General features: G+C 35.5%; 9 protein-coding genes and 1 long non-coding RNA gene across 16 annotated transcripts; 7 read left to right on the top strand and 3 right to left on the bottom strand.

Annotated features, from left to right (window-relative positions):
- The first annotated feature begins 283 nt into the window (after positions 1 to 283).
- Positions 284 to 41150, top strand: LOC126969983 (oxysterol-binding protein-related protein 6-like). The gene is made up of 17 exons (XM_050815640.1): positions 284 to 292; positions 2610 to 2744; positions 4353 to 4434; positions 11712 to 11872; positions 13084 to 13207; positions 14879 to 14967; positions 15648 to 15767; positions 16152 to 16248; positions 16626 to 16828; positions 18904 to 19116; positions 20646 to 20816; positions 21344 to 21457; positions 22898 to 23039; positions 24864 to 24978; positions 26261 to 26383; positions 27906 to 28029; positions 29744 to 41150. Exons 2-16 carry the CDS (start codon positions 2742 to 2744, stop codon positions 28006 to 28008), a joined length of 1860 nt encoding a protein of 619 aa, XP_050671597.1. The 5' UTR covers positions 284 to 292; positions 2610 to 2741; the 3' UTR covers positions 28009 to 28029; positions 29744 to 41150.
- A 1511-nt stretch (positions 41151 to 42661) lies between these two features.
- On the top strand, positions 42662 to 60961 carry LOC126969989 (probable aminopeptidase NPEPL1). 3 transcript variants are annotated; one of them, XM_050815648.1, is made up of 12 exons: positions 42662 to 42885; positions 43719 to 43882; positions 44289 to 44468; positions 46255 to 46426; positions 49246 to 49415; positions 50588 to 50815; positions 51185 to 51330; positions 54186 to 54250; positions 57702 to 57793; positions 58514 to 58690; positions 60178 to 60288; positions 60799 to 60961. In XM_050815648.1, exons 2-12 carry the CDS (start codon positions 43727 to 43729, stop codon positions 60892 to 60894), a joined length of 1593 nt encoding a protein of 530 aa, XP_050671605.1. In that variant the 5' UTR covers positions 42662 to 42885; positions 43719 to 43726; the 3' UTR covers positions 60895 to 60961. The 3 variants fall into 3 exon arrangements, with proteins under 3 accessions (XP_050671605.1, XP_050671604.1, XP_050671603.1); XM_050815647.1 differs by lacking the exon at positions 42662 to 42885 and adding an exon at positions 42900 to 43023 and having other exon boundaries at positions 50588 to 50809; XM_050815646.1 differs by lacking the exon at positions 42662 to 42885 and adding an exon at positions 42900 to 43023.
- Positions 60962 to 64844: 3883 nt separating this feature from the next.
- Positions 64845 to 110718, bottom strand: LOC126970022 (coactosin-like protein). 2 transcript variants are annotated; one of them, XM_050815704.1, is made up of 5 exons: positions 110488 to 110718; positions 72014 to 72096; positions 70951 to 71061; positions 68801 to 68930; positions 64845 to 65481 (listed from the first exon to the last, which is right to left on the bottom strand). In XM_050815704.1, the coding sequence occupies exons 1-5, from the start codon at positions 110539 to 110541 to the stop codon at positions 65365 to 65367; spliced, it is 495 nt and encodes a 164-aa protein (XP_050671661.1). In that variant the 5' UTR covers positions 110542 to 110718; the 3' UTR covers positions 64845 to 65364. The 2 variants fall into 2 exon arrangements, with proteins under 2 accessions (XP_050671661.1, XP_050671659.1); XM_050815702.1 differs by lacking the exon at positions 110488 to 110718 and adding an exon at positions 75688 to 76032.
- LOC126970004 (origin recognition complex subunit 5) lies at positions 66265 to 67980 on the top strand. Its single transcript, XM_050815682.1, has one exon. The coding sequence runs from the start codon at positions 66517 to 66519 to the stop codon at positions 67888 to 67890; it is 1374 nt and encodes a 457-aa protein (XP_050671639.1). The 5' UTR covers positions 66265 to 66516; the 3' UTR covers positions 67891 to 67980.
- Positions 110719 to 117410: 6692 nt separating the features above from the next.
- On the top strand, positions 117411 to 118346 carry LOC126970024 (EKC/KEOPS complex subunit TP53RK). Its single transcript, XM_050815706.1, has one exon. The coding sequence runs from the start codon at positions 117626 to 117628 to the stop codon at positions 118313 to 118315; it is 690 nt and encodes a 229-aa protein (XP_050671663.1). The 5' UTR covers positions 117411 to 117625; the 3' UTR covers positions 118316 to 118346.
- A 959-nt stretch (positions 118347 to 119305) lies between these two features.
- LOC126970040 (uncharacterized) lies at positions 119306 to 128513 on the top strand. 3 transcript variants are annotated; one of them, XR_007730522.1, is made up of 3 exons: positions 119306 to 119931; positions 125829 to 126769; positions 127683 to 128513. It is a non-coding gene; the product is annotated as an uncharacterized LOC126970040 (long non-coding RNA). The 3 variants fall into 3 exon arrangements; XR_007730521.1 differs by lacking the exon at positions 125829 to 126769 and having other exon boundaries at positions 119306 to 120873; XR_007730520.1 differs by lacking the exons at positions 125829 to 126769; positions 127683 to 128513 and adding an exon at positions 121780 to 122327 and having other exon boundaries at positions 119306 to 120873.
- Positions 128514 to 130955: 2442 nt separating this feature from the next.
- On the top strand, positions 130956 to 135838 carry LOC126969980 (gastrulation defective protein 1 homolog). The gene is made up of 4 exons (XM_050815631.1): positions 130956 to 131698; positions 132247 to 132358; positions 133766 to 133961; positions 134698 to 135838. Exons 1-4 carry the CDS (start codon positions 131204 to 131206, stop codon positions 135821 to 135823), a joined length of 1929 nt encoding a protein of 642 aa, XP_050671588.1. The 5' UTR covers positions 130956 to 131203; the 3' UTR covers positions 135824 to 135838.
- Positions 135839 to 139662: 3824 nt separating this feature from the next.
- LOC126970014 (39S ribosomal protein L39, mitochondrial) lies at positions 139663 to 154935 on the bottom strand. 2 transcript variants are annotated; one of them, XM_050815695.1, is made up of 8 exons: positions 154768 to 154935; positions 154496 to 154675; positions 150998 to 151098; positions 144679 to 144820; positions 143992 to 144216; positions 143003 to 143116; positions 141925 to 142040; positions 139663 to 139789 (listed from the first exon to the last, which is right to left on the bottom strand). In XM_050815695.1, exons 1-8 carry the CDS (start codon positions 154829 to 154831, stop codon positions 139709 to 139711), a joined length of 1023 nt encoding a protein of 340 aa, XP_050671652.1. In that variant the 5' UTR covers positions 154832 to 154935; the 3' UTR covers positions 139663 to 139708. The 2 variants fall into 2 exon arrangements, with proteins under 2 accessions (XP_050671652.1, XP_050671651.1); XM_050815694.1 differs by having other exon boundaries at positions 141925 to 142047; positions 143010 to 143116.
- A 1240-nt stretch (positions 154936 to 156175) lies between these two features.
- LOC126969986 (digestive cysteine proteinase 1) lies at positions 156176 to 181260 on the top strand. Its single transcript, XM_050815644.1, has 14 exons — positions 156176 to 156302; positions 156663 to 156750; positions 166233 to 166338; positions 166693 to 166816; positions 167434 to 167569; positions 169151 to 169266; positions 169842 to 169956; positions 171514 to 171716; positions 173230 to 173331; positions 174010 to 174136; positions 175392 to 175497; positions 178148 to 178237; positions 179121 to 179218; positions 179512 to 181260. Exons 1-14 carry the CDS (start codon positions 156203 to 156205, stop codon positions 179696 to 179698), a joined length of 1698 nt encoding a protein of 565 aa, XP_050671601.1. The 5' UTR covers positions 156176 to 156202; the 3' UTR covers positions 179699 to 181260.
- Positions 181261 to 182897: 1637 nt separating this feature from the next.
- LOC126970035 (WAP, Kazal, immunoglobulin, Kunitz and NTR domain-containing protein) lies at positions 182898 to 196296 on the bottom strand. Its single transcript, XM_050815717.1, has 4 exons — positions 196227 to 196296; positions 186279 to 186341; positions 183516 to 183683; positions 182898 to 183088 (listed from the first exon to the last, which is right to left on the bottom strand). The coding sequence occupies exons 1-4, from the start codon at positions 196228 to 196230 to the stop codon at positions 182988 to 182990; spliced, it is 336 nt and encodes a 111-aa protein (XP_050671674.1). The 5' UTR covers positions 196231 to 196296; the 3' UTR covers positions 182898 to 182987.
- Between the last annotated feature and the right edge of the window lie 10998 nt (positions 196297 to 207294).

Genomic DNA, 207294 nt, shown 5'->3' with positions numbered 1-207294 from the left:
TGAATTTAAGAATTTAATTCTCGTCCATTGGTTGTGGTTCAGTAGACGTATGAGTTCCAACAGGCTTGGTAGCTGAAGTATGATACAAATGGTCTAGTTGACCAGCTAACGTCAGGGTGTCGAATTTGCGTGACGGAGTGCGTGCGTATCTTAAAAATTAATTCCGATAAGTCTTCCCTTAGGCGCCTAAATAAGTTAATCATCAATAATTATTGTTTGAATTCCAGATAAATAAAATAGCGGTTGTGGAAATTGATGTGTTGTAATGGCACTATGAATTGTGGATCCCTGTGTTAGTAATTTGTTTTCTATAAAAAATTTATTTAATATACTTATATTTTAGGGTAAGAGCGCTTTTGCACTACCGAATCCGATCCCCTCACGTGAAAACACGGTCCGAAGCAGTCGTAGAATTATTTCTATATTAAAAAGATCGCAAAAAAAGAATGCTGGGAGAGTTTCTTGCGCCGTTTCTTCTCTCTCAGAGCGCCATTTTATTCCGAAGCGGTAGTAGTATCTAGTATATTAGAAATGACATCAAAAATAATTCTAAAGGAATCAATTTAGTCGTTGGTCGTTTACGCATTAGATCCGTCTTCCGTCAACCGTTAGAAACAGTTCTACGACTACTTCGGACCGTGTTTTCACGGGTACGGATCGGATTCGGATCGGACGTTATGCGAAAGTGCCTGACGCGTCAGTGGTGAGAAGGTTAATGCCGTTGCTTCGGTAACATAGACTTAGAGAATATACTAGCCATAAACAAACAAAGTAAACCAGGGTCGATAATTTTTGAAACCAAAAAAAAAAAATAGTATGAAACCCATTGGAAATGGAAGAGAATATAACAAAAATGAAAGGAAAAATAAATTACGGGCGATCTGATGTCAGGAAGATGTTGAGTTTGAGGTTATGTCAAAAAATTGTAAAAACAAAAGTTGTAGATCTTTTAATTACCTAGAACTTCGCCATTTGACTTTTTTCCATGTTGCAGTTTTGCCGGAAATCGAGATAAACCGTTTTTTACCTTTTCCAAAACCACAAACACCCCCCCTTTTTCCACTTCCCGACCTCAGATCTCCTGTAATTTATTTTTCCTTTCATTTTTGTTATATTCACTCATTCCCACTCATTGGGCTTATGTAGCGACATAATGATGTGCGAAACACCAATTAGTAGTCGATATCGATAAGATTTAATACATTTTGTGGGTTTAAGGTTAAATATTCTGATACTAAATAACACAATAAAATAAATGAAATATCATCTCTGCATTTATAAATGTTTCAGTGAATTACAAAATATTTTCTTAATCTGAGTCATCTGTGACTCAGGTATCGATAAGATGCAAAGCGATGCACATCCCTATTGTTATTGGCATTAATGGCCCGACCATTTACTTGAAAACGCGGTCACTATTGTATCCAACTCGTTTCATACTTATTTATTGTTAATAAATTTGTAGCCATTAAATTAAAGATTAAGCGCTGTAAAAAATTTCATTTTTTGCCTCTCCAAGAAAGGCGACGTGTTGCAGACATTACTTATATACTAAATATAGCAAACGGTAGGGTTAACTGTGCAGAACTGCTAGAGCAGATTGGCTTACGAACCACTGTCAGCTCCCAAAGGCGGGGCAACCTACTTGAAATACAATCAGCAAAATGTAATGACACGGGAGTGGGTCAGGGATTGGAAATAATACTCCGCTTATAGGAACGAGTCTTTATTTGCGTTCACTTTTTCTGAACTTGCACTTCGCCGGTCTGCCGCTGTTCCTCTTGTGGGCGGCGGTACCTTCAACGCGTCACACTGCACCGAACACTACTTCTCTTCTGTCTTCTTCTTCTTAGAACACTTCCACTTTTCACTACTTCTTCTTTTCTTCTTCTTCTTTACACTTTCGAGTCAGAACTAGAACTGCCGTAGGCCACGCTTAGTACGGCTTATATACCCCCGGATCCGTTCTATTTTCAAAATGATTCTCCCATTCCATCTTTAAATTTAAATTGTACTAGAAAATTCTTTTAACTATTTTTATCCTGCTTACACATTTTCCATCCCTTTTTTTCTGTTCGATTTGATCTTGAACTTACTAGAAATTTCCTTTAACTTTACAAAACCCAAAAAAATCCATACACTGGTAGGTGTATCGAACCCGGGTCTACAGCGTCTAAAGTAAACACTTTTCCGCTGAGCTATGAGTATTGCTGACGGAGCTGTTGAAATTAACAATGTCTTGAAGTTTGACAACTCTCGTCATATACTTCGAAGGGTTGCTACGCAACAGTAATTATAGACAGAACAGTTTTCTTATAAGAGCATGCAAACTTATTGATCTTGACTTGAATTCAAGACGACACCATTTCAATTTAGACATCAATAAAAACTTTTTTTTATATAAAGCAAGGTAGGTTATCTAATATTATATTTAATGTAGGTAAACGACTATACACAATAAATTGATATTATTTGTGAAAACTTGTAAATAGCTATCTGCTCTAATATGTATCTAGCTGTAAGTTTTCTAAAGTTGTAAAATAAAATAAAATAATAATATTAATTAAATAAAAAAATATTTTATGAATGTGTTTTCTTTTGTAATACAGGTGTCAATAGAGGGCGCTTCACCGAACGTAAAGAAAGACAGACGAAAATTCGGTTTGCGTAAAAAGAAATCCAGTAACAAATGCACTTCCGTTGATCTTCAACCGCCGCATATAGATCTTTCTAATTCACATATGGTAAGTATTTGGTATTTGTTGGCACGATGAATAAATTAATTACATTGGCGTAAGGTAGGAATATGTGATATTATGCATTATATACTGAATTTTTCACTTATCGCTTCTAAAGAGCAGACAAAAAGAATTGTATCTTTTAGAAATAGGAATTATTTAAGTTTACAAAAAAAAATATGTTTATATGTTGTACAGTATAATATTGTTATTAATTAAGTGAATTTGCTAGGTACTGTCATAATCATAATGTTAACACCAGGAACAAACATAAACTTGTAATGCCTTTTACTCGGCTAAGTCGAGTTAGTCTTTTGTGGGTGATGTATATGTTATTACAACAAGATCCCAGAAAATGTTAAGAACAAATGTATTGACGAAATTCCTAAGAATTGGTACAAAATATTTGTGTGGTAAAGGTTACTACAACATTATTTGTGTGGTAAAGGTTACACAACAAGACTTTCTTAATGATACCAGAGATTGGGAATGGAGCGACCGCCCTCAGGCTATTAAATAAAAGTTTTATTGTACGATATTACATTGTAATATTTTTTATGAAAAAAAAAGAAGCCCGCTGAGTTTCTTGCGCCCGTTCTTCTCAGGTCTGAGGCATACTTTTCCGAATGGGTGCTAGTTTTTGACTTTCAATAAGTGATATTATGAAAATATTTGAATTTGAATAAAAAATAAGTCAAATATAGGATTATGATGTATTGGATTTTAGATGCTAATTAATCTGTTGCCTGATAATGTTATGAATGTGCGTAGGCACATACGCGAATTTTCTAGAAACTGATAAATAATGTTAACTTGTAATGCCTACTATTCGGTTAACTCGAGTAAGTAGGTAAGTCTATGTGTTTATAACATACCCCAGAATGTGTACCTACAAAACAAATATGTTACTAAATTCAAAATAATTGTGGTATAACTGATATAAATGACTTTCTTAATTATACCACACACGGGAATGGAGCGATCGATAGATGTTTGAATATTAAGTTTTATTCTGGCGCTGTAGTAGTGTGTGTGGTCGGCGATGCATTCTTAGTTTTTTTTCATGAAAATAAGGGACGAGACGAGCAGGACGTTCAGCTGATTATAATTGATACGATAGTATATTAGAAATGACATCAAAAAGAAATTCTAAAGGAAAATAAATACCTTTTATGCCTTTTTATTTACGCCCTGCCCCTTACAATGCTGTGCCGCTCAAGATTATTGAAAAACCCAAAAATTCTGAGCGGCACTATAACTGCGCTCGTCACCTTGAGACATAAGATGTCAAAACTCATTTGCCCAGTAATTGCACTAGCTACGGCGTTCTTCAGACCGAAACACAGTAGTGCTAACAGTTACTGCTTCACGGCAGAAATAGGTACCGTTGTGGTACCCTTAACCAAGCCGGAATCCGGTGCAAAGGAGCCTCCCACTGGTTAGCATTATGGTTTATTAGCTAAACGAACAATGCTATTATCTATCTTATATAACTGTATTCAACTAATTGTAATTTATCTGTTTTGTGTTTAGAATTATAATGCGGTTTTCTTAAGAACGTTAAATTAATTTAACAGTCGTTTTCATCGTAATAATATTAATTATCAATTTCAGGCTCTCTCAACTCTAACTGCTCCCCCATCTCCTGGTGGCTGTGCATCGTCAGTTCCTAATTCCGCTGCGTCCTTACCTATAGGTAAATATCTACGTTAAGCTAATTAGTTCTAATGTCTGTTTTGAGGGTAGGTGAAAAAACGAACAGTGACGTAAGAATTATATTTTCGTCTACGGCAACGAACGTACGTTTCTGTATCGCTTATAGTTTTAATAAATTGTGTAGTACGAAGTGAGGTCAGATGAGGTCATTCAGTTGTATTAAACCTGTTTTCCGATTACTTATAAGTTACATGGTAAAGGTAATAAGAACCATGTAAGTATGAAAAAGTGTCCGTAAAAATGCGTCCAATTCGGGTGGCGCTGCGGTAGACTAAGATAAACATACTTCAGTAGCTTCCAGTACCTTCCAGATTGACTGGCTTTCGAATATTTACGATATGAACATAGCTGTTGTAAATGGAGTGAAGTTTGCTGATTTCAACATGAATTGTAAAAAAACGCGTTAATTAATAATCTAATATATAAATTCTCATGTCGCGGTGTTTGTAGTTAAATTCCTTCGAAACGGCTTAACCGATTCTCATGAAATTTATGTGCATATTGGGTAGGTCTGAGAATCGGACAACATCCATTTTTCATCCCCCTGTGTCAGCATTAAAAAATACATACAACTTCAAATTTTCACCCATCTACGATCAACAGTTACTTTTGTATCGCGATTTTAATATCGGCAATACAACGTTTGCTGGGTCAGCTAGTAATAATGTATAATATGAATATGCTATGATCATATATTTTGTTTGAAAAGTTCGCCAAAACGAACCGGAAATTGTTTTCGGTCCTTGATTATTTCTCTATGTGATTTTAATTACGTTTGACGTTTTATTATTCTTTCCTTACATAATTTAAAGGTCCAGATAGTCTCTTTCTGCTAGACAACCGATATAAACAGGCTAGGAATATTAGTTTAATATGCGTGACAAACTACGTCTTACACTCGCGATTTGTGTTATTGTGCAGTGCTCAAAATAGAGGTTAGTTCTAAAGTCAATTTGTTTGGACGTTTTCACAACTGTCACAGTCAATCTAGACGTTTAAATGATCGAAGATTTTTTCATTTCTTTTAAACTAGTTGCCCGTTACGTTCGCAACTGAAGGTTTTATCTCAATAAAATGTTTTAATATGAGAATAATCATCATTAACAGAGAGAGTTGTCATACGGAGACATGCAGGGAAAGCCTGTTAGCCATTAAGTTGGCATAGCGACATCAGATTCTGCACGGACGCACGCCAAGAAAGGGAAGATAGCTACAGTTTCACCCTTATTGAACGCGATTTTACGGACACTTTTTCATACACAGAGATGGTTTGAATTTCCAATAATTCTCTTCCAATTACTTCAACTTTTTATAGTTTTTGTTATGAACTGGCAACGGCGTATATATTACCTAAACTAGCATCTTAACTACTAACTACCCTGAAGCAGTGACCCAGTCTTTTGTTCCGAGCACTATGACATTTGGACTTTGCACCCGCATTCTGCAAGGTAGATTTATGAATAGCTTTAACACATCTACACGCACCTACTTTAACCAGGTGAAAAGAAATATATAGTGTAGCTTCTCCGACTAAAAATACAGTTCCCATAAAACTGACCAATAAAAACAATAATATTTATTTACTAAAACAATTTAAAATCGCAAAAAGCAATTGATAAGAGATTGTCAACTGTCCGTTTTTTCGCTTGCCACGGTTATTTCCCAGTACCTGTTTCTTTTCCGTTGCAATATAAATTAGAAAGTGCATCATTTTTCATCAGTCGAATGATGCATTTTTATATGTTTTTTTTTATTTATTTATCCAATACGTAAAGCGTTTTTTTTTTATTCTAGTGCTATGTCCTGTGGCTTGGAGTTTAAGCACCAAAATTAGTTGAACTGAACGCACGAAAGTGTTTGTGGTATTTTAGCTTTTTTGACGCCATCTGTTAATTATGTCCTGCATTTTAATGTGTATACTTTTATATATTAAATGTTGATGTTGCATAGTTTAGTTTTCATTTGATATAAATGTTTATTTTTGCATTTTTAAAGGACTGTACGAAATGGGTAAGTCGGCCATGCTTTTAAACAAAATGGCGTCTTAGCTCAACTAAAGCATTCCAACATTTCGTTGGTAATAAAATTGATTTAATTCGTATAATATTCTAGAATTTTCATAATTGGTTGGCATATTATATATTGTCATTTCACAATACTCGGCACTTATCATTTTCGATAGTTAATAAATAAAAAATAAACTCCTATATAAAGGCCTTAATACCTTAGTTATCTTATTAATAAACGCAATATAAAGTTACACCAAGTTTAAAATTACTTCTCCCTGTCATGTAATTGATGACAAATGAAAATGATAAAGGTAAGATAAGAAAAAAAGTTTTAAATTTGGAATAACTTTACTTCGCGTTTATTAATAACACAGGAAAGCTATATTTTCTCTTTTAATTACTTAGTAGAATGAAACTAACCCTTATGTAACATGATATAGAGTTTACTTTTGCACTATCTTTCATGTACTTTTCTATTTGCCTTCCAGTGTTTCTTTCGTCGTTTCTGGCGTCTACTTTAGTTCGTAAGATTTATTTTTTATTGCCTCTTTTTTTTTTCATCTTTTACCATCATTTATTGGCGCCAAAGCGTATGCCAAATTAGACAGTTTGGTAGTATCATGTCATATGTTGCCGGGCACAATTAAATAATCATAATTTGGGGTTTTCTGATACTTGTGTTGTATTTAAAATTAGACTTCATGTCGTGTGATATAAAGTTTAATTTGCAGTTTTATGACAGTGCAAATTTCATAGGAATCTAGAGAGAAACTTTCATTCATTTTCTTTGTTTTAAATTTGTTTTGCTCTGACACAATTTTATTAGTCTTTCTTATATTCAAATATTTTTAATTGATATAATATACCTCTTCATAACATTTATAGAAATCGAAATCTTAACACGAGGCTACGGGATATGTCTCATTTCTGAACGCCAGCGATCCTGTGATTCCTCTGGTATTGCAGGAGTAGACGGCGGTGGTCACTTGACATCAGGTGACGCGTAGGCTCGTTTGTCCTCCTCTTCCATACAAAAAGTTGGGCGCAATTGTTTTTACGATATATAATAAATCCTTTTCTCTAGATATCTCTTTAACTATGTATACTTATGTATACGGCTTTTTTTCGGAACTCCCTCCCAAAACCGTGAATCCTAGCCGGACCTTAGTACAATTGATATAAGACTCACGATTCATTCTGACTTATATAAGATTCGTCATAAAAGTGTAAGATAAAATCTAACAAAACAATTTTTTTTTACGTTTGTCGAATGAACAATATTATCATAATAAAGAAGATATTGAATATAACCAATTATTATACCGAATTATTTATTTAAGTAACGTATATTTATAAATATTCATTAAATTATTCTGATACATTTAGAACGATATTATTTTCTTACAGCTTTTATTGAAATTTATTTATTTCTTGTTCATTGATTGGTATTGGGTTTAGTAGATATGTCTACAGTTACAAGAGGCTTATGGTAGCGGAAGTCATATATAAATAATTTAGTTGACGAACAAACGTCAGGGTGCCGAATATGGAAGTTGGTGCGCGAGCGCATCGTAAATTCACTCTGATACGAAAAACGAAATAGAAGCATTAGATGTAGCCTTTTCGATTACAGATTTACATGTGATCTTTTCTAAAATGAGATAATAAGTATTTTAAGTTAGTAAGACTTAATTTTTTTAAGAATACATTACTTCATAAAAAAAAGACGTATATAATTTGGTAACAGAGCTTATGACCGAGTTAGGTTGGATTTTAAAATCATCTTGACGTGTTATTCGGTAACAATTCCCGCGACCCATCAGATAATAATAATAAACTAAAATTATTTATTATGTTGGTTATTTTCGTTTAAGTTTTCTAATAATAATTATTACACAAATTTTATTTTCGATTTAAGTACATATTGTATACATACTATATTACCCCATTGACCATGAAACAATCTCTGGCTTATCTTAGATAACAGATAATCTCAACTCCAGCAAAATACACATATTTATCTTGTCTCAAAATAATAAGGTTCAATTTCAAGCGGCAAATTATACCCTAAATCACAATACATAGCATGCGATGACTGATTCTGCTAAGATTAAGTTTTGAGCCATAGACGCATTTATATAATAGACGGAGCAATCTAGTAAGCAAGAGTTTTTTTTTCAATTCTTATAGTTGCGGCTTAAGATTTCTTTATTCGCGGATATAATCGATACATCGGTACATACATAATAATCAAAAGGATTCCAATAGGTATCCAACTCAACAACCTTTACAAAAGCGTCGTCAAATGGACGAATAAAAAAATAAAATAGACCTTATGACAACCAATTGAAGGATCTTTTAAAAACTGCCAAGCAAGAAAAAATTACAAAATTTTTAACCATTTCCAAAGCGAATTATTCAATAAGGTGAATAATTTCAATGAAATAGATTTTATTTTATATACATAGTTGTTTGTTTTTTTCTCACCTAGGAACGTTAATTCCATTATTTACCATTCCATATACACGGATTCTGTATTCGCGCCATATTTTCGGAATATACATCCCGCGAATAAATAGCTTTTACTGTACGTTGCTAGCTACACTTTTACTTGATAATTTCTAAGTCGTATCGGTACGAGAATACTATAAACAACTATGCGAGGTAAAAAGTTTTTTGCGAAATGCGTAATTCTAAAATTAATTAATTTTTCTACATTTATGCACTCATAATTTACGGAAAAATGGTAGGAATTTATTGTTATATTCATATTGTCACGACTGATATAAAAATAACAAATATTTATCTCAATCAAGTAGTTCTTACCAGGACTGTAGTTACATGGACATTTGAAAATACCTAGCATATATCCTTCAACGTGACGTCACTAGCATGAACACACTCCGTCTATATTTATATAGTTTTTTATTATGAGAATATCCTCCGAGATCAGTGCGTCAGTTGTGTACCTTTATTTCCGTTATAATAGAGAACTATTTGCTTTAATTATGTCTAGTGATAGTGGTGGTATACTTGTGCCAATTGGGAGGAGAATATGTCTGTATGTAAAGGAGATGTTAAGGGAAATAGAGGAACAAATGTGTGAGTTTTATTAAATGTTTTTTTTTTGGTTAGAATTTTATAGACGTAATGTAGAAAATAGTAGTAGATTATACAAATTTAATTAGTACCAATATTTATGGACGGTGCAAGACTACCGCGCCTCTCGGGTTCCGTCCGAGCACTCTTACTAACTGAGCCAACCGTCCGAGTGACGCATCGATCGCAAATCTTTGTATGTCTTCTTCAACTCTCAATAGATCTAGATTATACATAGAAAAGCCTAAATATTAAATAAATACCTATTAGATTTTTGTGCAATCATCGACAGAATAGCCCATCGCCTTCAGTCATACGTTGCGATAATCATCCGACAAATGAACATTCACTACCCTGCGCTGCTCACCTCGGCTGGTTGACTGAATTGTTTGCATTGCAAATATAAAAGTATTTGGAGCCCACTGGGCTATAGGGAAGGTGTAATAGATAGTGGGTGAAGCGTATTATTACGACAGCTAAAGTAGTAGTTTCTTTATATGGTGGTTTGCTATATTATATTTACCGATCATAATAAAATATCTATTGTTGCTCATGTATAGAAGAAAATAGAAATAAACATATCGTACCTTATAGGTGTACTCAGAATTATATATATATATATATATATATATATATTTGTAGAACATTGTAGTTATTAACGTATCAATAACTATTACGCCAGCACACGATATATAAATAAAGAATTTGTCGAGCGCTCTTCCTTCTGACTCTCAAAAGCCTCGCCTAGTATCGGAATCCTGGGTCACAAAATCTCAAGCGATTTGGAATTCCGTGGTCATTTGGAAGGCAAAGCCAAACTGGCTTCGACGAGGTTGGGCGTCATTAATAGATCACGGGAATATTTCCACATTCTAGCGCTCTAGCGTGCGAAGGTAGGTGAACTTCACACGACAAGCCACAAATTAGGATATCATCTCTACCATCTGGATTTTTTTCTCATTGAAAATAAGGGACAGGCCGAGGAGGACGTTCAGCTGATAGTAATTGATACGCCCTGCCCTTTACAATGCAGTGCCCCTCAGGATTCTTGAAAAACCCCATAAATTCTGAATGGCAGTACAACTGCGCAATCTCATTTGCCCAGTCATTTCACTAGCTATGGTGCCCTTCAGACCGAAACACATTAATGCTTAGATATTACTGATTCACGGCAGAATAAACGCTGTTGTTGTACTCATAATCTAGCCGGTATCCTGTGCAAAGGAGCCTCCCACTGGTGAATGTGTGGTGTTTCTCCATAGTGCGGTTTACAAGGAAATTTCTTCCACCTGCGACCAAGATGTGGAATGAGCTTCCTTGTGCGGTATTTCCAGGACGACACGACATGTGTACCTTCAAAAAAAGCGCATACACTTATTTGAAGGACCGGCAACGCTCTTGTGAGTCCTCTGGTATTGCAGGAGAATGTGGGCGGCGGTGATCACTTAACTTCAGATGACCCATACGCTCGTTTGTCCTCTCTTCCATTATAGTTTTCAACATGTAAGGCTCAGACTGTATGGTGGATGCGTCATCAGTTCTAGATTTGAGACCGTCAAAAACTTTTTAACTCAGCTGAATATAAGGACTCAATGTCGTGATGAAGGACGTCGAAAAATAATGGCGCGTATATTTTCTCGAGTTAAATTCATTACACTGCCGCCACACAATTTTTAACCATATGCCACCATGTAAAAACAAATGACAATCAAACAAACTAAAATGCAACCCACTCTCGGAGTGTTCTATTGTCAAATATTCTATGACAATATGGGACGAGACGACCTGATGGTAATTGATACACCCTGCCAATTACAATACAGTGCCGCTCAGGATTCTTGAAAATCCTAAAAATACTGTTATTGTTTTTTAAATAATAATATTCAAATGGGAAATAGAAACTTTAACTTTCAACTTTGGTTCGCTTGTCCTAATATAAAAATTGTTAATCTTGTTTTACTAGGCAAATGAAACTTAGATCTTATTTGGGTTTTTCAAAATTCCAGAGCGGCATTGCATTGTAATTGGCAGGGCGTATCAATTAGTCTTTTTCATGTTTGTATTTTAGAATGTTTCATGTAATGCGTGTAAGTTGCGTGCTTAAATGCAATCTTTACGATTCTGATTCGAGGGAATGATGTAATTTTAGCGTGTGCTGCCACTCGGCCACAATCCTTGCCTGGAGCTGAAGCCCTGAATGCTGCACCAGCCAGCCTTTGCAGCTTGACCCCGGACCATCATTTGCGGGAGGACTTCACCGTGCTTGCCAAAGATCTGGTTACCAGCTTGAAGAGTATCGTCGCCACTTTAGTGAGTATTCCGCCACAGACATCGAAATATTTAATGACCTTCCTTGGGCGATGTATCCAGGTCGATTTGACATGAGTACCTTCATTAATGCATGCAAACCCCACGGAAGGGTCCATCCATAAATCACTTCACACAATAAGGGGGGAGGGAGTTTAGGTTTAGGTTAAGGAGGGACTAATTTGTAATTACTAACATTTAGTTGATAATTATTTTTTATTTTGCATTTTATTGATTTCTATACTACTTTGTTTAAAATAACATCTTGTAATAACTGTATTAATTGAAAATAATTGTTCTTTTCTTTTTAAATATTATGTAATTTAATTTTAAGCGGCTTCACACACAGATAAGCTTCCTAAAGTTTAAGTGTGTGTTATTATATTGTAAGCTGTAACTTTATTGTATTTTAAATATATATTATAAAAAAAAAAGTTGGTCGTCGAAGTGTGACATGGCGAAATTGTGTCGACGCTAGGGAGACGTCTTCACCCTGTCCACCTGTCACTGTCAACACAATTTAAATAATTACTCACCACAAACAATCAATACGAAAACGGACAGAGTTTCGGTGAGATGTTCACAGTCCGACGACGAACGAAGTAATGATAACCAACTGTTCTGCTACCGCTTATATAGCGGTCTGTCGGCTGCAAGTGGGGAGAGGTGACGTCACGTCTTGAAAATTTTCTTGTGTTTCTAAGAATATTATATTAAATCCCCATGTCAGAGCACCTTTACGAATGGATGTATCTTCATGACGTTTACCATGTGTTGTTGCAATATGTTATGGTATATTATCCGTACCTGTATCCGTCCAGTATCGGGTATGGTAGGGTTACACACATTGCAAACAAGGAGAACCAGAGCCATTCTGGTTCACTATTACCTTTTACTCAAAGTTGATAACCCTGTTACCCTCTGCAGATGTGCATTAGAGGTTAGGACGCCGGATAGGGCTGTCCGTTTGTGCAAGCGTCAGCCCTTTTTCCACCTAGCATCAACGTGGATATTTTTTTCGAAAAATGTGCCAACCTTGCGCGCATCTTGCTTAATGGCCTTATGGCTCAGCACCAAGAATTAGATGTTTTTAGTGTTAGTTTATATGAGTTTAATAAACTTTGTATATGCAACCTTTGACTCGGTGTGCGATTTGGCGTTGCTGTAAGCATACCGAGGATATTATTATTAAATCATTAAATGTTAAATAATAGGTTTGCGAGCGAGGTCGTCTTCGCGCGGCCATGGAGTCACCGGAAGGTGTGCGCGGGTCGGGGGGTTCGGGGTTGGTGGCCGCACTCAGGACCAACCTGTCCACTGCACTGCACCAAAATTCCGGTGAGTAAACACGAAAACAAATAATCTCCCCTCATCATTAGCCTGAAGACGTCCACTGCTGGACAAAGGCCTCCCCCAAAGATTTCACGACGTTTGGTCCTGCGCTGAGGGCAGTTAATGAGTGAAGATTATTGGATGAGGGCATCCAATAATCTTCACTCATTAATCACTTTTGAATCTTAATTATTCGTGTACCTAAGGCGCAATATAGTAATAGAACAGTACATTATCTTCATACTAGGGCGCCCAAATCGACACACACACACACACAGGGGCGTGCATTCCGTATAGGTTAATAAGAACCTTAGTTCCGTTATTCTGTTAACAAATTTCTACCCATGAAAACCCACCCAGTAAGTTCTATCTTACGCCAAATAATAAATAGTAAAACTATCTTTAGTAACCACATAAGACTGCCTATACCAACCCACTGAGTTACCCTACTTATGTTAGTGAGTTATACTACCACAGAAAAAGGTAGGCTAGTGAGTTATACTACCACAGAAATATGTAATGTTTCAAAAATATGTCTTTGCAATTTAACAGCGGTAATAAGCATGCCTACTGACCAATCACTGGCCGTGGAATCCTAACACTAATATTGTACAATACTGTGACTTCGCTATATTCAGAAGGGGTTAGTTGGATCAAACAAAAATAGGGAATAGCTATGTATATTTTTTTCGAAGTATACATAATCATATTATAAAACACGTTATAAATATGCCATTTTCTCGCGTTTGAGTTTTATGTACTATGACGTCATAGTTCATTGATAAAACTCGCTCTGACCAACTTCCCTTTTAAAATATCTGAATTTCGATGTATATTTTGCAATTATTAAAAAAATAAGCTTATAAATTATTGATATAGGCATAATAATAAAGTAATAAAGTCTATAAAAATATCTTATGTATTTAATTGTTATATATTTATTTTATATTATATCTGACGACCCATATAGCCCAGTGGTTAGTGACCCTGCCTACTGCGCTAGAGGTCCCGGGTTCGAATCCCGGTAGATGTAAACATTTAGATGATGAAATTGGATGTTTGTTTCCGAGTCATGAATTTTTATATGATTGTAAGTATACTGAATTAAATATATCGTTGTCTTGTACCCATAGTGCAGGCTACGCGTAGTTTGGGGCAAGATAATTTGTGTCAAAGTGTGTCAATATTATATTATTATTTAAATCATAATATGCACGTGCCGGTTACCCCTTATTAAGTGATCACCGCGGCTAACATTATTTTGCAACGACTTAGCAATCACGCTTACGTACACGATTCTTTTAAAGTACCCATCAGGTATGATCACCTTGGAAAGGCTACGCGATAATAATTTAAGCTAAGCTTAAAATCAACCTACAGTTGAATATTATTTACATATATACCTGTGGGAGACTCCTTATTGTCTGCCGTGAAGCAGTAGTGTGTATACATTATTGTGTTTCGGTCTGAAGGGCGCCGTAGTTAGTAAAATTACTGGGCAAATCAGACTTAACATCTTATGTCTCAAGGTAACGAGCGCTGAAGAATTCTCTGGGGCACTGCATTTTTATGGGCAGGGCGTATCCATCAACTGAACGTCCTGCTCGTCTCGTCCCTTGTTGAATATCTGTATCGTGTCGTACCCGCATCAAAGTGTTTGTTTAATGACGTGTGAAGTGTATCGTACAGAGCTACGGTCCCGGCTGTCTCGGATACACGACGCGTCCGACCTAGCGGAGATATCGTCCATGGGGGCCAACTCTGACGTAAGTCACATTCTAAATCTCAAATCTTTAATCGTTAATGCATGCGCCGAACCGCCGCCATTTTGTGTGCATAACACGTTGCTCAGTATCAGGCACCTAATTTTTTTTTTTATGGAAAAGGAGGACAAGCGAGCGTACGTCTCTTGCAAGACTAGAGAAATCACGGGAGCGTTGCCGGCGTTTAAGGAAGCTTCGCTTTTTTTGAAGGTAACCATGTCGTATCGTCCCGGAAACACCGCACAAGGAAGCTCATGTTGGTGTTAATGCGTGCATTTGATTCGAAAAATATAATGTTTGATTATTAGTTATTAATTAAGTAAAAAATTAAATGTATTTTTAGTTTTGTTGGTAATGGCAGTACAATGTTATATATTTTATGAAAAAGAATGCTGCGAGAGTTTCTTGTAGAGAAGTAGAACATTCCCAACAAACTTAAAAATACATTTCCTTTTGCTCTAAATTGAAAGGCATTTAGTTTTCCAAAATTGATTACTTTACAATTCTTTTTGATGTCAATTCAAACACTACCACCGCCCCGGAAACAAATGGCGCTCTGAGAGAGAAGAAGCGGCGCAAGAAACTCTCCCAGCATTGTTTTTTTGTTTGCGCTGTTTTTAATAATATATACAATATTGTACTGTCATTGCTATTGCTATAAAATAAATAGGTTTACGTTTCAGAATCCTCAGTTCAAGCACTCTCTTAGCTACAGCTCGTCCTGTGTCTCCGCCTCCGAGTTCTTCGATGCGGAGGAACACGACGAGGAAGACCTGAAGCCCACTACCATCATCGCCAACGAGGTATATCTATCAATAAGCTGTTGAAACAAGTATAATAATATATTACAAGATAAAGTATAAAATTGCCGATTTATTTTTGAATTTAACATATTTAATCAAAATAATAACGATTATTATCTATACATTGCTGCAATCTAATAAAAAATAGGAAGGTCATTTATGCCTTTGCAATTGAACTGTGGTGATCTAGATTCGACAAACTGTGTGAAAGCTTTTTGTACTGCCTCCTGAGAAGAAAACTTTTTATCACGTAGAAAGTTGTCCAATTCACGAAAAAAATGGTTGTCTGGTGAATGCGGATGGTGAGGTTTATAATTGCAGTCCCCATAGAGTTAAAACGGTTAGTTTTGCTAGTTACCAGTTAATAAAATAATGTGTTTCCAGTCAGGAGTGATAGAACTGGACGGTGACTCTACTTCGGAGGCGGGGTCCCTCAGCAGCGAGGATGGGTCAGCTAGCTCCGATAACAGCGAAGCACCAAGTACGTTGATTATGCACTTTAATCTTTAGGCCCATAAGTTTAATCATACAAATGATTAATTCCGCCAATATTTGTTTTTAAAACAATTCGACACGTGTTTCGCCTCTACACGAGGTATCCTCAGGACGTGTTGTCTCGCCAAAATCTGGCACGAGACTCGCGCCGAGCGCTCGCGTCGTGAGGATGCCTCGTGTAGAGGCGAAACACGTGTCGAATTGTTTTAAAAACAAATATTGGCGGAATTAACACTAAAGAAAACTTAAATCATTTCTATAATTATGGATTTCCGCAAAGTTACGCCTAATTCAATAAATTTCCTTAAGTTTAAACTATTTTTATTAAATAATTTCTGTATCAAAACGATCTCTGGCTAACAGTTGGTCGCGTAGGCGAGCGTCCGTCGAGTCAGCTGTGTCCGCTGAATCCTCCCACGGAGTGGTCGCGCCGGTCCCGCCTCCCCTCCCCGCGACCTAATCCGGGAGGGCCCAGCCTCTGGAACCTGCTCTACAAGAACATCGGCAAGGACCTCAGTCAGATATCCATGCCGGTCACCATCAACGAGCCGCTCAACATGCTGCAGGTGAGGATTTTTTTTTTATGAAAATAAGGGACGAGACGAGCAGGACGTTCAGCTGATGTTAACTGATACGCCTTGCCCATTACAATGCAGTGCCACTCAGGATTCTTGAAAAACCCAAATATTCTGAGCGGCACTACAAATGCACTCGTCACCTTGAGACAAGATGTAAAGTCTCATTTCAAGACAATAATATTTACACGTTATTGCTTCACGGCAGAAATAGCAGTACGTACGCATAATCTAGCCGGCATCATACGCAGGCCACCTTACATTTACGAACTGATGTAGGTTCATTACAACACAACATTACATTTACCAAGTGTTGTTGCAATATACTATGTTTTTGCTGCAGAAGAGGGCTATTCGCGCGATTTATAACCTAGGTCCTAAATAATCATTAAGAGAAAAATTTAAAGAAATAAACATTTTGACTGTTGCTTCTCAATACATTTTTGATAATGTTCTGCATGTTCATAAGCACATTGAGGAATTTTCTAGAAACTGTAACATTCATAATGTTAACACGAGGAACAAACATAAACTTGTTATGCCTCCTACTCGGTTGGGTCGAGTTAGTAAGTCTTTTGTTGGGCGATGTATATGCTTCTACAATATGATCCCTGTAAATGTACAACACAAATGTGTTACTAAATTTAAAAGAATTGTTAAAAAACGTTTGTGCGGGAAAGGTTATTATAGCATAAACGATTTTCTTAATGACACCACGGACTGGGAATAAAGCGAACACCCTCAGGCTCTTTAATTATAAATGTTTATTGTACGATATCACATTGTAATCCATATTTTATATTAAAAAAAAGCCCGCTGAGTTGCTTGCGCCCATTCTTCTCAGGTCTTAGGCAGTCTCTTTTGAATGGGTGGTAGTTTATGACGTACAATAAGTGATTTAAAATCCTATTTTGAATAAAAATATTTGAATTTGAATATTGTCACTTCCTTCAAAATATTCCTTTGACAATCCATCCCCATTTGATGGGTCCACCGCGCATGGGTAACGGCTTATCGCATATTCTATTGCAAATAACATTTATTTCAGTTGCAGTGTAATTTAATACATAAATATAAAACAATTTAAATATAAAAAGCTAATTCGAAATGGTCTACATTGGCTGCAATACAATGCATTAAACGTTGAGGCCACTTATTGGAAAAATTCTTCACTACCAATCGTACCGATCGTTTTAGTGACTCCCAAATTATGATGGCGTTTAGTGAAGTGAAGAATTTTCCCAATTGCGCTCGTCACCTTGAGACATGAGATGTTAAATCTTATTTGCCCAGTAATTTCACTAGCTACGGCGCCTTTCAGACCGCAACACAATAATGCTTACACATAGCATCTTCACGGCACAAAAAGGCGCCGTTGTGGTACCCATAATCTAGCCGTCATCCTGTGCAATGGAGCCTTCCACTTTATTTTTATTTTTATAAAGGTCTTAATTTACCATAAGGTCAAAATCGAATACAATGGATTTCGTACATAATCACTTTAAATAAAAAAAACATTATTATACTTTGACTAATGACGTCTTTCTAAAATATTGAAATATAAAATAATATGTTGATAAAAATGAAATAGGTAGGTAGTCAAATACAAAAATATATCGCTGACTTTATGGTCATGCAAGTTTTAAATCCTGTGCAATGGAGCCATCCACTAGTAAATACTTCTATAGTAAAAAAATGTCCAAATCTTATATATAAAATTCTCGTGTCACAATGTTCGTTCCCGTACTCCTCCGAAACGGCTTGACCGATTCTCATGAAATTTTGTGAGCATATTGAGTAGGTCTGAGAATCGGCCAACATCTATTTTTCATACCCCTAAATGTTAAGGGTGGTCCACACGAATTTTTTTTTTAAATTTGTTTGATTATGAGTCAGCATTAAAAAATACACACAACTTCAAATTTTCACCCATCTACGATCAACAGTTACTTTTGTATCGCGATTTTAATATCGGCAATACAACGTTTGCTGGGTCAGCTAGTATATTTATATAACGAACTTAATCGACTAGATCACATTTCACATCACTGATCTTTCATTTGCAGCGTCTCTGCGAAGAATTGGAGTACAGCGAGCTGCTAGATACCGCGGCTGGTTGTGTTGACAGCGTGGAGCGAATGTCGCTGGTGGCGGCTTTTGCCGTCTCGGCGTACGCGGCTTCGGCGCATCGAGCGGCCTCCAAGCCGTTCAACCCGCTGCTGGCGGAGACCTACGAGTGCATCAGAGAAGACAAGGGCTTCCGGTTTCTGGCCGAGCAGGTAGCCTTCTACTCAAAAATATGTTGACAACCCCCTATAGCCCAGTGGTTAGTGACCCTGCCTACTGAGCTATAGGTCTCGGGTTCGAATCCCGGTAGTTGCAATCATTTATATGGTGAATGTTTCCGAGTCATAGATGTTTAATTGTTTAAGTAAATATATTGTATTAAATATATCGTACAGGCTATGCCTAGTTTGGGGCAAGATAATTTATGCAAGAGTTTGTCAATATTATATTATATGATAATATTATGTATCTATAGCACATTGGATTTAGGTTTGGATCATAACGAGAAAAAATTAAAGAAGCATACATTTTAACTGTTGCATCTCAATATATTCTGTATAATTTTATGTATGATCCTAAGTACATTAGCGAATTTGCCACATGAACTTGTTATGCCTACTACTCAGTTGTGGAGTTAGTAAGTCTTTCTCTTTAATGGGCGACGTGTATGCTTTTACAACACGATCCCAGAAAATGTACAAAACAACAATAATAACTTGTCTCTATTAAAATTCGACCGTCTGTTCATTTCGATGGCTTCCAAGAGCTTGCGAGACACAAAGTTCTTGTCGAGGGCTAATACTTTTACCTTATCGAACCTAATGTAATAATGTTACTACACTCACCCTAATGATAGATCTCTGTATAGTCCGAAACAAGTCGATCCTAACTCCGACAAACCGTTTTACAAATAAAGTTTATTGTAACATACTGGGATATTGATGGCGGGCCATCATTACTCGATACGGGATCTTGAACCGAGTTCCCGTATAGTCTTATTATTACAAGCACATGAGGTGTGTTCCATATAAGTAGACCTTTCTTAAAGGCGGACAATGTTCCTTTGAATCCTTATTTTGTAGTTCGATGTTCGTTTTTTCCACGCTTAAAGCTGAGTTCATATTACTGTGTTGGGGCGACTTCTGTTGTGTCGTGGCGCATTATGGACCATTTTCAGATCATTCATCACGTTTTTTTTATGCAAATAAGAAGACGAGACGAGCAGGACGGTAATTGATACGCCCTGCCCATTACAATGCAGTGCCGTTCAGAATTCTTGAAAAACACACAAGTTCTGAGCGGCACTACAATTACGCTCGTCACCTTGAGACTTAAGATGTTAAGTCTCATTTGCCCAGTAATTTAATATTTTTTATTTAATACTCCTCTTTCATTAAGAAAAATATTATTGCGTTGTGTTATACGAGTCGGTTTATGTAACATTACACTCGTTCTATCGGTTATTCCCACAGGAAAAAATTCTTCTTAAAATTATTATTTCGTTAAAATTTTATTAAGTCGAGATTATAAATGTATATAAATTAGTCTGTTAAATTATGCTCCGATTGCGCTCCCTTGGTTGACTCGAGCAGATTTTACTCGAACTAGCGTTACACAGCGGAGCGTGACAGCTCAGTCTGTTTCGATATAAATTTCCCACAAAATAAAGAGCTCATCGCTCCCAAAGAAGTGTTCACTTCTAAAACCTATATTGACGAAATATTCTATATTCGATTGCTAGGTGTCCCACCATCCCCCGGTGTCGGCCTGCTACGCCGAGTCCAGCAAGTGGACCTTCTGGCAGGAGGCAAGGATCAAGACCAAGTTCTGGGGCAAGTCGATGGAGTTCCAGCCCGCGGGGAATGTGCATCTCAAGCTGTCGACGACGGGCGATCACTACACATGGAACAAGGTACAGTTAAATATATCTCAAATCAGACAATCAATGTTCTGTTGTAAAAGAGTATGGGCAGCGGTCAATTACTCTGTTTTGTCCTCCGCTTCGATAAATAAAGTTACTCTGACAGAAATAGTTTTTTCTGTACGATCTTGAAAACGACGACATATCAAGTACGATAATTACAAGCTGAGAGTTGAACAAGACAATCACGACATCAGACATCAGTCTCGTGCCAGAGTTTGGCGAGTCAACATCTCCCCTGAGGATAAAGTAGTGTAAGGGCGAAACACGTGCCGAATTGTTTCAAGACAAATATTGGCGGAATTAACACTAAAGAAAACTGAAAATATTTGGATAGTTATGGATTTCCGCAAAGTAACGCCTACTTCAATAAATTTTCTTGAACAACACATACCAAGATTTGCGATCTATGCGTCACTCGAACGGTTGGCTCAGTTGGTAAGAGCGAGGTTGAGTCCCGCATCGTTCGTAATTTTTCGTTACACATATAATTTGTATAATAACAAATTGTTTACCAGGTGACCACTTGCGTGCACAACCTGTTCGGCGGGCAGCGTTGGGTGGACCAGTACGGAGAGATGCACATTGTGTGTCGCGGCTCCGACATCACCTGCAAACTCAACTTTGTCAAGGTGACGCATACTGCAGTTCTGATTAATACATTTTCGACGTGTAGTATTGACGCAACATAAGAGCCGGACCACATTACCGCAGCACTGCGCGGCACAAAGCGTCGAGATATTATTTCTTCCATTTTGTATGGAGCTTGTCGCACTGGAGAAATGCCGCACTGCGCGTCGATACAGAGTGTCTGAGAGAGAATATTTCGACACGCAGTGACACAGGAAGCGTTCAGTATACATACTGTCTATTGTTAAGTTTATAGAATTTTGTTTTCAACATTCTAAAGTGAGACGGTGCAGAGCATATTAAAAAATGGATCTGTCGTAAATCCTACTACTCCACAGCTGAATAATATCTAAGTGATCCGACTAGAGCCTGGGACTAGATTATGATTATTTTATAGCAATGGCAATAGCAATGATAGTACAATATTGAATATTTGATTAAAAAGAGCGGAATGCTGAGAGAGTTTCTTGCGCCTCTTCTTCTTTCTGAGAGCGTCATTTGTATTCGAAGCGGTAGTAGTGTTTGGTATATTAGAAATGACATCAAATAGAATTCTAAAGGATTCAATTTTGGGAAAATAAATGCCTCTTATGCCTTTTATGAGCCATTAGGAAGGCGAGGAAAAGTGATATTCGCCTTCTTGATAGCGTGACCTTGGTGTGTATGGCAATTACTTTTTGTTTTTTTTTTCTCTTTCATACATCGTTCTTCTGCACACAATAAATAAATAATGACCAAATGCTGGTTGATGCGAGCTGCTGCTTACTGCAGTTGTAATGCGATAGTTACCGTCGAAGAAAGTAAAGCGACGTGCCGCTCAAATGCGGTCAGACCTTAATTGAACGTAGTTCCAGAAAAACGTTCCATACCACAAATATCACATTTTTAGGAATTCATGTTTAAAATTTAATAAATGTTAGTGTAGTCCATACATGTGGGTTGGGCTACTAATTCATGATGTCATTTAAAGAGTGACAGTAGGGCTGCCATTTTTTGTCAGTCCGTTAATATGAATCACGTGACCAGTATTGTGTTCTTAACTCAATTTCGACATGATCGTGGTTTGGAATGTTTTTCTGGAATAACGTTACCAGTGGGAGGCTCCTTTGCACAGGATGCCGGCTAGATTATGGGTACCACAACGGCGCCTATTTCTGCCGTGAAGCAGTTATGTGTACATTACTGTGTTTCGGTCTGAAGGCCGCCGTATCTAGTGAAATTACTGGGCAAATGAGACTTAACATCTTATGTCTCAAGGTGACGAGCGCAATTGTAGTGCCGCTCAGAATTTTTGGGTTTTTCAAAAATCCTGAGCAGCACTGCATTGTAATGGGCAGGGCGTATCAATTACTATCAGCTGAACGTCCTGCTCGTCTCGTCCCTTATCGTAAAAATAAAAAAATCGTGCAATTGCTCTTTGCTAATCCCATGGTTGTCAGCAGGCTAGCTCGTGGTCCAACAGCCGCCACGAGGTCCGTGGCGCCGTGTACTGCGGCGGTCGTCCTCGCCTGAGACTCCACGGTCGCTGGTCCGAAGGCCTACATGCGGGGGAGCCGCCCGCCGCACGATCGCTATGGCGTCCTGGTGAGTCTCACGCCATTATGACCTTTATTACGTAACTGAACAAATATGTGCAAGTCTAAAATCACCTAACTATTCACTCAGGGCGATACCTACGAGTGTGTTGTTAATGGGATCAGAGACTATTCGAGTAGTGGAAGAGTACTTTCTCCCTAGAGCCACATAATACATTTCGGGGTTCGAATCCCGGTAGGTACACGCATTTATATGATGAATATGGATGTTTGGGTCCGAGTCATGGATGTTTAAATGTATTTATGTATGTTTAAGTAAGTATATTGTATTAAATATATCATTGTCTTGTAACCCATAACATAGGCTATATATGCTTAACTTGGGGCAAGATAATTTGTGTAAAAAGTGTGTCAATATTATAATACACTTACCAGATAATTGAAAAGAAATTACATAACATTAAAACTTTTAGTTAATTTAAAAACAAAAAAATGCATACTTCGTTTTAGGGATATCTCGAAACTTCGATCTTCTGCCTTTCTAACTGGGGAGTTGTTGACGTCTGTGGCTTGACCTTAAATCCGTGAACGATACGTCTTTAAGGCTTTGTGCTAGCTCTTAAATTAGTTGTTCTATATGAGGAATGTCTCCAACGTGCGTTTTTGTGCGTGCACTGGAGACGTTTATATTGGCCATGCAGATCTCGGTGAATTGTCGACCAATGCCGTAAGAAACTAGTATCTTTAATGCTCTTGTGGAGGTCGCGGAATGTTTAGTTCAATCTGTAATACAATCGAGCTAATTTCTTAGTGTTTAATTAATTAATCAGCCTTAAAAAAGCGTGGAAAATGGTGTCCTGAATAGAGCGAGTCGTTCCACAGAATATGGAGTTGCAACCATCTATCTTTTTCTGGTCTAGTGCACCCGTCGAATACAGTATATATTATAGATCTTAAATTATAAAAATCCTTAGCACTATATAATATTGTCCATTAACCATTTAAGTAAACAGGAATCCCGAAATGTTTCTGTGGTAAGTTTTTCAATTCTAGCGGTAGATGATTGAATAATTTTATACACATTGCGTAGCTAATATTTAAGTATAATGTGGCCATAAACCAGTCTATCCCTTGATCGGGTGGAACGAAAATTTTATTCAATGACCCTAAATAAATTATTATTTTGTTTTACAAATTTACATGCTTCAAATGCATGCATACTAAGGCAATGACAAAAAATGTAACTTTTTAAATTAGTGTTTTAATGAAACTTATTAGAATACCAATTCAACTCAGTTTTATAAGGACATACACAAATCTACAAATTATAGAGCATATCCTATCAATGTAACCAGAGAAATTAAGGTCCTCATTAAGATAACACTTTAAATACACACACCTGATTCCTGCCGCCGAATTCCACCTTCGCACGACACGCCACAAGTTAGGATATCATCCCCACCATCTGGATGTGTGGCGGTCCTCCACAGTGCGGTTTTCAAGGAGCTTTCTTCCACGTACTACAAACCTGTGGAATGATCTTCCTTGTGCGGTGTTTCCGGGACGATACGACATGGGTACCTTCAAAAAAAGCGCGTACACCTTCCTTAAAGGCCGGCAACACTCCTGTGATTCCTCTGGTGTTGCAAGAGATTGTGGGCGGCGGTGATCACTTAACAACAGATGGCCCGTACGCTCGTTTGTCCTATTCCATAAAAAAAAATAGTGTACTGTCAACTTTTTCAATATTTATTCAATTATAATTAATATTTAGATCAGTTTGTCTAGACTTAGTCTTGTCGTCTGTTTCCGAGTGTCCTGTCGCCGAATTATTGTAGTGTTCCTCTACAGTGCGGTCTTGGCTATGTTTCAGGCGCCATGCCTCCGGAGTATGAGCTGTACTATGGGTTCACGAGGTTCGCGATGGAGCTCAACGAGATCGAGCCTGGCACCAGGGAGCTGCTGCCTTACACCGACACCAGGCTAAGGTTGGTGACTGACGTATCAAGTATCTATTTTTACTTCTAGCGGCATTCATATTAAAAAATATGTTTTGTATCAATCTCTCGATTCCCTTATTGCGTTACAATTCCACCATACATTATTTTGTTATATATCAAAGGACTTATACATCGTTTTCGTTGAAATCTCCCAGACTGTTCCCGACACCTCACTTAAATATCGTTAATGTATACAAAAACGTAACAAATTATATACTTTAGACCCTCGAGAACCACGCTATCCATTGGTGAAAATAGCATCAAAATCGGTGAGTTTATCGCGAACAGACAGACAGACGCGGTGGAGCACTTTGTTTTATAATATGTAGTGATAATAAATAGATAGATAGACTCTTTATTGCATACCATACATACTTAAAAATAAAAATTTCTACAATAAAATAAGATCTTAAGCTAATTACAGTCATAGGTACGCAATGGGCGGTCTTATCGCTTGAAGCGATCTGTTCGAGACAACCTAAAATACAATACAGGATACAATAAGTAATTATAATAGGTATCTTGAAAAAAAAAGTTATTTAATAATTACAATAATATTGTCCGATTCTCATGAAATTTTGAGTGCATATCGGGTAGGTCTGAGAATCGGACGACATGTTTTTTTCATCCCCCTAAATGTTAAGGGTGGTCCACACGAAGTTTTTTTTAATTATTTTTTTTCACCCATCTACGATCAACAGTTACTTTTGTATTGCGATTTTAATATCGGCAATACAACGTTTGCTGGGTCAGCTAGTTCTATATAAATACAATAACTTCAAATTGATGATAGTATTATACACACTGACAGTTGCATAACATCTGATATGTTTGTGAAATAGTGCTTGGAAAGCATTAATTTGAAAGAATTTAAGTTTTGAGCACGCTTAATATAGAGTTGTAAACTATTCCACAACTTCACTGCAGATACAGCAAGAGACATCTCGTAAAATGAAGTATTATGGGGATGACAAGATGAGGCTGTTGGCAGATCTGATAGATTTAGTAAAGGTAAAACGTTCTTTTAGATATGATGGAGACAAAGGATGGAATATAATATGGAACAGCATATGAAGTATATGCATATCCCGGCGAAGGTGGATTGGCAGCCACTTGAGCTTCATACGATAATCGAAGATGTGGTCATATTTACGTAGACCAAAAACAAACCTAATGGTAAAATTTTGGAGGCGTTCAAGTTTGTTAAGTTGGCCTTGTTCGAGATAATCGTGTGACATTAACTTTTACTTGTTATCGTTTTCACTTGCAGGCCGGACCAGAGGGCGCTCGAGGAGGGTGACGTGGAGGGAGCGGAGCAGTACAAGCTACAGCTGGAGCAGGCGCAGCGAGAACGGCGGCGGCTCGCGACCGATCACACGCCCGCTTGGTTCCGGTTAGACTGGCCTCGTCTTTACTACTACTGGGCACATGAGACTTAACATCTTATGTCTCAACGTGATTAGGGCAATTGTACGCCGCTTAGAATTTTTGGGTTGTTCAAGAAACCGGAGCGGCACTGTATTGTAATGGGCGGGACGTATCTCTGCTCTCACTGCTCCTCTCGTCCCGTATTTTCATAAAAAACAACTCATTGACAATTGTAACTATCATATCGATACACTTACGAACTGTTCTTCCCCCTGATTCCTGCCGCCGAATTCCACCAGCGCACGACATGCCACAAATTAAGATATCATCCCCACCATCTGGATGTGTGGCGGTGCTAAGTGCGGTTTTCAAGAAACTTTTTTCCACGCTGTGGAATGACAAATTAAAAAAAAAAGCGCGTACATCTTCCTTGAAGGCCGGCAACGCTCCTGTGAGTCCTCTGGTGTTGCAAAAGAATGTGGGCGGCAGTAATCACTTATCGCCAGGTGACCCGTACGCTCGTTTATCCTCCTTTTCCATAACTAAAAATTAACATGTAAGTTATCAGATATAGGTTTTATTTTCCGTTACTTTATAGTTTGGTACTTAAAAAAAAGTATTGCTTTATTTAATAATAAATATGTATGGTGATGTCACCAAATGGCCCAACGGAAGACCAGCGTTGGTTTTCAAACCAGCAAACATGCCGAATTGGGAACATATTTGAATTGTTTATAATATAAAAGTTTATTTTACATCTTTTGTAAATACAAAATACACTATAAATATGTGTACCTACTACTTATACGTTTCAAATTAACATTCTTCTTTCTTTCTTTCATTCTCGTGGTCATGGCCGCTAAGATGATACGACAGTAGTCGTCGTTGGTCTCCTTTTTGGGTCGCCCTGCCTCCCGCTTGATGCTCTCCACTTCACACAAGAGTGACCGTTGAGTTTCTTGTATGTTATTCCCACAAGCTCTACTTTTTCCGAACATATGTAGATTCAGTAATTTAAAAGAAATATTTATAGTGATGATTCAAAAGCGCTTTATTTGACACTAATCAATTAAAGTTTATTTGACTTTGACTTTTGTTTTATATAAGAGGGGGCAAACGGGCAAGAGGCGGATAGGTCTCCCTCTCGGTAAGGCAACCGCTCATGGACATCCGTAACAACAGGTATCAAGAAATGCATTGCCGGCCTTTAAAGTGGGATTAAGTTTTTTTTTTTTGAAGGTCCCTAAGTCGTATCTGTTCAGGAAAACCGCAGCCGGTAATTGATACCACAAAGTGGCTGTGCGAGGCAAGAAATGTCTTACAAAACGCGCGGTTGTGGAATGCCAGACGTCAACGTTATGCGGATGGTACTTTGCACAATGGTGGAATTCGGTTGCCGGAATCAACCCGAACAGCTCCTCTGAGCACTCCCCGTGATAAATGCGGTAGAAGATGCAGAGAGAACCCACATGTCTAGGCAATGCCAAGTAATCATGTCGACCGGAGAAGAAGATTTGATTTTGAACTTTGAGTAATTTTTTGTTCAGTAAGACGATGGAGGACGGCGAAGAGGCCTGGGTGTTCGCGGGCACGTACTGGCGCGAGCGCGAGTGCGGGTTCCCCAACAACAACGCGCCGCGCCTGTGGTGACCCCCCCGCCTGTGTCTACACGTTCGTATATCTTTATACCCACTACAACAGTTCACTACGAGACAAGTGCGCAATGTAGGTCGATCCTACCTGCGCACTACGATGACCTACGTGCGCACGAGTATCATACCTATACTATCAAGTTGCGCAAAGTTCGACCACTATAATTGTTTTCAAACATTCCCGCACGCTCTTGTTAACGTGTGGGAAAATGGTACTTTGCGAACGATAATAGGAAAAAATTATTTCGAATAGGGTTTCCGGGACGTGACCACCAGTTATTGAAGTGAAACTTTTTTATCGACGTATGAGAGAAATTTTATAGCGATGTCATTACGATTTTTGGTTACGCGCCATGTGTGTTTTTTTATCAAAGTTCAGTATTGTGACGAAAAGAATAATATTATATTAGTTTGAAAGTGATAAAAAGACTTATTTGTATATTTTTTTACTAAGCCTCATCGAAACAATTTCTGTGAAGTTGTAAATAATAGAAATATGATATGTCGTAAAGAAGTTTCACTTGTCAACTGTATACTCTACACACACGTCATATTTTTTACAATTATAAATGTCAAAGATACCTGTTTAAATTCCTCACTAAACTAAAAAAATCATTTATTCACTCAGGTGAAACTGAATCTTATGAATTTACTTATAATTGTACCACCACTTCGGAAAGTTGAATTTTAATGAGTAAAACATGGCAAGAAAGTCATTGCAAAAGCAACAGCCACAGCACGAATCTATCATAAATCACGTTTTTTGTTTACAATAATCGAGCTTGTTTATCTAGCAATCCGTATCATAAACCGCATAATATGAGTATTATAAACACAAGTGGGTATCACATTTAAAGTGGCCGGCGCCGGGTTTGGCGCCAAAACAGCTCAGTATGTGGCTTCTGAAGGCGCGCTGGCTAAGAAATAAAATCATAAGAAATATACTGATGACCCCGATAACAGGATTGACCAGCCACCACAAGAGGCGACTGTTCACGAGCATGATGCTATCTTTAACTTTGTATTTTCAGTATATTATGTATAAATCATGATCCTTACATCATAAATTATAGGTCTCCTCACGCTCTCCGACAAGATGCAGCGTGTATCTAACTTCTTGTTCCACTAAACAAACTGGCATTTTACTTTTCATTATATGAAAAGTTTAATAAAAGCTGACTCTTGCAGATTACTTGCACGGGTACGCCGCATTTGGTGTAGTATTATAAGTAGTATAAGATACATAATAGCTTTAAGGGTACACTTCTACAATAAAGTCCCAGCCACTGTTCAGGCATTATCTATAAATAAATTTAAATGTTTTATAAAAAAATGGCTCTGTCGTAAATCCTATTACTCCACTGCTGAATATCTAAATGATCGGACAGTCTGGGACTAGATTGTGATTATTTTATAGCGATAGAAATGACTGTACAATATTGTATATTTTTATTGAAAAGAGCGCAAAAAAAAGAATGCTGGGAGAGTTTCTTGCGCCGCTTCTTCTCTCTCAGAGTGCCATTTGTTTCCGAAGCGGTAGTAGTATCTAGTAGTATAAGAAATGACATCAAAAAGAATTCTAAAGGAATGAATTTTGAGAAAATAAATGCCTTTTATGCCTTTCATTGTTTTCGCCTTTTACAAGTTCGTCGGCAGTATCCTAGTTTCAAATGGCACGAGGAGACCTATTAATAATCTCAATTTAACTAATGTAACTTTTTTTTTTATTTCAGTGTGTTAAACAGTACGAGGTGCTGTGTTAGCGGTTGTGTCGAAAGCTTCGCTTGCTTTAGTATAAACTATTGTTACGCAAAGTGCATCGAGATATGTGATCTAATTATAATGTAATTCAGATCAGATTGGCCTGAATCAAAAAATATTATTTAATTTATTATGAATATGAGTACATAGGGCTTACTAATATGACACTTGAAAATGACATGAGACATAAACGAAAAGACAAACATTGATTTAAGTTCAATATAAAAAATTACACAAATTAAGTTTGTAAAAACTCTCAGGTTGTGCGTCATGAGAGTTGAACATGAATCAAAATTTATGAACGTTACGTCACTCGAACGGTTGGCTCAGTGGAAGAGCGCTTGCAAGGAGCGCGAGAGGTCACGTATTCGAGTCCCGCAGCGTTGATTAATTTTGTTTTCAAATTTAATATGTGTAATTTAATCCTCTGGGATTTTAAAAAGTGATAACCCTCACTCATTGAAAAGATCACTTATCTTTATACACTGTAGGTCTATATTCCTTTAACGAGAGAATTTTAATATACTTGTAAGTAAAATGGTATTAGAACGTTGTTAGTATTTGGATATTTTTGTTGAGTTTACATTACGTAGCTCTGATGAAACTTGTTAAGTATTATTTGAAGCTTGGCTTTGTGTAGTTTTTTTTTTATATTTGAAGTGTTTTTTTTATACGTAACGGGGCTGTTTTAAACTATAGTCCTGTCTTGTAAGCTAATGATTTATAGAAATACAATTCAGCTTTGTCTTTAGACAATAATTTTTTACTATCATGGGCCACTGACCTCCACTATATACCACTGGACTGGCGGCTGTCAAAGTGCTTTTGTGCCTGTTTGATATTCGCTGTTGGCCATGTAGCGAGATTCTGCGGTACTAAAACTAGTGATGACAACCTCAGCAAACATCGATAGATGGTGGGAAACTATTTACAAAAAAAAATTGTGTACTTTTTACGTTGATTCTTGAAGTATAAATAACACGGAAAACGAACGAAATTAATTCAAATTGCAAAAATACTTCAGAATATTGTACGTTCCTTCGCAGCCATTTGTATTATACGTCAAAATTAGTTCTCAGGACGTTCGCGAGTGGCGCTTCAAATAGGCACAAAAAATTTGCTGTCAAACATATGGAACAGCCTGTCCAGTGTTATTTATGCAGGTCAGTGGTCATGGACTGATACTAGGGTTGCCAATCGTAGTCTGAAATAGTACTCTGTTTCATAAAGGTGTACTCCATAAATGTTTTTAAACTTTTATGAAGTCATCATCATATATCATCGCGGAACTTTAACATTGTAATTATTATGAAGGGTACTCACGATATATATTTTATTAATTTGGTGCCGATATTTTCGCCGCGACCGCTATTCATGCAATTTTTTCGAAAAATCTGCACCATATTAATAAAATGTATGTCCAGAGTTCCCGTCATAATAACTGTATTCTATAATCCATTACACTAATAGATTTCGCAGATATACTATCTTTTTTTTTTTGCAAAAAAAGGTTTTTAGGTACTTGTTGGTGCCCAAAGCCATTGCCCATTAAAACTTGGGTGTTTCTGAACGCTGTGTGCGGGACAGTCACATGTCAATGCGACAAGTTGTCGGAGGAAAGAAAATACATTCTAAATAATCCAATAAATGATAATTATTATTCTATATTTACACTTTTCTGAAAACAGACATACTCTACATCTTCCAGAAAAATTTGACAACCCTAGCTGATACGTACGTATATGAAATATTTTTAGTTTTTGTGATAAATTTTATTGCCAACCTCATTAATATATAAGATAATTTGAATCGATAATTGAAATGTGTATTATGAAGGTTCTAAACAATTTATTTTCTTACATTTGTTTTTCAACATTACATTCCTTGCCACGAGATAGAAGGTATATCTACGACATAGTTTTACATTGTTAGTCGTTGCTAATTTCATAATTGCCCGTTAAAGTCGTGATAAATTTGCTATATTACTTTTTCGCACAATGTTTACTTTGATTTTTTATTTATTTATATAAAATTGTTATTTATATTTCGTTTCTTGTTTTAAATTTGTTGTCAATTTTAACTAATGACGATGATAAAAATCATAGAAGTCTAAATAATGTCCGGAGCGTTGCAAACGAATGAAGCAATTTATATACTATATATGTATGTATAGGCGACAGTTGTCCACCAAACAATCAAATCATTTGTTTACAATCAGCAATTTCAATAACTTTCTTATTTAGATTTCTATGGTAAACATTCATTTGAGGTTAGAGGAATCATTTATTTTAACCGATTAATCTCACTTCTAGTCGCAGAACAGAGTTGTGAAAAAGTATAAAATACTGCTTACCAAAACTTATATTCTGTTATGTTTGTGTAAATGTGGGTTGCCAATCTAATTGCTACCATCATCAGCCGGAAGACGTCCACTGCTGGACAAAGGTCTCCCCCAAAGATCTCCACGACGACCGGTCCTGCGCTGCCCTCGTCCAACGTATTCCGGTGATCTTGACCAGATCGCCGGTCCATCTTGTGGGGGTCCTACCGACACTGCTTCTTCCGTTGCGTAGTCGCCATTCGAGGACTTTTCTGCCCCATCGGCCATCTGTCCGTCGAACTATATGCCCTGCTCACTGCCACTTCAGTTTCGCAATCATTTGGGCTATGTCAGTGACTTTGGTTTTCCTACGGATCTCCTCATTCCTGATTCGTTCTCGCAGGGAAACTCCGAGCATAGCCCTCTCCACTTCCCTCTGAGCGACCATGAGCTTCCTCATAAGTGATCTGCCCATGCGAGTTGGATTCGACGAGTGACCTCTTTCGCGAAATTGGACCTGCCTACCTGGATTGTTTGTCCAAGGTAGACGTACTCGTCAACAATTTCGAGAGTACAGTCCCCAATTGTTACGGGAATAGGTGCGATAGGGTTTGGTCTAATTGCTAAGATAATCTGTATTCGACAAAACCAATGACATTCTTTACATAGAGACAATGCGTCGTATAAAAACAAAGCTGAAATATGGAACATGCCACAAATTACACCATAATAAGGTTTGACGGCAAATCTATACATTGCCGCATTTAGTCCAGTTGTTGAAATTATTCTTAGTCAATAAGCAGCTATGTAAAAAAACATTTATTCAGTTTAGGTCTGATTCAGATAATGACACTTGATACACAACAAAGGAGAAAAGTGTGCTTACATTGTCTCTTAGCACACTTTTGCCGTTCCGCTATCAAACTGCGAATGATATGTCCATGTGCCTAGAACCTCATTGGATAAAACACTTTATTTACTCATGTTTTGAATTTCAGTGCAAGTCAGTGACGTTCTATTCATATAGACAATGCACCTCATACAAAATCAAAGCCGAAATATGGAACATGCCACAAATGACACCATAATAACCTTCGACTGTTATGTCTATACATTTCCGATTGTGTCCTTTCATCTGTCCCATTCTGACAAGCGGGTCTTGTCTGGGGACTTGTCAATAATATTGTACCATATTTAATGAAAACATTTTTGTTTTATTAAATTACTTCCGCTTTTTGCATATCAATCTTATATAATAAAATAATCTTACCGATGATAAGTCACACTATCTTTTTTTTGTGTCGTTAATGTATTATTTAAGCACTTTTTATAACACACTTAGGCTTGTTAATTGACACACAGTTCACACACGACTATGGAGAAAAGTGTGCTTACATTGGCTTTAAGCACACTTATGCCGTTCCGTTATAAGACTGCGAATGATATGTCCATATGTATAGAACGTCATTGGTGCAAGTTCAAAATATATAATCTGACTGCTACATTCCCGTCATTATTTCTGTTTTCCATCAAAAGCTGTCAGACTCTTTTGTTTTAGAGAGTTATACTCAATATTAAAATGAAAAAAATGTCGCTTCACATAACATGTGTCCTAAATACACATCTGCGAGTATTTTTGTTCACATGTTTAAATAATTTAAATAGCGAAATTACTGGGCAAATGACACTTAACATATCATGTCTCAAGATGACGAGCGCAATTTCAGTGCCGCTCCGAATATTTGGGTTTTTCGGGAACCCTGAGCGGCGCTGCATTGTAATGGGCAGGGCGTTTGAGTTACCATCAGCTGAACGTCCTGCTCGTCTTGTGCTTTATTGTCGTAAAAAAATACTGCTACAGACGTCTCCGAGTGATGCTGGAGGTCGGTGGTTTTCCCCTTGTTCGGCCACGCACTCTCTAAGAACAGGCTGTGGTGTTTCCTCTGCCTCCATGCAAACTCTGTATAATCTCCTGTGTGATATGCTTATGATAATTAGATGCTAATTTCAGGGACATTGGCCGGTTATAATATTGAACCCACACACACCGATTCGGTTGGCAACTCATGTCTAATAATGTCATATTAGTTTATTTGCTGAACTGTCAAAATGACTTTTCACTGTAACACTGTATTTTTTTTTATTTGATATTGCTTTTCCGGCTGGTGTGACATTGTCTAGATTCAAATAGTTTTCTGTCAGCGTTTACGCCTAATATACATCGAAACAACCTTTATATTATATAAATTTATTTAACGTATATGTAACTAAGTGCGAGGCTCCTTTACACCGGATGCCGGCTAGATTTTGGGTACCACAACGGCGCCTGGTACTGCCGTGAAGCAGTAATGTGTAGGCATTGCTGTGTTACGGCCTGAAGGGCGCCGTAGCTAGTGTAATTACTGTGCAAATGAGACTTGGTAACTTATGTCTCAAGGTGACGAGTTGTAGTGTAGTGCCGCTCAGAATTATTGAGGTTTTCAATTATCCTAATTTAGAAAAAAAACAGGTACACTTTTCAATATCTTCTTATGCGTCAACGCTGACAGAGAAGTAATATTACTTAGGGGTACAAAAAGGGGGTTGGGGCGTAACAAAGGAGCTATCTGTGTTGTAACTCGTAACTGTCATTTATATTGACAATAAATTAGTATTTGCCGTTATTGTTGTGAACTTAGACCGAAATCAATTAATAATTATAATAATAATAAAATAGAAAAATTATTTCGGAATACAAAATGAGCTTCAGGTCTGTTGCCGCCGTCTGTATTTAGTCAGTATTCTACAGTAGAAATTGAAATAAAACTATTTTCAATATTACGAGATTTTTGCTGCTTTTATATGCTTTTAGAGGATAATTTGAAAATTTGATAATTTTTTCCTATATATTTCACGCCCAATACAATTTTGAATGCCTCGATAAGTAGGCCCGAATGCCTTGCGCTTGACTATAGCGCGTACCCTTTACCAGAAGACTCAATACGCTCAGATAAGCGACGCCCGTCATACAACTTGCGATAGTTAAGCGACAGTCGCTATTCCGAGGCGCTTCATAATAACTCTCGGTAAAAATTTTGATTTGATTAAAAATCCTAAAAGCGTTTCCATTTTTTAATTTTTTTTTCAAAATTTATCGATACTATTCAAAATAGTTTTATTTCTAACTCGTAATTATATAAATATTGTACTTATCGATTACGTATTAGCAAAATGGATTGATCTCAGACTAAAATAAGTTGATAGACAGAACGCACCCAATGAGAACTTACTTTATGAATAAAATCAAGGTGTATGGGATGACGTGAGTCCAGCTTAAGCTATACCCTATTTTAAAGTTTCATTTTCAACGATGTGGCACTGCCTCATTGCCGATACGGTACGGTCTACTGCGTTTGGCAATGTCGGTTTGAGCTCAACTTACATTGTTGTACACTTTTACTTTGTGTTAGCTGAATGCAAGTCCGTCTACTAAATAAATTATAGGATAATTAATATCAAGATCAAGCAGTTCTTGAGTTGATAGACTACCATAGTAGTACAAATGTTTTTAGTTTTCTTTAGTATTAAGAGACTGAGTCTAGTGCCAGTGTTTGGTGAGCCAACATGTCCTGAGGATGTTTCGTGTAGAGGCGAAACACGTGTCGAATTGTTCAAAGACAAATATTGGCGGAATTAACACTAAAGAAAGCTCAAAACATTTGGATAATTATGTATTTCCGCAATGTAACGCCTACTTCAATAAATTTACCATATAAATCCTACTAATATTATAAATGTGAAAGTTTGTATGTCTGGATGTATGTTTGAACTTCTTTAACGCAAAATCTACTGAATAGATTTTGATGAAACTTTACAATAATATAGCTTCCACAACAGAATAACAAATAGGCTATAATTTATAAAACTATTGTGTGAATTATACAAAATATAAAAGAAGTGTGATTGTTACTAATGAATACAACTAGCGCCATCTCTTATCAACTAGCAAGAAAAAGATCAGTACAATTTATATGGCAAAACAACGTTTGCCGGGTCAGCTAGTTAAGTATAAATATGTTAAGAGTGGCAGTGCCTTGGTTATGTGTCCTCCCATAGAGCTTCTGAGTGAGGACGGCACGTGTTGTATTTACTATTAGTTAAAGGCATAAAAGGCATTAATTTTCTCAAAATTGATTCCTTCAGAATTCTTTTTGATGTCATTTCTAATATACTAGACACTACTACCGCTTCGGAAACAAATGGCGCTCTGATTAAGCTGCGCAATAAACTCCCAGCATTTTTTTTTTGTTCGCTTTTTAATGAAATATACAATATTGTATTGTCATTGCTATTGCTATAAAATGATCAAAATCTAGTCCCAAGCTGTCGGATCACTTAGGGTATTCAGCTGTGGAGTAGTTGGATTTACGACAGCCATTTTTTATAAAACATTTAAATTTTAAATAGATAATGCCTCAACAGTGGCTGGGATTAGTAGTGGTAGGAAAAGTATATATTTACACTTAAAGCTATTATGTATCTTATGTAATAATAATAGTAATATTTCTAATTAATTCACGCAGCAATTTTAAGGTACGGGAAGTAAGCTGATTTCTTGTTTTCGTCATATGCAGTTTTCTATTATTGTTTTGGTCTGAGATTTTATATGTATGTAATTAAAAATGAAATGACATTATTTATTAGTATGTTGTATTAAGTGTTAATTCCACGCGTAGTTTAATTATATTAATGTAGTTTTTGTTAACAAACTAATCCTATTTTGGTGATATTATAATAGTTTTATTGTTACGATACTAGAGTAGATAATATTCAGAGGTTACTTATAATTATAAAGTTAAGCTCTGTAGCCGCTTAGGAATTTGGTTAGCTTACAAATCAGCGTACTGTCGTATCTGCTAATAGTGTTTTTAGGTTTATTAATTATAAAGATTATGCATTATATTTGTTACCCTCATAATGTTTATGAGGCAGGAACAGATCCTTGCTTTACCACTTTTAAACACTCTTAGTGTATATTCGATATCAGTTCAAATTCCTTCAGGCTCTGCGAACAAATCAGTTTGGGATGTAATAATAAGGATTTGGTTGCAATATGCAAGTGCTCTACATTATAGTATTGAAAAAACTTATACAAATATACCGTTACTCGTTTCTCTGTTAAATCACTAATACAGTGCTCCAAAATTAATAATGCGCATACAGATCTTCGCTAATGGGCTTATTCCCGGGAACACCCGAATCATTCAATCGTAAGAGCCCTAAACAATGCACAATACGAAAACAAATGGGGTGGTCGGCTGTGGCAGCCGGTCAGTCAGTCATCTTTAAGTATTGGTGTCGACTGCACGTGTTCAGTCTATGTGGAATTATATAGAGCTCGGGAAATGGGACCGTTGCCGAAAAGTGCCGAAGATCTGTATGCGCATTATTAATATGGGAGCACTGTACCTCTGAGAATTATTTACTCCGTGTATCTGGTTATAAAGTTAAGTGCCTTTTAATAAGGATTGTTTTTGTATTCAATAGGTGTGTGAAATATTCCTAGTTTATCTAGATAATTGTCATTCGTTTCAGAGCCATTTATATAACGCGGACTAAGAAAAGATAGACCACGAGATGAATTTAATGACATCAATTTTGATGAATGACCTTCCTTCCTTTATATTATTTTGCCGTATGGAATTCACTTATATGCAATAAATGAAAATACAAGTATGTTATACTAATCCACAGAACTATAGTTAAAATTATGGTGGTTAAATAAATTAAATCATTTTTTTTTTAAATTATTATCGAACAAAAATAAATAGTATAATTTTAGTAAAAGTTGTCTGTATAGACAACGTGCCTCGATTCCTAGAAGAGCGGCAACATGCAAATAAGTAAAGCACGTAAGTGCATTGTCATTGTTTGCGCTGAGTGGCAACCTCGCTTTTCAAAAATTCAAATTCATTTAAATTGTGAATTCAATTATGCAAGGTGTTCAATATGCTCATTATTAAAAGTAGACTTTTTGATCTGATTAATTTACTGATTACGTTTATTTTGTGTATAGTCAGGAAATGAGATAGCATTTGGCTACATTTTCGACATCTATATGAATTCCATATCATTCTTCGATATAAACTGTTTTTCCTTAAACAATTTACTAATCTAATACTATTTAATTATTGACAATCAAATATAATATTATTTATGATGTTCAAAATCCTGTTGTATTTGTGGAGAGATTCTCCCCAAGAGAATGCTTGTATACGATGTTATAATTTACGTATCGTTATACTTACCTATACACAGTCGAATATTATATTAATAAGGAGTTGTGATGATTTTATTTCCAGCAATTTTTTTTAATATTTTGTTATATAACGTAACTTGGCAGCTTTAAAAATACAATCTTTGATGCAACTACTTCCAATAGAGTTTCGTTATCATATCACATCAACAAAAGAAAACAAATCAAGGCAGGATAATATATGACGATGCTCAGATTTGCCAACGGGCAGATGGGCTAAAAGGAACCTCCCACATTATATACAATAATGTTTCTTCAAAGCGTCAGCATCAACAGTCAAGATAATATTTTGATAGCACTATAAAAAAATACGCGTTTTATGTGGAAATGTAGCATTATTATTGTCTCGTTTACAGCGCGTAAAATTATTCGCTGGTTTTGTGATTATTATAATATACAAATTATCTATATTATAATATCTTTCTTCTCTCATATAACTTCTCAGTCTATATATCCTACGGACTACGTACTGAAAACTACTTGATTAAAATACGAGTACTCGCCACATCATCGCTTCGACTAGTAGTAAAAACTTCTTGAGCCGCGTTGGGCACTATTTGTAGGGGAAAAATCTTATAGTTTCGCGTCACCGACATGCTTATGACTGGCGCACACGATAAAAAAAATAATGAGAAAATATATAGTCAGACACTCTTTGGATAGGAAAAATCTCATGAGCTCGCGTCACCGAAATGCTTATAGCAGTATATCTGTAGCTATACAGCTGACGTATTGTGCAACATTAATACTGTGTATATGTTAAAAAATTATATTGAATGGGTTTAGTGAAAAGTTCAATGTGTGTATATATATATACTGTGCATTGTTGAATTAGTGTTTTTGTTCGATTAATATATTATTGAAAATTTGTTCTAAAATAAATTGAAATTACTAATTTAATTGTTTTTAAACATTATATAATTTCAAAAATTAATACTAAAAGTTCTAAGTTTTCACTTCTACCGGCAGTGTACAACTGAATTTTTTTTTTTATTAAATTTGGTCGTTGTTAATATAGTGCTGGTTAATTTAGCTTCATTTTTAGTCGGTAACATTAAGCATCGTGCTTAATTCACCGTAAAGCAAGTGATTACGTGGCTCTCGCTTGTTGCTACTTGCTATATATTGCCCTCTCTTTGTCATACGTCCATCGGCTTCACAACTCGTAGCTGTAAGCACAGTGGTCGCATCGCCAGGCGTAAATTCAGCCTCACATGGAGTACTGTTCTCACTTCTGGGAGGACGCTCCCCAGTGCCAGCTTCTCCTATTTGACCGCATACAACGAAAAGCGACTCGAATCATCGTTTCTCATTCTTTATCGTTGCGTGGGTGTGGGTTCTGTCTGCTTCTTTTACCGCATATATCACGGGGCGTGCCCACAGGAGTTGTTCGGGTTCATACCAGTAGTCGAAATCCACCATATCATGTCGGCAATTAGGCAGTTCCTACCTCGTTATGAACCTAAATAAATATAGCACTAGTGTTAAAGTTAATTTAGTTTAATTTGGTTCCGTTATTTTATTACCAAACTTCCATTTAACACCTACTCATAAAGTTTTTCCTTACGATAGATACTAAAAATCTACGTTAAGCAATCGTTGCTTATTCCAAAGCTCAACAATGACTAGTTAGGTCCACAGTGCCTACCTTGCTAGAAAACCAATGCACGCCCCTGATCATGTCATAACGCGAAACTCCACCAGCATCCTGATGACATCTGGCATTCCACAACCATGCTTTTTGCGAGAAACTGGCATCGCACAGCTATTTCGTGGAATCAAATCAGGCATCAGTTTTCCCGGCCCGATACGAATCAGGGACCACATCTCTTGACCCCTGGTGAAACGGATGTCCATGAGCGGTTCCTTCACCACTTGCCATCATGTAAGTCGCTTGCCCGTTTACCCTTTCTTGAATAAAAAAAATATTAGCTATTGCTTGCGCCACTGTGCTTCGTAACTCCAGATCTCGAGCGCAAATAAGTCTATTTCCATTTTCTTTGTGCCTTAAGATATGATAGGGTACTACTAAAGCTGTGAGTTAACAGTCATTAATTAGCACTGCTTTATGAAATAATGTTAAAGAAATTTTACAACAGAAAGCAAGATATTGTAATAAAGTAACTTTGAACACTACTAGTCAATTATATGAGAGTATTTTTCAATAGACCATTATGTATTTCTACGGGGAAATCCTAAACCTAATCATATTAGATACATCAAACAGTGAATGACATTAGTGGAAATTAATCATGTCACTTAGAATTTGGAGGTACTTTTGTCTAAGTATGTATAGCAAACTAGACCTTCTAATCGGTCGTATTTAAGTACATAATATTTGAAAAGTGCCGTAATTAATCTTCTATGATTGGACAAGTTCAAGAACAAAAATCAATACATATTTATGACATGTTAGTATATTTATTAGTAAAAAAATTCTCGTGACAGATAATAATTGATTGTGATGTAATTTTATTCTTTAGTCGTGGTGTTATGTGCTTTTTTATCAATATTGTTACGATAGTGTAATACGAGACTAAAATAATAGGATGATGGAATACAAAAATTTGAGAAAGTCAATTTAAGTCTAAATTTTACGGAATGCTTAATTTTAATGCAGCAACCCATTCATTTTCGTTTCTTCCAAACTTCAATTGCTCCGTCTATCTTTTTATTTTAGTCTATAAAAAAAGTTACCACATCGCTTATGTTTTTATGTGAATTTGTTTAGACGATTAAAAGATGAGATTAAGTTTTAAAAGAAGTTTTAATCAATAAATCCTTTTTACTTAGTTAAGATGGAGGAAACACTCTCATGCAGGATTCAACTTAATCTATCAATGTTTGTGTGTATAAACTTATACCGCTGTCATATATATGCTATTTTTGGCCGTCATTAATGAAACTATGGATATGTATTATTGTTATCTATCGGCTATCAAGTTGTGTGTGTGAAGAGTCGATTCTATTCATCATATGAATAGAATTTCATTGGTAAGGACAAAGTAGGTAATAGAGGCAATTTTTTTTAACCCAATTAATGAAATTGGCCGTTAGCTCTTCAAGCTTTCTTTGGTAACTTCAACCAGCCATCCTTGCTGTCACTGCACATGAATAATGACAACCTGGCCCATACGGCAAAAGATAAAAGTGATTTCCTGTGCACTTTTTTTGTCTCTAACACGAGTCTTGACGAAGATCGCGCGGTGTCAAAGCTCTATGCCTGAAGAACAGTTCAGACAGAAAACTGTTAGGCGAGCTCTGTTTTCCTTGGACGTCAGTCGAGCGGGCTCGATGGCATTTCTTCCATCGTACCCAGAACTTGTGCCCATTAAATCACTTTCTTGTTATTGAGAGTTTTTTTGAAACTTGTTTGAAATTTGTTTAAATATTGTTATATTCAAGTTCTTGTATATTTGTAGAGGGTCACAAGTTGTTCAACGACCGGCAGGCGATCTTCTGGTATACCTAACACATAGGTGGGTAGCGGCTATCGAAAGCAAGGGAGAAGGCCTGGCAGTTAGCCTGGACATAGCGAAGGCTTTCGGTGTTGGTGTATAGTACGAGGCGCTGCTCTCAATACTTCCATCATTTGGGCTTCCCGAGAGTTTATGCAAGCAGACCACGATCTTCCTCACTGGACACAACGTACAGCGATAATTCTTCCCTTAAAGACTCGCCTAGTTTCGGAATTCTGATTTGATTTAACCTGATTCCTGCCGTTGCAATCAACATTCGCACGACACGCCACAAATTAGACTATTATCCCCACCATCTGGATGTGTGGCCTTCACAGTGTGGTTTTCAAGAAACTGTCTCCCACGTATGACCAAGCTGTGGAATGAGCTTCTTTGTGCGGTGTTTCCAGGATGATACGACATGGGTCCCTTCAAAAAGGGGGCCCAACACTTTTCAACAACAATAACGCACAAATCTCTTATAACTCCTCTGGTGTTGCAAGAGAATATGGGTTGCACTAAGCATCAGGTGATCCGTACGCTTGTTTGTCCTCTCTTCATTAAAAAAAAACATTTTGTTAATAATAATTTTGAAAGATGAGTTTTTGCTTACGCTAATTCAATAATTTAGATCGGTTATTTTGAATTACTTAGATGGAATTCTATCTAATAAAAGGATCATCTAATGTATATAAGCAAAATCAATATTTATATATTTAACAAAATTGAGCTCTATCTACGCTTACCCAACATTTTGATATTATGATTTATGACATTGACAGTCAATAGTCACAGAAAAGTGGAATGTAAAATGTTGATGTTGATGATTCGGCAAATTACATTTACCACAAAATGCATTCAGCATTACTGAATTAAGTTTTACAGTAATAAGTTGAACAAATTGTTATTATTTCAATTGCTCAAGTTAATACCGTCTTTGTTTGCATACATATATTTTTATAGTTTTAGCAAATAATGATATCAATAAGGTGCTAAACAGAAAACAATCAGATAAAAGTTTACGTTGGTGCTGCATAGACGGTGAGTAAAGTAATTTAAAAATTAGCGGTTTATTCTGATAACCAGCTAGTTTAGTTGCGTAAGTCAAAATGTTATTGTTAAGAATAATTTCTCCACATTCCCGTACCATTTTGAGGTCTTCATATTATCTGAGTTCAGGTGAATAAAGTTAGATAGATCGTTTATCTTTTATATTTATTTGTCGAACCAACTGTCTACGTCATTACTTGAGTTTATATTATAGCTTATGATAAGGTTATAAAAAACTTAGGAAGCCTAATTGAACTAATAATATGTAAACAAAAGACATGTGAGTTGTAGTGTATTTTTGTCACTTGGTTTGTTTTGTGATGTGTTATACTATTCAAATTATATTGTCTCTTTTATTAGATAACTCCACATACAAAGTGGACTATCTGATTGAATATTCACTTTTTCCATTAATAAAAACATTTTTTAATGTTCTCTATTTATTTTATTTACTCAATTCACATATTGATAGTACAAACTTTCTTTTGAAATATATACTGATACTTCTAATTTATGCTAATGATCAAGATTTTGTGTCACAGAGTTTGTGTCTTTTATTTGACAAATAAAATTTTAAAAACAAATTTCTATGAACTGAGCTAACCGTTGGTTAGAGCACTGGCACGAAACACCATAGGTCGTGGGTACAAGTCCCATATCATTAATAAAATTTTATTTTTCTAATTTTATTTATGTAATTAATAATCCTAGAAGTGAAGGTTAGTGCTTTAAAAACATAACAAAATCTTTTAGTTGAATTATTCAGAATCAGCACTGTTGTAATGTTAATCTATTAGAAGGAATAATCTAAGTACTGTTTTCAGTTTTTAGAATGTCTAGTTCTCAAACAAACATCAAGTTCCGGTGGGGACTGACTGCATCAGACCCGGAACAGAGTCCAGTATTATTTGTGGGTCAGCCAGCACACTTGAAAGCACTGTCATGGCAAGATGTCAGATGCAAATTGGAACCAAGGGTAACTGAAGAGGTAAACATGGCATTTTATTGTTTTTATACTTTTAGAAAATTAATGCCTTCATCAACCCTTTCATGGCAGACTTCTTTATCTTTATACTTAAGCCAACCACATAAATAGTTTGGTATTGTAAGAGGGCTCCTGTTTCCACAATTACACACCCTGGTAGGGTCCATTTTGTGTGCAGGGTTCCTTAATTACTCCAACCAGCCCAGGACCTTTCTGGGTTGTTTGCAGACTTTTTGACCAACCACTTATTTCAGGGGATTATCCCGTTTATTAATAACTCCTATTCATTTTGCTTTTGGCCGAGACTGAAACAGATACCAAAGATTTAGTTTGGGGACAAAGTATTATTAAGTTCTCAACAAACTAGATTGTACCCTACCAAATTTTTTTTTGTATTTGAAATCCACAGGTTTGGCGTCGAGGATTATCAGTGACACAGCCTGGTGATGTCAGTGAGCTATGGCCAAAGGGTGCAGCATTAGGGCTTCTTCCTCTAAGACGGTCAAGACATGCAGCACCTGCGAGGAACCATGCTCTGGCTAAAATTGTCAAATCTGCCCTAAGGTCTTCAGCAGAAGAGTACATTGTGGTTAGTTATCATTGCATTTCTATAATCAGGTTAACATTTAATTTTGTTTTTTTCTGGATATTCTAGTGCCTTTTCAGTACTTGTCACAATCTTCTGATAATATCAACTTAATACCAATGATTGGCCTTCCCCATAATCAGACCTCACAGGATACAGTGGGCAATAAACAGTGTAGTGGATAATATTTTCCGACCACTATTATGAAATTCAGGCATTACATTAATCCACAGAATGGGTCAAAACGAGCCTGTTGGCAATATAGGATAAGCTATTAAAGACAAACAAATAGCTTTATGTTCTTTATTGGATATAGAAGGTGCTTTTGATTAGACTAGCACTGCATCACTCATGAAACCATGTGATGCCATGAGAGCATAGGGGTTAACAGAATTGTGAAGTGGGTTGTGTTAATTGTACAAAGAATGACAAAGAAAGAAGAACATAAGACTTCTTCTTACTGCATGAAGATCCTGTCATGACATGGATATACACAGCAATGCTATAACTATGAAATGTACAAAAATGTGTTGTGGTAAATGTTACTATAACAAATTACTTTCTTAAGGATACCACAGATTAGGAATGGAGCGACCGGTCCCATACAATTTAATAATAAATTTATAGGGGCGAAGTTTTCTTATAAAAAAGAAGTAGCCCCTAGTAGAGTAGAAGAATTTAATTCTTCCGCCCATTCTACATACTTAAGACTGAGACATAAATTTTCAAATGTGTTCAATAAGTGATTTTTACATCCTATCTATTGATCTATATATATATAAAAATTAATTGCTGTTCGTTAGTCTCGCTGAAACTCGAGAACGGCTTGACCCATTTGGCAAATTTTGGTCTTGAATTATTTGTAGAAGTCCAGGGAAGGTTTAAAGGTTTGAATAAACATGAAAATCCCCGTTTTTATATAAAAACAACAATTTTGATTTTCCTCCAACGTGTCCCCCGTCGTTCAGAAATCAAATAAAAATAATAGTTTAAAATGAATAACTAATTAGAATTTTTATATCTTTCTAACTTTTTGAGGAGGTAAAAAATAAACTTCCTTAAAACACGGGAAAAATTAAAAAAAATATTTTGTTTGTTTTAAGTTTATTTTATACAAAAGTTAAGGTCTTTAATTTATCGATTGAGGCAGTACGAAGTCTGCCGGGTCAGCTAGTTTTGAATAAAAATATTTATTTTCCTAATAATTTTTATTTTATTTATTTATTTAATAGGAAGCCCACGTTGTATACAATGTATTACCTTATGGTATATTTACACATTAATTACTTATATTATTTAACATCGTATACCCCATTTACGGGCCAACTCGACATGCAATTAATTACTTAATTAAATTACAAGTACTTAAAAACATTATTGAAATAATATGAAAATTTCTTCGTTTACTTACTACTTATCTAAATTACTTAATAAATTGGTTACCTAAACAAAAATATAAAAAACTTATCACACTAAACAAAAAAAAAACTAAATTTTATATAAACTAAATTTAAAATACAGCAACTATTATTAAATACGAAAAAAAAAACGAATAATATTATTTAATTAAATGATTTTTAATTTTGCGCTTGAAAATCGATGCAGAGTTCCAAAATATGTCCAACTCTGCTATTTTAAATATATTGTTATAGGACATTACAATTCTGTTAATAGGAGCGGTCCTACCTAGGTTACTCTTTGTAATTATTATTATTTTTAACATAATAATGATGATATGATTTATTAAATGTGGGTAGAATAAAATTTAATAAAATGATATTGTGTACAGTTGGTGTGTCGCAAGCGAGACGTACTAGCGAGCGCTGTCAGCGTGGCCCGCTGCGTGCCGCTTTATAACGCGCGCTCCGGATTGGCGCCGCTCGACTCCGCCCTTAGTGACTCCGCCCCCGCAGCGCCCACTGTCAAGACTCTCACTGTAGAGATATACATCGCCGCTGACGGTTAGTTTGACTGATCTGTTTTCGCACTTAGCCTCTTGATTGGGCCACTAGTGCAAAAATAATTCAATATCATATACTTTTTTACTGACGATTAGTTACGTAACAAAACTGGCATTTTTTTTTATTTTTTTTTTTTATGGAATAGGAGGACAAACGAGCGTACGGGTCACCTGGTGTTAAGTGATCACCGCCGCCCACATTCTCTTGCAACACCAGAGGAATAACAAGAATTTTTAATAAAATTCCAAAATGGTTTTGCAGTGAGATCAAAAAGGGTCCACCCTTATCCTGAAACTAGTTAAAACTGTATCTGCAGGGTCAGTGATTCCTTGACCAAAGTAGTTCTCAATAATAATGAATGAAACATAATTGTAATAAATGAATTATTAGTGTGTTAATTCTTAGTAAGTAGGTTAAAGTAGACTTTTCGTTTCGGAATGTGATAATTGTTTGAGACAGGTGGTGGTTTTCTTTTTTACTTCAAAATTGCGTGTGCAAAAACAGTCGCAATGAGGGTTGGTTTGGTGTTTTTTTTTTAAATACTCTAAAGAATGAATAGGTGCCGGCCTGTTAGAACATGGAGTTCTGAGTAAAGTATTTTTATAGGGTTCTAGCTGACCCGACTGACGTTGTTCTGTTTAAGTGATAAAGTTTTCATATAAATTTGTCAATAATATATCATAACATCAAAAATTACTTCGTAAAATATGCACCCTGCTGTCGTAAATGGAATGTGAATATGGATACGAGGTCAGCTTTTCGTATATTAGCTATTCCTAGCCACCGAACTGCTGCGTTTCGGGGAAGTTTTAGATATCAAGCCACCAAGTGCTGGAATGATTTGCCACCTCCACTTCAACTTAGTAATACCATTCAAAATTTCAAAATAAAAACTAAAAATTACCTACTTAATGATATTTATAAACCTGTTGTAGTTATAAAACTGCTTGTACCTCTTTTAAATTTAATATTATAATATTAACATTTAATATCCGGACGACCGAGCCTTGCTCGGATTTTTAAGAATGTACAAAACTTAACAAAAAAAAAACTAATAGGACATCTGGATTCGAACCGGGGTCTTCTGCTTTCCGGATCACCCAATGTCCCATCTGAGCTATAATAGTCTTGTATATAGTGGCGAAATTTACCTTTGTATTCTAATGTTATTGTAGCTGTTTCTCATTCAAACATGGATAAAACCATTTTTTTTAAATTGAAACCTAGCTAGATCGATTTATCACCCCCGAAATCCCCTGCATACTTAATTTTATGAAAATCGTTGGAGCCGTTTCCGAGATTCAGATTATATATATATATATACAAGAATTGCTCATTTAAAGATATAAGATAGTAACCATAATATATATTAAAACTTATTTATTATTAATAACCTCACTTTTTATAATTTTTCCGTCGTTAAGATCTAAATGATCTTCTTTTTACGTTAAAAAAAATTTTTTTTTTTAATTTATATATATTTTTTAATAGTTAAATTCAAAAATTAGATCTATACTGCATTTATTTATTTATATTCATAATTATAATTTAAAAATTACTAGTCGCTGCTACTCCCAGACTCAATAATGTTGGGGCTACTGAAAACCAGTGCTACATTGGCACCACGCTAGGTGCCATTTGGTGACATTCACTGCCGCACAGTACCTTTTTCGTTTTAAGCTATAAATTGTATTATTTAATTTGTTTTATTTGTTAGTTCTAAGAAATTATTACTTATTTTGGTTTGTATCATTTTAATAATTGTGTGGTGGTGGTTTTTGTTATCAATAAATTTTTATTCTATTCTATTCTAATGAAATCGTTTCACAGCAGAACTGTCAAACCGTGCGTCAATAAATTCTCTCATAGAAATTATGTATGGACACTTCAAAGGAAAAACAAATTTGTTGTTTTTATTTAATTTAGCAGCATTTTCCTTTTTATTCATCCTTTAAACCTTCCCTGGACTTCCACAAATAATTCAAGACCTAAATTTGCCAAATCGGTCCAGCCATTCTCGAGTTTTAGCGAGACTAACGAACAGCAATTCATTTTTATATATATAGATAGATTGGATAGGTTTAAATAGCATGTTCAGTTTATATACAGTGTTTGTCTAGGTAGTACTGCCACCACCTACTTCTTGCGATGTGTAACAGTCCAAATGCTAGGTGGAAGTGTTGGTAATTACAAACATACTCAATTCCACGCAAAATAGGCACGTTGTAGTCGTCGAGTTGCGGATAGTAGCCAACTCCATCCACTATTTATCATGCTTCTCGGTGATACCAGGTATCTAACGGGAAGAGGGAGTGTGAAAAGTATTATCAAATTTTAATTTTACATCTCAATATGCTATATTAAAAACAATATACATAGGCAGAAATATTTTGTTTACTACATAATATAGTTTAAATAAAATATTACTTTGTTCAGCTTAGTGCTGTGGAGTAGGCTCGCTGACTGCTATGACGTCACTACACTACACTCAATGTGCAAGAATGAACATCACACGGACATTTCGCGCCGTATATTATATTGTCTTTACTATAAAACTAGTCGCTTGATTTTATTGCAACTAAAACAAGAGTATTTCTACGCATTGAAACTATTCAAGTGATTGGACTGACTAAGCGCTATTATCTGGGAGAGTTTCTTGCGCTGTTTCTTCTCTTTCACAGCGCCATTTGTTTGCGAAGCGGTAATAGTGTTTCAAGTGACATCAAAAATAATAATAAAGGCATCATTTTTGAGAAAATAATTGCCTTTATGCCTATCTATTGCTTTAGGTTCAATTGTTAAGAATGAATGTTATACAGAAGGAGATTCAGAGGACGAGGGTCTGGGCGCGTTGGAGCCGACCCTCACGGATGGAACACTCCGCTCAGAGGAGCTGGCGACCATCCAAGACGTGTGTGACGCAACACGGCTGGCCGCCCGTATTACTGACACTCCCGCAAACATCATGGGCGTGGACGCCTTCATCGAGGTAAATAATTCCTACTGTGGCCACCTTCTATCTCCCCCCATAGAGCGCAATAGGGACATGGCAAAAGAGAATAGATTTCTCCAAAGACTGGTACGTGAAGCCATTGAAATTAAAAAAACACCTATATGTCATTAGAGAAGTCGGGCTAAAATTAACACCTGGGATCCAATAATCTCCAAATTAAACCCCAAAACTACACATACCAAAAAATAAGAGGACACTGTCAGTAAAGGAGAATGACAAATATGACCAATAGTATGGACTATGGAGCTTGGGCCCCATACAAATATTTTTGTGGAGATCTGATCTTCAATCTTCAAAGTGTTAACTGGTTACTACAATGTAAGAGATATAAACAACATGTACAGCATGAGTCATAACACCCCATAAAGAAGACGAACATTAAAAATAACCACATCTCAGTTTGCTAGCAACCCTAGAAAAATTTTTCTACCAAATCAGGTGGTGAACATGTGGAACAGTTTACCAAAATCCTGTGATTAGTGTAAAATCAGTTAATAGCTTTTATCTATACCCATGCTTTAATTCCTCTATTAAAGATTCTAAAACAGTTAGCTTATTGCCACCATTTAAACACCCAAGGTCTAACAACCATTACATCATCCAAACGAGTGTTGTAATGAAATTCAGTACAACATAACAACACTCGTTTGGATAATATAATGGTTACTAGGACTGGCTTTTTTAATGTTAGCAGTAAGCTAACTGTTTCAGAATCTTTCTAATTCTTTCTTCTTACATAATAATAATAAATTCAAACTCACAAAACGCGTTACCATTGGTCGAAACGAAATGTGACGTCAAATGCTATATTGGATTTATCGGTGTCATATATTCATACTGTACGTAATTAATTGGTGTTTGTGAGAAAAGAGTTTTAACTTTAGGTATTTCTGTGGTGATTTCTAGTGAATTATTAAATATTATCAGAGATCAAAATTTAATAAATTTTTTAAATTTTCTTTTGAAAAATATGTTGAATATTTTCAAGCCTATTTAGGTTTTTATCTATGTCATAAAGATGTAAATGATTAATTTAAATCATGCATTTTGCGTATTCACGCGATTCCGACTAATCTAAAGTTCAAATCAGAGAGCAATCCATTATGTGACTATTGAGTTATAAAATGCTCAATTATATGATTCCACAGGAAGCATGCAAGGTGGCCAAGAGCTTAGAGATAGCTGAGCCGACAATAATCCGCGGGGAGGAGTTGAAGGCCCGCGGGATGGGTGGTATCTACGGCGTGGGCAAGGCGGCAGCCCGTCCTCCTGCGCTCGTGGTGCTGTCGTACTCCGCCCCCGCAGCCACCGAGACGGTCGCCTGGGTCGGCAAGGGCATCGTATACGACACCGGTGGCCTCAGTATTAAGGCGAGGGTGAGCTTTTATGATAATGCACTGCATAATAGTGATAGAAGAAAAGTATATATTAGATTTTATGCGAGTTGAATGCAGTCGGGAGCCTGAATAAGTCTTTAGTTGGGCGATGTATATGCTTTTACAACATGATCACAGAAAATGTGCAAACCAAATGTGTTTTTGTAGGAAAGATTATTATAACATAAACGATTTTTTTTATGATACCACAGACTCTTTAATTATAATTTTTTATTGAACATTGTAATCCATATTTTTATAAAAGAATTAGCTGAGTCTCTTGCGCTCGTTCTTCTCAGGTCTGAGGCACTATTTTCAATGGGTGATAATTTTTGACGTTCAATAAGTGAAGTGTGTTCGTGTGTGCAGACATCGATGGTGGGGATGAAGGGAGACTGCGGCGGCGCGGCGGGCGTATTAGGCGCCTTCTACACTTTGGTGCGAGCGGCGCCCGCTGTCAACGTGCACGCGGTACTGTGTCTGGCGGAGAACGCCGTCGGACCGGAGGCCACGAGGTAACAACACACTATACCATCGACTTCAGGCCTTTCATACCTATTAGACCAGTGCAGAAGCCTTTGAAAATGATAAAAAGTGAAAAAAAAAATAGTAGGATGAAACTTATTGGAAAAGGAAGAGAATGTAACAAAAATGAAACAAAAAATAAATTACGGGAGATCTCAGGTCTATCTCGATTTCCGGCAAAACTACAAGTCCTATGGCAAAAAGTTGTAGGTACTAAAAAGATCTACAACTTTTGTTTTCACACTTTTTTCACATAACCTCAAAGTTTATGTGAAAAATTCAAAAAACCAAGTATTTGGTGATTTTTATCTTTTACAAAAAAGAAATCACGAAATATTGTAAAAAGGACCCATTTTGTCCCAAATACAGTGTAATTTATTTGAATTGAAATATTTATTTTGACTCAATTTTTTTTTATGGACAAAACGAGCGTTTAAAACACCTGGTGTTCAGTGATCACCGCCCACATTCTCTTGCAACACCAGAGGAATCACAGGAGCGTTGCCGGCCTTTAAAGAAGCTGTGCGCACTTCTTTTGAAGGTACCCATGTCGTATCGTCCCGGAAACACCGCACAAAGAATCTCGTTTGACAGCTTTGTAGTACGTGGAAGAAAGCCCATTGAAAACCGCACTGTGGAGGACCGCCACACATCCAGGTGGTGGAGATGATATCCTAACTTATGGCGTGTCGTGCGAAGGTGGAATTCGGCGGCAGGAATCAGGTCAAATAGCTCTTCGGAACACTCCCCGTGATAAATGCGGTAGAAGACACACAATGAAGTGATGTCTCTCCGCAAAGCCAAGTGATCCAGTAGTTCACAGAGCACTGGGTCCCCGAAAATTCAATCTGCTCTGCGTTGCACGCGACCAAATGAATCGATACTGGGGTACGCCAGACCAGAGATGACAGCAATACTCCATGTGTGGCTGGACCTGCGCTTTATAGAGCGCTAGAATGTGGGCTGGCTTGAAGTACTGCCGTGCTCTCTTAATGACGCCCAGCGTCCTTCGAAGCCAATTTGGCTTTGCCCTCCAGATGGCCACGGAATCGGCAATTGCTCGAGATTTCGAGACCCAGTATTCCGATACTAGGCGAGGTTTTTTTGGTGGTAAACGTGCAAACTTGAGTCTTCTGGGGGTTAAATTGGACAAGGTTCAATAAGCCCCATTCCGCGACCTTCTCAAGAGAGGACTCGGTAGAAGACACAACTTTCTCCCGGCAGTGGTCGACGATTTCCCGAGAGAGACCTGCATGGCCCGTGTATATGACATCACCAGTGCTGTCGTCTGCATAGCAATGTAGCTCGGGAAGCCCAAATGATGGAAGTTTTGAGGGGAGCGCCTTGTGCCATACATGATGAAAGGTCTTCGCTATATCCAGGCTAACTGCCAGGCCTATCCCCTTGCTTTCAATAGCCGCCGCCCATCTATGTGTTAGGTATACCTCTGTCATTCGTTCCATCAACTGGTGACCTTCTAGGTATACCAAGAGCTCCTGGTTAATTATGCTCTCCGTGATTTTGGAGAGCAGGGAGGTAATAGCAATAGGCCTAGGTAGTTTGCCGGATCCGAACTGTCTCCTTTTTTGGATCGAATGGACAAGGGCTGACTTCCATGAGTCAGGGACTACGCCTTTTGTATGCGAGTGCCGGAATAAATGCGTTACTACCGGCGTCAGCTCAGGGGCAAACGTTCTAAGCACGATTGGAGAAATGCCATCCTGCCCGCTCGATTTCCTGACGTCCAACGAAAACAGAGCTCGCCGAACAGTTTTCTATCTGAACTGTACTTTAGAGCTCTGACACCGCGGGATGGTCGGCGGTGTTTTTCCATTGTCGCCAAGAGTCAAGTTGGAGGTGAAAAGAGCGCACAGTAGATCGGCTTTCTCTTTTGTCATATGGGCCAGGGTGTCATTCTGTGCAACCGCGGCAGGGACGGCTGGTTGAAGTTACCAAGAGCAGCTTTCGACAGCGACCAGAAGTTGCGTCTTCCAGTCGGGTAACTGGGAAGCTGCTCGCTGATTTTTATATCTGTAATATATCTTTATGTACCCATGCTTTAAATCCTCTTTTAAAGATTCTCAAACAGTTAGCTTATTGCCAACATTAAAACAGCCAAAGTTCTAATAGCCATTACATCATCCAAACGAATGTTGTAATGAAATTCAGTACAACATACCATCCGTTTTCATAACACTCCAATGGGTGATATTATGGTTACTAGGACTGGCTTTTTTAATGTTAGCAGTAAGCTAACTGTTTCAGAATCATTAATAGAGGATTCATATTTGGGTTTAGACAAAGTCTTGTATGCAACTGTTGACAATTAGGTATTAAAACATTCACGTGATAATATTATCACACGAGGCAAACCCACATTCGTGTTTTAATACCCCTTAGGGTTATGTGTAATAAGGTAATGGTGTAATAAGTTACACAACAGTTGCATAAATACCTTATTACAGTTATCAAAAAACTTTAAATTGATAACGAACGAATATTACCTAATCAGGAAAATAACATCAATTACTTTAAAAAAAACAACATTTATGAACTATGCGGGATACGAAAGTCTGCGGCTTCGAGTTAGTTACAATTTTAATTTCTATGTATATTACATTATCAAATGAGGCGGTAGAATCTCACTTTCAATGCCTAGGGCATTTAAATTTTCAACATTAAAATCTTAATACAAATTAAATTTGTAACCAAAATTTATGGACGATGCGGGACACGTGATAAATTATAGTTACAAATTTAATTTGTATAATTAATCTTAGAAGTGATATCACTTTAAAATAAAATAATGATTAAAATACTTATTTGAATCATTTCCTGGTTACAGACCTGACGACATTCACCGGCTGTACTCCGGGCGAACTGTGGAAATCAACAATACTGATGCTGAAGGTAACACAAGGCTAAGGATACTTGAAAAACCCAAAAATTCTGAGCGGCAACACAATTGCCCTGGTCACCTTGAGACATAACAAGTAAAGTCTCATTTGCAAGTCAAATTACTGGAATCCATCAGACCGAAACACAATAATGCTTACACATTATTACTTCACGGCAGATAAAGCTGTCGTTGTGGTATCCATAAGCTAGCCGGCACTAACGAAGCCTCCCACTGGTATATTAATAATTATGCCCTAGTATTTTGAAATACTAGAAATTTTAAGAAGATAGATTTTCGTGAGATGTCCTAGATGTAAATGTTGTCAGTCGAAGAACAACTGAATTTCATAATGAACAATTTTACTTCCTGGATAGGTACGTGGAGGGAATGAGTGAAGAAAGAATGACTTATCAAGTATATAAGGCAGAGACTTAGTAGAACATTCGTTGACCTTTGTTCCTTTAAAGTTACAGTTATTATATATTTTATTTCATGAAATGCTCACATAATGCCTCTATTTATTTACGGTATGTGTGGATTGATGCATCATAACTCTTCCTATAAGTATTAATTTACTTTTTTTTTCTTTTTTTGACTTACCCATGTAAGCCTTTCAGTTTTTGACATTTGAGTATTTTTGTTGCGTCACTTTGCATATATTGTAATTGAAATGATTTGTAAAACAATTAAAATGTAAATCTTGACTTAAAAGAGTGGCAATGAGTTTCTTGCTACTTCTTCTCATTAGCGGTTGACCTTTACGAAGTAGCGGTAAATTCAATAAGACACAATTCTTTTTTTTTTGACATTCATAATTGTCATTTCTGTGACCTACGTGAATAATGTGTTTTTGAATTTTGAATTTGAATTTGACCATATTGGGAACGTTTTGAGAAAATGAAAAGGTCCGAAGCAGCTGGAACCGGCGAGCATGTATGAAAAGAGTTACGAATGTAGAGGAAGCGCGTGAGGTTTGTAAGGATAGAAGCAAATGGCATTCTATTGTCTCTGCCTACCCCGACGGGAACAAGGCGTGAGTACGTGTGTGTGTGTGGATAGGTACTTCTAGACAAATTAGATGGCTACCAAGTCCCCAGTTCTAGCACCTTTTCATTTATTTTTCTGGTTACATAATTGATTATTTTATTTTTGTGGTTGGATGATAAGAAAAAATAGTATAGTAATTTTGATCATAATAAAAAGTATAGTATTTTTTATTATTATCCCAAAAGCGGATGACCCATTTTAGTTGTCCGGGTAACAGTTTTCCATCTCCGTGACGCTTGGTTTAAAAATTCACGTTGTGACGTCTCTACAGTACATAAACTCATGGCTACATGCGACCGTATAAGCTCATTGATATCGGACTGTTTGAAATATTTCGGTAATCAGAAAACGAAAACTGTCGTAACTCCAACTAACCGCTTGATCTTACTGAACTAGTTTATTTCTAGTGGTTAGCGATCCTACCTACTAAGCTAGAGGTCCCGGGTTGAATCCCGGTAGGTGCAAGCATTTATATAATGAATATGGATGTTTAAATGTATTTATATATGTATTTATATATGTTTAAGTAAGTATATTGTATTAAATATATCATTGTCTTGTAACCCATAACACAGGCTATATATGCTTAACTTGGGGCAAGATAATTTGTGTAAAAAGTGTGTCAATATTATTACTATTATTTCTAGGCTTATATAGCTTCGAGTGATTTGACGGTCTTGGTGATATTAATCATTGTAATAACAGATGTACTTCAAATATTTTTATACAAAATTGGATTTAAGATCACTTATTAAACGTCAATAACTACCAATCATTCGAAATAGTATTTTTTTGTTAATTTAGTTACAATATATTAACATGTAGATACTACATAAAATAATTTTTTTAGTTAAATAGCCTGAGGGTATTCGCTTCAATCCCAGTTTGTGGAATCATTACAAAAAACATTTCACTTATACATAATATTGACACAATTTTTACACAAATTATCTTGCCCCAAGTTAAGCATATACAGCCTGTGTTATTGGTTACAAGACAATGATATATTTAATACAATAAACTTACTTAAACATACATATATTCATATAAACATACATAAATAAATTTAAACATCCATGACTCGGAAACAAACGTCTATATTCATCATATAAATGCTGCACCTACCGGGATTCGAACCCGATACCTCTAGCTTAGTAGGTAGGATCGCTAACCACTCGGCTATACAGGTTGTTAAACACAAACGATTTTTAAACAATTCTTTTGAATTTGATAATACATTTTATTTTGTAGATTTTCTAGGATTATGTTGTAAAAGTGTATACATATACATCGCCCAATAAAGGACTACTAACTGGACTTAACCGAGTAGTAGGCATAAGAAGTTTATGTTTGTTACTCGTGTTAATATTATGATATCCGCAGTTTTAACATTATCAAGAATATATTGAGATGCTATGTCTGACTATAATAATAATATTGACACACTTTTAGACAAATTATCTTGCCCCAAACTAGGCATTGCTTTTACTATGGGTACAAGACAACGATATATTTAATACAATATACTTACTAAAACTTACATAAATACATTTTAAACAGCCATGACTAGGAAACAAACATCCATAATCATCATATAAACCGGGATTCTACTATACTACCGGGATTCGAACCCGGGAGCTCGAGCTTCGTAATCAGGGTCACTAACGATCCGGCTATTCGGTCGTCAATATATATGTCGGCGTTAAACCATGGTTTCCTTGAATTGTCCATCATGAAGAAATACAACACTAAGAATTTCTCAGTTTATTGAAGCACAACTGCTAGTATAGATATGAACCGTCTTTACATAAAACAATCGCTTCTATAGCTTCCGTGCAATAGATGAAACTGAGTAGATACAACTTGTTTTAAAACACAAATAAAATGAGGTATTGTAAAATAATTCCTAAATACAGCTCAATAAATGTTTTAGTGAATTTATATAACTTCAGATGATTTTTATAATAGTTTGTTCATTTAATTTGAACAAACATTACGAAGTAAGCAAATGGCGCTGCAAGCAAGTTTCGAAATACAATTAAGAAAGACTTATTGCATAAAATAATAAAGTTTGATACAGAGTAACGATATTAATTCTAATACAAATTAATTTGAACATTTACACATTCAATTAAGTATTTAAACAATAAATGAAACATCAAACATCTTCAAACAGTCAAAACAGTGTCTACTAAATTAGTTAGACCTTAATGAATAACAGTTTTATGTTTACAAATAGCTATTTGTATTTAAATCTAACTAAAATATTTATTTTAACGATAAACTAAAACATAAATATCAATAGTTGCAAACAATTGACGGTAGGTGGCGATTTGCGCCCATATATACCATGTACTGAATACTGAACATAAGAATTCTGCAGTGCAGGAGAAGTGATAATGGTTATTATTTCAGGCCGCCTGGTGCTCAGTGATGGCGTGGTGTTCGCCAGGCGAGACCTGAAGGCCGACACCATAGTAGACGTGGCCACCCTCACCGGCGCACAGGTCAGTCCGTTGGTCGTATTGTGTTTTCCCGGCATAGGCCCGGCACGGAATTTCATTTTGGTATTACAAGATAAGAAGGCTCTCCCAATCTGGATGAGCTGGTTCTGTGAATCATAATTTTTTTTATGGAAAAGGAGGACAAACGAGCGTACACCTGGTGTTAAGTTGACCCATTCCATCCCATGATAAGCGCCCACATTCTCTTGCAACACAAGAGGAATGACAGGAGCGTTGCTGGCCATGTCGTATCGTCCCGGAAACACCGCACTAGGCACCTCATTCCCAATTTGTAGTATGTGGGAGAAAGAGTCTCACAATAATTTCGCGATATTCCATTTTCTATGATGGTTGGTATTTTATGTTGATGATGAAGATGATTTTGTTGATGTTGTTGATTTGATATTGAATATTTTCTTAATATTATGTTTGCTGTCTGGCCAGCCTTTGTCACAATGCAATATTAAAGCTTCTAGTTAAAGTTGGTTCTTGCTTAAAAGTTCAGAGTGGAGCCCATAATCTAGCCGGCATCCTGTGCAAAGGAGCCTCCCACTAGTAAAATTGTTTGTGACACACCATTGTAAGTGATCACCGCCACCTACACTCACTCACAGGAGTGTTATCTGTATTTGAATTGGTTTTACGCTCTTTTCTGTAGGTACGGTAGACATGTTGTATGGTTCTGAAAACTTTTCTAAATAAACATATTGTTTCGTATTTTAGGGCACAGCGACGGGCAAGTACCACGCCGCGATCTTATCGAACCGGTACTCGATGGAGGCGGCCAGTGTGGTGGCAGGGCTCCGCTCCGGAGACCTGGTGCATCCATTGCCCTTCGCCCCCGAGCTCCACTTCACCGAGTTCAGCAGCGTCGTCGCTGACATGAAGAACAGTGTGGCGGTAACTAACACATTTAACAAGTAAAAGAAATCAACGGATAGTCGAGCACTATCCGTTTATTTTCAGTTTCGGTTAAAACTTAGTATCCCATAGCACGAATTATGACTGGCCGGCAAGTGCGTTTTCCTTTTTTATGTTCCCCATAAAATTGTCATAATTTGAGGTAATATTATGAAGCATTTTTCATTGGAACAGTGCATTACCTTGTAATAAGAGTGGTATCAACTACAATATTTTTACCTTCTAATTCGTGCTACGGGATACTAAGTCCAACCCTCAGTTTCTGTGATTAGCATCGAGACAAGAAAAACCTGATGTTACGTGGTAAATGTCACGCAACATGGTTTCTATTACTATGTTATATATTTTATTTTTTGGATTATGAATTTATGAGCGTAAAAGCCATTATCTGTGCTAATTTTTTTTATTGGTGTCCTATTTTTATGTGGTTTTACTCTAATAAATTGATGCATGTTTAAGCGGTTTTACTATTGTTGTCGGCTATGTGCTATAGGCGTTACAGAAAGTATTACTTTAATTTTAAAAGTTTAAATTCAGTTCCAACTTTAAAGCTGTTGAGACTGCAGGTGCGTCGACATTGGAAATTTCAAAGATGAATCAAGTGAACCACAGATACAATGGTTATGTATGATTTAAAAAAATCGGCTCTGTTTCCTTTTTCGTAAGGGCGACTCTGCTAAGAGTCATGCTATTGTCAAACAGACAGCGAACCGAAAGCTTGGCGAAGCGTTTTCATTTTGTTAAAGGAGTGTCAGCCAGGACTAACCATAGGCGAGCGTGCGAAGCAAGGCGTGAGTGAGATAGTTGTATTAGCTGGCTTTGTATGACAGACGTCAAACAAAGAGCTAATGCGAGACGCGAAGCATGAGCAAAGCGCGACGGTTGTGTTTATTTATCTACACCCATGCTTTAAATCCTCTATTAAAGATTCTGAAACAGTTAGCTTATTGCCAACATTAAAACACCCAATGTCGTAATAACCATTACATCATCCAAACGAGTGTTGTAATGTTGTACTGAATTTCATAACAACACTCCTTTGTTTTTTTTTTAGATCCCTTCTTGCGCAAAGACTTTCAACAGACAGCCACATTCTTATTGCTCGATGCGTGGTATTTGTATGAATTAAAAAAAAAAAAATTCGTTTACGCGCGTTCCACACTTAAAAAGTGGGTTACCTGAAACCCCGCCACTATTCTTGAAAAAATGAGCGATTCAAGTTCAAATGTGGGTTTATGAGTGATACTATTACTCAACAGTTGCATAAATAACTATTACAAAACTTTCACACGAGTGGCACGGGTGTCCCGCAACGATTCGCTTTCGGTCTGCTGTGCCTACTTTGTAGTTTGAATCCGCTTCGGTTTGCATTCTCCATGCTATCAGTTCGGTTCGCTTAGCATTTATGTTTGATCTTAACAGTCCCGTCAGTCAGGAGTAATGATGTGGTGTTAATATGTTGACAGGACCGCAACAATGCGCAGGCATCTTGCGCCGGTCTGTTCGTGCTGGCTCACCTCGGGTTCGAGTTCCCCGGCGTATGGCTCCACGTGGACATGGCGGCGCCCGCACACTGCGTACGTACACCCGCACACTTTTTAGTGCATATTTTATCTATTGTTTTGGATTAGCGTTAAATTACATGACAAGGACACGGACTAGTTTAAAAAAATAAGGACTCCGTGTCACCTTACTTAGCAGTATAGCACCAAAACAAGCCGATTAACGTGTAAATACATAGCCCCACGCACACACTTACACTACTACAGGCCGATAGGCGGCCATTATGAGAATTGTCATCGTCTGTGACAGATCAGTTTGCGTCTCAATAAAATATTTTAAAAATGCCGTAGTGCGTTGTGAAAAATTGTTAAAACGATACTATATGTGATTATTTAAGAGAGAAAAAATTGTATAACTAGTATCCCCCGTAACCGCACACACACTAGCATAACGGTGCTTCACTTGCTAATATCACGGCGTGGAGTCCTCCTTTTTTTACTCATCCGTGGACAGGGAGAAGTAATTTTAAACTTGGAGTAACATCACACTGGATTTGTTAATAAGACAGGTATTGTTTATCACAGGGCGAGCGTGCAACTGGCTACGGCGTGGCTCTGCTAAGCGTACTGTTCGGGAAACAGACCAAGAGTAGACTGCTGAGAGCTCTGGCACCCAACTGACCCTGGTGGAGCTTTGACTTGGGTGAGGAGATGTGCTGACACCGACTTATTGCTTCCAAATTTATTTTTTATATTTACTTAAAAACCTACCATGAGCATTTTTCCTTGACCCTATGAGTCAAATAATGCCCTTTTAAAGGAGAACGATCTAATATATTCGTATTTATAATAAATGAGACGTATAGGAAAACAAAAAACAAAAAGTGTGTGTCTATTTATGTAGGTACGCAAGAAGTTATACTTCTTTGGCCTAACAATGCAAAATCCTTAAAATTATTTATTTCTCGTGCTATTCTACGTTTGTAGAAAGAACAAAATTGTAAAAATCTTGCAATGAAAGCCATCGGGCTTTGACAGTTAATTATTAAATAACGAATACGGCTGTACGTGCTTGAGCCCTTTGCCTATCCTAATAATGGACGAAGAAACCAAAAAAATAAATAACGAATGTCGCAAACGTCAGAAAATTTTAGGAACCAATTTCACTCTGTTACTTTTGTTACAGTGTTGCACATCGTAAAATTCCATTCTCATCATTTTTTCATAATGTGCCTAAAAAAGTTTAACTTCAATAATACAAGTTGACGTGTAATCGAAATCTCTGCAGATGATTAAAAACCGAGAAGTACAGGAAAAAAACGCTTTTTAGATAAAAGTAGATAGTTTAATATAATAATATAAGGCAGGGCATTAAAATAATCTCTAAATATTATTATAAGTATTAGTTGGTTTGCAAGCACACTTTCTCACCCCTTAATTATAAAAAGTACAATAATTATGAAACATATAAAATAATTATACATTAAAATTAATTTAGATCTAAGTTTTTGTATGCATGTGTGTTGATTACCTTTATTTCTTTTGTTTTATATGATAATTGTGGGATGTAGATACTCATTTCATTTTATCCAAATGTTTTAAGTTTTCTTTAGTGTTAATTCCGCCAATATTTGTCTTTGAACAATTCGACACGTGTTTCGCTTCTACACGAGGCATCCTCAGGACATGTTGACAAACTCTGGCACAGTCTCGTGCCAGAGTTATTCATTCGGAATTAACACTAATGGATTTCCGCAAAGTAACGCCTACTTCAATAATTCATTTTATTTTTGTCAACCGGTCTGCTTTTTCCAGCTAATCTCCAAAATGGCTATAGACAAGATTTTCCGATTTTAGTCTAGTAAATGAATTAGCATATGGCACCAATAAGTTATAGGCTAAATACATATGAATTTGTTTGAATAGTTTACTCCCAAATTTTAAAAAAATGGGCTAATGTTGTAGTATTAATAATATGTTGAATGAAATAAAACTTATTGAATGAGCTCAAATGTATTTTTTATATTTATTAAAGTAAACATAAAGAAACTGATGTGAATTTATAAATAAAATACTTTCTATGCGTCTTATAATTGGGAAGAGAATTTCCCAAGGTATATGAGGACTTAAATACCAGTTTCAATCTCCGGATGTCCAAGGGGATAATTTCCTCTCTGTTAAGTATTTCTAAAACCGTTCTCACTCTGAGGCGGTTCAGATGTCTCCGGTCTCTTCCTTAAAGACTTTAAGGCCTCACATTCCAGTAGGATGTGTTTATGGTCTTATAGATCTATGGTTTATCTGCTAAAACTAGAGTCACTGAGGCCAGTGCCAGATTAGCAACAGGCCCTGTGTCTAGATTTTCTTGAATAAAACAAATTTCCTATGTGCATCTATTAATATTAATTTTTGTACCTTATAAATGAAATTGGACCAAGTGTATTGATTGATTTTACAGATAAAAAAGTAATAATAATGTGCCAGTTTAGCTAAAATATATTGTGAGTTTTCTTAAGTGTAAATTCGCCTCTACACGAGGCATCCTCGGGAGATGTTGGCTCGGCAAATTGTGGCATGAGACTGTGCCAGCTCGTTTAACTCTTACTTAATATCTGTGACCCTTGTATTTTTTAAATATTTAGTTAACATATTGTCATATTAAGGTCTGTTTAATATTTTTCGATAAATAGATAATAGATAATTTTTTTTTAGATAAATAGTGAAATAATAGAAAATAATATATTGTCATGACTTACGTTCTTACTTCCTTCGTAGTTTCTCAGCTTATCTAAATTAGATATTCTAAAAGAAATGCATTTAATGGTATGGTGTTACGCAAATACAGCAATAATTAGAATAATAAACAATAATAAGATTAAGCATTGGTGCCGGCTGCGCTTCAACTAGATACCGCAGGCGTAGTCGCAAAGTGCCCCAACCAGGCAGGCGTACTCGAGTCATGGTCTCGAACAATGTTTAACGTTGACGTGCCACGTGTTGCTAATAATTGAAACTAAAATGCCGGGTTGCGTAGTAAAACTTTGTAAAAATAATACTACAAGAAATAAGAAAGACATAATATCAAGACAAACAAAATCATAATATATCATCAGTAAGTATTCTGTGTTTTTTTTAATTTCAATGTAAAATAACACGAAGCGTATGTTACAAAATTTGAAAAATGCTAATGAGTATCAAGATGCCACGCACACAAGCATCTTATATTGTCGTAATAAAAAAAGCTATTATTCTTAGGTAATGCTGTGTCTAGCTGGAGCACAGCGGAGACCAATCCTTAATTAAATATATGGTGTTACGCAGATACAGCAATAATTAGAATAATGAACCGTTGAATAGTGGTATATAGATGTCACATGTTGTTGTGAGAAATCATATGTATATGTAATAGGTATTTGATATGGTATTTTTATACAATTTTTGCAAAACTGCTTTTCGTTTTAGTCCCTAGAACAAAAAGAAAAGTAGCAGAAAATGTTATCATCCTGGACAATTTATACGCCTAGATAGACTATGACAGCTGTGAACACGTCGCAAAAATAGCGTCGGACTGTTAACCTCTGTTTTCCTCAACGCACGCGCACTAAAAGAGTCTATCGCGAGTATAAGACGAAGCTGTCATGTACACTAAATAAACCTGGGCTGTTGGTCTGCGTTGCCTAACAACAAGAGGCTCTATCTAGACGTATAAATTATCCAAGGTAATGTCATTGTCAACGTCACGTATTCTTATTTCAAAAACGAGCAAGCGAGTCTAGAATAAATTAACCCTTAAATGGAGGCGCTTCGAACGTATCTGGGACTACAAATTATATTGTTGAAGAAATAAAATAATATGGAGATTTATATATATATTGTAATTCATTATGTAGAACAATATAATTAATCATGTTAAATTTTTTTTTTTCACAATCTATTATTGACAGGCTGTAGTCGTTTTGTCAGAAATACAGAGGTCTAGAGAGATTTTTATCATGATGTACTAGATCTCGTAAGTACCTACATAATATTTTAAATGCTTATCATAACATATACTTTATAAGTACAATATTGTGTTCACATATGCCTTAATGATAGCTTAGTTTTCAAATGTATAAGATAAATAAATGACTTTATTGCAACTGTGTTTTTATTTGATTGAATCTTAGATAATTTATACGTCTAGATATATATTCTTGCTGCTAGACAACCGATGAACACAGGCCAGGTTTATAACTTAAGTGTGACAAGCTACGTGTTACACTCGCGATGTTTATGTCAATTTGTGTTAGTGTGCGTGCATTACTCAAAGTAGAGGTTAACCGTAAACTTCTATTTTCAAATCACACCTATTGCAGTCCATCCAGATTCTAGACGTATAAAATTTTAATAATCTAAGGATTGAACACTCTTTGGGACGTCAGTTTGTTTTGTGTGAGTGTATTTCAGAATCTAAATTAGTAAGCATGGTGGGATGGATTGGGCAGTGCCCTTTTTATCAATTTTCCTATAGCGATATATTTAAAATTTCGGCAAGTAAAAGTAATTTTATATAATTTATAATCTAATAAATTTTTAATTTTTTTATCAATCCAAGTAGGTAATTAAACATATGAGAGTAATAAAAATACGAGTAGTTTCAGTTGTATTTATTGACGACAATTCATAAAAAATGGTTTTACAGTCCATACATGTTATGAAAGAATAATAAAACCTCAATGACAGGTTCGTACTTAACATTTTCAAGTATGTATTTGTTTCGAGTATGGCAACTCATAATTTTAAAATCAATCGCATGTATGGGCAAAAGCCTTCGTTGAAAATGAGGTACTTAAACAAAAAACAATGTAAATAATAAGAATTTAAATAAGCTTTACATTTTCAAAACAAAAATTAAGAAGTGCTATGTTAAAAAATAAATTATTATCAGTAAAACGATTGCGAGAAGTACCATATTAATAAAAGCAATATCTCATTTTAAAACAATTTACAGTACCTACACTAAGACTACGAGAATTTATCCAAAATTAAACCACATCTTACAATTTACGCAAGTTAATCAAAAAATACTGTATAATTACGAAAGTGTATATTTTTTATAAATAAAATCAGTCATAAGTATGTGGTCTGAGTAAATTCATAAATTTTATCAATTCATAAATCCCTAACGCCTGTGCCATAATTTGCTCCCCCGGCCCTGTTCAAAGCATCTTTGAATTGATCTATATCAATTTCAGACTGGCTCTCCAATTGTAGTTCCACTGCAAAATTCTGAAATAACAAAATACAGTAATAAGATTTATAATTAATAAGCAAGCAGACAAAGGTATGATACATTTAGAATGTTAAATAGTTCAAATATGGGGGATTTCTATGTACCATCATAATTCGATAAAAACGACACATAAAAAAAAATTTTGGATTTCCACACGCAGCAAGTGCACTGAGTCAACTTTAATTTAGAAAATTTAACTCCGCTTTGTAATGTACATAAATTGTAACGCAATATTTAACTTTAGGTCTTTATTCAAGGTGCCTCAATAAGTAATCCGTATCAGGCGTGTGTCTGCACTTGAGTAGCAGGTACGAAAACATATCTATGGGACACGATCCTCCTGGAGGTAGATATGAACGGTCGATTGCCAATCAGTAATAATAACCGGTTGGACAGTCAACATACAAATATTCCTTTCTATGTTTATATGTCATAAAACCAATGTTTTCTGTTGAAAAAAAGTGAATTAGAGAAATTAATCTTTTTCTCTTTATTTCACACACCCGTGTTAAAGTGTATATTGACATTCTTGATCCAGGATTACGTATTGAGAACTTACTGGAATACAGACAATATTATTTTAACTACACTGTACTAGATCTGTGGCGTATGAAATGTAATTGTCATATCTTGACATATGAATTATTCATGTAAACCACAGCTATATCAACCGATCATTTCCTTTTAAACCAGCTCTTTATATACTTCAATCAGCTAAATTAAAATGGCTCCGTCGACATTCAGTCGACGGAGCCATTTATAAAAAAAAAAAAAAGTTTGACAACTGACATATTATACTGTTCGAAATTCGAATATCGAAATTAATTTTGTCTTCATTTGTGATTTTGTGTGAAATAAAAAATTGTTTTATGTTCGATAATATCAAATTCTCGTGTTGAGTTGTTATTGTTTGTCTTTGTAAGGAATTCTGACATCGGTGTTCACTGTTCAGTTTTGTTTACGGTTCAGACTACTACACTGTAGTCCGTGTATACATAATAATTGATTATACTTTGAAATGATATAGAAAAATGGAAGAGTTATTTAATAAGGTGCCTTGCAGGGAAACTCAGTTGCACGATTTACTTGATCTCTTAGGTGAATTAGATGAACCCCTTCCATGTTCCCTCTTTATAAGTGGAAGTATGGCGACTGGAAAAACTCTTTGTGTTAATTCTGTTGTGCGCTATTTGGATTATAAAAGCGTTGTTATAGACTGCGTTGAATGCTATTCTCCAAAAATATTGTTTGAAGAGATCGCATCATCTTTAGAAAACGACTTTGAAATTAAGTGTGACACTTTGGCGGAGCTAATCACAAAATTAAACAATTTCTATGAAGTTGTGAAGTTTAAACCTGTATTATTAATATTAGATAGAGCAGAAAGACTTAGAACAATGGATCACAACATAATGTCTACATTTCTGAGATTAAGAGAATTTTGTAGGTTAAATATTTGCACAGTATTCATAACACATCTAATTTTTGATAATTTCTCATTTAAAATGGGTGTCCGTGAGCCAATAAAAATTCATTTCCCCAATTATAATAAAGAGGAATTGTTTAAAATAATATTTTTGAGGCAGAAGGTATTTGTGGATCATGTTATAAGTGATCATGAAGTAAGCACAAAGATTAAACAGGAGCTACACAAACAAGAGCTGTTTGCAAATTTTCTCAATGCATTCTTAAGTGTATTCTACAGACCATGTCGAGATTTGATCGAGTTGCAACACATGGCTCAAATAAATTTTGTGAAATACTGTGAACCAATCATTGCAAATGAAATAGAAGCAAGTGACCTCTCCAAACTATGGCGTCACATAGCGCCCATCTTAAAGTCGAACCTGGAGTTACTCTATTTGAGAGTGAGTACTCAAAAGATCACACAATCTCCAGGCAAAGAGAATGTTAGTGGCTTTTTATATAACTTTGAAAATACTCTTAAGGAAGAGTTGATGTCAACAAAAACATTTGCACAGAGTTTCGAGCTCCCTTATTATGCTAAATACTTGCTCATAGCTGCATACTTAGCAAGTTACAACCCCCCAAAAGAAGATAAACGCCTGTTCATGAAAAACCATGGTAAGCAAAGGAAGAGATTGCAACAAGTTAAGGCTAAGGCAAAAATTAATGAGAAATTGAATACTCAATTAGGACCAAAAGTGTTTACCCTGGATAGATTACTAGCAATATTCTATGCTATTCTGGAGGACAAAATTGGCCTTACAAGCAACTTACTTGCTCAAATTGCGACTCTTGTTGAGTTAAAGCTAATTGCTGGCAGTAAAGAAATAGATTTAGACTCCTCCAAGTACAAATGCATTGTTGGCTATGACTTCATATCAGCTGTTGCTCAAACTGTTGGTTTTAATGTTAGAAAGTATCTGTATGACTTCATGTGATTGTAACATTTCAGTTTTATTTATTAATTCCTTTGTTTTCTTTATATTTTATATATTATTTATAATAAATAAAAAAATAGTCAAAAACAATCATGTTTTACTTTTTTAATTTTTTTATTTATATTTCATCAAGTTTTGATTGAGTAGCACCTCTAGCTCAAGGTAGTGGGTTAGATTCCTGCTGAGAACATTGAATATTTTTCCACATGTGCGTCTTTCGTTAAAATTTTAAGTGGGAATATTTACTTGTGTCAGCTTGATGTGTTTTCAATGGCTACCAAAGTCATGAACTGACTGTCATAAGACATTATTTGACATTTTTAAGTTCATGATATATGATTGATTAGATTAGACATCCCAATTAATTATAACATTTAATTAACTACTTACTGGCGCTTGTAAACACATCAAGATGACACTTGTATGTTAGCACATACTATTGTGAGAATATGTACAGTCTAATATTAAAGTATACCATAAATGCCAATAATTTCCCTGGTTTTTCACTTTCCATCAAGTTAGGCTCTTGCTTGATAGTTCATACAAGTTAGTGTACTCATTTATATCTTGAGTGGGCTCCATAAACTCATTCCCAATTCACAAAACTTTCATGAGACATTATAACTTTATTTATTAACACGGCTTTGCTCATGTTTTATCAGTGTGAGTACCGACTAGTTTCGAACCATTCCGAAGACATTATTGTGAACCCACTACACTCATCCTGATGAAGGACCTCCGAATGGTCCAAAACTAGTTGGTACCCACACCGATAAAACATGAGTAAAGCTAGTGTTACTAATTAACTTTTATGCAGTGTTGTGAGCTATTTGATTTGCCACATGATGAATCCGGTCTTACACAGAACCTTACAGTATATAAAAAAAACATTTGAAACAGAGATACTCACCGATATGATGTCTTTGATAATGGCTTTGTCCGTGGACATTTTGGCTCGGTTGATGACAGACACATTGGGCCCAACCCATGTTACAAACATGAATTTCTTCCGTTTGGACATCTCATCACCCATTTGTAACCTGGATACAATAACGTCAGGTTTATATTTACTTTAATTAGTATATACAACAGAGTTATAACAAAAACATGTAAAAAATAAAAGTATAATACATATAAGAGTGCAATCTATGTAAAGAGCAATAATACACTTAAGTGTTTCAATACTGTGACTTAACCCTCAAGTTTGCGCGTTTACCACGAAAGAAACCATTTGCCGTATCACCGTCCTCGAACAATCAAACCCTCGCCTAGTACCAAACGGGTCAAAAAATACGGAATCTCAAGGGATTGCCAATTTCGCGGTCATCTGGAAGGCAAAGCCAAATTGGCTTTGAAGAAGTTGAGCCTCATAAATAGAGCACGGCAAAATTTCAAGCCGGCCAACAATCTAGCGCTCTACAAAGCTCAGGTCCGGCCACATATAGAGTATTGTTGTCATCTTTGCTCTGGCGCACCCCAGTATCAGCCCGAACCATTTAACCTAATTGTCAATGATCCAGTGCTCTTTGAATATTTGGATCACTTGGTGTTGCGTAGACACGTAGGTACGTCGATTCATTGTGTGTCTTCTACTGCATTTATCACGGTGAGTGTTCCGAAGAGTTGTTTCACCTGATTCCTACCGCCAAATTCCACCTTCGCACGACTCGCCATAAATTACAATATCAACCCCACCATCTGGATGTGTGGCATTCCTCCACAGTGCGGTTTTCGAGTATTTTTTTCCACGTAGGTACAAACAAGCTGTGGAATGATGCTTCCTTGTACGGTGTTTTCAGGACAATACGGGTTTCCAAATTTAATGTGAGTGTTACCAAAATAACAGACATAAATATCTCCAAAAAAGCACAAGTATATACAAGGTGTACGTGCTTAAAAAAAAGTAATCAAGGCTAATCTAAAAGGCCGGATACGCTCCTGTGAATCCTCTGGTGTTGCAAGATAATGTGGGCGGTGGTGATCACTTAAAATTAGGTGACCCGATGTCCTACTCTTCCATAAATACAAAAGAGAACAAAGACGAACGAAAGTTTACCCCACTCTTTCAAACGGCCTCAGTGAACCCAGGGCCGTGCATTCCATATAGGCAATTGGGCAGTGCCTACCTGGTTAAGAACCACGTTAAATATAGCACTAGTGTTAAAGTTGATTTAGTTTAATTTGGTTCCGTAATTTATTACCAAAACTATTGAACACCCACTCATAAGAGTTTTCCTTACGCTAGGTCCTAAATACCTACCTAGGCAGTCTCCGATCGCATATTCGATATACAACTTCAATATTTACACCTCAAAACCTACCTAGTACTGTCGGACTAAAGCGCAACTACGATTAGTTAAATGTAACTAGAGTGCCTACCTTGCTAGAAAACCAATGCACGCCCCTGAGTGAACCGTACAGTTTTACTCTATCGGGGTTGTTCTATATTTAATATAATATGGATCCGTTATTAAACTCTTAAGAAAGGAAATGTATACGGAACGGTACCATATGAGTCATGTGTATGTTTTAAGCTGTATGGAACTCCGAATAGAGTTGCGAAGCCAGAAACGCTTTAGGTATGGCTCTCAAATGTTTGCATGTGGAAAAAATTGGGTGCCTACATTCAGTAGCGCTTACACATAAACAACAGTTACTTTTGAGATCATTTCTCTCACAGGAGAAGATGGGTGGGGATATAGTATCCTATTTCAAGTAGCTAAATAACACTCTTTATACATAAATATCATAGTGCGTTAAACTTTTTCGCACATGCCTATCATGTCTCATAACATTAGAACTTTTTTACTAATACTGGCACCGAAAGCCATAAAACTCAGGCGTTTCTGAATTTTGTCACAGTCAACCACTTTAAGTCAATGTGACAAACAGTTACAGGAAAATATTTTTGTACATTAATTGAAATACATAATAATCTTCTTTTATTTATCTGTCCTTTTTATTAACCCTCTTTCATTGGTGGACACGATTAAAACAGACGATGGACAGTAAAATTTAGTAGAGCACTAGACCCAGTAGGTAGGACCCTACATTTCTCACCTCAAATAACCAAAAGCTCTCTCGTCATCGGCGAAATGAGTCCGGAACTCTGTGAAGTCGCTCCCTCGCGCGGCACACACTATCCTCGCGCCGTCAAACTTGAATACAGCCCTGGCGAATAAGCGCAAAATTTATTTATTCACATACCTTACCTACTATATACATTACATTACCTTATTAGATATATTTCATCTCCTTTGCACAGGATGCCGGCTATTTCTGCCGTAAAGCAGTAATGTGTAAGCATGTGTTTCGGTCTGAAGGGCGCCGTAGCTTGTGAAATTACAGGGCAAATGAGAATTAATGAATATAATGAATGAATGAATATATGAATTATAGTTCATTATATTATTTCTCAAGGTGGCGAGCGTAATTGTAGATCCGTTAGAATTTTTGAGTTTTTCAAGAATCTTCAGTGGCACTGCATTGTAATTGGCAGGGCGTTTCAATTACCATCAGCTGAATGTCCTGCTCTTCTCGTTCCTTATTATCATAAAAAAGATACTAGCAGCTGTAGTTATAATACCCGCATAGTGGTAATGTTAGCAACCGCCATCTTAGTGAAATCAGAGACTACAATCAATCACCGTACCGTTTATAACATTATCAGACTTGTTTTGGATGGTGAATTAACATCCTAATATTGATTCGTTTACTTGTTACTTTGTTAAATGTCATACAATGTTAAATTTGTGTTTCAATCATTAAGCAAATATTCCATGTGCTCATGAAATTGGCAACTGGTTGTTTTTAAACTGTCTGTCTAAAATTGACGTCACGGAAGGCTGTCTCAATACCAACGCGCTGGGATTATAGCAATAATGGTTACGTGTTATTGTTATGAATGAATGTTATTGTGAATAAGTTGCATTTTTAAGATATTGAAAAGAATACTACGAGAGCTTCTTGCGCCGTTTATTTTCTCTCATTTGTTTACGAAGCGGTGGTACCACTTTAATTCACATCAAAAAGAATTCCAAAGAAAATATTTATGCAAAAATGCCCTTTTAAATATCACAATATAGCATGTCTACGCAAAAAGAAATAGACTCGCCAATCATACCATTCTGTGGGTGAGCCGTCGGACCTCACGTCGTCGTAGGCCGACCGTATTGTGTCTCGATCCAAACCTGTAGTCATCGTTACCTGAGAAAAAAAATAATAATTAGGCATGTTGTTTTAAATAGACTTATTTCCGAGTTGGAGAAACGAATAGGAATAATTTGGTGTTTTCACGTGCTCAATCAAATCCGATTTTGACAATTTATTTAAAATCTCAATGTGTATATATACTGTGAAATGTTGAAATATGATTGAATAGTAATTGTTATTTCAATTGAATTGTATTTATATTTTGTCGTTATCTCGTACAGCTCGTAATATATTTGTTAAAAAAAACAGTTAAACCTGCATATAACTGTTGCTCGGAGTGTCAATAGATGTGAAAACCAGATATATCTTGATACCTAATTTTAATGGAAGCATTATGAAATTACAAATTCTAATATTAAAACACAATTTTATGAACGATGCGGGACTTGAACCAGTGCTGGCGTTCCGTGCCAGTGCTCTTCCAACTGAGCAAACCGTTCGACAAGATGAAGCCACAACATGAGAGTTGAACAAAGCATACAAGATTTCCTGGCACGGAACGCCAGAGGCCACAGGTTCGAGTCCCGCATCGTTCATTAAATTTTGTTTTCAAATTTTATTTGTGAATTAATTCTAGAAGTGAGGGTTATCACTTTAAAAACATAACAAATTGTTTAGATTTACAAGAGCGACATCTCAAGTAAATTTCCTAATATGCAAATATTGGGGTTGAGCAGGTTATCAACTGTAAAGTAGATTCTGTAGATGAAGCCACAACCTGAGAGTTGAAGAAAGCATATAAGATGTTATGAAGATACGTCACTTGTACGGTTAGCTCAGTTGGGAGAGCACTGGCACTGCACGTCCCAGATCGTTCGTAAAATTTTGTTTTTAAATTTTATTTCTGCATTAATCCTAGAAGTGGGGGTTATTACTTTAAAAACATTAAAACAAAACACGATTGACACAAAACAAAGTTGTTTAATACTAAAAGTTCTAAGTTTTCATTTCTATCGGCAGTCTCTGCAACTGCCAATTTTTTTATTACAAAGAAACACATATTTAATAAAATCTAAATAATCATTGAATAAAATCCATAATATTAAAAATTCAAAATCAAAGCATTATGAAATCTTCATATGTTACAATGTTTTTCTTTACAACTTTTAGTGTCATCGTATTCATTAGGAAGCAGATTTTTCAAAGTGGTATCTTTACAACTCCTATAAATGATACTAAATAATTAAAGCAACTTTTAAATTACAATTTACACTGCAATAAACCGTACAAATGCACGTGTTCAACACGGGCGGTAACGGCTTCTTAATTTAGTCGGTTATTTTCGTCGACAAACAAAAAGGAATGTGAACGAAATAATAATGAAATATTCATCACTATTTTTAGTTCGTTTAATTTTAATTAAGTCCAATGAACAAGAGTAGGGTGGGGTTTAGATAAATGAACGTGTACGGTTTTATTTTAATCGTTTGACTAAACAATGCAAAATTTTATGTTGATTTTATTTTACCAATAACTTACATTCACATCTTAACAAATTTAATAAATATTATACGGTGCTTACGAATTATTATTTTACCTGGTATTGGGGTTAATTAATTCACACATAGTTGCTTAACCCATAAGAACCGAACAGTGAACACATGCTCATTTTCTAACACAAGACGTTACTTGCAGATTGGTTTTATCTATGAAGCATTTATTATGTCGGTTTTCATTGAGATTCAACTCAATGTTTATAGTAACGTGTGAAACTATTACTGTAAAATGTTTAAGATATAAAATATTTAGTTATTCTTGTAGCCGCCAACATCCGCTTGCAATAAACGCTGTGACCCGCTAGCCTTCAGTGTAAATATAATTTTATGACAAACCGATATTCGCTGTAGCATTATTTGTAACTGACTTTCCGTATGAATAACTGAAAATGTAGATGACTTTAAGATGAAGAATTCCTTTATATCTGCATATGAATCACTATTGATAAGTATTGAGACGTTTAAAATAGGCTGCGGGATTGATCAGAATTTCGCAGAATCAATAAATTCGTTCGAGTTTCTTTAAAATAATTATAAATGTCAACTTGGCTTAGGTATTTTATATTTTAACTTAAATATCTTCGATCAACAAGTTAAATATTGTATTTTAGATACGTACTTTATAGGTACGGTGGTTTAGTTCAGACAGTTTAAATAGAGTTAGTTCTTCTTAGTTAAATTAGTAGATAATTTAGTTATTACTTATTAAAATTTTCATCAATATTATCAAAAGTTCTTATTCGGGTAATTCAGGCGTAAACCAGTACCACCAAGACTTTTCATATTTATATTAATAGAAGGTCCGGATAATTTGACCTAAAATAATAACCGCATCGTCGGAATATAGCATCTTAGTCCTTTTTTAACACGCTTATATTAGCATAATGTATCTATGTAATGGATGGAATTTTTGAAAGTGATTTAACCTCTTTAAAACGTCGGATCGCAGTGAAACCTTGAACTTATCAAGCACCGATGACAATGTAATAATGAATATAGTCTGCCTTACTTTACTTAGCTGGGTATGTGTCTGTTTTTTTTTTTTTATGGAATAGGAGGACAAACGAGCGTACGGGTATGTCACCTGTTGTTAAGTGATCACCGCCGCCCACAATCTCTTGCAACACCAGAGGAATCACAGGAGCGTTGCCGGCCTTTAAGGAAGGTGTACGCGCTTTTTTTGAAGGTATGTTTGTATGTAACGGAATATTAGAACATGAATTTCGTCCCCCTTTAAAACGTCTGATTAATTTGTAACTTTGCACACTTTTCGAGGACCGATGACAATTAGTCTATAGTCTATCCTATTTTCTTACTAGGATCTTTAGGATTAGCTTTTCTATAAGTCTGATATCCGCTAGTATCTTATTGTCAAAGACGAAGGCGCGTATACATTGCACACACCAAAAAGTTTACTATTTGTTGCTACTAAATTATCATTGTTTTAAGACTAAAAAAGCGAATCTAAGTAATAGTTATAAAAAAAAATTAACATGTATACTAAGCTAGAAATTAGAGAATAAGTTTTATGTAGGCATAGTGTGATAGACAAAAAAAATTGGGTTGGACTTTACAACACTGGGTTCTAGCAATTTAGTTTGAAAATTATTATTGATGAAGCCGTGTAGACTGTCCCAGACTATTTTTTTTTATCTGTTTTTCGTTTACAATTGACAGTTTTAAGCCTCCCGCTGCCATGCCAGCGCTCATTTTATTTACGTCATTACCATGCCATAAAAATTAAAAAAAAAGTTTTATTTACGTTAGATTTTTTTTTCGTATTTTAACGGTGCATTACCTTGTAATAACAGTGGTATCATTATAATCGTGGACTAAAGATCTATCAACTACAATATTTTTACCTTCTAATTCGTGCTACGGGCCACTAAATTTTAACCATTATTTATTTATCATGCATATAACATAGCAATATAAGTGTATGGGTAAAGTATTGGAAATTTTCATGTATTTTGTTATTATATATATTACCTATGTGATCCTTTAATGGTTAATCCCTATCCCAATAAACACCAAGAGGTCTATAGCTATAACGTTGGCATTATGTATTTTGTAGTTAATTTGCCTTTACCTTTGAAGAACATGAAAATCCAGAATGACACGACTCAACATCTTGCAAATCACTTTTTGTAGAATCATCTTCTTTAACCTCCTTAGCAATCTTATATAGCTCGTCTACTCTGCTTTTTAGATGTTTCAATTCAGTCTTAATTCTTCTTCTATCAGCCGACACTTCATCAAGACCCGAGATCTTCTCCGAAAATTGCGATACAATACTCTTTAGTTCATCAACACTTCGAGAGAGAACGTCAAATTTGTTCAGCAAATTATTTTGATTAATAGCAAGTTTGTCTATATGTTCTTCCATATATTTATAACTGCCTTCCATTGAGTCGGTCATTTTAGGATTGTTTTTTTATCGAATTAATTCATTATGTATTAAAATTAATGATTTTAACTATGGATGACACTTTATGACACAATTTTTTCTTCTCCGCCTCTACGTGTGAAGTTTTTATGATATGATTTCGTTTGATTGATTTGTGTTTTATATTTGATAGCTTTTGAAAAGTGTTGCCGTTTTATGAGTATGGTATTAAGATTTTGAATTCATAGACCGTAATCAAACCTTACATATTCATCGTTATAAACATTTAAAGGTTTGTCATTTTGTTCGGTGTCGGTATTAATTCGGTTCATATTTGCAATTCCTTAATTTAAGAAAATAATATTGAATGATTTACATCCTGTTTATTCTCCTAAGTACTAGGTTTTTGTCACCTCCCAATTACTTTTTCGCACACTTTGCAGTATGTCTCAACAGGGCGTAATATAGGTAACGAATGAAAAGGAAAGAGTGTTTCATTCTCCAGTCACTTCTTGTATGGTTCGCCGAAGACTAGTAATAGAGAAGGGAGACTTTAGCTTGTTTACGTTCTTTGTGTATAGGCTTAGAATATGATGATAGTATTGTGTTTTTGTTGTTCCAAAAAAGGCATTTATTTTAGAATTCTTTTTGATGTCAGTTCATACACTACCGCTGCTTCGGAAACAAATGGCGCTCTGAGAGAAAAGAAACGACGCAAGTAACTCTTCCAGCTTTCTTTGTTGCACTCTTTTAAATAAAATATATAATTATTACAAAAATTATTGCTATAGAATAATCATAATCTAGTCCCAGGCTGTCCGATCACATAGATATTCAGCTGTGGAGTAGTAGGATTTACGACAGAGCCATTTTTTAATGAAACATTTAAATTTATTTATAGATAATGCCTGAACAGCGTCTGGGACTTTAATATAAAAGTTTATACATTTATCCTTAAAGCTTTTATGTATCTTATTGAGCCCAATTGAATTAGTTTCAAGCAATCCCTTTTTTCTAGTGTAATAATAATGAAAATCACTATGAAAAACAAAAAGGTGACAATATTTGTGAACGTATATTAAATTTTCATAAAAATACTGACATATTTGTGCCTATTCTTATTATATTTATATGCGCCTATTTCTGCCGTGAAGCAGTAATGTGTATATACTGTGTTTCGGTCTGAACAGCGTTGTAGCTAGTGAAATTACTGGGCAAATGAGACTTAACATCTCATGTCTCAAGGTGACAAGCAAAATTGTAGTGCCGCTCAAAATTATTGGGTTTTTCAAGAATCCCGAATGCCGCACTGCATTGTAATGGGCAGGGCGTATCAATTACCATCCAACGTCCTGATCGTCTCGTCCCTTACTGTCATAAAAATATGAAGAGTCATAATATTTATTTCTTAAAAATTTTCTTTGAGTTACTGTCTATAACCAAGCTGATATATAGCACGAACAGCTCTCTTTTGCAGAGCAAACACTATACATATCTATGTCAGCAGCATGACCCCACAGCAAAATACCGTCCGTCATGAGGCGGTGAAAATAACTGAAGTACACTAATCTAGCGGTAGCAACATTCGTGTCGGTACTCTCTAATCTTTCTAACGGCGTATGCAGCAGAGCGCAGTCTATCTGCTAGTTGGGCGAAATGTGAACCCACTTATCTAATGTGATACCCAAAAAGGCCGTAGTGTACACAAGTTCCAATCTCTGGTCATTTATAAGTACTATGGTTTGTACATCCGCGTTGTTTTCTGTAATGAATCAGAAAACACTTTGTTTTTTACTGTTTAAGTGAAAATATCTGTACAGTACACCTTTGAGCGTGCATTGTTCACAGAATTGTGAGCAGAACAGGCCGCTTATCACCATGGTAGATCGTCTGCTTAAATGGTAACTACATAAAAAATAGTGACGACTAATCTAAACAGCCTAACTTATTCCAAAACCTTCCTTCTGAATCTTCAAGTGTTTCTCTCCAATGTGATGTTCCGAGCATTGATTGTCAGGACTGGTTTAAAGTTAGTAATAAACTGGTATCCTCAAGACAATGAACTAAGAAGCACTTGATGATTATTGTTTAAATAACACTCAACTGTCCTCGATACACAAACACAAAATCTAGAGTATTGAACCGAATGGAGACGTTATACGGATAAAGCACAGAGTAAACAGGAATAATCATTTTATTGCACATGACGGCACGTCTTACACTCGCGACACATCACACGATGTCACGCACACTAAAGTAATAATCCTATATATCATCTAAGACTAAAACCAGTCTGCCCAAAAATATGGTTACAAAATATAATAAAAAATTATTATTTTTTGAATTGAAATATTATTCAACATCGCGGGTAAGTCTCTGGCGTATGGTATGTGAAGGCAGGAATTACGTCAAATAACTGTTTGGAAATAGTCTATGGTTTGGAACATTTTACAAAGTTAATCATAATTTAAGATTTAATTGAGTGAATAATCGTCATTGACAGAAGTACCATTATTAATCTCACGGCACGTTTCATACTGAACTAAATTTCAATTTTTACTTAGGCTGCCCCGCCTCTTATTAGGTAGTATTGACATCCTCTTTGGTAAGTGACAACCGCCGCCCACACTCTCTTGGAACACCATTGCCTATTAAAATTCGTCAAAAAATGTCTACACGTGTTATACCTACTTATATTACGTAGGTATACATTAACACATACAGATAACATTAAAACATTCATTCAAATTAGCACCTTATTTCGTGACAGCTATGTTCAGACTTCAAAGTCACTTAAGTTTATATTGGTTTGAATTGATTGACACGTGAATTTTTGAGCCTCATTGTGAGTCTATAATATGTGACTATTTAGATAATAATATGTGATTATAAATGTTTATTACAGTATCTACGATCATCGTTCTTAATTATTGTAAATGCCACCATTATGAATGACGAAAGGATCGTAACAAGCGTACCTCGTACGAGGGTCATTTGATGGTAAGTGACAGCCTAGCGAAACTCTCTAATAAAACGGTGATTCACACGATTGTATCAAACGTGCAGTCATTGATAGATTGACAGATGACGGCTATAATCTTATTAAGAACGGAGATACCCGAAATCCACTACGTTTTCAGCAACTGTTCGTTTTCAAACTTATCCGGATTATACATGTACTTCGTCGCCATATTGTAATTATTATTTCAAACTTGTGTCAAATCTTACTGCACGTTTCATACTAAACTCAATGTGTCAATTTTTACTTAGGCAGCCACGCCTCTTATTACGTAGTATTTACATCCTCTTTGGTAAGTGACAACCGCCGCCCACACTTTCTTGGAACACGAAGGATCATACAAGCGTTGTTGCCCTTTTTTAGACGTGTACTTGCTCTTGTTTACGGTACCTGGTTATATCCTGCAAACACCATAGCACACTGCGTTTAATGGAAACTATAGGTATTCCCCTTAGCCTTAGTTGCCTGTTATGACTTGACTTTTGAGGAAGAAGACATATCCTACACGTGGAAGATCTCCAATGCAAGTAAAGGTACTTTCTACCAAATGTCGATTTCAGTTTCAGGTAACCACGCTAGAAATTCGTTAAGTACCATTTCCCTTCGTTAAATACTCCGAAACAAAGATAATAAATAAACAGGAAAGTCTGGATATTAACCCATATTAAATCTTAGCACACAGACATGTAGTTTCATTTGATACGGAAACTCATAACGAGTACTGATTTAGCGCACTTAAATGAGGAATTTGAGCTATTTGTCGGTGTTGTACACGAGCTGGCTTAACACAAATTTGCGATTCGTAAATTCTAGAAAATCTATGTATATGCTATTGAAAACATTATTAATTAAAATATTTAAATAGTCTCCGGAAGACGGAGTGTTGATAGGTCCAAGGATGATCTGGTCAACAGATCCAAAATATGTTGGATGTCAGCAGCGCACAACAACGCCTCTCTCTGCATTGAAGCAGTAATGTGTTAACGTTATTGTGTTTCGGTCTGAAGGGCGCCGTAGCTAGTGAAATTACTGGGCAAATGAGACTTAACATCTTATGTCTCAAGATGACGAGCGTACTTGTAGTGCCACTCAGAATTTTTGGCTTTTTCAAGAATCCTAAACGGCACTGCATTGTAATGGGCAGGGCGTATCAATTAACATCAACTGAACGTTCTGCTCGTGTCGTCCCTTATTGTCATAAAAAAAGCCAGACCTTTGCACAATAAAATGATAACATACCTACTATTTAGGAAACAAATAGGATTCTGTTTTTCGTATAACTAATAATTTGGCATTTTGTAGCATTTAGCTCTTAACGAGTCAAAAGTTTATCAAGGCCGAGCAGACATTTTATAAAGATCAAAATTAGGAGAGGCCCTAAAAGTTTTTGTCGGAAATGTAATCCTTCAATGTTGAAATAGTTTACAATTTGATTTTGCCGTTTATCGTTAAGCTAGTAGTTGGCCGATGCATTCGCAACTAAAGTTTTTACCTCAATAAAATGTTTAATATGAGAATAATCATTAACAGAGAGATTTGTCATACTGAAACATGCAGGGCAAGCCTGTCAGCCATTAAGTTGGCATAGTGACATCCCATTCTGCACGGACGCACGCAAAGAAAGGGAAGATATTAGTAGGATATTCTATTGAGAGAAACTTTCGACAGTCGAACAGTTCCTCGGCACACTGCACGTGATGCAGAAGATGAAATTAAAGTAACTGGCAGCACTGTCAATGCAACTTAGGTACTTAAGGTGACACTAAATGCTAGCGACCTTGAGCGATATGAGTTCACGGCTGCCGGCTTGCCATCTATGTAACAAAGCCAATATTTTCAAAATTGCAGCGCGGAAAACAGTTTATTTGTTTACAATCCTCGTTATTCACTACTAATCTGAATAAATGTACCTACACAAAAAAGTATAAGCTATAAGAATAACTTTTCTGAGAGTAGTCCTAAAAATATGCGTCCTGCCATGCCAAAAAACTTGTTTAACTGCAAAGAAAAGTGGTAGTTCAAAAAGGCTCGGGAGTGTTAACTATAACCAACAGCAAGCATTAGCAACCTACATACAAGACTTAAGGATATGTGTAACAGGCTTAAGTAATGTTCATTGCTCGAAATGCTATATTTTCATCACAAAACTTCTACAAACACAAAGTCTAAAAACACCATGTTTGCGTGTTTTCTGCTTACTCTTCGCCTTAAATACGTTATATTTTTTTTATGAGAAGGGCTAACGCGCCATGAGGTGAAACGTACTACTCGCTGTCATTGTGAAGATTCTCCGAATGAGACCATATCGCATATGGTCGGGTAGCCAACTTATTTTGAAAGAAAGATAGTTCTCATTTCACAGAAGATAAAAAAGAGTATCAAAATATGCATATTTAAATTGATAAAAATGTTTTTTTCTTTAATAATTTGTAACTAATAAATATGTATATTTTGATGTGCACATGGCTAGCATGCGCTAAAAAGTTTATGAAAAAAGAATATTGCAGCGTTTTCTATGAGTGTTACAGATTATAAAGTACACCAACATGAAATCGCGTTACGCGCACGAAGTCGCGTTAACACTACTAACAGTTGATATAATAATATAAATAGTGCACTACAATAATATCGTTTCCATGCGAATGTTATTGCTATCATAAAATCAAACAATCTATTAATTGTTTGTTATCTATTATCAATACTCACAAACGTGTTTGAAGAGCCGATACATAATATTTACAGTATCTTCTGTTTTGTTAAGTATATTTTGCACACGGTTAGACTCGCTATTGTTATTACTACATTTTTATAATATACTTTTAGAAGGATTTTTATAATATACTTTTAGAAGGATTAAAACGTTTCGTTTCTTTTTTTATAGAGATAAATAAATACTAATGACAGATATGAAATAATACCCATACTCGCAATGCAAACAATTCACTCAACCAACTGAAGTGAGGGTGCGCAGTGTATCGTCTGCTGATTGGTCAGGCAGGTAATAATCACAAAAAATCGTAAACAATCGCTGCTGTAGATATAAGATCTATTTTTCCAATGTAGTGTCTGAAAGCGAATAAAGGGCGAATTTATTAGGCATAAGTCCATTGTCTACTATTTAAAAAAAAATTAGAACATTCGCTTTATATATTGAAATATACTATACAATTACGTCATAAGCAGTAAATTCGTCGGTAGAAATCTCCAGATTATGGTTTTCTGGTAGGGGTCATTCTACGGGTCGTTACCATATTGTACCCTTGTGCCTTTAGATCCGAGATAATTTAAAAAATATCTGCAACCATCCCTATAATACCAATATGATATTTGCATTATCTATCATCGGCACTCAATATTATTATCACTTTATTGAGGCAATTTATATTATCTATATTGATTTACAATTCTATTCAATCTAGATGCTATTAAACTTAACAATTGAGTTGTATTCGGTGAAACATTATTGGATTTAACCTCACGCAACTTTATCCGCGCATATTTTGCTTTTAAGATGCTTATTAGAAGTGTCGCTGGCACAATGGGTTTTCTTATTTGAAAGAAAAATATCCAAATGTTACAGAGAGTATTTATTTTTAAATTTTTAGTTAGGTAAAATTGTTTTAATTATTCATAATTCTTATGTAGATACTTATGTTTAAAGTCAGTATTTTTATTAGTAGTTTTTGTTGATGCTTCATCTATAAGATAACGTAAATATTTTATCTCACTTTAGATACAATGGCACAGCTGAAATATATATGCAAATCAAATCTAATGGGTCAATGTGACGTATGGGCGCATTTTCCCGCCATATTCCCGGTCGGCCATCTTGCGAAGGTCAACATTCGACAGATTATAAATAAGTGTGACGCACGCCCAACTTGGTTGAATGAACGCGCATCTGAGTTTACACGCTTTGAGAAACGATATGGATGTATTTGTTTCTTTGTTGTGTGCAGCTTTTTATACATAAATAGCATTTGACGTAGGTACTTATTAATGTCAATCAAAAATATGTGACCTTTATGTTTGAGTTCATCTTAAAAATGCGGCGAAAATATTTTGTATTCCTTTTATTGTTTATTAAGTTATTTCAGATCTATTTAATTACCTACAACTACAGCTAACACACCTTTAAAAATAAACTCAGTGTTTGTTTCTCTGAAAAAACTGTAAAACAACTAACCTAGCCTTTATTTTTGTTTTGTATTTATGGATGAGGATATGTGGGTCCCTTTATGACATATTGTGATCACCGCTGGCCATACTTTTTTTTATGAAATAGGAGGACAATCGAGCGTACTCTCTTACTAATCCAATAATCTCTTGTAACAGCAGAGGAATCACAAGAGCGAAGCCGACCCTAAAGCCAATAAAGTGTCGAATAACCGTACAGCTAAATCACTACTATGGAAGGTAGAGGTAAGGAGAATCATCTGTGTATATGAAAAAATGTCCGTCAAAATGCCTTAAATTAGGTTGCCGCTACATTAGCATCAGGGTAGAACTTAAAAAAAAGCCAAATATAAAATAATACTTATCACTCTAGATGCACGTTTCACTATAATAATTCTGTAAGGTTATTGTATTTATTACATTATTTTGTACAACGTAATTTGTTGAAATTTTCAGTAATTAACTACTTTACTCAACAATGATATAATTTTTCTTGACTCGACTTCATAACATGTGTCTGCACCAGCGCCATTGTGGATGGTTTTTGAACTGTTATTTACCGCATAAGCTGGACACTTTTTCAACTTTTCTCCCATTTGAGATGATTCTCCTTGCCTCTCAGTGTTATCTTATTGCTGGTATATAGTTGGTTGGTATATTTTATACATTGTTATAAAAAAATCTGATTTTTTTTTCATGAAAATAAGGGACGAGACGAGCAGGACGTTCAGCTGATGGTAATTGATACGCCCGGCCCATTACAATGCAGTGCCGCTCAGGATTCTCAAAAAACCCCAAAGATTCTGAGCGGCACTACAACTGCGCTCGTCACCTTGAGACATAAGATGTTAAGTCTCATTTGCCCAGTAATTTCACTAGCTACGGCGCCCTTCAAACCGAAACACAGTAATGCTTACACATTACTGCTTCACGGCAGAAATAGGCGCCGTTGTGGTACCCATAATCTAGCCGGTATCCTGTGCGAAGGAGCCTCCCACTGGTGAAATTTTAAAATTTTATTTGTATTATAGTATATTCCGAAAACTGCGGCGATGTTGGGTATCGGACTGCATATATTATTGTTACAAACATATTTCATACTTTTACAAAAAACGGTAGGGTTAGCGGCAGAAATTGCTGAAAATATATATCACTTGTAGGTAGATGCTATTGTATTGCTTCCCTGTGGGGCGGGGCGGACAAGACGAGCCCTTTTCGGTGTATTGTAACAAAGACTAATAAAAGAGTTAATTATTCTGTAAGTGTGTGAAGATACTATGTAGACTGAAATGAACGCCTCGGCTAATATAGATAAAAAAATGTTTTAGGTGTGTTTAAATGGATCTCTACTCTATAGTCTCTGCCCTCTGGCACAGATTATGTAACAGTACAAGTACCTCTGGATAGTCTAGATTTATATAAATAAATCAGGCTCTGCACTGTGGCCGAGTCCACAGAATACTAATTATTTTTGCATATTGGTTGAAGAATACATTATAACCGACAATGTTCATACCCAGTGAATATATTTTTTTTAGTTTAGCAATATTCGTTTAGAACAATTCTTTCGGGGTCTTGTTTGTGATATGAATCATAGATTAAAATATTTCTTTATAACTCAGTGTTTCGATAAAAATCTTTCATGATTAACAATAATTTGTAATTTAGTGAATCATTTTTATTGGTAGTAAAATGATTCAGAATATTATATCTAGTCGTCATGATTATAATATGTGATTTTATCAGAATTTTATCTTGCTTAAGTAGAATCAATGGCAAAGCCAGAATGAATGCAAATAAAATATAATGGGTAAATGTCAATTCAAAGTGACGTTTGAGCGCATTTTCCCGCCATCCGGTCGGCCATCTTGCGTAGGTCATATATGGAAATTTTAATATTATTTTTATAATTTAGATACCAAGATTACCTCGTTAAACTAAGTCATCATAAATACACCAATTGTGATAGGTATCTAAATAACAAACGTTAAGCTCCTTTAAATATGTAAAAATTATCTACATTGTATGCTTGTATGTTACATTTTATCTTATTAATCCTATTCTAATTTATTACATTTTTAATTATCTTATATTTAATTAGGTAAATAAAAGTATATATCACAATAATTATTGTTCAAGTGTTCTCCACAAAGATTTATCCCTTGCTTTTCTTATCCAACTCGCTCCCATCTCCGATTTAGATCCAGTTTAGATTATTTCTCTGTCTTACGTCTAATCCGTCCAACGCATTTTCATGTTAGTTGATAGATTTAATATATTAAAATACCGAGACAAATCTTGAATCTTGTATTACAGGATCCAGAAAGTGCATTTTGGGATTTACTCAAGCCCTTAGGTAGTCATGGCAGCCAGTCTTGTTTTTTTAACGATTGTTTTTTTTTTTCAAAAGTACATAGTGTTATAATCACCTTGAAGAACGAATCGAAACTCTTCGCGTAAACGTACTACCTACTTGTAATTGGCTCCTTCTGAAAACACCAAGTTACGAGATGTGTACCTACTTGATCTTTGGTTGTTCTGCGTTTAGCATATTATTTTTAAATCAATACTTAGTGACCTCTTCCTAACCCTCCGCTAAATTAAAAAAAAAGTTAAATAAAATGTCATTTCATCCCTCAAAATCCCCGCCGTACTTAGAGTTCTCTTTGAGTACACTTGCACCTATCAAATTTGAGCACTTCCCCTAAAATAATCATTCTTACGCCTTTGTTTTACGAAGAACACTTGAATTATAAGTGCACTGAGTCTTGATATTTTATATTGTGTGTTTCACGAACGCCTCATGTTCGCGTTTAAAAAGAGGGAGCCGCTGTCAAATATATCTGATTTGTCAGTGTCAATTGTCAACCAATCAGGGGATCATTAACCGTCAATTCACGGACGAGTAAAATAAGAAGGACTCCGACTCACCTTACATAACAGTGAGGCACCAAAACAAGCCGGTAAACGTGTAAATACATAGTCCCACGTATACACTTACACTAATACAAGCCGATGGGCCGCCATTATGAGATTTGCTATCGTCTGTGTCAGATCAGTTTGCGTTGCAATAAAATCGTACCATCATGCGTTGTGAAAAAGTGTAAGAACAATACTATAAAAGTATTTGTGAATATATTATTATTTAAGGGAGAAAAAATTGTGTATCTGGTATACCCCATAACCACACACACACTAGCATAAAGGTGCTTCACTTGCTATTATCACGGCGCGGAGTCCTTCTTTTTTTACTAGTGCGTGCCGTCAATTATATAAAATGTGTTTATCACATACTTAGACATATAGACAATCAAAGGGTGCGAGAGAGAAGTACATCTCTAACGGAGAAACAGAGAGATAGAAAAGTTAAGCAAATATTATATTGTCACCGATTTTGATTGAGAGGTCGTAAGCAGTCAGCCACGCTTGGCATCGTATCTAGGTGATCGTATGCTAATCCTACTGCACTATTAAATTTAATTTTCAAATTTTAAGCTTTGTCGGTGCAATACCTAGAACCGGTGACACCACCAGACCCCGGTTGGATCTCGACTCGAATGTGTTTTCGGTTTTCCAATAAAAAATTATGTACGTTTATTCGATGATTTATAAGGCCGGCAACGATCCTATGGCGATGTGGCAATGCAAGAGACTGTAAGGGGGCGGTGATCACTTAAAATTAGCTGATCCCGTAGGCTCTATTGTGCTCTACCAAAAAACATTAAAAAAAAACATTGCGTGCGTACAAAGTACATATGTCAGAAGTGAAACCTGCATGGTGCATGAACCTCATGATGAAGCATATGAATTCCTGGTACGTGTTGCTAGGATGACACATGATTTCAACCGCTATGAAAGACATTCCTACCACCACTAATATAAATAATAATATGTTCTCCTGGTGTCTATGTAGTAATACGTCGTGCGCTTGGAGACAGAATATATTAAGGTATACTCGCGCCATACTTAAGACAATCTCTTCTTTAACTATGATCGCCTGGTACCAAAACATTGTATTATGCATCCTATCTCATTATCTCCCATGTTAAATATTATGAATTGATGTGACTGCTCTTTTTACTGTCGCTTTTTCGTTTCATCGACTTTCAAATCACAACGATGATAAAGAAGTTTTCACTTCAATAGTATGTATATTTCCGTCTCATTCTTTGCCGGCTTCATAGTTTTTTTTTTGTTTTTTTTTTGAGAGGAGGAAATACTGTTACGTAATATGGCGGACTCGAGTGTCCGCGTATGCGGACGCCCCATACCGAATAAAACCTCCTCTGTGCTGTTAGCAGCCCTGGCTTTCACAGCGAAGTAGGACGTGGGCCGTGGAGGCCGCAAAGACTACGCAACAACAGTCGCGGGGCGTCTCCTAAGGAGACTCGAACCTCAGACCGGCTGTGTGCTTGTGGGAGCCGGCTTCATCCTACACATTTTTGTATTTGTGTCTCTTACCTGTCGTTTTTTCCGTTGCATCCGGTTTGAAATCACAACGATTCTAAAGAAGTTTCACTTCAAAAAGTGGTTTGTGTTAGTTTTTAACTAATATTATTCGACTGCAGATTACCTAAATTCTAAACAATCAAACAAGCTTTATTATGTTAATTAATATAAACAACATAAATCAAGTATAAATCATAGTACTAGCGTATAGACCACAGATCATGTAAAAGACATCTCTTTAAACTATTCTGTGGTACATGACGACCTGACAGTCCGATAATGCGCGACCAATTTTCATTTATCGTGTCGTGTGCGTTACCTAGAGGTTAGTTAGTTCAATATTCGGAATTTTAATGACCTAACTGACTGTTTAAGACTTGTCAATCAAAATCGGCTAGAGAAACAAACACGCGCTTTGTCTCTCTGTTTATACTTACTTAGTATAAAACGTTTATTTCTTGTTTTTCCCCACAAAGCGCAATTCGTTAAAGGAAGCGTTATGGAATGGTTTAAATGACTTCATTAAGAATTCTGGACATAATTTTGTTAAATAAAAAAAATTTTTGACCGTCCAAGAGAATTCCTATATTGTCAACGTAAGTAAGTAAATGTTCAAATTCCATCTGAGCGTAGTCGGGCATACAGCTAGTTATTCATAAGTCGTTGCAAGCTGTGCTGTCAAGTGTTCCATACTGTTAAGATTCACACAAAGAGTTGTTTTGTTCAGAGCCCACATGAATGACGTAACACAGTGTTCTGTTATTGAGATGGGAAGAATAGTGGCATTCTGTGGACTCCTTGTCTTTAACACACCCTTTGTGATGCCGTTCACATTAAAAGCATTACTCCTAAATACTTTTACTTACATTTCGAGTGTTCCATACCCAAAGAAAGCCCTTTCACTAAGACTGCTGTCCACCCATTCATCTGTCTGTCAATGGGCTCTATCTATGAGCTAAATTTTGAAAGCAAAGACATTTAAAGAGATAGACTACCTAACAATAACTCGGCCGCTAAGCTTTCCTCTAAAACCGCGCATCGGTCAAGTGACCTCTACTGAAAAGATGACATTTGATGCGCCTTCAGCTAACATCCAGACACAGAACGTGCAACGCGACAAAAACGCCGAATTGTTCCTTTTTTGTGGTGTAAAAATCGAACAGTGGAGTAAACGCAGAAATGTATAGACATAGCAGTCGAAGGTAATTGTGGTGTCATTTGTGGCATGTGCCATATTTCGGCTTTGATTTTGTATGAGGTGCACAATGATATTATAGTATTAAAAGAGGTAGATATGTCACTAGCGCGCCGAATATCAATCGCCTAAATTGAGTCAATTGGTTCCGTTTGTCGTAGTCGCTCTCTCGATACGAAAACGGTACACATGCGTTTGTTGTTGACAGAATTGCTTACAATTTGATATAGGTACAACATTAAAATGCTATGCACACTTGATCAAGAAAGCTCAAAAGTTGGATTACAAATGAATGCTACCAAAACCAAAATAATGACAAACAGCATCAAATAACCCACCAGAGACAAAGAAAACAGTATAGAATATGTTAACAGCTACATCTACCTGGGTAAGCAGGTATCATTTAATAAAACAAATAACGAAGACGAAGTCGAACGCAGAACAAAAATAACCTGGAAAAAATTCTGGTCGCTCAAAGAAATCTTAAAAGGAGACTATTCGCTGAATTTGAAAAAAAACAGTATTTGATACCTGCATAATACCCTGTTTGTTATATGGCTGTCAAACATGGATATTCACGACAAGAGCTAAACAGAAGATCAGGACAACACAAAGAGCCATGGAGTGAAGCATATTAAAAATAAGGAAAATACACAAAGTCAGAAGTGAAGAAATTAGACAAAAAACTAAGGTAACTGATGCCCTCATGCAAGCCCTTAAATTGAAATGGCAATGGGCTGGTCACGTAACTCGCTATAAAGACAGCAGGTGGACACTCAGAATCACGCAGTGGAAGGGACCTAAAGGAAAACGACGAGTAGGCAGACCGAAAAGTAGGTGGGCTGATGAAGTAATGGAAATAGTCGGGAACGACTGGCAAATAACGGGTAAAGACAGAGACGCGTGGAAAAAGTTGGAGGAGGCCTTCACCCGAGGAGGGGTTCATATCCAAATAAATAAATAACCCATACAAATAAGTAACACGTACTAACATATAGATATTAAGAAAAATATAAACTAACACTAAATAACAACATTTGAAATGTACATATATTAAGGATATGAAATAAAAAAAGGCTTTATTATTATTAATTATTATTATTACAACATTAAAATGCCATCTTGTGTGGGAAGATGCACTAATTACGAAAGTAAAAAAAATCATAGAATTACATACCACAGTTAAGAAATCATGAATTATAACATTTTATTTGAACAAAATAAATATGTTGCCATGATAACGCCGATCGCCACCAAGCCGACCATAGATTAACGTACAGAAATAACAAAATATTAATGCTGTCTGCTGCGGGATGATCGAGACATTTTAGGAAATGATGTAAAAAAGTCATTGTTGCAGTGAATTTTATTATTTTTAATAAACAAGTGTGTATATAGGTAGCTGAACTATCAAACTACTAAAAAAAGTTTTAGGGTAGGTAGCGGATGTAGATAGTGAGTGCTATTTGTGTACGTAGGAGTTTTTTCAGTAACACTGTCCCTTTCAGTATATCCCTTGTTAACTGCAGAAGAATCAATGGATCATTTTCTTCTTCTCCCATTACCTTATTGTAATAAGCCCTCAACAAAAAGACATTCATAAATAATATAAGATACAAAAAATAATAATTGTAATCTTAAAACTTTTTGGGAGCCGTTGTTAGTAAAATTGTAAAAATGGGACCCTTACTATAGATACCTTTCGGTTTTGTTTTGGTGTCGGTATGTTTTTTTATTATTTTATATAAAAATAATTAATATCATCAATGTGGCTATATATTATAATAAATATTAAATATTTTTTTTATAAAATCAATGACACATTATCTACCTAATTTCAATGCAGTTTTACTACTTTATAGCTCATGAATGAAGCGTAATTTAGGCATAAATCACGGTGTACGGTAAAAAATCATATCTGATGAATTAACTGTATTTTCTCTATACAAATACGAAGCAATTAGCAAATTAGAGTTATCTCTTTTTCGCTTGCGATAATTGCATTTACTATCCTTCTTTGACGTGTAATTGTAATGTAGTGTGCTATTGCAATTTTAAATTATTCATGTGTGCGTTAGTGTATCATTTTCAAACACCGAATGTTGCCTACGTAACCTATCTATACTTTTAAATATCATTGGAGGTGCATTGTTTATATGAATAGAACGTCATTGGTCATACATAGTATTTAATATATTTTCTATTGTCGGTCTTATCTTTTTAAACATCTTTATTTGAAATAATGGTTCCTATTAGTATTGCCGCAATATGATTGTGAATTTCAAAATGGCCGCAACGCACAGCAACGGTTCAGTCCCATCGTTGGTATGTACTGATACATACAACACCATGTACTTTTAAAAAACTTTAAATTATAAAATGTTATGTTTGCTCGTTGCCACTTTTTTTGTTCGTTTTTGTCAACTATCTTCGATTATTCTTCTTATATTGCAATAGTATATCTATGTACATCGCAATATAATTTTGTTTCTGCAATAAATGAAAAAAAAATACATCCATACAAACGCTGTGCGTATTGTAATCACTGTTTATTTATGTTATCAGCTTGAATCAGTAAATAGCATTATTGATTTAACTCGACGTTGCATTTGTTTTACAGTATTTTCAGGGTGAATAAACTGTTTAAGCATTTATAAATGCAAATTCCGTTAAATGCGTTACTTAAACGCAATCAAATAAAACCACTAGACCGAGAATTTCACCAAGAATTAAATCTTCCATTTGTCTATTACTTTTGTTTAGTTTTGAATTAGCAACAAAATGGTGCTAAACTATATACTGAAAGCTAACTGGAAGAGACACTGAAAATTTCCGACACTTAACAATAATACAAAAAGATACAAAAAAAAGTGTGTGTGACGTGTGTACTTATGTATGCACGTAAGAAGTTATACTTCTTTGGCCTATCAAAGCAAAAATTCTTAAAATTATTTATCCCACGTTTGTAAAAGGAACAATATTTAAAAAATCTTGTAACGATGGCTTTGACAATTAATTATTAAATAACGAATACGGCTGTACGGACTTGAACCCTTTGCCTATCCTAATAATGGACGAAGAAACCAAAAAAAAATAACGAATGTCGCAAACGTCAGAACATTTTAGGAACCAACTTCACCCTATTGTGTTACAGCGATGGGCGCGCATCCTAAAATTTCTGTGACTTTCTTATATGTTTGATGTTTATGTGTAAAGTGGTAAAGGCGTAAATAAATACATTCAATAAGTGAGTTGCAGCGATTAATGTTGTAAAGTTTTAAACCGATGTCAGTCGCTTCGATTATTTTGAAAGCCTACTCAGACGGTTCATATAGCATTTATTTGTCTAAAACGGATTGTCGGAGTTGGTCCAAACGAAAAATTTAATAAATTAAGGTTCAAATAGCAGTCGATCAATTAAAATCGATCAATGTGAACACTATTAGAAGTGGAATCAAGCGATTTGCTTTGACAATGAATATTTATTGAAGTCGGAGTTACTTTGCGGAAATCCATAATTATTATCCAAATATTTTGAGTTTTCTTAAGTGTTAATTCCGCCGATATTAGTCTCGCGCCAGATTTTGGCGAATCAACATGTCCTGAGGATGCCTCGTGCAGAAGCGAAACACGTGTCGAATTGCTTAAAGACAAATATTATAATAACACTTAAGAATACTTAAGACACTTGGTTGACAATGAATCGCCGACTGTGATTTGATTTGGTTTGCACGTAGGTACCTAATTATTACATACATTCGTACAAAAGTCAATAAAAATAAAATGTAATTGAGTTTGCAATAGTAAGGGAAATTCGACCTTAAGCCTTTAAAAATGTTGGAAACTAATATCTAGAAATTCATGATATCGTAAGTCTTTGTCGATACACTATCGGTTCGAGTTATGATTCAAGAAATTGTCATCATTATTGTGCATCTTAAAGATTACGATTTATAAAATTACAACGATTGATCGTAAATATTTAATATTAATCTAGGTGTTTCCAGTTAATTGCTCTTAATAGTGATTTTCATTATTATAACACTAGAAATAAGGGATTGCTTGTAACTAATTCTAGTAGGCTTCATAAGATACATAATAGCTTTAAGGGTAAATGTATACACTTCTATAATAAAGTCCCAGCCACTGTTCAGGCATTATCTATAAATAAATTGTGATTATTTTATAGCGATACAATATTGCATATTTTTATTGAAAAGAGCGCAAAAAAATGCTGGGAGATTTGCACCGCTTCTTCTCTCTCAGAGCGCAATTTGTTTCCGAAGCGGTAATAGTCTCGTAGTTATTAGAAATGACATCAAAAAGAATTCTAAAGGAATCAATTTTGAGAAAATAAATGCCTTTTATGCCTTTATTGACAATTGTTTAATGAATTACATACATTACACATTTTTGTTCCCTTTGGGATGGAGACGATGAGTTCTAGGGGTCAGTCGGCAAAAACCACAACCCTCATTAGATAAAGACTTGTCTAGGCCGGGATTCTGAAGATTTTAGATTACTCTACTATTTACCAATGGACTGGCGGCTGTCAAAGTTGCTTTTGTGCCTGATTGAAATTCGCCATTTTGGCACTGTTGGCCGATATGACGACCCCAGCTAAACAAACATGGATAGATGGTGGGAAACTATTTACAAAAAAAAATATTTGTGTACTTTATTACGTTATTCCTGAAGTAAAAAATACTACTACTACTGTACGCTTCTTTCGCAGCCATTTGTATTATACGTCAAAATTATTTCTCTGAACGCTCACGAGTGGCGCTTCAAATAGGCACAAAATTTGCTGTCAAACAGCCTGTCCAGTGGTATATAAACAGGTCAGTGGTAACTGTTCCTTATAATTTGTTTGTAATAAAAATACAAAATTCAACCATAACTAACAGCCACGTCATATAGAACAAAGTATAGAACAGTACTCTAACTTCATTCTAGAGCGTGGTATCCCCTTCACTGTTTCTTCTGCATTTCAATGATATGCTGCAAAACAGCAGTTTTCATTGCTATGTAGACGACAGCACAGAACATGCATCCCACATCTGCCGTGCCAACATGTCCCGGGATAGCGTCGACGAGAACCGGAACAAACTTGTGTCTGAAATCGAGACAATGCTTTGCAAAGTCTCGGAATGGGGCCGACTAAATTAAGTCCAAGACACCAGTTTTACCACAAAAAAGTCTCCCTTTGTCGTATCCCCTCCATTCGAAATCACTCCTCTAACTGCCACAGCCTGTATTGGCATACTTGGCGTCGATATATCGAGCGACGTTCAATTCCGTGGTCACTTGGAAGAGCAGGCCAAACTGGCCTCTAAAAACTGCAACTATATAAGCTCACAGCGCTCCCCAATACCAGCTTCTTCCATTTGACCGCATACAACGATGAGCGGCTGGAATCATCGACGATCAAGTCTTCTCCGACCGGCTTGACTCTTTGGCGTTGCGTAGAGATGTGGGTTCTCTTTGCATCTTCTACCGCATCTATCACGGGGAGTGCTCAGAGGAGCTGTTAGGGTACATTCCAGCGGCCGAATTCCACCACCGGTCATTACTTCAAAATGCTTAATACCACCTGCATCACGTTGACGTCTGCCATTCCACAAACGCGAGGTTTACAAGAAACTTCTTGCCTCCACAAAAGTATTAAACCTGGCCTCATCAGTTGTCTTGCAGCAAGATAAATCTACGTATAAATTATCTATACTAATATTATAAAGAGGAAAGATTTAATTGTTTCTTTGTTTGTCTGGATTGAATAGGCTCCGAAACTACTGATCCGATTTGAAAAATTCTTTCAATGTTGGAAAGCTACACTATCCCCGGGTGACATAGGCTATGTTATGTTTTAAATTTTTTGTTAAATTGTTAAATACCCGTGCGAAGCCGGGGTAAACTGATAGTCTAAATATAAACACATTCATTATTCACCTTCTGCGTTATATAGTCGCGTACGGGGAAAGACGCTGTTTGGACCTAGACTTAAGACCTTTCGGTTACGTAACAACAACCTTCCGATACCAAATTAAGAAGCTGTTACTGGGTCAAGATAACCGCGCGACATTGCTGTAACCTAAAATACCTTAAATGGTCAAGATTAAGTATCTACGAACTGATTTTACTTTGCAGACAATATTAATTTCAAATATATTATTCTATGATGATTGTCATAATAACAAAATTTAAATATTATAATAAATAATTGAAATTTCATCCAAACTAATCAGGTATATTTTAAGGAAACAAATTTTTAATCACCCTTAGGTGATCGCCCAAGTAGGCTCGAAGTAGGTGTCAGTGCCTACGCTAGTGCGCGGCTTCTACATTACTTACAGAGCGTTCCGAAATTATATTAAAATACTATTTATTTAAGTGCATTACGTATCTCTTTTTAATAAGCGTACTCTCGATCAGTAGGTACCCCCCCCCCTCACCTCAGTTGCTTATTAGCTGTGTTATTAATAAATGCGAAATAAAGTTATTCCAAGGTTTAAGACTTTGTCACTACAGAATTGCATGACAGAAGAGATCAGGGAGAAGAAATTTTAAACTTGGAGTAACTTTACACTGCATTTATTAATGACAGTAGGAGTCTACACATATTATATAGAGATTTGGCCGTTCTATTGGCAACAGGATGCGTTCATCACTCAACAGTGTAGGTTTTACTTAAAACATTATGTCGAACGGAAATACTTCATTTATTTTCGCGACTCAATTATTTATCAAAAGTTCTCGTTTCTCATGTTCGCACGAAGAGCTTTTATTCGGTTGATTGAATGAATGCGGGTGTTCTGATTTGGCGTGATTGTTTCAAGCAATTTACTTTTTAAGCTGTTTAATTGTAGGTTTTAAAATTGAAATGCTTTTGTTTCGACCAGGTTTGGCTTCCTTAGAAGTTCAAAGTCAAAGTCAAATAAACCTGATTCAAAAAGGGTTAAACTAAGCGCTTCTGAATCGTCACTATAAATATTTCTTATAAATTACTGAATTTACATATGTTCGTAAAAAGTTTAACTCGTGAGAAGAACATAATAAGAAACTCAACGGCCACTCTTTTCAATCAAATAGAGTAGGTATTTTACAATGGCTGTAATATACATAACAAATTAGTTTGTAAGTAAAGTATTTCATGAAAAGTAATAAATGCATATATATAAATTATCGTATATTGGATGCATCAACTTTTAGAGCTTGAAACTCATTGTTTATGTGAGGATGCTTCGTGAACATGATGGTCGTGATTACTGTCATAATTAGTAGTTACATCCAACAAATACAATGATTGATTAACTATAACAGGTCGACCTGGCACCATTAACAGCACCCATTCACTACTTGACGCAGGGACCACCCGTCGTTCCCTTCGCACATATTTGAGGGAAGGAGACGACCCGGCACACGTCGCGCCGCAAGCAATGCCATTTAGTGAGCATGAATAAGATGTTGATATAAGTAATACTTATTAAGAAAATGTGTGCTTAAATAAGAGAAAATGCAATAAATGTTTACTAAGATAAGATAAATGATCACTTTACATATAGATATTGTAACCGAAATGTTTAGTAAAAAGGTGAAGCTGTAAATGTTGATTTAAAAGTGTGGCAATGAGTTTCTCGCCACTTCTTCTCATTCAACCCTTTCTGAAGTGGCGGTGATTATAAAAAGAAAAGAAAACTTTTGATATTCATAAGTGTCGTTTCCTTGAACTACGTGAAGATGTTGATTAGATTTGATTTAAATGTGAATTTGAGGACTGTTTTCTATTTTTGCACTTTTTTGTTAAGAATCTAGGTAGTGAGTGGCTAGGATATGGTTCTATTAAGAATTCCGTTGTCTACCTTCCAGCTTCATTACCGTACCAATAGTATCATCAGATTTTTCAATTATTAATAGAACCCATCATTAGGTTTGAAATTTGCTAGGGTACCAATCGAGAACATGAAAGTTGGCATGTTTATGTTATTTTCGTGGACAATTCGTTTTCGTTTACCACTTTGCTTCTGGTAGTGAAAATTCGTATCCTGCTTTATTTGTAAAGTCAAAAAAAAATTTTTTTTTATAGATATCTATCCTAATAATGAAGCTTTGGCATCCCGAATTTTTTAAGTGTTCATTGAGTAAATTATGGCTCATCAAACTTAGCCCCCCAAAAAAAATTTTTTTTCTATTTTTGAATTTTCAATATCGCATATCGTTAGTTCGTAGTTTGTTCTTAATTGTTCGCTATAAATAATTGTTTGTTCTTTTGTTGTTTATTTAAAAACAATTAATTAAAAACATACCCTTTAGTTAGCCCCCGCCCCCTGTTAATGGGGGGAAACGCCTACTATTTGGTTCTGGCACTCGCCGGCCGCTGCCGCGGCACGCTACGCTCGGCTCGTGCGTTGTTTTAACTGTTCTAACATAACCTAACCTAACCAATTTTAATGAATTGCAAATTTTTTTAAATAATTAAATCGAGAACTAACAAATGTTTATAGAGAACAATCAAGAACAAATGGCGAACTAACGATGTAATAAAAAAAAAATAATAATAAAAAAAAGAATCTGGGAAAAAAACTTTCTTGAGCTGTTAATTAAACGCGGGCAAATGATAGATATCTAGAATCTATTCTATAACAAAGATGATATCTGTTAGACACGCTAAAGTTCAGGTGCGGCTTGACCGATTTGAATATTAACTTTATTACTGTGTATGCCTCAGTACTGAGATGGGTTATCAAAACGGAAAATTAGAAGACACCTAAACGACCATGTGAAAAATTAAAAAAATCAATAGTAGTGTTTTTGTACGTATATGTGATAAGGTCCGAGCTGACATTCTGAAGGGCTGAAGTTCTGCTGCCACAACGTGTTTCCATTACATGTAAACACAATTCGATTGACCTTTTACAATATGGCACCAAAGATGTGCCATCGACAAATTTATTCACGACTCACTTTGCTGGTAATTCTGTTAAAATCATAGAAACAAATTTATATTTGCACCAAAAATATTGTTTGAGTGGACTGTCTAATAAAATTACATTAAGGTAGGTCACGATCACTGACCTGTATAAAGACCGCTAGACAGACTGTTCCATAATTTTGACAGCAAATTTGTGCCTATTTGAAGCGCCACTCGCGAGCGTACAGGGAACTAATTTTGACGTATAATACAAATGGCTGCGAGAGAAGCGTATAGTACTCTGAAGTATTATTGCATTTTTTATTAATTTCGGTCGTTTTCCGTGTTATTTATGGTTCAGGGATCAACGTAGTAAATTACACAATATTTTGTAAATACTTTTCCTATCGATGTTTGTTTAGCTGAGGTTGTCATCACTAGTTTTAGTACCGCAGACTCTCGCTACATGGCCAACAGCGCCAAAATGACGAATATCAAACAGGTACAAAAGCACATTGACAGCCACCTGTTCAGTGGTAAATAGTATTCACGATTCAATTTTGTGGATTCAAAGACATGGAATTCATGACCTGCACACCTTTGTCCTATAAGTTTAAAATCAAACTATTAGAAAAAATGAAAAATTCAGTATGAATTGAAGTTGAATTCTCAAACAACAAGTAAACAATAAAAAGCCAGAGCTCTTTTGTCAGATATAAAAATCTTTGTGTTTTTGATGACAATGCTTTTGCATTTTCTAGAACTATATTTGAATTGCGTTTTTTTTATTCTTCGATGATTTTGAAACAAGACCAAAGAGTATAATAATATATAGGGAAAGGAGAGCCCTCTCTACGCATTATGAGCTGTCTATTTGAAAACTAGCGCCATCTGGAGATTGGCCCCGAAAATAACTATATATAAGCTCGAAATTCTAAAATTCATTTTGTTGTGACGCAAAAAAATAACTAACTCTACTTTTTAATGTTGGTATTGCAATTTTTACCATGTTGAAATGGCGCGTAGAGTTAGTTATTTAATTTTGTCACAACATAGAACATAAAGGATAGATTTAGTAGTGTAAATATGCAAAATGGAACACGAGAGCTACACACATGCGCAAACGCTAGAAGTAGCCGCCATTTTATGACCAGTGGGCAGTGACACAATTAAAGAAAAGTTGAAAGGTTTCAAAGCGAATGACAGCTGACAAAGCTTCGGGCCAACTAACAGATGGCATAAAGTCTTCTGAAAACGTCACTGTAAGGCGTGTGTCCCACCCCTGAACAACACTAAATTGAAAGAGTTCGAGTAACCGAGCTTCTATATTTATGAGGAGGTGGGTAAGTTCTAACGGAAAAATGTTTAATCTATTATTAAACATTTTTTTACTGACAAAAAAATATAGCCCGGAAAGGCGTAGATGTCTCCAGCAGCTTCTTTTTTCTTCAAATAGAATTATCAATTTATATGAGTGCGTATAAGTGAGTTCCAATAGTTTATGAAAGGCTTTTTCAATCTAACAATCATTTATTCTAATTACTCAATATTACTTTATATTATTATATAAAGCTCTCCTTCAAAGTAAGGCTTCTATTTTCCTTTGATACTTTTAATGTTCATGTGAGTTTTTTTTTTATTTTCGGCCAACATATTTTAGGTGATGGCCAATAGATACTCTATTGATTTACAACTACTATTTTTTGTTAGTGTATTACGAAGACAATATTAAATTATACGGTAAGGTAATTATTGTAGGTTATATGGCGGACATTTTGGAATCCGCCATATTGGATTGTATTATTTTTAATCGACTTCAAAAAGGAGGAGGGATGTTGAACATTCTTGTTTACGTGTACGATGTAATTTTAGTTAGTGTACGGCTTTTTTAGAAGTTTTCATTTATTTGTATTAGGTTTGCAGAAGAAGTGTATTAGTAATAATAATCTTTATTAAGTTATTTTATACTGTTTAGTTTTGAAGTCGGTTGGTTGGTCTTGGATCCGTCATTTAGTCTCATAAAAAATACCTTCTGTCAATTTTATACATGTATAACTACACGTCGCCTATCCTTATATTTTACTTTAACAGCTCGAGTACTTATCAATAATTAGATATACTTTTACGTACGAATTCGATTTCTTAATTATCGACACAAAAAATGGGCATAATTTATGTTTTTTTTAAAAAAAAAACATTGATATATGTTTTTTTCGCACAGCTTATTCTATTGTTAAATTTAAACAAACTGGCGTGAAAATGGCATATAGTTCTCTATAAAGGTGTGTATTCGAGCAACATGTAACTTTTCTCATTATATTTTAACCTTCATAGCTTTTGTTATTAAAGTAAAAAGTGAATAATAAATAAATCAATAATTTTTGTTACATAGTTTTTTCAAGGAAATAGTTTTTGAATAATCTTCGCTACAATATTATAAAATATTAAATATTGCTTTATAATTATTATCGAGCTCGAGGAGCGAGTCGCTTCACTATTGAAAAAAAATGGCGTCTATGAAGTATATTTTATCATTTATATTTGTTAATAATTAATATGGAACTTCAGAGGCGTGCTTAAGTCAAAAGTAAAATAATTGGTTGGACTAGGTATAAGACGGTTTATGAGATAAGTGAAGAGACGGATGCTTAGGGGAGACTTCCTAATAGGGTTACCCTTTGGGTACGGAACCGTTAAACCAATGATATTACAAAAGTGTTGTCACAATACTTGGCACGTGTGCCACTCTCCATCATCGTTTTGTTTTGTTATTCATGATTTTAAACAAGGGCATGGACTCGTAAAAATATAAGGACTCCGTGTCACCTTACATAACAGTGTAGCATCAAAACAAGCCGATTAACGTGTAAATACATAGCCCCACGCACACGCTTACACTACTACAGGCCGATAGGCGGCCATTATGAGAATTGTCATCGTCTGTGACAGATCAGTTTGTGTGTCAATAAAATATTTTAAATATGCCTTCGTGCGTTGTGAAAAAGTGTAAGAACGATACTTTATAAGTATTTGTGACCATATATGATTATTTAAGGGGGAACAATTGTGTAAGTAGTATCCCCCGTAACCGCACACACACTAGCATAACGGTGCTTCACTTGCTAATATCACAGCGCGGAGTCCTTCTTTTTTTACTCGTCCGTGAACAATTGCTATTAAAAAAGACAAAATGCGCCAATATATTATTTTTTAAACAAACACAGGCAAAGGCACACAGAAATCCCAGTGTTCCTTTGTCCGACAGATAAAGCCAACATTTTGTGATGACAATGCCTCGGTATTATCCAGAATATATGTGGCGTCTCATTTGAGGTTACAGACATAAACAGGTATGGTTCGAGTAACGTAGACAGAGTGTAAAAACTATGCGCAAGTTTTTATCTTGTCGCCAACAAAAACGAGTTTATTGAAAGCCATTCTTTGATCCGTCGACCAAATTGAGACAGGAGACGGTTATAATTGGATAGAACAATATAGATATGAAATCACACAACCCTATACATTTTTGAAAATGTTATGTATATTATACATAGGCACATAGGTACCTAAACGAATTTGTTTGAAACTGTCATACCTATAATGTTAACACCAGGAACAAACATAAACTTATACACAGACTACTCGGCTTACAAACAAAAACAAGATTACTATAACATAAATGACTTTATTAATGATACCACATCGGGAATGGAGCGACCGCCCTCAGGCTGTTAAAGCCAAGAAGCCAGCTGATTTTCTTGCCCCCGTTCTTCTCCGGTTCGAGGCATACTTTTTCGAATGGGATCTTCATTCTATTTTGAATAAAAATATTTAAATTTAAATTTGGCTATCATAATATGTCTGACTTACATCATCGTGTAGGTACGAGTACCAACTAAGGTTACACAATTATTATATATAAGGTCACAATAATTTAAATAAGTAGAAAAATGGACTATCGAGGTGCGCCCGGTTCGATCTGCTCCCGCCACCTAGTAATGTGTTATCAGTAGTCGAATTCATATAAGTATACTTAACTAGCTGTAGCCCGCGACTTCGTCCGCGTGGAAATTGGTATTTTAAAATCTTGTGGGAATCGTAAACTGCTTTTAGTCTATCATATTCGATTGCCATCTTGCAAACCTGTCGCGAATTTATGGATGGAACGGAATAATATAAAAATCGCGATTAAAAAACCGAGGTTAATAGTAGAAGGGTGAAAATTGGAAGTTGTATGTATTTGTTAATGCTGAATCATAATAATATTAAAATAAAAAAATTATAAAAAAATATTTAGATGTTTTACCCTTATCATTTAGGGGTATGAAAAATGTTGGCCGATTCTCAGACCTACCCGATATACCTACACACAAATCTTCGAACAAATTAGTTTAGCCGTGTCGAAGGTGTTTGGTAACAAACACCGGAACACAAACACGAGAATTTTATATATAAGACTAGCCGTTCCCGCCTGCTTCGCTGGGCGAATTTTCAAAGGAAATAAATTAAACTTTATTAACCTTCATTACAAATACATTAAAAAAAAAGTTGCCATAAACTATCTAGGATAAATTTCGCATCGAATGGTGATAGTTTCATGTCGCTACGATCAGTGGTTTAGGCGTGAAAGACTATTTTCATTATCTCTAATAAGTATATAAAATTCTCGTGTCATGGTGTTAAACTTTGAACTCCTCCGAAACGGCTTGACCGATTCTCATGAAATTTTGTGAGCATATTGAGTAGGTCTGAGAATCGGCCAACATCTATTTTTCATACCCCTAAATGTTAAATGTTGGTGGTCCACACGATTTTTTTTTTTAATTTTTTTGACATTTTTTTTAAATTTGTTTGATTATGAGTCAGCATTAAAAATACATACAACTTCAAATTTTCACCCATCTACGATCAATAGTTACTTTTGTATCGCGATTCACATCCCATCAAGTAACTTGTAGTTTTCTTCCCAAAAAAAAATACGTAAACAACATTTAAAACGGTCATCAAACTTTTATTTTATAACAAGAAGGAATCGACGTGTTTCTAGCTTAATATGATGCGTAGGCTCACAAAAAGTGTAACATATGGTGTCGTTGAACTCCAAGGAATCAGTTAAGACACAAATTATTAAACCGAGACAATTTGATTGGCTTAAGTGATTCTGTATCAAATCATTTCTTATATCTGGGGCAAAGATGTGTGTGTTTATTATATTTATAATTGACTAGCTGACCCGGCAAACGTTGTTTTGCCATATAAAGTATAATTCACGCGATAGTTTTATAAGTAATAAAATATTGCCTATATTATAGCCTGTACATCACTTTATTCTATTGTCAATAGCTTTTGCAGCGCACGCAAAAACAGGTTTTCGATTTTACACCTTGTGTTACAAAATAGCAATTTTATTACGGATCTCTAATTTTGAAAGAAAAAACATAGCCTATAGCCTTCCTCGATAAATGGACTACCCGACACTGAAAGAATCATTCAAATCGGACCAGTAGTACCAGAGATTAGCGCGTTCAAACAAACAAACAAACACTGCAGCTTTATAATATTAGTATAGATTATTATCAGAAGAGTTGAAAAATCGTAGATATGAATTCGATAAAAAAAATCTTCGTTTAAAAATATCAAATTCAAAAACTGAAAAGCATAAAATTACTAAAAATTTAAAAGACATAAAAGGCATTTATTTTCTCACAATTGATTCCTTTAGAATTCTTTTTGATGTCATTTCTAATAACTACTAGATACTACTGCCTACCGCTTCGGAAACAAATGGCGCTCTGAGAGAGAAGAAGCGGCGCAAGAAACTCTCCCAGCATTGTTTTTTTGCGCTCTTTTCAATAATAATATACAATATTGTACAGTCATTTCTATCGCTATAAAATAATCACAATCTAGTCACAGGCTGTCCGATCTTTTAGATATTCAGCAGTGGAGTAATAGAATAATTTAATACACCTCTTATGCAAACCTTTAGTTTGTATTTAATATTAATAAAATACTATTATTTATATATGCTACCTATTGATAGGTTTTAAGTCGGTGCCAAGCCAAATGTAATAGTTGGTGGTAGTAGGTACCTTTACAATTGTATCATCTACGTAAATAAGTTTCATAAAATGAAAACTACTGGGCCAATCTTCGTAATTTTTTTATGGGACTAAATGGCATCTACTCCGCTTCGAACTAAAGAAGAATTACATTTATCGGATCATAAATCTCAGCGAAATCGGTGTACATACATAAAAACAAATGGGAACCTCCTCCTTTTTGAAGTCGGTTAAAAACAGAAAACATAATATTATGTACGTAGGTACAGGCGGACGAGGTTCGGACTGTAGGCACTGATACTTTTATATTAAGCTTTCTTTTATCTATAAACTAGCTGACCCAGCAAACGTTGTATTGCCGATATTAAAATCGCGATACAAAAGTAACTGTTGATCGTAGATGGGTGAAAATTTGAAGTTGTATGTATTTTTTAATGCTGACTCATAATCAAACAAATTTAAAAAAAATGTCAAAAAAATAACAAAATAAAAATTCGTGTGGACCTCCCTTAACATTTAGGGGTATGAAAAATAGATGTTGGCTGATTCTCAGACCTACTCAATATGCTCACAAAATTTCATGAGAATCGGTCAAGCCGTTTCGGAGGAGTACGATATATATAAAAATGAATTGATGTTCGTTAGTCTCGCTGAAACTCGAAAACGGCTGGACCGTTTTGGCTAATTTTGGTCTTGAATTATTTATGGAAGTCCAGAGAAGGTTTAAAAGGTGAATAAATAGCAAAATGCTGCTAAATTAAATAAAAACAACAAATTTGTTTTTACTTTGATGTGTCCATACATAATTTCTAGATGAGAGAATTTATTGACGCACGGTTTGACAGTTCTGCTGTGAAACAATTTCATTACGACAGCAGGGTGCATATTTTACGAAGTAATTTTTGATGTTATGATATATTATCGACAAATTCATATAAAAACATTATTTTATTTATTATATACAGAACAACGTCTGTCGGGTCAGCTAGTTATGAATAAAAATCATAGTTACATTGCAGTTATATTTTCGGCGATTATGAGCTAAGCTCTGCGCATATCAATTATCAGAATTTCTGCTTATCAGCGAATGTTTAATCAAGAACTTATAAAACCTCTTATCACGAACGTGTTAAATCAACCATTTGCAACGTGCAATCTTAATGCAGTTAAGTATATTTTTGGTCAAGCATACATTATTCATTGAAGATAAATAACTTACGACCTGTATAGCCGCGTGGTTAGCGATCATATCTACTAAGCTAGAGGTCCCGGATTTGAATGAATATGGATGTTTATATTTTTTAATGTATGTTTAAGTAAGTATATTGTATTAAATATATCGTTGTCTTGTAACCAATAACACAGGCTATATATGCCTAATTTGAGGCAAGATAGTTTGTGTAAAAAGTGTGTCAATATTATATTAATAATAACTCAATATTAATATTCTGTACCTCTGTCCGTCTGTTTTTTTTTTTGTTCAATATTAGAACAGTAACAGTAATACAATCTCAGAGATCTATTGTTGAGACATTCTACTAATAAACAGAGCCAGTTAATTACGATAATTGCTTTGTGATTTGAATAGTTCTCAAGCTTTCGCTGTGTAAGTGAAAGAAACTCGCGGTACAGAAAGACCCCTGAATATCATTGCTTCTAGCTGGAGTATTTCAATATTTTAAATATTGTGACAAAGTCGAATATTTTTACTAAAGTAGGATGTTTAACACAAAACCGATTTTTAAAGCTGCTTATTGTAAGAATCGGCAATCGGCGGAAATCTCTTATATATATAAGAGATTTCCACGTATATAGTCACCCATCACGATATCTCTGGAACCATTAAAGCTATAGACTTGAAATTTGGTAGGAATATTCTTTTCACCGAGTAGATTTTACAAAATTCCACCACTAAGAGGGGTTGCGGGGCGGGTTAATTAAAAATTAAAATAATTTATATGGCAAAATAACGTTTGCTGGGTCAGCTAGTTTATATTAATTAAATAATTGAGTTTAACAAATGTTATGAAAACGTAATTGTTATTAAAATAAATTTCAAATTTTTACTTAGACAGTCCCGCCTTTTATTACGTAGTATCCTCTTTGGTTTCTGTTAAGAAAAGACTAAGAACGTCAAAAAAGACACTTTTGACATTAAGAACATCCAATCAAAATAGATTTGACAATTCTTTTCTTTTTTTCTTCCTATGGAAAGGAAACAAACGAGCGTACGGGTCACCTGGTTTTAAGTGATTACCACCGCCCACATTCTCTTGCAACACCAGAGGAATCACAGGAGTGTTGCCGGCTTTAGATAAGGTATACGCGCTTTATTACGAACGAAAAAACTTCCTTTTTTTGTAGGAACTGCACGGGCCTGGCTAATTACGTGGTTAATCCTTTTGGTAATCCTACTCACTTCAATGCCAGATAAAAAATTAAGGCCAAAAATCATAATTTAACATTTATCTAAAGGCCAACAGATTTCGTGATGAGAAATAAAGAAAAGCTAAATAAATACACATAAATTGAATGAATCCTAGACATTGTGAATGTCAATAAGGACAAATGACACTCGTAGGTGTGCCGAAGCTAATAAACAATTCAACGCTCAATATTTCCCGCTCATTTCACACGACTTGCTTGCACAGATTAAATAATTAATGCTTATAATCGCTCCACAGACTATGTACATGCACTTTTACGGTAGCATGCGCAAGAATGAGAAAGCATTTTTTGTGTACGTTTTCTCTAAATAAAATCATGAATCACGATGCGCTGTAGCGTCGCTCTCTTTATTTAAAATTTGAAGGTTTTTCGTGCATTCACTTTCTATAATTACATAAAACATGGCTGAAAGTCATATAAGAATAAACATTCGCTTGAGCGATTTAATGTCTTTAAAATTATAGATAATAAACGAAACGGTCAAAATTAGTGGAAGTACAATTATTAGCAATGCATTCTTGATTAGTATATTCTATTTAATAAATTTTCGCATCGAGTTGGACGTGTTTCACGACTTTTCATATAGTTTTAAGAAAAAGATTTGGGAACATTTCAAAGTTTAGTAATATTATTGTTATTAATTATTTACAAATTTAAAATCATTTAGTATTATTGCTATTTCATAGTTATTTGGCAAATTAATGTACTCCGTAATGTCATATCAGACACGATACCCTGTATTATACTAGTTTGTAAGTAAATGTGTAGTAAGTGTGTAAGTGTGTAGTAAGTGTGTGTAGTAAGTGTAATGGTTGTAATTATTAAATAAATAAATAATAAGCAATGCTTGCTTGTACTTATTGTATAAAAAAGGATGCAACAGGCAACAATTAAAAATATTTTTTTATTTATTTTTGTCTTAGTACAAAATATTAGCTGTAAGACAGCCAGCAAGTGGTTAACCACTTGAGTTTGTTTGGAATGTCTTGGATCCCACATTCCTCCAATAAATTAATTAGTTATTAATTTTAATTAATAATAAATAAATTAGTCATCTGGGAATATTTTTTTATTAAAAAACATAAAACGTAATCTCAAACTAAGAAGTAACATTTGAAATGGTTTAAAAATTATGAGCATCTGCAGATGAGTACCTACAATATACAGGGTGGCACTACAATGGCGATATTAAATAAACAGCTACTTAACCGTACTCATAAAAAATAATTCTATAATTAAAATATACAATTCACCTATTAAATCAATTTTCCATAGTATTATTTCGGAACATCCTGTAAGTAATCTACTAGCCGCGCGCTAGGGCAGACACACACACGACCACGTAAGGATGATTAAAATTATGTTTCCTAAATATATTTACATTTGGTTCTTTTAAATTTTTATATAATTAACATATTTTTTTTTATTTAAATTTCCTTTTGTACTTTCCGCGACCTTCTCAAGAGAGGAATCGATAGAGGAGGGGAGGACATATTCATTCATGAGGTATTCCATCTTTATAAGTTACACAGTGACATAATCAATGTGGTATTACACTACGCCCTAGGTCACTTTTTCATGTGTTATAATATATTCCAAAATTTTGGGACCGCTTCGCACCAAGAGGATTTAATACATTCAAATTAATTACTCTATCTGTCTGAAATTGAACATATATCTGATTGCTATTTAATAAAATATATTAATAAAATACAAAAAAACATGGAATACTGAACCGTGTTTCAATTCGGACGGTATGTATAGAACAAACTAAGTACTAATATTTTCTACTTCGGCATAGCTTTTAGTACCTACTTATTTTCAAGTATAATTTAATTTGTTTTCTAGCATTAAAACAGTTTCAAGAAATGCGTTGCCGGCCTCTAAGGTGGGATATGCTTTTTTCTTGAAGGTCCCTAAGTCGTATTTGTCATAAATGACTTTCTTAATGATACCACAGATTGGGAATGGACCGACCGCCCTCAGGCTATTAAATAATAAGTTTAATTGTACAATGTTACTTTGTTACTTTGTAAATGTTACTTTAATTGTAAAACATATTTTTGATGAAAAAAAAGCCCGCTGAGTTTGTTGCGCCCATTCTTCTCAGGCCTGAGGCATTCATTTTGGAATGGGTGGTAGTTTTTTCTTTTTGACTTTCAATAAGTGATGTCACATCCTATTTTGAATAAAAATATTTGAATTTGAATATGGGTGAGGTATGCAAGAAGATCACCAGGTGAGCGACCCTGACGGACACCGAACTGGCAGTCTGATGTTGCAAAAGTCCACAGCGAACGTGGAGGAGGGTGGTTTGAGCCTCCTGCTCTGTTCACCCCCTCCAGAATACGCAGGGCAGCCTAGGCAAACACTATTAGGAACAGGCCCTAATAGTGGACGCCCAGGGACGGATTCTCCCGGACTACATAGCCTGGTACCGTCCTGGAGTAGTCTATTTTTATTTTAGTCCGTGCTACCATTGGGGGGGGGGGGGGTTTAGGTCTCCGGGATACCCCACTCACCGGACGAAACACAACGGTATAGCCGCTATTTCACGCCGGTTTCGCGAGTGGGGGAGTGGTATTTCTCCGGGCGTGCCGGCTCAATTCGGTTGTGTCCGTGAGGACCCAACATAGCACTACAACTTTAATGTTTATTCGTTAAATGTTCTCCCTGTTGAATAATGAAATTGTTTCACAGCAGAACTGTCAAATCGTGCGTCAATAAATTTTCTCATAGAAAATATGTCCATACAAAACAAAAATTGGAAATAAAAATAATTATGAGTGCCAAATCGGAATAAAAACTATCCTATCTCTCAAGTTGGACTTAACTGTACTCCATGAAGAAATCCCCATTAAAATCGGTTCATTAGTTTAGGAGTTCACTGGAAACAAACATCAGGATACTGAATTTATGTATACATAGATTATCGTTTGTGTGAGGAAGGTCCTCACATAATTCATAATATCCTGTTGGAATAATTGGGACAAACACAACACATACATGATAAAGGCGATAGAATAGACAGTAAAAACAGTGTCTTCCTTATAAACATTTTGGGAAACTTGTTTCTAGTAACAAAAAAATTAAAAAAAAGCGTAAAAATAGGATATTAGTTATTTCCAAATTTTTGAAATGTTGGTCTATACTTAAACATTGTACAATATTTACCCATAACGTCCTTAAATAAACAAAAGACCTGAATCAGTTGTTTTCAGGTGAATTCAACAGGGCTTATTTAAAAAAAATCCGTTAAACAAACGTTGATTATTACTTTTTTTTTATAAAAACAACGGACCAGACGAGTAGGACGTAGAGTTGATGGTAATTGATACGCCCTGCCCATTACAATGCTGCTCAGGATTCTCGAAAAACCCAAAAATTCTGAGCTGCTCTACAATTGCGCTCGACACCTTGAGACATATGTTCAGACCGAAACACTATAATACACATTGCTGCTTCACGGCAGAAATAGGCGACGTTGTGGTACCTATAATCTAGCCGGCATCCTGTGCAAAGGAGCCTCCCACTCACTTATTATCAGATGGTGGTCATTTGTTTTCCCTCCAAGCCAAAAACTCAAGGAATCTTCACATAATTGTAGTATATACAAAAATCGTTAATAGCCGTCTATGATGCAGCTTTGTTTTTGTTTAAAGCAGTGTAAAAGGAATGATAAAGCGCTCTATTCATTGCACTAAACGCTTTACTACAGACGGAAATAGCATTAGCATGTAGTATCGGGCGCGCCATTTCATAAATCTACATCTACGAGTACATATTCCGCACCCAGACATTTGTATAGGACATTCCACCCTTCAGCGCAAATCGAAATAGTAGGTATAGGTACTCATCCATATGTATGATAGCACACAAACACTAAACAGAATGACTAAGCCATAAACGCCCTGAAAAAAAAAATTCGAAAATGGATTCTGAAGATTGACAATTATTATTTCTTTTCTATTCTTCAGAGTTGTTTTTGTACACAAAAATTTAAAGTGTTCTTTTATTTTTGTGTACAATTATAAAATTTAAGTATTAATTTCCACTTGAAATTATTTTTAATTTAATAATATTATTCCATTGATAATAAATACTAAGCATTTTTTCATGGTTCATTAATTAAATCTTCCATAACTGTTATTTTAATTAGATTTCCCTGTTTAAACAAATATACTATATTAAAATATAAATTGAAATATTATAATTAAATTTAATAAAAATATTGAATAAATCTCACTTTTTTGGGCCCATTTTGAACTAGAGTGTCGTATTCCATACCTTCCACAGACATATTGCACTAGATTACACTTTTAAAACCACACAACAAGCAAAGAACAATATTATACAGCCAACGGCGTGACAGCTATAAAATGAGTTCGATTATCACTGAATCCTTTTATCGAAATGTCTAATCGAATGTAGGTGCGCCGCCGACCGGCTCGGGTGCAATAACCAATGTGAGGGTTCCCAACTTCCCTCTTCCCCGCGCGTCTCGCGAGTCGCGACACACAGCCTCCGCCACTTAATTCATTTACCGTAACACTACATACTGCTACAACCTTCACGGTAATTAAAAGAATATTATTATTTTATTAGCATGTACTGCTACTTACATTGTAAATTGTAATATGGCATCTAAGCTGAGTAAAGATTTCCTGTCTCCATCTTCTATGACTTTTCGTTGTCATAAGACTGCATTTATATAATTTTTCTTTCATACATATTTTTTTTAGTGTAGCCAGAGCATGTGGGCGGAGGTGACCCGGACGTTCGCTTGTCCTCTCTTCCATAAAAAAATTGGAACCCAAACTCCAATGGATTGCACCGTTCGTCTGTTTATTTGCTGTCTGTCTGTCACGAAGAAGTAATGAGTCGATGCAGATGCATTACCGCTCAAGATTCTTGAGAGACTTCTGCGTTCGCTCTTGTCACTTCGAGAAACAAAATGTTAGGTGTATTTTTTTATATTGACACATTTTTACATAAATTAAAATTATCTAGCTCCAAACCAGGGTTAGCCTGTACTATAGGTACAAGACAATACATTTAACACGATATACTTACTTAAACATAAACAAATATATATAAAAATCCATGAATCTAACTAACTACCAATTTGTCTAAATATGTGTAGATATACCTTATATCCTTTCAAATAAAAAAAGAATCATCGAAATCGGTTTGAGCGATATTGAGTTATTCGTAAATTTATCATCAATAAGCTTTCCCACGCAAATGTTTTTAAACAAAACTTTTAAATTTCATAACACATTTGTTTTATACATTTTCTGGGATCATATTGTAAATGCATAATATACATCGCCCCATAAAAGATTTACTAGCTGAACTTAACCGAGGCATAACAAGTTTATGTTGATATATAAACGTAACATTTATTAAACTTTTGTAAAAAAAAAAACTCCAATATTTTAGTTTTCTATAATTAACTAACAAAATTAAAAGCTTTGTCTCTCAATTTACGTAAAAGTATTTTTTCTGGCACACGAATGTCTACTTGGTCGGCCCATTCAATGGATGTATTTAGAGAGTACGGCGTTCGGATAACAGAAGTGTTCGGTTTATGAGTGGTTCAGATTGTAGAGGTCAGATCTGTTGTAATTCATAAATGCCATCAAAAACATTACCAATAATGTGTAAATATAACTATGTTTCGGTCAGAAGGGATTTTTTTTAATTTTGAATTTGTAATTTTTTTTTTAGTAGCTAGTGAAATTACTGGGCAAATGAAACTAATTAACATCTTATGTCTCAAGGTGACTGCGCTAGTGCGCAATTGAGTGCCGCTCAGAATTTTTGGGTTTTCAAGAATCCTGAGCGGCACTGCATTGCGTATCAATTACCATCAGCTGAACATCCTGATCGTCTCATCCCTTATTTTCATAAAACAAAAGTTTTTCCATATTATTTTCTGAATAAAATGTGGTGAATATATAAAATATTATATGGTTAGTTGAGTTTGAATGGGCTATTAACGTACTCAGCCTCATGATTGGCCCATTGAGCGTGTCGGTTCATCTTCTTAGTCTAAACTCAAGCCCAAGGAGTCCTTGGCTTTTCAGACTGCTGCATGCGTACGGAAGCAATACTGGAGATCAGACGATGTAAGCCCATTGCCCGTATAAGTCGTCCCCGTTCTATTACTCTGTGAGCACGAGGTATGGCATTTTATACTGACTTAATAAATCCATTGCATAAAAGGCTATCTGTAAACAGACGCTTGTTATAACACCTACTTTATATTTCGTCTCGAGTCCCAAATGAATAGTAGGCATTTTACTATTTCTGATATTATGTCACACCTACGTTACTCATCTGTTTTGGGTCATAGAGTGTTCAGAAAACAGCTGACATGGGTTGCGGGATGCATAGTTTTTGCGAAAACTTAGCACTTTAAATATTGTATTAAAATATAATGCTAATTCATTTCTGAGATGACCTAAGGAATGTCTGGTTCAAAGCATAGTATACCCATAAATTTTCACCGTGTATAATCTGATCAAGTTGTGGTTAAACTTTGATGTCACCGGAACTGCATTCTTTGTTTGCCTGTAATATATTCTATTTATTAATAATAAGACATGATATATTCTGAATAAGAACCTAAGTGTTGATGTTGTTGTCCTTATGGCTATCGTGCCTAATTAGGGCTGAGGTCATCCAACAAACAGGTTTTATTGATTCCTTGAATGTATTTTTACTGCATCTTTTTCTAAAACTACTTTTTAAAGGATAAAACGCGTATAAGTGATTATAACTGAATTCTTATACTATTTTGGAAGACACAAAACGTAGTTGATCACTCAGATATTCAGCTGTGGAGTGGTAGTATTTATGATAGGATTTACGATAAAGATATTATGTATCTTATGAAGACTTCGAGAATTAGTTACAAGCAATCCCTTATTTCTAGGATTATAATAATGGAAATCACAATTAAGAGCAAAAAGATGACGACTTATAACTCAAGAAAGGCTTGAACGCTCTTGGTGAAAATTAATGTTATGTAGTTAGAACATAATGTGATCTTATAAAACTGTTAAGCTAAGAGTATTAAAATTACTTAGTTACTAAACATTTTGAATGTCAAAACACAATTTAGCGGTTTCCACATAATATCTATTCTTTGGTATACACTTGTTGAATGAAAATAACGTTATATTATATATTAATATTTACATATCATTATAATTATATACATGTAAATGAAGCACTTTTGGCTCTCCATGTAATTTAAATTTCCCCCACATTAACTTTGACTTTAAATGTCAAAGTTTTACATGTCTATTTATTCTATGGTGACAGCACTTTGCACTATGTTCCTTCTTTAACGGTATTCACTCTGGTTCTATGTTATTGAAAATTAACAAGGATTATTTGTAAAAGAAATACTATAATTATTTTAGATTATTAAAATATAAATTGGAGCAATAGCTTTTAATGTTGTTTCTCTGTACAGGTTTGTAAATATTTGTAATGTTTGAAAGTGTAAAAGTTAGAAAGTTTTATAACAAAATAAATTTCTCTTTACAGAGCAACAATTAAATAGTTTTTGTTTCATTAAAAAACATATAACATACATACATTATAAGTATTAATAATAATTACATAAATAAATAGGTACATCAGTATTATCAGATAGGGAGAAATAACAAACCAGGTTTTAGTAATGTTTGCTGTAGTATAATTTGTGGATGAATTAAATAGGTCTAATTCAGGAATATCTGTATTTAAATTTGAATTTAGGATGTCTTGAGAGGACAGGAGGCTCATATCTATGTTCGAGAATACATTTGGAGCATCGATATGACATTGTTCAATTTTGGTTCAAAATACAGTTTCAGCTACTTTTCGTCTCTCATGAAGTGGTAATATTTGATTTCTCTGTCATCTTGTCCCGTAATCACTGTTGTGTTTGCACTTGTATTGAAAGTATTTCAGAATAAATAAGTATATTCTGCAGGTGACTTCGTCTGTATAAAATATTGCACATCTTCGAGATATCTCAAAAAATTTGGGATAAAATTTACCTACTCTATGTCTTTCCTAATGTCATGATTCATCATCATCATCAGCCGGAAGACGTCCACTGCTGGAAAAAGGCAACCCCAAAAGATTTCCACGAAGATGGGTCTTTTGCTGCTCTCATCCAACGTATTCCGGCGATCTTGACCATATCGTCAGTCCATCTTGTGGGGGGCCTACCAACACTGAATCTTCCGGTACGTGGTCGCCATTCGAGGACTTTGCTGCCCCAACAGCCATATGTCCGTCGAACTATGTGCTCTGCCTACTGCCACTTCAGTTTCGCAATCATTTCATGATTAGTTGTGTAGTAAATGCGTAAAAGCATTACAAAAAAAAACGCGCACAAAAACAATCATAGGATAAACCATAAAAAATATAACTTTGCCTTAAGGTACATATCCTAATGATGAGAAATAAATTCCAACATATTGTTTTCCATTATTTTCATCGTTCCATATTGTGTGAATGGTGGGTTTCTTCATTCTGATGCTGTCGTGGTTTTTCCTCATGCAGGCTATATGAGTCTGTCATTAATAAATCTGTTTTTATTTGATACTTATAATATAAGTATGCATTTCCACAAAAACACGTTTGTTCTACCAATGAAAATCGAAAAACTCAGCATAGATATTATATTGACAATTTTTTCCTCTGTATCTGTATTTCTCTGTCTGCGAGTGAAAAAATCCATAACCAATTATATAGGATCAACCTATACTTAAACAAAAATAAGCTTGTTATGCGTACTCAGTTAACTGGAGTTAGTAGGTTGGGCGAAGTATATGCTTATAAAAATGCAGAAAATGTAAAATAAAGTACCTACCAAAATAAACTTACAAACGCTGACCAAAATCTAGCTTTGTTAATACGTGGGTAACTGAAAATGTTTAGAACTGGCCAGTTAGAAACATTGCTAATCAAAACTTTTTTTGAATTTCAATTTTAGAAGTCTTTGGTAACCTAATGTGGTATATCGCATTCATTTGTCATTTGTTTTTGTGAATTGGTAGCAAATCTAAAACTCTTGTTACATGTGAAAATGAACCTAACGCGCGAAAATTTTCGGTCAATGATTTCTTATGACTTTCGTTGTGAGCTTACTCAACAACAAAGCTAGCTCGTGCACTATTTACAATTGGTTTAACGAGTTTAAGCGTGGACGTAGCAATCTCAATGATGATCCGCGTGAGGGAAGTTCTTTAACAGCGACTACTGAAGATAACATCAGTGCTGTGCGACGCATGATAGAGGAGATAGGAGAGTGACCTATCAAAAGATACGGGCAAGCGTAGGCATTGGTATGAGTCAAGTTCAAAAATATTACACGAACATTTAGGCGTCAGGAAGCTTTGTACCAGATGGATTCCCCATACTTTAACCGACGACAAGAAACACCTTCGTATGAATATTTGACTATGGCAGGTGTCGAGATAATGAGTCATCCGCCATACAGTCCTGACCTGGCGCCCTGCAACTTTTATTTATTCCCAATAACTAAAGATAAAAGGCGAGGTATTCGCTTTACGAGCCCTTAAGATGCGGTGAAAGCGTACGAAAATGCCATAGAAGAGAACCCTAAGGAAGAATGGGCCCACTGCTTTTCTCAGTGGTTCCATCGAATGTGACGATGTGTAGAGAGGAACGGAGATTACTTCGAAATCAATAAAAGTATTGGCAACTGTCTACATTAAGCTGTTTTTATTTTCTAAACATTTCCAGTGTTACCTAGGTAAGTAATAAGAATTGGATAAAATTTTAACAATATGCTAAGGAGATACTATGTATCAGTGACTCAATTCAAAATACAGTGACAAATACCTCTATTACAAAATACTTGTTGATACTTAAAATACCAAACCCAAGAGCCAAAATAATAATTACTAATTAATTTTTCCGTGCATCTATTCATTGGTGAAAATTAATTTTGATTAGCTATACACATACATACATGATTGCAGAATTCCTGCAATTTCAGTGCAGTGCAAATTAATAAAATTCGTCAAGTTGCACCGCTACTGTGCGACTCTAAAACAAGCATAGCAGCGCAGTAACAGTATTTTATCAGAATTGCGCTAAGTAAACTAGCGATATAACTGCTGTGATCAAACACTACTCAAACGTCAAAATGGTTTACGAAAATACCATTATAATGCTGCAAACGTGAAGCAGTAGTAGAACCGCGATTTATTAACCGCAGCGTTCCTGCAAAAAACTGCAACCAGGACTTCTTTGCAGAATACCGCTATACCGTATATCAATATTTTTTTATCTTTTTGACACGCGTCGCATAGCAGTGCAGTAGCCGTTTCTTCATAAAACAGCCCTGCTGAGAAGTAAATTCAGAGCTTGAGTAAAAAGCAAATCACCGAGAATAAAAAAGCTATAGACTTATTAATTGAGTGAATAATATTACTTTTTTGGAAGATGCACTTAAGAGATAAAAAATTCTTAAGTAGGTACTGCCACTTTGATTTTTGTAACTTTAAATCAATTATAGAGACTATGTTGGTTTTAAGATTAGTCTGAGTTGTCAAACTAAATGATTTCTGAAATTGACAAAGTTGACTTGACTTCGACTTATCGAAACCAAGACCGATACAAAATTCAGTTGACAAAAGAACTAAAGGTTACTGACCATTCCCAGCGTAGAACGTTCTGTAATTGGGCTTCGCCTCTAGAGCAACTTCAGGACGACCCATTTTATTCACAGAAAATAATCTTTATCGATGAAATATTTTTGCCTCAACGGTGAAACGAAAATCCTCAAAAGATTCGTGAAAGGCTATTGCATTGTGAAAGAGTGACTGTCTGGTGCGCATCTTGAGCCGGGGACATAATTGGTCCTTATAGTTATAAAGAAAATATATACCAATAAATAATTTTTATTTTTTTATAGTTTACATTAATATTGATCCTTAACTCTTATAAAAACAACAAATTCAGAAGAAGAAAAAACGACCAATCGACCCGACGCTCTATCTATGTAATTCCAGCCCTTTTTAGTGAAGCATAGCGAATGAATCCTAAATACTTCTTCCACTATGACCTAGGTCCTAGTCCAAAGTGCCAACTGAACTCATCAATCAACTGTCAATGTCAATGGCACGATGCTAGGTACGTCAAAAACTCAAATCAGTAAAATGTAAACAAGTCCAGGCATTAATAATTATTTTACATAAAATTTAAATACCTAGTAAAATAGCGTATAAACATAGTTATTAAGATCAATGATGTAGATATTTTTAAATTAAGTTCAAGTTCATTGTATTTGTGCTTTTGTGTTTGTTATAAAATTCAAGATTGTTTCTTGAGTAGGTTATTCATTGAAAATGTGTAGCAACGATTTCAAAATATTAAAGCAAGGCGCTGAAGCGAAGTTATACTTAGGTAATTATCTTGGAAAACCGACAGTGATTAAAGAAAGGTTCAAGAAAAAATACAGACATCCAGATCTAGATGAAAGCATAACAAAAGAAAGAATAAAAAATGAGGCTAGATCTATAGTTCGCGCTAAAGTTGCAGGTGTAAAAACACCCTCACTATATTTAGTTGATTTTGAAAGACGTCGTATATATATGCAGTATTTTGAACATAGTGTAACAGTAAAAGATTTCATTATAAATATTAAAAAAAAATATACAGATGACAGTGCTGCCAAGCTGAATAAAGTTGCCAGAGTAATCGGAGAAAATGTTCGGAAATTGCACATTAATAACATTATTCATAGTGATCTTACCACATCTAATATGTTACTTGTAAAAGATGATGAAAAAGATATTAATCAAGAATTAGTGATAATTGATTTTGGATTATCTTACATTGATACAAGAGCAGAAGATAAAGGGGTAGATTTATATGTGCTCGAAAGAGCTCTGATAAGCACCCATAACGATTGTCCTGATTTGTTTTCCAAAATATTAGAAGGATATAAAGCCTACAGCAATACCAATATTAAGGAAATATTACATAAATTTGAAGATGTAAGAGCACGGGGGCGCAAGAGAACTATGGTGGGATAAATTATTGATCTAAATAAAAATATAACAACCATTCTTATATTTCTTCAATAACTCATTTTGTTTGGAAGTAAAATACTTATTGGTATCGGAATTTCATGTTGAAATTTGGCAGATTCATGATATATATTTATTATACAATCTACTTTATGGGATTAGGAGGATAAACAAAAATATGGGTCACCTGATGGTTATTTCTTTTTTTATGACAATAAGGGATGAGACAAGTGAGACAAACAGCTGGTAATTGATACACCTGTCTATTACAATGCAGTGCCACTCAGGATTCTTGAAACACCCAAAAATTCTGAGTGGCACTACAATCACCTTGAGTTATAAGATGTTAAGTCTCTTTGGCCCAGTAATTTTACTATATATCCTACCTTTCAGGCCCCTAAACACAATAATGCTTATGCATTACTGCTTCATGGCTGAAAGGTGCTCTTTTTTTACCCATAATCTAGTCAGCATCCTGTGCCAAACAAGAGCCTCCAGTTGGAAATGATTCTCAAGGGAGTTTTCAGGTTTGTAGATGCCTGAGGTATCCATCTCAAATCAATCCACAGTTTGATTGTAAGTGGAAGAAAATTTCACCCACCTCTTCAAAATACTCCCATTGAAAAATATGATAGATGACAAACTATGAAGAAACACCAAGCGGTAGAATCTGAGCCAACTTGAGGCTGGCATTAGGTATGGCAGCTATCAGTATTATTGATGGCATAGGCCTGGCTGTTGAAATACAATAGTGTTGGTGATCCACTTACAAATACAGTAACAGTACATATACTGTTGCTTGCATCATAATGCAAGCTGTGATAGAACCACCTCTCAAATATGGAAAATGACATACTTAAATATATAGTGACAGTCTATCCACTACATGTCTGCAGAGGATCATGAGATTCATTGGCCACACGACGCCGTGCTGATAACCTGGAACATCTGATGGTAACCGGGAAAATTGAAGGGAAGAGGCCGGAGCCCACGACGCTGGTCTGACTAAATATCCGAGCAGACTAACCAACCCATCAGCATCGCACTCTACCACGCAACAGAAAAAAACAGATGGAGGAAAGCTGTAGACAAACTTAAGCGGAGTCACAATCCTCAGCAATGAGGGAATGACTGTGAAGAAGATATAGTGACCACCTACCATAATAACCGCTGCCCATCTATAAATTAAATCTATATCACTTTATTCATCTATGTCCAAGAAATGACACTCATGAATGTCAAATTAACCACCACCTCGGGAAAGGTTGAGCTCTAATTAGAAGAAGAGGCAAAAAAATTGCCATTCTTTTAAATTAACATTTACAGCATCATCAATTATTTGAATCACATGGACCAGTCGTCACCTCCCTCAATCCTGAGTTATGTTTTAGTAAATGGAATGATGTCACCACAATCGAGCATCTTTCACTAAAATTCTTTGATTTTTATTGAATTATAAAGGACACATTTAAAAAAAGAATCAAATTAGAAAAATATGTTTCCAATTATTTTTCAATTGTTTTTATTTCTATCAAAATAATTGAAACTCATGAAGAAATTCAAAAAAAAATATAACAAAAAAAAGAATGATCAAAATCGGTTCACCCAGGCGAAACTCTGAGGTAATAAACATAAAAAAAACATACCGACGAATTGAGAACCTCCTCCTTTTTTTGAAGTCGGTTAAAAAGGGAAATAATACAATGCATTATATTATCATTAGACCGGCATGCAACAGTACAGAAATATTGGAAAAAAACATAATGTAAGTACTTATTTGCGACTCTTTATTGAAACGAAATGTATCCGAACCATTTTTGAAGAGATAAATAATGGTCATGAAACTTGAAACTCGTTACCAAGTGTTCTGTGCTCGTTACGTACAAAAAGAACGTCCGAAAATGGTCATCAGGTTTCACAAACTGTATTAAAGCCCGATTAAAGGCTGATTTACACAGGGTAAGTAACTGACTACAAATTCGAGGCAAGTCAGTGCTGACCCGAAAAAAACCCTGTGTAAACTGATTTGAAGTCAGTACAGTGGCTTGAAGTCAGCGCTGACTTGAATATTCGGACACGAATATTTTAAAGTCAGTTGGCGCCCCCCGCCAACCGCGCACCCCCGCGCCAGCCAAATAAACCCCGTGTAAACAGACAAGTCAGTGCGTGGTTAATCACTGCCGCTGCGTTGTAGAGTGACCACGTTTTTTTCGCTGGCGATAAAAATGACGCGGAAGCTTAGCGAAGACGAAACCTTAAAATTGGTGCAATTATATGGCGAAAACGAGTGCCTTTGGAATATTAAATCCCCAAATTACCGCAATAAAGAAATGCGGTCAACAGCGTTGCAAAATATGGCTCAACAAATGCAAATCAAAGGGCTCACTTCTACTGAAGTAAAAAATAAAATTAAAGCCATAAGGGCTACATATTATTTAGAGCTCGACAAGATACAAAAATCCACCAGATCTGGCGCTGGTGGGAACGTATATGTCCCAAAAGTCAAGTGGTTTCAAGAACTGGACGGCTTTATAAAAAATGCTATTGTAAAAAGGAAAACAATGGTAAGTATTTATTGTAAAACTTAGTTATTTTATTTCCATCCTAGGTACCTATACAAAATTAATGAATTCTATCCAATTGCCATGGCACACTTCCAGCAGTCATAAAGAAGTTCCTATATAGGTCTCTTTTTTCTTTAGCAGTCATGGAATGGTTGCCTCTTTGTTGTTCTGAAATGCTTGGAAGTGGATTTATTTCCGATCTCCATGTTCCTTCTATTATTTGTCCATCATTGTCCTCTCTGTCTACACAAGTAGATGTTATGTAGAAACTTGAACGCTTTCGCAACCAATTATGCAGGGCACAGGCTGCACAGACAATGGCATCAACTGTGTCCACATGGGTTGGAATTGCTTTTTCGAACACTCGGAATCTAGAAACCAGTATACCAAAAGCATTTTCACTTATGCGCCTTGTACGCGACAACCTGTAGTTAAAGACTTTTTCGGCAGTACTTAGCTGCGTACCTGGATAGGGTTTTAGTAAATAATTCTTCAGTGGAAATGCTGCATCACCAACTATTACTCCATTTGTAGGAAGCAATCCATCTTCCAACCGACGATATAATGAGGAATTTTTGAAAACACCTCCATCAGAGACGTTTCCATTCGCTCCAACGTCTATATATGAAAAACAATAGTCGTGGTCTACAAGTGCTAACAATACTGTACTATTGGTTTTTTTATAATTATAAAATTCACTTCCACTATTTGAAGGAGCTTTAATATGCTTCCCATCGATTGCTCCATAACATGAAGGGAAATTCCACTTGGTATTGAAACCGTCTTCAATAATGTTCCATTCTTCCTCTCGTTCTGGAATCTGTAAACAAAAAAAAATTACAACCTATATACGTATTATCATCAACTAATAATTTATTAAACATTTCATTTTATTCTCATTAACAGGATAACTCAGGAACCAGCAACGATGACGCTGAGTTGGGTGAAGCTGAGGGTGTTGGTGACGGAGCTGAAAATGTATCAAGATCTACTGAAAATAATGATAATTCTACTGAAACGCCAACTCAAGCCATCCAGACGCCAGTTCGAAATTCTGTGACAGCTCCCAATCAATCTGGGCCTCCGCGATCAAAACGCTCCAAAATATCTCAGATGGCCACCATGATAAAGGACTTAAAAAGTGTGTCAAATGATGTTAATATGTCACCATCTGAAGAAGAGTCTGACGCTGATATTTTCGGTAAACATGTGGCGGCTCAACTAAAAAAACTGTCTGAAGAACAATCTGTTATTGCACAAGAAGAGATCCAAAAAATATTATCCAAAACTAGATTGGCTGATATACAACAAAAGAAATATTAGAAGGATATAAAGCCTACAGCAATACCAATATTAAGGAAATATTACATAAATTTGAAGATGTAAGAGCACGGGGGCGCAAGAGAACTATGGTGGGATAAATTATTGATCTAAATAAAAATATAACAACCATTCTTATATTTCTTCAATAACTCATTTTGTTTGGAAGTAAAATACTTATTGGTATCGGAATTTCATGTTGAAATTTGGCAGATTCATGATATATATTTATTATACAATCTACTTTATGGGATTAGGAGGATAAACAAAAATATGGGTCACCCGATGGTTATTTCTTTTTTTATGACAATAAGGGATGAGACAAGTGAGACAAACAGCTGGTAATTGATACACCTGTCTATTACAATGCAGTGCCACTCAGGATTCTTGAAACACCCAAAAATTCTGAGTGGCACTACAATCACCTTGAGTTATAAGATGTTAAGTCTCTTTGGCCCAGTAATTTTACTATATATCCTACCTTTCAGGCCCCTAAACACAATAATGCTTATGCATTACTGCTTCATGGCTGAAAGGTGCTGTTTTTTTACCCATAATCTAGTCAGCATCCTGTGCCAAACTAGAGCCTCCAGTTGGAAATGATTCTCAAGGGAGTTTTCAGGTTTGTAGATGCCTGAGGTATCCATCTCAAATCAATCCACAGTTTGATTGTAAGTGGAAGAAAATTTCACCCACCTCTTCAAAATACTCCCATTGAAAAATATGATAGATGACAAACTATGAAGAAACACCAAGCGGTAGAATCTGAGCCAACTTGAGGCTGGCATTAGGTATGGCAGCTATCAGTATTATTCATGGCATAGGCCTGGCTGTTGAAATACAATAGTGTTGGTGATCCACTTACAAATACAGTAACAGTACATATACTGTTGCTTGCATCATAATGCAAGCTGTGATAGAACCACCTCTCAAATATGGAAAATGATATACTTAAATATATAGTGACAGTCTATCCACTACATGTCTGCAGAGGATCATGAGATTCATTGGCCACACGACGCCGTGCTGATAACCTGGAACATCTGATGGTAACCGGGAAAATTGAGGGGAAGAGGCCGGAGCCCACGACGCTGGTCTGACTAAATATCCGAGCAGACTAACCAACCCATCAGCATCGCTCTCTACCACGCAACAGAAAAAAACAGATGGAGGAAAGCTGTAGACAAACTTAAGCGGAGTCACAATCCTCAGCAATGAGGGAATGACTGTGAAGAAGATATAGTGACCACCTACCATAATAACCGCTGCCCATCTATAAATTAAATCTATATCACTTTATTCATCTATGTCCAAGAAATGACACTCATGAATGTCAAATTAACCACCACCTCGGGAAAGGTTGAGCTCTAATTAGAAGAAGAGGCAAAAAAATTGCCATTCTTTTAAATTAACATTTACAGCATCATCAATTATTTGAATCACATGGACCAGTCGTCACCTCCCTCAATCCTGAGTTATGTTTTAGTAAATGGAATGATGTCACCACAATCGAGCATCTTTCACTAAAATTCTTTGATTTTTATTGAATTATAAAGGACACATTTAAAAAAAGAATCAAATTAGAAAAATATGTTTCCAATTGTTTTTATTTCTATCAAAATAATTGAAACTCATGAAGAAATTCAAAAAAAAATATAACAAAAAAAAGAATGATCAAAATCGGTTCACCCAGGCGAAACTCTGAGGTAATAAACATAAAAAAAACATACCGACGAATGATGTTAATATGTCACCATCTGAAGAAGAGTCTGACGCTGATATTTTCGGTAAACATGTGGCGGCTCAACTAAAAAAACTGTCTGAAGAACAATCTGTTATTGCACAAGAAGAGATCCAAAAAATATTATCCAAAACTAGATTGGCTGATATACAACAAAAGAAATATTAGAAGGATATTAGAAGGATATAAAGCCTACAGCAATACCAATATTAAGGAAATATTACATAAATTTGAAGATGTAAGAGCACGGGGGCGCAAGAGAACTATGGTGGGATAAATTATTGATCTAAATAAAAATATAACAACCATTCTTATATTTCTTCAATAACTCATTTTGTTTGGAAGTAAAATACTTATTGGTATCGGAATTTCATGTTGAAATTTGGCAGATTCATGATATATATTTATTATACAATCTACTTTATGGGATTAGGAGGATAAACAAAAATATGGGTCACCTGATGGTTATTTCTTTTTTTATGACAATAAGGGATGAGACAAGTGAGACAAACAGCTGGTAATTGATACACCTGTCTATTACAATGCAGTGCCACTCAGGATTCTTGAAACACCCAAAAATTCTGAGTGGCACTACAATCACCTTGAGTTATAAGATGTTAAGTCTCTTTGGCCCAGTAATTTTACTATATATCCTACCTTTCAGGCCCCTAAACACAATAATGCTTATGCATTACTGCTTCATGGCTGAAAGGTGCTCTTTTTTTACCCATAATCTAGTCAGCATCCTGTGCCAAACAAGAGCCTCCAGTTGGAAATGATTCTCAAGGGAGTTTTCAGGTTTGTAGATGCCTGAGGTATCCATCTCAAATCAATCCACAGTTTGATTGTAAGTGGAAGAAAATTTCACCCACCTCTTCAAAATACTCCCATTGAAAAATATGATAGATGACAAACTATGAAGAAACACCAAGCGGTAGAATCTGAGCCAACTTGAGGCTGGCATTAGGTATGGCAGCTATCAGTATTATTGATGGCATAGGCCTGGCTGTTGAAATACAATAGTGTTGGTGATCCACTTACAAATACAGTAACAGTACATATACTGTTGCTTGCATCATAATGCAAGCTGTGATAGAACCACCTCTCAAATATGGAAAATGACATACTTAAATATATAGTGACAGTCTATCCACTACATGTCTGCAGAGGATCATGAGATTCATTGGCCACACGACGCCGTGCTGATAACCTGGAACATCTGATGGTAACCGGGAAAATTGAGGGGAAGAGGCCGGAGCCCACGACGCTGGTCTGACTAAATATCCGAGCAGACTAACCAACCCATCAGCATCGCACTCTACCACGCAACAGAAAAAAACAGATGGAGGAAAGCTGTAGACAAACTTAAGCGGAGTCACAATCCTCAGCAATGAGGGAATGACTGTGAAGAAGATATAGTGACCACCTACCATAATAACCGCTGCCCATCTATAAATTAAATCTATATCACTTTATTCATCTATGTCCAAGAAATGACACTCATGAATGTCAAATTAACCACCACCTCGGGAAAGGTTGAGCTCTAATTAGAAGAAGAGGCAAAAAAATTGCCATTCTTTTAAATTAACATTTACAGCATCATCAATTATTTGAATCACATGGACCAGTCGTCACCTCCCTCAATCCTGAGTTATGTTTTAGTAAATGGAATGATGTCACCACAATCGAGCATCTTTCACTAAAATTCTTTGATTTTTATTGAATTATAAAGGACACATTTAAAAAAAGAATCAAATTAAAAAAATATGTTTCCAATTATTTTTCAATTGTTTTTATTTCTATCAAAATAATTGAAACTCATGAAGAACTTAAAAAAAAAATATAACAAAAAAAAAGAATGATCAAAATCGGTTCACCCAGGCGAAATTCTGAGGTAACAAACATAAAAAAACATACCGACGAATTGAGAACCTCCTCCTTTTTTTGAAGTCGGTTAAAAAGGGAAATAATACAATGCATTATATTATCATTAGACCGGCATGCAACAGTACAGAAATATTGGAAAAAAACATAATGTAAGTACTTATTTGCGACTCTTTATTGAAACGAAATGTATCCGAACCATTTTTGAAGAGATAAATAATGGTCATGAAACTTGAAACTCGTTACCAAGTGTTCTGTGCTCGTTACGTACAAAAAGAACGTCCGAAAATGGTCATCAGGTTTCACAAACTGTAGTAAAGCCCGATTAAAGGCTGATTTACACAGGGTAAGTAACTGACTACAAATTCGAGGCAAGTCAGTGCTGACCCGAAAAAAACCCTGTGTAAACTGATTTGAAGTCAGTACAGTGGCTTGAAGTCAGCGCTGACTTGAATATTCGGACACGAATATTTTAAAGTCAGTTGGCGCCCCCCGCCAACCGCGCACCCCCGCGCCAGCCAAATAAACCCCGTGTAAACAGACAAGTCAGTGCGTGGTTAATCACTGCCGCTGCGTTGTAGAGTGACCACGTTTTTTTCGCTGGCGATAAAAATGACGCGTAAGCTTAGCGAAGACGAAACCTTAAAATTGGTGCAATTATATGGCGAAAACGAGTGCCTTTGGAATATTAAATCCCCAAATTACCGCAATAAAGAAATGCGGTCAACAGCGTTGCAAAATATGGCTCAACAAATGCAAATCAAAGGGCTCACTTCTACTGAAGTAAAAAATAAAATTAAAGCCATAAGGGCTACATATTATTTAGAGCTCGACAAGATACAAAAATCCACCAGATCTGGCGCTGGTGGGAATGTATATGTCCCAAAAGTCAAGTGGTTTCAAGAACTGGACGGCTTTATAAAAAATGCTATTGTAAAAAGGAAAACAATGGTAAGTATTTATTGTAAAACTTATTTATTTTATTTCCATCCTAGGTACCTATACAAAATTAATGAATTCTATCCAATTGCCATGGCACACTTCCAGCAGTCATAAAGAAGTTTCTATATAGGTCTCTTTTTTCTTTAGCAGTCATGGAATGGTTGCCTCTTTGTTGTTCTGAAATGCTTGGTAGTGGATTTATTTCCGATCTCCATGTTCCTTCTATTATTTGTCCATCATTGTCCTCTCTGTCTACACAAGTAGATGTTATGTAGGAACTTGAATGCTTTCGCAACCAATTATGCAGGGCACAGGCTGCACAGACAATAGCATCAACTGTGTCCACATGGGTTGGAATTGCTTTTTCGAACACTCGGACTCTAGAAACCAGTATACCAAAAGCATTTTCACTTATGCGCCTTGTACGCGACAACCTGTAGTTAAAGACTTTTTCGGCAGTACTTAGCTGCGTACCTGGATAGAGTTTTAGTAAATAATTCTTCAGTGGAAATGCTGCATCACCAACTATTACTCCATTTGTAGGAAGCAATCTATCTTCCAACCGACGATATAATGAGGAATTTTTGAAAACACCTCCATCAGAGACGTTTCCATTCGCTCCAACGTCTATATATGAAAAACAATAGTCGTGGTCTACAAGTGCTAACAATACTGTACTATTGGTTTTTTTATAATTATAAAATTCACTTCCACTATTTGAAGGAGCTTTAATTATAATATGCTTCCCATCGATTGCTCCATAACATGAAGGGAAATTCCACTTGGTATTGAAACCGTCTTCAATAATTTTCCATTCTTCCTCTCGTTCTGGAATCTGTAAACAAAAAAAAAATTACAACCTAAATACGTATTATCTTCAACTAATAATTTATTAAACATTACATTTTATTCTCATTAACAGGATAACTCAGGAACCAGCAACGATGACGCTGAGTTGGGTGAAGCTGAGGGTGTTGGTGACGGAGCTGAAAATGTATCAAGATCTACTGAAAATAATGATAATTCTACTGAAACGCCAACTCAAGCCATCCAGACGCCAGTTCGAAATTCTGTGACAGCTCCCAATCAATCTGGGCCTCCGCGATCAAAACGCTCCAAAATATCTCAGATGGCCACCATGATAAAGGACTTAAAAAGTGTGTCAAATGATGTTAATATGTCACCATCTGAAGAAGAGTCTGACGCTGATATTTTCGGTAAACATGTGGCGGCTCAACAAAAAAACTGTCTGAAGAACAATCTGTTATTGCACAAGAAGAGATCCAAAAAATATTATCCAAAACTAGATTGGCTGATATACAACAAAAGAAGTATACAGAAAATGCACACTCTTCAGCCCCTAACTATTTTATCCCTAGTCCGGCAGCAACTACAACAAGCAGCACAAGTAGCATGGGATTTTACTCCCTGGAGCCCAACCCAATGACTGCATCAAGCGACAACACCATAACATTTTACCCGCCAGAGGTTGCCGAGCCTGCCACTAGCAACAGCTCTTTAGGATTTCATTCTACCGATCGATCAACGAACCCCACATTTGTAAACCCCAGGCAGATTATTATTACACCCTCAGGTTTGAATTACAGCACCACGATCAACGAAGAAGCTGAAAGTGAAAATAACACTGCTGTTAACACGATTATGCGTGCCTATGAAAATTCTTAATACTATTTTGATGTTATGTATTTCTTAATTTTCTAATAATTTAATAATAAAAATTTTCTTACCATAATATGTGTTTTTAGTGCCGTATATATTGCCCAGCACACTTCTGGTATTAGTTGAGAAATTGCTGATTTTGAGACACGATAAAAGTGACTAAGGAACCGATAGTTCATTCCTGAAGCCAAAAATGTCAGCGTTATTTCAAGTTTAATTTTGGCTGGTAAAGCATCTCTCATGAATGTATCATGTCGTTGAATAGAGCTCGATATCATTCACAGCAATTCGTCAAAATTCTGTGGTGACATCCTCATAGCCAGTTTGTACTCCGCAGAATCTTCAAATCGCAATTGCTTCAGCAACAAAGCAGAGCCACCAGTTTCGTTTCTATCGTCAATCCATTTTCTTACCCATTGTCGTTTATTTTTAGTTATCTCATTTTCTACCATTTTTATTAACTCATTCAACAGCAAAATTGATAAATTTTTCAACAAATAATTAAATCGTCGTTTCAGTTGTTTTCGCGAATTCATTTTTCCCACTGACTTCACACACGTGTGCTCACCATGAGAAACGCACCACTACTACTTACTTCATGTAAGTCAGTCGCGGCGCCGACATTGGCGCTGCGACTGACTTGTCTACTGACCCTGTGTAAATCAGCCTTTACTCGCAATAATGTGTTAATGGTAAGTTTGGCTGGGACTTAGTATCCCTTAGCACGAATTAGGAGGTTAAAATATTGTAGTTGATAGAGCCTTAGTCCACGATTATAATGATATGATACCACTTTTATTACAAGGTAATGCACCGTTTTCAAGAAAATAACGAAAAAAATTGTAACCTAAATCGGGTAAATATAATCGTGGACCAAAGCTCTATCAACTATAATTTATAAAAATTGGTTAGGTTAGGATATGTTACAACAGTTAAAACAACGCACGTGCCGAGCGTAGCGGGCCGCGGTAGTGGCCAACGAGTGCCAGAAACGAATTCTAGGCGTTTCCCTTCCTTTGCTCTCCATAAAAATGTCATAATTTGAAGTTAGGTTATAATGCTTTTTCTCTGGAACGGTGCATTACCTTATAAATAGAATGGTAGCATTATAATCGTAGACTAAAGCTCTATATACTACAATCTTTTTTACCTCATAATTCGTGCTAAGGGATACTAAGTTTAAACTCAACTTATGAGTAGTACAAGTTCAGAGAAAGCGGCTGCAATTCAGGTCTTTTATCATGATTGGTAACTAACTCTATAACTACCACACACAATATCTTTATCATCTTAACAAAAATTATAAATTTTAACTAACAATACACTTGCGTATAGGCAAACAAAGCGTGCGAGCGAGAAGAACATATCTAATAGCGTAATATACAGAAAAAGTAAGGCGAATCTATTTTTACCTACTGTAACCAATTTTGATTGACAAGTCGCAGTCAGCCACAGTCGGCATTAGCAGTGAACGTAGTGTTTAACTTTAAATTCTCTTTGATTAGCAACTTACGTATTTTGACCACTAGCTGACGCTATATATACTCTATGTACAGCAACTGGGCCATGTCGTTACAGTAAAAGCTAATCGAACAAAATGGCAAATTTACCTACTACCGATAGGAAATCTATGTTCGAATTTATCTCATTATCCAGCAGCCCCATAGAAGTATATATAGGCTATAGTAACGCTCGATGGAGTAGTCTGAAGTCGACTTAGAGGGCGCGATCAATGAGAGTACAATTTACAAACTACCGAAGTTAATTAATACACAATGATTATTAAAATGGTATTTTTATTACTGCAATATTAATGCATAAGAAAAATTGGTCGTAACACTAAGACTTCTTGCAACAGGAAATTCATATCAACAATTTCATTTCTTTAATATTCCAATCCCTGCTGACAGAAAATATCTCTAAAACTTGTTGGGGTTACTACTATTATTCGGAAACATAAAACTTAGATACGTCCTCCACGCACGAAGAGTCACGAGCGACTGAAATCATGAAATTTTTTTTTTAGAGGATAACTGTATTTCCAGTTACGCCGTATATACGTCGACCTCAAGTGCCCGCGTAAGCGGACCCCCATACCGACTAAAACCTCCTCTATGCTATTGGCCCTGATCGCTTTTACAGCGACATAGGACATGGGCCGTGGAGGCCTCAAAAACTACGCAACAACAGTCGCGGGGCGTCTCCTAAGGAGACTCGAACCTCGGACTGGCTGTGTGCTTGTGTGAATGAAATCATGAAATGATGATATCAGTATTTAAACGCGATTACACTTTCCTAAATGCGTTTCTAATTAGGCTTCTAAACGATTCAGTCAGTCAGAAACCATCCTTGCTTCTGAATGTAGGATGCTAGGTTGCTGGTTGATGCGTGGTTGAATTCGATTATATTTGTCTAAAGTCAGTAACGACAAAATTTAGTTATGTGTAATACTACTAATAAACAAAGGTACTCCGTGGTTTAGTATTTACATCCTCTTTGGTTAGCAGTTATCAAATATTGAGCTGTGAGCAGTGTTCTGTGGCTGTGAGCTGTATAAAATGTATGAAAATAATAAATAAATAATACATAGTGCTTTACATACTTTATAACTTTGATTGATATCTTTCTAAATAAGTAATCAATATAATATAGGTAGATTATTATTCATTGTCTCCATAAAATATTTATTTCAACCTCCAATTAGAGCGGGCAAATTGAATTTAACATTTAAGTACTTAATACCTATTACATTTATGAAGAATCATGAGTAAAAAAATTTCTTTCGGTAAAATTACACTTAATTTTCAAAAAGAAACGAAAGATGATCCTTCTATATCTGGGTTTGGTACATTCGGACGCACCCCAATTCAAGAACAGAAAGAAATTGAAACAATTGCCGAGGACTTAGAGAATCAGCATGTACACAAAGTAATGGGTATTAAAAACTTCGGAAAGAAGGCTAAACAGTTTGATGTTGAAGAGATGGTGGAACGTGCTAGGAAGACAGCCCAAGAAAATGCATTGCAGAAGCCAGCACCTCCTGATGATATAAACGCAGTGAGTGTAATTAGGCCCGTACCAAAAGAGTCAACTCACAGTGAGAGTGATGATGAACTGATAGGTCCACCTATACCTACCAGTCTTACTAGTAAAAAAACAAGTGAGGACAAAAAATCTGGTGATGATAGCTATGGTGAGCTTAGTGGATCAGATGATGAAGATTTGCCATTGGATAAACAAATCCCTTATACACATGAGGTAAGGTTATTAAAATACTATCACAATCTTCATTTTCACTTTAGATATCCTTAAATATATGTGCACATTTTTTAAATTAATCAGAAAGTTAAATATTACATGTTTTATATGATATCTTTATCTAATATTATTTTTAACTATTATCATTGAAAATAAATATACATTAATAAGCATTTTTTAATGTTTTCATTTTATTGTGCTTCAAAACCATTTCATGCTAGTGGTTGGCTTACTAAGACCAAATTGAATTAATCTTGTTCTGTTTTATAATTCTATGTTTATTATATTAGAAAAGTTAAGCAATGTCCTGCTTTTGCTTGAAGCTCAGTGATTTGCTAAAAAATTGAGCAGTGGGAAATGTCTTGGGTCTGGTTAGGGGGTAAAATATGTGATTTTGGGTATCACTTGCTATTTTTAAAATATATATATACTTTTAAAAACACACAGTTTTATTAATATTGATGGCTCATATAACCCTGAGGTTAGTGATCCTGTTTTTAAGAATGTTTTTTATTTATATTTATTGATTGAATCTACATTTGCTTTAGGTTGAAATGCTACATGGCTGCAAAGCAGTTGTGGCTCTAGCAGTGGACCCCTCAGGTGCACGGTTGGCAACAGGATCTATTGATTATGATGTCTCATTCTGGGATTTTGCTGGTATCATTATTTTTTATTATAATTTGTAAATTATTATGTCAAGGATTTAAGCTAAAAATATGGTGGAATCACATATATTGGCAAATTAAGTATTACTTATTGATTGTAAGATGTACTTCCAAGCTTCCTCTGTTGCCGTCTCTGCAATTTCGAGGGCAGGGTCCTGTCAACTCTCTGGCTGAATGTAGATTTTGAAGACCATATCTCTCTTTTAAACCTATATCTACATGATGTGTGTCTACAGGTCCCATAGTGGTTATGCAGGAAAGGATTTTCTCATGGGCTGCATTCAAATAGGCATGATGATGTGATTGATCAGATCGGCTCTACTGAAATTGTAGTAGTCAGTGGCTTCAATAGGCATATAGCCAAAGAGCTTGGGTCACACACTACAGACTATGCCCCTGCATAGATTTGGACATAATTTTGCATTGGATTATAGTCTGTCCCAATGGTTGAGCTTGAGGTTTGCCAGGTCTTAATGGACACCCCTCTTAGAACCATGGCATGATCAGGAGTGTAGTGCCTATCCAACGGCCGGGTCTCAGCACACCATCGACTCGCCGCGTTTGGCACTTACAATCAGTGGATTGGAATAGTGTTCATTCCTTTTTTGCATCCTACCCTTAGGACAAGGTTTGTTTCCTATCTGATGATAGTGCCGGCGCAGTTGCAGTGGCCGATGTGATACAACCATCCTCTAAGATTCAAGTTGTCAAAATCAGAGATCGGCTTTCAAAGTACCTGACTGGAACACGCAAGTTATGGGCGTTGTCACAAGCTGCTCTTCAACTAGGCGTCCCTACTATCACTGCATATAAGTAATGGTACTCTGGTGCATACAATGGTCCAAATCCAAGGTACATGGCCTGCTCTAAGCGACACGGCGACATAAAGTCGCTTAAAAAAATCTTTAGAACAAGCAGTAACTAATTTCCCCATGGAAACAGTCCATAAATTCGTAGATTTGTGGTCAAGCAGTTTAAAGATTATTAGGATTATTAGATATTACTACAGGTTAGCATTAAAATCAAAGGTCATTTTGAATATATATTCCTTTACTTAATGCTGAGAGTTCAATAAATAAATATGAAGATTATCTTATGTCAAAGAAAAATTAATACATTTTCATTTGTAACAGAATTTATGATTTAATGATGAAATGATTTGTATTTTTATGTGATTGCCACTTCAGGGAATATATTCATATTTGTATTGCATATAATATATTCAAATATTACCTTAGTGTGGATATTTATGGACGAACCCACCCTAGGGTAGGAAATTATGAAATACCAGTGCATTTTAATTAAGACAGTCCATTCTCTCTGTGACAATAGATGTTAAGTACATAACATGCATAAAATTGGTCCTTCGAGCCGGATATAATATAAAGTTGATTTATAGGCATGGATTCATCAATGCGGTCTTTTCGCACACTGCAGCCCTGTGAGAACTATCCCATAAGAGCCCTACAGTACTCGGCGACTGGGGACTCCATACTGGTAGTTAGTGGATCAGCTCAAGCGAAAGTGCTGGATAGAGATGGGTTTGAAGTTCTGGAATGTGTCAAGGGTGATCAGTACATCAACGATATGGCAAAGTAAGGTTCATTCATATTGACATGTAGCATATTTTAAAAATGGAAAGAAAGATTAAGTCACTTGGGGGTAAGTCATCACACTTTACAAGTTATTTTGGGAAAACATGTCGAGTTGCAGGAGTGATGTGTGGGATGGAATAAATACCTATGTTCATGATGAAATAGTTTCATCTTTTTAATTTTTTTTCAAAATAGTATTTAAGATTACTTATTGAACGTCAAAAACTACCCCACCCATTCGAAATCGTGTGCCTCAACCTGAGAATAACGCGCGCAAGAATCTCGTCGGTTTTTTTTATTTGAATTACAAAGTATTTCATACAATATAAATTAAATAGCCTCTGGGTGTTCGCTCCATTTCCAGTCTGTGGTATCATTAAGAAAATCATTTATGTTATTATAAACTTTACCACACAAATGTTTTTAACAATTCTTTTAAATTTCGTAACACATTGTTTTGTTCATTTTTTGCGATCATGTTGTAAAAGCATATACATCGCCCAATAAAAGACTTACTAAATCAACTTAGCCGAGTAGTAGGCATAACAAGTTTATGTTTGTTCCTAATGTTAACATTATGATTGTCGCAGTTTTTAAATTCCTTAATGTGCATATGGACATACGGAACATTATCACGAATATATTGAGATGCAACAGTTAAAATGTTTATTTTTTTAAGTTTTTCTCTTAATGATTCTTTATAAAATTTTATTTACCTTTATTTTTTCTTCCCTAGAACAAAAGGTCACACGGCTGCCCTCAATAGCGGCTGCTGGCACCCCCAAATCAGAGAAGAGTTCATGACGTGCTCCCAAGATGGAACACTCAGGTTATGGCTCACAGATAACCCTAAACAGCACAAATCTGTAATCAAACCTCGGCAGCAAGGAGGTTTGAAAACTAACCCGACTTCTTGCATTTTCTCTCGAGACGGAAACGTCGTAGCATGCGGATGCTACGACGGCTCGATACAAATGTGGGACCATAGAAAGAACTTCGTCAACACATCTACCTTATTAAGAGATGCACATCAAAAGCAATCCGAAATAACCAGCATCTCATTCTCTTACTTGGGCAATCACCTCTCAAGTCGAGGAAATGATGACACACTAAAATTGTGGGACTTAAGGGCTTTCAAGAAACCTCTGCATGTTTTCGGAGGCCTCTTTTCCAGATACGAGCAAACAGATTGTGGCTTCAGTCCTGATGATGCGATGATATTCACTGGGGAGTCATTGCAACGAAATCAAGATACAGGAAGACTGTTATTTTACAATGTTAAAACATTTGAGAAAGTAACGCAAATGGATGTGACAAAGTCTCACGTGATAAAAGCTGTGTGGCATGCCAAGTTGAATCAGATATTTGTGGGTTGTGGTAATGGAGTTGTGAAGTGTTATTATGACAATAAACGTAGTTTGCGTGGGGCTAAGCTCTGTATAGTCAAAACTCATAGAAAAAAACAGTCCGTAGAGATTGTAAGCTCGCAACAAATAATAACACCACATGCATTACCCTTATTCAAACAAGAGAAACTTCGGACTAGTAAGAAGAAAATGGAAAAAGATAGGCTAGATCCTGTGAAGTCTCAAAGACCGGACCTTCCTATAACCTCGGGTCAGGGTGGTAGGGTAGCTGCTTCGGGAAGTACGTTAAGTTCTTTTGTTATCAGGAATCTGGGTTTGAGCAAACGTGTAGATGATGACCAGGATCCAAGAGAAGCTATACTGAAGTATGCTAAAGAGGCAGAGGAGAATCCGTTCTGGGTGGCTCCGGCATATAAGAAGACACAGCCGATGCCGATATTTACTAATGATGAAGATGGGGCGTCTGATGCTAAGAAACCTAAGACAGAAAAATAAATTTTATTTAAAGTAGTACTGAAAATTGTTTTAATTGCGGTAACCGCCAAAGCAGTCTGGGATCAGTCAGAAGTGGGATGATAACTATTTATTTTGTATAAACGAATAAACTAGTTAGCTGTTCATATTGTATGCGAGCCAGTACACAGTAAGTGACTCGATCGCTTGGCGTTGGGAAGAAACGTCGCTTCAGTGTATCTTCCATATTATTTATTACTTGCGAGGACTATTCTGAAAATATGTTTGAACTGATAGCTGCATCCGGATACCCCCATCGCACCACACGGTAAACTAATATATCACATATAAAATAAATAAGCATGTATTAGTTATTTTTATGGAAGAGGTGGACAAACGAGCATGCGGGTTACCTGATGGTACTTGATCACCGCAGCTCATTCTCTCTTGTAATACCAGAGGAATCGCAAGAGCGTTGCCGACTTTAGAAAGCGTCAAATAAACTCACATCAGTTCCAAAGTGTCAAATTCAGAAAGGTTGAGATTTTGGAACCCTTTTCTGAATAGTTGGAACTGAGATATCGATATAATTGATATAGATGATATAGACCGAAAACACTGGTACGTGGTTGGAGCAAAATGGGTGTTTTGTGACAAAAGTCAACAATACAACTTAAGGCGACACTAAATGCCAGCGACCTTGAGCGATTTGAGTTCACCGCTGCCGGCCCGCCATCTATGTAACAAAGCCAATATTTTCAAAATTATTGCGTGGAAAACAGTTTATATGCTTACAGTCCTCGTTATTCACTACTAATCTGAATAAATGAACCTACACAAAAAAGTACAACCTATAAGAATAACTTTTATGAGAGAAGTACCAAATGCATCACGCCAGGTCAAAAAACTTGTTTAACTTCAAAGAAAAGTGGTAGTTCATAAAGTCTCGGCAGTGTTAACTATAACCAACAGCAAGCATAAGCAACCAACAAATAAGACTTAAGGATATGTGTAACAGGATTAAGTAGTGTTCATAACTCGAAATGCTATACTTTCACCACAAAACTTGTCTAAAAACACCATGTTTGCGTGTTTTCTGCTTACTCTTCGCCTTAACACGATACCGATGATTCTATGTGTGGTTTTTATCATTGGGAGGTAACTTTTCCACGTTCGTCACAATCCAAGATGTTATCATTTTTAATCAAAAAGTTCTAGGCCATTTCAGTTGGGAAAGAGCTCAAAGAGTAATGTTGTTTTGGACTGCGGTTATAATTAGTCCCTCAGTACACTACTTACAATTGAGCGTATTTCAGGAAACAGGAGGTCTTTATATGAAGTTCACCCACAGTGCAGTTGTTAAGTTTTTTCGATTGGCGGCGTTTCTTCTTTAGATAATTTATACGTATAGATAGGCTCAAAAAGAAAAGCTGTGAACATGTCAAAAAAAATAGCGGCGAACTGTAAAAAAAGCCTATTTTTTCAGCAACACGACGCGCGTGTATGATTTAGCTGTCATGTACACTAAAGTAATAAACCTCGTCTATTGTTATGCGTTGCCTCTGATCTCTAATCTAGGCGTATAAATTATATAGGGTTTGTTCATCTTCACGATATATTATGTAGCTACTGCAAACCCCGCAAATTGATAATGCACCTGGTTTCTATCTTAACGCCCGATAAGTCGCTTTAATTATACTAATTACCTACTAAAGAAGGCAGGTCTTTACCTAGTTTTCGTTTATCTTTGTTACACGTAGACAAAGCCAGTTGTGTGTCAAACTACGCTTTCGATACTAAAATATCCTCGAGGCAGAACATATTTTCCTTAATCCGATCTCCAAAACGATGAACCTCCAAAATATCAGAGTAAAAGTCCTTGCAAAGTGATCTTCATGCATTAAAAAAAGTGTGCGTCTCGGGGCACCTGACAAAAGTGATAATTTAAAACTAATCTAAGTTTAACCATTTAATATTGTAATTGTACGAACTTGTAAAAAGCTTAGGTTATTAGGTAAATTTTATGTATGGTATATTAGTAACAATTCGCCAGAGTGAGAGAAGAGGAGCCTACGTACCGCTGCCGTATGCATGAGAGAAAGGGATGCTAAACAGACTGACGCCGTAACGCGTTACGTTACGAATTGGATTACCCTGCCATAAGACTGCCTGCCTGCCATAAACCTGCCACTTTAAAAAATTTCAAGATCAACACAAAAATTGTCACCTTTTTGCTCTTAATAGTGATTTGCATTATTATAACACTAGAAATAAGGGATTGCTTGTGACTAATTCTAGTAGGCTTCATAAGATACATAATAGCTTTAAGGTTAAATGTATACACTTCTAAAATAAAGTCCCAGCCACTGTTTAGGCATTATCTATAAATAAATTTAAATGTTTTATAAAAATATGGCTCTGTCCTAAATCCTATTTCTCCACTGCTGAATATCTAAATGATCGGACAGCCTGGGACTAGATTGTGATGATTTTATAGCGATATAAATGACTGTACAATATTGTATATTTTTATTGAAAAGAGCGCAAGATGCGCCCCTTCTTCTCTCTCAGAGCGCCATTTGTTTCCGAAGCGGTAGTAGTATCTAGTAGTTATTAGAAATGACATCAAAAAGAATTCTAAAGGAATCAATTTTTGAGAAAATAAATGCCTTTTATGCCTTTTATACACATAAACAATATAATTATTAAGGCTAATAAGATATTAGGGTTTATCATAAGGATGTGTTCTCAACTAACGTCAATTAAATTGATGAAAATATTATACTGTGCTTACGTTCGTAGCCATCTAGAATACCCATCTCAAGGTCACGCTAAAATCAGCTTTTTTTTTACCCCCTCCCCCCCTATTGTCACGCTGTGTCACACTTTCTGTGACCCCCCTAGAAATATTTCGTCACAAAAACTAAGACCCCCCTGCTGAGTATGATAAATTCCAAATGATAGTACACAAATTCTGAAAATTAAAAATATTTCGGCAATAAAGATGCACCGCATACACTTTTTCGTAGGTATCCGGTCAGGTTGATCCGTCATCCTCTGAGGTGAAAGACTCCATCACTCTCTGATGCACGTCACGCAACTAACCTACTATCGGGTGAACTCGGGACCGCAAGAATCTCATACTATATGTATGGGAATATTTAATATCAAAATTTTCCAAACTTCACGTTTGATTTTCATAAAGTTTTTGATATCATTTTACTAATTATGTAACGTACTTTCGATATCAGTTTAAAGTTTTTTGATATCTGTAATAGTTACGGAATAATCACCTAGTCACAGTTAACGATTACACCCTGTAAATGTATTTTCAAAACTTCGAAGACAAAAAATTCAGCTGCGAATAAGTAATCACCAACATACATAGTAAAACCATGTCCGAAACACGCTGCATCTTATAAGTATTATTCCGATCGGTTCAATAGGTTAATTATAAACTAAAGAAAAAACGGCTCTCCATATCTTTAGATATGTAATTTTTCTATACGTGTGTTGACAGTGAACTCCTACTAAACCGCCGGACCGATTTGAATGAAATTTTCTGTGTGTGTTCAAGTGAATTTGAGGATGGTTTAGATTCACAATTGAACTACCTCCTAAATGGCTGGAACGATTTTGATGATTTTTTTAGAGTGTTCCAGTGAATTTGACATTGGTCATTGGTTAGATTCTCAAAATAATAGTCGACATATAGTTGTCCTACGTATGTTAGTGATCTCCTCCCAACGTCTGGACCGATTTTTCAAATTTAACACGTGCCTACAGGACAGCGTCTGTCGGGTTGTTAATATTAGTATATATTATGTATATTGTATTATGTAGGTACTTATATAATGTTATACAGAAAAAAAGTAAACAAATAGTTTGATAAATCATTTATTCCTAATCTAATACATAGTATAACTTCTAGGCAGTGGCTGCTATATTCTCCTTGTGAGTCGTGTGGCTGGGCTCACCAAACGGGTTGATAGGCGATCGCGCGGGGTTCTGTACACAACACACAATTCTGTTAATAATTATATGATTACAAAATAGCTAAAATAAACAACAGTATTTCATGCAGCAGTTGTATAAGTGTCGTGAAAAATCTCTCGTGGCGTCAACCACATTACACAACGTATCGCATACAATAATTTTTCTACGACTCGAAAATTAAATTTATAAATAAACAAACCACAAGTTTTCGTGTTGCATAAATGGGCGGGAAATTTATAGTATACATAGGGACTTATCTCTGGTGAGTGATTTTATTTCTACTTTAAGGAATGGCAAAGGTAGACACCCATACAGCCAAGGCGGGAAATGTGAAATTTACAGAATACCTAGCAACATCTTGGCAAATTATATTCACAGGTTTTCTTTTCTACTTTCTAATTTTTAGTCTACTAATTTAAACTTGGATATATTACTAATGCAATATAGTATGTACTATGTATTACCTTATAATATTTCTATGAACCTACCATACCTAACCTAATTATGTTGTCTGTGTCCTCCTTTTTTAGGCCATAGGGTATAGACTTTTTCGGAGACTCAATAAAGTATGTAATTCACTATCGTGGCTGTATAAATGACAGATAAAAGTAGAGGACTAAAAAATACAATTACTAACAATTCATAGTTAAGTATATATGCCACTGAAAAGTGTGCTAGTTTGAGCTATAGCTGAATAAGAATGACTATTGAGTCAGCACGAGTGTTACAATGGCAAAAAACATATAGTAGTCCGGTCAATTTAGACCAAAAAATGGGAGTGAAGTTACATAAAGTCCCAACAAGCTGAAAATCAGTAAAATTGTTCAAAACATTATTATAAACAATGTTTAAAACTTATTATTATTATCCATCATTCCCGAGTATGGAAATTTTTTTATTCAAGGTCAAAGGTCAAAAAAATTAGTATTTCGCGATTTTCAGCAAAACGGTAAGTTTTATCATGAAAGTACCTCGGACAAAAATTGTAGATCATAAAATTATCTATAAAAATGTATCAATACTTTTTTTCTTACAAGCCACCGTTTCTGCGATATAACGATTCAAAAAGTTGTTATCGTCATAATATGCACACGTTTCCACGCCACCTATGAGGTAGTGTACTTAGCGCGTTTTATAACTTTTTGAATCGTTATATCTCAGAAACGGTAGCTCGTAAGAAAAAAAGTATAGATACATTTTTTATAGATAATTTTATGATCTACAATTTTTGTTTGAGGTTACTTTTATGATAAAACTTACCGTTTTGCTGAAAATCGCGAACGGACGCGTTGGGACTTTATGTAACTTCGAATGCCTAAATTGACCGGACTATAGTGGCATGCAATACTTTGTATACGAACACGATATAAAAAAAATAGATTTATTTAGAGAAGAACTGGTAACTCCCAGCCCAACTTAGGATAATATATCAACTTAGCCTACTTAATATAATATTATACAATTTTTAACATGTACCTATATCTATTTATACTATACTATGCAAGTCTTCTTCTTGTCAAAGAAGCTTTAATATATTTTGATTAGTGGGGTCTTACATACTATCTGGTATTTTATTGTAAAATTGGCATTAGCTAAACTAATGAGACAATGCTGTCTCTATTCGACTTCAAGTGGTTATAATGTTCACACTTCACAGAGTACTGCAGTGGCTGTGTGCTGCAACTGCTTCGAGCTGAGACAAGCTTTTTTTATGACAATAAGAGACGAGACGAGAAGGACATTCAGCAGATGGTGCCGTGCCCAATACAATGTAGTACCGCTCAGGATTCTTGAAAGACCCAAAAATTCTGAGAGACACTACAATTGCGCTCGCCACCTTGAGACATAAGATGTTAAGTCTCATTTGTCCAGTGTTCGAGCGACAAAGACAAAGTTAAAATTAGAACAGTTATTCTCTATCTAGTAGCGGCCTAATACAGTCCATTAACCGTAATATTATACGTAAACCGTACACACAGTAATTTCACAAGCTACGACGCCATTCAGACCGGAACACAATAATGCTTACACATTACTGCTTCACGGCAGAAATAGGCGCATAATACCTATAATCTAGCTGGCATCCTGTGCAAAGGTGCCTCCCACTGGTAAGCTGAGTTATAAATGGACAATTTTATGATACATACCAGTTTCTTGGCCCTCTCTATGAGTATGGAATATGCAAAATGATTAAGAACCACTCCAGTAGGCAATGCAACACCCTGGAACCTGTACAACTGGTTCACATCACTCTCAGGGGTACCTGCAAGGTGATAACTTATATTAAAGTTTTATGATTATGATGTCGAAAAGTCATTGAAGAACTGACTTGAATAGATATAGAATAGAATATTTAATATATTGTAACGAGTAAAGTGAAGTGAGCAGCGAGTGTCGGAGTGGTGGCGCTAGTGTAGCGATGTGAAGTGTGAGGAGAGGAGAGGGGTGGCGAAGAGTATATAATCTTGCTCGGGATTAAATTAAATTATTCTACAGAGTTTATTTATGTTGTATAATTACCTGTGAATAGATATTGTAAAAGTTAACAGATGTAATTGTAAAATCAGTGTCATAAAGTGATTGTATTAAAAAATAGTGCTTTTATTTTCCCTCCTATACAAATATTTCCTGTATACATATACTCCGGTTATAATACATTATTTTATAATAGAATAGATAATTGAATTATTGCCTATATCGAATATACGTATAAGTTCATTATTAAAAAGTATGTTATTCAAAATTGAATTTTTATTATACAGCGTGAATTTACAAAAGCGACCTAAAATAAACACACTAAAATCTATTTCAATTAAATAAATTTTACGTATCATTTTGGAGCAACCTGTAAATAATCTAATAGCCACGCGCTAACGTTGGAACTGACACCTGTTTCGTAGGTGAGCACGTAAGGTGATAAAAATTTTCTTTTTTAAATATAATAAAATTTGTTTGAAAATACTAATTATTTACAGTAACTTTTACGATTTTTTTTATGATTACGGTTAACTAATTCTACCCGTGTGTTCATTCAATGTCGCGAAGCCACGCCGGCTTAATCGTGGGATAAGCCCAATACCCCGTAAAAGAGATAGCAAATGCGCAAAAGGGTATAAAACGTCGCGCGAAAAGTTCTGGTAGTATTTAAATAATACCTCAATAAAATCAACCCTGACACCTGAAAACATTAAGTATGAGAAAGAGATAAACATTTTTTTTGCATACCTACAAGCTGGTGCACAGAGGTGACGCTAACTTTCCCAATCTGGGCCGTATGGCTGATCATAGGACCCTTCGATATGTCCACATATTTGTCCACCTTGTACAATGTCACCTTGCCTGAAACATAATTTGCTGTAAAATAAATATCTGTGTACTGCCACATTATCTCTGGACCTCGCTGGAACGTCAAGTCCCCTCCCGTTCCCCTTTCGCCCCCTCGCGCTCGTCCTGATGCGTCAGTACGGTTTGCAGTTTCATTACCGTTAGGTACATGTCATGATATTTTTGTGCTATCACGGCTAATATTATGTTATTGAAGTTATCATTGTTACGTTTTGACTTTTGTTGTTAATAGTTCTGCAGTTACTATTGTTCTGTGTCGCGATAATAGTTCAGTCAGAAAAACAAATACTCTTTGTATTGTTATAATAATAGCAGCATCACAAAACACCGCATTTACATGAACCAATAATACAGAAAAAATAAATCGTAGTTTATTTTTTAATAATAATATCCTAGTGATGCTTGTTTTGCACACCGTAACGAAGAGACGATGTGGCGTCATTGACGTTAGGTCCAGAGAGGTAGTTTTTTTTGGGGATTAACTAAAAAGACTGCAGAATTAGAATGGCCGGTTTGGTCTATATCCATCTGTATTTCACATAAACATCCCGAAACTCCAGGAGCTAGGTATCAAGCAGCGTTTATTTGCTATCGAAGCGTCCATGGTAAGTTAAAGGCACTGGATTGTCCCCATGCAATGGACCGACCAAAATAAAATTCGCTGTGAGTGGCCTCGTGCTTGAGATCCCCGCACAAGACGGTCGGATGATCAGGTCAAGATCGCCGAAATAGGATGGATGAGGGCAGCACAGGACCGATCGTCATGGTGATCTTTGTGGGAGGCCATTGTCCAGCAGTGGACGTCATTGGCTCACACGGATATACACGTATTTATTTAACATTTATAATATAAGTATGGACACTATTACCATTGGCATTAGATCTCGCAATACTGGGGATTTGTTTAGTCTTGTGCTCATTCTCCACAAACATCTCGAGTGCCAGCTCCTCAGAGACTTCAAGCCTTTCTATTGGGAGTGCCTTCCTGGACAGCATGACGTACTCAGCACTAAGTGTGTGCAATTCTTGTTGTGTGGGCTTCCAGTCCGGCAATGAGGGCAGGTCTATGTCATAGATGAAGGAACCGCTGCGTACTAAAAACAGGTAGAGACAGTTTAAGTCTTGGTTATTTCTTTTGTTAGCTTTTTAATTTTTCTTAGTCTTAGTTCTTCTAGTTACTTTTAGGAGTCACATTCCTCATGAGGGGACCATGATGTAAAGACAATTATAGTTAGTTTTTAAGAGTCTCATGTATGTGCGTTGCCTTTTCTAAATACAAATATTAAACATTGAGCTACATGCAATATTTCGGTCACAAAACGCAATGTGGGGTTGGCAAAAAAATATAATAATATTCAGAGCTAGGACATAGTTAACTAAAGCTGACACTAATTCAAATATAGTCACATCAGCACCGATGCAATTTTATTATTTGATATATTTAAAAATATCATTATACAATTATGGAAGAGTTTAAAGATAACAACTTATCACTTCTAGTACAACTTTCAAAACTTTGATAAACAATCAATATGATATATAATTAAGGTTCTTACTGTCAGGTCCGGGGAAACTGTGTAATTTGACAGCGACTGTATCTTTAAATGCCACAGTAGCACATGCACCTAGAACAAGCGAGCATGATCTCCAGAATGCTTTATTCACTTGGTGGGGATCTGATACTGTGAAGTTTTGTAACTGAAATAAAAAAATATATATTTATTTAAAATACATATTATATTTACTATATCAAAAGTATTTACAAAAAAAAAGTGTGTGTGTACTTATGTATGCACGCAAGAAGTTATACTTCTTTGGCCTAACAAAGCAAAAATCCTTAAAATTATATATTCCTTGTGCTACTCTACATTTGTAGAAAGAACAATATTGTAAAAATCTTGCAACAAAGGAGCTTTCTTCCACGTACTACAAAGCTGTGGAATGAACTTCCTTGTGCGGTGTTTCCGGGACGATACGACATGGGTACCATCAAAAAAGCGCGTACACCTTCCTTAAAGGCCGGCAACGCTCCTGTGATTCCTCTGGTGTTGCAAGAGAGTATGGGCGGCGGTGATCACTTAACAACAGGTGACCCGTACGCTCGTTTGTCCTCCTATTCCATAAAAAAAAAACAATGGCTTTGACAATTAATTATTAAATAACGAATACGGCTGTATGAGCTTGAACCTTTTGCCTATCCTAATAATGGACGAAGAAACAAAAAAAAATACGAATGTCGTTAACTGTTACTTTTGTGTTACAGTGATGCACGCGCATCTTATAATTTCACTGTCATCATTATTTCATAACGCGCTTAAAGAAGTATACTTCACCAACTCTTGATTTATTATATTATTAAATAAATATCAAGAAACTACAAAATTCTGTAAAAAATAACTGTATGACTGCTAAGCCAAATTTAATTACTTATATGTACAATTTTTTTTTTTTTTTTTATTAGGAAAAGCAAACAACTTCAACTTACAAAGTAGATACATAAAGAAATAACAATTAAGGCTTATAAAATTGTAGTCAGATACGCTATCCACATCTTACTATGAAAAACTTTGAGGTATTCAATGTTAGGTACAAAAAAAAAAGTTTATACAATACTAATTGAAACTAAAGAGAACTAAACAATGTTCTTAATATTCGGGCTAGTTGGAGTAAATTAAATTTATAAAAATCAAACAATTAATAAACACAAAAAGGAAAACAAAAGAAATAATTATCTACACAAATGTACACTAAATTATGACTATATTTACAATGATATTAACCTAAAGTACTTATGATGTTCAGTAGGTATTTAAAAGAATGTATGTAAATAAATCAAATATTATCCAGTATTTTTTTTTTAATTTGGCACTTGAACTGGCTCTCGGATAAATGGAAAATATCAACACTATTGAATTCTTTGTTGTAATTGTCAACTAATTGATGCAGAGGTGATCTTATTCCTGCATTAGTACGAAATTTACCAGTTGCAAAAAGTTTACGATTACACAGTCCTCGGATATGGGCTGTTCTAGGAATAACATAATTTAATTTGTTGGTCAATTCTGTACAATCAAATTTGTTATGTATAATGCCGTGCAGAAACATACATTGAAGAAGTTTGCGCCTTGATTGAAGGGATAGTAGTTTATTATCAATCAAATCTGCGTACGACATATTGTAATTGCCATAGCATCTGTAACTCATGGATCTTAAGAATTTACGTTGGACATTTTCTATCATTTCGTAATACTTTTTATAAAGAGGGTGCCAAATAGGAACGGCATATTCCAATTGGGAACGTACAAGGGATTTATATAAATGTAAAAAAGTATAGGGCTTCTTAAGGTCAATGGATGTTCTCATGATAAATCCATACATTTTGAAAGCAGTGTTAACAATTTTGTCAATATGAAGATTTAAGTGTAATTTATTATCCAAGATAACTCCTAGGTCCCTAACAGATAAAACTTTACTCAATGTAACATTACAAAGAGAATAATTATAATTAATAATGCATTTTTTTTTTTGAAAAGTTGATAGAATTACATTTATGTAGGCTTAATGTTAATTTATTCTTTCTGCAATAATCAGATAATCTATTTAGGTCCTGTTGGATTAACTCACAATCGTTGGGGTTTGTAATTAACTTGAATATTTTTAGATCATCAGCATATAGTAAAAATTTACAATTATCAAAACACTGTTTTTTTGTCATTAATATAAATAATAAACAGGAGAGGTCCAAGTATGGAGCCCTGAGGTCCGCCAGAAGTGACATCTATACTTTCAGACCTAAATCCATTAATAACTACTTTTTGAGTTCTTTTTGTAATATAAGAAGAAAACCAGCGTAATAAATTACCACGTATACCATTAAAAGCAATTTTACCTAACAAAATTTCATGGTCCACCTTGTCAAATGCCTTCATAAAATCAGTATAAATCACATCTGTTTGAACGTTTTTGTCCATATTATTAAATAGAAAAGAAGTGAAATTAATTAGGTTGGTAATAGTAGATCGCTTTTTAACAAAACTATGTTGCTCCTCTAAAATTGTACTATGGACAACAGGATAAAGTTCATTATGAACAAGTCGTTCAAAAACCTTTGCTACTTCGCATAAAATAGAAACGGGACGATAGTTTTCCAATAAATGTTTAGAGCCGCTCTTATGAACTGGTACAATGTTTGCACGTTTCCATACTTCAGGGAAAACACCATATATAATACATTGATTAAAAATCAGGTGTAAAGGTTTGCAAATGGCATTAGCCGTTCTAACAAGGAAAAATGCAGGCAGCCCATCAGGTCCAGTACCTTTTGATGAACCCAGGGTTTTTAATGCTACTCGAACCTTATTTTCGGTGAGGTGTACATAGTCTAAAGTTATATCATTCGCCGTTGATTCTGGCGGGGGCGACCATGTATTGAGTGAAAGAGAGGAAGGTTCATACACAGAGTGGAAAAAATCAGAGAACATTCTACAAATTCTGTGAGGTTCAATCGATTGAAGATTTTTGTAACGCACATACGAAGGAATACTGCATTTTGTTTTTTTATTTGATATAAATGACCAAAAAGGTTTAATATTTATTGTTATACTATCTTCAACTGAGGATAAATATTTTGTGAAACATTTGTTACATTCTAATTTAAACCTAGATCTGAATAAAGAAAATTTTTCATAATCAGAAGCGTTTTTATACTTCTTCCAACTAACCCAAGCTTTTTTCTTGTTTTTAGCAATGTGAATTAACGATGATGAAAACCAAATAGGGTATCTAGTAGATTTTTGCTTTGTCAGAGGAGTGTATAATTTAATTATACCAAAAATTGAGTTATAAAAAATATCAACAGCTTCGTCTACATCGCTTGTAATGAGTATCGTAGGACAGTCAAGATTGTCCAGGTTCTTGTTTATAAAGTCAAAATTGGCTTTATAAAAATTATACTTTAATAGTGGACACCGCGGCATATGATAAGAAACAACCTTAAAAGCGATTGAAACACCAAATGGGGGGTGATGGTTATCTATGGGTAAAAGTGGAATAGTAGGTACAGTGATATCAACCTCTTTGTTAGATATTAATAAATCTAATATTTTTCCTGTTCCGTTTCTAATACAATTATACTGCACTGCCCCAAGATATGACAAAAAGTTACTTAAGTGAGTACTTAGTGGGGATTTGCCCTTACAAGAAAAGCCCTTAAGACCATCGATCTTGGACACCCATTCTATATTTGGCATGTTGTAGTCCCCAAAAAGCGAGAAACTTTCTATAGTTGTTTCTTCTAGAGTACTTATTAATAAATCGAAGTACGCAATATACGACTCTATTGACGTTTTCGGTGGTATGTAGACTGCGGTGATAATATGTCGGTTTGAACCGTTTGACTTGGGAAGAGCAATAGTTACATGTTCCATTCCTTGTAAAGAACTACTATGATAAATTAAATCTGTAGGCATTGGTCGTAGACCCTTTAAGACAGCTATTAACACGCCTCCCCCATCCTTTTTATTCGTAGCACTTCGGTTGCGATCACAACGGTAAACATTGTAGCGCTGGTCTATGAACTCACTATTGTCAATTTCAGGTATCAACCACGTTTCTATTAATATAATTAAGTCATATTCGTGAGAAAGAATATTCATGTACAACGTATGTAATTTAGTGCGAATGTCCCTACAATTTTGATAGTAGCACGTAATGCTAGCCATCTTTATTATTATAAAGCCCATTGTACGTTACCAAAGCAATTTTTGCGATTTCAGTTATATAAACGTAGATAATAAAACGTAGAATAAATGAGATCCGAGTTTGAATTATACTCCCTACAATCCAAGCGCCATTCGTCATGTACGGACATACAACACAATAGATTATTTTCGTATAAAAATATTTAACTAAACACCATAAAAGGAAACATGAACAGTGAAAATACTTAAATAGCACAATATAGCAAATTGATAAAACAAAGTAACATAAATTATTTGTTGACATTAAGTATCCTGCTACCACCAGCTTTAATCTTAGATATATCACTCTGTGATCGTATCGCAAAAGCCGCATGATTGTTAGATTCCCGCACAAGTATTGTTGCGTGTTTGATCCAGACATATTGATATTTTTCTTTCTTTCCAGTTTCCCGACAGATACGAAACAACTTTTTCTTTTCTAACGTCAAATGCTCGTTCATATAAATTGGTTTAGGCGTTCCATATATGCCTATTTGATCCGATGTAATGTCTTTTCTTTCTCGGAATGCACTTAATATGTTGTCTCTTAGAATCCTAGAAGATACCTTCACAACAATGTTTTTAGGCCGGTTTACTTGTAGTAGAGCTTGTGGTACTCGATGTATAACAATAATATCCTTCCGATCAATAGGGAAGCATATAGTTCTGCATATAGTCTCCATAATATATAATTCAATATGGTTTTAACTCCTTTTTTCGGGTATACCACTTATATCTATATTGCAGCTCCTAGCTTGCTCCTCCAGGATTTCGATTTTGGATTCAAGTGACAGTATTTTAGATAAAGAGTTATCCGAGTTTTTAACATCTTTCTCAAGTTTTAAAACACGTAGCTTAACATCTTCATTAATTTTGTTAGTAAAATCTATAGAGATTTGAACATCCCCCATTTCTTTACACAAAGCCTCTTGTTTCTCACCTAACTGCAAAACCTGCTCACTGGTCGTCTTTTGGTCATTACGTAAAGAACACAGCTCTTTCTTAAACTCATTCATTGATGCAGACAATGCGTCCAATTCCAGCCGGATATTTTCAGTATTTTCTCCTATTTTTGATATTTTGATGTCTAAGTCGGACTCAAAGTCAGAAAGCGTCTTATAGAACATCTTAATAGAACTTAACAGCATAATTTAAAATGATAGCTGAGTGAAGTTAAGCCATTGTAAATCAATGTTATGAGTTCAATAAACGTTTTGATTTTTTGACAGTTGCTGTGTTATCTGGTGAAAATATGCTTTCTTTCACCTGTGTTTCATCCGCGCTTTGAATACAACGCCACGCAATAACAATTATTCGGTGAAAAACTGTCCAAATAACAGTATATCCTTAAAAAGAATGGAGTGTCGTATTTCAGGTAAGTGCCCTTTCAAATTAACAAAATGGTGTAACTAACTTTTATAATCATTTTGTTAAATAATCACAATTTAATTACTAATATAAAATGTTCTTGCCTCGTGTTCGCATCCGTCTCGCGTGTGACGTAGGTTACTATGTCTACTGAGCTTATACAAAAGACTTTGCACATTACTGCCACGAAGTAATGTATTAATTTGAATGAAAGTTTTAATGTTATTAGTTTGAGTTAACATATTATATATACAAAGCCTCTTAGTAATTTGGTCAAAAATATTGGTAGTCTATTTGTTTTGGGTCTCTACTGCTCGTCATTTTGAAATGTGTTATTTAACCCTGTATTTAACGAGCAATGGTGCCCCTACCAAAACACAAAAATGCTTGCACACTATTTCTATGCGGCAGGTAAAGGCGCCATATTAATACCAGATGTAAACATCATAATTATTATGAAGATAGATCAGTTTATCATCATCATATGAGCCGGAAGACGTCAACTGCTCGAGAAAGGCCTGTCCGAAAGATTGCCATGGCAATCTCTTCTGTGCTGACTTCATCCAACCTATTCCTGTGAGGTCTTTCAGTATGTGGTCGCTATTTGAGGACTTTGCTGCCCCAACGGTCATCTGTCCATCAAGCTATTTGCCCTGCCCACTGCCACTTCAGTTTTGCGACCGTCTGTGCTATGTCGGTAACATAGGTTTTTTCAGTTATTTATTTATGTTATGGTCTTTAACAAATGAGCATATATTTAAAGACTTACTTCTAGAGTGCAGTTTTCTGTTAGTGGTCTATGCATGTCCCAGTGTATAGTTCCATCAAGTAAAGCAAGTACACTGCTTTCTGTGTGCCACTGAGTAAGATCTGCAATGTAATGAAGAAATATCAGCATAATGAACATTTCAGTTTTATACGATCTCTGCAGGCTTCCTAACATAACAAAAATAACAGAAAATTAAATAAAAAGAACAGATTAAATAATTTTAATTAATCTTTTTCCTACCTAATTATTTAATACAATACAGTAATATACCGACTTACACAAATTTGAAAATGCATAGTTTGTTTTTGCATTAGATCCTGAATCAATGGTTCATTTGATCAGGCTTGAAGGTATTGAACAAACTGATCCTTTATACCCAGTTGAATAGAAAAATTAAATGATGATTTCAAACATAAATGAAGACCTCAGTAAAATTCAAAACAGGTTTCAAATTTTAGAAAAAGATTCCTATAAAAGTGAGTTTCTACTACAAAATGCGAAATATTAAAGTTACTGGCATGCTATGAGGAAATTTTAAGTGAGAATAAGAAAAACATAACTCATCAGACAACATTGTTAGAATAAGCTTTCAAAATAAGTTCAGTTCTTGTTTTATGGAAGATGTGATCATACAAGCATATGGATCACCTGTTAATCAAGATCAGATTTTTGGAATGAATTAATTATTACATCTGGTGTACCGCAGGGCTCTCATCTAGGGCCCCTTCTTTTAATTTTTTTTATTAACAATATCATCACTTCCATAAAATCATCAAAACCTTATCTCTATGCTGATGACTTAAAAATATTAAAAGAAATTAATTCATTCGAAGACTGTACCAGACTTCAATCAGATCTCGAGAGCATTACTTTATGGTGCCATTATAATGGTATGGTATTAAATTCAGATAAGTGCCACTTTATTACTTTTTCACAGAAAAAGCAGTAACATAGAGTACAATTATAGCATTAATGGGACTTCTATTCATAAGTTAAATATCTGGGCATTGTTTTTGATGCTAAGTTAACTTTCGTTCCCCATTTTTAATTTACAACTCATTGGTATGGAGCATTTTCGAATATGGATCGGTAGTTTGGAGACCTCACTATGCGACACTCATGTTAAGAATAGAGTGAATTCAAAAAATATTTATTTGGCATTTAGTTTATTTGAATGGACTTTCAAGAAAAGGTCTGTCTTCCTATGCTAATAGACTCGTATTTTTCAAAATGACTTCCTTAGAAGACAGGCGAACTCTAATAGATGTTATCTTTGTATTAAAACTCTTAAATGACAAGATTGACTGTCCTCAGCTTCTGAATAAAATTAATTTTCGTGTCCCTAGTAGGTATCCCCGGAAGCAAATTGTTCCGCTAGTTCCACCGGTTCGCAGATGTATGTTTGGAGTGAACTCTCCTATTCCTAGGCTGTACAAGATGGTAAACATATATAGCGATTACATGAATATTAATTTCACGTCAGTCATAATAATTATATTTCTTAGTTTTATAATAATGATCTTAAATAATAATAATTTAAAACCAAATCATTTAACCATTATTACTTGTTAGCATATATTTTTTTTTCCTCTTAAACTAATATTTACTTTGTGAAAATTATTGAAGCATGTGGTAGATACCTGAAATTGTTTATTAAATGAAGTACATTATATTTAGACTGTATTATAAATATATAACACATCAATTATTGGTATTTCTAAATAAAATAAATAAATAAAGATCACAGGAGATCACAGAGTTGTCAGCTTTTAAGTAAGCTCCTTGAAAATGGGGAGTGAGGAGAGCGCGCTGGGGAGAAACAGCACACATCCATATGGTGGGGATAATATTCTAATTTGTGACTCCAATTAATACTGTGGTCTCAATTACACACACTTTCATTATTTTAATTTAATGCAAAGTTGAAGCCCAATTTACACAGCTAAGCTTGGTCGTACCTAATTTATATAAAAAAATAATAATTATGAAAATGAGCCAGCCAATGTCTCTATTGCCACACTAGCAGAATTGCTAGCAACAGCATGCAATACTTGTCTATAATAATAAGATATAATAGAGTAATGTTCTCCGGGTATGTCAACTGTTCATTCTAAGAGCAACTTTTACAACTCACAGCAACAGATTCTCCGCAATACAATGATCTAATGAAAAAACGAGTCTTTCAAATCCCTACCCCCAGGTTATACCGTTTTATTCTTCTAACACATATACACAATAAACTTTGCCATATTTTAAACCTGATAAAAATTACCACCCGCGATTCAAAACGAAAAATTGAAATATACTTAATGAGACTATATTATGAAGAAACTGAAAACATGATTGAGACAATTTTATAAAAAGGATAGAAACTTTTACACACAATCACTGACACATACACACACACACACACTTTATTGTTTGTTAAGATGTATTTATTTTTATTTTCATTTATTTTACTAATTTACTATTATTTTTCTACCATCTCCATGCTATGTTCCGTCAGTCAAATAGAAGTAACTTTCTTTTCTTTCTTTCTTTAGTAACTGTGTTTCCCGGCTTCTGTGTTACAAGCATCTTGCTTAGTGCAGAGCCACCACTCAGTACAAATAGCCTACAAGGTACTAATAAACTAAAGGTAATCTTAATTTTGGTAATAAAAATTTATTTATTATTAATATATAATAAAGCTTGCATAATACTTTTAATCTGGACATTGCAAGTCATATTAAGAACAATTCAATATGTCCATGGTTTATTACTAACTCCGAAATGCACACACACCTAAATATTATTAACATTGCAAAGAGACAGCCATGCTTGGCAGTAGCTTCTTACCGCTATTCCCAATATACTATCTACAGATAGAGATAAATTAGTACATTTTACTGTCAGTAATTAGGCGTCAATAATATGCAGCTGTCCCAATATACCCGATAAGTCATTCTTATCACCTTATATTGGGACGTGTGAATTTAAATTTCCATACAAACTTCTATTGCTGGTAAGCTATACGTCATCACATTGACAGACAGCCTGTATGGATAGGGTGACTTACTGTCGATAACTTTATTGGGAATGGCCGTAAGTGTTTTGAATATTACTCAAATAGCTAAAGCACACACAAATAAAAAATTGGTCACACATTATCAGTTTGTGAGGTTGTCTATATGCAAGTATATTCTAAGTCTGTGGTTTCTACAACCAATTTGTTGATGTTCAATGTTGTTTTGACTGTACTTATAAAAAACTTTAATTTGAAAGTCATTTCCAAAAGTTCATAATTATGATTAATCTTGTTCTTAAGAGTATTTTCTAAGATTAGGATTGGTTCAAATGTTTTTCTATATGTTAGATGCAATGAGTATCATCTTATTTAACATAACGTAACTATGAAATATTTAACTACAAAGTATTCTTGTTTTGTAAAGTAAAAATACTTTTTTTGTACCACTATTACAAATTGCTGTCAACTAATTCTTCTCAGTCTTTACTTACGTTTTGCACAGTCATAAGGCGTTGATATATTTCTATTCATAACCAAAGTGCAGTCTTTAGGGACACCTTTGTAATTTACTTCAATTTTCTCAATTCGGCCGACATTTTCCAACTGTCGTTTCTTTTCTAAATTAAAAAGATGACTTCGTCGCTCTATTGCCTCCTTTGTACTTAAATATCCTGGAATAATTAAGGACATAAATTAACAATTTCTAATATCAAGTTAAAATTTTATAACAGAATGAGATTTTTGTAATGCTAATATAACTTACTTTTAGATCTAGGCAATAATTTTCCAAATAACGAACTTGATAAATACATAACTGGCTTTTTCATTTTGTTAAAATATTTAGTTAATGCAAATAATTTATTATATTTATTAGTTATGATGTATTAAATCAAAACATTTTAAAAATGTTAGGTTATTTTTATAACTTATTTATAATATAGAGCTTCGGCAACGAGGATATAAGCTCAAACCACACTATTATTCATCAACATGAGTAATAGTGTGGTTTGAGCTTGTCTCAACAGAAAAAAGTTATAAATCAATTTAGATAATATATACAAGTCTAAGAATATAAAATAAAGTGAAGTGTAGTGATTAATGAACTGTGAAATAAAAAGCATAAAAAAATTATATAATAAAGACTTGACTATTTCAAACTAAAGGCCGGAACGCATGCCAACGGCGCTGCGCTGCGCGTCGCTTCACGTCGCTAGACGGTACCTACCGCACTATAACTGCAGTAAGCGGCAGCTCGCGTCATATCTGTAGCACTTGGCGTGCGAGCAACATTACAAGATAAGCGATAGTGACGAGAATTTGGTCAATATTTCTTTATTGTGTGCAGAAGAAGAAATTATTAATGGAAGACAAAAAAATAATTCCAAAGTCTAATAAGCTTTATTCAATTAGGCTTCAATTATGCGCTTTTGAATCGTCACTATAAATTGTACTTTTAAACTGAACTGACTACTGAATCTACTATAATGTTTCATAAAATTAGGGTTCTTGAAAAGAACATACAAGAAACACAACGGCCACTCTTTTCAATCATTAGAGTATTTTACAATGGCTGTAATATACAAAATAATTTAATATGTAAGGGTATGCATCTAATATAAATCAAATTATTAACTAATTAAATTAATAATTAAATTATTTTTATTTAGTTATTAAAATTAGTTAAATATAAGACAAAATCCTAAACTTAACAATTGACAGTATCCATACTGAAGCGACGCGCCGCTTGCTGTGTCGCACTAAGCGTCGCTGCACTGCGCGTCGCGATGCTGCGCGTCAAAATATTCTCTCGGAGGCAACTCTGCCGCGACGCGCTGTGCAGCATCGCTCTGGTGCGACATGTTCCATACAAAATGGTTGAAATAATATTTTGACGCTTAGTGCCGCTAATGCAGTGCAGTGCTGCGCAGCACCGCGCTATTGCGTTCCGGCCTTAACTGACCCGGCGGACGATGTTCAGTAAAAACAATAAAAAATTATGTACCTAAAATCTTAATCTTGAGGAATAATATAAAAGTCTTTAGTCTTACTCAACCAGGTCATAAAATTCCAAAAAATAAACAGATGCAAAGGTACTCTGCGTTTACGTCAATGTCATCCGTCATGAAACATTTCGTCAAACGTCAGAAATTTGAATATTGGATTTGATTTAAAATTTAAATATTAAACTATAATTTGACATGTTTGCGAACGGTAGTGCCGCTGCTGGCGCACTGAAAATGTTTCATTTCTTATTTTTGTGTATATTTGTACAGGATACTTTAGGCTTTGTAAGCAAAGGTAATGTATTAAGTATTCTGCTTTATTTTAATATAATTTCAAGCACATCATTCCTTTTTACATCCGTTTATAAAATTGTTTTCACAGTGTAGTATAATAACTGCTTGAGCTAGTGTTCTTATCTATTGTATGTGTTTTATAAAATGTTATTTACCAATATTAATACATAATACCTATATAACAGTAATTGTTAACGTGCGTGTTCCTTTAATAAATAATAAAAAAAATTAAAGGCTAACCGCTAATACGTCTTTTTGGTCCCATTTCTCATTTTTCTAAACTTTTTAGTGTTTGAATTATTTAAAGTATGATTGTATTATAATGATCATTAGTATGTATTGATTAACTTAAAACTTTTAGACTCTCCACCACAATGGAATGGGGTGTATACAGTCAAGGGTTTGTTGACCATTCCTTATGCAGAGCTACATGAACCATTTTATGCTTGGTGAGTTAAAAATATATAAAACTGTCAATTTCACTCTAAAAACTCATTGGCTTATGAATTTATTCTTATAAAGACTGACAAAATAAGAGCTTTGTAATCATTTATTTTTTCGCCTTTTAACACATCATGTATGTACCAATTTTTTCCTGAAATTTATGATATATAGCAATGTGAATTTGACACATGCTGAATATTCTAGCAGAAGAAGTTCTGGCAGCTTTTGCTGATTAAAAATATCTTGTTTAACTTAATTAAATCATACATGAAATAAGTGTTACAATAACATCATAACTTGAATTGTTTACGATAAAATATATAAATAGAAATCCTTACCAATTCAAGTTTAACCTAATCAAAAATATTATACTAAAACTTTTATGATTAAAGGCTATTTATTGAATTATAAAACTATGACAAGAAGACTCATTAGGAACAAAGAATTGCTGCACCAAGTTTTACAATGACAATATGAGCTTTGTTGTTTCTATACCCAAAATATAACCCAAGAGACATTCATTTATTTTGTTCATAATAAAAAAAAGTCTTGCAGATGAAATTTCGTAAAATCCGTTCTTAGCTGACCTCTACTCGGCGAAAGTAATATTCCAACCAAATTTCAAGTCTCTACACCTTATAATAATAATATTGACACACTTTTCACACAAATTATCTTGCCCCAAGTTAAGCATATATAGCCTGTGTTATGGGTTACAAGACAATGATATATTTAATACAATATACATACTTAAATAAACATAAATTCATTCAGATAAACATCCATGACTCGGAAACAAACATCCATATTCATCATATAAATGCTTGCACCTACCAGGATTCGAACCCTAGCTTAGTAGGTAGGATCGCTAACCACTCGGCTATACAGGTCGCTGGCTTATGGTTCCAGAGATATTGTGATGAGTGACTATATATGTGGAAATCTCTTATATATATATATACATATATATATATATATATATATATATAGACAAGTGCTGACCTGGCAAACATTGTTATGCCTTATAAATTAATGACCCCACACTTGCTAAGTGTATGAATTGTGATATGTAAAGAAATGTCATTGGCTGAATTATTTGTATTACAAATATATGATGAAATTACTATTTACAAAAGAGACTTGACAACTGTGAAAAAGCAGTGAGTATCTAAAATAAAAAAAATTATAACATAATAATCGGTTAATTTATGAATTGACAACTTACCATTGGTAGGCTGCCCTTGTACCAGATACCGGCTAGATTATGGGTACCAGAACAACACCTTTTTCTGCCGTGAAACAGTAATGTGTAAGCATTACTGTGTTTCGGTCTGTAGTGCGCCGCAGCTAGTGAAATAACTGCGCAATAGAGACTCTACATCTTATGTCTCAAGGTGACGAGTGCAGTTGTAGCGCGTAGTGCGTGTAGTAACTCAGAATTTTTGGGTCTTTCAATAATCCTGAGCGGCACTGCATTGTAATGGGCAGGGCGTATCAATTACCAGCAGCTGAAAGTCCTACTCATCTCTTCCCTTATTTTAATAAAAAAAATATATAGGCTAAGTCAAAAAAACATACTTTTTGGATATACTTAAACCTTGTCTGACACAGGCCGCATCTTATATTGTAAGTATTATTCCAATCTGTTCAGTAGTTTTCGCAGTATATCTGAACAAAATAAACAGACCTCCATTTATGGGTATAGATTTGACAAAATATATATTGTGCAACTGCCAAGTGGCTTGTGGTACAACTGCAGTATAGTGTGTCAGTAGACATTATTATGTTGTGATTTAGTAATTAGTTTAATTAGGTGTTACCACATTAACTGCTAGCCATGGTAAATAGCAATTTAAACATATGAGACAAACATCTAAGAATTTTGGAGATGCCAGGCCCATTGTGTGGCAGTACACATAACTCCAAACAGTAACAACATATTGTGACTTGAGTCAGGCCTGTCTCACACACTATGACAGTGTGGCTATCCAGTAAAGAGCAGTGTCGCACAGGCGAGCTTTGCCACCTACTTCACCAGTCTGACCGATCTTTTAAAAATGGAGACACATAAAAAGTTAAAATTTTTAGGCTTTCCAAAGACGCTGAAACAATTTAATTTATAGTGATTTTTATTATAATTGAATTACCATTCATAATAGCTAGCTATTTATTAGCTATACTAAGTAGTGGAGTTTGACTATGTTGTGGTGTTGCAATGCTTACATTATTATCTGCAAGTAATGTAGGTTTGACAACGAAAAAATATTGATTTAAAATCACTAATTACGATTAATATCTATTTATATTATAGAACAAACTGAGCAATTTTTATAAGATGACCTTATACTAGGTAGGTACAGTTTTAGGTAAAGAGGACAACCCTAATGTCATCAGATGAGAGATGAGTCACGCGATAGAAAGAGGGGCAACTTCTAGGTGACTTGTGTAGTTTAATAGCGCTATGCCATATCTGAATTACACCTTATTGTATGGCCGCAAGAGTCCCTATTTATTTAATTGATTTTGCGCAGTGTGGATTCTAAACTAGTACTATTACCCATTCTCTGCTTGGGTGTAGGTCGGGGCCCCCTTACGATATGTAGTATTACGTATACGTTTGTTCTGTGAGATATCCAGAGACCTAACCCTAGATGGACAACTTGCACCGGCTCCGCATATTCCGCGGCGCGAATATGCTTCATGCCCGCAATTCATGCAATCAAAAATTCCGGCGCTTTTCAACTTGGACATTAATAATTTGAGCCGCCCCGATGGCATTCTCTCAATAGTTATGCGGACATGCACGGTTTCCGTACCATCAATGAGACAAGCGGTCGAGTCGAAGGCCTTCGATTTGGTATGATACAAAGCGCTTATAGCGAAACTGCCATTCTATGAGCCTCCCGAGGGGCTGTGCAGTTGGGTCACTCGCTTTTTGGGTGATCGGAGCATGAAGGTTGCTATTGACAGTGCATGCTGTCACTTAAGATCCATAAACGCTGGTGTCCCCCAAGGCTGTGTGCTGTCCTCTACACTGTTTCTTCTGCATTACTATCAATAATATGCTGCAAATAAGCAATATTATGCAGAGGACAGCACAGGGTATCCTTATTACATTGGCCGTGCCAACATTTGTTAGGATAGCGTCGACGAGAACCGGAACAAACTTGTCTAAAATTGATACTATGCTTTGCGAAGTCTCGGAATGGGGCCGGCAAAATTTAGTCCCGTTTAACCCTAAGAAGACACAAGTATGTGCGTTTCCCGATGAAAATCTCCCATTGTCGTATCTCTTCGATTCATGATCATTCTTCTAACTGCCACAAACTGTATCGGCATACTTGTCGTCGATATATCGAGCGGCATTCAGTTCCATGGCAACTTGGATGAGAAAACCAAATTGGCCTCTAAAAAGCTAGTTTAGGTACTCAGTACCGCATACAACGAAGAATGGCTCGAATCATCGGCGATCAAGACATCTGCGATCGGCTTGAATCGCGTGTCGTGCGTAAAATTTCTTACTTCGTGCAGCAACATTGTGGGATCAATTACCAGCTACAATGTTTGTTTCCAGTGAATTCCTAAACTAATGTACACTTTTTAATGGGGATTAATTCATAGTGCAGTACAAGTGCAGTTTAGTCCAACTTGAGAGATGGGATAGTTATTGTTCCAAAGGACTTATGAAATATTATTGACAAATTAAAAAAAAATTGTATTTTATTTATTATGTATGTACAGAACAATGTCTGTCAGGTCAGCTAGTTCTTATGTAAAAAAATATAATGTAATTCATTTAAAATTCAAATATTTTTATTCAAAATAGGATGTGACATCACTTATTGAAAGTAAAAAAAAACTACCACCCATTCGAAAATGAATGCCTCAGGCCTGAGAAGAACGGGCGCAACAAACTCAGCGGGCTTTTTTTTTCATCAAAAATATGTTTACAAAGTAACATTGTACAATTAAACTTATTATTTAATAGCCTGAGGGTGGTCGCTCCATTCCCAATTTGATGTGTCATTTAGAAAGTCATTTATGTTATAGTAACCTTTACCACACAAATGTTTTATAACAATTTTTTGAATAACTTAATATTTTTGTTTTGAACATTTTTGGGATACTGTTGTTGTTCCTTTGGGTCTAGGTTATAAATAGCGCGAATAGCCCTCTTCTGCAGCACAAATATTGTATTAATATCGGCAGCGCTGCCCCACAGGAATATACCATAGGACATAATACTATGGAAATAACTAAAGTATACTATTCGAGCCGTATCTGTGTCAGTTAGTTATGTAATCTTTTTAACCGCGTATGCTGCGGAACTGAGTCTGTTCGCCAATCCTTCAATATGGGGGCCCCATTGTAATTTGGAAGCCAGAGTAATTCCAATAAATTTAGCAGATTCCACCGGTTTTATTACCACTCCGTTTAACAAAACACTTGCATCAACATTTTTGATATTCGGTACGGTAAATTTTATATATTTCGTTTTCTTTTATTTAGTAATAGGTAATTAGCGCTAAACCAGTAACTAATCTAAACTACTAAACAGTAACTCGTTCACTTCGTCATACATAGCTTGATTTCTTTTCACTTTAAAAATCAGTGAAGTGTCGTCCGCAAACAATACTACCTTATGTTTTTTCTCTATAAGATTAGGAAGATCATTTATATACATAGATAAAGAAGAGGAACGGTCCGAGAATAGACCCTTGTGGTACCCCTATACTCAGAGGAGTCCCAAGAGATCTCCCGCCATTCACGTCGACCTCCGGAATTCTATTGTTTGGATATTAATATAATATTGACATAATATGATGTTGTCGAACTTATTATAAACATCACAACTATATGCGAATGCAATAATTGTAAATTACTAAATTGACCTACTTGAACTAATTATAAATTTGCAATTTGAGTAAGATAATTTAGCTTATGTTTGGTCTAAAATGAGTAATAATACAGTAACTACTGTAAACAAGAATACGTTTCTGCGATAAATATTTAATAACTAGTCGACCGAGCCTCGCTCGGATTTTTAAGAATGTACAAAATATGACAAAAAAAAACTAATTGGATATCTGGATTTGAACCAGGATCTTCTTCTTGGATTCTCCGGATCACCCAATATGGGACATTGGGTGATCCATCAGAGCTATTATAGTCTTGTATATAGTGGCAAAATTTACCTTTGTATTCTTATGTTATTGTAGCTGTTTCTCATTATTACATGGATAAAATTACATTTTTTAAAATTGAAACTTAGCTAGATAGATTTCTCTCTCCCGAAACTACCTGTATACTAAATTTAATTAAAATCGTTGGAGCCGTTTACGATATTCAAATAATATGTATACAAGAATTGCTCGTTTAGAGCTATAAGATATTATTATAATATTTCAATTCGCACATTATTATTAAGTGCTATTATCACTTGATATACAGTCTATTATATATTTTTTGTACAATCTTTGCAGCGGTTGAGAGTTTGTTGACCGGAAAAACTATTATTATTAAATACATTCCTACATATTGCTATGATAAAGCTTGATCATATTATATACACAACTACATTATGAACTACCGTAGAGTGTCAATAGATAAAACATAAAGATAATAATATTTTAAAGTGATACTTCGGTCATATGTTTGAGGACTCAAAATCCATTTATATTTCGCTGACAGAACTAACAAATAAAATTATGTTATTCCTAGAACAGCCCGTATCCGAGGACTGTGTAATCTTAAATTTTTGGCAACTGGTAAATTTCGTAGGTACTAATGTAGGTATAAGATCACTCTTGCATCAATTAGTTGACAATTACAACAATGAATTCGTTAGTGCTGATATTTTCATTTATTCGAGAGCCAGTTCAAGTGCCAAATTAAAAAAATACTGGATAATATTTGATTTATATACATACATACTTTTAAATACCTACTAAACATCAAAAGTACTTTAGGTTAATATCGTTGGAAATAGTCATAATTTAGTGTACATTTGTGTAGATAATTATTTCTTTTGTTTTCTTTTTTGTGTTTATTAATTGTTTAATTGTTATAAATTTAATTAACTCCAACTAGCCATAATTTAGAACATTATTTATTTCTCTTTAATTTCAATAAGTATTGTATAAACACTTTTTCTATGTAGGTACCAGTTGAATACCTCAAAGTTTTACATAGTAAGATGTGGATAGCTTATCTGACTACAATTTTATTAGACTTATATGTTATTTCTTTATAACTTGTAGTTGTTTGCTTTTCCTAATAATAAAAAAAGAAGCAGATCTGTTATATACACCGGTCATGCTGGCGTCTCTCGCAAAGACCACTGCCGTAAGGTTCAATGAAAGCCCACCTTTAGGTGACTGACTTTTAAGTCGGCAGCGATTATGTTTTTGCCTTTATGTGTATCTTGCCGTGAGTTGAACCGTTACCTGGTCTGTCCAGTAAAAAGATAATAACAGATATATTAGATCGTTAGTGATTTTATCTCTATCCAGCCTAGTGAGCAGGCGGTCCGAGGTTCTTGTCTCCTTCCGAGACGCCCCGCGCCTGTGAGCTACATTTTCGGCCTCCAAGGCCCCCGCCCGGCTTCGCTGTAAAAGCCTTCAGAGCTATGAGCACAGAGGAGGTTTTTAGTCGGTAGGGGGTGTTTACACCCGAGCCTGACATATGGGCCCCGTTTCGGGGTCTTCAATACGTAAATGTATTTTACTCCTCTCGAAAAAAAAAAGAAAGTAATAAGTGTTTTCGCATATCAAAGCGCTGGCAGGCCTGTCTCACTCCCCGTGTAGGTATTGACATCGTAAGTACAAGCAACGGCCTCCACAGAGAGGCTATCCAGTAGGGACTCACGAGCGAGCATTGTTCATCACCTGGAGAAACATAAAATAGCAAAGCATATCATATCAAATCATTGCGATCCAAAATTGCTTCCTAAAAACGCTGAAACAATCTATCATAATAATAATAATATTTTAAAGTGATACTTGGATCATATGTTTGAGAACTCCAAAATGCATTTATATTTCGCTGACAAAACTGGATCTATTATATTCAATGGTCATGCTGGCGTCTCTCGCGAAGTAGTCCCTGCCAAAAGGTTTAATGAAAGCCCACCTAAAGGTTGGCAGCGATTCTGTTTTGCCTCTGGTGTTAGAAGAAAGCATACTTTTGTCTTGCCGTGAGTTGAATCGTTGCTTGTTTGTCCAGAAAAAAGACTTTGAGCGTATTGAAGCGTCGGCAGGCCTGTCTCTACAGAGAGGCTATCCAGTAGGGATTCACGAGTGAGCATTGTTCATCACATGGAAAAATATAAAAAAGAAAAGCATATCAAATCATTGCGATCCAAGATTATTTTTTAAGCTTCCTAAAGACGCCGAAACAATCTAATTTAGAGTTATTGTTATGATTATGAAATTATTATTCATGATGGCTACCTATTTATTTCCTATATTAAGTAGGTTTGACTATGTCGTGGTCTTACAACACAGAACTGATGAAGCATAACGTTCACCAAGTGTTGATGCATTAGGTTATGTTAAATTTAAATTCAAATATTTTTATTCAAAATAGGATTCAAAGTCACTTATTGAACGTCAAATACTACCACCCATTCAAAAGAGAACGCCTCAGACCTGAGAAGAATGGGCGCAAGAAACTCAGCGAGTTTTAATTTTATTTATTTATTTATTCAAGGTCCACCAACACAGAATATACAAGACAATTCATAAGATTATAAAATAAATTTCAAAAATCGTGTTCCTGCAATTACAGGTGAACACATAATGCACATAAGCATACAAACAATTTAGTTCTTAATTATATAAAAGTAAATTGAAGTCCTATAACGCTAACATGTCAATACAATATAAAAAGATAAATTAATTCCACAAATCATTACAAGCTACAATATTTTTTTTATATAAAAATATGGATTACAATGTGATATCGTACAATAAACATTTATACATAAAGAGCCTGAGGGTGTTCGCTTTATTCCCAGTCCGTGGTGTCATTAAGAAAATCGTTTATGCTATAATAACCTTTCCCGCACAAACGTTTATTAACAATTCTTTTAAATTTTGTAATACATATTTTGTTTAGTACATTTTCTGGGATCATATTGCAGAAGCATATACATCGCCCAACAAAGACTTACTAACTCGACCCAACCGAGTAGTAGGCATAACAAGTTTATGTTTGTTCCTCGTGTTAACATTATGAATGTCACAGTTTCTAGAAAATTCCTCAATGTGGTTATGAACATACAGTTTTATCACTCCTTATGGTAAATAAATATTAGACTTCTATTCTTAATAGGCTGTAACTTGAAGCAATTTGTAACGTAATTCATAAATGCATGTACATATTCTGTTATATCTATGTATATTTGTATTTAAAATTATTATCGTAAGGTCAAACATAATGATAAACTTCTGTTTACCAGCACAAGTTAAGTTAGTGATGATTTGTAATTACAAGCGATCGTTAATTGTATGAATAATAATTATTGATGTGTTAATAAACTTTAAACAGTTGCTTGTAGTATTGTTTAAATTTTTAGACATGTTTCTAGCAGTTGCCTTGGCGTAAAAGGCTATTATTTTCTCAAAGTTGATTCCATTTTGATTTCAAATGAATTTTGAATCCAGTTTCAATTAAATAATTAAGAGCCATGTATATTGAACTCTGGTTTTCAGTTTCCATGAGGCGAGCCTCTTGACCGTTTGCTCCATCGTATACTAGAGAGAGTTTGTTGACTGGTAAAATTATTATTATTCAATACATTCCTACATATTGCTATGATAATGCTTGATTATATTATATATTATGAACTACCGTAGTGTCAATAGATAAAACATAAAAATGATCTTTTAAAGTGATACTTCGGTCATATGACGACCTGTATAGCCGAGTGGTTAGCGATCCTACCTACTAAGCTAGAGGTCCCGGGTTCGAATCCCGGTAGGTGCAAGCATTTATATGATGAATATGGATGTTTGTTTCCGAGTCATGGATGTTAAAATGTATTTATGTATGTTTAAGTAAGTATATTGAATTAAATATATCATTGTCTTGTAACCCATAACACAGGCTATATATATGCTTAACTTGGGGCAAGATAATTTGTGTAAAAAGTGTGTCAATATTATTATTATTATATGTTTGAGGACTCCAAAATCCATTTATATTTCGCTGACAGAACTAACAAATAAAATTATGTTATTCCTGGAACAGCCCATATCAGAGGACTGTGTAATTGTAAACTTTTTGCAACTGGTAAATTTCGTAGGTACTAATGCAGGAATAAGATCACCGTTGCATCAATTAGTTGACAATTACAACAATGAATTCGTTAGTGCTGATATTTTCCATTTATTCGAGAGCCAGTAATTCAAGTGCCAAATTAAAAAAATACTGAGTATAATAAAAATGCAAAAATTCTAAAAGAAAATAACTCTGTGTGTTGTAGGTATGACAGCAAAAATGGCAAGTCTCGTATTGACTACTACGGCGGTATGGTTAAGACTTACCAGCTCTCTGCCGGCGTGTTCCCGAAGTTTGGAACATCGATTAAGGTAATATTAACAGAAACGGTATTTGTTTGATGTCTATTGATTGACATAACGCATTCACCTATGCATGGTAGAGCTTCATCTGCAACACCGTGTGTAGCAGTGGGAGGCTCGTTTGCACAGGATGCCGGCTAGATAATGGGTGGTACCTATTATACGGCGCCTTTTCTGCCGTGTAGCAGATATGTGTAAGCATTATTGTGTTTCGGTCTGAAAGTAGCTAGTGAATTTCACTACACTGGGCAAATGAGATTTAACATCTAATGCTAAAATACTTTACGGTAAGTACTGTTTATTAGAGTATAGACGATGAATCCAGAATTTGTCATCTTGGTTATTATATATTTTGTGTTCCAGATAGCTCCAGTGACGACAGAACACGTGCTGAATCAGGAGACATGTCTCCAGGTGAATGGCACTGACGATATGTCTGTCAACATTCAGTCAGTCCTGCCTGACATGACGGATTTTAAATTTGTGGGTAAGTCTTTCCTAGTAAGTTGTTGATCCATCAGGAGGTCTACTCGCAAAATCGACAACGATATATTCGGAAATCACATATTATTATTTTAATAATATTTGTTATGCATGTATATTGTATGGCAAATATATCTATACAACTTGAAACGATAATAGCATCGACAGCCTAGAAGGTGTCGTTGAGATTATCGTAAAAGTGACGTTTGATTATTTGTGAAATTCGAATATTCGTCTCTGACATTTTCAACTAAGTGTAGGGTTAGGATAGTGGTTCCGTGATAGGCGAATGATATTTAAGTTTACATTTAAACTTAAATTAGAAGGTGCGGCGTTTTGACACTATTATGATATGGCAAATGACCCTATCTGGTGTTTGGTAGGGTTATCTGCCTATAGTAGTGTCGATATCATTTTTTTGTAAGAAGCTGCCCAAATTCTCTCGCAACTCCAGACGAATCACAGGAGCGTAGCCGGCTTTTTAGCTATCTTAGTTGAAATGCATTGAAATATCATACGATGCGTGGTGGTTGCACGTAGAGCAAATGGGCCAACGAATATAAATTCGGTTTGTAAAATATGGCGTCGTTTGGCCGAGAATTGACTAATCGTTTATTGCAGGCACAGAAACAATGCAAGATTCGGACACGACAAAATGGCGGATGGTAATGACTGTCGGGGATAAGATTAACAAGTACACGATGTGGGTCAAGTATAGGAAGAGTCTACGCGGCGACTCCGTGCCAATCCCTGTCAGGTAACTTAAAGCATACTGTTCAAATGCTAAGTATGTAAGAAATCATATTCGAATAAAAATTTAACAGTCGAGTAACGTTCTAACTCGTCAACGTTTGAGGCAGAAGTGTGTCGACGCTAGAGTAGTATCGCCTTTTATAGACGTCTCTACCCTGTCCTCCTTGTTATATGTAAAAGGAGGACAAACTCAAATTCTCTTGCAACATAAGAGGAATCACAGGAGCGTTGCCGGCCTTTAAGAAGTTGTACTCGCTTTTTTTGAAGGTACCCCCTCCTCCTTTCACTTTCTACACAATAGAATACAAAATGTTAAATTAAAAAAAAAAATTATCGGCCTGTACTCATCAAGTAGAGATATCAAAATTATAAATGATGTTTGAATAGGTTTCTCATAAGTCATAAGCAATCTAGTGATACTCGTAAGTTAACTGTTAACCGTCATATAATCTCGTATGCTATCAAATTTTATTTGTGTATTAATCCTAGAAGTGAGCGTTATCACTTTAAAAACATAAATTGCTTATAATGTCCCAAAGTTATGGGACATGAAGGGAAAGTACCTTAAATATCGAAGATAGGCTATTTTACTGAAAGAAGACTTTATGTTATTTTTAAAACTTAGTAATTCTGCATTCAAAGATTTTCTAAAAATTACTTGCCTCGTCTGGGAATCGAACCGACTTAAATGTAAAAAAAAACACCCCTACTTTTATGATGCCAATCGAAAGAATGGCCAAAAACTAATAACTCTTCTTAAGTAACATAGTATTTTAAAAGCAAGGAACAACGTAAAATGAATATTTTCCTACTTGGATTGGTACGAATGGACCTATTAGACGGCCGGCTAGATCCACGGACCTTACACCATTAGCAAAAAGCGATACGATAACGTGGGCGAGTTAGAAACAGAATTGTGCCATATCAAATCGAGTATTCACCATAAAATGATAAGAAAATCAACAGGCACTGGACTCATTAAAAGATTGGCGATTTGCGTAAGGCAAGAGAGATCACATTTTGAGCATTTAATTAATTAATTTACAAAAAAATACCCACTTAATTGACTACTTACTTTTAAATGGCCGGCCATCTAATAGGTCCATTCGTACAAATCCAAGTAGGAAAACATTCATTTTACTTTGTTCGTTTCTTTTAAAATACTATGTTACTTAAGAAGAGTTATTTGTTTTTGGCCATTCTTTCGATTGGCATCATAAGAGTAGGGGTGGTTTTTTTTTACATTAAAGTCGGTTCGATTTTAGACGAGGCAAGTAATTTTTAGAAAATCTTTGAATGCAGAATTACTAACTTTTAAAAATAACATAAAGTCTTCTTTCAGTTAAATATCGTATCTTCGATATTTAAGGTACTTTCCCTTCGTGTCCCATAACTTTGGCACACATGTATATCTATAGTTAAATGTTACACCTAGTCTTAAGTGTGTGACGTTGTAATTTAAGTTCTATTTACTTGTGGAGGCTCATAAGTGGCCTTTACTTCCTTACATTTTCCTCTGTATTATATCAGTCAGCCCCCCTAATATAAATAAATAAATAAAAATTGAAATATTTATATTTTGTAGATATGAGATGAAGGGCTACAACACACTGCTTGGATCGCATTACGACCATTACTACATCGAGTATGAGAACTACAATATTGATGACATCGACCAGAACATCTTCAAAGTTGATGCCAGTATGTATCATTCTTGCTTTGAAGTGAAAACTTCTTTGGACACGTTTTGGAAGGGGGAAATCTTATGAGTTCGCGTCATCGACATGCTTATAGCAGTATATCTGTAGCTATACAGCTGACATATTGTGCAACATTAGTGCTGTGTATATCTTAAAAGTGAAATTGAATGGATTTAGTGAAAATCGTCGCTCGTCATCTTGAGACATAACATGTTACGTCTCATTTGCCCAGTAATTTCACTAGCTACGGCGCCCTTCATACCGAAACACAATAATGCTTACACATTACTGCTTCACGGCAGAAATAGGCGCCGTTGTGGTACCCATAATCTAGCCGGCATCCTGTGTAAAGTAGCCTCCCACTGGTTTTTTAATTTGAAAAAATAAATTGAAATTTATAATTTAATTGAATTTAAACATTATAAAATTTAAAATTATAATACTAAAAGTTCTATGGTTTCACTTACGTACGTCAACTGACATTGCCAGTCTTATAATCATTAACAATCAGGTGACCAGTATGCTGGTTGGCCCTCCTATCCTTTAACAAGTATTTAATTTTTTTTTTTTTTGCAGATATGAAATGTACATCGTTCCCCGGGCCTGGCACGAAGCATTACATAACTTTCAACCCGATGAAGGAGTTTGTTCACCCCGTGCATGATACTCTTCTCGATGATGAGTTCTCCAGGTATTGTGATAATTATGCAGCTGAATATATTAGAAAGTTTGAATGGATTATATAATTATAAATTTATAAATACGATTATTCATCATTATAATCAGCCGGATGACATCCACTGCTGGACAAAGGCTTCCCCAAATATCTCCATGATGATCGTTCCTGCACTGCCCTCATCCAACCCATACTGTAACCCCCTTATTCATAATGGTCAGCTAACTTAAAACAGCCGCTAAGGAGTGTTTTTTCTCATTCTGACTTAGGTCAATAGAAGAAGACAGAATGTGAATTAGCAATGCTTTAAGTTAGCAGACTATTATGACTAAGGCGGTAAGCGATTATTACCTAATATTATATACTCCTTTTGGGTATATAAGTCTGATGGGATATAAACGAAAACAGCAGACAAACATCTTAGACGCGAGGCGATAAATATCAAGTCCACTCTCTTTCCTTCGTTAACTCTCCAATTTTAGAATTAATATCTGACATTTCATCATACAATGCAATGGATATCCTCGCGCGGTGTTTCCAAGACTATACGACATGGACACCTTTAGAAAAAGAGCCTACACTTTCCTAAACGGACGGCAACGCTCCTGCTAGACCGCCGGTGTTGCAGGGGAATGTGATCTGGAATTACTGTTAATATCAGATGACTCGTACGCTCGTTTATACTCCTCTTTCATTAAAAATCATTCGCTAGTTAGACTCAATTGCACTTATAATAGTAGTTGAACTTTTTAAGTACTCACTGAGCACAACTTCAGGAAATATATTAAAGCTCCGCTGTCGAAGAAGGCTGACTATAGTATAGAAGATTATATACATGATAATGACGCATGGTTCTTGACTGGTTCTGCGCAGGCCACCTTAAATTGTATAATATTATATTAAATAGGATAAGTTGTTATATGATTTAAAAGATGTGCTGGGCGATTCTTATCAGTTCTTCTCCCCACGTCACAGCCCCAGTATGCTTTTGTATGTATTTTAGCATATCCAATCGTTCACAACCAAATAAAAATTTTAATATCAAAATACATTCTTGTGAAAAAATGTTAAATAACTGCACATGTCCAATTATTGAAAAAGTCTCACATACAAAATATCTAGGTGTCGTTATTCATTAAAAAGAAGAATGGATATGATTATTGCAAAAATGCCTACAACGAAAACCGCATTTGCAAATCGCCAGTACAGCAAGCTCTCAGCCATGCTTTATAATAGGGTAAACAAGGAAATATATATCCATTCAAAACATCTTTATGAATGTAAAAAATGCTAGTAAGTTGGATAAATTCACTTACTCATACAGAAACTGTAGAACTTTAAACACAATCATATTAATTTAACAGTAACACAAACATTTCATTATAGACATACTTATACAAGATTCATTCATTTAATCACAAACACACACTGACAAACACACTTCATGACGTTCATCAAATGTTGTTGCAATATGTTATGGTAAATAAATAGATTTATTATTCCATTCTACCTAACATAATCAATATTTATTATATCTCTTTCAACAGTGTTCACCTTGAAATAATATTCCAGATTTAAGTCTAAACACAACAAGCAGTACGAAACAGAGCTCGAACACACAGAACGACTGAACGTGTTCAGACAGAACCTCCGCTACATACACTCCAATAACCGTGCTCGCCTGGGATTCACGCTCGCCGTCAACCATCTAGCGGACCGTACCGAGGATGAAATAGCCGTACTTCGAGGCCGGACATATAGCGGACCTAATACTGGTAAATATATATAATGTTAGATGCGAACTCAATACTAAGCAATAATCTAAACTACAAACACTCAAACAACAGAACTCTGTTAGAATTTACTCTTGTCGTCAACCATGTAACCGACCACGTATACGATAAAATAGCTTCACTTCGAGGCTCTAGATATAAATACACTATATTTAGTGCACTTCGCCTAAGATTCATGCTCGCCATAAACTATCTAGCTAGAATTCACACTTGCTGTAGCCATCTAGCTCAAATTCAAGCTCGTTGTGAATCATCTAGCTAGGACTCATGCTCATCTTCAACCATTTAGCTAGGATGCACAGTCTCCTTCAACCATCTAAAGAGGATTCACGCTTGCCGTCATTATCTAGCTTAGGATTCACGCTTGCCGTAAATCATCTAGCTAGGATTCACGCTCGCCGTCATCATCTAGCTAGGATTCACGCTTGCCGTAAGTCATCTAGCTAGGATTCACGCTTGCCGTAAATCATCTAGCTAGGATTCACGCTCGCCGTCATCATCTAGCTAGGATTCACGCTTGCCGTAAATCATCTAGCTAGGATTCACGCTTGCCGTAAATCATCTAGCTAGGATTCACGCTTGCCGTAAATCATCTAGCTAGGATTCACGCTCGCCTTCATCATCTAGCTAGGATTCACGCTCGCCGTCATCATCTAGCTAGGATTCACGCTTGCCGTAAATCATCTAGCTAGGATTCACGCTTGCCGTAAATCATCTAGCTAGGATTCACGCTCGCCGTCATCATCTAGCTAGGATTCACGCTTGCCGTAAATCATCTAGCTAGGATTCACGCTTGCCGTAAATCATCTAGCAAGGATTCACGCTTGCCGTAAATCATCTAGCTAGGATTCACGCTTGCCGTAAATCATCTAGCTAGGATTCACGCTTGCCGTAAATCATCTAGCTAGGATTCACACTTTCCGTAAATCATCTAGCTAGGATTCACGCTTGCCGTAAATCATCTAGCTAGGATTCACGCTTGCCGTAAATCATCTAGGTAGGATTCATGCTCGCCGTCAACGTTATTAGCTAGGATTCATGCTCGCCATCAACGCTATTGATACTCATCTTCAACCATTTAGCTAGGATACACAATCGCCTTCAACCATCTAGAGAGGATTCACGATGGCCGTCATCATCTAACTAGGAATCACGCTCCTAATCTGTCTGTCAATCTGGAGAAGATTTATGCTCTTTGTCAAATATCTAGTTAAGCATCACGCTCGCCGTGAATCATCTAGCCAGGATTCACGATCGCCTTCTTGCATATAGAGAGGATTATGTTACTGGTTGAAATGTTATTAAATTATATAGAGAAGATAGCATCTAGAAATGATTCACGCTGACTTGTCATCTATCAATTTAGCCGACCAATTTATTAACCTTTTTTATAAGAAAAAACCGAGCAAGGCATTTACCTCATGGTTAATTGTTTGTCGAGTTATACGCCATGCGATTATTATTCGACAAACAATAAAAATATCATATTTTTCAGGTTTACCGTTCCCATACTCAAAGGAGGTAGTGGAGGAGATGAGTGTAAAACTACCCCCAGAGTTCGACTGGAGGCTGTTCGGAGCTGTCACACCTGTCAAAGGTCAGTATTGAACTTTTCTATGGGTATTGATTTGCTATGGTAGGTATACGTGATGTGTCGTGAGCAGTTTTCATTCATATATTTATCTACATGTAACCGTACGATTTTAAGTTTAGAAACCTCGATAAAATACTTCGTGTACCTTGTCTGTTCTTCTTTTTAATAGATTTTTTTATGTAAGAAATATTTAGATATCTATTATATTGAATAAAATTTGGCGTTACGTTGTTAATGAAAATTCAGTATTAATGTCTTTGTTTTCGCCCCTTTTTGCTCCCATGCATATTAGAACAGTGGCAGATTGTAAGCGTTGTTACCCAAATGTTGTAACCAACAATCCTAACTCAACTAATAGGTGCGTCATAGATATAAATACGATTGGTACTATATAAATTAATTAATTACCAGATAAATGCGGGTAGATATAGAAAGCGGAACCTTGGTAATATTGACGCCTGTGTGACGTTATAAGTTCAGGGCGTATCAATTACCATTAGCTGAACGTCCTGCTCGTCTCGTTCCTTATTGTCATTAAAAAAAACCTCTATTACGACCTATTTCTGCTGTCTTAAAGAGGCGGAGAATCCTCAGGGACTTCAAGTGGAATAGGACCTCTGCCCGCTTCACACTCCGGGTTTTTTGTTAGCCTAATATTTTAGAAGTATTGTTAATGTTCAGATCAGTCGGTGTGCGGTTCTTGCTGGTCTTTCGGCACGGTGGGGGCGGTGGAAGGAGCGCTGTTTCTTCACAACGGTGGTCACCTGGTGAGGCTGAGCCAACAGGCTCTCGTCGACTGCTCCTGGGGGTTTGTTTTCACGATTTCAATAAGTTATACTTTCGAAGCAGAAAATTCAATGTATATATATATAGACCAAAATAGCCCTTTTTGACTAGACTACTACATTACATGTGTGATGTATTCTATACTATATGTATAAAACTCTAAACTGATATCGAAAGAACGTTACCCGATCAGTAAAATGACACCATTAACTTTTAAAATCAAACGCGATGTATCCAAAATTTTGATTTAAATCACATAGGTACACTTATACACATAGGTACGTTTAGTATAATATAACATGTTAAAAGTTTTTTGATATCTGAAATAGTTACGGAATAATCAGCTGAAGGCCTACCATCAACTTTAATTATCGATTCAATTCCGAAGCAGTTCAGCTTAGGTACCTAAACTGAATCACTTAGATTCGTACCATGAAGTGCCTAAAACTGAAGTGCGTTTGAATCGCTTATGTAAGAATGAACTAAAGAAATTTGTCTGTGGTCCGCGGTGCGAGAAAGAGATGACGCTGTACAGTCGTTACTCTTTGCATAAGTCTGTTTCTCTTACTCGAACCATATGCGTTGCATTTCGAAACCTATAATGATATATGATTTTAGCGGTTTTTTTGCGTATAAATTACAACTAATATATATAACTATTATTCCTTATTAAATAATAGATATATATTTGCTTAATTGTTTTCGTAAAAATTAACTGATTAAAACCAGCTATGAACGCACCTCCATTGATGTTTGATTTGACATGAGCACAGAGTATATTTTTTTTCAATTCGACCTTGCGAACAGGCTCAAGCCAGGGGCCTTACTGCCTCGTTTATAGTATTTTGATTTTCGGTATTTATTTTCAGTAATTTGTTTTCCAAAAAAAGTCCAATAAATTATTCTCATCTCATCTTTCATCAATTCTATCTTCCTTTTCTGTATGTTTTCACTTTTTTTGTTAAGTTATTAACAAAACGATTCACTTTCCGCTAAGAAAATAGCAACTTTTTTTGAATTGCTCACTTTGACACATATGCTATACAGTTTAGGTTGAAATATTACCTCATGATACGAATGAATGAGCAAACTAAAACAGTTTACGATTCAGTTTCCGACTTAATTTGACGTCAACCTAAATTGGATAGCTCTAAAGACGTCGTGGTATGAAATAGAGAAGCGGTTCAGTTTATGTCGTCAAATGAATCGCAATAAGAGTTCATAGTAGACCTGCTGGTCGCACTTAACGATTACACCTGTATTAAAAATGTGTTCAGATTCGGAAACAATGGATGCGACGGTGGAGAGGACTATCGTGCGTATCAGTGGATCATGAAGCACGGCCTGCCCACTGAGGAGGACTACGGAGGTTACCTGGGACAGGTGGGTCTTACTCATTGACCTTTGGACACACTATCGGCCGCTTTCAATAACCTATCTATCCTTAGTTTAACTTACTAGAGGTTGACAAATCTATCCATTTCCGCTTACTTACATTTCAATAACCTATTGTCTAACATCTAACCTATAATGGACATAAGTATGGATAGATAAGATCTTGTCATTAAACGGTGGCAGGAATTTATCCGTAACTAGAGATGTTATTAAAAACGGCCGTAAATCTATATCTTAGATCATTTATACGTCTAGGGAGATGTTAAATGTCAAAAAAATTTACTTTAGAATTAACCTCTATTTAGAGCAAATCACGCACACTAACACAAAGTGTCATACAAATCGCAATTGTAAGACGTAGTTTGTTACTCACACTAAACTAAAATTTCTGACCTGTTTTTATCAATTGTCTAACAACAAGAGACTCTATCTAGGCGTATAAATTATCTAAGATCTACTTACATATTCGAAATGCAAACAATTGAGTTGACCAACTTGGGTGAGCGGGCGCGGGAACTGAACGCTTATTGGTCAGCTAACGATCAGAACATATTGTGACTAAATTACTGGGGGTTTTTAAGGCCTTGAAAACTTTAAATAATAACACATGACAGAAATATTGTTGGAATAATTTTTTTATTATTATAATTTGGTCGATAATTTCATGGCATTTATTTTAAACTTACTAATAAAAGTTGTGTATGTAATTGTGTTCGTGTTTATAATAAGTTACCGAGTAGCATTAAAAATTTAAATTCTAGATTATTTAAGAATAAACTAAATTATAATTGGCTAAATTTTTATAATTTCTATAGTCTTAAGGAATTTATAGACAAGAAATTATAATCTTTGTTGTACTTAGTTAAATATTTGCATGCTAGGTATACTGTTAGCAAAACTTTAACCTCATGTTTTAGGCAATGAATTATATTATTATTATTCTCTTTTATTATAATTTCACCTTGTTTCATAACCTTTTTATAAAAAACAATATAAATACAAAAAATTGAGTCCCGCTGGCATTGGTTCACGACAATTCCGCCGGTGATTAGGGCGACAGACTGAGGAACTTCCGCACGATGCGTGCCGTTCCCAAAACAGCTGCTTTCTGTAACTGACCCAGAATCCAGTTATTAAACGAGAGCCTCTTGAGATGATGGTCGAGGCTCTTTGCTATAAGACCGTTAACGGAAACGACTATTGGGACAATTATTGTTGAATTAACATCCCACATGTTAGTAACCTCGTGTGCTAAGTCTAGGTACTTCGACAATTTGTCTATTTCAGCTTTCACAAGGTTATCATCACACCGAACGGTGATATCAACAATAAATGCCCGACGCTCTAACCGATTTACCAGCACAATATCTTATTAGCAATGATAGTTCTGTCCGTGATGATAGATCGGTCCCAGTAGAGCTTGGCACAGCTGTTTTCCAGAACTAGCTCCGGAGTATACTTCCAGTATGGGACTTCAAAATGCACAAGATTGTATCGAAGAGCAAGTTGCTGATGGAAAATCCTGGCTACTTGTTTGTGTCTGTGCAAATCTCCATTGGCAAAACGAGAACAACCGAAAATAATATGTCTGATAGACTCACCAGAAGGATGGCACGCCGGACATATGTCTACTGTGCCATCCTTCATGATGTGTTTCCGGTAGTTATTCGTCTTGATAACTTCATCAGCAATTGCACAGGCAAATCATTCAGTTTCCCCAAAGAGGTCACCAAATCGTAGCCAGGTCACAGACGAAATCGTGTCTACATCAGGTTCGTAGAGAGCCCGGTGAAACCGTCCATGAAGCTCTATTCCCCCTCCATACATTCAAGCGATCTTGAGTACTGAGTATAAACGGTTTTCGCCAATTCTCTTTGGATAAAGAGAGCGGAGTAAGTCCATTGTCTATTGCCACAACTTCTCGATGCATTGCCCATTCTTTACGTAGGAAATATTCCCTGCGATTATACAGCTCACGATTATGCATTTTTATCTAGGGCGTCAAGCTCGGTCTGAGTCCACTTTAGTATGCCGAAAGTGTATATTAAAAGGGGCATTACCGAGCTGTTAAAAGCACGTACCTTGTTTCCACCAGACAGGAGACTTTTTAAAACTTTAGTTAGTCGATTAAAGAAACGTACCGCCACCAGCTGTTTAATGTCCCTATCTAAAAATCCGAGACATTCTGATATACCAAGGTATTTGTAGGTTTCAGTCGCACTAAGTGATTTGAGAAATAATGACTCTGAGAGTTGTACATGTTCGCTATTTACAACCCTGCCTCTGAGTACATGTTTGGTCGCACATTTATCCAAACCGAATTCCATTCCGATGTCATGACTAAATGTTTGCGTGATATTTAATAATGATATCAAGTCTTGTTTATTCCGTGCATATTACTTTAGATCATCCATATATAAGAGGTGAGAAATTGTTTCTCCCCGCTTACGAAACTGAAATCCTAACCTAGTATTCCTCAGTAGAACACATAAGGGATTCAGGATGGGCACCGAATCATAGTTTATTATTATTATTATTAAATAGTAATGAAGGAAAGGTAACAGACGTACATTAACTAGCATATTATATAGTTCTGAGAGGTTTTCAGTTTATTTAAAGTTTAAATTCTATATTGCAGGACGGCTACTGCCATGTTGACAACGTGACCCTGGTAACGTCCATCAAGGGATGGGTTAACGTTACCGCTAAAGACGAGAAGGCACTCAAGGTAAGGTTATAGTTATTTATGCAACTGTTGTGTAATAAGGGGTATTAAAACACGAATGTGATAATAGTATGCATGAGTGTTTTAATACCTAATTGTCAACAGTTGAATACAAGAATCCTCTATAAAAGATTCTGAAACAGTTAGCTTGCTGCTAACATTAAAAAAATCAGTCCTAATAACCACTACATCATCCAAACGAGTGTTGTAATGAAAACGGACGATATAGTGTTGTACTAAATTTCATTACAACACTCGTTTGAATGATGTAATGCTATTAGGAAATTGGGTGTTTTAATGCTGGCAATAACTGTTTTAGAATCTTTAAAAGAGGCTTTAAAGCATGGGTGTAGATAAAAATATTAAAGGTTTGATAAAATATGTACTATGGAAACAGCTAGAGTAATATGGCGACAGATATACAGATAACTCGCGAGTTGAATGCAGGGTTCAGGAATCCGATAGTGCTGTCCTGACCTAATTATCATTGACGATCATAATCATGAGTGTGTCGATAAATTTGAACAATGCTTTACAATTGTTTACCATTTGACACAAAATTAATAAATAGTCCTTTAGTCCCTGGTACGAGGGACAAACAAAAATATAAAAGAAACTCAACGGCCTCTATAATATCTCTAAATAGAGTATTATACACATAATAAATTAGTTTGTTAGGTGTTGCATCCAATATAATATAAGTCATGTCTAAATAATATAATTTGTTTCAAAAAAGTAATAATGAATTAAATGTAGGTATATGTATCATGTATTTGATGCATCAACCTTGAGAGCTTGATCTCATTGTTTGTCTTTAATCCCAGAAGTGAGAGATGTCGCTTAAAAATAAAAATCTTATAAACAAATGATTTTGGTGTGTTTCCAGCTGGCGATATTTAAGCACGGTCCTATATCGGTGGCGATAGACGCGAGCCATAAGACCTTCAGCTTCTACTCGAATGGAGTCTACTATGATCCTCAATGGTAAGAAATGTACTCAACCAAAGTTGAAGATGAAAATGATTGCGAAACTGAAGTGGCAGTGGGCAGGGCACATAGTTCGACGAACAGATGGTCGTTGGGACAGTAAAATCCTCGAATGGCGACTACGTACCGTAGTGTTGGTAGGCCTCCCACAAGATGGACCGACGATCTGGTCAAGATCGCCGGAGTATGAGGGCAGCTCAGGACCGATCGTCGTGGAAATCTTTGGGGGAGGCCTTTGTCCAGCAGTGGACGTCTACCGGCTGATGATGATGATATCTACTTGTTTTCAGTAAGAATAAGGTGGAGGAGTTAGACCACGCGGTACTTGCCGTGGGCTACGGCGTTCTCAACGGACAGAAGTACTGGCTGATCAAGAACTCCTGGTCCAACATGTGGGGCAACGATGGCTACGTCCTCATGTCGATGAGAGACGACAACTGCGGGGTGCAGGCGGCCCCAACATATGTTCTCATTTAGATCTGCAAAGTACTCGTTTACCCATCGGAACAACTTGGTTTCAGACACGGATTACTAGACATTTTGTTCCCACTATTTCTGAGGCTGACCCCCTTATTCATAATAGTCTGCTAACTTAAAGCATTGCTAATTCTATTCTTCTATTGACCTAAGTCAGAATGGGAAAAAACACTCCTAAGCGGCTGTTTAAAGTTAGCGGACCATTTTGAATAAGGGGGTTAGTGTTTAGTTAAATTTAGGTCGAAAATTTTAACTATTTTCCATTGGCAACAAGCCTATGATTATTGTGAAAATTAAAAACTATTGAGGCTTTTAGTATATTATTTGGTAAATTGAATAAAAATATAATGTATGGATAAAAAAAATTAAATTCTAGAAAGACCAATTTGGTCAAATTACCACAATCTATTGCATAACCTTTGAATTGCAATTTGTTTTAGGTAGTCTTTTAATTAGTCCTTTTTAATTGTACCTTTATTTACAATTACTTTGAATGTAAAAATGTTAAAAAAATCAGTAGGAATAATAATTGTTGCCTTGGCAAGAAGACTAGTTGGAAAAATACTATTTTGTTCATATTATGTGCAGAAGTATATTGTAACACGTTGTAACCATGTGCTCGTAATGTTAGCGAGGTATTCAATTATCAACAGTGGTCTTAAAATTATGCTTTCTCATACTCATTTAATAATTTTTAATTAATTGTCAATTTATTAACTACTTTCGCATTTTACTTTAACAGTATAACAATGAATTATTAAACAAATACATAAACAACACAAATTAAATATATCTTAATACGTCAATTTGACCGATTTGGTCTTTCTGGCTGTTTCGAAAATTTCGGTCTTAGTGTTAAAATATAAAATTTATTTTAATATCGCGTACGAATTTGACCAACTTGTTGTCACCATGGGAACTAACGGCGATCATTCTAAGGATCAGTTATTTTAAGATATACTTTTGATTTCTGTATTTTATAGCTGAGTAGTGAATTTAAATTTTAATACTCCCACGTAACAATTCTCATTATATTTCTAAGCGATTCTCTCTAATTAGACAGCAAATTGGTGTCGAGATTAGCAGCATTAAAGATCTTAATTTTCCATGGTATATTGGCAATAACTTGACTGATTATTATATAGTGAAGATTAAAAACTGGTCATTTATAAGACTACGAACTTTTGTAAAAGAAACATTTTTTTTATTTGCATGGCGCCAAGTAATTTACGCTCTCTATTAAAATTTTGACTGTTCTCTCTGTTTGAATCTGTTTGTCACTTTCGAACAGCCTAAACCTGGTTTCCATTCTGTAACGTGTAATTGACTCTTGAAACAACTTTTATTTACACTTTTTTTTTTATATTTATTAAAAGATTTTTTCGATATCATTGGGCATTTAAGATGTTTAATGCGCATTAGAATAAGGTTTTAAATGTTTTGTTCAAAGTGCCTGTACTCAATGTAATTGGAACTCATTAGTACTATTAGTTCTGATTTATTTAGATTGTTTTGCATATATTTTATTTTTAGGGAAGTAATAAAGATTTTTAAAGAAATAATTGTATTATTGTTACTATGGGTTCTATTATTGTATGGAACTTGTGTTTTTGAAGAGATAAATGTTTTAGCCGCGTTGGGCACTTTTTGGTAGGGGAAAATCTTATGGGTTCGCGTTACCGACATGCTCTTGACTGGTGCATGCGATAAATAAATAATTTAAAAATAAATATAAATATATGTAGTTATACACTTTTTGGATGGGTGAAATCTCGTGAGTTCTTCGCAGCCTTTTCCTTTGTAGAGCGGAACAGTTAAGTGGACTGGCCTCGATTTCTCATCTACAATCACAAAATCTTTCAGTATTTTCGTACGGCTACGGGAACCAGGAGCGCGGTGGAAGTGAGTGATCACCGACCATCGACTAGGAAACAACATCTTCTACATAACGGCCGCGATTCACGGCTATTGTTTTGAATGTTATAGTTAAGTTATACAACACATACCTTGAGCATTCCATTGCGTAGAGCCTATAACCTAAATCCAGATTTTATAGGCTTCTAAACTAAGACAAGGAAGAAATAAAATGAGGACTAAAGTGTCAGCTAATCTGGTACCGGCGGACACGTGGACGGTTAATTATAGGTTATTGCACTTTCAAAAGCCCATATCTCCCTTTGAGCACAAACCGAGCTGATTTTGTGGAATTACTCGGCAAATAAGACTACAACCTTATGTATCAAGGTGACGCGCACAGTTGTAATGCCGTTCAGAATTTTTGGGTTTTTCAATAATCCTGAGCGGGCACTGCATTGTAATGAGCAGGTCGTATCAATTACCAACAGCTGAACGTCCTGCTGGTCTCGTCTCTTATTTTCATAAAAAAATTATAGCAGTGGAATATGCTGTACACTTCCGTATATGACCAAGAGCTCCCTGTGATAAGCTGATCTTGTAATAATCGGCTTGCCTCTTTAGGTTTTGTATGAAAAAACCCAGAGGTTGACGTCTTCAACGTGATGTTGACCACGATGTTAGATGTCTCGGTAAAAAGACCCAATTCGCCATGAAGTGATGGATAACCTAGAAGGGTAGCGGATGGTGGCTGTCTTTTCACCAATATCAAGTCTTAAAACTTGTTCGCGGTCAGAAGTGTAAGAGACTGGAGACTTGCACTTGAGTAGGAACAATATTCTTCCACTTCTATATGCGGTGCCTTTAATTTAGCGCCATTTCGCAGACACCTGCGGTAGGTAAACATTTCGAGGAATGTGTGCAGACCTTGAATGATTTGCGGCAAAGAAAGCTTGCAAGCCTTGAACGCGCTTACGTTGAGAGCGAGTTCCCTTAGCAGATATAAGGTTTCCTATAAAAGTTTCCTCAGCAGCCCCGAATACACATTTTGCCGGGCAAGTTTGGCATTCTTCTGGTGGTTAATATCAATTTAAAATCATTGGTAAACAGTTAAAATCAAATATTTATACAGTAACAAACTAAACCTTAACAGAAAGCATTAATGTCTACTTTTATCGAAATACTTTTGTGACATTCCGAGTCCCGGATTTATATAGGGCTCAGGGCTATAGATAAGAAAGCACAATAGTTAATAATTCATGATAAATACATTTATGTTCTTTAATTATCTATACGAAAAGCTTTGATTGAGATTGATCGAGGGTATAGATTGAATATTCTACGGTATATAGATATTTTGATTATATTATTGAATTCCCAGAAACATCCAACTAGTTACAGACTTTATCTCTAATTAGTATAAACATGATGACGATCAGGCCCGCATGCACTTCATCCTTTTCGTGGCCGGGTCTTGTTTGCACACCTCGAATAAGTTACACTTCTGGTTGTTGCAGTAGACGCCAGCACCACCCGCTGAAAATAAGTGGATAAAAATAAGAGTTTGTGAGTTGAAGTGAGTAAAGGTTAAACATTGATTCCTTTTGATGTCACTTAAATCCCTACCGCTTCATCGTTTTATTATTTTTTTTAATGAAAAAGAATAATATAGAATTGGAATAATTATTGAGATTATATAAAAATACGCAATTTTTTATTTATTACTGGTGCATATTATACCCATTTTATTGGAATAGTTTTTTTTTTCGAGTTGGTTGTATTTTTGTAAAAATTTTCGTTCAAACATAATAGCATAGAATGGATGAAAAGTTGAACATTAATTTAGTTATCGTATAATTTTTAAATATCTTAGCTTCGAAATTCACCTTATTTCTACTGTTACAAACAAATCACCAAGTGAACCGATACTCGTCAGTCGTCAGCTAAATTCAAAACAACTTACACTGAGCGTATTTATCATTATTCTGGTTTCCGAACGTTGCTGTGTCAACGCAGGACTTGGTGTTGCAAGAGTTGGGACAGCAGACCTTGCCATGGCTGCAGTCGTAGTTCTGCTGACATTTAGGGCTGCAGCTGTAGATCTTCGATGGAAGAGGACAGCTGCCTACGGCTGAAATATAGAAAACATATTTTAAATATTTGTTGGCAGTTCGAAAAGAAAATCCAGTGTAGTGTGAGTTGCATAAATACACAAATTCGACATATATCCTGTAATCCATTGTAAAGTCAAAGTCAAAATATTTTATTGACATAAAATCAAAAGACTGCTCGTCAACGTCAATCACAAAAAAAAAACAATTCAGATACATACATATTAGTTACATAAAAGTTTAAACATATTTTGAAAACAATGCAAATCAGTGGAACAACACAAGGCTGAACCATATAATCCATAAAAAACAACTATAATACTATTTAATTCCATATTGTAATATCGTTTACGTAATCTTCAATACTGTAATAAGCCTTCGACATAAGTCTGCGTTTAATAAAAGATTTAAATTTATTTATTGATAATTCAGATACACTTTTTGGTAATTTATTGTAAAATTTAATAATATCGCATCCAAAAGAATTATTATATACCCGCTGAAGTCCCCCGTCCAACCTCCGTTAAATATCTCCTCTCCCTAGTTTACACTCCTTTTGTAAATATTTTGTGTAAATATAATAAAATAAATAAGATCAAGTTGTAAATATTATTAAGTACTTATATTAATTAATTATTTAAGTATTTCTATTTGTGTATGTCGTTTATAGTCTTACAAGCATGTATATTATCGGTTTCAGATATTATTAGAAAATTAAACTTTATGTAATCTGAACACCGATTATTACCGTTAAACTTAGAAGACACATACTCAAAGCTTGGTAGTCTAATCTAACGTGATTCTGGCAAATCTGTGGTATATCTTCCACAGAAGCCACAGTGGGAAGAATAGAATAGAATAGAACCATTTAAAAATTTAAAAAAAGATTCTCTGTCTTATCACAAGTTCTTTTCAAACTTGTTAAGTCGTTGAGAAAATGGAATTGACTCGAGAAAATTCTAGAGCGATGATTTATTGTGACTTTCGAAGTGGTTTAACACAAAAATAGTGTGTTGACCGGATGATTTCTGCATTTGGTGATGAAGCCCCATCCAAAACCACAATTTATCGCTGGTTTGCTGAATTTCAACGTGGACGTGTCAAGCTCAGTGATAATCCCCGTCAAGGTCGTACAAAAACTGCAGTCACCAAAGAAAACGTTGATGCTGTGCGTAAGCTGATTGAGGAAGATCGACATGTGACATACCGCGAAATTCAGGCAACTTTAGGCATTGGCATGAGTCAAATACAAATAATCTTGCATGAACAATTAGGTGTAAAAAAGTTGTTTTCCTGAAGCTCTGAAGCCTGTTGCTCTGTGAAGAGCAAAAAGCGGCTCGCGTTACTTGGTGCGTCAGACCTCTCGAAAGATTCCACACAGGATCCTTAAATGCTGTATACAACATCGTATCAAGTGACGAATCCTGAAAATACGCGTACGAACCCGAAACAAAAAACAAGTCACGAGTTTGGGTGTTCAAAAATGAGTTAAAGCCAACAAAAATTGTTCGTTCACGGAGTGTTGAAAAAAAAAATGGAGGCCACGTTTGTCTCCAAAACCGGCCATATTGCGAATATTCTTCTTGAGGAACAAAAAACGATTAATGCAGAATTGTATGGTAGCATTTGTTTGCCACAGGTCGTTTCTGAACTCCGTAAAGAGGACTGCAACCGCCGCATCATCCTCCATCACGACTATGCGAGTTCTCACACCGCGCACAGAACAAAAGAGTTCTTAGAGCAAGAAAACATAGAATTATTAGACCATCCGCCGTACAGCCCCGACCTAAGCCCTAATGATTTCTATACTTTCCCTAAAATAAAGAATAAATTGCGCGGTCAGAGATTTTCATTACCTGAAGAAGCTGTGGACGCCTACAAAACGACCATTTTGGAGACCCCAACTTCCGAATGGAATGGTTGCTTCAATGATTGGTTCTATCGTATGGAAAAATGTGTCAAATTTCGCGGAGAATACTTCGAAAAGCAATAAATACATTTTTAAATAGTAATGTCGTGTCACTTGATTCCCGAAATTTTCAGTGCCGCCCTCGTATACACAATCTGTCTTATCAATAAACGCGATGTAAAGTTACTCCAAGTTTAAAATTACTTCATGTAATTCTGCCTGTATTATGAATAAACGCAGTGTAAAGTTACTGCAACTTTTAATTACTTCTCCTTGCCATGTAATTCTGTAGTGACAAAGGTTAGATAAAGATGAAAAGTTTTAAATTTTGAGTAACTTCGCGTTTATTAATAACACAGCAACAGTATAGAAATTAAAATGCTTCCATTTACGCGAGTATTAGACATTCAAATAAAATATTCAAAAAACAAGCATCAATATTCATCTTATAAATGTTTGCACCTATCGGGATTCGAACCCGGGACCGTTTAGCTCAGTAGGCTGAGTCGCAAACCACACATATAGCCATATGGCCGTATTAACCATCGGTCTGACGGTCTTTTTTTAAGAGTCGTAGCACATGAGATATTCAATTATGACAGGCGGTGCGTGATGAGATCGGTTTCGTATCGCATGACGCTACGCCTTATGTTGTTTTTCAATGCTTCACGACAGACCAGTTTGTCAAAAAGTCAGTGCACTTTACCTGCTTCCGTGTAGCAAACAGCACAGACTGCAACGAGTAACAGGAACAGAATTGTCTTGGAACCTGGAATCAATAATAATGATTAATTAGAATGTTAGTAGAATTAATCAGTTACTTACATAGTGTTCTGTGCCTATACTATTAATTCAGAAATATAATTTTGAAGGGTATCGAAACTAGCTTGACTTAAATTGACTACTGTTGTTAAGGTCATACATTCACATAATATTAAAACGGCATACAGTGTTTAAACAACATGGTTTGCCAAGTGAAAGAGAGCAAGTACGCAAAACCGTCCACATTACTTTAGGCACCATAATATACACACATCAAAAAAGTCTAAGCAACGTGCATGATATTACAAATTTACCATTTATATTAATTAATTTCTAAGTATTTATTCACTCAAAGTGCATAGTTATGTAAACATTTTTTTTGTTATTGATGACATACTGGCTGGTTGTAAAAAAAATCGATTGTTTTATTTTTTTCATAAAATTGAATGAAAGGGAATTTGTTTGAATTTAAGCGCGTTTTTATTGCTACGTTTAGTCTTGATTTTATATTTTTACCAACCATTTAAAAAAAGATAGCGACAAAATTGAATTGTTAGATATTCTATACGTCATGTAGCGACGTCATTTAACGGCAAATGAAATGCAAAGAGCTGTAGAGATGTTGCAAGCGGGAAGTAATCAATCTCATGTATCTCGGCATTTTGGCATTCATAGAAGTGTTATTTGTCGTCTTTGGCAGCGCTACAAAAATACAGGGGAACCCGATAAACAGCGTTCAGGCCGTTAAAGGAGTACCCACAACGACTTGGCAAGACCGGTACATACAACTGACTGCAAGACGCCAGCCGATGTTAACCCCTCCAGAGATAAGTTGTAGCCTCTACAAAATTCAAGTCGTGTTGATGTAAGTCTCCAAACTGTGCGAAATCGACTGCATGAGTACAGCCTACGAGCTCGACGCCCAATTAAGTGCCCACCGATACGTCACGGAAATCACGCTTGTCGAAATGAATGGTGTAGAGAACACAGAACATGGACCCAGGAACAATGGGATAAAATTATGTTTTCCGATGAGTCGCGATTCGGGTTTAGGCTTGATACAAGAAGGGTGCGAGTGTACCGTCGCCTCGGAAATACTGAAAGGCTCAGGTGCATTTAGGAAGTTCATCCATACAGCGGCTCAACAGTTATGGTATGGGCGGTTATTATGAAGAGCAGGCGAACTGAGCTCGTTTTTGTAAATGGAAACATGAACGCTGAAAATTACATTGAGGATATTCTCAGACCTTATGTCCATACATTTAACCAATCCTTTGGCTCCGATTTTACGTTAATGCATGACAATGCGCGTTCATATACAGCTCGGCGAACCAGTCAATACTTGGCAACGGAGAACGTTCGGGTATTGCCCTGGCCTGCAAAATCGCCAGACCTCAACCCCATTGAGCACGCATGGGACATGCTCCAGAGACGTGTTTTGAAGGACTTGGACGGAGTGACAACAACCCAACAGCTGAAGGATTTGCTACAATTCCAATGGGAGCGAATACCGCAAGATGACATAAACAGTCTCATTAATTCAATGAATAACCGTTGCCGACAAGTTCTGAATAGCAGAGGAGGCCATACTTTGTATTAAATTATCCTATTCTTTCACAATAAATTCATTTTCTTTAGAAATTTCATTTTGTTAAAAATATGTTTAGTTGCTTATGTACCTTAGTTTCTGGAGTATATTCTAATATTGTTAATTTCTGTTATTAAAAGAACTTATAAAGACAACAGCTGTTATTTTTACATCATAGGACCCTAAAAAAACGTTATAATGTGAAAAACCATCCTAAAATTTAAATTAGTACATGTTGCTTAGACTTTTTTGATGTCTTGATATATATGCCTAGGTTAGTTTTGACTTCAAACATTAACGCAATAAATATAAATTTCATGTAAGTAATGACTTATTTGGAGTTGAGAAAGTTTATTTTTATCGTGCTACGAGTCTTTTCATTCATATTATTTTGTTATAATATCATCAACAAATATAATGATAATTAGAGAAGAAATAAACAGAAATTTTAAAGGTAGCCTCCAGAGTCCAGTGCATTTGTTCCCATTGTAGTCCAGATTGACTGCTAGGGGTCCACGGAAGACTCGACGGAGGTTTACGTTGGCTTGACAAAGAATGGGGTATCACAATACTATTTTATGTTTACCATTTCGAATGGATACAATCTAAATGAAATAAGAGAGAATTTATTAGTAACTTGTGCTATGAGTAGATCTCAAATTAGTAAAGTTGGATGGAATCACTTTTTAATTGGCTAACTTTTTTACCTTTTGAAACGAAGCTTTTATACGGATGTTCAGGCCACTCGCTGTGCGGGCTGTCAATTCGAGCTAAGCGTTAGATTTTATCACTGACCTGTATAAATACAACTGGAGAGACTGTTTCATATGTTTGACAGCAAATTTTTTGTGCCTATTTGAAGCGCCACTCGCGAGCGCCCAGAGAACTAATTTTAACGTATAATACAAATGGCTGCGAAGGAACGTACAATACTCTCAAGTATTTTTGCATTTTGAATTAATTCCGTTCGTATTCTTTTTATTTATACTTCAAGAATCAACGGAATAAAGTTCACAATTTTTTTGTACATTGTTTCCCATCATCTATCGATGTTTGCTGAGGTTGTCATCACTAGTTTTACTACCACAGACTCTCGCCACACGGCCAACAGCGCCAAAATGGCGAATATCAAACAGGCAGAAAAGCACTTTGACAGCCGCCAGTCAAGTGGTAGGTATATAAAAGAGGTCAGTAGATTTTTATAGCGTTACACGAGAACGTCAGATTTGGGACCGTTACAAGATATATATAAGTATACAGAGTGGCAACTGCGGCGCGCTCCCCAAAATAAAAACGTAAACAGTTGTCGGTATGGAATGGCGGTTTTGAAAACTATTTATTTTTTTATTTTAAAACAATGTACCTACCTACTTTTGAATACCCAGAGTACTTAATAACCTCGGTATATTTATTACAAATGGTATATATAACAACCATTAAAAACGGTATTTAGTAATTTAATTTGCAATAACAGTTATGAGGCATTCTTTAAAAAAATAAATATTATTTAAAGACTAAAAGTAGCAAAAAAAATATTTTAATAAATAAAATCTACCATCGATTCTGGAACCCACTTTTTTGTCATCTTATCCCTATCCACTATATTTTTGTTGGGATTCATTTTAGAAATACTATTTTGGACCGACAAGAGTTTGCAGCCCTACTGTGGACCCAGTTTTGAAGTCCATCGTACCTACGACTCGAAATGGCAGCGACTTAAAATATATTTTAAAATAAACACAACACATATTTGTTTTCCTTATTTGTATATAGTTTGTGGAACCGAGCAAATCTGTGGTAATAACGTCATATTAACGTCATTATTAAGATAATAAACGAAAGGATAATATAATTCATAACATTTCGCAGAACGCGTCGACCTTGACATGAGAACATTGATTCATTGTTTATGCAAATTATTTAATGCATGTCAATATATATGTATTGGTCAATCAAAAAAAGTATTGTGTGATTTTATGAAACCACGGTAAAAGTGAAACTTTTTTTCACATTATAGACATTTAACTAAAAATTTTTGGAATAATATTCAATTAAGAGTATAAAAATCGGTTTATCAATCTTAATTTTATACTTTTTTTTTCTTTATTGATTAAGGGGCTTTTATACGTATGTACATGTCAGCCCCATTATAATCTAAGTACATTAAAAAGATAAAAGAAAAACAAAATCCTTAACATAACAAACTAAAAAAAAAGTTAATAAAACTAAAAGCAAGTTATATCTATAGTGTTCAACAAATAAGACTTATGGATTCAAACGGACTTATGGCATCCTTAGATGCAGGGCGGGCAAGTATTTTTACAAACATGCCCGTATCAAATCTGTTCAAACCCATAAGTCTTACAATTTTGTCTCTACTAGACTGAAATCGGACACATTCCTTTAACAAGTGCTCAACATCCTCAATTGTCCCGCATGACTCACATAGAGGTGACTCAGCAAATTTTATACTTGGAAAATTGGAATGATAATGGGAAATAATAAAAACAAACAAAATAGCGTGGAGCACTGGCACAAATGAGTAATAGTCTATAGTCTATACACTAAACGGTCAGCTGCTGCGAACTACAGACGCCACCCGACCGTCACGCAACATGCAACCCAGACGAAAAAGTTTGAGACGATGTAATAAAAGTCTCACTTTAAAAGGATTAATTGAATTAAATTATTTTTGATATTCTTTTTCTTTTTTTAAACTTTCTTACTGTTAAGCTTTAGCCACAACAAAGGTATTATATTGAGCACTGCAGGCTTTTCGAAATCTTTGTGTAGGTAAGTACCTACTAACGTGCTTTTTATTTACAGGAAAGCATGGAAACTTATTCTTCTTTAATTTTTTACAGATATCCGCTAAAACACAAAGGATTACATTTCAATGTATTGACTTTTCTTTATAATAACATACATACATAATAGCTTTAAAAGTAAATGTATACACTTCTATAATAAAGTCCCAGCCACTGTTTAGGCATTATCTATAAATAAATTTAAATGTTTTATAAAAAAAAGGCTCTGTCGTACATCCTATTACTCCACTGCTGAATATCTAAATGATCGGACAGCCTGGGACTAGATTGTGATTATTTTATAGCAATAGAAATGACTGTACAATATTGTATATTTTTCCTGAAAAGAGCGCAAAAAAAAGAATGCTGGGAGAGTTTCTTGCGCCGTTTCTTCTCGCTCAGAGCGCCATTTGTTTCCGAAGCGGTAGTAGTATCTAGTAGTTATTAGAAATGACATCAAAAAGAATTCAAAAGCAATCAATTTTGAGAAAATAAAAGCCTTTTATGCCTTTATGCCTTGTGCAAAAATTTGTAATTTCTTTCACAAATTCAACATATTATTATTTATCAGTGGGTAAATAACACGGGCGGTATTTACCTATTTAAAACATTAGAGATGTCTTTATTACCCTCAAATAATGCGTACATTTTTGAAATAATTTTATTCAAATTCAAATATTTGAAAAGTAACGGCATTGGTCAGAGCCTATATACAAGTGTATTATCTATGGTCAGAGCCAATTGGAAGTACAAGCAGGTGAAAGGTAAACGACAAATAGATGTCTTTCGGCCTCATCAAAATGTATTTTTAAAGTCCACGTCGGTTGGTATTTTAACCAATGACGTTCTATATTCTAATGTATAAAATTCTCGTGTCATGGTGTTAAAATTTCAACTCCTCCGAAACGGCTTGACCGATTCTCATGAAATTTTGAGTGCATATTGGGTAGGTCTGAGAATCGGACAACATCTATTTTTCATCAAATATTTTTTTAAACTTTTTTGACATTTTTTTTAAATTTGTTTGATTATTAAAAAAATACATACAACTTCAAATTTTCACCCATCTACGATCAACGGTTACTTTTGTATCGCGATTTTAATATCGGCAATACAACGTTTGCTGGGTCAGCTAGTGTATATACATGTATATACATATAGACATATCATTTGCAGTCTGATAGTGGAAAGGTAAATTGTGCTTTGTGAAATTACTGGGCAAAAAGCGGCACTGCATTCTAATGGGTAGGGCGTATCAATTACCATCAGCTGTATGTCCCGCTCGTCTCGTCAGTAGTCCCTGAATTTCATAAAAAAGATTTTTTCACACACATTGCACACTTTTGTCCTTAATCGTATGTCAACTGTGTGTCAATCACCAAGGTGTGCTATAAAAAGTGCTCAAATAATAGGTTAACGACGCAAAAAGGTTGCAATCGTTGCAATATTACATATATTTTAGGTAGCCTGCGCAGAACCAGACTAGAATCTTGCATCATTATCTTCTATATAATCTACTACATATAGTATAATAATCCTTCTTTGTCAAAGAAGCTTTTATATATTTCTTGATTTTGTACTCAAATGAGTATACTGTCTGGTATTTTATTGTAAAGCTAGTTGACCCGGCAAACGTTGCTTTGCCATATAAATTATTTTTAGACTTAACCGTTTCTTGGACATTGCAACATTACTTTTCTAAAACAAAAAAAAAAACTAAAATAAACGTAGCCAAGTTACTCCTTAATTACATAAGCTACCTGCCAATAAAAGTCCCGTCAAAATCGTTCCAGTCATTTCAGAGATTAGCCGGAACAAACAGAAAAAACTTTATTTTGGTATATATATTCATTTACATGTAGTAAATAAACGGTTATTTCAATATTACAAACAGACACTCCAATTTTATTTATATGAATAGATTGGACACCAAGGCCTATGACGAAGCCCTTAACCAAGAGTAAGTACGTACTTATGTGATTAGGATTAAATTGACCGTCCCATATTTTATTTTTGTACGAATAACTTTGTTCACTGAGCTTGCATAGTTAATTTATCATACATACATAAACTAAGGTATGCTTCAAAATTTAATTAATCGTATGGACGTGTTATGGCGGACCTACAGTAAGTATAATCTTCCGGTGAAACTTCATGCGTGTGAACTACAATCATACAATTGCTTGAGTACTTATTTAATTAGGATTAAATTGAGCTCAAGGTACCTACTTAGTCGCTCTAGATTTGTGAGTCTCAATTATTAGTCTGGTCGCACACCAGACGATATTTTGTGAGGTGCAAATTAATCTCAAACCAGCTGAGATGGTTTGGACATGTCGAGAGAATTAATGAAGAACAATTGACGAAGAAAGTGTATAAGGCCAGTGTGAATGAAAGTGTAGGAAGGGGTAGAAGCTAGGCGAACTTTTCGAGATCAAATCAGGGACGTCTTGAAAAAAGGCCAGGTCAAGAGTACCCTAAACCAAACAGCATGAATGATAGGAATAATGAAAGTGGACGAAGCGAAACAAGTATTTACATACTCGGATGGATCGTAGCAAGTGGAAAGAAGTGGTCTCTGCCTACCCCTACGGGAAAGAGGCGTGGTTTTATGTATGTATGTTTGTATGTAAATTAATGTGGCGCCACATTCTTTTCTCGCTACATTTCAAAGTCTCCATGTATATGTTAAGTAATAATAATCCATGTTTTGTATTATGTATGTAGTATCGTCTCAATATTGTGTGTTTGCTTCTCATACGTTCCGAAAGCATTGAAAAGATTGCGTGAGTAAATTTTAATAGTGTTCTTGGATCGATTAATATACTTATGTATAATATCATATCAATGTTTGTTTTTTTTTTAAATATTCAAATTCAAAATTCAATTCAAATTCAAATATTTTTATTCAAAATAGGATGTGAAATCACTTATTGAAAGTCAAAAAACTACCACCCATTCCAAAATGAATGCCTCAGGCCTGAGAAGAATGGGCGCAACAAACTCAGCGGGCTTTTTTTTTTCATCAAAAATATGTTTTACAATTAAAGTAACATTGTACTATTAAACTTATTATTTAATAGCCTGAGGGCGGTCGCTCCATTCCCAATCTGTGGAAAATCATTTATGTTATAGTAACCTTTACCACACAAACGTTTTTTAACAATTCTTTTGAATAACGTAATACTTTTGTTTTGAACATTCTCTGGGATCCTGTTGTAAAAGCATATACATCGCCCCACAAAAGACTTGTTAACTCGACTTAGTCGAGTAGTAGGCATTATACTTATGTCTGTTCCTGGTGTTAGCATTATGGTTATGACATTTAAGGTTAAGTTAATTAACATACTTTTACACAATTATCTTGCCCCAAACTAGGCATAGCCTATACTATGGGTACAAGACAACGATATATTTAATACAATATACTTACTTAAACATACAAAAATACTAATAAACATCCATGACTCGGAAACAAACATTCATATTCATCATATAAATATGTTTGCACCTACCGGGATTCGAACCCGGGACCTCTAGCTCAGTATTCAGGGTTACTAACCATTGGGCTATAGGGGTCGTCAATCGAGGGGTGTTTGTATCTTTATTTGTTCTAGTAACGTGGAAGAGCTAGTAAGTAAATAATTAAGTATTAGTTAGCAACAGAGCAAGTCTATCAAACATATTTCTAACTTAAAGTATTGAAATCTTAATATTATTATATAAAATGCTAATGTTCGCACGTATGTCCATGGTTTTCTCTATCATTTGCAACTTCAATCAAATTCCCGTTGGGATGGCAAATACCCCTCGGGGTGGAAGTGGGTAGTTGTGGGTGGCAAAAATGTGAAATTATATACATCTGTCCTTCTCTTTCGAATTTAAACTTCTGTAAAATTCTGAAAGTCTCGGAAATGATCTAGAAAGTTCCAGAATGTGTGCAACTGATGTAATCAATCTAGAAAGTTCTAAGGGGTTCTCGGGGAAGATCTAGAAAGTTGTAAGACTTTCTGGAACGATCTAGAATGTTTCAAAATGTGTACAATTCATGAAATTGATACGAAACGGTCAAGAAATTTTTAAAAATTTCTGAAATTTTCTGGGAAGTTCCAAAATGCGTGCAACTGATAATATTAATTAAACCTGCGATGTAATTTAACCCGAGCAACGCCGAGTTTCACTGCTATAGAGATAGAAAGTAATTAGCAGTGATACTTCCTTGGGCGTAGATTTTACTTATTACTGTTTATGAGAAACACATCATGTACCTACGAGTAGGTCTCGATAAATGTTCTAAGACACCTAAACGGCGATTATTGGCAAATTTGCGGTCAATGCATTTAAGCCCTGTCCACATGCAACGAACAACGACAATCGAAAGGTCTTACTTGTCTTTTTTCATCGCGCAACACATAGGGTATAATTTCTCATTCGCTCCATAGCTTTTACGAACACATTTTTGTCGCCTCGATTTTAATAAAATTATGTTCAGACGGTTTAAATCGTAAGCGATTTAGCAATTGATCAACTAATAAATAAAACACGTGTGTATTCTTTGCGATTGGCCAAATAATATTTTTACTCTAGCTCTAAAGGCTATTTCACCGCGACCGTGGTGTTCGTAAGCTACCAAACTAGACACCAAACAGACACCAGACTCATGACGCGTCCGAGCTGGTCAAACTTTGCATTTGAAGCTCCTTGTCGGTCTGGCCACCAAAATTTTGTCCCTAATGTTAGCGAAATCAACGAGAATCCCAACGGCGAGAGCTAATTATCTTGGCAGTACCACTATGCAGATGACCCACAACGCAACAAGGTCTCCTTGACTCTTGAGGTGTGACTCGTCTACTCTTGGATTACCACCCGAACATGGTAGATAGACACAGAGTCGTATGTACACATACATGATGCGTCTTCCCGCAAACAGCTCAGGGGAAGTTGAGAACTTGACTCTTGAGCCCACGTTCTTTCATTTCAATCGTTATAAAAATAAAAATATGTAAAATAATTAATTCAAAAAGTTCATGCAGACAAAGTTGGAGGGAAAGCTAAGAATTTTTTTAATAAACATAAGTCACCTAATTGTTTTTGTAAAATATTTATAGTGATTTAGGGTTTCTTTTCCGAAACGAGATTTTTGTTAGATATTAGACAGTGTTTAATGGTAGAAAATGTATTAATAAGTTATTTTGTCAAATTCCTTTTTGAAAAGAGATATTTTTTAGATGTGTGTCTAGTGGGAGAAATTGTGTTAGGTAAATAAGTAATAAAATCATGAAATTTAAAGTTTGCTATTATAGATACATTATTAGGTAGTTAAGATAAATAATTGTACATTATATATCGTAATCAAAACCAATTCACATATCACTTAATTAGTGAATCCATTGCTTTAAACAGTTTGCTGTTTTATTACCTACGTTTGATTTTATTTTGTAAATAGGCTTTTTCATATTGAACATTAATATTAAAGATTAATAGTATTATTTCTTACCCATGGCAAAAATTTCAATGGTAAGCACGCACAAGCTGTTCCTAAGCACCGTAGCAAAATACTGTTTACTTTGTCATGGCAAGCAGTTATGTTTTATAGTGTGGCAGACAATAATAGTTTCAGGTTTTGTCTAAAATAACTAATTCTATTAAGAATTTAAAATAAAGAAATGGGTGGTTTTAGTTGTAGTGTGCATTAGGTAAGAATATGTAAAAGTTATGCTTAAGAGTTCATCCACACTGATAAAAAAATTATTGATATTTATTCAAGTCAATGTAAAAAGATCTACCTACCCTAAGAGAGGTTAAAATTCACAAAATCTTGGAATTTAAACAAATTGTCAAAATATGCTGTTGTCATAATATATATCATTATATTTTTAAACAAGCAATTCTTGTATATATAATCTGAATCTCGGAAACGACTCCAACGATTTTCATAAAAGGAGAGTGCCCAAAGGTCGCCTAGGTTTTTTTCATGCGTCAAACTGAAATTAATATAGTAATTATTTACTCAATTTTTGCCATAATCTTCCGATCCGAATCAATGATTTGAACAGGGAATTCCATTTAAAATAAAATAAACATTATATAGATTGTTATATAAATGGCGGTGTCGGAAATAAAGCCATCAATTTCTTTAAGTGTTTTAGTTCAATATATAATTATTTGGGTACTATTGACATTTATTGAATCTAATCGATGTTTTTGTATTGAAATCGATTTTGGCAAGATCACATTTTTTTATGAAAATAAGGGACGAGACGAGCATGACGTTCAGCTGATGGTAATTGTTACACCCTGCCCATTGCAATGCAGTGCCGCTCAGGAATCTTGAAAAATTCAAAAATTATGAGTGGCACTACAATTGCGCTCGTCACCTTGAGACATAAGATGTTAAGTCTCATTTGCCCAGTAATTTCACTAGCTACGGCGCCCTTCGGACCGAAACACAGTAATGTTTACGCATTACTGCTTCACGGCAGAAATAGGCGCCGTTGTGGTACCCATAATCAAGCCAGCTTCCAGTGCAAAGAAATCTCCCACTGAAGCTCTTCGAGCTCAAAAATATAATATGTGTTGTTTAGAGCTCTACGAGCTCAAGGAGTTAGTTGGTTTGTGTTTTTGAGCTATTCGAGTTCAAAAGTCTTTTAAAAGTTTAATAAAACTAATTTTTGAATTTTCAATCGGCAATAAATTTTGAATGATTGAACGAACCGATTTTCTCGCGTCATTCTCGCGCATTTGACGCAACTTTTTTAGCATTATTAAGAATCTTTTACTTTCAATTGATCGAACTGGGACTTTCGAAGTAATTCTGAAGTTTTCTTTCGTCAACGATAACTGACGAACGAATCAACCGATTTTAACCGGCTTGGTGGCGATCGACGTGGTTTTATGATGTAAACATCAATGTGTGTGAACTCTAAAGAGCTGATTACTTTTTGGAATCGATCAGTTAAGCAGTTTAAAAGTTATTCCAAAAAATCACATATGAAAAAAAAACAATCTCGAAAAATCGGGGCAAAACATGAAGGGGGGAAGTTAAAAACCATTTGTCGTACCACCACTCCTTGACAATACTTCCCTTAAAGACACGCCTAGTATCGGAATACTGGGTCTTGAAAATATCTCGAGCGATTGCCAAGTCCGCGGTCATCTGGAAGGCAAAGCCAATCTGGCTTTAAAGGCGCAGGTCCGTCCACATATGGAGTATTGTTGACATTTCTGGTCTAGCGCACCCCAGTATCCGCTTGACCGATTTGACGATGTGCAATGCAGAGCTACTCAAATTGTCGCTGATTTAGTAATGTGTAAACGGCTAGATAACATGGCATTGCGTAGAGACGTCGCTTCATTGTTGTGCCTTCTACCGCATCTAGCACGGGGAGTGTTTCGAAGAGCAGTTTGATTGCTGAATGAGCTTCCTTGTGCCGTGTGCAGTTTCCGTTACGATATGGCATGGGAATCTTAAAAAAAATCGTGTACACCTTCCTCGAAGGCCGACAACGCTCCAACGCTTCTGATTCCTTTGGCTTTTTTATGATAAGAAGAAAGAAGCCTCCCACTGGTAAGTCACTTCTTAAGACACCCTTAGGACTTTCCAATTCTTTTTATGCTCCGGGGAAGCACGGGGCAAGAGAATTTGGGCAGTGGTGATCACTTAACATGAGGTTCATCACCATGCGCTCGTTTGTCCTCCTTTTCCATAAACATTATCCATTTCATCGAGACGCGTGGAAGTATAAAGTTGAACATCAAATAATTACGTCTATCCTGTGAAAATCTGTTTTAACCAACTTTCTAAGTTTTACCAATCAAAAGATCCGGCCATTAAAACCTAATATCTAACAGGTGTATTTAATGTTTGTCTAAATTAGGCGTTTAATAAGTTTCCACAGTAGAAGCAAAGAAAAAATCCCATAATCATTTTTTTTCTTCTATTACAACTTTATTTAATTATGAACTAAACGTAGTCTTAGATCCTACTATAGATTAATAGCAAAAATGTTATCCCGTGGGATATTGCACTGTTTAATTTATAATGACTATCTATATAGTAAAATAATTAATAAATATTTTTTGTCACTGTTATTATTATCAGTTCATGAGTACGGAACCCCGGTGCGATACTCAGATAAACACTTTTTATTCTTCAAAAGTACCTTTTATTATTTCACTAACCTTACTACGTTATTAAATTACCATACTAAAGGTTCCATGAAATTTCTCGATTGTCAACTTAATTCCATTTTTCTCATTAGCTCGAATTTGTATAAACTCGCGATTGTTAACAAAACACAAAGGCACTATTAATTTAAGCGTTGTCAGCCAAAAAAATATTATGAACAGCCGTTTACTCTGAAAGCTGTCACTAAATCCCACCATCCCAACAGACTGCACAAACTAAGATATCATCTGGGTATCTGGTGTTCTTCCTCAGGCTTTCAAGGAACTTATGTTCACGTACAACCAAAGAGTGGTGTCGATGTCAGTGTTGGTGTCAAGTGCAGGCGTTCGTCCTCCTTTTTCATATACAATATCAACAAATTAAACTAGACATTTTCGAAAGTTCCATAATTTTCAGATTAGCAACAACATGAACTCTCAAACAGGTTTAAGTATGAGTCTCACTTCTTTGTGCTTTATAATGCTTTAGTGCATATTATTTTACTTAGATAGGTACTAATCTCTGAATGAATATAAGAAATTATATTATTAATAGCGGACCCGACAGACGTTGTCTTGTACGTCTTAAAGAAAATTTTAAAATTAACTTACAGTTTGACTAACACTTTTGGCCGTTTTGAAGAATATTTTTATTACAAATAACGCTTCGATCAATAAGCAAGTTATATCTAAAGTAATTTCATATCAGAATATGTCATTAGATGTACTGCACAACTGTACCATTGTACAGTATTAGTAATTACTAATACAATATTATGTACAATTCGACCAATCGAATAATCGGCTGAAAAAAATGTGCTAACAAATTAATGAAGTATGTACCTATACAAATAAATTTTCGTACGAATTGATTTATTTATTAGTAAGTACAAAAGTACTAGCATATAAGCAAGGATGAGTAAAAAAAGGACTCCGTGTCACCTGACATAACAGTGAAGCACCAAAACAAGCCGGTAAATGATTAAATACATAGCCCCACGCACACACTTACACTAATACAAGCTGATGGGCCGCCATTATGAGATTTGCCATCGTCTGTGACAGATCAGTTTGCGTCGCAATAAAATATTTTAAAAATGCCGTCGTGCGTTGTGAAAAAATGTAAAAACGATACTACAACAGTATATATGATTATTTAAGGGAGAAAATATTGTGTCCTGATATCCCCCTTCACCGCACACACACTAGCAAAAAAGGTGCTTCACTTGCATCGCATATCACGGCGCGGAGTCCTTCTTTTTTTACTCGTCCGTGCATATAAGTGTGTTAAATACAATATTCATGCCCTTTCGTACACAAAAATGACAATTTATAGTATTTAAAAAAATTTAACACTTCAGATCTATTACAATTATTTTACATAAAAAAGTTTATCTTTCAAAAAAGTCAACATTCATCCAAAATTTCAACGACTATTGTACGAATTTTCGATCAGGTCACGTGTCCTGACATGATTTTAACATATTGTAAATCCATCCCAAGAAAACCCGCTAAAGAATTTTTCACTTCAAAGATAATTAAGTAAACATTTTTCAGTGAACTGAATTGTTAATGTAAGACATTCTCGAATTCACTGGAACACACAAAAAATTTCATTAAAATCGGTCGAGGCGTTTAGGAGGAGTTCACTAACAGTAGGTACATTAACACTTACTACATAATAGTTATAAATCTTCTGTATATTCTGATGAAAATTTTTTTTTCAGATTTAGATTTGGATATAAAATAAATCGTAGATAAGTTTTATAAAAACGCCTTATTTTATCATAATAAAGCTGATATCGTTACAAAATCAAGATAAAAATAATTATTGTAGCTTTAAGTGTATTTTTTTTAATTTTGTAACATTTGCTTGTTCTAGGATGCGTTGGCTTAATCAATTACATTTACACTGATCTTAAATAATCCAATTAATAATATCTATGATTCCTAGAAATTTGGTATAAAGCCTTCAAAATAAAAATGTATGTTTATGAGAGCAATCATTAAAAATTAAATAATTATTGTTGCAAAATTTGTGTAGGTTTGTTTCATTTCGTACGATTTGTTTACTCTATGTTGTGTTTGCTAAATCAATAAAATAGACAGGTTGGACCAAAAGTCCGTTTACATTTGAATCGGTTGCCGCGTCTAGCAGCGACGGCGGAGGGGGGCGGAGGGGTTACGCATTGCAAGAGCGGCCAATGGGAATTTAGTACCATGGCGTCGTTCAGCGGTAGTCAACGTGCGTTTTGTGTACGCGAGTACTATCGAAACAACGATTCTGCGACCTTAGCTCAACGAAAGTTTTGCAATCATTACAAGATACGACACAAAAATCAAGCTCCATCAGATGTGTTAATTAAAAAATTGGTGCTCAAGTTTGAGAAGACGGGTTCAACAATGGATTTACCTCGATCTGGCCGGCCTAGAACGTCGAGGGACCCCGAAAACGTGGAGCGAGTAAAATCGTCTGTTCGTGACCAACCTGGACTTTCAACTCGAAAGCGGTCTGCTGTCCTTAACGTGCCAAGATAATGATGTATTAAACCGCATTCTCAAGAAATATTTAAGTCTACATTCCTATAAAATCCAAATGGTGCAGGAATTAAGGCCTCAGGACCATGCCACTAGATTGCAGTTTGCGAACGAAATGGTAGAGCGATTCACCAGTTTTACAAACATTTTTTTCTCAACAAGGCACACTTCCACCTAAATGGGCATGTTAATAGACAAAATTGTCGTTATTGGAGTGACACTATGTCATGGTGATCAAAAACCCCTGCATTCCAGCCAACCAACCCAGTAACTCTTGACAAACTAAAGGATCGTATTCGCACAGAAATCCAAAACATCTCAACAGAAACATGTAAAGCTGTTATCGAAAATTTCCGCTCTAGATTGCGGCAATGCCAGAATAATGAAGGATTGCATATGGATGATGTGATTTTTAAGAAATAAATTCCCCTTTTGTTTACTATCGAAAACAATAAACAATTTTGATCTACTGTAATCAGTTTTTTTTAATCATCATTCGAATTATAAACGGACTTTTGGTCCATCCTGTATTATACTATTCGATCCGTAGTGCTTTGGTATAAAATATGAATTTTAACAATATTTAACCAAACAAAATGCCTTTTTTCAAGTCAGATGATGAAGTTGAAGCTTTACTGCTTACTCTGGCCGATCTTCGAGCAGCAGTTTTTCTATTTTTAAAGAAACCGCTCGACATTCGCTATAAATCTTCTCGGCCATTTTGCAACACTGAAAATGATACTAAAGTTAAAATAATTATTTCCATTCCATGAGCTCATATTTACACATAAATTATAGGGATGTTGCTGTTAAATTTATCTTAATTATTTTCTTTTTGGCACCCTATACATACTACGTTATAATGTACCAGTGGGAGGCTCCTGCACAGGAAGCCGGCTAGATTAGGGGTACCACAACGGCGCAATGTGTAACATTACTGTGTTTCGGTCTGGAGGGCGCCGTAGCTAGTGATTATTACTGGGCAAATGAGACTTAACATCTTGTCTCAAGGTGACGAGCGCAATTATAGTGCCGCTCAGAAGTTTTGGGATTTTCAAGAATCCTGAGCGGCATTGCATTGTAATGGGTAGGGCGTTTCGATTACCATCAGCTGAACGTCCTACTCGTGTCGTCCCTTATTTCATATAAAAAAGTCTACATATAAGATAAGATTCATATTTAATTTTTGGAAGGCTATTCATAGCGTATTAATAATATAATAAAGCAAATTTAACTTATTCCTTCAGGAATAATATCAAAATAATAACCATTGCAACGTCCGACCAATGACAGCTGCCAGGTAGTGAAACGTCCCGATGACGCGATAAAGATTATCCGACGGCGAGCGAAAGATTCATCATTATTAAAAGCGATATAATTACATAACGACTGCACCTATGGCTATATAAAAAATACATTCAGGTAGTTAAAAGTATAGAAAATCAACATGTATAATAATTAAATTATGTTTTTGAACCCAAGTTATTGAAATAAAAAGTTAAAGCTCGAGATTATAGGTAGAAATGCGATAAAATTTTCATTGTATTAAGTTTTTATGTTTAATATGGGCGCGTACATTAATAAAACTTGTTTATTATTAAAATAGACTATATAACCTATGTTTTGATATTAATATGTCATTACTTCGACTCACGGGATTGTTGCATTAAACTAAAATATAGCACCCATTCATCAACAATTTCATTAACAAGGCCGTCGGCAAATATATTGCAAAATGGCCGCCTGTTGGCCGCATTTAGGCTTACTACATACGTTTCATACGTATGAACACACAATAAAATAATATTTTTATTTTATTTAATATGCAATAATAATAGTATGTTTAATAATTTAATACATTAGGGAAAGCAGAAATGAAAGAATTTTAATGAGTATAATTTATTTATTACATTTAAAAAGACTTATTTATAGAATTATAATTATAATATAGATAATAGAATAATATAAGTTGGTGTCAATTTTTATGTTCGTTAATATGTGAAGGGAGTAGTTTAATCTTTGATATGAAATAATTCAATCATTGATGTGATGCAAGAAGGGGTGTACGAGGAAATAAGCCCAAAGGCACGCGTGGGGTAATTCTAAGTTTGAGTCAGTTTGAGTTGAAGTATACTCTATAGCGGCCCCCATTCCCTATATATTATTATACTCTTTGGCGGCCCCTTAACTACTACTACACGAATGTAGGTAGGTACATCATCGCAAACAAAAATTCACGCTATTGATTTTTGACATAGCGTTCATTGTCAGTAAGAACATTTATGAAATTAATAAACGTAATAATTTAATAAACGTTCACAAAAATCGTCACCTTTTTGTTCATAATAGTGATTTTCATTATTTCATTGTAATGAATAACACTAGAAATAAGGGGTTGCTTGTAAATAAGATTGGTAATAGCTTTAAGGGTAAATGTATATATTTTTATAATAAAGTCCCAGCCTCTGTTCTAGCATTATCTATAAATAAATTTAAATGTTTTATTAAAAAATGGCTCTGTCGTAAATCCTACTACTCCACAGGTGAATATCTAAGTGATCAGACAGCCTGGCACTAGATTATAATTATTTTATAGCAATAGCAATGACAGTACATTATTGTATATTTAATTAAAAAGAGCGCAAAAAAGAATGCTGTGAGAGCTTCTCTCTCAGAGCGCCATTGGTTTCCGATGCGGTAGTAGTATCTAGTATATTAGAAAAAGAACTCGCAAAACTTCCCTCGTTTGGGCTCCCCGAGAGCTTATGCAAGTGGACCTTCAGCTTCCTCACTGGGCGCATCATACTGGTCGTTATAGACGGTTATTGCTCCAATCCCAAGCCCATGAACGCTGAAGTGCCCAAGGCTGTGTGCTATCTCCCACACTGTTTCTTCTGCATATCAATGATATGTTGGACACCTCCGTATACACGGGCCATGCAGGTCTATCTAGGGAAAGCGTCGACCAGTGCCGGGAGAAATTTGTCTCTTCTATCGAGTCCTCTCTTGAGAAGGTCGCGGAATGGAGTAAATTGAACCTTGTCCAATTTAACCCCCAGAACACTCAAGTTTGCGCGTTTATCTCTAAAAAACCCCATTTGTCGTATCACCGCTCGTCAACAACACTTCCCTTACAGCCTAGTATCGCCTAGTATCGGAATTCTGGGTCTCGATATCTCGAGCGATTGCCAATTCCGCGGCCATCTCTTTGAAGAAACTGGGCGTCATAAATAGAGCACGGCAATACTTAAAGCCGGCCCACATTCTAGCACTGGACAAAGCGCAGGTCCGGCCACATACGGAGTATTGCTGTCATCTCTGGTCTGGCGCACCCCAGTATCACGCTCGATCCATTTGATTGCGTGCAACGTAGAGCAGCTCGAATTATCGGGGTCCCAGTGCTCTGTTAACGTCCGGATCACTTGGCGTTGCGTAGAGACATAGCTTCATTGTGTGTCCTCTATTTATCATGGGGAGTGTTTCGAAGAGCTGTTTCACCTGATTTCTGCCGCCGAATTCCACATTCGCACGACACGCCACAAGTTAGGATATCATCCCCACCATCTCGACGTTTGGCGGTCCTCCACAGGGCGGCTTTCAAGGAGCTTTCTTCCACTTCTTTTTTTTTCTTTATGAAAATAAGGGACGAGATGAGCAGGACGTTCAGCTGATGGTAATTGATACGCCCAACCCATTACAATGCAGTGCCGCTCAGGATTCTTGAAAAACCCAAAAATTCTGAGCAACACCACAATTGCGCTCGTTACCTTAAGACATAAGATGTTAAGTCTCATTTGCCCACTAATTTCACTGGCTACGGCGCCCTCCAGACCGAAACACAGTAATGTTTACACATTACTGCTTTACGGCAGAAATAGGCACCGTTGTGGTACCCATAATCTAGCCGGCTTCCTGTGCAAAGGAGCCTCCCACTGGTACAAACAATCTACAAAGCTGTGGAATGAACATCCTTGTGCGGTGTTTCCGGGACGATACGACATGAGTACCTTCAAAAAAAGCGCGTACACCATCCTTAAAGGCCGGCAACGCTCCTAAGATTTCTCTAGTGTTGCAAGTGAATGTGGGCGGCGGTGATCAATTAACACCAGATGACCCGTACGCTCGTTTGTCCTCCTTTTCTATAAAAAATTACGTTAAAAGAAAAAAAAGGATAAATATATAAAGGAATCAATTTTGAGAAAATAAATGCCTTTTCTACCTTTATGCCTCTTACCCACTTGCTCTTTCAAATTCAAATATTTTTATTCAAAATAGGATTTGACATCACTTATTGAAAGTCAAAAACTACCACCCATTCCAAAATGAATGCCTCAGACCTGAGAAGAATGGGCGCAACAAACTCAGCGGGCTTTTTTTTCATCGAATAAAATCTCTCCCTACTCTCGCTCCATGGCTATGTGCTTGAAGCTACGTTCACCCTTTCTGACTCTCCCTTAATCAGTTTCAATCGCTCTCTCCCTCTACTTGGATAAAAACATCGCACATTTTCGCCAACTTATATTGCGTTTCATCCGTAAATAATATTAAGTAGTTTCACTTCAAAATGTGTTAACATTCTAATGAGAATAGAACAATTTATTTATTGATTTTTTATTTACTGTTTTTTTTTTCGTAATAACTTTACCGATCCTCCGGTCAATGTCATCTCTTTATCATCATAACCAGTGTGTGATATCTTGCAAATATACGTATAGTGAAATGTTCTGATTCCATATATGTACCCATTACAATTTTATTCAACAAATCTCTCTATGCGGGTGTAATACCAGATTTATGGAAAATGGCTTATATTACTCCAGTGCATAAAAAGAGGGCTAAGACTAATATATCAAATTACCGTCCAATTTCTAAGCTTTGCATTATATCTAAGGTTTTTGAGAAAATCATTTATAGTCAGGTTCAGCCTGCACTAAGGCAGGCCTTTAGCCCCAGTCAGCATGGTTTTCTTAGAGGTCGCTCGTCTGTCTCTAATCTTGCACTTCTTAATAATTATCTAACTGAAACAATGCAGCAAGGTGTCCAAGCTGATGTTATTTACACCGACTTCAGTAATGCCTTACTTCGACCGAATACGGCATGACATCCTTCTTAATAAGCTCTATAATATTGGTATCAGCGGTGATTTGTTAAGATGGTTTTCCCCCTATATTCATAATCGCACTCAAGCTGTTGTTGTTAGTAATTATATCTCAGGGTGGGTACCCATATCGAGTGGCTTTCCTCAGGGTTCCTCGCTTGGCGCTCTATTATTCGCAATATTTTTATATGATGTCGATACTTGCTTACGTACTGCCAAAATATTGTGCTTTGCTGACGATATCAAAATTTACAACAAGGTATCGTCACTAGATGATGCAATAGCTCTACAAGAAGATCTACACCGATTGCAAAATTTTTGTGATGATCATAGCCTAGACCTAAACCCATCGAAATGTAGCGTAATGACATTCACGCGAAAGCGCTGCAACCTGCCCTCAGAAATAAGAAATGCTAAAACATTGACTTCTTTTAAAGCGAGCCTTCAAAGGCACATACTCAATAATTATGAAATGTTTCAATAACATATGTAGGTTGTTTTATCTGTTTGGCTAACATTGAATTGCATTCTGTACCCACCATAATCATTGTTGTTAAGTACCTACTTTAATTTGTAAAATATTAATTTCTCATGTAAGTGACAATAGGTCTTAATGAGAATAAAGTTATTTAAACCTAAAGCGACATCCTATCATTTTCAAATACCAGTTGAAATGTGAAAATGTGCAGAGGAGTAGTACAATATGAGACCTTGGTATTTTACTTGATTCGAAGCTATTATTTGACCAACATATAAATTTAAC

The sequence above is a fragment of the Leptidea sinapis genome, chromosome 19, assembly GCF_905404315.1.
Source record: "Leptidea sinapis chromosome 19, ilLepSina1.1, whole genome shotgun sequence".
NCBI lineage: Eukaryota > Metazoa > Arthropoda > Insecta > Lepidoptera > Pieridae > Leptidea > Leptidea sinapis.
This window is presented reverse-complemented; position numbering and strand designations above follow the sequence as displayed.

Coding starts and splice junctions, on each gene's coding strand:
- LOC126969983 (XM_050815640.1), top strand. Junction 16,249..16,625: donor CGATAACAGCGAAGCACCAA/GTACGTTGATTA, acceptor TCTGGCTAACAG/TTGGTCGCGTAGGCGAGCGT. Junction 20,817..21,343: donor ATCACTACACATGGAACAAG/GTACAGTTAAAT, acceptor ATTGTTTACCAG/GTGACCACTTGCGTGCACAA.
- LOC126969989 (XM_050815646.1), top strand. CDS start 42,954: ATGTTATTGTTAAGAATAATTTCTCCACATTCCCGTACCATTTTGAGG. Junction 49,416..50,587: donor GCGTGGACGCCTTCATCGAG/GTAAATAATTCC, acceptor ATGATTCCACAG/GAAGCATGCAAGGTGGCCAA. Junction 50,816..51,184: donor GCCTCAGTATTAAGGCGAGG/GTGAGCTTTTAT, acceptor TCGTGTGTGCAG/ACATCGATGGTGGGGATGAA.
- LOC126970004 (XM_050815682.1), top strand. CDS start 66,517: ATGGAAGAGTTATTTAATAAGGTGCCTTGCAGGGAAACTCAGTTGCAC.
- LOC126970022 (XM_050815702.1), bottom strand. CDS start 76,017: ATGACCGACTCAATGGAAGGCAGTTATAAATATATGGAAGAACATATA. Junction 72,097..75,687: donor GATTTTCATGTTCTTCAAAG/GTAAAGGCAAAT, acceptor TTTTTTTCTCAG/GTAACGATGACTACAGGTTT. Junction 65,482..68,800: donor TTATCAAAGACATCATATCG/GTGAGTATCTCT, acceptor TTGTTATTTCAG/AATTTTGCAGTGGAACTACA.
- LOC126970024 (XM_050815706.1), top strand. CDS start 117,626: ATGTGTAGCAACGATTTCAAAATATTAAAGCAAGGCGCTGAAGCGAAG.
- LOC126969980 (XM_050815631.1), top strand. CDS start 131,204: ATGAGTAAAAAAATTTCTTTCGGTAAAATTACACTTAATTTTCAAAAA. Junction 132,359..133,765: donor CTCATTCTGGGATTTTGCTG/GTATCATTATTT, acceptor GTTGATTTATAG/GCATGGATTCATCAATGCGG. Junction 133,962..134,697: donor TACATCAACGATATGGCAAA/GTAAGGTTCATT, acceptor TTTCTTCCCTAG/AACAAAAGGTCACACGGCTG.
- LOC126970014 (XM_050815695.1), bottom strand. CDS start 154,831: ATGAAAAAGCCAGTTATGTATTTATCAAGTTCGTTATTTGGAAAATTA. Junction 144,821..150,997: donor CAGAAAACTGCACTCTAGAA/GTAAGTCTTTAA, acceptor TTTTTATTTCAG/TTACAAAACTTCACAGTATC. Junction 142,041..143,002: donor CTCTGTGCACCAGCTTGTAG/GTATGCAAAAAA, acceptor ATCACCTTGCAG/GTACCCCTGAGAGTGATGTG.
- LOC126969986 (XM_050815644.1), top strand. CDS start 156,203: ATGTTTGCGAACGGTAGTGCCGCTGCTGGCGCACTGAAAATGTTTCAT. Junction 166,339..166,692: donor AGTTTGGAACATCGATTAAG/GTAATATTAACA, acceptor TTTGTGTTCCAG/ATAGCTCCAGTGACGACAGA. Junction 174,137..175,391: donor CTCGTCGACTGCTCCTGGGG/GTTTGTTTTCAC, acceptor AAATGTGTTCAG/ATTCGGAAACAATGGATGCG.
- LOC126970035 (XM_050815717.1), bottom strand. Junction 183,684..186,278: donor TGTTTGCTACACGGAAGCAG/GTAAAGTGCACT, acceptor TCTATATTTCAG/CCGTAGGCAGCTGTCCTCTT. Junction 183,089..183,515: donor TAATGATAAATACGCTCAGT/GTAAGTTGTTTT, acceptor ACTTATTTTCAG/CGGGTGGTGCTGGCGTCTAC.